The sequence below is a fragment of the Trichomycterus rosablanca genome, chromosome 26 (genome assembly GCF_030014385.1).
Source record: "Trichomycterus rosablanca isolate fTriRos1 chromosome 26, fTriRos1.hap1, whole genome shotgun sequence".
NCBI classification, from domain to species: domain Eukaryota; kingdom Metazoa; phylum Chordata; class Actinopteri; order Siluriformes; family Trichomycteridae; genus Trichomycterus; species Trichomycterus rosablanca.
The window spans coordinates 14354893-14596290 of NC_086013.1; the positions used below are offsets into that span (position 1 = coordinate 14354893).

The 241398-nt window shown below is 39.6% G+C and overlaps 14 protein-coding genes across 21 annotated transcripts; 6 read left to right on the top strand and 8 right to left on the bottom strand.

Moving 5' to 3' along the window:
- Positions 1 to 877: 877 nt before the first annotated feature.
- Positions 878 to 9321, top strand: arpc5lb (actin related protein 2/3 complex, subunit 5-like, b). Its single transcript, XM_062988548.1, has 4 exons — positions 878 to 1171; positions 8050 to 8122; positions 8257 to 8433; positions 8647 to 9321. The coding sequence occupies exons 1-4, from the start codon at positions 1029 to 1031 to the stop codon at positions 8707 to 8709; spliced, it is 456 nt and encodes a 151-aa protein (XP_062844618.1). The 5' UTR covers positions 878 to 1028; the 3' UTR covers positions 8710 to 9321.
- A 767-nt stretch (positions 9322 to 10088) lies between these two features.
- scai (suppressor of cancer cell invasion) lies at positions 10089 to 35470 on the bottom strand. Of its 3 annotated transcripts, none has more exons than XM_062988975.1 (19): positions 35307 to 35470; positions 33545 to 33614; positions 27237 to 27348; positions 22409 to 22504; positions 22158 to 22244; positions 21961 to 22059; positions 21456 to 21552; positions 20344 to 20442; positions 19994 to 20146; positions 19768 to 19869; positions 19532 to 19633; positions 18435 to 18513; positions 17800 to 17899; positions 17191 to 17272; positions 16207 to 16279; positions 15829 to 16002; positions 15589 to 15689; positions 14488 to 14707; positions 10089 to 11490 (listed from the first exon to the last, which is right to left on the bottom strand). In XM_062988975.1, the coding sequence occupies exons 3-18, from the start codon at positions 27341 to 27343 to the stop codon at positions 14561 to 14563; spliced, it is 1698 nt and encodes a 565-aa protein (XP_062845045.1). In that variant the 5' UTR covers positions 27344 to 27348; positions 33545 to 33614; positions 35307 to 35470; the 3' UTR covers positions 10089 to 11490; positions 14488 to 14560. The 3 variants fall into 3 exon arrangements, with proteins under 3 accessions (XP_062845045.1, XP_062845043.1, XP_062845044.1); XM_062988973.1 differs by having other exon boundaries at positions 19729 to 19869; XM_062988974.1 differs by having other exon boundaries at positions 19729 to 19869; positions 33534 to 33614.
- Positions 35471 to 37530: 2060 nt separating this feature from the next.
- ppp6c (protein phosphatase 6, catalytic subunit) lies at positions 37531 to 43133 on the bottom strand. The gene is made up of 7 exons (XM_062989128.1): positions 43040 to 43133; positions 40091 to 40186; positions 39931 to 39996; positions 39036 to 39177; positions 38873 to 38952; positions 38464 to 38673; positions 37531 to 38362 (listed from the first exon to the last, which is right to left on the bottom strand). Exons 1-7 carry the CDS (start codon positions 43112 to 43114, stop codon positions 38114 to 38116), a joined length of 918 nt encoding a protein of 305 aa, XP_062845198.1. The 5' UTR covers positions 43115 to 43133; the 3' UTR covers positions 37531 to 38113.
- Positions 43134 to 44869: 1736 nt separating this feature from the next.
- Positions 44870 to 56836, bottom strand: myo1hb (myosin IHb). Its single transcript, XM_062989042.1, has 32 exons — positions 56769 to 56836; positions 55640 to 55801; positions 55303 to 55418; positions 54637 to 54835; positions 54083 to 54163; positions 53793 to 53972; positions 53430 to 53528; positions 53220 to 53333; positions 52887 to 52958; positions 52517 to 52636; positions 52364 to 52431; positions 51876 to 51981; positions 51151 to 51231; positions 50964 to 51055; positions 50485 to 50579; positions 50321 to 50367; positions 50150 to 50230; positions 49896 to 50001; positions 49668 to 49785; positions 48953 to 49066; positions 48793 to 48869; positions 48579 to 48647; positions 48390 to 48474; positions 48102 to 48264; positions 47879 to 47962; positions 47340 to 47433; positions 47173 to 47228; positions 46856 to 46991; positions 46703 to 46773; positions 46503 to 46600; positions 46137 to 46236; positions 44870 to 45750 (listed from the first exon to the last, which is right to left on the bottom strand). The coding sequence occupies exons 2-32, from the start codon at positions 55763 to 55765 to the stop codon at positions 45724 to 45726; spliced, it is 3075 nt and encodes a 1024-aa protein (XP_062845112.1). The 5' UTR covers positions 55766 to 55801; positions 56769 to 56836; the 3' UTR covers positions 44870 to 45723.
- A 5646-nt stretch (positions 56837 to 62482) lies between these two features.
- On the bottom strand, positions 62483 to 64907 carry ungb (uracil DNA glycosylase b). The gene is made up of 7 exons (XM_062988937.1): positions 64894 to 64907; positions 64647 to 64816; positions 64454 to 64549; positions 64007 to 64104; positions 63700 to 63788; positions 63207 to 63385; positions 62483 to 62702 (listed from the first exon to the last, which is right to left on the bottom strand). Exons 1-7 carry the CDS (start codon positions 64901 to 64903, stop codon positions 62562 to 62564), a joined length of 783 nt encoding a protein of 260 aa, XP_062845007.1. The 5' UTR covers positions 64904 to 64907; the 3' UTR covers positions 62483 to 62561.
- Positions 64908 to 66705: 1798 nt separating this feature from the next.
- On the top strand, positions 66706 to 77743 carry ssh1b (slingshot protein phosphatase 1b). The gene is made up of 15 exons (XM_062988673.1): positions 66706 to 66970; positions 68769 to 68806; positions 68899 to 68993; positions 69182 to 69246; positions 70090 to 70211; positions 70497 to 70565; positions 70872 to 70937; positions 71090 to 71284; positions 71565 to 71658; positions 72258 to 72386; positions 72487 to 72533; positions 72612 to 72758; positions 73734 to 73934; positions 74151 to 74703; positions 76452 to 77743. The coding sequence occupies exons 1-15, from the start codon at positions 66893 to 66895 to the stop codon at positions 77307 to 77309; spliced, it is 2757 nt and encodes a 918-aa protein (XP_062844743.1). The 5' UTR covers positions 66706 to 66892; the 3' UTR covers positions 77310 to 77743.
- Positions 77744 to 87193: 9450 nt separating this feature from the next.
- Positions 87194 to 101413, top strand: coro1cb (coronin, actin binding protein, 1Cb). 3 transcript variants are annotated; one of them, XM_062988396.1, is made up of 12 exons: positions 87194 to 88097; positions 88223 to 89281; positions 94512 to 94711; positions 94795 to 94917; positions 95011 to 95140; positions 95703 to 95884; positions 96322 to 96441; positions 96739 to 96843; positions 96977 to 97122; positions 97283 to 97340; positions 97472 to 97714; positions 98642 to 101413. In XM_062988396.1, the coding sequence occupies exons 1-12, from the start codon at positions 87545 to 87547 to the stop codon at positions 98759 to 98761; spliced, it is 3039 nt and encodes a 1012-aa protein (XP_062844466.1). In that variant the 5' UTR covers positions 87194 to 87544; the 3' UTR covers positions 98762 to 101413. The 3 variants fall into 3 exon arrangements, with proteins under 3 accessions (XP_062844466.1, XP_062844467.1, XP_062844468.1); XM_062988397.1 differs by having other exon boundaries at positions 96742 to 96843; XM_062988398.1 differs by lacking the exons at positions 87194 to 88097; positions 88223 to 89281 and adding an exon at positions 90816 to 90887.
- A 3172-nt stretch (positions 101414 to 104585) lies between these two features.
- Positions 104586 to 105775, top strand: tmem119b (transmembrane protein 119b). Its single transcript, XM_062989047.1, has one exon. It carries the CDS (start codon positions 104599 to 104601, stop codon positions 105385 to 105387), a length of 789 nt encoding a protein of 262 aa, XP_062845117.1. The 5' UTR covers positions 104586 to 104598; the 3' UTR covers positions 105388 to 105775.
- A 13204-nt stretch (positions 105776 to 118979) lies between these two features.
- On the top strand, positions 118980 to 121350 carry myl2a (myosin, light chain 2a, regulatory, cardiac, slow). 2 transcript variants are annotated; one of them, XM_062989137.1, is made up of 6 exons: positions 118980 to 119063; positions 119780 to 119855; positions 120422 to 120526; positions 120618 to 120696; positions 121034 to 121082; positions 121180 to 121350. In XM_062989137.1, exons 1-6 carry the CDS (start codon positions 119028 to 119030, stop codon positions 121282 to 121284), a joined length of 450 nt encoding a protein of 149 aa, XP_062845207.1. In that variant the 5' UTR covers positions 118980 to 119027; the 3' UTR covers positions 121285 to 121350. The 2 variants fall into 2 exon arrangements, with proteins under 2 accessions (XP_062845207.1, XP_062845208.1); XM_062989138.1 differs by lacking the exon at positions 119780 to 119855 and having other exon boundaries at positions 119013 to 119078; positions 120403 to 120526.
- A 1190-nt stretch (positions 121351 to 122540) lies between these two features.
- Positions 122541 to 126592, bottom strand: LOC134303364 (coiled-coil domain-containing protein 63-like). The gene is made up of 9 exons (XM_062988748.1): positions 126341 to 126592; positions 126077 to 126199; positions 125512 to 125693; positions 125075 to 125253; positions 124598 to 124815; positions 123907 to 123981; positions 123554 to 123746; positions 122959 to 123126; positions 122541 to 122720 (listed from the first exon to the last, which is right to left on the bottom strand). Exons 1-9 carry the CDS (start codon positions 126485 to 126487, stop codon positions 122596 to 122598), a joined length of 1410 nt encoding a protein of 469 aa, XP_062844818.1. The 5' UTR covers positions 126488 to 126592; the 3' UTR covers positions 122541 to 122595.
- A 3740-nt stretch (positions 126593 to 130332) lies between these two features.
- Positions 130333 to 142220, top strand: ppp1cc (protein phosphatase 1, catalytic subunit, gamma isozyme). Its single transcript, XM_062989099.1, has 7 exons — positions 130333 to 130541; positions 134383 to 134514; positions 134631 to 134861; positions 137400 to 137504; positions 137596 to 137819; positions 139849 to 139983; positions 141024 to 142220. Exons 1-7 carry the CDS (start codon positions 130487 to 130489, stop codon positions 141111 to 141113), a joined length of 972 nt encoding a protein of 323 aa, XP_062845169.1. The 5' UTR covers positions 130333 to 130486; the 3' UTR covers positions 141114 to 142220.
- mcc (MCC regulator of WNT signaling pathway) lies at positions 140007 to 217750 on the bottom strand. Of its 3 annotated transcripts, none has more exons than XR_010007681.1 (18): positions 217491 to 217750; positions 195875 to 195988; positions 187010 to 187152; positions 184324 to 184472; positions 180467 to 180630; positions 179135 to 179341; positions 175176 to 175325; positions 173169 to 173258; positions 169581 to 169729; positions 166662 to 166802; positions 162775 to 162875; positions 160241 to 160424; positions 157787 to 158021; positions 152233 to 152442; positions 147703 to 147788; positions 147178 to 147300; positions 146549 to 146869; positions 140007 to 140058 (listed from the first exon to the last, which is right to left on the bottom strand). XR_010007681.1 is itself a non-coding variant. In XM_062989086.1 (17 exons), exons 1-17 carry the CDS (start codon positions 217554 to 217556, stop codon positions 146689 to 146691), a joined length of 2493 nt encoding a protein of 830 aa, XP_062845156.1. In that variant the 5' UTR covers positions 217557 to 217750; the 3' UTR covers positions 145191 to 146688. The 3 variants fall into 3 exon arrangements, 1 of the variants encoding a protein (XP_062845156.1); XR_010007680.1 differs by lacking the exon at positions 140007 to 140058 and adding an exon at positions 143179 to 144326; XM_062989086.1 differs by lacking the exon at positions 140007 to 140058 and having other exon boundaries at positions 145191 to 146869.
- An 8581-nt stretch (positions 217751 to 226331) lies between these two features.
- Positions 226332 to 234910, bottom strand: rcl1 (RNA terminal phosphate cyclase-like 1). The gene is made up of 9 exons (XM_062989098.1): positions 234768 to 234910; positions 233941 to 234012; positions 233034 to 233209; positions 232856 to 232930; positions 231570 to 231694; positions 231229 to 231354; positions 230588 to 230744; positions 228843 to 228946; positions 226332 to 227701 (listed from the first exon to the last, which is right to left on the bottom strand). Exons 1-9 carry the CDS (start codon positions 234889 to 234891, stop codon positions 227548 to 227550), a joined length of 1113 nt encoding a protein of 370 aa, XP_062845168.1. The 5' UTR covers positions 234892 to 234910; the 3' UTR covers positions 226332 to 227547.
- A 1621-nt stretch (positions 234911 to 236531) lies between these two features.
- gng10 (guanine nucleotide binding protein (G protein), gamma 10) lies at positions 236532 to 240707 on the bottom strand. Its single transcript, XM_062988321.1, has 3 exons — positions 240482 to 240707; positions 238981 to 239113; positions 236532 to 237642 (listed from the first exon to the last, which is right to left on the bottom strand). The coding sequence occupies exons 1-2, from the start codon at positions 240560 to 240562 to the stop codon at positions 238988 to 238990; spliced, it is 207 nt and encodes a 68-aa protein (XP_062844391.1). The 5' UTR covers positions 240563 to 240707; the 3' UTR covers positions 236532 to 237642; positions 238981 to 238987.
- Positions 240708 to 241398: the final 691 nt, after the last annotated feature.

Sequence of the window (241398 nt, forward strand, 5' to 3'; positions counted from 1 at the left end):
GCTGTATTTGTCTGTGCATTGCGCCCTCTGGTGGATTGAGTTTTAATTTATTTTAGTATTGTAGTCAAAACGTTAACAAAACGCTTAAAAGGAACATTTACACTATATTGCCAAAAGTATTATTCTATTGCTAACAAGTACATGTGTTATACGCTTTTAATGTTATACGAATTTATAATTTTACACAAACAAACATCTTAAAATCGTATGAAAAGACTTTCCAAAAGATTGGAAACGATTTGATTTTTGCAACTGTTCTTCAGGTGGTGACTTTTTCTGCCCATATAAACAGGGTGAGGGTGACTGTACTCTAAAAAACAATATAAGGAACAATAGTCTCTTGCCAAGGTTGAGAAGATAACCATAACTGATAGATAGATAGATAGATAGATAGATAGATAGATAGACAGACAGACAGACAGACAGACAGACAGACAGACAGACAGACAGACAGACAGACAGACAGACAGGCAAACAGACAACACCAAACAGGACCTGAGGATGCAGATGGAAATGTTATTTCGGTTAACACTACAAGGCTGATATATATTATAAGTTACAACAGCTGTAAAATATAAATTATAAAGTAAAGTAAATTATAAAATGAATTATAAAGTGAATAAAGTAAATTTACAGTGAATTGTCAAGTGGAATTTGGTCTAAATGTCCAGGCGTCGTTCAAGAACCACCAGACAGGCACAAGACACAGCCAAGCAAACTTTACATCAAGAAAGCGGCCCAGGTCTAAAAAATAAAACAGCCGAATCATTTGAAGGGAACCGATTCCTTTGTGAATCGCGGGCACTCGTGCACTCCGTCCAGTAGGGGGCAGCGCAGTCTGGTGTCGCGCCTCGATCCAAACCCGCCTGTTTGTTTTTTACGCACCAGTAGCGTGATGGACGCAGTTTGACTTCTCGATGCCTTTGAGTGGTTTCTCTCAGCACTGAGCCGCATCACACCGGAGCTCCGGAGTTCATGAGCGATTAGCGGTGTGGGTTTGAACCGGACCCGTGTGAGCAGCAGAGCTGATGGCGAGGAACACGCTGTCCTCCCGCTTCAGGAGGGTGGATGTGGACCAGTTCGATGAGAATCGCTTCGTGGAGGAGCAGCAGGACGAAGCGGCCGAGCAGCAAGGACCGGACACCACCGAGGTGGATAATCTCATCAGGCAATATCCTTTCTACATCAGTTATATTTAATATAGTCATGCTGCATTACACGAGCCTGGCCATGTGTGCATACACAATCTATACATTATATATATATATATATATAGTAGTGCACATGTAGTATACGTGTAGTGCATGTTCATGTGCTATTCAGATCTGTTTATTATTATCTGCTGTATACACAAGCATAGTATGTATGACTATTATATATCTATATCTATACATATATATATATACAGTGTATCACAAAAGTGAGTACACCCCTCACATTTCTGCAGATATTGAAGTATATCTTTTCATGGGACAACACTGACAAAATGACACTTTGACACAATGAAAAGTAGTCTGTGTGCAGCTTATATAACAGTGTAAATTTATTCTTCCCTCAAAATAACTCAATATACAGCCATTAATGTCTAAACCACCAGCAACAAAAGTGAGTACACCCCTTAGTGAAAGTTCCTGAAGTGTCAATATTTTGTGTGGCCACCATTATTTCCCAGAACTGCCTTAACTCTCCTGGGCATGGAGTTTACCAGAGCTTCACAGGTTGCCACTGGAATGCTTTTCCACTCCTCCATGACGACATCACGGAGCTGGCGGATATTCGAGACTTTGCGCTCCTCCACCTTCCGCTTGAGGATGCCCCAAAGATGTTCTATTGGGTTTAGGTCTGGAGACATGCTTGGCCAGTCCATCACCTTTACCCTCAGCCTCTTCAATAACGCAGTGGTCGTCTTAGAGGTGTGTTTGGGGTCATTATCATGCTGGAACACTGCCCTGCGACCCAGTTTCCGGAGGGAGGGGATCATGCTCTGCTTCAGTATTTCACAGTACATATTGGAGTTCATGTGTCCCTCAATGAAATGTAACTCCCCAACACCTGCTGCACTCATGCAGCCCCAGACCATGGCATTCCCACCACCATGCTTGACTGTAGGCATGACACACTTATCTTTGTACTCCTCACCTGATTGCCGCCACACATGCTTGAGACCATCTGAACCAAACAAATTAATCTTGGTCTCATCAGACCATAGGACATGGTTCCAGTAATCCATGTCCTTTGTTGACATGTCTTCAGCAAACTGTTTGCGGGCTTTCTTGTGTAGAGACTTCAGAAGAGGCTTCCTTCTGGGGTGACAGCCATGCAGACCAATTTGATGTAGTGTGCGGCGTATGGTCTGAGCACTGACAGGCTGACCCCCCACCTTTTCAATCTCTGCAGCAATGCTGACAGCACTCCTGCGCCTATCTTTCAAAGACAGCAGTTGGATGTGATGCTGAGCACGTGCACTCAGCTTCTTTGGACGACCAACGCGAGGTCTGTTCTGAGTGGACCATGCTCTTTTAAAACGCTGGATGATCTTGGCCACTGTGCTGCAGCTCAGTTTCAGGGTGTTGGCAATCTTCTTGTAGCCTTGGTTATCTTCATGTAGCGCAACAATTCGTCTTTTAAGATCCTCAGAGAGTTCTTTGCCATGAGGTGCCATGTTGGAACTTTCAGTGACCAGTATGAGAGAGTGTGAGAGCTGTACTACTAAATTGAACACACCTGCTCCCTATGCACACCTGAGACCTAGTAACACTAACAAATCACATGACATTTTGGAGGGAAAATGACAAGCAGTGCTCAATTTGGACATTTAGGGGTGTAGTCTCTTAGGGGTGTACTCACTTTTGTTGCCGGTGGTTTAGACATTAATGGCTGTATATTGAGTTATTTTGAGGGAAGAATAAATTTACACTGTTATATAAGCTGCACACAGACTACTTTTCATTGTGTCAAAGTGTCATTTTGTCAGTGTTGTCCCATGAAAAGATATACTTCAATATCTGCAGAAATGTGAGGGGTGTACTCACTTTTGTGATACACTGTATATATCTATATCTATATATATATATATATATATATATATATATATATATATATATATATGTGTGTGTGTGTGTGTGTGTGTGTGTGTGTGTGTGTGTGTGTGTGTGTGTGTATATATGTATATATATATGCGTGTATATGCATATGCATAAGCTACATCCACCATATAGACCAATTACATTTACATTTTCAGCATTTATCCAAAGCGACTTACAATTATGACTGAACTTGATTTTGAGCAATTGAGGGTTGAGGGCCTTGCTCAGGGACCCAACAGTGGCAAGGCTTGAACCGGCAGCCTTCTGTTTACTAGTCCAGTACCTTAACCACTGAGCTACCACTGCCCAATTACTGACTAAAGTTTGTCTGTTGCACTTTGTCTTCCCCAACTGACAGAATATTATGTGGATGTTGGTCTATCCCTAGGTCAGGGTTTCTCAAACCCTGGCTAAGGGTCGCAAGCCAAAAGAAATGGTCGCAGAGAAATAATAATAATTAAATAAACTTGTACGTGAATGCCCCCTCGTGGAGGTTTTATGTTACATTTTGTAAACCAAGTGGGGCCAGATTTTGCAGAGCAGAGAGAGTAAGATGCCTTGCTTGTGGTTTGTGTGGCCTGGGTCGCGTAAAAAATCATAAACAAAATGTGGGTCGCTTGAAACTAAGTTTAAAAAACCCTGAGCTAGGTGACCATAGTGCCTGTGCAATAGGATAATAGTATGAACAGAAATTGTCCACTGATAAAAGATCAAAGGACGTTGAACACCATGTGACTGTACGCCTGCAATGTGTTCCTAATAAACAGATTAGTAAGAGTATCTCAGATCTCCAGACCTGCTGTTGCGTCTGATTTAGCAATACCAGCAAAACGCACACTACCATGTCAATACCATGTTATTTATATAGACACAGAATTTCCTGACCTACCACCAGTCTGTTCAGGATGAAGTGGTTACTAAAGATATATGAATGAATAAATGCTGTCAAAGCAATGTTACGCTCACCTGACTGTTGGCTGGGGTCTTACAGACAGTAGTTACATTATTTGGACTTTAATGCAGGGTCAGAGATTAAACAGAGGGCACATGGGGTATAGACAGGAATTAAATGCACATTGTTGTAATGCTCTTTGCTTTGCATAGGGATCGCTTTCTTCCGCTCTCCTGTGCTGCTACATGTGCTGTTACTTCCCACTGCTTATCTGGACAGACCAGCTGCACCTGAGAAAAACTAGATGGAACTCCATAGCAATTATAAAATGTTTAGTTGGTAGTTTTTCTGGGTTCAGGCTTCTCCTCGGATCACAAAACAAACCCTAAAAAAAGACTAATTGTTGCCAATCCCCCAGCACTGGCCCAAAACTATAAAAACCCCATCCGCAAACATGCACGTAGATGTCGCCATGCGTAGCCTGCTTGATTACACAGCCTAGCATTCAAACTTGAGAGCTCGGGCTACTGTTTGGGTTTTCTTTTAGGTACTCTGATTTCCACTGACAATTCAAAACATGGAGTGTGTAGTGTCTGTGGGGTTCCAGAACATTTTAGTATGTGAATTTACTATGCTAATTCATGGGTGTCTTGTGTAATCTAATCAGAATGCTCTTGGTGGATATCTGTGGTTAGCCTGCTTTGCTCGTTCAAACGTTGAACTAAACACAGCAGATGGCATGTACATAATTTATTTACCTATAAATCTATTCAGTTCCCAGTTGTGCCTTGGGGAAGGGGGAACTTTCTAATGATTAGCTCAAACTCTTTCCTGTAAGGGGACACGTGGATTCAAACTGTAATGACCCTACCACTTCTGTTGCAAGACAAGCCAGTCGAACAGGCTTTGTGACTTAGGTTGTATAGACATACAATAACCACCATGTTTAACTGTATTAATGCTATACACATAGTCATGCTCCATAATCGTGTAGAAAGCCTTCCAAAAAGAGTGTGAGGCCTTTAATATAAACAAAAAGGGGTTGACTTTATAAAAACACCCATGGTTTTGGAACCAAATGGTTTAGATGTCCCTTTACTTTTGGCAATGTAGTGTATGTCTGCCTTGTTTCTATAGCAGTGTATTGGGAATTGTGTTGACTCAAAATCATTGATGCTGTTAATGTTTTGGTCTTCATCTAGAAATACACAAGGTCCCTCAGGGTTGTGTACTTGGTCTCAGTAGATTTTGTGTTTGCTTCTTCATGACAGAAGCATTTCTACAGCATGCCCTGCACTTCTGTTTAAACAGAACCAGCACTAATGTGCTAATTATTTTTCCGAAAGCAAAAATGTCACTCACCCAATGAACCAGTTCTATCTGTGACATACCTCAGTGCTTGTCTGACATTTGCCTAAAAGCAGCTGAATGATCTCCAAATCAAATAGTGGGATGGACAGATCAGTCAAATACAACTGAAAACTTTTAGGACACGAGGATTTTATTATGGCGGACAAAAAGCAAACCTTGCGTACCCCAGTAGAAACACTATGCCAGCACTCAGATATGACAGTGTGGGTGTGATGGTGTGGTGGTGCTTAGCAGCATCGAGTTTTACATGACATACAGTTATCAAGCAACAATGACAGTGGAAGCCTTGTGGTTCAGGTACTGGATTAGTAATCAGCAGTCATTGTTTGGCCCCTGAGCAAGGTCCTTAACTTTTAATAGCTCTGCTTGTATTGTAAGTCACTTTGGAGAAAAGCGTCTGCTAAATGGCGAAAATGTTAAATGTAAATGCAATTGATTTATGAGTTTATTGTAAGGTCATCTGTCTGTGAGCTTAAGCTGAGGGGTAAAAGTGACATTGAGCACAGCAGTGATCCAGAATACAAAAGTCAAAACACTAAGTCTATGTCTTAACAGGTAAACATCAAAGTCAAAGTCCTAACCTGGTCCAGACACCTAAAACAAGCTGTAAATGCCTGAAAACCAGCAGTGTGTCTGAGTCAAAGCAGGTCTGCAAAGCAAAGTGTGCTAAAATTCCTCCCCAGTGTTGTTAAAGACGGACACGACAAAAGAAAATGTGTTTATTTTCAGTAATAGGTGCTAAAGCCGTGCAAGCCGTTATTAAAATAAGGGGTAGTGACTTTTTCACAGCACTGTATAGCTTTATTTATAACTAGATTAAAAATACTGTACTCCCTCCCTTCAGGGGAACAAGCCTAGAACCCTGTTGGCAACACCTGCGTCTTTCTGATTGGTTATGCTATGTAAACTCTACATGGGTGCTGCACTCTTTCCTTTTTTGGTCCCGTGAGACTTTCTATTCTGAGAGTGTAACGCACTGACTGACAATGAGAGTTTGAGTGTGTTGAGTTTTAAATGTTGAGTTTATTCAAAACCTGAAACCCACAAGCCGTCAGCGCACACAAACTCTTCATCCTGCTGTAACAGAAACACTCCACCTTGTTCGGCTTCCTTCCTTTACTTTACCGCGGTAACCTTTCCTCTGAGAGAGGCATCCAGTCGTCCGTTTGTTAGGTGTTAATGTCTGTTTCTAGTGCAAAGCTTTTAAATTGTGCAATGACGTAGGTCCTGTAACCTCTAGTTTTCCTCTGTGGTGTGGCAGCCAATCTAGTGAGTTTCCAGATGGGCCAATAGAGGAAATAAATCCAGAGCTTTGAATTCTGAACTATTAGTACGGTTCATAAATGATTGTCACAGCCTGGAATTTGTACTATTCCAACTAGGATACTGGACTAGGACTAGGAGCAATGATGTTTTGTTTTGGGAGCATTTAAAATAGCTGAGTTATCTAGTTATGCTTCTGTGAGGAACAGAGGATTTAAGTGGAACAGCAGTTTGGATTGGATTTTTATTTTGGGACACGAGGGCATGTGTTGGAAAGGCGTCTGGAGACTTTCTAATTTCTGCTGTTATCTCTAGGTCCACTATTTTTGTATCTAGGTCAGTGAATATGGAACCTCAAAAGGTTTGGTTGTGTAGAGCTTCTGAGAGAAACTTCAGAAAGGCTGGACTGTTCATGGGTTATCACATCGTCCTGCAGAGTTAAAGCTAATCTCCAAAAAACAGTTTAAAACAGCTACAAAAACAACCAACCAATCAATAAGTAATTGTCTTAATTGATCTATTGGTGGTGGACATCTGCACAAATAAGTTCTGTAAACCAAACAGCTGGACGTTACTGGGAAGTAAAAGTTACCACCAGGCTTTTCCTCTGAACCCATTCAGTTCTGCTCTCATCTTCAGGTTGTTCCATGTTAAATCTTCTTAAAATTCACCTGCAGAAAACAATCGACTGCAGTTTCATTTTCACTTTGCAGGTTTGATTACAGGGTCATAATCAAAGGTTGTAGTTGCTCAGTGAGATGTACCATTTACTGCACTGCACCAACAGTTGTGTAAGCACGGCGCAAAATGTCTAAATAAATAGGTAAATAAATAAAATACATGGAAGTCGACTACTTACTATGTGTCTACAACTTTTACGAATGTCCATAACACACCCACGCCCTCAGAGAAACTAGTCTTGATACTCTGTGTGGTTAAGACGTCGATTTTGTAATATGAACTATGAAGTTATGTCTGTAGGCTGGATTAGTAAAATACCAAGCTGTACCAACTGTATCAACTGCACATCTGTTCTGCAGATGCAAATGAGCTCAGACAGGAGCGTTTTGAAGAGCTCAGGTAATTTGATATATTTATTTATTATTAGTTGCCTAACACATTGCAAACTGCCTCTTTAGGGGACAAGCCCAAACACGTCAGGTTGTTTTGGTTGTTTCTGATCAGATGTCTATGATTGTCACACGCAGTGGATATAAAAAGTCTGCACCCCTCTGTTAAAATGCCAGGTTTTTGTGATGTAAAAATAAGACCAAGATGAATCATTTCATCTGTGTAAACTGGTGTATACACAGATGACCTATAATATAAGTAGATTTTAATATGCTATAGTTGTTGTAGCTATCTAGTGGGATGTACAATCTATACAGTTCTTGAGGAGAACAGTGCTGGACGGTTCCTTAACCAGATGTAATGCACAGGAGACATGATGGCAGCTTTCCACATTGCACTACGAAACCCACCAATTAACAGTAAGAACCCAGCAATAAAGGTAAAGCTTTTCTGTACAATTATGCACCATGTTTACCGCTGTGTATCTTTAGTAGCTCTATGTGCTAACTCTGCACACGTCTAGACATGCATTAATGATTAGTCTCGAACATGCTCTGTAACCGTGTATCTCAGGAGAGAGCTCAGGCCGTCGTGTTGAAGGTGTTGACGTCGTTCAGGAGCAGCGACATCGAGTCTGCGGTCAAATCCCTGGACAAAAACGGCGTGGATCTGCTTATGAAGTACATCTACAGAGGCTTCGAGAAACCCTCCGACAACAGCAGTGCAATCCTGCTGCAGTGGCATGAAAAGGTGAGCGACTGTAAATCACAGTTAGGTTTCCTAAAAAAACATTTTCTTAATAGTTCATGGAATGGTAAAGCTAAATAAACGATTGGAACCTTGTGAATGGTGGGAAAAGGTCTTACTGGAGTGACCAAACGTAGCATGCAATAGTTTGAGGGTTCCACATGAAACAGTATAGTGGCATTGCTACTCACCTTACAGATCTCTTCTTCTCTCCAGGCCTTTGCTGTTGGTGGACTCGGCTCCATCGTTCGAGTTATGACCTCGAGAAAGACGGTATGACACATTAGCAAGAGCAAGCACATCGGCCCCAGAGAAGGGCAAAAGAGGAAAAGCTGGTTTTCCTCCTGAAGGGAAAAACATTGTCACTGATTCTTTTTTTGGCTGTGAACTTTTTGAGAGCTGGAGAGAGACGTGCTAAAACAAACGGAGCTATTCTTTACCTGTGTGGAAACAGTAATGTGAAAGTGCTATTACTGGGGCTGGGAGAGGTTATTTTCATACAAGCTACAATAAATTATTTGAAAACTATGGAGTATGTATATGGGTTTATATAAGTGCTGAGGAAACAGTGAGAGTGGTTGGGCACTTGGGGGGGGGGTTACTGCAGGGACACTAAGCTGGGTAAATACACAGGGTTCCATTAGTGCAAATGGAATAGTGAACTGTAGCTAATAGTTTGAGTGAGTGAGCTTAGGTGTGCTGCATGAACATAGTGTGAGATTCAGAATTCATTTATTCATTATGTCAGTTGCTTCTTGGTGCCCTTGTTCTTTTAGTACAGAGAGAGCTTGTAGTTACTTTAAGGTTTGGTTTGAAGGAGGGTTGCATCCCAAAGGAGGTCAAGGGGGATCACTATGAAGTGCCTGCTATAATAAAGCTGTTGGATCTTCAGTATGTTGTCAGAGCTTTATTGCTTTATTACTACACTCTTATATCTGTGCGTGTCAGTTAATGTCAGACGTTTACACACAAGTGTGTGATGGCAATCTGTGACTTATTTTTCTGTGACTATATAACTAAAACCACTTTCACTAAAGTAACATTCGATTATTCAGTGGTATAGATGAATCTACAGTGTCACCCTAATTCTTTATTAGTGATTACCTACAGCTGGGAACTTCCATTATGCCTGTATAAAACAGGCTATCTAGACAGCACCCAATAAAAAATTACAAGTCATGCTGCTAACTAGGGCAAGGTCGGAAACCATTGTTGAATGTGTGTGGCCTTTGAGCCTCTGGCAGCATTGCATGAAAACTATAATGCTACTGTGATAAATAAATCCACATGGGTTTAGGGCTACTTCGGAAAACCATCGTCACTTGATGCAATTTGCTCCTGCATCAAGAAATGGAACTTGATCGCTTGTAGGTACGTTTAGTGCATTGGGTTTTGACCAACATCAGTGCCCAGCCATAAAATTCCTCTGAATTGACACAAATTCCCACAGACATACTTTAAAGCCCTGTGAGAAGCCTTCTTAAAAGAAAGGCTGTTGTTATAGCTGAAAAGATCACATAGAGGTCACTATTTTAATACCATTTGTTTTTGCAATTGGATGTCCAACAAGCTCATGGTAATTTGTCTAAATACTTTTGGCCATATAGCGTAAGGCTGCTTTAAGCGTGTTACATACTGTGTCAAGAAAACAGCACAAATTAAACAAAACGATCATAAATCTTTATTATTCTTAAATAGCATTCTGAAAAACAAAAAACTTGCATGTTTTGGTATCACATTTTTTCCTTGTCTTTTTTTTAACAGAACATTAAGAATAATTGGCAAGTCATAAGGAAAAACATACGTGACTAAAGCACATCACATTCTGAGAGATTGATCAGACTGGCAGCTCTAATACCTCTTAACTTATAAAGAAAGAGTATTCTAAACATTGTTTTAAAATGGTCACTTCCACAACAGTAGAACTGCTCTGAAAGAAAATAAACACCCATTCTGATAAAGTAAACTTTCAAATCTGTTACATCAAATCAGTTTTTGTTCACAGAGAAGAAGAAATGCATCCTTTTTAACTCAACATCACAGAGTATTGGAGACAAATAATGGGGGTTGATAGGTAGTTAACACAGTTTCACAGTTTTGGCAGGAAATTGCTTCTTTCGAATATAATTAGCCCATTTGAATATTCGGATGTGGAGTTGCCGTTTATGGCATGTGCTTTAGTTCGTCCTCATTTCTGCATCCCTTCTCATCTTATTCACTAAGTGCTACAGAATCTCCGACTTACACGAGCGTCAGATAACGACCTGGACAGCCATCACAATTTACAAGAACGTTTTACATCCTCATGCTAAATGAACATCACTGACACATGCACACACATTAATACTCCAGCGTTTGTAATCTAAGCTGCGGTCCATTCTGGAGCGATCAGCACTATGCCCTAACCCCTCCAATGGGGTAGTGAAGGGGACTTTTCACCAGTCATTTGGAACAGACTTCCGATGTTTAATATTACATAACGCTGAGGTTGTTTCTGTACAATAAATGTGAAGATTGGCGTGCACATAAGTCTTTTTCTTTAAGAATGACTGTTCTGTAGGGCATTTCATAGTGAATATTATACTCACTTCTGTCTGGATTAACCCTACAAAACAGCTGCGATGGGCACTGCCAATTCAAAGTTACTATTCACCTCAGAACAAACACCAGCCATAATTCTTACTGCAGCTGTCGACTGTCTGGCCAGACAATAATAGCCTTTCACAGGGAGTAAGAAAAAATAAACAGGATGTCAGGGAAGATATGGGTAAGATCAAACATTTGTGTGTTTATGTTTCAGCAGAACAGTTTTGTCTCATTGTAAATAGATGCAACTGGACAAGTATAGCTTTGGTGAGACTTTTTAAATGTCTGCCTCATTTTAAGACAGGTGTTTGGTCAAATATTTCATAAATTTTATCATTACCAAAAAGGCAAAAACCAAAAGACCTCTGACCTTCTAGAGTTTATTTGGCAGCCCATTGCTAGCCTGCATGTTCTTTTATCAACATTGTAGCACCCAGAAATGGTCCATCTACTGCTCAGTTCAACTACATCCATCTGAAAACATAAAGCAAATCCATAAAAATGTTCCACAGTAATGTTCTGTTTTATTATCTAAAGCATTATTATTGGCCTTCATGATAAAATAAGATGATATGAATAGCTTCTGTTTTTACAAATGCGTGATAGCAGCACAGATCAATATCGAATTTAGATTTGTGGTTTGGGACCATCAGCCCACCCAACATTTTTAATAATTTAGCATAATTTATTAAAATTTAAAGCCCAGGCATGAATGACCATACCTTTAAAAATGATGACTTTTTGTATATTAAAAAAAAATTACCTTAATGAAGGATGGGGAGCAACAAACTGCTTTAAATTCTTTTGCTTTTTTTAAATCCTCATTTTTAAAAAATAACATTTTAGCTGGGAGACCTTGCTTTCATCTACACTACCTCTGTTTTGGCATAAGATGCCAATGCATTGTACAAAGCAGAATGCCATGTCACATTCAACAAAAATGTATTACCAACATGCCACTAAGTGTGACGTAGGAATTGTATAGTACTGGAATCACACAGCACAGCTGTCCTAGTGAGGTAGGTGTGTGTGTGTGTGTGTGTGTGTGTTTATTCAGTAAATATAATGAATTGATTGTCCATGGTATTTGCACCAGCCTCAGATAGGGTGAATATTGCTGAAGTATTTTTTCTCTTAAGCAGATATAAACATGTGGAAATAGAGATACCTTCCATCTGTTTCCCCACATCCTGCTATCTAACCTACATCCTTTTAGTGAAGTAAAAAAAGCATGGTAAAAGGGCCGGTTAGCACTTAAAATCTACTGGAGTTTAGACAATGTGGTCGGTTTATTAAACTGGGCAGTAGAAGGTTTGATTATTGGGGTCTATTTGGCAGTGACTGGTAAAACAGACTTAATTCTCTTATATAGATGTAAGCTAGCAAAAAATGGGGTCCCATGCAACTGGGCATAGTTTCACTAGAATGCCCTCTGACGGTCAGAATGATCAGCAGACATTTTATAATAATAATAAAGAAGGGGTCTGTAAACTTCATCAAACTGAGGTCACTTCATCCACTTCAGGTTGGACCAGCAGTAAAAAAAAATCATACGTCAAAGTTGTGCTAAACATGGTTAAGGCTGCCCAAGATCAAAGTAAACAGTTTGAGGACACGTTATAGTAAAAGTTGAAAGGAGTCCACCACGCAAAAAAGAACTGTAACGGACAGTGGAATGGACTGTTTCGGACATGCCTCTTACAACACGACACACAACACTAGTTCAAACTTCAATACAGTAAAGTGCAAGGCTATCATCATCATTATTATCATCATCAATATTGTTATTATTATTAACATTGTGATTTAAGTAAAGAAACAAAAATAATCATGTCACAAGACAAGGACTGTCCTTGTCAGTAAGACAGGCAGATTCTAAAAGAGCGAATTAAGGGCAGGTACTTGTGGATTCCTGGCCTGAATTCACTCTTGGAATGTATGCTGGCTACAGTTTTTTTTATGCATTTATTTATGCATCCTGCTTTGTTCATGATCCTTGCAGATGCAGTTTTTGCAACATGCAGTAGGTCAATTTTTCACAGCTAATCTATGACAAGCCACACCTTTCCGCATCACATTTCTTGTTATGGTATCTGTACAAATATTTACAAATAGATATAGCTATATCTAGCGGCTTATGTGTCTCAGTAATGTTACAAAAGTTAGTTATGTGTCCACCACAGATGGAATTAGAACTCAGTTATGACATCAGCCTGTAGGATTTAGGCTGAGCACAGTACTGAGACATGCTGAAAAATCTCTTGTGCCTAAAATCGAGATTTGCATCATTATTTTATAAGAACTAAATTGGTAACTGGTTAAAATGCTACTGGCCTTAAAAAAGGCGTACCGCTTCAAGCCTGCTTCAAAGGGCCAGACTTGTTCACAAAACACAGGACGCAAGTAATGCATGTACTGTAAAGAGTTAAAAAATACCAATGAAATAGGCAAGACGTGTAAAAGTCACCTGAACAAAAGCAAATTGCACATGCAGTTCACTCTACAGACACTGTGTGAAATTTACAGAGAATTAGAGAAAGCACAAGACAGCCCTTCTCTCAAAAAAGAATTTAGTAAGGCTGGGCGATATGGTAATGTGGTACTAATATACTGACTAATTACGCCTCAATATTCTGCTAGCATCACCTCTATCATTAGTATGCTACATGGCAAAAGTCAGCACACATTTCCTTTAAGTAGCGGATTTATTTTAACCAAACCCACTGCACACCGGTGTATCAAGCAAACAATGATGCAATCTCCACTGTTTTTAGCCTGTTGAAAGTGCCCCTGCCAACAGTACATATTTGTAATTGTAAAGTGGAAACGTCTAAGAGCAACAACAGCTCAGCAATAGACCACAAAGGCTCACATAACAAGACTGTTAAGTAACTGTGTCTACACAGACTTGATTGGCTACGTCTGGAGAGTGGCGCATGGCCGAAAACTTGGGATGGATTGGCACCCTGTCCAGAAGGTACATGCCTTGCACCCAGTGTTTCCTGCTAAAACTGGACCTGCTTGCTGTGTTAATAATATCATACTGCATATTGTAATCAGATAATATGTTGTCAGACATCATGTTTTAGTATCTTTATCATATCGCCCAACCTTACGTTTTTTTTCCCTCAGAAGAATCTGAGCAGCAAAAGAAAAGTCAGTATCGTGTAAAATGATTTAGTCGTTTCTGACTGTTCAGTTGCCCTATGATAAGTTTTTTTTTTTAAGTTAGCTGCCCTTATTGCAGTCTTTCTAGCTCAGCAACTGCATTGCACAGTAACACATGCAAGTATAAAACGGTCTCCTTAAACACAGGGTGTTATTAGTCATTTAACAAGTGAAAATGGCAGAAACATTAAATGCCCAACCACAAAGATGAGACATTTAAATTGTTAAAAACTATCTAGAGCTAAGTATACAGAGGTTCTGTCGAACAAACCACCAGCGAGTTTATCAGGGAGGACCTATTACCGGATTTGTGGTGTGTCTACACGTCAGCCCACATGCATGCATCTTGGCACAGTGCCTTAGTGCCATCACGTGGTCAATAGTTATCCAGGATGCCATCTGTGAAAAGGTTCTGCACATCCAGCATGACTGCCAGCTCCATTATGTGTTTCTGTAGAAGGCTGTTCTCCACCATCTCTTGTTTGGGCAGCTGGGGGTAAGATTCTGGAAAACTCTGTGCCTCCTGTATCACAGTACAAATATACAGATACAGTATTACAACAATCTGACAGATTTTGTCTAAACATAACACAATTTTCACATAAAAGATTTATTTCCTTATTTTCGCCTCATTATTTAGGTCTCCGCCATCATCCAACGACTACCTCACCTACACATACAACTTAAAATAGTGTAAAAGTAAGTATTTATGCAAATAAGCTATATGCTTCCAACTTTGTGGCAAGTATTTGGGGAAGGCCATTTTCTGTTCCAGCATGACTGTGCCCCTCTGCAAACCTGAGGTTCATAATCACATAGTTTGACAGGTTTGGTGTGGAAGGACTTCAGTGGCCTGTGCAGAGCCCAAAAACACCTTGGTTGAATTGGAATGCTGATTGCAAGTCTGGCCTTTTCGTCTAACATTAGTACCTGACTATAGGATAACAGTAAAAAAAAAAAACAGGATATCAGCAATATTACCTTTTCTTTCCCGTTTTACATTTCCATTGCCTACGGCCACACAACAGCCATATTGTTATTACCTATATTGTTCTATTGTTTTAAGACACCCTTTGAACTCCCCATGTAAGTATGTATATATTAATATACAACCATAAAGACAAAACACAAAAAGTCGATCAACAAATGCTGATTAGGCTATTTGCCTGTACTGTGGTATGAACCTGTAGAATGTACATTTGAAGAACTACTCAAACTTGAATTGTGTGATACATCCTGGTTTTGTGTTGTTTTTGTTATCTGCTGTTAGATGATTCATGCTATTAACAGGTGTCGTGATGCCATCAATGAGTGGTACGTTTTTGGCACTGGCTTTAGTGTGTGATGAATCATGCTGGAAATTTGATAGGTATTTTAAAAACAGTATGAAACTTTCTTTCTTACACGGAAGAGCTTGTGTAGTCGGAGAGTAGCACTACAGAACACAAACCGGATCATCAAGAGCCTTAGAAACTCATCACCATAGAACTGAAGGAAGGCCTGATCTGTGAAAAAACATCATATCAGATGGACTCAATCATGCACCATTTCCAGCCTGTACATTTTGACTTAATTTATTTAAAACAAATTTTTTAATGTATTTATTGATGAGACAGTAACAAAGCTTCAAGGACTCTGGGTTACCAATGGCTCGAGAACTGGTGAGCAGCTGGCCGATGTCATGGAAAATTTTCCATAAGAACTCCTGGGCCTTTTCCCATAAACCCTGGCGCATGCTGGTCAGGTCACAAACAGATAGGAAGCCCATGAGGGGGTTGTAGAGGAACAGGGAAAAAAGACTTCCACGCTGGGTTTGATCTGAAATGAAGAGACATCATTTATAATAGTATTTGTATTTAACTATGTATTCATTCAAGTCCCAAAATGATCATACAAACTTAAATAATTCACATTCTGCTTTCAATTATTAAAACTAGGCTCAATGAATCTGTACCTTTTTATTTTTTCAGCAAAAAAATTATTAACACAAGTCATTTATGAATGAACAGAGAAGAACAGAACCTTGCATGCTTTTTGGATAGACCATAGGGGAGAGCAGGCACACCAGAGGCTGGCCAAAAAGATTGGAGAAATTCTACGAGGAGAGAGAGAGAAATCTACTTAGTTAATACAGTACTTACTACATACTACAGTATAAAAGCGAGAAAACGTTTTTGAAATGGCCACAAGAGGGAGCTCAGTTACTGTCAGAACTCAATAAATGCTCAGTTTAAGAAAGATACTTCAGAAATCTTTGTTTGTTTGTTTGTTTATTAGGATTTTAACGTCATGTTTTACATTTTGGTTACATTCATGACACAAGATTCATCGGGTCACAAGGTTATATCGAACACAGTCTTGGAAAATTTTGTGTCTTCAATTAACTTGACTACATGTTTTTGGACTATGGGAGGAAACGGACACAGGGAGAACATGCAAACTCCACACAGAAAGGACTCGGACCGCCCCACCTGGGGATCGAACCCAGGACCTTCTTGCTGTGAGGCGACAGTGCTACACACTTAGCCAACGTGCCGCCCCAGAAATCTATTGTGTTTCTTTTTTTTAAATGTAAAATCTTTAATTCTCTTAAGTTCAATAATGATATTTATTTAGAAGCATAATTATGAATGTTTGTGAATAGACACATGATGTCAAAGCATTTTTGTTATATTCAGAAACTATGAAAAAATATAAGTCAATATTGCATCGCTAACAATAAATAACAAACTGTCATGGAGGACAGAGCCTTTTAGAAATGCTAAATCCAAAACTACATTGTTCCAAATCAAGCTTTTACTTAGAAAAGCCAACAGCTGGAACTGAAATGACTGACAGATTGACAATTCTGGAATCCATAATTTTACTACTGGCAGCCCTGGAACCTGTCAAGATTATAAATCAGGACTTTACCTGACTTTAAAGTACAGTAAAGCCAGATGTCACCTGTTTACACAAACTGTGTGTGTGAATGGGTGCAATTATGTGTGTGAATTATATTCTTACCTTGTAAGCTGTGCTGTTGGACGAGTCTACTATAATAAACAAGGGCTTCCTGGTAAACGGGTACAGGTCTCCAGGGTGAAGGCTAGTGAGAACACACACAGACAAACACACTTTTATTATTTTTGTTCTTTCCCCCTTCATATCTCAATCCAATCATTTTCAATTCATGATTGTGAATCCGCTGCTACTTGCACAACTTAAGATCTGATCGAGCAGAACCGGATCACCAAACACATCCTCTGACACGTGTCCAATCTGCAGCCACTTCTTATCACCAGTGGGGGTTCCCACGCAGAGCTGTATAATGTACACTAAGCTCCATGTGACATTCCAGATCCATGTGCAGGTGCCCAGATCAGTCCTGAAGATCTCATATCGCAGCAGCAGGAAGACCCGGCCCAACCTTCCCTCCCTCAAATACGACCAATTGTGTTTGTGTGATTAGAACTTGTAAGTGCAAACACTCCACAGTAGTGTGTTAGCACTGCTACACCACCCACACACACTCTTAAAATGACAAATAAACTAAATTTTTACAAATAAAATACTTTCATACAAACACAAGTTGACTATATTATGGATTCAGTAGTAGTGTGGAATTGAGTTTACCAGTGCATCTCTTTCTGAGCCTGGTTCCTCTTCTGAACTGTCTCACCGTTCACAATGTCACGATTCGTGTTGGTCAGAACTCCTCCAAAGTCATAAGGTCCTGTAGAAATCAAAGCATTAATGTAGCAATTGACTTCCTTTCCTGATTTGAAACTTTCAATTCAGAGCAGCATCATGGGAGACAGAGTGTTTTTGGGTCATTCCACAAAGGAGGATGTGTCTCTGAGGGGTTTACAGCTATGCCCTCATTATGTTTAAAGAGGCCATTGTGAGAGTTGTGATCATTCTGCTTTTTTACTTTTTTTCCTTGCTCAGGGGTTTAACAGTGGCAGCTTGGCTGTGGTGGGGTTTGAATCAACAGCCTTCTGCTTAATAGTCCAGTACCTTAAACACTGAGCTAGCTATCAGTGCCCACAACAAGCTTAAGGTAAAGAAAGATCTTAAATTAGAGGAACATTTCTGACCTGCAGTTGAACAAGAACAGGACTAGTCACTGGTTTTAATCAGCTAGGCTGCAACAGTGATCGAAATCAAGTCTTACAGGATATACGCTTACTGGTTTTTTTTGAAGAGCCATGGTCTGAAAAAAAATACAACGATCTTATATAAAACAACCTAGTAAAATAATACCATACCTTCATATTCTGCACGTCCAGGTGGAAAGACTCCAGTAGCTGACAGATACACTAGTAACACACTATTAGCTGGTAGTTCCTGTTAAATCAACAAACAGATGTAAAAATATTAAGTTAAAAGCTAAAAACTGCACCCGTTCCCATATGAACAGCCCAAACTACACCATGTAACATACACGGAATAGGGAAATGACTTAGAATGAGAATTTTTCAGTCCATTAGCTTTGTGTGCTTTGTGTTAACAGCACTTAATAGCACACTGATATAGTGATTCGCAAGTGATTCAAATAGCATTAAATTATTTCAAATTACCACCATATTACAGAGCCTCCAACATGGAGAGCAGCAGAAATAAGACCTCAATCTTGGTGCATTATATAAACATCTACAGACTTAAAGGCATATCAGATGTGTTATGCTAAAGACATGTTTTGCTTGTGGTACGCTTACGTGTCGAGTTTATTTCATTGTTCACACTGAAAGACAACCAGCCAAAATGTCTTCATACAAGTTAAATTAAAAAACGGACCATCCGACAGCTTAATCAGAGATCGCTAGTGCAAATAACTGGACTTTACGCCTATCCTCACACTGCATGATATCCAGTGCAGCTAAAATTTGGCCAATCAGTGGTTTAAATCGTACAACGTTCATCTTTACTAGACAGACGTTTGTGAATTACAGACAAATGTGTGGCAAAGGCTTCTCCGCTGCTCATTTGTAGAGAAGTGCTAGAATCATACAGAGGGAAGCTAGTAACACACTAGCACATGCTGTGGCAAATTAGCCAGACATCCTGAAATTAGCACATGCTGTCACACACTGCACAATTTAGCACATGCTGAAAGCTTTAGATCTGAAGGAAATCTAGTCAGAGTCCCAGCACCCTAATATACTAGCATGGCTTCTGTATTCGTGAGACCAGCTCGATATTCAAACCTGCTGTTACCAGCAGCATGGCTCTTTCCACCACACTGCTACAATTTAGCTCTGTAGGTCAATTGGAATTGGGTAATTTTCCTTCACATCTAAACATGAGAGTTCAGAGCCGTGGTTATATGAAGATAAAGATGATGCTTGAATATAACCTGGCCGACCTTGAAAGAGGCAGACAGGAAGGTGTAGAGCTGGCTGAATGTGGGTTTGTACAGTAGGTATTTGTGAGGGTTCTCGCGCTTGGCTGGCTTTTCACTGGGCTCCTGCAAACACAGAGGAATAGACAGAAGCCTAAGACAGCACAAACAAAGTGAAAGTGATAGAGAGAGCAAGAACGAGGTGAAAAGGAACACTCAACGGTGAAAGAGACGGGGAGAGTGCAAGAGTCTTCTCTTACAAGAGTCCCTGGTTTGGTGCTCTGGGTGGCGAGGTTCACAGGTTCCCTCTCGAGGGCTTGCAACATGCGGAACATGTCGATGGTCAACTCACTGAACTTCACCTGAAGAAAGAGACACAAAGGAGGGTTTACCAAACCAAGCAAATGTGTTCATGTGCACAGACAAGATGCCTTTATTATACCTGCAGTTAACACATTACATGGTCATTTAAACAGTGCAAAGTACCTGACTGTTACAATTTCCAACTATGAGAGCATCTGCCAGTGTGAGCTGGCCAACCACCATGCCTGGTTCAAGCTGAGGCACACCCCCCTCCTGTAGCCGATTGGACTTTACCACCTCAGCATTGTCATCGTTCAGGATCATCACTGGATCTGCCTAAAAAACAAGCAAAAACTTCTCAGCAGGGGCCAAAGACATTAAAGAGTATTTCAACATAGATCGATACACACTGAACAATAACATGCATATTCAATATAACAGGCACATACAAGCTATCAATCAAAAACCAAGTGTATTTAAATATTGATAAGACTCCATTAATAGTTCTATCCTTCAATATCTATAACCCTCACCTCTACAAAGGCAGCTACTTCCTGCAGCACCAGGTTCCACTCCAACTGATCTTCTGTATTAAAGCGCTGGGTGTAATCTTCAATCTCTTCTGAAAGCTCCTGCATAAAACAATAATCCCAAGTGCATTTTATAGGCACTGCCAGGCAGCAGTGGCAGATTTACACTGTTGCTTAGCCTCTCGTGAATAGACTGAGAAACTGGGCAGCTGTGGGATTTGTATTTTATATAATCACACCAAAAATCTATATTTAACCTTAACAAAGGTTTTGTGCACTTACAGTTTGTTTCCACAGTGTTACAAGATGACTTTATGATGGTCTAACAGTTTCTTTACAATGTATTTATTGCCCCTTTTTCTCCATATCTCTTCATTTCTCTATTGCAATGCCTTTGCCACATGCATCACCCCAGTACTGGCTGAAAAGATCCCCAAACCCTGGTCAACATGTGTGTAACCAGCAGCCATTTCCTTTCACCTGCCATTGTAGGCTCCTCACAGAGACTCACGCTGTGTCCTGTAGCAGCGACAACAAGGAGAAACCCCAGCAAGCCTCTATCCCTCAGACAACTGTGATTGTTAAAAGCCTAGCGAGGTCAACAGCACTACTGAGAATCAAACTTGAGTGCATGAGCTCTCTGTGGTGGCGGGCTAGTGTACAGGACCTGCTCACCACCTGAGCGTCCCTAGTCTGGCAGTTTTAGATGTTCGTTTTATGTTCATAGATGTTTATTTGGGGCTACTGAGGCACACTTACTATTGCTATAAAAGCAGCCCTTAAATACGGTCTAAAGCTTGCAAAGTGATAGGAAACAGGTCATGAATTTCTGACATACCTAGTGGCTCTCAGATGCCAGACTACCTCAATGTGTTGAAGCACAGCCAAATAAGGTAAAGTATCGGCTGGTGGTTCTAACTGTTGCCCAGTTCATCTTAATTTCCCCTAGACTTAAACTACATAGGTGTTTATTAATGATTTACTGTAGGCTGGGTTTCTGCTTCATACACCCACGATTTTAGAGCGCCTTTCAAAATACCCAAGTAACAAATGTTACAATATACCCAAGTAACAAGTGTACTAGATGATTTGGAAATGTATTGTCCGGTATTTACCTTGACCAAAACTTTGACCAGGTCCATTTTGTTGAGCAGCAAACACACTACAATAAAGCGGGCATAGTACCTCAGCTTTTTCACCACCAATTCGGGTCTGGAAAATAAATTAAGGGTGAGGGGTAAGAATATAAATAAAAAAGGAGAAAAAGTTTGAGGTGAACAGAATGATGAAGGTAGGCACAATAAGAGAAAAAGAATTGAAAAAACAATGAAAAAAGTGATGACAGGATTGTAGAATTACATAAGAAGCATGGTTGGCAATTACGGCAAAGTAAGATAAATCAATGAGGAAAAGCAATAAAAAATAGAAATAAATAAAAGGAATGGGGCCACTGGATACAATAAAACCTTTAGGGATGGAGGTAAGATTAGGCAAAAAGAAGGAAGAAAACTGGGTACAGGGATAAGAATGAGGATTGATGGTTAAATGATAGGGCTGAAAAAGGAGATGAGATAATTAGATAAGAAAAACATTTGATAATTGTATAGGAGAAACCCTCACCTGTCTTCCTTGTTGACCTGGTAGTAATACGAGCGCTGGCGGATGGCAGAGTAGAAGGAAAAAGCTTCATTTAAGTAGCTTGTTTCTGAAGTACGGAGGCTGAGAAATGAAAGCATGAGGTATGAACTCATCAGTGCATGCTCAAATTCAACAGTGAATTAGCTTAAACATTTTAGACATTAGGGATGCAAACTTACTAGTAGTGGTAGTAAAGCTGCCCAATCTTGGATGCCACCTCGCCAATCTGCCATCTTTTTAGTCCATACCGGTTATCCAGGACCTGTCTGTTCAACCAAACAGTACACACACACATATGTGAACAAAGTATTACTAACACAGATAATGTCAAGTGCAGTGATTGTTCAGGTTTGGAGGTTGCTGATCGATTCAATTTAGAAACTTCAAATCAATCAACCTCATTCAAATCAATGTGGACTGTACGGCTGACCTGTGCTGCTGCTGAAACTTCCACAGCTTGGTGTAGACATCAAACGTGCGACCAAAATAGGACTGCCACTGCTTGTGTCCATACTGAGGAAGATCTCTGTAGAGGAAACAAAGAGTCTGTCAATACATGTCATAACAAAAACAGTATACAACATGTTGCCAAAAGTATTTAGACGCCTGGTCTTGAGCTTGTCCCACTCTAAAACCAAGGACACTGATATGGAGTTGTACCTCCCTCTCATTTGAAGTTATAAGCCACTCTAATTTATGACATTCGCTATTTAAGGTGCTTTCTCATTAAAAGTGCTTTTATTTTCTGCATCACTATCTGCTTAATAAGGTAAAATAATAATTACAGAATGTAATCATTTACATTTATTTACAGATTCTCTATTAAATAAAGACCTACCAGTTTAAAAAGTAGGAAAAGAGAAACAAATTAGAGTTTTGAAGCGTAAATGTGCAACAATTACATAATGCAATCACATCAACATGGACCAAATGTTTACAGGAATGTTATTAAGACATTGTGAAATCAATGCCACAAAGAACTGAGGCTGAGTAATAAAGGGTCCTACCCAGTATTAGTAAGATATTCCTAATAAAGTGGCCAGTTAATATATATAAATTGCCTCCTCCTGATCACCTTGTTAAAAATATACAGCAGTATGGAGACAGGGCCATAGCTGATAACAGCGTGTGCATAAATAAAGCAGGTCACTTTTATCATTCCTATTATAGTGACAGTAAAACGAAGGTCAGATAAGGAAGTTTGTGTAGGAAGATGGATAGAGCAGAGAATGAGAGGGGAGGAAGAGGATGTGGGGGGTGATAAGGAGGCTCAGCCTGTGTGACTCATAGCTTTGATGATGTGATGGAATTTGATGAGTTAAACCCGTCAGCTAGAACTGCATATATATGAAGTGAATCACTGGTAGAATATATACATATTCTATATATACAGTATATATATATATATATATATCCAATTCTCTGGCGTGTCTAGTTAGCTCACTCACTGATTTATTTACCCACCAATTTCCTCAATCAGTGATTCACTTACACACAGATTAACTTACTTGTTTGCTCACTTAAAAAATTACTTACTGAGTAAACACATCAATCACTCACTGTTTCTCTTAGTCTGCTATCTTCACTAGATTCACAAACCCACAAATCCACACACTAATTTGCAACATTTGCTCACACAATCACTCATTAACTCACTAATGCTGTTTCACTCTTTCATTGATTCACTTTTACTCAGTTGCTCATTTACTGATTCATCAGCTCGCTCCCTTACTAGTTCTCGCATACCCACACATAATCACCCAGTCACACTGATCCTGAGTCCACACAATTACTTGATGACTTACTTAGTAACTAATACACATACTTCTTTGGTTAGTAATCTGCTTCTACACTGATTCTGTGCCTAGTTGTTTAACTGTAATTCACTAACTGATTCAAAAACCACAAGCCAACACACTAAGTCACTCTATGGCACTGATTGACAAATCTAATCACCTACTCACGTTCTAGTTCATTCACAGACTCGCCAACAATCACTCAGTCACTGGTTCATTTACTTACTGATACTCACTTATTTACAAAATTATTCACTCATCATGTCTCATTCAATGGTTGAGTACTTTACAGTAATAAACCATCATATTTTTTCTTATTTTTGATTAGCTTATTCACTTACAGATGCACTGTGACACATTCACTATTTTACTAATGTATTCACTCAATCCCTCATGTCATTACTTTATTACTGATTCCTTCATTCTCTTGCTCAGGAACTCACCTACTTCTCACTACTTATGTTCTACTCATCTCTTCCCTCTCCCTTTCATCTCTCAGCTTTTCCTCTTTATGCTCTCTCACTTCCCCAAGAGCTTCAGGCTGCACTGGCACCATCAGAGAGTTGCTATGACAGCACACATGAGTGGTAGATGTGGAGAGAGACCGGTCCACACACACACAAACACACACCTGCTGAGGTCACCTGAGAGTGGATGATACAAACACACTAGTCCCTCGGAAGCACTGTACACTCCGTCCATACACACCACACAGTTAATGTGCACCGACTGTAAATGTTAACTGTTGATTCCAGTTCTTTTTTTTTTTTTCTTTTTTTTATTATTACATGTTTCATATTTAGCATCACAGCACAAAAAAACTTCTCACATAAACACATAATAAAGTCTCAACACAGATCACCTGGTTAAGAAAAGAAAGCTCTGGGACCTCATGAAACCGGAACTGAAAGTGTTCTGGGTGACTCGGGTTTGTGTCTGCACCCCCAGAACTACATTATATGACCTACAGGCCACTGAAAGCACATTAATGACATTAATATTTACAGTGGCTCTGGAACAATATTCTTTGGACCAATGAGACCAAAATTGCACCAGATTTGGTGAAAACATGTTTATCTCTACAAACGCCCTATACCAGCTGTCAAGCATGGTGATGCTGGGGTGATGATTCATACTTGTTTTGCAGCCACAAGACCTGAAATACTTGCAGTCATTGAGACAACAATAAACTCCAAGTTACACCAGAATATTCTTGAGACAATTTTGAGTCACTTAGGCAATAGGACAATGATCCCAGGCACAAAAGCAAAATTACATCTTGATGGATTAAAAAGACAAAAATCAAGGTAAAAAATCTAAAGACCAAGAAAACTGGGTACAGGGATAAGAATGAGCCAACTCACTGCTTTACATGGGTGAATGGATGGATGAACAATCAGCCTAATTAAGATACAATTAGCATGACTAAAAAAGTACAAATTAATGTTTTTTTCCCACTGATTTAAAAATATTAAAATAATAAGAAAAGAAAATAATTGCTGAATTCATTTCTAAACCATTACTGTATGTGGAAGATAATCACTACACAAACAACACACAATGGATTACCACTTACAACAACATATAAACACACTCAGTGCAGGACTGTGGAAAGGTAGAATAAGATTTATGGTTTGCCCCAGTGCCCTTGTGAGCTGTATGAGATGGAGTGAGAAGAAAGATAGGTGCCATCATTAAGCAAGGCTTAATCACTCTATGTGTCATTTATTTCCCATCTCCGCTGCCAGAATTAATATCTACATGATTTATATCTTTGGCAGAGCCCAAGGGAACCAACAGAATCAAAGCAGTAAGGTAGTGCTTGTACAATTACTAATGAATTTGTACCTAAAACAGGGCTAATACACATCCGGATCCAGCAATGGCACCAGAGCATAATAGATAAGAGACATAAAAAATGACAATTTAAGCAACTTCAACCCCTCTTAGATTTTGACTTAATCTTGGCCATTGGAGTAAATAAACCTGAATGCACTGTTGCTGTGCCAAACAGCTGTAATACTGACTACATTCTGTTTTGACACTTTTCTAAACAATTGTGATTTTTTTAAATTTACACCTGTTGTACTAAAACTGTAATGTAAAAGAAAAAAATGACTTCATGCAACATACTAAGTAAGAAGCAAAAAAAGACGTTTCATTTAAAAATGTATATATTTTCATTAACTGTTGTATGCTGGTCAGGGTCGCAGGAATAACCTAAACACGGGCCAATACTTTACAAGGTTTCAGCCATTCCCCCCTTTCTCAGACATAGCCAATCATGTCTGTGTGGATAACACTGCCAAGATTCAAACCCCAATCTCAGGGGTGGTGGGCTAGCGTATTCAACCGCTGCACCACCCGAGCACAAAAGTTAGAAATTAAGTTATTGATTGCTTAGTTAATATGCTAAACTTACTCATTACCAATAGAGCATCACAGTCAGAAAATCTTTCATATCTACACTCATTTAACTTAATGGGGCAACAGCGCTTGCAGTTGTTATGGAAACAGTTATACTTAACAGCCATTTTACAGTTTAAGTACATGCTTAACATTGATTAGGATTACGTCAAACCAGCATGAAAATAGTGATTTCAGTCAAATTAGGAGCTTATTATGCATATAAAAAGTTCAATCGGAATCTGCAATCAGAATGGACTGAAAGAAAATCTCTGCATGTAAACACAGCAAGTAAATTCAGTAATACTGTTATCAGTGCTAAATATCACTCAGAAAATAATGAATGAGTCAGTAACTGAAGGTGGAAAACAGGTGACAAAAACAGCAAGAGAAAATTAAAAAAAAAAGACAGCGAGAGACTGCAATGATGATAAATTCGTCCTCTTCGTCCTTAAAGAGTTACAGTGACTAATCTATATAAGCTATTTGCCGAAGAAATCCAAGCATGGGCTGACATGATTCCTTTTTCTGTTTACCAGTAGGAGGACTACAGGTTATATACGAGGACGTTTCAGTCATGAAAAACTGTATCATATTTGCCTGAACTAATAAAAAAAGGATGACTCAAACATAAAGTCTGGGATCAGATGGAGATCCAGATAGCGCATAAACTGGGTCTTGTCTATTTGAATTTGTCTAGCTATTCTTGCCTAGCTTTTAAATGCTCAAAAATTTGACTTTCTTCCCTGTTGCAAGTTGCCGAAGAGGGCAGCAGGTTATTCATTTTATTTTTATCAACATTTTAAACACCCCAGACAGGACGCTAATTCATTGCCGGCCCATTGCATATCAAAGAACAAATAATGTATTTTATGTTGCAACTTATGAAGTGCTAGAAATGTGCTTGTGTGTTTGTATGTTTCTTTAGTATCCAGGGTGAAGAACTAAGTTTAACAATCTGATTTTAACAGAAATCAGAATCAGACCTAAATATGTAAGGTCAGTTTTAACCTCCAGTCACAACTCAAGTGCAGTTTTAAATACAAGGAGACTAACCTCAGGCCGTTGAAGAGTTGCTTGGACTTGTCGAGCAGATAGCAAAAGTCCGTCACAGTTTTCCTTTCACCAAGCGGGATGTCATCGTCGGCTCCCACCCCCGTCATGTCAGCTGCGACATCAGAGGAGAGAAACTGTGTCTCAGAGCAGATTGTCACCAAAGCAAAATTCCCAAATGTCAGAGCTCAGCCGCACTGCTCACAGCTAGTTTTGTGAGTCACCGCAGCCTACAGAACCGTTACACGTCAAAGTAGAGAAACAATTACGATGCCCCAGAATGCAAAAAATACAATCTGGAATGTAAAACTTTGCAGAAGGAGAATTAATCATGCAGGAGTCGACTGCGCTGTTATGATTTTCTCTCTCTTGAGAGGAGAAACGGCAGAAAGCCTGAACGCTGGTGCTTTGAAGATTATTTATTTGTTGAACATATGGAAACAATCACCTTGTGAGTTCCTTCAGCCTGACGCTGGAGATTGTTTTAAGTTTTCAGACTCTAAAAAACAGTGATTCTGTGTGAGCAGTTTTTTTAATTTCTTAGGACCACATGGTGCCATAAAACATCTTATAAGAACTGCTATGTGTGAGATTTTATTTTTAATTATGGTAATCATCGTGGTGATAACCAGTATACAAGCATGCAAAAACAAGGTGCATTATTCATTTTATTTTTTATTTTCATCAACCGCTATATCCTGGTCAGGGCCATAGAGGGTCCACTTCCACTGGGAAACACTGGCCTAAATGAAGGAATACCCTGGATTGGGCACCAATCCATGGAAGAGCTTCGGCCACCCCCCTCCTTACAGCCAATCATGTTTAAACAATCAACACAAAACCAAAGTAGAAAATATATACATTGCCATATTGAGGCTCCACAACAAGAAAAGACAAAAAGAGATGTGTAAAAAATAAAGTGAGAAGAGAAAAACATGAACAAGACAATGACACTACAGAGCAGATTAGACAAAGACGAGAAAAAAAAGACAAAATACAAATTAGATTTAAAAAAAAAAACAGAAACAGACAAAACAAACAGACAAAAAAGACAAGACAAAACACAAAACTATAATGATGATGCAGATCAAAAGAATTAAAACAATTTTTAAAGATAAAAATATACAAAAATGTAACGAGACAAAAAATGATTTGACAAAGACAAGATGAGAACAAGATACAGATGAAAAGACATGTGGCAAGAAGTGACACAACAAAGATGAGAAACATGAGAAAAGACAACGAGATGAGAGATGAGAATTGCATTGATGAGACGTGGGAACTGTGTGCAATCTCTTATGTAAAGCTGTTAATGCCTCAGGCTGGTTGGACAGTGTTCACTGCTCTGTTTAGCTATTAAATCAGAAGAGACAGACTGGGAGTTCAGGCCTGATCCCACCGCCCAAACACATACACACAAATCCTCGTGGTACAATTTATACACTCAAACAGGACAACCACTCTCCCACAGACAGAACACATACAGTTAACATGGGTGCCACGCCACACCAGGGCACTGAGAACCTGGGTTTAAACCTTGCCCATGCTTACGATGGTCTCACATAGATAACAGCTGGCGTGTAAAATCAGGTGATTTTAAGGTTCCACATCGCAGCTGTAAAATTCTGGATGTTAAAGCCCTAATGAGGTCTTTAAATGTTGTACAGAAAAAAACTGCCCTACTAAAGGTGATGCCTGATACATTTATATGGATATCAGAAGGAAATTTTTGTAACTAATAACTAAAGGCAAATGCAAACCAATGCTTTGTAGGACACACTAAGACACACGTCATGTAAGCTGTTTCAGGCTTTGCTTTACATTTACATTTTCAGCATTTAGCAGACGCTTTTATCCAAAGCGACTTACACAATGAGCAATTGAGGGTTAAGGGCCTTGCTCAGGGACCCAACAGTGGCAACTTGGTGGTGGCGAGGCTTGAACCGGCAACCTTCTGTTTACTAGTCCAGTACCTTAACCACTGAGCTACCACTGGCCACTTTGACACAGGCCAGACAAACGAAATGCTACCCTACACATTGCAATTAATTTGTCTTTATTCTATTTCTCTTGTAAATAAGTCAGACTAAAACTCTAAATTTAAATTTAAATTAAATTAGCTTTTGGATTAGTTTTACTTAAGTATCTGAAAGTGTCTTAATATTTAATAAGCCTAGACAGTGTGAGCACACCAGTAGCATCTGTGTGCATTTAAACCATATATAGTAAGTAATATTTACAAGTTTAAAATATATATAAAAAAATAATTTCAAAAGTCTAAGTTGCACTACAATTCTAATGTTTACAACGGCGTCTCTGATCTTGCCGTGCCCTATAATATAACTTGCTATCAGGAATGTTTGTGGCACTGTAGGGAGAAATAAATGTCAGGTTTTAAACTAAATCTATACTGATGTGTGCAATTACAGGACATAAACCATACCATTGTGATGAAACCATAAAATGATTCTGTATTGTGCAAACATGTTTTCTGTACTGGGACTGGCAAGATGAAGGACTCTGCCACCAGCAACTGAGCTGACAGGCACAGAAGAGGCACAGAGACCATGTCTCATTTACTTAAACTAATAAGCGCAGGGGTCGTGCCAAAGTTTCTTCATTGGTACTGACAGACACAGATGCCAAGCTTTACTCACTGGTACTGACGGGTACAATTGCCATCCGTCCTGTAGTACAGAATTTAATTGGGACTGACAGGCACTCAGGCCACAGCTCCTCATCTGAAACAGACTGGCAAATAGACCACAGACAGTGAAGGCAACAGATATAATGGCCATTTCTACCGCAGTACAACTGGTGCACATAGAGGCCAAGCCGCCTTTGCTAGGACAGACAGGCAAAGAAGCCATCTTTTAATTATTAGAACAGACCGGCAGAGAAGGCATAACTTCATCAATTGGACTGACAGGCACTGAGGGCATGCCACATTTAACAAAACAACCACAGGGGCCATTTCTCTAGAAACAGGGCTGTCAGGCTTACACGTCAAACTGTATTTTCAAAGACTGCCAGATGCATGAACCATGTTTTCTTTAATACGCCTGACATGCTTAGCTTTTCTCACTGGTACTAACCGGTACAAAGACTCTTTTGAAACAGAACTGAAAGGCATAGAGGCTACGCCTTAGCAGCCTACTGGGTCTGACAGGTACAGAATCAAAATCTTCTTTATTTGGACTCACAGTCACAGGGGCCATGCATCTTCATTGTAACTGACCGGCACAGAATTCAAGCCATGTATTATGTGCACTATAATGTCTTTTTAGTTTTTTAATGCTTTTAGTAAGACAAAATTCTAGTGTAGCCCTAATTTAAACTTATTGGTTTATTATAAATAGTCCACCCAAACATCCACTGTTATCAATTATAACTGCATAGGAGTGATAAGGCAAGACATCATTTAGGGAGTCATGCTACCTATCATCCTAAATGCAAGGAAAAATGAGAGAGACACGTACAGCCTGACTGGTGAGAATGCTTGTCTGTTTTTCCAAGAGTAAGACTGATCCACAAAGCCAGCAGTTATGAATGAGCACTGCACAACAAAGCATTTCTGACCCACATATCCTCCATGAAAATACATGCGCTCCGCAGCATGGGAACTGCAGCATTCAGATGTATAAAACTGTAGGATGGAGATAACATGTGTTTTGTGTGTGTGTGTGTGTGTGTGTGTGTGTGTGTGTGTGTGTGTGTGTGTGTGTGTGTGTGTGTGTGTGTGTGTGTGTAGAATAATAAAGTCAAACTAGGGATGTCAAACAGATAATGTAACATGTGAACGAAAAGGTTATTTTTAAGCCATTCACATTTTTGGGACCTGTCAGATTTGATCAAGTTCTCCAGTGATCCAATGCAGTGCTAATGCTCAGATATCTCACTTTGGGTGATTTAAAAGTAGTTCTCTTATATTCTATAAAATATACAGACTCGTAATCTTTGGAACACATAATAAATGATGATGGTAATGGAGAAGATGGTAGGAATAACAATGCAAATGCAAATTTATTCAAATCATAGGTCAAATTCATTTCAGGCTGTACTTCGTATGTATTTCTAGAGGCCTGGAGCTCCTGGTACATGACAGGAGAGGGTAATATTGTGGTTTATGTGGCTCATTGCTGCAGCACCTTTTGATGTCTGGCTTTTTTCTGAACTATGCTGATTTCACAGCTCATGCATTTGGTTTAAAATTCACATTTATCTGCCTAGTATAATTCTTTTGGCACAGCAATGGCTACCCACTAATTACCCAGGGTTTAACCTTTCACTACATTAGGCATAAGGCAGCTGGCTAAGACAGTGATTATTTTGTCATAGTTCAGACTGCTAATTTCTGTTCTCCATTTAGATAAAGGGGAAAATAAGGTCAAATCAATCTTTATGAGTGTACTACACACTAAAATTACATTTCAAATTAATAAATGAAAATAAAAGCTGAATGCAAAGCACTTACTAACAAGCTTTAAATAACAGAAACCTCTGAAAAAGGAATAAATAGTTTTGTGCTGTAGCAATTTAAGTTAACAAGACAATCTTTGGGTAACAGTAAAATGGTTCTAACAAATTGGCTATACTTAAACACCTTCCACCTGCTGAAAATATTAAAAGCCCAACTTATGTGTGCCACACATTTTAGTAATACCCCACGATTCTTGAAAACACAAGCGTATGTATGGGACATACCTACAGGGGTTGGACAAAATAACTGAAACACCTGTCATTTTAGTGTGGGAGGTTTCATGGCTAAATTGGACCAGTCTGGTGGCCAATCTTCATTAATTGCACATTGCACCAGTAAGAGCAGAGTGTGAAGGTTCAATTAGCAGGGTAAGAGCACAGTTTTGCTTAAAATATTGCAATGCACACAACATTATGGGTGACATACCAGAGTTCAAAAGAGGACAAATTGTTGGTGCACGTCTTGCTGGCGTATCTGTGACCAAGACAGCAAGTCTTTGTGATGTATCAAGAGCCACGGTATCCAGGGTAATGTCAGCATACCACCAAGAAGGACAAACCACATCCAACAGGATTAACTGTGGACGCAAGAGGAAGCTGTCTGAAAGGGATGTTCGGGTGCTAACCCGGATTGTATCCAAAAAACATAAAACCACGGCTGCCCAAATCAAGGCAGAATTAAATGTGCACCTCAACTCTCCTGTTTCCACCAGAACTGTCCGTCGGGAGCTCCACAGGGTCAATATACACAGCCGGGCTGCTATAGCCAAACCTTTGGTCACTCGTGCCGATGCCAAACGTCGGTTTCAATGGTGCAAGGAGCGCAAATCTTGGGCTGTGGACAATGTGAAACATGTATTGTTCTCTGATGAGTCCACCTTTACTGTTTTCCCCACATCCGGGAGAGTTACGGTGTGGAGAAGCCCCAAAGAAGCGTACCACCCAGACTGTTGCATGCCCAGAGTGAAGCATGGGGTGGATCAGTGATGGTTTGGGCTGCCATATCATGGCATTCCCTTGGCCCAATACTTGTGCTAGATGGGCGCGTCACTGCCAAGGACTACCGAACCATTCTGGAGGACCATGTGCATCCAATGGCGGTGCCGTGTATCAGGATGACAATGCACCAATACACACAGCAAGACTGGTGAAAGATTGGTTTGATGAACATGAAAGTGAAGTTGAACATCTCCCATGGCCTGCACAGTCACCAGATCTAAATATTATTGAGCCACTTTGGGGTGTTTTGGAGAAGCGAGTCAGGAAACGTTTTCCTCCACCAGCATCACGTAGTGACCTGGCCACTATCCTGCAAGAAGAATGGCTTAAAATCCCTCTGACCACTGTGCAGGACTTGTATATGTCCTTTCCAAGACGAATTCACGCTGTATTGGCCGCAAAAGGAGGCCCTACACCATACTAATAAATTATTGTGGTCTAAAACCAGGTGTTTCAGTTATTTTGTCCAACCCCTGTATATCCAAATATTTAGCCCAGGACCTATAATAAGTATGTCAGTATTTAGCTGACAATGAAATCTCACACATTTTTCATTTCATTTTTCAAGTTTGACCACTACTTTATCCTGGTCAGTGCCTCAGCAGGTACGGCTTCCCAAGAACCACAGGGCAAAATGCAGATTCAGTATGGAAGAAATGTGCAAGTGTGAAAACGCCCCTAGTAATGGTAAATTGCTTGCAACACAACCTAGTTCACACACAACACAAATGATCAGCACATTGCCATCTCTTCTGCTCAGGCCACTAATGCCAATATTGTTTAAAATAGAAAATGTGATTTGTGTGATTAAAGAATTATTACATTTTATTTACCTTGTCTTTTTCCAATCTGGCTGCAATGATAATAATCACACGGTGGTGATGACACTTTATTCAGCTGGGTCTGTAAAAAATACAAAAAAGAAATGAGGTGATGAGATAAAAAGGAAACATTTTGTAATGTATTGTAATAGTCACTACTTACAGGTAAAGATCTAAATTACAGTCAGATCAAATCACTTGTCACAGAGTCACTTTTAATTTAATGATTTCTCTTGAATGCTATACTACTGCACAACTCATTACTACATTATTACACCTATAGGTCTTTTTTGTTATGACAAGCTGTGTAAAGTATATTGATAATATGACGTTCAGGATGCAGTCCCAATGCCATTAAAGGGAGCTTTTATGGCGCAAGGTGGTGATTAATTAATTCGTTTTGACATATTTTATGGCAAATAAAAGCTCAAGAAGTAAAGGCAGTTATGGCATCTTGTTAGAAAATCAAGTTAAGTTAATTTAGTGTAATAAACTAGTTGAAAAAGACAGAAATGGATATAAGTCTAAGTGAGTAAATACCCTAAACTGTTACTGAAATTAACTCAAGATAAACTTTTACATACTTTTGTAAGGTACACGTTCACCTGATGACCAAACACATTTGAACACCCTTCAGAATTATTTATTATAAATTATAATAATATTATAAGTTTAGGTATTTTAGCCACAGCCTATGCTTACACAGGGTAAAAGAAATGTAATTATGCCCTTTTTGCTGAAATATATAAATGACTCTGGAGGGAAGCAGAGCACTTAAGAACTTAAGTTACAAAACCCTTTTTGCAGTAAAATCTAAAAATCCCAAAACCCCAAAAATACACATGCAGCTTTAACCTGACAATTTTATTCCCAGTTTCCTTAGGTTACTCGGGTTTTCTCCCAAATACATGCAAAAGGTTGATTGAACACATCAAAGTGATGTGTTCAATCCAAAGTGATGATGATGATGATGATGAGTGCCACTTAAGGGGCGGGTACAGTGGGTACAGCTGGTTGAGCTGTGGGTACCACACATCCACAGGCTCCAGTGGAGCACGCTGTAAAGCTCACCTCTGGTCATTGTGCAGAGATCCTTTCAAAAACGTGCAGATACGTTATGGAACGGCTCTAGATTATGACAATGAGTGAGGAAATGATGAAGTGTTTGATGATCTGTAGTGGACTGGCACCCTGGTCTAGGTCTATTCTCGCCTAGTGCCCAGCGTTTAGGGGGCGTCGGCCCCACCGTGAACCCGATCAGGCTGAAATAATTGCTATGTTAATCAGTGTCCGGCTGTGTACTAAATGGCATCACTCTTGATTACACAGTATGTGTAATGAGCACATTAGGACCCTAATTACACATTAGTGTTCTGACTTACTATTGTAGTATGATAGTATGCGGTTTGGGATACTGCCTCAGTGTCCCTAACAAAGCTTTTCTGTGAGATGTGTCATCACACTAAACGTATACTTGATTCATGTGGTTTATGAATCAGTTATAATGTAATAACTGTTCACATTTTGACATGTTTTGGAGAATTAAACCCTTATGAGCGTCATCAGTAGTGACAGCTCGTTAACAGCCAGGCTCATATAAATGTAACGTTAATGTAGGGTACTACCAGTACAGGTAGCTCAGCTAAACAATGGCACAAGTTTACAGCGGAAAGCACTCGAACTTGGAAAAAATAAGAATCATTTGTATTTTTCCAGAAGAAACTCGAGGTTTATTAACATTTAAATAGACTAACAGACAGAAATATTACATCACCTGTGTTCCTGTCAGGAGCCTTAGGAAAAACCGTTAGTGTAGGTTAACGCGCGTGCGCAAATCCTCACATTAAACGTCCATCACAGTTTAAATTCCTCGTTCAACTTTCACCTCATTCAGCTTTTTCCTCAAAAATAAAAATAATGCCCGATTATTGTTCCTAATCCGCCGGTGCATTCCTGACGATTCAGTCTCCTCCAGTATCATTCCCATTGAAAAACACCTCACTCACTCAAACATGCTACCCAGCCTGGCTCAATGACGCCAAATCCAGTGTGCAATTTGATTGGTTCACGGAGTTGTCAATCAACTCGACACAATGAGTGGGCGGGGAGATCAGCCTGTTTTATTTTGCATAAGCACATATTTAATGGTACAGCGCGCCACCGTGTGTAATAAAACCACTTAGCAAAAACCAATCGTTTATTAACCAGCTTATTCTTATCAGGGATGCGTCCTGAGCATGAGCACCTGGGTCCGATTTTCTGCTACAGTTACTGGCTGTGAAGTAGTGTGTATGTTCTCAGAGTAACCGAGTGGGTTTCCTCTGGTATTTCCGGTTTCCAGTTGCCACCTTCAAATATGCTGAAGCAGTGTTTCAGTGTTTCCACCACTACCCTTAACAGAATGGACATTGGAGGTTTAGTGGGTAGCACTGACACCTCACAGCAATAAGATCCTGGGTTTGATCCCCAGGTGGGGGGGTCCGGGTCCTTTCTGTGAGGAGTTTGCATGTTCTCCCCGTGTCTGTGTGGGTTTCCTCCGGGAGCTCAGGTTTCCTCCCACAGTCTAAAAACATGCAGTCAGGTTAATTGGAGACACTGAATTGCCCTATAAGTGAATGGGTGTGCGTATGTGTGCGTGTTGCCCTGCAGTGGACTGGCGTCCTGTCCAGGGTGTTACTGTGTGCCTTGCGCCCATTGAAAAGCTGGGATAGGCTCCAGCATCCCCCCCCCCCCCTCAGCCCCCCCCATCCCCTAATTGGATAAGCAGATAAGAAAATGAATGAATGAATGAATGTACTGGACTGTTGATTGGTTGAAGGTTTGGAGTTTGACTTGTTTTTTTTCCAAGTTTACTGGGTAGCCTCACAGCAAAAAGGTCCTGGGTTCGTTCCCCAGGTGGGGCAGTCCAAGTCCTTTCTGAGTGAAGTTTGCATGTTCTCCCCATGTCTGCGTGGATTTCCTCCAAAAACATGCAAGTGAGTTGACTTGGAGATACAAAATTGTCCATGACTGTGTTTGACATTAACCTTGTGAACTGATAAATCTTGTGTAATGAGTAACTACCGTTCCTGTCATGAATGTAACCAAGGTGTAAAACATGATGTTAAAATCCTAATAAATAAATGTATTTAATTAATATATGTAATTAATTAATTAAAGTTTACTTTCGTTTGCTCCCAACTTACAGTTTACTGCTGGCCTATAACTTGAGATTTTTATATTTTTTGTGACTGATGCTCCTGCAGTGTAGGCACCAAATATTTGGCCTTTTGGAACTGTTAGTCACCACATGTTGGCTTTGAAATTACACAAATAGAAATGCTAATTACCAGCGCTTTATTAGTAATCAACCTAACTCACTTGTCCAGCTGTGTTTGTAATTATAACTGCCACTTTAAAGTCAAGCCCCTTTTATCTGCCTTTTTTTTTTTTATTAAGATCTTGAGGCTTTATTGCAAACGCTGGTGACGAAAAGCGATTTAACACAAATTGTAAGCATTGGTGCGCTCTCTTGGTACGGAATGTACAATATTTGTATATTTGTACAATATTTGTATTGGGTATGTAATAAGAAGAATTAGAGGGAACATTATTTGCGAGCTAATCATAAACTGTTCCACTCATAAAATATTGGAAGTGTTTAGCTGCAAATCACCAGTTGTTAATTTATATTACAAACAAGACTGTAAAAAAGATCATCACAGAATGGCACTCACAATATTTAATCTTAACTTCTGTAGTTTAGCACTGACACTTTCAAATAAAGGAAATTAAATAAGGACAGCTCACACTACTATTAATTAGGGTTTATGCATTATAAAGGTTGTTGTAATGATACAATATTAATATCTAGTATGTATTTCGCCAACATGTATAGTACTTTGCCTTACATAAAGCAAAAAACATATTTTTATTTAGCCTTCTCATTAAGCAAATATTAGATAATTCAAGCTAAAACACTTCAAACAGTACTAAATAATCAAACAATCAGCACATAATTAAGTTAATAATAAAGCAGTTTATTTTCAATATTTAATTGGTATGTGTATCGCCATTTCTACAATAATAAAATACAACAAATCTGAGAAAAAAAGAGAAATAAATCAATACAATTATTTAAATGTACAAAATAATCACAGCCTCCACTGTCTCGTCGGCTGGTCCACCCTCACTCCAGTCTCGCTTCAGTATTCATTACACCACATCACTTCTGTGTCTGTGGATAACCAGGCCAGATTAAACCACAGTTTAATTAAACACTCTCGGCCTAACTTGTGTGCGTGGGATTTTTTTCTGGAATTCTAGTACCACATATGATTACATCCCATGTATAATGGATTAATATAAAGCACCAAAGGAGCTTTACTTACTCTTCACATGACAATCATGAAATATTCAGCTCTGATGTAACAGTCCATCATAATCTAATTTTGGGGAACATGGTGAGTGTAGATGCACTTAAAAAAAACAAAAAAAAAACATCTGGTTTAAAAAAAACAACAACAACAAAAACCAAAACAAAGGTTGGGCAAAATGAGAAACAGAGGAGGGTGGACTCGTTGGGCATCACAGACCTCGCCCTCAGAGGAAGTAGGGTGTTGTGGTTCTGGGTGGTATGACCCGCTCAGAGTCGGGCACGGCACGGAACAGCTTGGGCTCACGTGTGTTTACATCCTTAAACACCATGATGGAGGCGATGTTGCCGCAGCGGTAGCAGTAGTTTGGTGCTGACCAGACGGTCACTAGCTTCTCATCAAACATAAACTTGTAGCCCTCATGAACAAGCTGATGAGCACGGCAGATTAGCTTCAGGTTGTTGATATGGACAAACTTAAGAAAGAGGAAAGCAAATACACAAAATTACAACGTAAAAACAGCTAGTGCCTTACAGTAAATACAAATCTGACTATTAATAAACTGAATGTAGTTACCTCATTGGTGACCTTGGCACCAAACAGCCAGCCAGCACCCCGTGGGCTGATGGCCCAAGTATCAACGTCTTCTGGATCAGACCAGACAAGGTCGCAGAACGCCCCCTTATGCGGGATTTCCTGGTTCCGCTCAATGGTGCGAATCTGGTCTAGGGTCTTGATGTCAGGTGAAAGGCCACCATGCACACACAGGATTTGCTCGTCTATCAACTGTGGATGAAATGAAGCACATTTGGCTATCAATTCAAAAGAAAAAACATCTTCAGCATCTTCCTCTTTCCGTTCTGAAGTCAAACAGTAGAGGGCTCTCTAAACTAAAACTGCACAAATCTCATGTTTCCCTTATGACAGTGCCTAGAAAATATTGTTATTGGTATTACTTAAAAAATAGGCTAAAAAATGGACTTACGGCAGCAACAGTAAGCATGTCAAACACTTTAGTGCAATATCGCCAGGCATTGGCATTTCCATACTTTGTTTGGCACTCATCTGCAGGATGAAAGAAAACAATAAGCCTGCAGTTTTAAGTTTTTTAATTAACAATGTGTAATTATATACATAAATAAACTCACCATAAAAACCATATACTTGTGTGATCTGTCTGCTCTCGTGATTCCCACGCAGCAGTGTGATGCGGTCTGGCCATTTGGCTTTAAGTGCTAGCAGGTATGTGAATGTCTCTAAGCTGTAATACCCTCTGTCCACAAAGTCACCCTGGGGAAAGCAAGAGATCAATAGCAATTAATTAAACAGTCTAGATGTGCACCACGCAGTGGTCATGACTGAAATGACACGAGTAACTAGTAGAAAATTTCATATAACATTAAGACAATAACATTACAATATTGCTGGAATATTCAATCTTATCAGCAAATAATCAGTATGACTGCAAGTCTTTAATAAATAAAATACAAACACACTCAACAAACAAGTCAACGTGTTCAATCAGTTGGACTTGGTCTTCAAGAGTTGGATCATGAAAAGTCCATTTCAATGCTCATGTGATTATGAAAGTAACTGTCAATCTTCGGACTGAGAAATGCGTTCACAACAAACGCAAAGGCAACTGTAAATTAAATTCTAACGCTGACTGCCATTCTGCCCCTGGTGGCACAGCGGTCTTTTATGCTAGCCCACCACCGCTGGGATACGGGTTCAAATCTCAGCGGTGCTATCAGCCAGGCGAGCATCTACACACGCACACAATTGGCTATGTCTGAGAGATGGAGATGACCAAACCCCTGCAGTGGATTGGCGCCCTGTACAGGGTATTTCTGCCTTGTGCCCAGTGTTTCCCGATGGCACAGGACCTGCCATGACCCTGATTAAGATAAAGCAGTTAATGAAAATGAAGTGAGATGGGTAAGGGGTATGCATATGCTGACATATACATTGCATGTATACATCCCACCTGCAACTGATTAAAGAGAGTAAATATTAATGGTCCTGAAAATATAATGATCATACCATAAAAATGTAATTTGTGTCTGGTACTTGTCCTCCAGTTCTGAAGAGTTCACATAAGTCATAAAACTAGGATGCAAAAAATAAATAAATGTTATTATTAGGGTCATAACATTTTAATTACTAATTATAAAAATGTGTTAGTGTGATGGATTGTTTGTACCTGTCCATGAATGTCCCCACAAACGGTGACTGGAGTGGATACTGGCTGTACATTTGATTCCTCTAGTAGCAGGTCACATACATAATCACACAATCTCTGTCATGACAAAAAACCGTTCATTTTGATTACACAAAATGCTTTCTGATACCAAAGAGTGCCAGGTTAACACCCTGTGGTTTTAGTGCACTTTCATGATCATTACCCATAAAACATAACATACATAACATATACTATATAACATATTTTAGATAACAGTGTGTGGTATCATGTATTCAGTGTCAGATTATACAATAAGATTCTTTACTAGCATATCAGCAAATACACCAAGTCATGACATAATTGTGGCAAAATAATGCATTTACATTTTGGGCATTCAGCAGATACTTTTATCCAAAGCAACTTACAAATGTAAATGAATACAATACAAGCAGCTGAGGGTTAAAGGCTGGTGGTTGAACTAGTGACCCTCCAATCACTAGTCCAAAACCCTAACCACTTAGCCAACGCGGCCCTAATACTTATGCTCCAATAAAACACCATTTAAATTAGGAAGACAGCAAGTTTGGATTGGCACAATAGTACATGAAATGCCCATTCTTCATGTGTATATTGGTATGAATATGTAGGTAAATAGCAACGTTCAAACATCACTCAATGAATCTCTTGTTTAAACAATATAGTGTCATGAAGTTTTACATCACCCCCTTCAATCCATCTATTTTATATAAACCTTACAGTTTGTTTATTAGGATTTTAACGTCATGTTTTTACACTTTTGGTTACATTCATGACAGGAACGGTAGTTATTCATTACACAAGGTTTATCAGTTCACAAGGTTATATCAAGCACAGTCTTGGACAATTTAGTATCTTCAATTCACCTCACTTGCATGTCTTTGGACTGTGGGAGGAAACCGGAGCACCCGGAGTAAACCCACGCAGACACGGGGAGAACATGCAAACTCCACACAGAAAGGACCTGGACCGCCCCACCTGGGGTTCGAACCCAGGACCTTCTTGCTGTGAGGCGACAGTGCTACCCACTAAGCCACCGTGCCGCCTAAACCTTACAGTCCTGACCTTCTCATCAAATTTATTTGGCCACAACAGCAATGAATTGTATCCTGGTGAGTATGGCACGTGTTCCAAGAACACCAATTTTAAATCACAACCCAAGAAAAGCTTTTCCGTAACAACAAATCAGACTAACCATGTTAATGTTGCGTTATTAGATTATTTAGTATGTGTAGATGCACTGAATGCATAAAACGTTACTCCAAACAGTGGCACAACAGTGCAGTGGCTTAAACGAGTGTCCCAAAGTGTAGTCTGAGCCTTGCCTCAAGTCACACACTTTGAAGAGTTTGGCATGCTCTCCATGTACATGTGTTTTCCTTTGGGTACTCCTACTCTAATTTGGCACTATGGGTGGGTAAGTTTGTGAGTGATTAAGTTAATGAAGTGATTTGGCACCTTATCAGGGTTTTTTGTGCTGTATTGTGGAGTGGTGCCAGACCCACCAAGACCAGGGTAAATTTATTTATTTATTAGGATTTTAGCGTCACGTTTTACACTCTTTGGTTACATTCATGACAGGACAGATAAATACTCATTACACAAGATTCATCAGTTCACAAAGTTAATGTCAAACACAGTCATGGACAATTTAGTGTCTCCAATTCACCTCACTTGCATATCTTTCGACTGTGTGATGAAACCGGAGCTCTCGGAGGAAACCCACACAGACACTGGGAGAACGTGCAAACTCCACACAGAAAGGACCCGGACCGCCCCACCTGGGGATCGAACCCAGGACCTTCTTGCTGTGAGGTGACAGTGCTACCCACCGAGCCGCCCTGAGGGTAAATTTAGTGAATGAATAAATAATGAAAAATGAATAAATAAATGCAGCAATGGTGTCACTGCACACTGCTGACACACATGACACAAATACTATAAACGTTTAGTTGCCTCTCAGGTTGATGGAAAGTAAAATATTGCAGTGCAGTTAAAGACATGAAATGCATTAAGTGTCTGAGACAGACTGTACCAGCACTGATACAAAACCAGATGTGCACACCAGATAAATACTATCCAAATAATCAGGACGGCTAAGACTAAAAGACTAGCTGCATTTTACATTTTAAAGTGTGCTGTTTTGGAAGATAATGTTCATCATTAAACATCTGTAGTGTGTTTGTGCAGATGTTTATGTTTTTTCAGAATTCTGGAAGGTGAAAGAAGGTGTGTCAGTTGTGCATTGCACAGCTAATTATAGCAAATTTACCCGCCGAAGTCACATTATTATATAGCTAATTTACCACTTAACAAAATACACCATGCTAACATTAATGTGTAATATGTTAAAAAATACTGCTCCAATTACTTCATATATAACTGAATATACACTTCCATGCTAGATGTTAGCTCGTGTGCTAGCGACGCAGATAACGTTTAAAAATAACGTGTTTTGTTGTAACTGTTTATTGTTATTAGGGCTTATTACAAATAGTATTTTGTTAAATGTATATTTTCGAAAAAGCTGAAGGTATTTAAATCAATACAAGTGAATTAAAAACGCAGTGTAGTTGCAGAGCAGGTTGTTTTCCCACCCATATAGCGACAATTCCCGCCTCCTGCGCTATAATTGGTTAGAAATATTCCGCCTTCTGCTATGATTGGTTATTGTTCTTGAATGTAAACCATCAGCCAATCAGAAGCATCACAGAGTACTCGCCGATCCTTCCGTAACAGGCGGGATTTAACCGAACTCGAGTGTAGCCAAAAATGCTACACTATAACGCTAGTACAGGGTTACCAGAGCTAAATTGCTAACACTAGCGTTAGCAGTTCGGCCTGCTTTAGTGAGACCGACTGAAAATGTAATTTCGAAATGAAACAGTCGAGCGGAATTTTTAGATGTAAATCGTGCACTCATATAAGTCTCACCTTTAAATCGTTTTCTGGAAGATATTTGCACTGCCGGGCAATGTCCACATACTTGTCCAGATCCAACGGCGCCATTTTAAGAACAACAACTCATTCTCCAGTGCAGAGGAAGTGCATTTACGTCACAACATGCAGCCTGAGCTGAGCTCACACCAGAGCCGCTACAGTGTGTTAGCAACACAGAACTCAACATGGGACAGAGATTCCCTCATCAAAATCCAACCAAATGTGTAAAATACTTCTGTATTAAAAAGAAAAACCAGCCTGGACCTCCTCATGCGACTGATAACGTGTATAAGGACCTAGTGTAACCAAATGAACAGGTGGAAACAGGTGTGCCTGAGCTTGGTTGATGTAAAAAGGCTCAGACACCCAGGTCTTAACTATTTACTCCAAAACACACTACCCTGACACTTTTCTGTACAATTTCCTCATATGAAAAAAGCAGTAGCTAACTATGACACACCCTCCACCATATTTCACAGCTGTTTGCGTCTTGGTTCCCAGTAGGGTTGCCAGCCGTCCCGTAAAATACGGAATCGTTCCTCATCTGGAAACTAAACGTAGTGTTCCGTATCGAACTGATACGGGATGCACTTTGTTCCGTATTTTTATCAATGGGAGAGAAATGCTGCAGACTAGACTGAGGCAGGCCGATATGTATGAAACAGAAGGAAACTGCTGCTACCGCGTGAATTAGAAAGCACAGCCTAAATAAAACATTTTGATAATGTTCCTATGACGGTGTAAGACCCGTTATATTTTTTATAGGTGCAACCCTAACTGCCCCCCACTCCAGCTCAGGTAAACACCCGCCATCCCACCCCCCACCCTATGCCTTCCGCCAACCCGCCAGCCCAGGGTGTTCCTTATTTCCAGTTCTGAAAGTTGGCAACCCTAGTTCCCAGTGCTGTCAGAATCCCAGTTTCTTGTGACAGTGGGGTGGCACAGTGGCTCAGTGGGTAGCACGGTCGCCTCACAGCAAGATTCTGGGTTTGATCCCCGAGTGGATCCTTTCTGTGTAGAGTTTGAATGTTCTACCCGTGTCTGCGTGGGTTTCCTCCGGGAGCTCCGGTTTCCTCCCACAGTCCAAAGACATGCGAGTGAGGTAAATTGGAGATACAAAATTGTCCATGACTGTGTTTGACAGTAAACTTGTGAAGTCATGAAATCTTGTGTAATGAGTAACTACCGTTTCTGTCATAAATGTAACCAAAGTGTAAAACATGATCCTAATAAATAAATACATTTACTCTAAATCACTGACATTCTCCTGTACAATTTCCTCATATGAAAAAAAAACAACTATGATACACCCTCCACCATACTTCACAGCTGTTTTCTTTTTGGTGCCCAGTAGTGTCAGAATCCTAGTACCTTTTGACAGTTCAGCTGTATGTTCATAAGAGGATAGAATTAAAATACTATTGACATCTTGAGTGTACATACACTTGAAAGAGACATGTTTGCCATCCACTTAATTTATACCACAGTAACTATTAAAACCTTTTTCAACCACACCACTGTTCAAATCTGTTTCTGTCCAAAATAATACAGACAGGCACATCATATTACTTACTTGGAAGAGAAAGTAAACACCTGTTTATTTTTTTCTTCAGTATCTACAAGTCTTTCTCTCAGTTGTGTCTTTCTCGCTAGGATCATGGGAGTGAGGCACTGGTACATGTATTTTTAGTGCAGACAGTAATTAAAAATTTAAAATACAGTGAGCATATGCAAGAAAACAACAATGTGAACCAAATTCATGAAATAAAGCACAAAAATCATGTTTTTTTGCAAATAAGTTTAACAAATTTGGAAATCATTACATTTCATTTTTTAAGCAACTTACATTTTGTCCCAACTTTTTGGGTTTGACGGTTTATAATATACAAGTATCAAAATTGTTTACTATTTAATTAGTAAGGACAAAAGAATCACACCTGCACCTACATGTCAGTTATTACACTTTCTATATTAAAACGTGAGCATCTTAAAACATTATATCTGCCACAGTTCATTAGTTCTGGGGTTAAATGAATGTAGTTTACAGAAGTGAAAACAATTAATGCAGACATAAGATGCTACAGTTCAATTCAGTACATTTCATATTGAATTCACAGTTGTATTGTGCAGTAATGTCTGTACACAAAGTCAAATAACATGCTACAGTTATACACTGATATACAAAAAGCATAAAACGAAAACTTATTTGCTACATCCAAGGTATAATAGATATAATATATATTATATATAAATAAAACCATTATTTATGCTTATTATTATTTATATAAGTATATCATGGTTACATTGCAGCAGATGCACTTATTAAACAGTGATCAAGCTTTTGATTTCCTTTAATTGTCTCCTAATATAAGATATTAATATTAATACAGAGTATTTATGTCTGTATGGTATGGTCACAGATAATTATTAAGAAAAAAAAAGAATAATTTTATGTCATCAAGTTCATACAGAAAATATGCAACTAACAGGACATTATATATAGTTCTGATTTACATATTCAGTGTGGTCTCTGGTAAAAAGAAAACTTACACAGAAGACAATAAATGTAGTAGAAAACAACTGTGTGTACTGTTGTACTCTAGACGTCAAATGATTTCACTTTTGCAGATACAACTTCATGTCAGTTCATGGCAGGGTCAGTGTCCTGTGGATAGAAGTCATCGAGATTTTGTCTTGGCAGACTCCTGCAAAAAGAAAACAAAGTAAATTTATAAATTAGTAAGGTGAACATACACATGTTCTGTATTTTTGCCTAGAAGTAAGTGGACATCCTAATTATTGAGTTTAGATGTTTTAGCTATGTAATCATTTATATGAAATAATTTATATGCTTCAACTTTGTGGCAGCATTTTGACAAAAGGGGGAGGGGAGCAAATTGCCTCCATATTAATGACCATGATTTTGGAATGGGATGTCCAAAAATTATGGTCTGGTCTACAAACGTTCGGCCATCTAGACAAGGTCTTTGTAAAATCCTTAAATAATGACCCAAATACATTATATGTCACTTAGAATCAAGAAATTAACTTAAAAGGTCAATGCATAGCACTTAAAAAACTGACAGCTCACCACCATTAGGTGTCCGTTCTTAGCTCTGTACACCATGGATTCACTGCTGCTCTTGAAGTCCACAACGCCCTCTCGACCAGGCTGGATATCAAACCTCACACTGCAAAAAGGTACAAGTTCAGATAAATCCACCTGGGCAGTTATTTTGAGGATATCACTATAACTCACTATCACTATTTTAGGCGCATTAACTCAATGGAGGGGCGTAATTGCCCTAATGGTGCACATGAGCTTGCAAGCACTTAAACTGGCCTGACATAAAGTGTCGTTTAGATTAACAGGGAAGACAATGCATGCCATCTCTACTACACTAACACTAGCAAGGTTCACTTAGGGTCAAGACTAAATCAGTATTAGATTTCTCACCTTTCTTGAACCACTTTGACAAGGTTGTGTTTTTTTGACACCACGCACAGTTTGGTCAAAGCCTCATACAGGTAATCACACTGAAGCACCAGGTCTCCCTAAAAAATAAAAGTACCAAATATATTCTTCCAAAATCAACACATATCAACACTCTGCAAACTTTTTAAAACCATGACCAGAAACATATCGAGTTTTCTTACTTTTTGTTTGATATCTTCACATGTAACATGAAGAATCAGAAAGTTGTCACTCAGGTTACTGACAGAAACACCTGAAAATGTTAAATAGTCTTTATGCAGTGTAGCAGTAAAAGCACTCAATTGCACAAACACACAACTTTGGCATTCACTTACCTTTCAATGCACTGTAATCCACTCTCTGCTTGATCTTACCCTCTTCCACTAGGTACGCAGCCTTCTGGGAGAAAACCAGCTGCCGGAAGCGAGGACGAAACCCATTCCTGTCGTACTTTATCACAGGGACACTGTACTGCACACAGAAAAAAGCAACACAGATTACCATCCAAGATAATCTCAGTGTGTGTCTAACACATTTTACTTTTTTTGTACTACTGCATATTATTTTAAAGAGCAATTCTTATTTAATCTTATTTATGTATTTTTTAAAATCCGGGTAAGAGGTTTTGGGTTGAGGACTAGTAGACTAGTACCTTGATGCCCTCAGGGCAAATCGCTTGCAGAGCACGTATGTTCATATCCTGTTCATCTGAAAAGAGTGTCAATATTAAATATGAGTATTTTACCTTTAAAACACATAATGTAGAGTTATCTGTGTTTAAAACAATGTTTATCCAGTAATGTATGGTTATGTTCATACTTATCCTGGTCTTGAGGAACGGATGGCACACACTCTGTGGATAGCTCTCCTTTTTGCCCTTGAAGATGTCACTGGCCAGCACTTTGATTTGCAGCTGCATTACAACATATAACATGGAGATTTTAAACTTAATTCTACTCATATATATATATACTTTAAATTAAAGCACATACATTTATATTTCAACAAACACTTGTTTGGGGAATACAATTAAATACTTTAAAGGCTTGCTTTAAATAATCTTAATTTTATTGTATGTTATTTCCTTAAATAAGATAATAAGATAAACATAATGAACACATTTAAATGAGGACAATTTAAATAAAAATTAAAGCACATACATTTATATTTTAACAAACACTTGTTTGGGGAATACAATTAAATACTTTAAAGGCTTGCTTTAAATAATCTTAATTTTATTGTATGTTATTTCCTTAAATAAGATAATAAGATAAACATAATGAACACATTTAAATTAGGACAATTTAAATAACAAACACACATACAGACCCATAACAAATTAAAATGTTATTTATTACCTGTGCTTTCCTCTGTGCAGTGATTCCTTGCACATACCTCCGCACCAGGAGTCGTGTGTATAACTTTCTCAGCAGTGCAGAAGTCTATAACACACACATCATCATCTATACAGCTGAATTCTGGACATTCATTCTTTACAGTTCTGACATGCACAGACCTTTCTACTAATACAAACAAATGAACATGACTAATCTTAGTTACTACAAAATGTAAAAGCTGTACCTCCTGCATGATGGGAGGGGGCGTTAGCCATGTGCTTTTATCCAGCACTGATACGGGCAGATTATCTTTGAGTCGGGTGAGGTAACTCTGTCGAACAAAAGCCAGAAACTCTGAGTTGTCCACATTGGTTGGCTGATTTCTGCTCATAAAGCCTTTGATGAATCTAAAAGAACAGAATGTTTACTAGAACATTAACACTTCAGCACATCACAGATTATGTACCAGCAAATCAGGTAAGGGCTTCATAAAATGAGTAACTAAACTATTTGTATGATTTTAATGTCTCACTTCTTTATGACTTTGACAGCCCAGGCTCTTTTCTCTCGCTCTTTTCTGGCTTGTAAACCTCGCCAACAAGCTTCAATCTTGGTAGCTAAAGAAAAACAGTTTGGAATTATATTCCTGCCACATTTAAGCCTTTCCTGTATCTTTATGATATTTAACAGATAAGATGCATTACAGGTTTGGCATTGATACCTGCTTCTCTTTGCCTCAGGAAATCCTCTTTCACCCTATAGCCTTTGTATTTGGCTTGAATTCTTGTAGCTTTAAAAAAAAGTTTAAAAAAAAACATTATTACAAACATACAGCTGAAGTCAAAATGTCATTTCAGTAAGTGTTTCGGTGAAAAACTAATCAGAACACTCAAACACACAACAAAATGCAATTTTGTTGAATATTGAGGTCTTACCCAGTTCATGTCTACAGATATCAAAGGCATCTTCAGTGGCAAACAGGGTTTGGGGGTGACGAATGAAGATTTTGGTCCTGTATAAGTCCAAAATGTATCAATCTGAGGTGAGCACATAGTAAGTAAGTCTAGACTTTGAAGTAGATGGGTAATGCATTACCTGCCCATCCTGTATTCATTTGGTTTGTAGCCCAGATGTTTCACAAGACACTTCACTCCTTCCGCTGGGGTCCCTTTCCAGTTGGGCCATGTGTCTGGACACAAAGCTTTGTACCTGTACACACCAACATAATACATGGCATTCATGTGGCCATTTTTGTTACATTTACCCTGTTTACATTGCTAACAAACACACCTGGTAAATATATCAGTCCATTTTAGCACTAACTGCTTTGTAAGAGTTATGGTTGCAATTGGTCTAGAGACTTTGGGAAAAGTGGGATCAAGACTGCTGTACAACCACTGGCTGATAAGCCAACAGTTTATTGCAGAGTATATTACTCATTGCAGCTGTTACTCATTTACTCTCTCACACCTTGTGGCAAGTGGTTTAGCCCACCTACCTACATAGTTTTGGTAGGAAATCCACATAAACACCTATGTGTACATGGGAAGAACATGCAGATTTTGAACACCAGAACCAGAATTCAGAAGATGGGCCAACACTTGTGCAATCAGGTCAAGCATTGATGAGAAGCTCAAGCCTTGCTCACAAACAGTAGGATTGAGGTCAGAAGAGTTCCTCCACACCAAATTCATCAGAACATGTTTTGTAAATGAGTAAATAAGTAAATAAGTCGAAGGGGTGTCCACATACATTTGTCCATTTGTTTATTAATGTACTACCACAGTATACATTGCCGCATCGTTCTCACCTTTTAAGGAAGACCTCGTATCTTCGGCGGTAAGCGAAACCAGCACGTCTTACTCTCAAGTGCTCCATCAGACCCAGATACTTGACCTGGTGCCTCACCATGACATCATCGAAACGATCTACAGGTTAAGAAGATGAGAGACTTGAGACAGGGGGGTCGGTACTACCGTGATGTAAAACATTCAGCATGACTAAATGGTCCCTTAGAGGTGTGAAGTGAAAGGCTCACCTGGCTGCTTGCCGTTATTGGGTTTCAGACAGCGTACGTACCATGGCTCCTTAGACATGAGGATTTCAGTCAGGCTTGCCAGGCTGCATTTAAACTGGGTGGCAACCTGGTACATAAGAGAAACACAAGCTACCAAAATTTCTATTGGCATTTAAAGAAAAATGCTTTTACTGCCACACAGATAAAAATGAACCTTCTAATTTCTAAATCTTCTGAATTAAATCATTTTAAGCAGTATGTTCAACCTTATTTACCGTTTCAGGTCTTTTCTTGCTGTCTGGCTCGGTGGCAGGAAAACACTGCAGTATAATGGGATTTTTTGATAACCTCATAACCTATTTAGGAACAGTATTTACATTATAATTAGACTTCAGATATTAACCCAAAATCTGATCAACAAATCACGTTGCAGTGCTTGGACTTACATCTTTAATGTTCCTGTAGAGGAGATCATTATTCTTGTCAAGGAATCCTGATGAAAAAAAGTGTCTAGTTAAATAGGATAAAAGAAATCTATTTTTAAAGCAAGGTTTGTCCATATTATTACAACTAGACTTAGAAAGAATGGAAAAACCATTAGTTGTTTTACCGGTGACATTGTAGGTGACCTCTCCAGCATAGTGAAGGAGGCGAAAGTCCCCTCGTCCCAGGGTCTTGCGTGTCTTTTGGTCAGCCAGTTTGTGCCTGCAAATCGCAAATGTTTTGCATGTTCTTTAGAATAAAACCCCATTTTAACAAAGTGCATGAAAGTAGAAACCCATTGTATTTGTATAGCACTTTTATTACTAGCCATTGCCCTACATGATGTTTTTACAACTACATCGGGTTCATAAAGCTGTTATGCACTTGATGAACGGCTTAAGATTGGGATCGAAAAGAAATTTCAGTGGCAGAGCTTGCAATAAAATCCTGAAATAAGACGTCCAGATTTAATAAAGAAAAGGAGATCAGAAGGAGATCAGAAGTGTTTTACATCACTTTATTTATGTTTAGGTTAAAGACTTTATTTAGGTTTATATAAGCATAATAGAGTATTGAGTATTTATTCAATACTCAGGGCACACTTACGTTACAAAATGTGGATGTCCAGCCATCTTTTCCTCAAGTTTCTCGAGGAATGTTAGATCTGTGGCCTCCCCTGGGCGCATGCACTCTTCATCCTGCGAATAAAAGTCAGACATTACAGAATAAAGGTGAGAAAAAAATAAACAAATCTAAGACGTGTGGCTTTTTATAGGTGACCTGTATTTCTCACCAGCACTGAAATGATGCCTCTGTGTTTTTCCTCCACAAGGTCACAAATGATCTTGTTGTTGAAGTATGGCACTGGCTCCCACTGTTCAAATATATAACAGCATGAGATTTTAACACAAAAATGTTTTATTTCTTAAAAACTTCACAGGTTTTTAGCTTGTCCAAAATAAAACATGTTATTATCTAGAGAATTGTAGGCCACATATTGAGCAATATACAGTATCATCCTTTTTTATCAGCAAATTATAGTATAAAAATTAAATAATAATATAATTTTGAATAATGTGGATGTATCATACACATGTGAACTATTTGCAGCCTTGCATTTGATTAAAATATCAACCCCTTTTCTGCAATCAAAACACAAAAAAGCCAGACTGTACTTTTCCAAAATGCACATTGACAAACCACAGTCCTACTGGGAGAATCTGCTTTGGAAAGAGGAAAAAAGCTGGAATGTGATTAAAAAACACCAAGTGATTATAGGAGAAAAATACAAAGCTTTCAAAGAAAAGAAAAGAACACTGTTCATGAGTGATGTTTTGGGGCAAAATGAAGTCAGAAGGCTCTCAGGAAGAAGATCTTTTTGGCTACATCTGTATATAAAATATATCAGTATATACAGGACACATGGCAGGAATACACCTGAAAGCATTAGGTTTGATCTAGAAGAAAGATGAGAAATCTACAACGTCATGCACAGAAAACAGTATGGTGCTTAATCACCTCAATTCCCTCCATCTCGTATTCTTCCTGCTCTGATTTGATGGTGAGCTGGATGAAGAGCTGCTGAAGTTTTTCATTGCAGTAGTTTATGCAGAACTGTTCAAAACTAATCAGACACAAAACCCAGTAATTATTAAAATTCATTATAACCACAACAGCCTTAAAATATTCTGTAAACTTCTGCAGATAGTCACTATATATAATATATAGATTTATTTTTTATTAGTTTTAACATTTGAATTGTTTTAAAAATCACATCAAATTTCAATCTTTAAGCCACAAATCAAATTGAATCAACCAAACAAAAAGTAAAACATCTCCATGTGATTTAATGAGCCTTTGTATAAGATTTGAATACTAAAATTCATCCTGTGTTTTTTTCTTGGATGTGTTCACAGAGCCTGCTCGTACTATATAATGTAGACACGTTTATATTATTATTATTTCTAACATCTGTTAACAATGTGATATTTCTTGTGAGAATTTACCTGTTCACATCAAACACTTCAAATCCGTAAATATCCAGAAGGCCAATCACAGTTTTTCTACTTGAGTCCTGTAATGTCAAACACCTTTAGTTTATCAATAAACTAGTAATGTTCAGATCTCAACTCTTCTGACAGTAAATTAGAGGAACTTGCCTTGTTTGCCAGTGACTCGTTGATTTTATAAACCAGCCATGTGAATGTACGATCGTAGATTGCTTTGGCAAGGGCATCCCTGGCATATTTAGCATGATCCACTGTGAATGGGCTTAAAACCTGTTTTTTATTTAGGGATATAAAAAGACTAGATTAGCAGTTACTGAAAATCTAAATCAGTTATTCACTGAGTTTAATCAAAAGGTGTACAGAACACAAAGGGTTTGGTGGAAACTAGTAATTAAAACATTAAGCTTTTTTAGATAACTATTAGTATAGCCTCTTGTTTTCATTTCTCAGCATTTTTGATCAAATAATGAATTGACATTAAAGTGAAAAAAGTAAAAGAAAGGGACTAAATGTTAAATACCTCCTCTGATTTGGCTTCAATCTTTCTGTGAATTAAACCTTCCTCTAACACATCAGCAGGAATCCCCAACAACTGTAAAGGACAACGAAAAGAAAGAAAAAAGAATGAAAAGAAAGACAAGAAAGAATGGAGGAAGAAATTAAAAAAGTACAAAGAGAAGGCAGTAAAATATAAGGAAACCAGGTGGGGTGGAAGTAAGTATGATGTAGGTATGAAAAAAGAAAAACAGAGAAAGGAAAGAAATGAAAGAAAAAGTGAGAAGGAGGTCTGTAGTTATAGACTTGAGTATTTGTAACTGTGTTATTTGTAAACATAACTGTAAGTTGGTCTAACCTTAGAAAGCCAGTATATCTCCTCAGTGCCGTGTATTGTGGCGTAACCTCGAGAACTGGCCTCAAACCTCACATTACCAAGATGCAGAACGCTGCCAATGACTGCAAACAAATGCTGTACAAATATCCATAAGAGAAAAAGTCATTTTTGTCAGTTTAAAGTAATTTAGTGCTAATAATAGTGAAACACTGATTGAGCTCGATGACCCACCTCTATATCCTTCTGACTGAAGTCAATAACAGACAAGGCTTTCTGCACCGTTTTCCACTCACTCTTGTCATTGATGGAGCTCACTTTGGCACACGCTCCCTTAAACACAGAAACAAGTGATTAGTAGTGTTCACCAAGTGAGCGTCAGGGTTTACAGTGTTTACTGTACCTAGTAACACAAAGCCTTTATCAACACCTTCACTGTTCAAGGGCTTTATTTTATAATCAAAAAACACATACTGCAGAAAATTCACACTGAAAAAAATAAATCTGGGTAAGGCTAAATGCACTAACAGGTCTTAGCTAAGTCAGATTTAACTATAAAACATGACAAAGATTTCAAATTATGCAGTCACCACATACCTGAACTAGGTACCTATAATGTTGTGCATTTCTTTTCAGACCAAGCCAGCGCAGAAATTCATCTTCTCCACATTCAACTAACTGGTAAAATATATGGAAGTTCCTCTCGCCGTGGTTCTGATGGACCACTCTGGACTTTTCCAGTAGATAGACAAGGATGTGACCACCAACAGCTGCACCCTGCAAGGATGACTATTTAATTATCTGCATTTTGGTCTGACCACAAGACCAAAAAAAAAACTAGAACACAGAATCACTGGACAGAAGAGGAAATATGTGAGAGAATTTACCCGGTGATCAAACTGTATGTCCATGTACTTTCCAAAGCGACTGGAGTTGTCATTTCTCAATGTTTTGGCATTCCCAAAAGCCTGTAATGATGAAGATATTGTAACATGTAGTTGTAATGAACATATAACCTGTAATGATTCAGCTCTACTAGTGATAGCTTAGTGATAGCTTAGTGGTTAAGGTACTGGACTAGTAAACAGAAGGTTGCCGGTTCAAGCCCTGCCACCACCAAGTTGCCACTGTTGGGTCCCTGAGCAAGGCCCTTAACCCTCAATTGCTCATTGTGTTCCGCTCACTGTGTAAGTCGCTTTGGATAAAAGCGTCTGCTAAATGCTGAAAATGTAAATGTAATGTAAATGTACTAATGCTAATGCTTTTCATTTATGGAACCCGTTAAAATTGACATGTGCTTTGTAACAGTACTGGACCAAACAATAAATATATTAAATACAGCCATTGGTAGAAGAGTCAGGCTGGACTTTTCACTATTTTTATCTGTATTTGTATTGCATGCCTATTGAAGATCCATTCAACATCCTGAAGGGATACTGACCTCCAGCACAGGGTTGGACAGAAGGAGTCGATCTCTCACGCTGTCCAGCAGTTTGGTACTAGGACAGCTGACTGCATAGAACTGAAGAATCTTTTTTGAGGCCTCAGTTTTTCCTGCACCGCTCTCTCCCGAGATCAGGATGAAGTGGTTGTTGGTCTCACTGAGCATAGTGCGGTAGACGTTGTCGCCTAGTGCAAAGCTGAAAGGTGGGAAAGAGAAGAACTATATGGCTAATAATAGTTGGACACCTGACTATGAGCTTTTTGGACATCTCATTCCAAAACAATAATATGTGGACCACAGCCATGAATTGAACTTTGGGGGGACATTTACATTAGTGCTTAGTCCCTTAGTATATTGAGGGACATTAGGATATTAGGGGGAGCTTAACTGAATATCGAGGGGGTTTGTCCCACCTCACTGTATACTGTGAAAATGGGCTTGAGTGGACACAAAATTGAGAACTTTTTTAAAAGCCCAACTGACCAACTGTGGAGTTCTAGCAGCAATAAGGAGAAACCTTATCTGATCTTTCCCTCCCTCAGAGAACGTGTCCGCTGAGATTCAAACTAGGGAATATTAGTGCTGCACCACTAAAATACTCAAGTGTTACTTAAGTGCAAATAATTACACTCTCTAACTTCTGCTTCATCTGAAAAAACTCACATATGAGGTGGTAGTTCAAAAAAGTTGACTCCCATGTAAATGTCCATTTGCTTCTTGGTATAGATTCCTAATTCCTTATAGGGGTTTACTGACACCAGCAGGGTCCCAATATAAGTCTGGCAAAAGAAGAGCACACATCATACATGGTTAAAAGTATGTGGACAACACTGCTTATTACTGAGTTCAGATGTTTTAGTCACACCCATTGCTAACAATTTCTGAAATCAATGATATAAAATAAATCCTATGCTTTTAATCATGTGGAAACAACACTAGCTGCTGAGTTACAGTGCTACCCTACGTGTAGTTTTATAAAATAACTGGAGTTAGGACTTACATATATAAGATTTTCATTGAAGCGCTTTCTTAGGTTGTCCAGAAAAGCTGTCTCACTGGTGTAAGCATCCAGCAGGACAAAGTCCTGAATGCCCACTCGATCCCGAGCGGTTAGAGAGCTCTCCATCTTCCTTAAGATCCGATTACACCTTTCCTCCAAACTCTGTAGAAGAACAATTTATTTCTCAGTATTTTATCAGTGTTGATATGTACAGAACTAACATGTTACATCATGAAATACTACTGTTGGATTATACTCACATTACAAATGCACTGAGCAGATGTGATGACACAGTTATTGTACTGTATTACTAATGTGTGAAACCACAATATGTACATGTATATTTTTAACCCAGCAGATTTCCTGATTCAGCAGATTTAACCAGGATCAGCAGTGATAATCATACTGATACTGCATTATAACGGCATATTTGTACGAGTATGAATAAAGCATTATTATACTAAAGCATTGAGTTTTAGAAAATTAGAAAATTTAGAAAAGTATTTCCCCTCACTTTCATTCACTAGCTCTGTGAGGCAGTAAATGACTGAAGCTGCATCCTTATCTAATCTGCTTCCATGTTTTTGAAATGTTGTCAGAATATAGAATAGCATGTTCATCAAAATGAATACAAAATAACCCACCCTACTTTTTTTTAGGAACCTGGAAGGATGTCTGTAGGGAACATTGATTACATTGTACTCTTTTAGAAAAACCACTTTAACCACATTAAACCACTATTAAAAATAATAAATATTTTAAATAGAAAAAGTTTATTTGATGCAATGCCATAGAAGAACCAAATTTATTTCCTACAGAACATTTTGATACTTTAATAGTTCACAGCATCTTTAAAAACTTTACTTTTAAAGGTTCTTTAAAAAATCTGTTACTGATCTCTGATTTAAATAATGATTTAAGTTAGGATGTAAGTTATTATTATTTATTTATTGTTATTTTTATTTATTATTATTATTATTACTATTATTACTATTATTGAACACTTTTTTTAGGTTGTCCAGTAAAGCAGGGCAATGTCCACTCAATTCCTTCATGGTTTTTAATAGTTCACTCACATACTCCTCATTATAAAAATGGCTACAGGTATATATCAAATATAAAGTCTTACCTCTAAAAGCTCTTCTTGCTCCTCTGTATGTGTGTTACAGTTTGTATGTTAAACCTGAGCCAGGTTTAATGTCAAGTGCAAAAGGAAACATGGTCCCAGTGTGTCCACCCCTAGGAAGCTCATCAATAAAGACTTGTAGAGGAAACAGTGATGATAGCTGTGTGTGTGTGTGTGTGTGTGTGTGTGTGTGTGTGTAAGTGTGAGTGTATATGAGGTCTACATTTGCGTGACAAAGAGTTCATTTAAAAATGTAAAACTGTGATTGATGTGAAGCATTTTCCCTGAATTAAATGAAACTCAGTTCAGATGAGCAATGGTGCTAAGGTAAATGTATTCATGTTTTTCTTTCATGGACCAAAATTTCTACAAAACTATTAGTGTAGGCGAAGATGAAAATAGCATTTGCTATCTTTTTATTCTTCCCTGTTTTTATCTTGCTTTCCTGATGTTGTTTCCTTCAGGAACAGATGAAGGACGCAAACACAAACATGCATCAATCAGAACCTATCTGTTTAAAGTCATTTTGTATATTAGGTTGGACAAACAAAAGCAACAGCACATAAAAATGAACTTGACTAATTCACAAATACAAATGTAGCTGGACAGGGAAGTACTAATAAAGAAATATTCTGTATTCTGCCACTGCCATTGTGAACAGCTGTATAAAATATTAAAAATCAAATATACTATGTTGCAACAGTTTGAGGAAAAAACACACCTAACAACTACAACTCTTACTGTTACAACACCATGGATTTTTTCTGAGGTCTGCATTGAATAAATCAATAGCAATGGATCACTTGGGTTTAGTGATTGAGCTGTATAGTCTAATTGGCTAAGTGACTACCATTGGAGAGGCTGGGTATTGTCTCTGTTTGTTTAGAAGTAATGCTAGTTTTTGACTACTGACCCACATTTGGACCTGCGGATCCGGATTGCATTTCCCTTACTGCTGATTTTAAACACATGAATTATGTATCGTACTACATGATCAAGCAGAAGCATGTTTATCATATTTATCTTGACCTTCATAATGTTTCTCAGCTTTGATCCTATCGTACACATTACCGAAGGCCCACTTTTTTAATTCATTCATACAAATCAGGACAAGAAGTCAAATAAAATGAAAAAGATGAATTTAGACAAATTAAAACACATGAAAACCAATGTACACTGGTCAAACAAAACTAAATAAAATTCTCTGGCAATTATTTAGCTTGAGTAAAGAAAGGCAGTGTGTATGATCCCAAGACAAACAAACCCACAACAGTTATGGGTGCATCATATAAGGCTGCTTTTTTGCCAATGGCAATATGGTATTACTTGTCAATAAAGCATATATAGTAGGACCTGCTAAAGAAGAAACTTCATTATTCTAAAAAACTAAATGTTATTTAGCCTCTACCAGTTGAGTTATAAGTGATGCCATCTTATGTTGTGTTCAAAAAGTGTAACATCACTCACTCACTCATTCACAAACATCAATAAAGTTGCAACAGTTACCTGCATTGCTTGATTCAAGAGTGCTGAATACCAAGACTAAAGAATCAACCTGCCAGACGTCTGACTAGATATTACTGCCTGATCCCAGCAGTCATGGTGTCACACTTTCTTCATATTTGCTTAATTCATTGTTTCTTTCCTTATTTCCTTCTCAAAACCCCTTATTCACCTACTTCTCCTATTTCTCTCCTTCATCTGTCTTCGGATGTTATGTAGATCCAGGGTGCTCAGGCAAACTCTTGTTAAACACTTAAAGTTCAAGATAAGATGAACACTGCTGATGGGTAGAGCTTCAGGATGCTGAATCATTCATGGTCGAGCTGCAGGTACACTGGCACTCAGCGCCTCACCTGAGCAGACACTGCCCCACCATGTGTAACACAAGGCTCCGGAAACCCGAAACTGATTCAACTCCCCCACCATCTCCATCCCACCATATCTCCTTCTAGCTATACACAGAACTACAGTGCCAGGGTCTGGTTACTGATCTTTGATTAGGTGGATCCTTTTTCAGATAATTACAAACCACTAGACGGGGCAGGCACATGGACTTGGTGCCAAACATAGTCAATTTTGTAAAGTACTCAATCACTTTAAAGTTTTAGATGGGTGAAAGTGGTTAAGAAATGATTAATTACATTTCTTTACAAGTCAGGTGATTCAGCTGTACAGGTGTTTTAGTTGAATAGTTGTGGGTCGTAAAGGTGTCCTGTACTATAAAAAGCATAGTAATTTCATGATTTTTTTCATACAATTTCAGCCAAGACAGAGCTCAATCCAAGCAATTGTGTTAAGGGTTATACAAGGCAACTCAACAACAGTGGCCTGCTACCCTGGTGTCTGTGCTGGTACTTAAACATAGCTTTACATGTAGCTTAACCACTAACCCACAACTGGCCAAAAACAGCATTACAGTCAAGCAGGGCAAATCTAAAAAGTCTAAAATTCAATTAACTGACTTGTTAAAATGGTGCCATTACATTGTAAAAGTCACTAAGGTTTTTAGTGTTCTACTTCCAGTGTTTGTCTATGGCAGGAGTCCTTAACCTTTTCTCATGTGCAATACTATATTGAGACAGTAATATGAAAGACGAAATAAGATTGGCAGCTAGTCAAATAGAGCATGGTTGGGTCAGCATTGGTTGGGTCAGCATTGAAGCACTCCAGAGGCATTCCTGATGCAGCTTTGTATGACTAAGGGAAAAATGTCTTTAATGATGAGAAATGCTGTTTGTGTAATTCCATGTTAGGTATTAAATTCTTAACCAGCCATTTAAAAAACTAGCAATCAATCTGTTTAAATTCATAACCTGGGGGCATAATCATCAAATTATTTTCTGTTTACAGGAAAAAGACTAGATTATTACACTCCATCAGATGTAGCCCTATAACAAAAATAAATTACATATTTACCTTTGTGGTTGGCAGCAGAACGACTGTGACTTACCAAGATGAAGCAGTTATTGAAAACATTAAAACTCTATTACTATGTATTTTTAAGTCCTAAATAATCCGCTGGATGTTTGCTGCATGGAATTAATCAACCTTCCACCACGAGTCACTCCTTATCTTGGAAAGCAGGAACTGGTAAATGTGGTGAAATCGGACCTTTCTAAGTTGTGTGTGGACAACCTAAGGAAAGTAGTGAGGTCAGGGTAGCACAAGATAGCCATATAAATATTCAGAGCCCTAATTAGGCATGCTCAAGGCCCCGTTTCAGGTAATCCGTAATTTATTAGTGCAAATGGACACTGTGGGTAAATACACATGGAAACGACAAAACTAAAGAAAAACTGGACTTTTAGAGAAAATGCACTGATGTTAAAGCTGTAGTGTGAGTAGTTAGTTTGCATTGTTTTAATCAATACAGAGAAAGAAATATAAAAAAGATGGTCTATTTGGCTTGTGATGGAGACTGGACTGGATATCACATTATTCAGTGGAGGATATGCCTAAATTCTACCCTTTCTTTCCTCTAAGGAATCCATTATTTGTAAAAGTGTCTATAAAACTGACATGTAACATATGAAAGTAACAAATCCCACATAAAGCTGGTGACAGGTTCAGAATTCAAAAATTATAATTTACCTTTTTATGGGTGTAATATTTATTTAACTATGCAGCTAGCTGCTAAAATATATCCAGTCCACTCAGTCTTGTGGATTTAATACATAACATGAACTAATTCTAAATGTATTTTAGCATTACCTAATTTTGAAACGATATGAGTATTTTGTTTTAATAATATGGGTATTATAAGACTTGGAGGAAGACATTCGCATTAGCCACTAATCATTCAACGCGATTTGCTCCCTGGGACATTGTGTACCATGAAACATGGGTTACAGATGCTGCCATCTTCTGGTCATGAGAGGGTTACAGCATAATATTAGTCCCTGATAAAGGAAAAAATGCTGATAAAAGGTTTTCATCGCCTATACAATTAAATAAAATCAAATGGACAGAATACTTTCAAATGCAAAGACCTGGTCACTAATAATTGCAATAAAACTATTTTTATGTAGAATACATAAAAACTGCATTGAAATTGTCCTGTCAACCCATGCTGCTAAAAACCCCACTACACAATACATTTTATATACTTAGCCACTAGGGTTAGTCGGGCACACCCAGCCAACCCTATTACCCTAGTGTCATCTGGAAATTGAACACTGGCTGCTGGGTTATTGTCAGTGTTTGTATGTCTGAATGTCAGCTATCTAGCCACTATTCTTGTATTCTTTTCTGCTGCTTTCTTTTGTCTTTTGTGCAATTTGCTATTCACATTGTCTTTCCATAGCTAACAGGTTAGCTGTTGGATTAACACTTTTCAAAGCTAGCATTGGACTTATATGTAAACATAGTATTTGCTAGGCAAGTGTAGGTACCATCATCATGATGCACCATAACCTTTATTATTAATTGAACTCATAAGACAGTGCATGCAGTTCAGACTTCCATCTCACCAGTGTTTTATTTTTCTAAGTAGTGCTATTGATGTATTGTCTTTTCTCCTCTTAAATGGTCTCTTTAAAACACGCATTTGCATTAAAGTCTAAAAATCCTCCATTACTCCCACAACTATTATGATTATTCACATTTACAAAATGGTTATAGAAACACATTCAGGATTTATAATATCCCCCCTCCCCAAGTTTTACAGATTGCTGCTTTAAGATCAACCCCAAAAACTGCACTGACAAATTAAAAAAAAAATTCTCAGTGGAAAAAAGAAACATTTTCCTCGATTTACTATTTACTCCAGATGTGTTTAAGTGTTGATTTATGTTAAAAAATATTTTATAGATTTTAACATGAAGTCTACTGCAATCCTTAGAATTATACTGCACTGTCTGCCAAGCTCATGAAACATGAAAATATATTCCAGTACTGAATGTTTCCTGGACTTTATCAGCAACTGAGTGATCACAGTGCAGCAACCGTATTTCTACAACATAACAACACTTAGAGGTTACTATGTAATACTTCACCATAAAATATTTTGCATTTCTGTTTGGTTGTTAGGTTTGAGGCTAAGTGTAAGCCCAGAGAAACAGGTTAAGGTCAAAACTCGGACATGCAGAAAGAGGTCAGACTCTTAGCAATAGGTATTTTTGATCACAAACAGCTTTTCCTTACCTTTGAGATCATCCTTTGATAAGAAGTGGGCATGGTTTTTTAGTCCAGTGCAGGTTAGGCTGTTGCTTACATGTAGATCAGACTCACATAAAAATATGGATGTCTGTGTCCAGCATTAAAGGAAGAAGGGCTCTGAAATGCTGAACTGGGATACTCCTATGCAGTTAGCACCTCGATATATGAACATCCCACAATGCAACAGCTTCTGCAAAAGGGGTGTAAGTGTCCTCATTTTTGAAGACTGGCCTCATTCCTAAATGCTCTAGGTGGAATACACTTGGTTGTGGTCTAAATTCACAATGCACATAATGCAACTGTTTTCTGAGGCAGCAGAGCTAATGATGTCTGTGATACGCACCATATTTAGCTTGTTAATGGGTGTAAGAAATAGTTTAGAGACCTATTTAGATAGAAAAATGTTTAAAGAACTGAAAGCCACGGTAAGTCACAGTAAAACATGTTGCAATTATATAATTACCCAGCCAGAATGATTTAATAAATGATTTGCTTGACAATACTATAGCACTGCTATTGTGCTGTACAAAAAATCAGATACATCTGCAGGTATTAAAACTAATGATGATCAGAATTAAGAGTTATGTCAAAATTTTATATAAAATGTAATCAAATCTTATAAAATATCTACTGTGGTCAAAATGTGTTCCAGTTAATCGGAGTCTTCCCTGATGCGCTGAGTAACATGTTGGTTTTCGAAAAGTGTCTGCATCCAAAAAAGCCCATGTGAGCCGAGAAGGGAGATGGGTGACTAGTCTCAAGAACATGATGCTGGGCCTGTATATGACAAAACAATTAATTATTATTAATACACCATTCAGTCCATTCAAGGTCAAGAACTCATTGCTGAATCACATCAATTAGACTTTAGTAACAAGGTTGTCCAACACAACCAATTGTTTCTGTACAGTGCCGGACCAGACTGATGGCACAGCTAAGATTTAAACTCACCAGTTTAATTTTTTTTTACCTAGAATAGACTTTATCTGCGCTTGGATGGTGTAGCAGTAACGTCGCTAGCTCACTACTGCAGAGAATTGGTGATACAGGAATCGAATTTTAGCTGTGACACCAAGGTGGGTCATGAGTGGCCGAAACAGCCTAGCCATTGCAAAGTGCACGTGTCAATGTGCTCTCAGGACCATTCCCAAACCCAAACAGAAAGAGGAGGGTGGGTGTCGGCTGCGCTGACCCTTATATACAGGTGCAGCATTATATACATGTTAGCTGGACTGTACATTGTGAAAGTTAACCAAAGCCTGACACTTTTAGTGAACTTACTCTATCAATGATTTTGCCTTTCCTATGAGCGTACAATCCCCACAGCAGGAACACCAGACCTTTCAGGTTCCTGCTTAGACTCCGAACCACAGCATCAGTGAATTCCTCCCATCCGAAACCCTGGTGAGAGGTTGGCTCTCTGTGTCTCACTGTCAGCACTGAGTTCAGAAGCAGAACACCTAAGAGAACACATTAAAAGAAACCCGTCACAGAGTTCTATTAAATTTAACATGAATGCTATAGAATGTCTCCAAAGTCTCTGGATAGTCTCAGGTTCAGATACTAAAAAAGCACAGTCCTATGCTCTTTTAATACAAAACTAGAAAGTGAAGTTTGTCATATAATTGACATTGGTGTCATCATGGTCCTGGCTCAGCCGAGCACCCCTACACCATGGTGTTTACTGATCTGAAATAATTTAGTGTGATGGGTATGCAATAGCAGACGCAAGTGAAAAGAGTGGTAATTGATTTTTTACTTCAAAGGTACTAACCTTGTTTAGCCCATCCTGTTAGGTCTCCATGTCCAGGGTGTTGGAAGTCCTCAATATCTATTGCAAGCTCAGTAAATATATTTTCCAAGCTGAAAAATGTATAGTAACCAGTAAACATAAATTTAATTTAATGTTATTAATAGCCCAAATTACCTATTAGGGTGATTAGATAATTTATTAGATTACAAACATCAATGATGTGATTCGTATTTATATTTTTGAATTATTAATTTATCAATTATAGAGGTAATTAGTCAATTTATGATTAATAAAGTGGTCTATACATTGATCTCTTAGGTGCAAATACCTTGGAGGGGTTGGTGAAGACTTTGGTACACTGAAAGCTAGTCCATGAGCCTGGCCCCGTCTAAGATAGGGATCCTGACCCAAAATAACCACTTTCACCTGACAAATTGAACACAACAGATTATAATGTAGCTTCTTACATACCCAGGTGTTAAGGCAATTACACTGCACAGTTTTGCAAACAGGGAGCATTTTCAGTTTCATTGTAAATGCTTAAACCTTAAACACTGACATGGTGTATAGCACTTTTTTGTACTGTATATTTTTGTAATATTAAGTAATTTTTATATTTGATTGAGTAGGCTTGTGATTGTGGCTATGCACCCTTGGAATGACTACCTTAAGTTATTATGTTTAAGTAGAAGTTTTCAATAGTACCATTTTTGGCTAATCTTTCAACTTTCTAATAACCTAACATTACTTTTTTAAAACTGTATTTATAACTTACATCTTCAAATGCACACATATTTGTCCACATGAAGACTTGCTCCGGACTTGGATGGACAGTATAACGTTTTCTCTCCTCAGCAACAAAAGACATCAGCTAAATATGAAAGACACATTACATTGTGACTCATCTCCGGTTTTAATACAGTAACTGATGAGCTAAAGTAACAGTGTGAAAAAGCACATTGCTATACCTTGGTGAAATAAGCTTTAGTGAATTCAGTCCCGATTTGGTTACGCCAACTCTCTCCGATGGGTACAGGAACATTGTGGGCCGCTAGTCTCTGCAGAGCTTCAATCCTTTTCTGCTCTATTAGCTTCAGCTGCTCAGCAGTAAGTTGGAGGCTTCTGCCACCAACTTTCTCTAAAGAAAAATTAATGACCACTATATAACATGTAAAACGATCACCATGAGTTTATCCTACATGTTCATTTTCCTACCTTGTGACATCAGATTTTCAGGAGTGTTGCTTATGAAGAATGCATATGTTGCTTGAAGCTTTTAAACTCAGCAGCTGCAAAAACTCCTGAGTCATGCAACAAAATCTACCATGCACATCAAACAACTGAAACTAAAATTGCAAGCCCAACCTAAAATAGTAGTGAGGTTAAACCACAGTTTTAACTGTCACCCTCTTACTGCCTGTTATGACTGAGGTTAAAATCAGAAGAGCATAAGTTTGCAAGCATGCACCCCTGTGAAAGTAGAAAGTGGAGAAATCTTAACAAACAATACATTTTTGTAGAGCATCAAGTAAAAAAAAAAAATAGTGAAAGTGCAGTGAAAAAATAGCAAAGTTAACAGAAAGCAAAAGTAGTACTGTTACTAATGTGTGAATCAAAATAAAAGTTAAAGTCATTTGTGATTCATCTTTTTGTAATAACTGAGCTGTGTGTCACAAAGAAAGCATTACGGTTGTTTAGATAACCTGTCCCTGACCTCACAGTCATTGGTCTGACAAATATAACAGACATCCAGTCTTTTTCATTTCATTTACATAATCCTCATTCTTACTAATTGTGTGGGTGCTGTAAGGTTTGGCTGATTAATACGACATTGCATAGCAATGAAAACGGATGCCTTGTTTACAAACTTGTTTTTAACAACTGTTTATGTAGCATGGAAATTGCACTGTATATAATAAAGGTTCCAACAATGACCCCTGTGGAACACCATACTTTACATGTGTAGGTTTGGAGAGTGCCATCTTGTAACACCTACAGTCAGTGGCGGTTCTGGGGGGGGGTGCCCCTGTGACAACCAGCTTGCCCCCCCCCTACGGCCCCCCTAGGAATACAGTATATGTAACTCAAATTGAATATGAACAAGACAAGGACTGAATAAATGACATTTAGGCAGAGCAAATGCCTCAAATGGTGATTCTTTGTTGATCTGTTTACATCAAACTTAAGAAAATGTAGACTGAAATATCGACTATGAATATCGACTGTTTCCTCTTAATGCCCACAATGCACATCTGGGCAGAAAGTAATTGGCCCCTCTAACATAGCCTCTGGCCCCTGCCTGGCCCCCCCCACCTCACATGGTCTAGAACAGCCACTGCCTACACTGCCTACAGCAGCTGTAGCCTAGTGGTTAAGGTACTGAACTAGTAATTGAGCAAGGCCCTTAACCGTCAATTGCTTAGACCGTTTGGATAAAAGCGTCTGCTAAATGCTGAAAATTTAAATTTAAATGTGTTGTCTGTCAAAGCCAGTATAATATCTTGCTCTATGGAATCAAATGTTTCTCTAGGATCCTATAAAGCAGCATTTTGGATTTCATCTGACCATCTAGATAAGGATCAGTCACAGACTAAAAACATGTTAAAGTCATTGAAATCCTCATTGAACTCAGTGAAAGATTTTGCTACAAGTGTATGTCTATCTTTGACTTCAACTGCATGTGCTGAACCAGGTCTGGGTTCCTGATGATCAGAACTATAATTATCAAATAATTAAATGATTTAAGTCTCTATAGCGCATCTGTAATTATTATAGAAAATTCCAAGTTATCCAGATCACATGTAGGAGTTGGTACGTGGGCGTGGCCTCTGATCCACATTCCCGACATGACCTGAGCTCAGACGGAAACCAGGCTTGTGATTGGCTTGAGCGGCTGGAGCGGGGCGCTGTTGTCAGGGAGAAGCTGGAGTCGGGTGTGATGCGGTTGGTGCAGCTTGAGATGCGCGGAGTACCATCAGCTCCATGTACCAACCACTGAGCCCTGCCAGCTCTGCCCGATAATCAGATACACACTGGCGGAAATCCTCGCTGCATCTGCAGGCCAACACCACACCCGAACTGGAGCCGGCACTGGAACGAGCACTAAAAGGAAAGGATGGATTTACCGGTGCGGTGGGTGATCTGGATCTGATGTGTATCCGATGCGCTCCTGAGAAGGCTGGGTTATCTCCAGTTCAGCGGTTCAGCTCCGGTCATGGCGCTGGTGACCCTGCAGCGCTCACCGACACCCAGCGCCGCATCATCGTCCGCCAGCGCGCCCAGCACCGGGGAGGTAACGGAGCACCGCCTGGTCTGGATGTGGATGCATGTGTATTTGCATTTAATTAGAAGGGATGGGTCCAAGTAGCGCATACTAAATTGTGTGTCACAATTTGATGTTCGAAAATTGATGCTTAAAAATAATAGGCCTGCGAATAGCTGCATCTGACCACCAGCTGACATTTTAATTCAAATTCACACCTATGTTTAAGATGGCATTAATGAAATACATTAACGTTTTATAACCTTCTGTATAGCCACAGAATCTGTAGTATAAAGGATTACCACAGACAGCAATTTCCATAGGCCTGCATGAACTGTAATGAGAAAAGACTCACTTTTAATGGAAGTAGACACACCAATTTTGTCAAATTAATTTGAAAAGCAAGCAATCATTACTATAGCAACCCTTCAAATATCAGTAATGCATTAAACAACCTTTTTTCCAACAGCAAATGTTCATCCAGTAACATCTGTTGAATATTTGATGGTTTTAAATGTATTTTTATTACAACATTACATGGCTTTTACAATTTCTTGCTTTCTTGGCTTTGATCATCACCTCTGGTCATCGTTTCTGAAAAAATGAATGCCAAGATGGTTTCCATTCATCTAGTTGGGTTTCTTCCATCTCCTCTCATTTCCTTCGATCTCACAAAACATGCAGGAGATGCAGGACTGGCTGTCGTAAAATGCTCTTACATGTGGATAAGTAACTGAATGTCATGCAAATCCATGAGTGTTTGCTGCAATGGATTTGCACCCTGTTCCTGTTTTCCTGTCTTGGGCTCAGTGATGCTGGACCCACCAGAACTAGAAGGGAACAGTTGCTTATTATGCATCTTTGGAGCTAAGTATGTAAGGTAGTGATGATCCATTATGACTCATTTTGCTGATTCAATTCTCTCTAGCTCTGTAGGAACTGATGGGGGGGGGGGGGGGGGGGTTGATATTGTCTCAGCGTTCAAAAGATGATTCCACTAGGTGTGCAATTTTTGAAGTCTGCACCATAGTCAGCTAAATTTTATATGTGCTCAGCTTAGTTAGAGGTGCCAGCAGAACTGGTCAATGACCGAAGTTCACATAGACCCAGAAGCAGTGGTGTACAAACTGTGGGGCACTGTTGGGTGGAAAGTTACTTGTCTGTGGGGAGAAGGACAAAGAGTAAAAGTACAGAAAATCTGTATGCTTAATGTTAGGCTGCTATCTGGAAATTATGAAATGTATCACAAATGATACACAAGAAGCATCAAATCTGGAACCATGGGTAATGGAAATGCAATTCAATTAGTGAACATTAACTGTATTTCCTTTATTTGTATTGATTAATGTTTGAAGAAAGCCAAACCCACAAAACATAATGTCCTTTACTCAAAAATATGATGGGGGATGGGTCCATAATGATATGGACAGCCAGATAATGGAATCCAGTAGGTTTAATTACTGCTTTCCATGGTTGTATGACAACCAAACTTTCCTACATTTGCTCCCTATTTTCCAGATTTAAACCTTTAAATGAAGACTGTCAAAAATACTTTAGCCTTCCTAATTTCTCAAAGACGTAGAAGACTCAGGGCTTATATAAGATCAGACAATTATTCTGTAAGATCAATGATTGTATCTTATTCTAAAAAAGATTGAATAAGATCTACCACCTTGCTGTCAAGTTGTTTGTTATACTGTCCACCTTCTTTGATATGAATGATAAAATTGCTAATTATTCTTTTGCTTATTAAAATTGCTTATTATGTCTTTTTAAGTACTTTTTGATAAAAGAAACATATAAATCAAAACAATGCTTTATTTTTCAGGATTTGACAAGCGATGAAGATCGGAGCGCGACTCCCAGGTGAATTTTGAGACCCGATTTCTTTTTGTTTCATGGTTCTGTGCAATTTAATAAAAAACTTTATCTAAAATTGTGTCTGGTTTTCCCATTAGTGAAAGTTTCATGCTGGTAAAAGGAACGGCCCTGTTTCTACGGCAGACTGGCACAACAGAGGAGCCGAAAACACCCACGCTGGATAAAAATGCAGGTAAGCACAATATTCATAGTTTGTCTCTGCTGCTAAAGATAAAGGCTGGCATCCAGAATCAATATACTGTAGAGTATTCCAGGAAAAATATCAGTCAGTGATACAGAATTGATGTTATAATGCTGCAATGAACATCCCATGATGCCAGTTGCTACATACACACTATTTTTATGTGCTTTTTGTTGTAGGTGATCTACCACAACACTTGCAGGTGATGCTCAACACCCTTCGCAATGAAGATAGAATAAAACTGGTGAGAAGTCTTTTTTATTTTTATATCTGATACATGCATGAATTTTAGTTAAAAAAAAAAACTATATTAGTATAAAATACCTTCTTAAAGATTGATTTAGCAATTTTAGCCACACCCATTGCTAACACATAGCACATAAAAATAACTGCCTTTATAAGCAATGTCAACACAATTATTGGAAGATTCTTGATTTGGATTTTCCAGGCTGAACAGCTACAAGCAAACATAAAAGAACATGTGAAAGTAAATCGTAAGGCTGCAACATGCAGTGATGTTCTGGAGAGCTGTGAACATTAAACGTTTTGCAGCCATTTTGGGATTACCTCTGCTGCACAAAGAAAGGCTTATAGACAAATGTTTGGTCAGTTTGGAGTAAAAGAACTTGACTGGCCTGCACAGAGCCAATAACCTCATCCGATACCCTTGGAAAGGCTGAGTGTGAGCTGTGAGATTTATTGAGCTACTTTTTAGCCTGACCTCACTATTGCTTTTTTTGGCTGATTGGAACCAAATTCTTGCAATTTTATCCTGAAATCTAGTGGTAAGCTTTTCCACATGAGTTAAAAGGCATTAGGCGTAAATTTTAGGTGGATATAAAGACCAACAGGTTATTAAACAACTAAAACCTGCCCAAAACATGCAGAAATTGGATTGGCTGTTCAAGTTTGGCTCTATGAGTGAGTGAGTAAACGTGTGAGCATTTAATGCACTGCAGGCTGTTTTTGTATCAACCAATGAGACCCTCAGCAAATTAATAAGAATTGGCTTTAGAATTGAGAATTACATATACACATAGTATTTTGTTTTATTTGTGTTAAAATGAGACCCTGTGTGTCTCACCAGGCTGTAAGATTGGAGAGCAGCTGGTCGGACCATGTGCACTACCTGGTGGTTGTTGACACAAATGGTCATCAGGAAAATGACGAGAACATACTGCTTGGTATGGACATCACAACTGAAGACAGGTAATCTACTGCTTTTCATGGATTGAGCAAAAAACATATTTATTCATGGAAGTTTTGTCAGCGAGCCAGTTATTTCTGCACTACAAATACTATTGTTAATTATATAAGTCAGATCTGATAATATACTGTATTTTAATAAAAAGATCACTTTGTTGAAAGGCATATACTGCCTTTTAAATAGAGTGCAATGAGTTGATTTGAGTCGCCTATGGGTACAATATACCAGGGATATATCTGTCACACCAACAGCAGGACTGTTCTTAATGCACCACTCCTATTCCCTAGTGTAAGCTGCTCCATTGCGATGGTCCTGCCCTTGTGGAGTGATACCAAAATCCAGCTCAACGGGGACGGGTGAGTGTGATCATTTCTATTGGTTATAAACTAAAGTCTTAAGTGCATTAAAAATAAAATCCTTAGTATTGTGCAGAAGTTCAACCCCCTCTGGTAACTTTATGAAACACAGTGATTATGTTGGCACATGTGATAGATGGGTCCGGTGCCAGTGTTCCATGTCACACTGTGCTGCTGCTATGCTCTGTTGGCTCGTACTTGTTCCACGGCTGAGTCCAGGAAGCCGGCATGGCCGTCTGTGACTAATCTCTGATAAGACTGCAGTCTGTGATGTGTAATTATCAGCTGTTCTTTCTCCATCCGCAGAGGTTTCAGTATCAGCACTAATGGAAGGTCGCACGTCTTCAAACCTGTATCCGTGCAGTCCATGTGGTACGTGTGAGCTCTTTTAGCTCAGGGTATTTGTTTCTACTTTTTTGTCTGGACTTATATGCTCAAAGATCTGGGCTGGGCAGTTAATCCTATTTTGTTCCTAAATAATCCTTTTTTTTTTGGTTTAATAGTATTTTTATAAATGCCAACAGGTCAGCTTTGCAGGTGTTGCACAGAGCTTGTGAAATGTCCCGTCAGGGTAACTACTCTCCAGGGGGCACGGCTTTCACCTGGGTAAACTTCTATGAAAGCTGTATCTTCTCTGAGCTGAGCTGCATCAGTGAGTGGAATGCTGTCAGTGATTCAGAGACACCCAAACCTGAATCCCCCGCCATGTTTTCAGATCAGTAAGCTATCATTTAAATTACTTGTGCCATTAAAATAGGGACAACATGGACACTTTTGAACAGAATCAACTATTTATTCATATTATTTCTCATCTGACATTTGCAAAAAAGCTCTTGAATTGTCAAATCAGAATTTAACATTTTACAATTTAACATGGTTAGGACAGCATTATGCAGTCTTTACTGTCCAATAAATAAAATAAAAATAATACTTCTAATATGTATGAACAGTTGTTAGTGGTGAGTATTAATAAAATTTTATTTTTAATGCCATTAATAGGCCAACAGACAGAGACAGAACAGAGTGCTTGATCAGAACCAAACTGCAAAGCATAGTGATGGTAGAGGATCTGGACAACGTCACGTGCAAAAAGGTGAGATGGTGATGTGGTGCTTTGACTTTATGCGATGGCAAGTTTAAAATGTTATTTTTAGCCTCAGTTTTACATTCTTGGCTGAAAGGAACCCAATGTGATGTTCTGATGATTCGGTTCAGTGTGGTATGTGTTCTCGAATGCTGTTCTGCTGTAGGTGTTTTCTGTCAGCAGAACTGCCAGTCACTGGATGTTTTTAGTTTTTAGATAATTCTACGTGAACTCTAGAGAGTGCATAAACATATCAATCTGGTACCAAGAACCCTACCTCAGCCAAAATCACTTAAATTACATATTCTCCCAATTTACCTAATTGAATATCCAAATTTTCTCCCAATTTAACATGACCTAATGCTGTTGTCTATTTTTATTAAGGACATTATTAAATTTAAATAAATATGCATCCATTATATTTATACACCAAGCAGCAATTTTGTCAATATGTTCTTATAAATTAAATGTATACTTTTGCACCTGCATACCGTTTATTAACAGACAGCATTGAAAAATTCACCACAAAAGTTTAATGTAAACATAAAATGTATTAAATGGGAATTGGAGGTTTAAGCCTGGAGTGATTGTAGCCTGTGACCCCTCAGATCCGAAATGAGCTGGAGCAGCAACTTAGCTGGAACCTGCAAGACTACAAGGAGTTTATTGACAATGAGATCCTGCTCATCCTCAATGAGATGGAGAGCGCTACACCAATCTTCAGCTACCTTTACCTGGTTTGAGACTGTTTTTGGTTTCTTACTCTGGTCAATACTCTTACTGGCATGGCAGATACTGATTTCTTGAAAGATAACATATAAATTAATTTCATTTTAGGGTTCACAGTGGAATGCCTCGAACCTTGAGGAGCTCAGAGAATGCAGGTCAGTTATTTTACTAAAAAGTTTTTAACATTTTCTTCTGTTACATGTAAAATAACTGTGGTGTGAAATTTCATCCAGGATTTCCTATATCCTTAACATTGCCCGGGAAATTGACAACTTTTTCCCGGAAACATTTTGCTATCACAATGTCAGCGTGAATGACAACGAGGCGACGGATCTCCTGGCTTACTGGAATGAAACGTACGACTTCATACTAAAAGCAAAGTAAGTGAGAATGTGGCAGAAATTTATTGCTACATAATACAGAGGATAGACAACATAGAGAAAGAATAATGTACAAAATGTGGTAGGTTCAGCCTTGACCTTCACACCTGTGAAGCCATACAAGCCATACTGTCATACAAGTCAATAATGATTTGTAGGGTATTCTGAATTCCAAATTCTACTTCACAGTCTGCACCCTAGAATTTCCTATGAAGATTCATTAATGGTGACTGGGAAGGCCATGGACAGTTTTTAGGAACAGTGTTTTAGCCTGTATTAGTCATGATACTTTCTCTAGGTGCTGCACAAACCATTATAGATCCTTTACTATAAAACAGCAGACATTGATGATAAAAAACTTGAATTTGTTCAAACATTAATCTGTCCAGATGGGGAAAATATAGTGAAAGCATCATCAGACCTTATTTTTCCATTTCTTGGTGTTTCAAGTTGTGTGCTTTCTACACCAAGTTATGTTTTTTAACACTGAATGGAAGCCTTGCCAATGATGTATAATGTTTTTACAGTTTTTGTTTTACAGCATTTGGTTACTATCTTGTTGCTTCAGAGTGTGACTACTGTTCCTCATCTGTTGATTTTTTTCATAAACTGCCAGGACTTTAAGAACTATTTTTTTTTTTACATTATTATTAACTATTTTTAATTGTTTGTGACTGATGCGCGTGAGATTTAGACACCCACTGCTGACACTGACTGGAACTCTCTTGGTTGCTTCATGCTGCTGATACATGCTCTTAACTGCCAACTAAACTGAACTCAGCTGTATTTGTAACTGGGTTTTACACATTTTAAATCAAGCTTTGTTTCAAGCGCTGTTTCTGTTGTTCTGTCCATCACCTGGATAATTCACTCAGATTTAGTTGCATGGTGTAAATGCAGTTGTACATGCCAACATTATTAGCAAAGAGTAACACACGACTGATTCTTATGCATTTCGCTTTTTTTCTGGAACAGAAAGAACAATTCTAAATGTCTGGTGCACTGTAAGATGGGAGCGAGTTGTTCAGCGTCTACTGTTATTGCCTACGCCATGAAGGAGTACGGCTGGTCTCTAGGGAAAGCTTGTCACTATGTCAGACAGAAGAATAGCATAGCACAACCTGACGCAACATTAATGAAGCAGCTGGCCGAATACGAGGCCATTTTAGACACAAGGTGAGAAAAGCTAAACGATCGTGTTGATCTTCTAATCTACCAATATTCATGCAGCTTGCAGCTAATTCAGAGCAAAATAATTCTAATATCTGTTTTTTGTATTTACCAGCATTAATGTATTATAAATAATCAAGTCAAGAAATGTTATATCATATCATATTAATATTGTTAATCATTACTAGCCTCTTCACTTTATTCACACGTTTCTTGTCGCAGCACTGAGCAGCGACACAACAGACTCTGGCCGTCATGTAGTGAAAGTGAGGGTCTTCAAGCAGCAGGTGCCTGTGGTGCCAGGACTCCCGATACCTTGCATGAACCAGAGCTGTGCCCATGGGCACGGGATGCCAGTGCATCACCTTGCTGCTGGGAAGAATCCTCACATCACCTCAACTACAACTACTACTTCCGGCGTCTTTCGGATGCTGCACTGGACAGTGAACCATCCACGCCGGTCCGCTGTCCACCGCTCCTGCCCACAGAACGTGTCTTTATCGAGATTGAAGATGTTGAACGTGACGCCCTGCTGGACGACAACAGCCTTCCTACTGCCCAGCTGGTACCGCCCATGGAGGGTACAGCAGCACAGACACTGGAGGACATGCGACTGAGGCTAGAGTTTAGCACCGTAGAGGAGGAGGACGAAGAAGAGGCGCAGAAGGAGGAGGCTGAGATGGCTGCACTTGCCAACACAAACCGATTTGGCAACGAGAATGCTAACAACAGCAATCGGCTTGGCGCCAAACGCAGCTGCCCGTCCGGCTTTGACGTGAGTGTGAAGTCTTGTGAAAGTGCAGGTAGTGCTTTTGATCCTGTATGAATTCTCTAACAAAATACTTTGGATCAGTACCTAATTTTCAGCTAACAGGGTACAAATTTAAAAGTATTTTGGGATTGGTGACAGTAAAAACAGTAAAAGTAAAAGTTTTAATCCAAAAAATTCAGCCAGTTCTGGTTTGGAGTTAATTTGAGCAAAATTGGCCCTTCTTTGTGTTTGTGATTGAGGACCAATGTTACCTACTGTATCTTAAAGCACATGTATATCAAATTTGGGTGGTGCAGCAGTAAATTAACCCAGCCCACTACTGTTAGAATACAGGGTTCAAATTGGCCAAATTGCCAACACCCCACTCCCCCCGAATCACCGACCCTGACCAGGGTTAAGTGGTGGTAAGACATAAAAATGAAATTAATGGGTTTTATTAAAAAAAAAAAAAAAAAACATGCAAACACAAAGGGCATTTTTAATAAAATGCACTTTTATTTCATACCGAGGCCAGTTGCACAAAGTATGTAGTTCTGTAGCAGGGCTTCTGAGGGAATTGGACAGTGCCAAGCGTCGTTCTATAGTTCAAAATAACTACATTATACAGGCAACACCTGCACTCAGTACTATAATAGCATGAGTTCACCATAAGGAGTCTCCTTGACTGAGTTATTGTTCTATCGCGTTTTCCCGATGGAATTGTTTAAAAAACCTTTTAGAAAATGTATGTACGAACAGAAAAAGATTAGACATTAATTCCGAACGTGAACAGTGTTGCAGAGAGGATTCGGGGGCTGCTACGTTCACTTCGATTTAACGAAAATCTAATCAGATTAGCGCATTAAGCAGATTTCCGTTTTTTCCAAAGCCTGATCGTTCATTCAGTATCAGAAGAACTCAAACTTTCTAGCAAATCTCAGTTGTCCTTACTGTCTAGAGCTAGTGTGTGTACAGGGTCTTATAAGCTGTTTTTCTCATACCACAGAGAGCATGGCGCCATCATTCCGAATTCGGAGTAGGACGATTCATATTAATATGTAAAGTAGCACTGTTGCCTCACAGCAAGAAGGTCCTGGGTTCGATCCCCAGGTGGATCGGTCCTTGTCCTTTCTGTGTGGAGTTTGCATGTTCTCCCCGTGTCTGCTTGGGTTTACTCAGGGTGCTCCAAAGACATGCAAGTGTGGTGAATTGGAGACACTATTGTCCATGACTGTGTTCGATATAACCTTGTGAACTGATGAATCTTGTGTAATGAGTAATTTCCGTTCCTGTCATGAATGCAACCAAAGTGTAAAACATGACGTTAAAATCCTAATAAACAAACTAATATGTAAATTAACATAAGCACTCACTTACTAGATTACGTTTAGTTTTGTCTGCATTCTGGATCCCAAACTCTGTTTTGTTGAGTAATAGAAGGTTATAATTCTATCATCACTCCCTCCCTCCTTACATAGTTAAATCAGTAACATTCTAATCAACTCTTGGTTGCTTCAGATTAAATTGCATGTAACTTTGGTGATGGCTAAGAAAACAATGCTCATGTCTAAAAAAGCATGCACTGGTTTTCATGCTTTTAGTTTGGTATCCAGTTCCTAGTTCCCACTTCTGCAATATGTGTAAAGATTGGACCAAAGTTTATTAGGTGTTTTTTGATAGTAGCTATAAAACACTGAAACATTTCCTGTAGGTTGGAGGTTCAAATCCCTAATCCATCCATTCTTCTTCCCTGTGTGTGTTCATCTGTTCAGGACAGTGCTAGCAGCGGAAAGCCTCACAAACTGAAGCCCTCTTATCAGTCTGGCATGCGCCTGTCCGGTGGGCGCCGCACTCACCGCCTTAACCTGCCACGCCATGCTGGCGTCTCCATCCACAACCATCACCATCCTGCCTCTCAGCGCCAGCCGAGTGGCTCACGCTGCCGGTGCCCTCGCTGCTTCTGCCGTGTTCATACGATGCCTGCTTTGCCCACTGTGAGCCTGGGCTCCTATCGCCAACGCCTCACTTCACCTATGAGCTGTGAAGAGCTTCCTCAAAATATTTTGGGGCCTAAGGATAAGGACGGGCTCCAGGAGATGGACGAGGAGGAGGAACAGGAGGAAGCACCAAAGACATCACAATCCACTGGTCCTACTACAGAGCTTAGTCTTTTAAATCTGAGCCTGCAGGGTGAGAGGTCCACAGCAGAACTCACCCAGGAAGTTCCCCTGAGCAAGAAGCCAGATCAGATAGATACGGTTATAGGTGAGGCTGGCACAGAGGACATGGAGGTTGACTCTGGTTCCATCAAAAACGTAACCTTTTTCTCTTCCATTCCAAATTGGTCTGCTCCTAGCTTTGTTTCTTCATCTTTCCCTCAGCTTTGGGGTATGACCCGTAGCTCCAGCAGTGAGAGTGTTGGTGGACAGCAGGAGACTGAGACGCGAGCACGACTAGCTGGACTCACGACCGCGTCTGGGCTCAAACGTTCCAACTCATTGGCTAAACTTGGAGGCTTGGCCACAGCCAAACAGGAATCTTCGGTTTACACCTCCCACTCTGATGGGAAGAATTCTTCCACTTCCTCTGCACATGCTGTGACTGCGCCATTGCACACTTTCCCAGGCTAAGGTTTGTCCAGAATCATTAGGTTGGTTTTACAATGTACGGTGCATTTAGCACTCTAAAGGAGGCCACGACTTTCTTGCAAGTCGCCTCGTGGATGCAATCAGGCCGCAGTTGGATCTCAAGCCTATAGATTGCTGTTTCCTTTTGAAGGCATTTTCTATAGTCAGAGATTGTGTGGCTCATCCCATCCATTTCTCACCAAATGTAGAAATTCCTTGCTACTGCACTGCTTCTGTGGTCTTCTAATCAGTGGCCATAATAACTAGTACGTGTTTGTAGACCAGCCACGGTTGTGTCTTGGGTCTGCAGTGGGGTCCCAGACATGAAACATTTATTATTATTATTATTATTTATTTATTTTATCTATTTGCCATTTCAACTACATGTGAAGAATATAATTTGTTAATAAAATATTCTGTGACCATTTATGAATCAATATCAAGCTAATGTCTGATTCGTTAATATCTTATATTAGGTCTTTGCACTGCTGTTACACATTATAAAGGTGGTGGATCAGATTTACTTAAATGTTTCATTTCTTGACATTTTAAAGTGTATTTTGTATTTATCCTAATTGAATTTGCACACCAGAACATTCCATGTATTTAAATACATAATCTACATAAATCCACTTATTTCCCCAAAGTCATACCAACACAGCAAATGTTCCAACCCCAAATCTGTTTCATTTTTATTAGTCTGTTCATATTTGTATTTCAGTTGTAAATCCGTTCTGCACTAATCTGTTTCACTCTGCAAATGTGTTTCGCTTCACAAATCTGTTACGCTGCGTAAATCTGCTCCACTACGAAACGGATATGTTACAGTTTGCACATATGCTCAACTCTGAAAATACATTTTGCTTTGCAGATCTATTTCACTTTACAAATATGTTACCCAACACAAATCAGTTTTACTCTGTAAATCAGTTTCACTCTGTAAATAGGTTAAAATTCACAAATATTACATGTTGCCGATGTTACAATCCACAAATATGCTCCAAGCTGCAAATCTGTTACACTTTTCAAATATCCATACATATCAGTTGCATTGTGTGTGTGTTTGTGTGTATGAAAAGGGGTCTGGGTTTAGAGGAATGCACTACTTTTGCTGCCTGTCTGTCATTTGGGTTTTAAAGAAGCATGCTGTAGCTCAGTAGTTCATATTCAGTCAGTGTAATAAGTGACTGTTCTGTTTGCTTTATTGTTTTTTGGTACACGCCTGAGTATTTATTGCTGCGGTATGTAACTGTTTGGTCGAAAAATGTTCATTCTAGAAGCTCAGAACAACTTGCAATGTTGCTTAGGCTATGGCACCCTTTATTTGGGTTAATCAAATGGCTGCTGTAAGTCTGCTGTAAAAATCTGCTGCAGAACTGACTTTTCTCTACTGGCTTTTACTCTATATACATATTCACTATTTCCAGCAAGACTCACATCAGCAACTTGCAACAATATTTTACTCAACAAAGTCAGTGATTCTGTTCATGACTTTTACAAATAGTTACACACCGCTGCTTTAATGTAGTCATGGTGCAACTACGGACAGTTAAAATCAGAGCATAGACTGGCTAGTTAAGTACATTTTAAAATACACTATAAATAATGTATTTGCACTTAAACAGCAAAAGCTATTTACCCCTTTTTTCTGGAAGCATTGTAACCCTGACCAGGATAAATGTGCAGTTTTCGAAGCTTCGTTAAAGACAATTTCTGACTTGATTTGATCCACAACAGAAACGTTTTTAGTTTAAGCTTTGTATTGTACTCAGAAATCAGGGTCAGGGTCACAAGGGGTCCAGAGAATATCCTGGAAACACTGGGCACAAAGCAGGAACACAGTGGGCAGATAGATACTTTTCTTTCATATTCATTCAGGACTAATAGTGTCACACTTATACCAAGTCTGGTTTTACCCTGAGTTTTGTATTTTTGGCTGAGCCTGTGAACCTTGTATTAGATCAGCTCCTGAGGGTATTAAATTATGAGACTCATACATTTTTTTTATTGTTCTAAAACATACAGCATATTTTACATAATGTGCAAATCATCATGTGGCTTTAAAAACCAAAGGTGGCAGATTTGCACACTGTATATTGTATAAAACAAAATGACGTATTGTCCTGTTTGCTCATATTTAATTCCAGGTATAACTGCTTGATCAGTATTATGTTTAAAGTGAATAATGTTGAAAACATTAAGTTCAGAGATAGAAGTACTACTGAAATAAAAGCTGTACTGGTTTAGATGATTGACCAGCTTCAGAGTTTAATGATTTTAAATGTTCTACCAAGCTGGTAAACCATTATGACTTAGCATATCGGAAACCTGCACTAGTTTCTAACCACCTGACCAATGTACACCAGCAAGAATTTGTCCTAAAACAGCCACCAGCTAAAGCCAGCCATGATTTCAATGCTTCTTAGATCTGGATAATTTAAAGAATTGTATAATACCAGACCTTCTAAGACATGGCATCAATATGTCTGTACTAAGCAGGGGGACAGCTCAGCTCTAAAAATCAATCCAACAACCTAAAAGGCTCTTGTTGAACGTTATGACAATATTAATAATAAAACTACAGAACCTACAACAGAATTCAACAATATCACGTTCAGTTTGGATTCGGTTTAATTGTATATGAGTATACAGAAACCATGATCGCAATTCATTAACGTCATTCTAAATTAAACAGTGGTACCAAATATATTGTTTAACAGTTGTTCTTTTTCAATCTATTGGGTAGTAAAACAGTGCAATGACTTTTGTAAAGAACTCTAAGGAATCTGAGTGATTAGTAAGATTTTATGTTCTGTCATGGGAATATTATAGACAGAGTAAAGTTTGTGCTTATTGAGGTACAGGTTTACATTTTAATATATTTCTTCTGTTATTTTTCAAAGTCTCATGTAATCTAATGTAAAAAGCGTCAGAAAAGCCATGCAATTACTGTTATAGTTTTTACTTATTATTATTGCGAGAACAATGCAGCCTATGATGCAAATCTAAATGTAATTTGGCTTCAGCTGGTTATTGTACAACTTGTTTGTGATGTGCAGTGAACTGTTAGCTCCAACAAGTTTTTGGATTAGATCTGCCAACACAAGCACAAACAATTTTGTTAAAATAAATATACACTGAGCAGCTATTTTATTAGTCCATTGTATGTACATTTATCTGTTGCTCTGTGTATGTTTTCAGTCGATTAAAAGGGACACTTTTAGAACACCCCCTCTTTCCACATTGACCTGATATTATGTGGGTGGTGGACCATTCTTAGCACTGCAGTGACACTAACATGGTAACAAAGTGGTATTGTACTGGGATGAGTGTGCAACAATCAGGTGCAACAATGTTGTTAGGAATTTCAGCAGCTTCTAATTCACCTGTTTTTGGTCTGTGTGTGTGTGTGCGTGTACATGTGTGTGTGGTGTGTGTGTGTGTGTGTGTGTGTGTAACAAACTTATGTTTAAATCATTCAGTCATAAATCACAGTTAAAAAATTATTAAAATTCCAAGACAGAGCCACAGAGCAGTAAATGTCAAGTAAAAACATGAAACTATTGCTTACAGATGCCTTTTTAATTGTTTCATATTTTTCTTTTTAATGTTTATTGAAAAACTGTTTGCTTTTTATTTAAACTATTGTTCCATACACTTTGTTCGTAATGTATTTATATATTATTCCATTTATGCAAAGAGGCCTGTGCAATATGTTTAATCTAGAATCTCAACTAGGTTATTCTCATTATTGTTTTATGTGTAATTGTGTTGTAAGTTCTAGCTATTCAGGTCTTTTGATAACAGTGAAAGAAGAAGAGCCATTTTAGTGGAATGGAGCAGCTGAATTACAGGACAGTAGACTCAGTATAGTTGGAATCAGTCATTATATCCAACTGTTAGTGTTGTTCTCATATTTACCTGAAAACTGTGATTAATTTTGGTCCTTTTAACCTTTGATTTTTCAGCACTGTGCCTCAGTGAACATTCATCCCTTTGATCTGAATTCGATTAGAATCGATGAATACAGGGTTCCTGTGACTTGTCATTAACCCTGTGGGCTTTGTTAATGTGCAGGCACAAATGTGATTAGTGTGGCAGATGTGGCACCAGCTTATACCAAGTTTGATTGGGTGTCAGCTTGTTTTTTGTTTTTACTTTTTGTTTAAAAGGAAATTGTACCTACCATGTTATATTTGAAGTGACACAACAGAGGGGTGCAGAGAGTATTTAAACCACAGTAGTCTAAAATTGTTCCTCCTTTAGCATACTCAGTATTAGCATAAATACCAAAATGATATTTTATTGACTTTATGTTAAACCTAAAGTTTCATAACATTTATTAAAAAGGTTTTATAGCTGTTTACAATTTGTTACTTTAATAAGAAAATCCAACTAAATACAAACATCTAAATCAGTATAACGTATAAGAAAACTACATACAAAAAAGCATACAGGCAATTATTTCTACCCATATATTATAAAGAAACTCTTGATAATGTATGCGTTCAAACCAAGCCCGACAATTGCGTGATTACAAAAGTCCAAGAATATATAACACTGGAGTATTAAACTTTATCTTTCGAGTAATGGGGGAAACATTTTCCCTTACTCAGAATAAAGTGGGTAATAAAGATACATTATTTAATTAAAATATAAATAACATTTAATAACTCCTGCCAAGGATAAACATTCTAAAATCGTTTAAAAAAATTTTGTTATACAGAGGTGCTCGACTAAATTGAAAGTGTTTAAAAAAATTTTCACCCCTAGTCATGAGTATTATTTTCATACTTAGTTCTGTGTAACTACTGATTATTACCTGCTGCTACACTGTCACAGTATTCCATGTTAAATAGATTGAAAGTATTAATAGTTAATTATTAACATTCATAGTATTAACACTACAAACCTAAATAAATTGAACAATAATCGGACCCATAATTATTTTTAGCTGTGCAAGAACAAATTAAAATTTGGTACATTTGCTGTTTGTTGTTATACAATGACAACTGACTTTATTTTCAGTATTACAAACTATATAGCAGACCTTATTTTGTATCACTATGTTCTTACAGTAATTTAAATGCATGTGCTATGACCTAGAATTGTATTCTTTACTTAGTGTGGTACTTTGTAAAATTGCTAAATTGCAACAGAAATCCTGTGACCACACACATTCTGAATAAGAATTTAGCTTACTAAACTAAACTAAACTGTAAGGAGCCCCGGGCCCACATTCCACCAACATGCTTTACTTGAAGGACTTAGCGTGTTATTTGCCCGGCAGAAATTTTTCCACAAGGGGGAGCTATGAACACTGTTGTAGTTTTTGTTTTTTATGGGTACTCATCACATTCTTTACATCAGAGAAACTGTGTCTGTCCTTGCTTATTCTGTCTGATCGGTTATTGCATTTGACACTATAGTTTTATTAATAAATTTAATTACAGATTGTTTATGCATTGAAGTGCCTTACCTGTTCCGATTAATTTCTCCTAGCAGTCGTGCAGAATATATTTTGTTTCTGTATATATTGACAGACTAGAGGCCAAAGTCTTAGAGTGTGTGTTTTGAAACATTAGCACTTCATGACGATGTAAAGGGAAAAAAACTAAAATAAAAAAGCCCTTCTAGCCCCAGTCTCTGTGAAAAGATGCTAAAGAATAGCTCTTAATGACATTTTCTTTATCTATATTTTGTGGTATGTACTGTGTTATATTAAATTATTTTTTTGCACTGCACATTTGCGTTCTGCACTTTTTGTATAAATGTAAGTTATTGTAAATGAAAAATAAATTGTTTCATGTCTAAGAGAAATTGTGTTGTACTGATGATTTTTAATGTAATAACTGTAGAAGTGGAAGGTTTACTGCTTTTGAAAAATGAAAGCCAGTGTGATGTTGCTTTATGGTATGATGTCTGAAAATGGCTACCAAAATGATAAATATGAAAATTTAAAAGCTGAACGCAGCAGTATATAACATTTATAGAATTTAAGATTATATATAATCTACAAGCTATTTTTAGATGCAAAATAACCAACATTTCATAATAGACAGTACAACACAGTGGAACACAGGGTCCAGAATTCAGTCTGTGAAAAGTTTACTATGTTAACATTTGTTTTATTGAAAAGTTTTAAAAAAATGTGTACTGTTACGTTTATCAGTGTAGACGAGTTATTTTTGTTCTTCCTGTGTTTTGAGGGAAGTCTTATTAAATTAAGAAAATGGTCATTCTGTCATCACGAGACACGCAGTAAGGTTGAGATACAGAACGTTGATGTACAAACCTGAGGACAGTTGAACAAAAGCTGTTTTGGATGTTGGACCATCATTTAAAGCTCTAAATCCATAGTTAGTATCTTGTGTATATTTTGTTATGAATACAGCTGAAGTCAAAGGACTTTTAAGGAACATCTATGTCATGTTAGTTTTTTAATGATTTGCACAACTGTTCTTACTGTGGTTTTCCTGAACTCATCTACTTCATCAAAACAATACATACAGCAAATTAGATTACAAATTTAGTGGTGTACAGTTGTATAATGTCATATAACACCGTGACATGGCCTCTATTTATTACATTACTATTACCATATATACATTAAATTATATTAAAATTTTTGACAATTAAGTTTAGTTTAAATGGCAATTTTATTCTGGCTGAGATTTATACTGTATATTACATGACTGGCTGAAATAAGTGCTGTTGGTTTCTGTAGCTACCAAACCAGACTGACATTTGACTAAGATGCTAGTTATTCAGTCGAGCTGATAGCTGTGCTGAAACGGTATGCATGGTGTCATAGCCTGTTAAAGCCAAACAGAAAATGACAGACAACCAGAAAGGCTACAGCTTATCACATCTGTTCATTTGAGAGGCTATTTAAATCTATACCGAGCCTATTTTCATGACTTTCTTTTTAAGGCTTTTTTATGAGTCACAGTTTGGATGCCAATCATTCTCTTCTTTTAGCCTTCACTCATAGTGCAAATATAACCGATCAAATCATGACGCAAATATAACCAGTGTTTAGGTACTCTGTCAGATAAGTGGTATTGATCCTTTATAAAGCTAGATACATGAGAAATAAAAGGTTTTTAAAAAGAAAGACTAAGGAACAGTGCATAGCATTCTGCATGTAGCCCTCAGCTGCTTGGACTGCTGGCAGCTAAGTGCAGCCGTCTGAAAATAGCACATTAGCTTTACTGTGTAGTGGCTCTGCAATGACATAACCACACGAAGCTAACACAGAGAGCATGCTAGCACAGAGTGCTTAATGAACTTACATGAACTTTACAAGAGGCTTTTTCCCAGTTCCTTCCTTTTACAATTCCAGTTTTTGACAATTTCTGATTCTAATAGGCTATTAGCTTTATGTGCTAATTAGTGTTAATATTAGTGTCACTATGTTAAATCAGTTTCTAGGTTAGAATGATAAGATTTTTGGTAGATTGTTTAACATGGTAACTCATAATATTAACCAAATATAAAAAAGAAGATGATTTATTATATTTGTATATTTATTACACTAAATGTTTTAATTCTGACTCCTGGCAACCATATGGATAATGTTTCAACAGAACATCTTCTGTTTGGACTTCAGGCTTCTTTAACGCTTTGTTCAGTGTTTCTCTAACTGTATCCATCCTATCCACCCTACCTTTAACTCCTCCAAGCCTGTCTTTTCCAATGAATGCATTCCCATGAATGTATTTTGAGGTTACTTAGATTGTTATTATGTTCTATAAAATGTAGTTTTGTTGTGTTACTGTTTGTCTAGTTACTGTAGATGTTTTTGAAAGTTAATACTTCCTGCATTTAAAGATGAAGTGGAATGGCTGTTACCAATAGTTTCCAAACCCTGTACACACTCCAATAATAGTTTCACTGGCAAGCTATTTTAGACATTCACTTACGTGAAGGCCGCCTGGAGATAACAACCAGCAGGGCATCACGAGTTGCTCCACGTACTCTGCACCACTGAGGTCCAGTTATAAAAGTTGCAACAGGTCACTGATAAAACACTAATCAATCTGCTGCTCTGTTCACTACAGCAATAATAATAAAACATTTTAAATTTGTTAAGAATAAAAATATTAATATATACTTCATTCTTAACATATTCTATACAGCTTCAGCATTATAAAACTAGTCTTGGACAAACTCAATTCCAAAAACTCTGGGACAGTGGGTAAAATGCATATACAAACGAGTGATGCTTTTAAGAAAATGCATAGTCATTTAAAATCAAGAATGTGGCACTTGCAAAAACTGTACTGTACTGACTAGTCTATCAGTTTAAGAACAAAGTTTCGCCATGCACAACTGCAAGGAATTTAGAGATCTCAACATTTCTAGTCCAATCAAGATGTAGATTAAGTAGCTCTATGCCAACAATAATTTTAAACATATGCTAAACCGTTGCTTTGCTTATATACAATAGTGGGAAAGACGTGCCATAAAGAATCCAATAGTAGTTTAGATTGTGATATACGATACAATTCACATTAATGTAATATTTACTGTAGTTCAGTCATGTGCTGGGATATGAACTGACCCTCTGCCCCATGCTGCTCTTTGCCTTACAATTCATCATGTCACCACAAGAGTCAAGAGAAGTCAACAGGTCAAGGGTTGTCTATGACTTTGATTAGGTATTTTTGCTTCCTCGTTAACATAGTTAACAATTCATGTCATTGGAGTCAGACTGAAAGGGTAAGAATATAAATTAGTCTAGTGAACACAGGAATCTCTTATCAGCTCACTTAACTATTTAAATGTCAATGACATGATGTCTAATAGCTTGGGCTGTCAGTGACCTAATGCAGTGACCAGTACACATTGCAATAAAACTCCACATGTGTTATAATTAAAGTCTCAATGACAAACAATGCAATAAATCCGGCAGTTTTACACCCAGTTAATTTTTCTTCCACTTAAAATAATAGTTGTTAGGTAGAAATTTAACTTTTTAACTTTTAAGCAGATACTGTTAATAAGCAGATAAGGTTCCATTATTTTTTTAGTCCCCAATCTTCAGTGACAGCTTTACCTGATACTGCCCCAGTTTGCAAACGTTTAAACATCCCTCTACAAATTCCTTTTTTTTGTTAAATTCCTGAGAGAAAACAAGTTTACACATCATCAGGAAACAAATTCAGCCTTATTTAATGCACTGTCATTGCCAATTTGCTGAATTTACCGTGTTATGGCTCATTTACTTTTTTTTATATTGTAAATTAAGCCAATGACAGTAGAAAGCATAGTTAGAAATTACAAATTATTTTAGTTATCCAGATAAATTTTATTAACACAGATAGCTAGCTTATAGGACATTCTATGATTTTTGGCTAGTTAATTCTGGCAAACATCATCTAAGATTTTCTTCCAATATTAGTTCAATGAACTTCAATCAAAGCCAGAGTGTACTGGTGCACTAGCCAAATAGTTTATTATACAACTGGGCTTTATTATAGCTAATGTTTTTGCAAACCAGGACATGGGATTGGGCAAGAATGATTTGTTGACCAGGGTTTTGAAACCTTTTTGATGAGAATCATGGGATATGTTTATTAACGGTGGGTTTTTCCCTTTAACGTCTAATGTGACCTTGGCACCTGAGACTGATCTGAGCCAGTTGTCCAGTTCCCATTTTGGCGCTGTGACTCACTGGCTGCACCAAGAGCCATTTAATTATAGGCATCACAACATGCCTAAAGAAGAGTGATGAGAGTGGAACAAGGGGGAGAATGAAATAGGAGGGGCTGGGCTTATACTAGTCTGTCCCGTCAGGCACATGCAAGCACTAACATGGAGTGATTTTTTTCTGCACAGAGGGAATGGGACAGCAACAAGACAAAGTCCTAGAACAAGAAGAAGTTACTACCAGTGCTGAGAATAACCATGAGCTCTTAGTTGCTCAAAGCTCCTTGTTGGACAACTCTTCCAATCAAGAACAAGTGAAATCTTTTCCTGATGACAACTTTAAGCACTGTCCTGACCAGAATGGGAATGTAACCATAGCTGAAGAGGGCTGGAAGGACTATGAGAATGCGTGGAAAGCAGATCCTCAGCTAACCTTAACGCAAGGTCTGCCCAGCTTGAGGTTGAAACCCTTCTTAAAGGCAACATATGAGCCGAAAAGCCTGGCTATATTAAGCACAACTGAAAAGCAACAGGCAAACAAAACAGAGGAATTGACACTGTCTGATACCAAAGATCCTCCTAGTATGTCTGAAAGTTCTTGTCAAGGCAGTTCAACAGAAGACAACTTTGTGCTCCAGAAAACTAACGATATATCATCTGCATATCCAAGACAGGAAGTGAGGTTGAAAAACAAGCAAGATTTACTTGTTACAAGAGACGGGAATGAGTCAAAGAACCATGACTGCCTTTTTGGCAATAGTGACGACAAAACATCTCCAGGTTCACAAAATACATCTCTATTATCTGATTTATCTGATGCTGACCCTGAGGCTACCACAGAGCTTACCAGTTCAGACAAAGTTCTGGTTAAGTTGAAGATCGAAGAGGACCTTGAGCCGAAAGGACTGAGAACATTCCAATCAGATTTGAATCTAAATGACTCTAACAAGGCATCTACCAATCAGAACACATTCATGACGAAAAATGAAAATGAAGAGTCAGTCCTAATGGTAAAGCACACCACAGCTGAGATTTTACAGGAGATTTTGTGTACCGGTGGTGTGGAGCCACATGTTGGGACAAAAGAATCTTCCAAGAGAAGAAAACTTGAGTCAAATGAACTAGCAGAAGATGCAGGTAAGACTTAACGATATGGGACAACTAGGTGTCAAATATATTATACAAAAATAAATATTTCTTTATTTAAAAAGGTACCAAGTCAAGACCATTTGTAACTCACTCCTGCTTTCCTTCTTTCTTAGACAATGTTGATGAAGCTGAGATAATGACAGCCTTACTGCTCAGAGAAAAAGAGCCTCCGTGTTTTACAGCTGTCATCACACCACCAGTCCAGATTCACATGTTACCTGAGAAAGAAGCAGCTAACTCATTGGATGTGTCCCATTTGTTTGTCTCAGAATCCGAGATTCAGAGCATGATTTCAGATATCTTGGATGCAGATATTCCCACACCAAAAACAAATAAACGTACAGGACCACCACCACCTGTTCCGAAGAAACCTAAAAACCCTTTTAGTAAAGTAGTTGCTTCTAAGGATTCAAATGAAGTAAATGAGCCTAGGCAATATTCTGACCTTCTACTACAGAACATCAGACTGGGAAGGCAAGAAGCTGCAATGGAGTCGGTCAATGAGGACTATGAAAGGTTCCATCCAAACCTTGACATGTTGTCATACTATCCAGAGACATCTTGCTCACCATCCTACATATGCATGACAGAAGGTTTTGATCCTGGGTTTGACCCTGAAGACGATGTTTCAGAAATGTATCCAGATTTTCATAGTAAAGAAACAGACTTATGGAAGGAAATAGTTGATATTCCTCCTGAGAAAGAACGGAGAAAAAAAGACATATCTCAGGTTAGACACATGTTAGAACAAAAGGCAAAAATGAAAGGCCCTCCACCACCAGTACCAAAGAAACCTATAAGCCCATTTGTTGCCCCAGAAAAAGAGAAGATTTCACCAATAATAGACTCTGAGGAGTGTGATTATGAACCCTATATTTACATGGATGATGAGCAACCAGAGCCAACCTGCATCACAAAAAGGTGCAGCATTCCAGACGCTTATAGTGAATCTGATGAAAATGGTTTTGCCAGATACAGACCTGTTTCTGAACTCATTAGAGAAACCAACAAGGTACATGAGAGAAGGATATACCAAGGCAGCCAGGCAAGTGTAACCGAACAGAGGGCTGATGTTGGATACCAGAGTAATAAAATACTGGAAATGAGCAAAAACTTTGATGTTAAAAAATCTCCACCATCTCATATGGAAAGAAAACTGTCACCAAAGAAAGGTAAGTCCAGCATCAAGTTTGTGTTTTATGCTAAAAAAAATAAATAAACATGACAATACAAACCGTATATTCTATTTAATTCTAATACCAGAGTTTGGAGGATTTGCAAGATGTAAATGGCATAACAGTAATGTACTTTTGACTGGGGCAGATTTAAAGTAAAAAAAAATAGCCTTGTGGCTCTCCAGACCTGTAAATGAAAAAGAAAACTAAATAAGGAGGCAGGGAAAATGAATAAAGCATCTCACAATTAAGATCTATTTGCCTTTTCATCATTTTTGCATCAACATTCAGGAGTTCTACGCAGCTCACTTGTGTGGGTGGTGTGTGAAGGACAGGGCTGATTTTGTATAGATGTTGATTTTCAAAATGTAGCTTTAGCTAAAATATATTTTGGATATTATTGCCAAAACAATCTGTTTTATTTAATTTCACATTTGTGTGCAGATTAGTCTAAAAACTTGGGATGTAAGAACTTAGATTATTGCAGAGTGCACATTTGTTGGGATATCTTTTTTAGTTTTTATGCATTTTAGTTTTGGGGTACACTGAGACCCTGATTAGTTTAAGACTGTAATAAAGATTACATTTAGTGATTTATAAGAGACTAAAATAAAAGTATATTTTCCATAAAAATAAGTGGGGTAGGGTATTCCTGCATAGCGTCCGGTGTTTCTTGGTGGAAACTGACCCGCTATGAGCCTGGCGTTGATAAAGAGGTTGATGAAAATAAAATGAAATTAAATAAGTTGTATGAACAGTAAAAGAGCAGGATTTCCAGAAGCCAAACTTTATTAGTTACCTTTACCATGCAATTTGGGCGGCACGGTGGCTAAGTGTGTAGCACTGTCGCCTCACAGCAAGAAGGTCCTGGGTTCGATCCCCAGGTGGGGCGGTCCGGGTCTCTTCTGTGTGGAGTTTGCATGTTCTCCCCGTGTCTGCGTGGGTTTACTCAGGGTGCTCCGGGTGTTTCCTCCCACAGTCCAAAGACATGCAAGTGAGGTAAATTGGAGATACTAAATTGTCCATGACTGTGTTTGATATAACCTTGTGAACTGATGAACCTTGTGTAATGAGTAACTACCGTTCCTGTCATGAATGTAACCAAAGTGTAAAACATGACGTTAAAATCCTAATAAAACAAACAAAACAAACCATGCAATTTAACTACTAAAACAATGCATTTTAGGTTGCACACTTAAATTAGAAAAAAAAAGTTGATTAAATAACAGTAACTTCACATTTTTGGGGGCAGGATGCTATATGGCATACTGTGCACAATGTGAACACAGAAATTATTCTAACTCAAATAAAAGCAAATATTATTTTGGTGACCTAACATTTGTTATCCTGTAATATCTGGTACTGAATGATGGGGTTCAGTGTAATGATTGTGCATGATGGGGTTGGAGGATTGGAGTGAGTGATGATGCTGGAGGAGGAGGAGGGGAGGAACAGCAGAAAGGGCGTTGCTCTCCTTCATTCAGATAAAGAAAAAGGGGGGAAGCTTTTGTGCCCAACAGCAATCCATTAAGGAATTTGGCGCCTGGGAAAACATTAATGTTTTGAAATTAACGGTGCGGAACAAGTCAAAGTGCTTAAAAAGGTAAGATATGATTATTGTGGTATTTATGTAGCAGTGCAGGCTCGATTTAGCGGCATCATTGATTTACAATGCATGCACACAGACATGATCAGATTCTGATACGACTTACCGGCCTTTGCCATTTAAAGCATCAGAATAATGCATTTGCACTTTCTGTAGCTCGTACAGTGATTGCAGATATTGCGGGATGTGTTTATGCTGAGATTTATAACCAGACCTTTCTGTATTAAATAATAGTTGTCATCCTCCATCTCTTTTAGCAGCATTAGCTCAGTTAGCAATGCAAAATTGAATCATAAAAGGACATTTCTGCTGTCTCAGCTTACAACTGCATTGAAACAGACGCAAAGTTAAGATGATCAGATGCGCGTTTATGGTTTGTTGTACTGTAATCTTATGCATGCATATTAATTCATCCAGCATGCACAAGCACATCAGCTGCTTATTGCAGTGCATGTATTGCATTTGTGACTCAGATGTCAATTTGCATGCAAGAACCTGCACCCATTGCACGTATACAAATACTGTATGTACCGATGCTTATTTCTAATATCGTTCAATAGTACGATGGACATTGGGCGTGAACGCGTTTTTGCCATTTTTACTAGGATGCGCACCATTATGCTGCTCGATTTTGAGTCGATTCCGATACGAGAGTCGGTTCCTCGAACATTTTTAACCTGCATGTCTATTAGGATGAACTCGGTGAACTTTTGGTCCACGTACCGGCCACAAAGACACAGCTATCAGGAGACAACGTCAAAAAAAAAGTTGAATTTTACTTACTGGAGGCGACTTAGACTTTAGAGTCGACTCTTTAATACAGCCCGAAATCTATACATCTAGGAATCGACTCCGATTCTAATTTAAAGTGTATGATTGATTAGTCTGCTCGTCTGGGATGAATTAGATAAAATTTTGGTCAATAAATCCGACCAAAAACAAAAGCTTTACTGCAGTTTCCAGTCAGCGACAGAAATAATGTAATATCACAATTTTACTGTGTGGATTCGACACCAAAGCTGTAGAGTTGATTCTTGATTCCAAATGCAGAATTTAAGGACAAACTGTTTTAAACTCTCCCTGCCTTATTTGCAACCAAATTTTGGGCGATGCGTGTGAAACATAACGATAAAAGAACAGCGGTTTAATAAAATGATTTGTTAAACATAACCTTTTGTGATCAGTCAATTTGCCAAGATTCGATTACAGAAATGTTAAGAGTCGACTCCGTCTGTGATTCCTAGAATTGGGAATATGCATTTGAATCACATGCCGTTCTTGTTCGTGCTGAACAACTTTAAGAACGAACTCGGTGAACTCTCCCAAACTGGAGTTCCATTGACAAACTGGAACGTCACACCCATTGCCAGATAGCGAAGAAAGATAAATAGATAGAAAAATAGATCATCTAGTCTGTGTGTGTGTGTGTGAGTGCATCATTTATTCCAAACTGGAGTCGACTCTTATTTCCAATACCACAAATTTGAGAATTCATTCATTTATTTATGTTTGCAATAGATTTTGATAGTTTACACACCTTTTGGTTGTTTGACTGGTTAAAGATAGGAGGCAGAAGTGACAAGTTTTTAGAATTGCACAACATTGCAGGTTGCTTGATTTCATGTATTCTGGAGTCGATTCTGATTCAGTAGTGGGAGTCGAACGCACAAAAGATTCGTGCTGCATGGCTTCGAATTCGATAAACCTAACACTTTTTGGGAGAAGAGTGTCGACTCTCCTCCCATTGCTAGGAAACTGAGAATCAACTGGACTCGACACCCACCCCTAATGACAAGCAGATCTTTTGTTGGGTGGGTGGGTGGGTGGTCTGCTTGCATAAGTAGCAAACTCAGCCATTGAAATGACAAGGCTTTAATTAAGATGGCTCTGTAAACTAAAATGCATCCAGAGAACAAAACAAGCTGGACAGATTAGTTGCGAGAATGTTCTTCACCATACAGGCTTCTTAAAATCAGAACTGTTGGACATTCTGGGTCGTTTCAGGTTGCATGACTTTAAGCATAAATCAATAAACCCACTGTTCATGAATTGGCAGGAGCATTTAGAAATTATTTTACTGATTCTGATTTGAATTCTTGTAAATCTCTGCAATTGCTTTCAATTTAGATTAAAAAGCTCATGACGTACATTGGACATAGCATTAATAACTTTTTGATACAAGTCAGACTGACATTTCCTACTCTCTCTGTTTACATCACGAGTGTTCTAACTTCAATCATATGAGTTTCACTGTGTAATGTGGACTCTCAGTTTCCAAATATGAGATATGAGAAGTGACTCGTCTGGGATTTACTCCAGGCTCAATTGGCAAAGAGATATTTTGGTCATGTGTGTAAAACACTGCCAAAGATATAATGAGGCTTGAAAAAGAACATAAAAAATAACACACATCCGTTACCAGGATGCACATCACTCTACAGGCTTCTAGTTTTCAGACGTTTTGGATTGGCGTCTTATTCTTTTCAAAAGTCGAATACACAGTGAATTTTCGGAATGCATTAAATGATAAACAGTGGTGTCATATTCAAACTTTCACTGTGTAGAGTCAACTCTTCATACCTCACGTGTCAGTGGAGCTCAGTGGTAAACATACTGTCCTAGTGATCAGAATGTCCCCAAATTAAGCCACTGACAAGTTACAATAGTTAGGCCCCTGAGCAAGGCCGTCACTTTGGATAAATGTGTCTGCTGTTATGTAATGCAGTAAATGTAATTTAATGCCTGCAATTGGAGAATTGATTTCATTAAATATTTACAAGATCAAATTGACACCGTGATAAAAAATAATGAGGCTTTAATAATGATGATTTAAAATTGTTCTGCGGCCTGTGAGGATAACATGACCTTACCTTCTGATTATTGAGCTTATGGTGCTTACACAATGTGAGTGATTTTATATACTGCGTCTCTTGGGCAAGAGAGATGGACCTTATATATCTATACAGCTACAAAGGTGGAAGTGTATCATTTTGGCATACAATTATATTTAGATGTGGTATGGTACCTAAATGAAACACCAGTTGGGTTTATTTTACTAAGAGAACATAATGAACAAGTATTTCACTAACCAGAAATGTGTCTGGCTATATGGCTAACAAAAATGGAAGTCTATAATACCCCAAATCTTTTAATACACATGATCAGGTTTTTCCATATGCTTCACTGACATTACTAAATTATGCTTGTTTTTTATTTTGTCCAAAATGGCAAGAATCAGCTTTTAAACTTGGGGAGACTATGGTCGACTCCCAGACAGTAAAGCTGCAAGAAAGGGTTACTGTTGCTCTGTATTCCAATAGTGGTGTACTTTACTCTGCTCCAGCTGCTGTTTGATATTTGCGCATGGTGACCTTGGGCTTGAACGGAGAATTTGTTTATATTTCACCTTTTTGGGAACAAAAGAAGACGATCTTTGTCTCCTGTAAAAAGTTTGCCTGCGATTTCATTCAATGCTCCTATTTTCAACATGCCCCCAGATACATGCAGAAGGTGGATTAGCTACTTTAAACCAATCACCACTTTTAAGAAATAGAATTTTGCTTGATTAAGTAAACATTTACCATAAACAACTTTAAAAGACTTCCTTTTTTCTTCTTTCAGAGATGATCAGACGAGTGGTTCGACAGAGCAAGTTCCGCCATGTGTTTGGCCAGGCGGTGAAGAACGATCAGTGCTATGATGACATCAGGGTATCACGTGTTACATGGGACAGCGCCTTTTGTGCCGTCAACCCCAAATTCGTCGCCATCATCGTTGAGGCCAGTGGTGGAGGAGCTTTCATTGTCCTCCCTCTTCAAAAGGTAATCGACATATCTGAAAGCACAGTTTCTCTTGAGGCTAAGCTTTGCTTGTTTGCATTCTCAATGTTATGTATCTTTTGTAGACTGGCCGTATCGATAAGGCCTACCCTACCGTCTGTGGGCACACAGGCCCTGTGCTGGACATCGACTGGTGTCCTCACAATGATCACGTCATTGCCAGTGGCTCTGAAGACTGCACCGTAATGGTATGAACATCCACATGTGAAGTAATATTGACACATACAGTTGGGTGTCTAAACAAGAGTTTCAATGCTGCTGTGTTTTCTCTGTGCTCTCAGGTGTGGCAGATTCCTGAGAATGGACTCACTGCTCCTCTTTCGGAGCCCGTTGTGGTGTTGGAGGGGCATTCTAAGCGGGTTGGCATTGTGACGTGGCACCCCACAGCCCGTAACATCCTCCTCAGTGCTGGTAGGCAAGATTCTGTTTGGCTTTTAATAATATTTTTTGTTCATTGTTTTTATTCAGCTGCTTTATGCTGTTGAAGGTTGTGGTGGGTCAGACGCCACCCAGAAACAATAGAAAGGACATCAGTTTATTACAGGGCAACACACAGTCATACATTTACTCAGATGCAGGAAGAAAACATCTTATAGTCAGTAATGGGAGGCTAGAATTGAACCCAGGTACCCAGGATAGTTCCCTCATTCCAAAGATGGGAAGGTCAGACAGGGTCTCTTTCCGCTGCGATACGCGATCTCCGGGACTGGTCCATTGTGCCTGTGCAGGGAAGAGAATCTTGTGTCGACTAGGTAAATTTAGTCAACTACATAAGTACAGTTCATATTAATACTACATACTCCCTGTAGATTGTGTTCAGCAAGGTATGATGAACCTAGTTGTTCATCCCCTGTAAAAAAGGGTATTAAATTCAAAATTAAGTTTACATAGGATAGAGTAGGGTTTATGCTATTGGTAGAAGCTTAGCCTTTACTGAAGAGCCAGGCCACATGTACTTTTTCTCTTTGTTCAGGATGTGATAATGTGATCATGATTTGGAACGTGGGCACCGGTGAGGCTCTCATCACACTAGATGACATGCATCCAGACGTCATATTCAGTGTGTGCTGGAACCGTAATGGCAGTCTCATCTGCACCGCCTGCAAGGACAAAAAAGTCCGTGTCATCGACCCACGCAAGGTCAAGATTACTGCGGTGAGTAAAACAGTCGTGGTTAAAACTGGTAGAGAAACACTGAGATGGACGTGTTGCTGTGAGCTTCACACATTCTGCAGAGTGGTTGTGCAGTCCTTTTCAGCAAACTAAAACGCAGTGTCTCCTACTGAACTGCATGTAATCATATGCTATGTCTAAAAGTGTGTCGACACCTGATCATGAAATTTGTTGGACATCCTATTTTAAAACCATGGGAATTTGTACATGATGAAATAGGAACAGCTCTTTCTCAAATCATTGCCACAAAGTTGGAAGCATACAATAACTGACTTTAAATGCCTGTTAAGGCTGTGATGAACATTTGTACTTAATAAATATGATAGATGTCCAGATAATTTTGACCTTATAGAGACTAGCAGTGAAAAGGAAATGTTCACATTTCTTTATATGTTATGTGCTGTTTTCTTAATCTACAGGAGAAGGATAAAGCCCATGAAGGAGCACGACCCATGAGGGCCATCTTTCTTGCAGATGGCAACATCTTCACCACCGGCTTTAGCCGCATGAGTGAAAGGCAGCTGGCGTTGTGGAATCCGGTAAGGAACATGTTTTAACCCTGAGGATTACCATTCGGAAAATGTTAAAGGTCCCTCAGGACTATAGCAAAATCACCCGCTGTAAATAACAAGGAACCCACAACAATCTTGAAAGTTGTTTTTAGACCAAGAAGTACGTGTTTTAAATCATACTGGCACAGAACAAAAGAACAGTTGCATAAACAGTTGCATTTATATCCCTAGACTGTCACAAAATGTGTGACTCAACTTCAACAGTTCACACAATAAGTGTTATACAGAATAAAAATGACATTTAAAACGGCCTCTTATTTCCAGAAGACCATGGACGAGCCGATCTCCGTGCATGAGATGGACACCAGTAATGGAGTTCTGCTCCCTTTTTATGACCCAGATACTAACGTTGTATACCTGTGTGGAAAGGTAAGCAAATTGTTTCACATCTGCTGGTGTCCTTTTTGCAGCTCTCTGGGCACAAAACACACAAAATGTTAAAGATTTTAATGTTATATTCACTCAATAAAATAATATTCTGCTGCTGTTTTTCTTCACACAGGGTGACAGCAGCATCAGGTACTTCGAGATCACAGACGAAGCCCCGTATGTTCATTACCTGAACACCTTCTCCAGCAAAGAGCCACAAAGGGGTATGGGCTACATGCCCAAACGGGGTCTTGACGTCAATAAGTGTGAGATTGCAAGGTACGATTTGGTTTTGATTTTACTGTTGTGAGATTACTTTTTCACCACTTTTTTTAAATACTTCGTTCTTACTGCAGTGCTAAGAGATTCCGCTAGAGGGAGACACTAGTACACTTCTGAAATAAGTCTATTAAATCACCATTGAACTGTGTATTTATAGGTTCTATAAACTTCATGAGAGGAAGTGTGAGCCGATTATCATGACCGTCCCAAGAAAGGTATTACTGACTTTATATTATATAATTGTAAATTTAAAAACATTTGCCTCTCGTGTTGATACACACACATCATGCACTCAATATCTGTATGTAGGTTTATTTACATCTTCTTTTTCACTCCCCTTCGACAGTCAGACCTGTTTCAGGATGACCTGTATCCGGACACAGCCGGACCCGATTGCGCTTTGGAAGCTGAACAGTGGTTTGAGGGCAAGAACGGTGATCCCATCCTGATCTCACTTAAACACGGCTATGTCCCTGGCAAGAACCGGGACCTTAAAGTAATAAAGAAGAATGTTCTGGATAACAAGTCACCCAAGAAAGTGGAGGAGACTTCAGCTCCTCAGAAACCTGCCTCTCCTCAGCTCACCAGAGTAAGAACACCATGTCCTGTATTCTTTAACATTTCTACATTTAATCGACCAGTAATTTAACCTGTTTTAGTTTATTTCTTAAGGCAACAATAGACCACGGACTTTACTGACTCTATGTCTAAGTTTTTGGTCCGGGTGGCAGTAATACTGGGCACAGGGCAGGAATACAACCAGGGCAGGGCACCAGTCCATTAAAAGACAACATACAGCCGCTCAGGTGGCGCAGCAGTAAAAAGAAACGCGCTGCAACCAGGGCTGGATTCTGAGAAGCGCCGTATCGAATCCAGCCTTGCTTTACCGGTTCGAAGCTGAGTGGCTATATGAGCAACGATTGGCCGGTTGCTCATGTGGGGGGTGGGACAAAGAACCGGATGTGGGTCTCTCTCTGTCAGAATGCGATTGCGTTCTCTGCCGGCTGATTGGAGGCGCTTACACAGAGATGGGAGGGGGTGCCCTTAGGGTGTGTCTCTCCGCATGCAACGCTAGGTGGCGCCAAACTCGTCAATGTGTGGGTGGCAAAGATGCATCTGGCTGCTGCTCGTGTTTCGGAGGGGATACGGGTTAGCTTCAATCACCCCCGTCAGGGCAGGGTTCGGCATAGACAGAGAGGAAGCACGATGCTAATTGAACAATTGGATGCGCTAAAAGGGGAGTAAAAGGGGTAAAAAAAATTTTTTTTTTTTAAAAGACAACATACAATCGCTCATGCACACCTAAGGGCAATACAGAGTAATTTACCTTGAGCATGCTATCGAGAGGCAGAACGAATGCCACACAGAAACTTAGAGAACATGCTAAATATTTTCCAGACAGTGAAAAAGCTAAAGCGAAAATCAAATCTAGGACCTAATGTTGGTGTATTATTTTATTTTAGTTATTTTTTCATAGTTTAACTTTTAATAACCTGAATTTGTACTGTTGTTGCAGAAGAATGAAGTTAAGTTGGAAGAACTGCTGCGGGAAGTGAAATCGCTCAGAGACCTGGTGACCCTTCAGGACCGAAGAATTGCCAAACTGGAAGATCAGGTGGCCAAAGTAACGATTTGAATCACCGTGTCAGTGTAAATATAGAAAGAGAAATCACAGCCGGGCAGGGGGCCAGTCACTGCCGAGAATTTAGCAATTCGACTTGACCATTCCGCTTGGTGTTTTCTCTCACGATGACGACTTGAAGCAACATTCCGAGATGGACCTTTTCATCTTGTGCTTTGTGTCCTGTTTTTGTTTGTTTTAAGCTGATGGACATTGATTTTACCTGATAAATATTTTAGACTTCATGATTTTCTTACTTTATTTTTGTAAGTTGTGATTGTTAGAATTTTTGCACCAAGTCCCTAGTGTGTTTCTATGGGCACATCAGTATTGCTTTTCTTTTCTTATTTCTTTGTGCTGCCAAATGTGAGGTGCACTTGACTTGTATATTGTTTTCATTTTTTAGCTGTTGATAGAATATGTAATGACAACATGGACTTTTAAACTGTTTGACTGGAAGGTTTGCTGTACAGAGGTTTTGGGTTTGTGTGACTGTGAAGCTCAATGATGTGAAAACTGAGGAGGTAAAAAGACGTTAACCGGCACGAGAAGGAAATCCTACAGCCAGAGCAGTATTAAACAGCATGGTGGCTGATTTACCATAATTTACTGTACACAAAGTCCTCTGTTTATTCTCTGCTGCCAAGTATAGTGGATTTCAATCCTCGCTTTTACATACAGGGTTTACTAGCCATAAAAAGCAGTAGTTAACTGACTAATATATTTAACAAGTTCTCCAACAGCAATAAATCAACAGGGTTTGTGCAGTATAACTGCTACTGCTACTCTTGACTTAATCTGTTAATCGCTTATGATTATAAAATGCTAGGAGTGGTGAGTAGCTTTATACTGGAAATACACCAGAACCCGCAGTATTTGTCCTTTCTTTGTCCTGGTTTCCATTACAACTCTTTAAGAATGGATTACATTATATAGCAAGGTTTGGGTGTATTTACATGTATAATATAAAATTTGGACTTGAATTGTTCTCTGCTTGAAACGTTTGGGTCAGATTGTGCTATCTGGTTAATCCATTTGCCCCTTTACTTGTTCCTATCATTTAGTGAAAGAGGTCATCAAATGTCACCAACAGTTAGCCTAATTAATTTAAATTAAATTTAGAGATTTTTTACAAATCACATCATATTTTGTGCAGCTGTAAAATCAGGTTTAATTTAACCAGACATAATTTACATCAGTAAAACATAAGGACCCAGTCCTGAGTCTGTAGGCTGGAAGGATAGTATTCCCGTATTCCCATTACAAAACAACACTTAGCTCATTTGTATGAAAGGAGTGGTTGGAGCCCTTCTAGTACATTGACCTGGCCAAAGTGGTCAGTGAGACCCTGAAGTTCCTTATGAAGCCAGCGTTTGCCCTCACCCTCCTTCAGATAGGTAGCTGTTGTGTGATTGGGTAGCCTCACCTATTGGATGGGGCTTGAAAATGACTAAATAGAAAAAAAGGGTTCAAAATAGTACACCACCAATGGCCTCATTACTATTTTATATCTAATATATGATACATCATCAACATGGTCGAGGAAAAGCTGCCAAATACGAAAGGTTTGAAGTGTTATCTGTGTCACCAGTGCTGAAAATGCAAATCAATGCAAAAACCAGTTAATTCTGTGCATCAAAATGTCTAGGAGTTAATTTAGTCTAGTAGTAGAACTATTTCTAACATTCATATCTAGGACTTGGCTTGACTGACAGTTTTGAAAGCCTGCATGTAATATGTATTATAAGATCTCCTCACTAGATCACATAGTGCTCTACAAGACTCTGATTTAGAAAATTCCAGGTAAATCATTTTACATTTGCTTTTCGTTTTAGCTCGAGCTCTTTAGGGAGCTACTTGGCTGTGTTCTATCTCAGATGAACAGCATTCCTGTCTCCCATATCAATCATGCTGCAACATTTTGGACGTTTGTGTGATCAGAATGTGACCTGCCCAATGGAACTGCATGAGCTGTAGATCATAAAGATGCAGTTGGCTGGCTGCACATATCTCAGAGGAAGCACATGCCAGCCTCAGTCTCCTAAATTGGTGGTTGTAGTGTGATGGAAACTCAAAATGCAAGTGGGAGTTTTTAATGCCTGATTTAGGGTAATAACAAAAATAAAACATTAGGTTGTAACTGTGTGCTAATGTAGTGTGAAGATCAATTCATATCTTTTGCATATGCCATGTAAGTTGTAAATTGTAATTACAATGTAAGTTTGGATCGTAGTACTTGCAGAATCTGACAGCAGAGTTGCATTTCTGTTTGACTACTGTTAATAAAAACAACTCCATTCATTTAGCTGTTTTGTTGATTTAAAATGTAAGTACATCTTCAGGAAGCCTGTGGTACCTTCACATGTTCCACCTTGTTTTCTAGTTACACTGTAGCTCAATCAGCCTTTTTTATTTAAACACACCCTCCTCTGAGCCGATATTCAGTACAGGTTTCCTTAGAGCAGTGGTTACCAGCTGGCCCTCGCCTGTGTAAACGATCTGTAAACGTAGTGGTGCCTCTTTGTGTATTACTGATTTGAGCCCGGCCCCTTCAGCACAATCCGGCTGGAGCTTGGTCGACGTGAACCTGAACCGTCTTGTGCATGCATTCCGGGTTTCACCTAAACAGAAAAAGTCTGCCCTACAATAAATCCTGTTCATATTTGGTTTTGGAGTCAGCGTGGTGTGTTCATGTTTCACGAGTGTGTATCTGACTTGTTAACTTTGGAAATCTTCAATTTACTCTATTTCTTTTTACTCTTTTTATTCCAGATGTAGTTATTTAGCCAACATGTGTCTGAAGTTTGTTTCTTTAGGCTTTACTAGAGATAAAAGTCTAAATAGAGCTGTATTTAACTGCTGATTTCACCTTTTAAACATTTTTAATCATTTATTCATTCATCAGTGTATTTTTACATTTGGAATTGCTTAATTCTGGTTAAGATCATGATGGATTTGCCATCATTGGTACAGATTTAGCACAATGCCACTCAGAGACAGTGACCAGAGGAAAGTATTGAACCCAGGCCGCTAAAACTCATGTCCCTATGTGCTACCCACTAAACCAGATGCACCACAGTTCTGCAGTTTTTAATAATGAAAAGCCACATTTAAATATCTCCTGGATTTTACCTCATATCTTTTAAATTCTGGGTGGAGCCAGAATGCATAGGTGTCATCTGGGTACTCTGGTTTACACCCACCTCCTTAAAACATTTACATTATCAGCATTTAGCGAATGTTTTTAACAAAAGCGAGTTACAGTACTGTGACAGTATATTGTCTAAGCAATTGACGGTTAAGGGCTTTGCTTAAGGGCCCAGCAGTGGCAACTTGGCAGTGGTGGGGCTTAAACCAGTGACCTTTCGATTACTAGTCCAGTACTTTAACCACAAGGATACAACTGCCCTAAAACATGTGATTGAGTGGATTAGTGTGTCCTATCCTGCAATGTATTGCTGGCCATGTTTTATTTCTGCATGTGCCCCTTACCGAAATGCAACAGTGACTACTGATAGGTGTTTGTAGCCTGTTCATCACCTCTGGATACCTCAGTGTGTTACACTTCCAGATGACCCGTCTTGAGTTTCCTTTAAACCGGCAGCGTTTGCTTACATAGCCTTTTTTAGAAAAGCTTGCACAAAGACTTACTGTAGTCTCAGGTCTCTTTTTTTTCTCAGTGAGATTCCACAGCTGCTTTTATCATCCACTACACCTTGTTAAGGCATTATGAAAGTTCAAAGATATACATGACTGTCATATTGAAAAACCAATGCCAATTCTTCGCCTTTGAGCCATCGTTCCAACATGAGGTGCGTGTTTAAGTCATCATGCAAATCGTCATTCCTGATCTTAAATATAAACATACAAGGATGTACATTTTTTTTTTAGATTCTGTTCTTACTGCTAACAGGTTTTGTACAAGAGCCAATACAGCGTACATATTTTTGGACATACTTCAGCTTTAAACACTTAAACTGACATACTCATTCTAATCACATCTAGAAGTGCAGTGACAGGCAGTCTTACTAATTAAACAAGTGTTCATCATACGGTGTTCATCATTACCTTTGCCTCATGCAGCACTTCTGTCTCCCTGAGGTCTGATAAAGCTACTTAAAATTCACAGCCACCTTAACTGGTATCAGATACAAACTGCAGTAGAATCTAAACAAGCATTTCTTCATAAATGTATGGTTAAAGATTAAAGCTATTAGCATCAAATAACCATGAAATGAAATGTCAGAGGGCTGAGTTTAGAATCTGTCATGTTTTTACACAGGACATGAACCTTTAAGCTAGCTTTAGACCCTTTTACAGAGCTTTCATGGTGGCTCTGAGTCTGTAAGTCTAGAGAAAAGAGCGAAAATCTACCCCCCTTTTTTCCCCCAACATCCTTCGGTAGTTTCTAATGAGAACAATCTGTCTGGAACCAGGCCTGGTCTAGAGAGAGAGAGAGAGAGAGAGAGAGAGAGAGATGGAAAGATGAGAAGTAGGAGGAGGAGAAGGAGATGTAGGGGATGGGGGTCTGAAAGTTTTTTTGTTTCTTCAGTCATTCTTCATCCTGCAGAAAAACCAGAACTTGAAGTGGGAGGTCGGCTCCAGTCGCCGTAAGTTAAGACTGAGTTCAGTCTCCTGTTTAAAACATTTGGCTCCAAGTCGAGGTCAACACATGAGTGCAGGGTAAGTTCAGAATTTATGGATCTTTTTTTCTTTCTGCCTAAAATATGCTAGAGGAATGTCTGGGGGGATTTTTCTTTACTCTTCTGTACTCATTCGGTGCAGAGTTGGTATAAAAACAAAAGCTATAGCATGCTAAGATGATGCATTACTCGCTCTATTGTACTTTGCTTTTTGGTGAGTTGATCCTGTTCTGCTTTTAAACTGATTTTACATGAAAGGAAGCTTTCACGCTGGGAAGGCTTTTGCCTAAATTTGGAAATGCTTTTATGCAGAGAGAAAAGATGGGTTGGTGATCTCTTATGTGTTTCTTTTCCTCAGTCTTTATTCTTTTTCTCCACCTATCCTTCTCTCCTTCTGCTTAAGTACATGCTGTAAGGTAACAGTTAAAACCTGGATTCTACATGTACATGAACCTCTTTGTTCAGTGATGATTGTACCAGCAGTTTTGAGCTCAGATGGCACCAAAACAGTAAGGCTTTAGTTCAGGAGGATAAAATGTTTCCCATTTTTGACCATGCAGTTTGTGTTTTGTCACAACATAGAAAGAGAACAAATATAAAAATAGTGTAGGTTTACTCATAAAAAATATACATACAGTGCAACTGATATTTGATGATTTGTTTGCTCACTCATTCGTCTCACTTAAATCAGTAAGGATGCTTGTGTGGTGCAGTGCTTAATCACTGTAGCCCCCTACTATCAGCCCACTTTAGCCCACTGTAGCCCACTACAATCATGACAGATATGTCTGATGGAAGGGGATGGGGGGTTTGAAACAGCCTAGTTATTGAGAGATGCAGTTGTCAGTGCGCTCTCAGTGCCAGTCCCAAGCCCAGATAAAAATAAGTAGGGTTCCACAGGAAGGACAACCAGCAAAAAAACTGTGCCAAATCTGGAATTAGGAGCAAAATTATTTGCTGTGAATGAAAAGAAAAAAATTTGCACTATGGACTATGTCTCATGCCTATGGTAAAAACTATAAGATCAAGTGTGTTGCCTCATATTTATGGAACTTCCCCAGTTTATTTGACCTAATGTAATCCTTTGTATTGCAGGTTTCTGGTAAGAAGATGGATAATTTAACATTGTGTTGCTTCATCATCTGCTCAGTTCTTTCATATTCTTGGATTGGAGTCATTCATGCCTTTCCACACACCCTCAACTTATCCATGATGGAAGAGGCTAGTGGTGTCAAAGAATTCGACAAACATGAGCTTACTTACAGCACAAGTGTCAGTTTATACAGTCAAGATCCTCTGGGACCCACATCTGTCTATACTGAAGGAGAGGAAACTACAACTGAGCACAACCTCTTGAAGGAAGTATTGGGCTTCCTGCAAGAGAACCTCTTTCTCATTTTGGTTATCACTGGACTGATCATCATCATATTCCTCCTCATCTGCTCAGCGGTGGTGCTGAGCCGCAGACGGAAGGTGAGTGCCTACTACCCGTGTGCTTTTCCTGCCAAGATGTACGTGAATGAATCGGATAAGACTGGAGGAGCCCGGATCTTTTGCGAGGTTCCTGAGAAACCACCAAGCAGTTCAATGGAGGAGCCAACCAACAGAGCCAAGCGGCTCCAAGAGGACATCCTACTGGCAACCAAAAACCTTCGAACCCCAACAAAATGTCCATGGAAGGAGGACAAGACAAAGCTGTCGAAACCTAAATCTGCTGAGCAGGCTGAGCAGGAGAAAGAAAATTCTAGGATGGCAGAGGAAAAGAATCCAGAGCAGTGTGTCACCGAGGAGGCTGAAGAGGAGATCAGCTCCGGAACGTCCCAAGATACGGCGCCTGTTGGCCACATGGAAAAGTCCGACCCTTCTAAATCTGAGACGGCTTTAGAAAATGAACATCCATCTGGCTCAAATAACTTAGAGACTCATGAGGAAAAAGACAAACAAGAAGTTGTTGCTCCAGGCTTGTCGTTTATCAGTGAAGAGAAAACGGCATTTTAGTACAACCAGCCAAGTAATTTTTTGGAAAGACAATGTAATACTTAAATGATGTGCTTATAAAAATGTCAAATTATGGACAATGTATGGACAATTTTTGTTATTTTGCTGCAGTTGTACTTTCCACCCATTTTGGTGGATTACTTTAAACACTACACCAAACTAGCCAATAGAATTCATGCATCTTATATTATGAAATTATGTTCTGTTTCTTTGAATTAAAAGCATGTGGTACAGTGGTGCAGCTGGTAGAGTGAATGACACACAGCAACATGGGTCTTGGGGACCTGTGTTTGACCCTTGCCTCTGGTCAATGTCTGTAAGGAGTTCTCCCTGTGTCCATGTGGGTTTCCTCCAGGTACTCCGGTTTTCTCATGCAGAAAGTGAACTGGCTGCTCAAAATTCTATAAATATATCAGGGGCACCAGACCAGGATAAAACACCTAGTGAAAATTTATACTAATAAATAAACAAATGTAATGTAAATATCAAGGATTTGGAATCATGGGGGCATAAGTGATTTTCTAAGTGAGAAATAGCTACTGTATATGTACGCTTATACAGTGTAGGTACAACTATCTAGGTAGGTACACATTCACTGACACACTCATAGATTCATTGATTATTTTTTAAGCTACGTCTTCCACACAGATAAGCTTTGTGGGTATACAATTACTGACTGTAGCCCAACTGTTGCTCTTTGTCATCCCCTGTACTCCATTTCTGATCAGATGATGTTTTGGTGCTGCACTGTTTTGTTACGTACATGTTATTACCATGTTAATGTCATTGCAGTGCTAACAATGGTCCATCACCCAATTAACATCTGGTTAGTCACAGGTCTTGTTTGGGTCCCTTTTGATTGATAAATGGGGTACAGGGGATGACAAAGTGTACAGAACAACATCACAAAGCCTGAGAAAGAACAGAAAACACATTCTCACTCATTATCCTATTAAGGAAATGTATCTCTGTTGGGCTGAGTCTGGTGCTGAGTCAGATTGTTGTTTATATATCCTGGCTCCAAATATTTCATCCACTGCAGACCAAGAGATGTGAGAAACTTAATTGTTGTTTAATTCATCTGGACCGTGCACAGCAGGTTCTTTTTTATTGCATTTTAATTTAGATAAAATGCATCCTGTTAAATTACAGTGTGTGTTTGTGGACACTAAACAGCACAGTTGCAAACCGTAATCTTACAAAAATAACTTTCAGAGGAAATCCATTTATAATAGTAGTGCATATCTCTTAATAGTAGTGATTTTATACTTACCTAGGTGCAGATCATACAATACATTAAAAAAAGCACATCCATTCATTATCAAAACAATGCTGACATGATACGGTTCAGATCAGCTCTGATATATTTCATATAAACTTTCCAGGTTTTTACTTTGTAAACATGAACAATATAAATATTTATTAAACACAAGTCACCAAGTCGATTGTGTTACAGAAGTACAAATAATTTATTACACTACATTTACACATTAATTACTTTTTACAGATTCTAAGTGCACTATTGCTCTGAGCTCTCAGAGCTGAGCAGTATCACACTGTAGTATACACAGTACATACAGTTCTGTAAATGTAATTGCCCTCTTTATATATCTCTATACAATTGCTTATTTGTCACAGTTAAAGAATTACAGGGTCATAGCAGGTCCAGTTTTACAGGAAAACACTGGGCACAGGGCAGGAATACCTTAGACAGCGCATCAATCCATTGCAGGGCTTTACCCGCCCCCCAAGACACAACCAATCATGTCTGTTTAAACACTTGGCTGGCTCAAAGCGCTGCTGAGATTTGAACCTGGATCTTTTCCTCTTTCATTAAAATCCACCTCAACCACATTAACCAAGAAGTGTCATCTTCTGATTAAATAGATAAAGGTTTCATGTCTTTCTCATATTCTATCTTTATAATTTTTAATTTTTCACCAGACTGTGTTCCAGTGGAAATAAATCCGGGTGTTTCATTTACTTCTCTCTCCTCCATTTTTATGTCTGATGCTTGTATCTCATCAGGTTCATGTTTAACGGTCAGTAGATGCGTGTCCATGTCCATGCTATGAGAATCCTGTACAGGTTCTGGATCAGTAAAATGATCCTGATTGGCCAGTTCAGGTTCATATTGAGGTGAGTTGTTGAACTGTGTTGTAGCTGATCTTCTATCTTGGACTGTTTGTCTTAATCTGGATCTGGATCTAAGAAAAATAACAGTATAAAGCAGGATTACACAAATGAAAACACTGTATATATTTTTGTAAACTGAAATTAAATCAAAACACATTTTTGAAACATATTAAAATGTAAATATAAGTTTTGTTGATGTAAATGTGCTTGTTGGTCCAGTTCATAATCATACTATTGAGCTCTGTCTTGGTTTGACCCTTTTGGCACTCCGCTTTCCTTATATAGTCAATGTTTTACTTAGAAACTCCTCCCAGTTTCCCCATAGTAATTAATTAGTCACAGCTGGTGCTTGTTACCTGTCTAATATATTTAAATCTTCTGTGGTTTTAATGTGTGTGAATGTTCACATTAATTATGTAGAGAAAACAAACACAAACTTTTCCAATTGTTTATTGTTCTATAGAGAAAAATAGTTGCATTGCCAGTTTATCCATTTAAAATCAGAAAAAGTGTTGTATTTGCCAAAAAAAAAAGTGATACTTTCTACTGACCTATGGTTGTAAAACCAGTTGGTGACAGTGCTGGTTTCGAGGCCCAGTTGTAACGCCAGTCTCTGGGTGGTGAGGTGAGAGGGATAGGGCTCTAACTGGTAAGCCCTGTTTAAGACTTCCTTCTCTCGTAAGGTGAGCACTACTCGAGGTCTTTTAGCCAATTTAAACGCTCCTGGGTGGTCCAGAAGGAGCGAAGCTGTTGCGTTCGTGTCCAAGAGAGTCCCTTGGGAAGTTCCATCTGAGCCAGAGCTTAGGAGAGTCAGAGGCCATTTCGAATGTGCTGTATGTGATGAATTTAAAAGCATATTCGGTTGGGATTAGTGATACATGGAATAAACATCACAGAGCTTGCACTCAACTTTTTAAACAATTTAATTCTTAACAAGTATATAAAGCTGAATTTTCAAAGAAAGAGTCAAACAAAGTGTCACTTTGTAGAATATTGAAATGTTGTGTTTGTATATACCATCAATATTGTCTTACCTATATGACCTGCACTCTTCATTGCTTTTAGTTGTTGTACATTTTGAGGGTCTTCAAGCCAAACATGCATGCGGATGAAGGGTTCTTTCCCATTTAAGCTCAGTTCGCTCCAGGGTTTGGGCCGAGCCAGGAGATCCGATACAGAACCCTGCGTCATACCCAGCACCATCTCTCCGAACAGACGCTGTCCTGAAAACAAAAAACAATACAAATTTACATTTCCTTTATTGTACATCTATATCCTACGTCTCATAACAAGCCTTGCCATTCCTACTAACTTATTTTCCAACACATTTGTAGATACTGTATGTTTACATCTGCATTTTTATAACTATCAGTGCTCCTTAAGCTTATATCTACAGCCCATGTAGATATAAAGCTTGTTTGACTGTGGATGTTGATGTTTTTATTCCATCAGGACTGTGTTTTTTGCTCGTCCCAGGATTATATCTGATCACTAGGACATTTTTTAAGTTAACAGTTTGCATTTTCTTTCTTTCTTTTTTTGGGTGCAGCCAAACTAGCCCTATTTGTATAGACCCAACTGTAGTCAAACGTAATTACTAACAAGGAATTATGAGACCATGTGACAAAGTTGAATGAGAGTTGAAATTGTTCGAATACACTTACCTAGGTTGTTTTCTAAGAGGACTTTTTTGACCTTTCTGGCAATAGTTAATGTGTCCAGGTAGGAAAACTGGTCATTCTGCTGCTGTTTTCTCCCATTGTATTGCTCATGAAGAGAATGGGTGAGGGATTCGTCACAGGTTGGTCCATCACAGGCTTGAGGAGGTTGCCAGTTCTCCTTATAACTTTGCCGTGTTCTAAGTAAGAACCCATTATCCTGTTTTCTGCATATGGAGTGGTTTTGATTGGTCTCCGAGAAGGTATCATGGTAAGAGCCTTGAGGTAAAGAGATGGGCTTTATGGTCGACCAAGCGTTTAACAAGGATGGGGTCTCAGTGTTGGCAAAATTGGTGTCTTCAGAACTGATCTCGCTCACAACCTTTTTTATAATGCTTTGGACAAAGTCTGTGTTAGAAACAGTATTGAGAAGCTCGTGGTCTTGTGTTAGTTGATCTACATTTCTACTTTCTTGCATTTTTAGTTTCACTTGAATTTCAGAGGTTTGTCTATTCTGCACATCTGGATCCTGTTTGACCTGCATCTCACGTTTCGCCTGCTCCAGGATGCCATTGATGATGTCCTTGGATCGTTTCCCTTCTTCATCATCACAGAGGGTTTTATTATATCTCCTTTGATTCTGCTGGATCTTTGAATTATTGTTATCTGTTAGAGAAAATCTCAGGTCAGACTTAAAATCACAGGTCAAAATCTTATTGCTTTTAAAGTGCATACTAGCATTAACTATAGTATGTTTAATATGTTGGTTTTTTTTGTTTTTTGTTTTTAATTATTTTTGGTTTCCTGTCTAGGCCAAAAAAAACAGCAATGAAAACCTTTCAGGATGTTGAAGACCATATAAAAATACTCATACTTCACTACAAGATACCAACCACTAGTAGAGCTAAATAACATTAAGGTCAGAGTACTTACACTTAATTAGAGCCTTGTAAACCTTGTATGCAGCTTAATTATCTGTATCAGTTTACTAACCTTCATTTTGTGACTGCTTCTCTTTTTTAGCCTGTTCCAGAATGTTCTTTATAGCATTATCAGAGCTCATTTCTGGATGAAAAGTATCTGGAGAAACATCTCCTGCACAGCGAGCAAAACCCTAGGTCATTAAGGGTTATTTCAGCACATCTCACATCATGAAACGAAGACCAATACACTTTTCTCACCTCGCAGTCTGTCCTGAATCATACGTAACACTAGCGCATTCTGTTCGTCCGACAGAAACTGAATCATCCTTACAAACGGCTCTTTTCCTCTGGCGGTAAGTCTGCTCCAGGGTTTAGGATGAGCCAGAAGTTCACTAATGGTTCCTTGCAAACGGCCCAGAATATACTTGCCGAACACACGCTGACCGATGTTGTGTTTCTTGAGCAGTTCCTTCACCTGCCGAGTGATTTCAGCAGTGTCCATCTGGTTCTCGATGCCCTCCAGGAGTCTACCATTCCCAGCCCTGATACTACTGACATTCTCAAAGTCATTCTCATTTGCTATGGAGGCATCGAGCTCAACGGAGGCAGGGTCATCAGTAATGTCATTCTCAGATTTTATAGACAAAGTATCATAGGGCGAGAAACAAGAAGGAGACTGTGGGTGAGGAGATGGTGTGGTTCTGCTGGTCCCAGGAAGTTCACTGATGGTGTTAGCTACTGACGTAAATGTTGAAAGGAGGTCTGCAGGTGTCTCTGTCTCTCTCTTAATTTCCACATCTAATGAAAATAGACAAACATCTCAGCTGTGGGGGATTCACTTTTGACTTCTGCATTTACATACAGAACAGGGATAGTGCATTTTTGTATTTGTTACTTATATAAAATACATTTAAATGCATTGTGTATTATTTATACATACACAATATGGCCAAAAGTTACTTGGCCAGTATCATTCAAACACCTGTACTGGAATTGCCAGTAAAATATATGTGTTTAACTCAGATTCTTAAAAGTAAATTTATCTCTTCTGTTCTGATGATGCACTTAAAACTTAATATTATATTTACAAATTCAAACTTCAAACTTCAAACATCAGCTGGTTTCTCAGGCGCTGCTCTTCCTAGCTGTGTGGCTCTTACAATGACAATACACAAGCTCATGTCATGCTCACACTGGCATATCAGCTCTGGTACAATATTCAACAGTTGACCTGTGGATTTTTTTTTGCTAAATGTTTCTAACTAAATGAATTTAAATAAGTAAAATGTGCGATATAAATTAACAACATGTTACTATACTCCTTTACCTCTTAAAACAACACTATGTTCAGCTGGATGGCTCTGAGAGAGAATATCGTCCTGTTTATCCACATCTCTCTCTGAGGAAGAACAGGATAACTGAGAACACACACACAAAAAAACAGATAATACATTCAATATGTTTAAATGCACTTTTTATTATGGTTTATGTGATCAGTAATTAAGAATTCAGTCTAAATAAATGACAGATGCATCAGTTGTCTTATATTAGACCCATAAAAAAGATAGAAGAGATGATTACTAAGAGGGATCGAGAGATTGTGTGCCTGATAGAATGTTTATGGTTCTAATAATTAAAGCATTATTATAAAACCAGAAATGTATTTTTATGACCACTCATGGCAGCATATAACATGTAGTCTGACAGGTTTGAGACATACTTAAATATCACAATCCCATAATCTGGGATTGTGGTATTTAACTGGTTGTACATCACTGTCCTTTTTATTTATTTCACATAGTATTAAGTGTTAAATGTTTAATGTTGAACACATTAATCCTGTATCATTCCCCAAAAATCTAAAGCTACATTTGTGCACTTACAGATAGATGGTGGGGATGTGATGAAGCCAGCTTCCTCTCTCTGAGAATCCTGTTAATAATAAAAATGTGAGTGAGTAAAACTACATACAGTTTCAATAGTAATCAGATCTGAGATAATACAGACTAGGTAAGACCTGAGTTCAGCCTTGATCCTCTCGTAGTCCTGCTGAGAGTGCAACTTGTCCTCTAGTGTCTAATAAACACACAGCTACAAAGTCAGCATCAACATAGCAGCATATAAACAAGTCGTAGTGGAAATATTAGAGTTCTGTACCTCAATATCCTTTATTTTATTGTTTAGTTGTTGTTGGAGGTATGAGATGTGATTGGCTGTGCTCTCCTGGACCTTCTGTAGTGTGAGTTGGAGTCTCTGGACTTCCTCTCTCAGGCACACAATCTCACGATCCCTCTTAGCAATCATTTCTTCCAGCAAAACACCGGAACAGGTCTGCATTACACATTTATCAGATTTTTGATACAGAATGTAATTTAAATGGCCAGCTAAATTGACAAAAGTATGTGGACACTTGAATATGTGCTTGTTAGACATACATGGGCAATAATATGGAGTCTCATCTCTCCCCCACACCCTCTTTGTGTTCGGCTAAAACATTTACATTTAGAGCATTTAGCAGATGCTTTATCCAAGACGACTTACAGCTGTAACCGTATACAACGCAAGCAAATGAGGTTAAGGGCCTTGTTCAAGGGCTCAACAGTGGAAGCCTTTCAGTGATGGGCCTTCCTGGTTCACTACTTTAATCACTGAGCTATCACTGCTGCATTTTACTGGCAAGATTTTGGAGTTTCTGCCCAGTTTTTGCTTACTATCATTGTTAAAAGTCATCAGAACTTTGCTCAATAAAGGCTGAGGTCAGGGCTTCGTGCAGGCCACTGAAGTTCTTGCACACAAAACCATGTTTTTATGGACTTTGCTATGTGCACAGGGCCACAGTCACAGCCTTTCCCAAACTGTTTCTATAAAGTTAGAAGCATATAACAGATTTATTAACAGATTAATAATTGATTTTTACACATACAGTGTATCACAAAAGTGAGTACACCCCTCACATTTCTGCAGATATTTAAGTATATCTTTTCATGGGACAACACTGACAAAATGACACTTTGACACAATGAAAAGTAGTCTGTGTGCAGCTTATATAACAGTGTAAATTTATTCTTCCCTCAAAATAACTCAATATACAGCCATTAATGTCTAAACCACCGGCAACAAAAGTGAGTACACCCCTTAGTGAAAGTTCCTGAAGTGTCAATATTTTGTGTGGCCACCATTATTTCCCAGAACTGCCTTAACTCTCCTGGGCATGGAGTTTACCAGAGCTTCACAGGTTGCCACTGGAATGCTTTTCCACTCCTCCATGACGACATCACGGAGCTGGCGGATATTCGAGACTTTGCGCTCCTCCACCTTCCGCTTGAGGATGCCCCAAAGATGTTCTATTGGGTTTAGGTCTGGAGACATGCTTGGCCAGTCTATCACCTTTACCCTCAGCCTCTTCAATAAAGCAGTGGTCGTCTTAGAGGTGTGTTTGGGGTCATTATCATGCTGGAACACTGCCCTGCGACCCAGTTTCCGGAGGGAGGGGATCATGCTCTGCTTCAGTATTTCACAGTACATATTGGAGTTCATGTGTCCCTCAATGAAATGTAACTCCCCAACACCTGCTGCACTCATGCAGCCCCAGACCATGGCATTCCCACCACCATGCTTGACTGTAGGCATGACACACTTATCTTTGTACTCCTCACCTGATTGCCGCCACACATGCTTGAGACCATCTGAACCAAACAAATTAATCTTGGTCTCATCAGACCATAGGACATGGTTCCAGTAATCCATGTCCTTTGTTGACATGTCTTCAGCAAACTGTTTGCGGGCTTTCTTTTGTAGAGACTTCAGAAGAGGCTTCCTTCTGGGGTGACAGCCATGCAGACCAATTTGATGTAGTGTGCGGCGTATGGTCTGAGCACTGACAGGCTGACCCCCCACCTTTTCAATCTCTGCAGCAATGCTGACAGCACTCCTGCGCCTATCTTTCAAAGACAGCAGTTGGATGTGACGCTGAGCACGTGCGCTCAGCTTCTTTGGACGACCGACGCGAGGTCTTTTCTGAGTGGACCCTGCTCTTTTAAAACGCTGGATGATCTTGGCCACTGTGCTGCAGCTCAGTTTCAGGGTGTTGGCAATCTTCTTGTAGCCTTGGCCATCTTCATGTAGCGCAACAATTCGTCTTTTAAGATCCTCAGAGAGTTCTTTGCCATGAGGTGCCATGTTGGAACTTTCAGTGACCAGTATGAGAGAGTGTGAGAGCTGTACTACTAAATTGAACACACCTGCTCCCTATGCACACCTGAGACCTAGTAACACTAACAAATCACATGACATTTTGGAGGGAAAATGACAAGCAGTGCTCAATTTGGACATTTAGGGGTGTAGTCTCTTAGGGGTGTACTCACTTTTGTTGTCGGTGGTTTAGACATTAATGGCTGTATATTGAGTTATTTTGAGGGAAGAATAAATTTACACTGTTATATAAGCTGCACACAGACTACTTTTCATTGTGTCAAAGTGTCATTTTGTCAGTGTTGTCCCATGAAAAGATATACTTAAATATCTGCAGAAATGTGAGGGGTGTACTCACTTTTGTGATACACTGTATGCTGTTTGCAAATGTGGTCAGAAACTTACTAATTAAGAGTGGTGTCTACAAACTTGTGGCATTATAGTGTATAATGTTCATAATTACTACATCTTAACCCATCTTCATTAATATGCTTATATTTGGATTGTTCATCCTCCATTCCCACTAAATTAGCACTTCAGTCACCAAAATGTTACAAATGTGTTGCATTACCATATTTTAAAGAATTATGTTTGATCTAGTTGTCCTTCCAGCCTTCAGTCACTAATCTTCTGAGCTGCAGTCTAGAGAAAAATAATACGATAACCAAAAATGCTGTAGAAGCTCTGCACTGTTACCCAGACCATGAAACCCAGGTTCAATAGAAACACCCCCACCCCTAGATGTCCCCACCCACTTCTGTTGGCAGTCTAATTGTTGTAAGGTCATTGTTTGCATATTTTAAAATGGTTCACTTCTGAAAAAACAAAACAGTTTTCTAAGGCTAAATATGTCATTGAATGGATCTTTCCAGACATAAACAACTACAACCACTCCCACTCAGGTTCTCTTTTTGGATCAAAGGTCATTTACAGACACAGGGCCAATATTTACCATCCTCTCTGTGCTCTTTTTACATACAGCTATCAGTGTACAGATTTAGATTAATCCATATAAAAAACAATGACATTATTATTTTTATATATGAATTGTTCATTTTCCCTTCACCCTACACACACAAACAGAGCATGTTGTCCACTAACAGGACACACCTAGACACTAAAATACATCCAAGATGCAGTAGAACCTCCCAAGCCAATCCCAGTCAATATGACTCAGCACTAAATTCAATATTAATATCATTACACGTTTATATAATCCAGCGCTCAAAATGAAGCATAAGAACCTTACCGTATTTCAGAATCTCAGCGGTGCACAATTGAAAATGGACTGTCCTTTACAGTGGGCAGTTAAATCCCCAAATGAAGAGTGAGCACACCATGTGAGCCTGCTTTTAACAGCCCTGGCTCATCACAGAACTGGAGATGGGAAATGGTTGAAACAGAGGGGACACTGAGAATGGTACAGCCCCAATCAATACAAACAATCAATACCTCCATCTATCAAACAAATCAATACCCTGCAGAGAAAAAAAGAGCGAGACTGCAATCAATCGGTCAATAGATCAATCAGAAGCTGAATGGTGCAGCCATCTGCTGAACAATAAATCAAAAAATGCAAGCTCCATTCAGCTATTTAATTGCACAGCATTAGAGAGATCAGTCTGAAAGTGTAAAAACTTGAAAAACATGAAGAATTAAAACAAAATGATATTCAAGGGATTTTAACCTACTACTGCATCTCTAATGTCTGTTAGAAGACCAAGAATTTGGACATAAACACTTACAACATTTATTATAATTATTATCTGTGGTTATGTGTGTCAGTAAAAGCATAAGGAACCAAAATAATTGTCAGTAAAATTGTCCTTGTAAATGAACAGTCATTTTATTTTAATCCATTTAATGGTTTCACCTCAATGACTTTCAATACAAATAAACTTTGGTAGCTATACTACTAAAATTTACATTTAAATTGATGGCAATTAGCTTTCATTTAAAGCAGCTTACAATTGTGACTGAATACTTTTCAAGCAATTGAGGGTTAAGTACCTTGCTTAGAAGCCCAACATTGGCAACTTGGTGGTGGTGGGGCTTACACTGCCAACCTTCTGATTACTAGTCCAGTACCTTAACTTGTCTAAATAACTGTCTATGTTGAGCCCAGTGTTTCTGTGTGGAAGCACCACAACCCTGACCAGAACAAAGCTGCGCTAGAAAAAAAAGTATGTATTTTATGTATTAAAATGTATTATTATTATTATGTTTTATGTTTAGTTTTATTGTGTTTTAGCCTCCTGCAACAGATCTATTTATTCCCGGGCAACACTGAATAGATTTTATTGATTGAATTGAGCTGAGGTAAAAAGATTAATTGTAGTGTGTTTATGCAAATATTGATTTCTCCATAGTAACCAAAAATAAAGGAAGCAAGTCAGACAATTAAAAAAAATTAAATTACAAAATTAAATGCAAAAACAAGTTGTTTTGTGGTAAATTGTTCCAAGACCAAAAAATGAAGTAATGTCTGATTAATGACAATATTATCTTATTATCTTTTCTTATTTTATTTTTTAGTGCAGGACGTAGTGCTACACAGCTACAGCATTTTCTCTGACCACTCTGGTTTCCTTACACGCCCACTGTTGGATGAGCAACACTAATGTCCCTGGGTGTAAATGAGTAAATAAGTGACTTGTGTTTAATTGGCACCTGGTCCATGGTGTATTTTTTTCACTGTGCTCAGTTTTTTTATTGAATAATACATGGTTTTGCTGAAGAATAATTGATTTTATTTAAGATTATTATTTTATTATATTGTTGGTTTCTTTGTTTTACTCTTCATGAAGTACAGTAACCCTGTGTTCTTTTAATGTTCTTTTTAATGTAACTGTTTTAAACTCATTTTTTGCATGTCTCATACATTTTTGACTATTACATTTGACTACACATTGACAGCCTATAGGATTCTATAATATGGCTATATGTTAGAATTATTGGTGAGGTTTAAACTTTTACTATGAATAGAGTAGACACAGCATCTCAACAATTCAGAAATTGACATTGTTGTGGCTTACACACTGTCTCCTCAGTTTAATAATAGTAGCATTAATACTGGAACACTTTGTCATGTGGTTTAAGACACAGACATGATAACCTTCAGCAGCTAAAACTGGGAATAACTCTACTGGAAAGATGGTTACAATACGGTTTACTATGTCCACTGTCAATCAGATTTTTAAGAAATGACCCTGTGTACTTAACTGTAAACAGTGTCAGCCATTATCCAGCAACTTCTAGCAATCAGACGATTGCTGGTTCAAGCCCCACCACTGTCTAGTTGCCACTGTTATTGTCTACAATTGTAAGTCACTTTGGATAAAAGCATTTGCTAAATGCCATGAATGTGAATCTGAAGTCAAGCCAATTTTAGAACTCATTGTATTCCCAAGACTGGACTGAAACACACATGTCCTAAAAGTGTATATAAAGACTTCAACTGTGGGTCTACAAATAAAAATGCTGTTATGTGTTTTACTCTCTCTAAGAGTTGGCATGTAGCAAAGATGACACCAAACAACTTGCAATTATACAGGAAGTGAAATAAGAATTGTGGCAGCAGAATAACTGCAGAAATCTCAAGAATCAAGCATGTTAATGGTCTTTTATGTGGATTGATGAAAACCCAAGTGTTTATAAATGCTTTTGTTTCTTTTTCAGCTCCTCTGTTATGGTCCTCTAAAGTTTGATTTAATTGGCCATGGTTTCCATGACTGGAATTTTCTTTAAAGAAAAAAGCAGACTCAGTGCTTTCACTGAATTTGCAAAATCAACAATAACTGTGTTTCTTTACCCACAGTAATTTTGAAAAGAGAAGTTGGCATGACATCAAAGCATCCACCCCGAATGTCCCTCGTGGCCATCCTGGCTTCTCATTAGTCCCTAAAGCCTGGCTCCAGTTACTCTAAACCACTGTTGTTTCGACCACATGAGCCTGAGCTTTTACAAACAGAGGGTTGCGAAGGTCATTGTTTACCTGTCACTTCCTAAAGAGGGCATGGGTTATTTATATCGACCAGTAGTAGGAACATGGTGGGGATACATAAGACCATCAGCTTGTGCCCCATTGTCTGCATCCTTTACTGTTCTCTAATTCTGTGCCTGGCTTCAATCATGGTGAGTGATATGAACTATGTGATTCTTGGAGTCGATTCATGATGTTTTGTGGGGTTTTGTGGATGTAATAATGCCAGGAAGACTGTAAGATCATGGGTAGTGATGGTTAATGAGCATCTGTAGAATAAATATGAGGCAGACTTATACAATGTCATTAGCAACTAATGTGTATGAGATGCAATAACATGAGGCAAGGATCATGGGTAACTGTATAGTTTAACACAGTTTAATAGACAATGCATGGAACTAAACTGTAGGGGACAAATGCTTTTCATCGGGTTGGTACCCACACTGTGCCCAGGATTTTCAGGAGGTGTTCTAGAGAGAGGGAATATTGTAGAAGGTGGATTGGCTACTTAATTGCTCTTAGATGTAATTGAGTAAATATGGATGTGTGTGATGCCCTGCATTTGATTGATGCTTTTTCCAGGGTGAATTCCTTCCTTGCGCCTAGTATAACAAGAGACACTGTTTTATTTTACCTTAATCAGGATGAATGATAAAGAAATAGTAAATAAATAAAATAAGAACTGATTTGCAGGCACCTAAAAAGGCAAAGAAGCGAGCAGCAGAGGGAGCCAATTCCAACGTCTTCTCCATGTTTGAACAGACTCAAATCCAGGAATTCAAGGAGGTAAAAATCACTGAGCTCACCCTGCTCTTCTCCTTCTCACCCTCTCAGACTCAAACCATCCATTCATTCATTGCTTTCTCTCTTTTACACTGTGACTAACCACAAATCCTTCTGTTAAATCTCTCTTCCATGGTCTGTCAGTCAGCTAGGCGGTATGCGTAGCATGAACATTTGGCAGCATGCTTGAGGGGTGAATGTAGAGACCCTCATAAAATATGCACCAGCTGTCAGCACTGATTAGACGGAGATGAATGATACTTCCAGATCGTTTATGACGTGGATTCTCAAGCCTTCGCATTTCAAGCATAGGGAAAAAATATTTTTCTAAGTTTTATAATCAGTGTTCAAATCCCCAGAGGTGCTATCGGTCGGTCAGGAGTCTATATACTGACATGATTGGGGATGTCTGATGGCAGGAGGTGGCCGAGGCCCCATAATGGATTGGCATACTGTCTTGGGTGTGTTACTGCATTGTGGCCAGTGATTCCGGGTATGTAGACCCACTGTGACCATGAGTTTACTTTGTGCATAGGGGCACAGTTAAACTGGAACAGCAAAGGGTCTTCCCTCAATTGTTACCACAAAGTTGAAATATATTTTCTATTTATAACTGTTTTTAAACAATTTACATTTAAGGAGTTTTCAAACATTTAATAACCACTGAATTCTCTCCTTGTTTTACTTAATAATGTTGTTTCTGTTTCTGTTTATGCCAGGCTTTCACCATCATGGACCAGAACAGAGACGGCTTCATAGACAAAAATGACCTGAGGGACACCTTCGCAGCTCTGGGTTAGTTTAGACCAGTTTCATTTATAACTCTAAACTGAAATCTAAACAAGTAAACAAAAAATATTTACTTGTTTATTTCCAGTAATCATTTTATCCTGGTCAGGGTTGGGGTGGTTTTTGTGCATTGCAGGATTACACCCAGAACAGAGTCGTAATATGTGCGGGGCAACACACTTTTACACATTCGCCCAGGGGCAGTTAGGGGCACCTAGGGGCAGTTTAGGTCAGCCATTATACCTTCTGTATGGTTTAAGGGGACCAGGAGTACCTGAAATATACCCACATGGACACAAGTGGAACTTGTAAAATACCTCATAGACAGAGACCAGGATCATTTATTTATTTAGTTTAATGCTGATCAGGGTTCCATTGCTCAAGAGACTATCAAGAACCACTTGCCACACAATGACAATGTCACAGTGATAAAAACACCTAACGGCATGTTTTTGTAAAGTGTAAGGAAACCAGAATACAGAATTCAGTGTCAAAATCAATCTGATTTCATTTGTTTACCCTGATGACGACATTTAGCTGAATGTATCTTCTCTGCCTCTGTGAAACAACAGGTCGTCTGAACGTGAAGCAGGAGGAGCTTGATGACATGCTAAAAGAGGCTCCTGGACCCATCAACTTTACTGTGTTTCTTACCATGTTCGGAGAAAAGCTAAAGGGTAAGATCAGCAGCTAGGAACAATTTAGTCATCTTCTTAGTACGAGACATCAGAATATTACGTTAAAGGTGGACTTCCTGTCACACTGTAGGAGCTGATCCAGAGGAGACCATCCTTAATGCCTTCAAAGTGTTTGATCCAGAGGGAAAAGGCGTCCTGAGGAAGGAATAGTGAGTTCTTTTTACTGTGTTTTGTGAATGCTCAGATATAAAATAAAGTTTGTGTTTGTGAAGGAAGTTCTGTAAGTTTATTTGGATACAAAATGTGTTTCATTAATTTAGTCACAGCTACAAAAAACAAGAGATTTCGGACAGCATAAGTACTGGACTGTATTTTGGACTGTATTGATTTTAGCTCGTTTTTTGTCCATAACGTCTTCTTGTCACATAAAAATGCAAATAAGTATAACATAAGTGGATTCAGTGGCTACATAACAACTTGATTAATTAGTTAATTGTGCAAGATTGTGTAAATGACTAATAATTCAATCAAATCTCTTTATTGTAGTGTTACTGAGATGCTGACCACACAAGCCGACAGGTTCACACAAGAAGAGGTAACAGAGATACAAAAATATCACAGCAAACATTTCATTTATTGTATTAAATTTAGCTACTTTACAATTCATGCTATAAATCTTCTTTTGTCACTAGATGGATCAGATGTTTACTGCCTTCCCACCGGATGTATCAGGGAACCTCGACTACAAAAACTTGGTTCACATCATCACCCATGGTGAAGAAAAGGACCAGGAGTAAAACTTTAGCTTCTACACCTCTTCTCATAATCACAATCACCATGATTATGGGTTCTTATTAGCCTGGTTAGCAACAATTGTCAGTTGTTTTACCACAAAATAATACAGTTTTTTTATGTATTATAGTGAATATTTGCTTGTTAAATAAATTTTATTTTTCACTGTCTTTGTGTTTCTAATTTAATGATCCTTAAAAAGCAGTAAATCTTTTGGAGCTTAAACAGTTACTGTATATAATGTACAAACCTTAATTCTAGAAAAACTAAGGCAGTATTATTAATATAAGTTTACACTGGTTTCAGTCTGGGGTATATACATATATTTGGAAGTTGGAGGGGGGGGGGGATTGAAATACCTAATCAAGGGTCAATCATGCCAGACCCCATACAGACAGGACCTGATAGTGGGAGTTGAACCTTGATTAATAGAAAAAATACCCGCAATTCTCCACATTTTAGGTCAATGGTATATGTGTGTGTTTTTTTTCATTAAAAAATTATCTACATATTTCATGTGGTACTGTGACTATGTTAACATGTGGTTATACATTTTTGTGGGAGGTTTTGCTGGGATGAGAACAAAGCTCTGCCGTGTTATTTTGGTTCCATCCATTTGTTGTAATGTTATACTTGCTAATACTTCAGAGAATGTCATGGTGAGGAGCTTCGGTTGATCCTATGGTCAGAAATACCCTAGAGTGGACACTCCATCAAGCAGAAAGACCTTGATGTTAAGCCCTATTGTAAAAGACACTGAGAAGTGACCTTCTGATGTGAGACATCAGCAGATACAGATCTATTTTAGTAGGGTAAAGTGACGGGTTCCTTGAACTTGTTCAGTCATTTATTTATGCAATTACATGCACAGAATAATACAAATTAAAATATAAAATTAAACTGATATATTTTGTAAATATTATTATTATAATTATTAATTTTATTTGGATTTGGTGGGGGTCATGGTGGGTCTGGTTTCCACAAAATCACTGAGTGCAGTGCAGTAACACATCCCAGGCAGGACACCAATCCATCGCAGGGCCTCAGAGGGCTTAGCGTGTCTCTCCAAACTTCCAAAGGGGGGAATTGGAGAGGATTAGATTGGGAGCAAACAGGGGGAAAACTGTGATGTTGGTTTTTGCCAAAGAAAATATAAGAGGAATAAAGCACTGCAACTAGTTTTACACCAACATTTCATAACTGACTTACTATTAAGTTAATAAGAATATTGATCTACATAAACTCTGCACACATAAGACACTTTATGCTGCTGATAAACTTTAATAAAAGTGAAGACATTTTAGTATGATGGTCCTTTAGGTAGACTTGAAATGGTACCCTGGCTTCTTCTTGGGCTTGGGAATCTTGCCATTTTTTGCCAACCCCACATGGGGCAGAACAAGATCGAACAGAGCCCCGTAATCCAAAGGTTTCAGATTACCTACAGATTACACACATTATTTTATGAGAATAATACACATACTTCAAACATTTTATTTACCGGAGCCACTAATTCATCTCCAGTAACTGCTTTATCCTGATCAGGGTTCCTGGTTCAGACCAGGCCCTTAAGCAGGATAAAGTGGTTAACTAAGATAGATAAAAGTATTCTTCTTATTCTTCATGTTACTATTATTAAACAAACTATGATGCCTGTGTATCAGTCAATCCAGCCTCACCTGTACCCAGCACAGCACTGGTGGCTGCGTCCTGGAAGCTGGCAGCTTCAGGTGGCTCTGTGACTGCAGGAACCATGGTGGACAGCAGCTTGTGGCTGACTGGCAAAGGATCGTCCTCACCCTGCACCATCTGCATCAGCAACTTCTGTACTTGCTTCTCCAGAACAGCTAAAACCAATAATTATGTTATATTTAATGTAACAACCAGCATGTTATATCTGTTGGTTCACACTGCCTCCTACATACACTGATCCCTGCCAAAATCCAATCACGTGTAAATAGCAGCACTGGAAAGCTCATCATGAGCTCCTGTGTTGCCAGTATAGGATATTAATCAGCTAATGTCTAAAAGAGAACCGCTACCTGTATAAAATTATTGTTTCTTTTTGAATAATTACTCAACTAAACAACTTACATCTATGACAGCAGACACTTTTAACTAAAGTGACTCCAAACTGTAACCAAATGCAATGCAAGCAGTTGAGAGTTAATGGTCTTGTTTGGAGGCCCAGTGGTGGGACTTAAACTAGCAACCTTGCAATCAATAACTCTCCCATGTTATAGATATACAATAAGTGCTTTCCAAAGTGCTTACCCATAAAGTGAAAGACGTTATCATCAGTGACCTCAGCAGTCCCACTCAGCTTTTTAGTGATGGACGTGGAGTCACAGGTTATTTGGGTAAAGAGGGAAGTGATCGTGTTTTTCCTTTGATTCAAAGTCTCACACACCTGAGTGTACTGAGACTCCAGCATATCCACCCTACTAGACTTTCTCTCCAGCTCATCCTGAGATACACCATGGAAAAGAAAAAACAACCTTACACACATGCACTTGTACCTGAATATGTACTAGTAGTTTACTGGGCATGGGGTTACAAGTAAACACAGTAAACAATGAGTAAACAATCAACACATAAAGTTAATTAAAGACCCTCATTTGTCATACCTGAAGTTCTTTCAGCTCGATCTTACTTTTCTCATCACGGTGAAAGTTTTGCAGCTCAAACTGCTCAATATCTTTCTAATGAGAGACAAAGAAAAGGGAGCTATTTGAACATATAACCATATCTTTCTCATTTTAAAAGTGTCCATTGCATGTCTAGCTTAAAAACATAAAAGAGCAGATATTAATTACTGAATAATGATCACAATTTTCACTAAGACAATGGCAAAAAGTACATTATTTCTTTGTCACCATTTACATTCACATTATTTTATTTATTGGGGTACATAAGACTATTAAGACAAAATAAGTGAACTGAAGAGAAGTGTTGTTAGACTTGCCAAAACCTATGAGGCTGTAATTGTTTAGACAGTTGACATTGTTTTGGGGGGAAAACTTGGATTTGTTAAAAAAAAATTGCAGTATTTTTATAATATAGACAAAACCAAAATGTGCAGGCATTTTTGTTTGCAGCATTTTCCTTTGATTTTCCAAACACAGAATCAAGAAAAAATATTTTCCAAATTGGTTCTGCTGAATCATGTCTTTGATTTCATAAAATCACAATTTATCAATTTGTGAACCATTTAATGTTGATAGAAAATAAACACATTTCTAGTTTATACAGAAAAATGCCTCAAAATAAAAGTTGTGACCAATTTCGACAGTGCTACCGCGATCTGATACTGCTGACCTTCAGTTTAACCATTTGCTCCTGCAGCATGGCGCTCTTGTTGTTCAGCTCGGTAATGTAGTTGAAGATGCCAAAATTCTTTTCCTCGTTTTCTACAAACTTTCTGGAAATCTTTGAGGAGTCACTTTCTCCTGTTAGCTCTACGATGTGGTCATGCACAGACTGGTACATCTCTATACTTCCACCTTGAGTTTGTACTATTCTGGCATCCTCAATCTCTGAAGCAATGACAAGGAACATGTTGAGTAGTCAAGTTTGTAAATAGTAATTGGCATAACCTAATTTTCTGTCTTTCTTTAATGCCTAAATGGCATAGGTCAAAACTGTTAAACATTCCCAAAGCCTGGGCTGCGTATATAGCATTAGTGAGCAGCCTCCCTTATTCAGCAAATGTTAAAATCAGTCACGAATTATAGCACAGCATTCCTAAAGTATCCTATACTATTTCAAATAAATACTTTGTATAATAAATCATACTTTTCTTTTTGTCTTCTTTCTTTACAGGCACCCTTGCTCTGGACTTTTGCTTCATAAAAGTGCGTAGTTTGGTTTCATGGTGGATGATGCGCTTAAGCTCACTTATCTTTGCATGAAAGTGCACAGAATCCACCCTATTGCTCTCTTGAACTTCCAGCATCCGCCTTAAGATATCTGACCTTTATAAAACACAAACAGAAAGATTATTCACTTTCGAAAAAATTTGCTTTAAAGTGATTGCCACTGATGAGTTAGAACTGCAGATATGCAGACTTATTGTTTGTTCCCACTACCCACAATCCTGGTCAGGGTTATTGTGAGTCTGGAACTGCTTGGTGCAAGGCAACCACCTCTTTTCAAAACCCATCACATGCAAAATCATTGGTCAGATTAACACAGATGGATGAGTGGCACATTTTCTAACCACATTTCCTGACCTTTGGTCATAGGCCTGAACTGAGGTCTCCACCAGATCGTCCATGATGCTGTTCTGCTTCTTCAATTCTTTATTAATGCGCTGGTACTCGCTCATCAGTTTTACCCTCTCCTGGCACAGGTGATTGATTTCAGAGCGAATCTCCTGGTTCTGAGACAGCAGCTTGTCGTACCTCATGGTGGCCTACAGGAGGCAAAGGGTTAAAACAGGAGAGGAATACAGATTCATTCACTGATTATTCAGTCGTCTTTAATAAGGCTTTAAAAGGGGTGCAGGACATGTTGCTGGTTTATTACAAGGCAATACACAGGCTTTTATTCTCTTATTCATTTATTTACTTACACCCAAAGGCAAATCATTTAAGCCAGTTTAAATACAGCTGTGTTTAAGGATGGTAGCACAAACCAGAGTATTTTGAGGAAGAACAAACCAAACTTCACACAGAAACCAGATGCAGTCAATTAAATATCTCCATATGTTCTTCCTCTCACTCTTCAGCTCTCTGAGTTTGCATTTCTTTTTCATTCTACTAAAATAAAGTTACCAAAATGTGTCATTTTTATGACCTGACTGACACGATCCTCCAAGATTTGAATCTGTTTGTTTTGTTGTTGAGCTCTTTTCAGCATGTAAACATCGCAACCCATCTGCTTTTTCTTCTCCACAATCATGTCTTGCATTTTCTTGATCTGTAAAACAACACACCACATTATAAGCAGCAGGGATGCGATAGTTTAGTGGGTAGAGCTTTGGAGTTTCGTATAGAAGGTTGTGCAAACAACTGAAAAAAATGACCAAACATATAATAATCATATAATAAACATGTGCACCTTTTCCTCCAGGCTGATGAGATGTTTCTTGTGTTTGGTAATCAGGCAGGCGTAGTGGTCTTGCTCCCTCTGTAATAGTTTGTGCTGGTCAGCAAGGACTTCGTTCTTCTGGAGGGTGGACAGACTCATCTCGTGTTCTCTGGACATGTTAAAATCGTGAGATGTAGTTTGGTTTTTTTTACCAGGATTATTTCCAGTTATATATTTAACATGCAATATGAAAACAATTTTGATGTCTATTAAATCTTCAATTGGTGTGTTAACTTGTCAAACAAGTCATTTGAAAACCATTTCAAATAATAACCACAATGCTGTTTTTATTCAAACGGAAATAAAGAATGTTCCGACCTTACAATCTGATTGGTTGAGAAGCGTTCTAACTGTGCTGATATTCGGCCCTTTCACACCACAACTGTATTACTCCGCTGACGCGTTGCCAGTAATGACAAGCTTCATGCACACAAACGTGCACGCAGCGACACAGACTTTTTCCCGATCTCGTTTTAAATTCGTTATCTGATATACAATCTAGTGCACTGTGTAGGGAACATAAATCCTCTATCTGATACACAAACTAGTGCACTATGTAGGGAACATAAATCCGCGATCTGATACACAAACTAGTGCACTATGTAGGGAACATAAATCCGCGATCTGATACACAATCTAGCGCACTATGTAGGGAACATTAATGTGTTTGTGACGCGAACAGTTAGCTTAATAGCCCAGTTAGCAGCTCCTAAGAGTTCTGTTATCATCCGTAATCCTTTGGTGTGTGAGAGGTTTTTTATTTCCTTTTTTCCCTTCGGAGGTTCTTGCCTTTTTCTTCTTGTTGTTCTTACCTCCCTAAAATGAGTTTTTGCAACTTGTCTGCTTTGTAGTGTTAAACTTTATATTCGTTGTGGAACTACTTTTTGGCGGAAGGTATTGTCAATATTAAAGCATATTTAATATGAAATTCAGGGCTTCTTTGATTTATTTTCTTTCTTTGTTTTGTAAAAACTGTTGTATAAAAGCAATAGAACACTTGAGGTCGTGTGTTATCGCGAATAACATCACGGCTGTGATGATCTGTGGCCGAATCACAGCCGTGATGTTATTCGCGATAACACACTCCCTCTCGTGTTCTATTGCTTAAGTATAGTACATTTCTCTGGACTGTGGTGATTTTAGGTAAATATGACTTTACATTGGTATGAATAATTGCTACAAAAATTTTATATTGTAATCATATTAGCTGTTGACATGTCACAATGTTTCTCATGGATATGAAATATGCCTGCAGGGAAGACCTTGGTGATGGTGGAGTTAAGATTTTGGGTAATGGAGGCATGAGATCTGATATGTTTTACAAAGAATTGTATATATTTTATATGATTGGCATGATCCTATTGTACATTAAGTACATTAATATATAAATTTATGATAAAATATTAATGGGATAAAATATTTTGGACAGGCCTTGCAAGTGAAACCTTTCAGTGCAATTAATGAATCGATTTGTCTGATGTGACATTGCTTTAATTGTAGACTGTCAAGACATGATTATTGTTTGTACATTACAGATAAAATATGCACTTTCACTTTTCTAAGAAGGACATATTTCATGACCAATTTAAAGATCTAGTCTAACAACAGTGTCAACGAATCTTCCTTGTAGAGAAACTTCCATCTGCTAACCAAGAGTCATATAAATAGAAGCCATATAAATAGAAACTATTTTTAATAATCAGTGTTGATTTATGGCCGATCACATTTTTAAGATGCATACATTTAAAGAATAACTTCATGCCACACCTCTCATTTTCCACACACAGGACAAAAGACAAGTCATGCATTTGAAAAAAAAAAACCATTTAAAATGAAAGTTACTTAAGATTACATTTTGATTCTATTTAAATTGTTGTGAATATCTTAAATAAAAATAACATAAAAATTATTAGTATGACCCACAATTTTACTGAATTCCTTAGAGGTACTGAATATGAATAAGGAGTAAAAGTAACAGAATCAGTAACTAAAAGCACACCTTACTTTTATAATTATACTCTCTTTTTTAAATGGTAAAAGCACAGTATGTCAGTTACAGTGTGAAGTTCCACACGTTACAGCAATTCAAACAACAAATCTGTTTTCTGTTTTTTTTTCCAACTTGGAATGGTCTATGGACTTGGAGGGACAGTGATAGCTCAGTGGTTAAGGTACTGGACTAGTAAACAGAAGGTTGCCGGTTCAAGCCCCGCCACCACCAAGTTGCCACTGTTGGGTCCCTGAGCAAGGCCCTTAACCCTCAATTGCTCATTGTGTTCCACTCATTGTGTAAGTCGCTTTGGATAAAAGCGTCTGCTAAATGCTGAAAATGTAAATGTCTAAATCAAAGTAGTGCATTCTGAGGTAGATTCACCATCTTGTGGTTTGTATTGTGTTTGTATTGTTACACTCTATTGGAAACAGAACTAATCTGTATTTTTGATGATTTAAAGTGATTTTAGATAACAGTTTGTAGATGATGTAAATGTTTTACACTTTACTATAGATCTGTATACTGTGTTGCAGATTTCTATCCTGGACAGTCAGTAAAAAGTAAATTAAACACTTCAACACTTTATTAAACACTTCAACACAGTGTCTGTAGGACTGGTAAACAGGCCTCTACTGCAGTTTCCTTCCTGTTTCCCTCGGTACAGTAACTTACAGCCTTTTACACCGCCCTAGATACAACTCATTTACTGAATCGAATCACTTTTCTGATTCGATTCTTTGGAACAGACTGTAAACAATAACAAACGAATTCTGATTCATTTAATTCACTACTTCAATTAAACTTAGTTTCAGTTCTCTGTACATGCAGGTTCATTTAGTTTTTTGTCTGTCATATTAAAAGTTTATGAGTTTACTTATAAGGTGCCTGTTAGAGATTTGGCTCAGTGTGCAATTGTACCTTGATGTAAGTCATTCAGCAAGAATCTGCCATGTTTTCATTCATGAGCAGTAAAACCAGTGGTGGTGTAAAGGCCTCTTGGGTGAATGTATATAATGTCTAACTATCAGGTGAAATATAAACAATGCAGCTTTCTCTTTTTCTGTTGCTGTTTAATTGGTCTTATGATGAACTTGCTTTTTCAACTATTTTGTTTCAGTCTGTATATGAAATATCTATTACACAAAATAAAATCTTATTTTAATATTGACTGATGCTTTTTTAGATTCCTGCACTATTAAGGAGAAGAACCCTGAAATGCTGCAGCACAGACCACCTGAAAAGCTTTTTTCTCTCACAGCAACAATCCATTTTAAACAGCACTTCTCATACATCCATCAGATATACAGCAGGTAGCACATGTGCACTTCACTGTACTTTATTATCATGTAATAAGTAACACACGTTTGCTAAACATGCAAACATGACTAAATTAACCTGCATAGTGTTTTTCTTTTTTTATCTGATGTATCTGTATGCATAAGTACAAATACATATTCTATATAGGCTAGACCACTCACATATAAGATTATTTATTTTAATTATTTATTTTAATTTTTTTTGTTTTTACCACCACTTTATTTTGGTTTCATTTGCTGTTTTCTGGGTCCTTTGAAAACACTGGACGCAGGGCAGGAATACACCCATGAGAGAGCACCAGTTCATCCCTGATTATTTATATTATTTAGAATATTATGTATATCATATCTTTATTTTAATCTGCTTTTAATGGCTACTCATTCCTCTGTTCTTAGCGCTATAATAAATGTTTCACATACAGTATATTGTTTAAATTTTGCAAGGTTTAATATTTGTATTTTTTGCTTTTATATTGTAATTCTTGTAGTGTTATTGTAAGGTCATTATACTGTCCTGTATTGTAAGTAACACCACACCAAAAACTTGTAGCTCCTGTACTGGCCGAATCAAAAGCATTCTGATTCTGATTCATTTTAAAGAGAGTCGATTCACTTGTGAATCTTTCGTCACTGCTCCTTCTGGGTGTTCATAAGCAGCGCGGGTCGTAATAGCTGCTCTAAGATAAATATTACAACAAATAAACTAAATACACATGCTGTTTTGGCTTTAATTAAATGTAATTTATCCGGTTTTAGTACATTAGATACAGTATTTTTATATATATACATTTTGCTAGATAGTTAGGAATGGCCGACATCGACAAGCTGAACATAGACAGCATAATTCAGCGCCTTCTCGAAGGTAAGATAAAAAAAAAGTATATTTCAGAAATGACAACTGATTAAAGTGTTTGTTTTTTAAGTTGTTGTTTTAAAGGTTCATTTGCGCCTCTTTTAATGCTACTTGCTTCAGCTAACTAGCTCTGACTAGCTGTGTTTTGCTTTATTAGCTAACCTAGCGTTAGCCTAGCCCGCTTTAGCTGACTAGTTTAAGATGTTTTGTCTGTTTAAAATGTCTTCACTGGTAACAGTATTTAAAGTAGTTAATTCTAAGCTTTCAGTGTGACCTAACTTTCCTGATAAATTACTTTACAGTGGGTTTATTCACTTCGGTTAGCGGTATTGTTTAGCACCAGAAACAGATCTGACGCTCACACACATCTCACTGATAAAGCTTAATAGTTATAAACTGTCTGTTTGTTTTGGAAATATATTTTAATTACAGTTTCACTAACGTAAACAGCAGTTTTGATTTCAGTTCTCATATGAGTGTAAGAGTAAAGTCTGAGATTACAGGCATTTCTGGCTGGTTACCAAACTGCACAATATTAAATCTGTGACTCGCAGTTCTTGCCATTTTAATGACAATAAGCAACCCATCATCTATCAAAAATATCCCACCAGTATGAATGATTTTCTTAATGGTTTCATGTTGGAAGCAGGGTTGATGAGGTCTTTATGGTCTGGTTTGTGATGAAAAGTGACTAAAGCATCTGACAGTCTCCCAGCAGGGCCTGTGAATAGAGCAAAACAAAATACAGTGTTTGGAGTGGCTAATATCATTAAATCTAGTGTTTGTATACACTTGTGTGAGAGTTTCATTTTATTAAGGAACTTAAATAACAAAATAAGGTTTAGTTAATAAACATCTGCCTTGTGTGCGCTTGCTGTAAAATACAGGCCGTTTAGATAGGTAGGGTGATACTCCACCCAGGACATGTTTTCACTTTCTTTTGGTCCATTTGAGATGACTCAGGCTCTGAGAACTCGGCAGTGATTATCCATAGATTTGATTTTCTGGCATTCTCTTTGTGTAATAGAGTTTCAGGTTGCATTTCTTGATGCAGCTGCGTACTGTATTAAGTGACGATGGTTTTCTGAAGTACTCCTGAGCCCATGATGCTTTGTTTATCACAGTAGCTTTGGTTTCTGACGCAGTGCTGTCTAATGGCTCGAAGGTCATGTACGTTATTCAGATTCCTTTAGATACCCTAAATCTCTTCACTGTATTCATTACAGTAGGTCAATCTTGCATTGAGAGGGTTTCGTTTTAAACCAATTAAAAATTTGCTCATGAGGTTTGGCACAAAGTGGTGAGCCACAACCCATCTTTGAGCCAGAATACAATTTAGTTTATCGTCAAAATATTAAAATCTATTTATTTTGGAGGTATGATTAGAAAATAGGATTTGGCGTACTAGTCTGCATTTTTCATTGCTCTGGTGTCCCGGTCTGGTGCCTGTTGTAGGTGCTTTTGATGGTTGACAGGAGTTAGCATGGGCACTTTAGATATGTAGATAGATAGATACTTTATTAAGCCCTAAGGAAATTAAGGCAACTCATACATGAAAGGATTTGCTGCACTGTGTTTTGTTGGCCTTTGCACATTTAAGTAAAGTGTTAACTTTTAATTTATTGTTACTAAAGTTTTATTATTATATTTACAGTTACACATCGCTTTGTTTATGTGATCTGCCGTGTCAGTTACCACAGTCACAGTATCACACGGTGCAATATTGGCACCAACACTGTGAATGTTATTGCTAGAGATCCTTTATTTAATATAAACATTAGTCAATGTAGTTATTAGCGTGATAAAAAAAAATCATGTGAGATTAGAACAGACTATAAAACCACAGCGCTTGACAATCTGAGGGAAAAAACAGGGAAAAAGTGCTTTGTGGTTTGTGCACGTGTTGTAATATTCCATCTTGTGTGATTGGTGAAACCATACATGACTAATCTGAAGTGCTGAGTCAGTCTTTATTTTACAGCACGTCCATAAATAGTAGCTTTTCTCAGAAGTCTCTTCTAGTTGCGGTATCTGATAACACACATTTCTGTCTGCATCATGGCAAATATTAGGCTTTATGCTGGTGTCTGTACAGGCTGTCAATATAATTTGGGGAATATTATATAACTGCTTGGTTGGTTTTTATGGATTTGGTTTTGGCAATGTTTTGGGCATTTAGCACAGAATGTATTAGAACCTGAAACTGGCTGACTTGGCCACACGATGTGTGTGTGTGATTATTTGTATCAAGACCTTGTATTATCTTGTGCCAAAGTCAGCTACGAATTTATATTCATCAGCATTGTGTGAGGTAACAATGCAGGTAAAACTTTGCAAAATAAAGCGGAGTGTGATGTTCTTTTATCCAACATTTATGAAGGCCTGGTTTCATCTGTTTTCTGAATGAGAAAATCGTTGAAATATCAAAATTTTGTTTAAAAAATTTGCAAATGCTGACTTCACTGTAAATAAATGATACCAAAAAGAAATCAAGCAAAATTCTGCTAAGTTCTAATTTTACTGCTGATTTAGGTCTGTGATATGAGTTCTCTGTCATTTAAAGGGGGAGTGCTTCACATTGATACACAACTGATCCAAAATGCTAAAAGTGCTTCCTATTGCGGTGTACCATCTGATATTTTATATTATATTAACCATTAATTGAACATGTAACAACATGCATTTCAGTCAGCAGTTTAATTAGGTTGAACTATAACTACAAGATGGTTTAGAAGCTCTGACACAACTACATTCCTAAAACCACAATGGTGGATCATTTTCAGCTAGGCTAATATCTGACCATCTCCAGTATGCAAAATTCTGAATTTTACAATACAAACTGTCATTTTGTTCCAAAAAAGACAATTTAACTGTAATTAGGATCAGGTTTTTAGGGATTTGCCTGCTATGCATTCTTCATTTACCATTTTAATGTGCTCTAAAATTTTTGGCACCAACAGACCCGTAGTTAGATACTGGAAACTGGTATCATGATGTAATTTCTGGTGCGCACACTTCCGTTACTGTTTTTTTACATTTACATTTTCAGCATTTAGCAGACGCTCTTATCCAGAGCGACTTACAAAAGTGCTTCCATAGTGAACATTATCTTACTCCAGTTTAAGTAGTTTAAGTTTGAAAAGTGATCACAGTACTGCAGAAAGGCTCTGGTGCAGTGGCTCTCTACATTGAAAGGTTAAAAATAGAAAGTGCTAGGCCGCAGCAACGCATACGGCCTGAATGCTTCCCTGCGACCGAACAAAACGAAATGACGATCAATCTAAACACTCCGGGTGAGGGTGCAAGAACTGCGGTGTAATGCAGTAATTTAGGGAGAGAGCCTGTTTCACTTTAATCAAGTGCACGCTGCAGGTCACAGTAATGCCTTACAAGTAGGTCACATCTGCAGATTGGTCATGCTCACAGTGCGGTGGGGGACAAAAACTGTGGAGGCAGAGAAGCAGAAAAAGAGAGATTTAAGAGAAATTTCTTTTTAGAGAACCTACCCTACTTCTGTTTAGTTACAAGCAAAAAACATGAACTACAGTGTGTTTGAGTGTGGACTATGGTGATGTGCAGTCTTAGCTGTAGAAAGCACACTCCGGTGCTATAGTACACATTCCAAACTGCCTGTAATGGTACACAGATAATCCACTGCCTATTAACAGTAAGCAGCTAACGGTTTACTAATGGAAATAGTGGCTGTGTATTACCTCAGGTGACCTCAATTTTGGGAAAATGTACTGCTGCAGTACTTAATGTGGTTTAATTGTATGATATAAGATGGTGATTTTCTAATGGACATGTTTGATACAGTTATTTACAGTTGAATGAATTGTGTTATCCACAGTGAGAGGCTCAAAACCCGGTAAAAATGTTCAGCTGCAGGAAAACGAGATCCGAGGTCTGTGTCTGAAATCTCGCGAGATCTTCCTAAGCCAGCCCATCCTGCTGGAACTGGAGGCTCCGCTTAAGATCTGCGGTAAGATTCGATTATCGTTCTTCAGTTACCTGATCAGTGTGGTTAGAACTGGTTAAAACAGGAAATTCTGGTCTCATCTGACAGCTCACCAAACAGGCGTGTCTTCATCTGTGCAGGTGACATCCATGGACAGTACTATGATCTTCTGAGACTCTTTGAGTATGGTGGCTATCCACCCGAGAGTAACTACCTGTTCCTGGGGGACTATGTGGACCGGGGCAAGCAGTCCCTGGAGACTATCTGTCTTCTGCTGGCCTACAAAATTAAATATCCAGAGAACTTCTTCCTGCTCAGGGGTAACCACGAGTGTGCCTCCATTAACCGCATCTATGGATTTTACGATGAGTGTGAGTATGTAGTATTGTTTATTTTAATATGCCGATGGTCTTAGAAGCTATTCTGTGTTGTAGTGTTTGCAATGTGAAGATGTGTAAGTGTGCATGCAGCCGCGACACTCTGGAAAAAATCCCAGTACTATAGTAGTAGTAGCATACTACTATACTAAACATGACCGGTACATGGATACACCGCTAATGCTCAACACTTATATCCATTTTAGGTTTGCTACCAGTTTTGGTGACTGACCCCATTTAATTGCTTTCAAAATTATAACCAAACCTTATAGACACACCCAGAGAAAAGAGGAGCTCTGAATTGAAAACATTATTGGTTTTGGTAAAACCTTCTGCAACCCCATCTGTGACACCAAGGTTGAGAAGAGCTGTAAGTAGTTATTAAAAGGCTTGCACTTATTAGCACTTATTTTGTCAGGGCTTATATCTGGGTAGTTACATGGAAAATCAGATACAAACAGTTCCTATTGTGTTACCTTAAAACTAGAGATGGGACGATCGATCGGCTATGAATCGGTATCGGCCGATTTTTAATCAAAATATGCTATCGGCGATATTTCCTAAAAGTAGCCGATCCGATCGTGTGATATATAAAGATCACGTTAAGTTAACAGCTCAGTGGATTGATCCAGACTTTGAGCTACGAAGCACCAACCATCACATCACCATTCATCAACAATCGTACAGAAACCATCGTGAAAGCTCTTACGATGTAATTTTGCTGATTGTAATATTTACTTTAAAAAGATAATTCAACCCGGTCACATCTGAGTCGATTCTATCAGCACGTTATATAAACTCCTGGTTCACTTTGGTAAATCGTGAGCGGTTCTTGCTTGTGATGTAGATGAGAACAGAAGACGTTACAGAGCCAATCCGAGGCAAAAGTTTATTCATTACCAAATTCGTTAGTTCAGGATCATCTGCTGAACTTTTAGAAAACTTTTAGCTCCTTAGACGGAACGAGTCTGACTCGGTTACAGATCTGTGGTAATAGCAGTTTAATGAAGCTTTTTAATGTAAGAGAGTCACACAGAATGTTCTGTAGTAGTTGGTGTTTATTTAAAACCACGACATTTAATTAATAACAGTAAACACGGAGAGATAACCGAGAAGAGAAACTTACGCTTCACATAAAAACGAATCAACTCATGAATCAATGAATCACTTATAACGATACTGTGAACAAAGCGTATCTTCTAAAGGCACAAACACACACACGCGCGCGCGCTGCTCCGGTTTATCTTCACTGTGAGGCTCTTTTTAAGTTTATTTACCCCCCGATCGGAATCGGCTATCGGCCGATGTCCCTGAAAGGAGATCGGAGCCAAAAACCCCGATCGGTCCATCTCTACTTAAAACCTTTTTGGCATGTTTTTAACTGTGTTGCCTTTTACTTTAAAGTATTTACCCAGAACATATCTAGAAGATTCAGAAGATCGACAGGCTACGAGGCTTTATCTGTTTGGTAGGGAAATTGCGTTTGTATGATTTGAGTTGCATCCTCGTTTTAGGCTGTTGCTGACATTCGCATTGTTTCTTCACACTGTGTATACTTCATCTGCTGGTAAAATGTTTACTTTAGTAAGCATAACATTTATGTTTAATGTTGCACACAATGTATCTTACTGAAGTTCAAGCTGGAACAATTCTCAAACTCTTTACCAACATAAAAATCACACATATGAAGAGAGACAAAACAAAAACTGAACAATAAAGACTATATGATCCTATTTGACATGTCATGAATGTAACCAGTGTGTTGACATGACGTTAAACCTATAAACAATGAAGCTAGCTTGCATAAGTGTCTGTTTAGCAAACTGTTATATTATTTTTCCTGCCTTAACGCTGTGAATAAGAGAAGCCTTGTTTGTTGCGTTTTCTGAACAGTTCTTGCTCTGTCCTTTGGTAAACTGATGTTTAAATAAAGCACAACTCATTTGGGATAGAAATGTAATTAAATTCTGCACTGAATAAGTATGCAGTGTCAAACCACAGAGACACGGATAAGGTTTGGTAATGAGAAACCCGATGAGCTGCACAATTCACCCTGAGCTGCAGGGAGATGCTGAGCTGGTCAGACAGGAGTGCTTGTGGCCAACCATTGCAATTTGCTACACTGCCTCTTTGGTTATATCAGCTATTTCTGTCTGAGTAGTTTAATATACATAAATTACAAGTGTATATTCCTAATCAGACAACCAGACTTTCTTTATACCCTCACAACAAATCCTTATGACCTCTTTATGACCTACTTGTATGTTGTAATTTGAGTCAGATATTCATAATAATTCAAAAAGATGATGCACTGTGTGGGATGACTTGAGCTTTTTTACAGTTGGTTGTGTGGGGGTGAGAAAAGAGAAGCATCACTGTGGTGACGTGGGAGTAAAGCCTGTTTTTAGAGCTGTGTTGTTGTCTCTGTAGAGAAGAGATTTCTTAGCATCCCTTGAGAATAATGAGATATAACGGGATCTCAAATGTCTGTCCTGTTACAAAGCTAATGCCATTTCTAATGTGTGCTTCCAGGTCGACGGCGCTACAACATTAAGCTGTGGAAAACCTTTACTGACTGTTTTAACTGCTTGCCCATTGCTGCTATTGTGGATGAGAAGATATTCTGTTGCCATGGAGGTGGGTGTGGTTGCTTGCCAATGATACAAGGGAACGACCATAGGAGTCTGGTTTGGAACCCACCAGTGACCTTCCTCTTGTTGTCCTACAGGTTTGTCTCCAGACCTGCAGTCGATGGAGCAGATCCGGCGGATCATGAGGCCCACAGACGTCCCGGATCAGGGTCTGCTGTGTGACCTGCTCTGGTCAGACCCAGATAAGGACGTGTTAGGCTGGGGCGAAAATGACCGCGGTGTCTCTTTTACCTTCGGCGCTGAGGTGGTGGCCAAATTTCTCCACAAACACGACCTGGACCTTATCTGCAGGGCCCACCAGGTCAGCCTATTTTTTAATTAACCGCAGCAGTGTTCCTGCTCACTACACAAAATTTATTATTGAAATGTTCCCCAGAGAACCTCCAGCACAACATTACACAGAGTAATTGCCTCATTAATAATGGAGACTCTTAAATCACTGTAAATACATTACAGTATATTTAAAGTAGTCATTTAGGAAAAGAAAGGTTGGGTTAGTGGGGAGTGAGTGAGAACGAGGGAGAAGACATTATGCCCTGAAACCTAAGAGTAATATGTAATTATGTAATGCAAATTGAATGACTCGTTTTACGACATGAATTTTAACAGAGGTGAGTTACAATGCTTATTTATTAGGGCTGTCAAACGATTAAATTTTTTAATCGCGATTAATCTCAGAATTTCATGTAGTTAATCGCGATTAATCGCATTAAAAAAAATCTGTGTAAATGTTATAGAAAAGAAGGATTTTTAAGTGAAATGTTACAATTAAAATGGTGAACACATTTTATGCTAAATGTACTGATGTTAAAAACTGCTGAGACAAGAGAAAACTGTAAGGGAGTTTTTGTAACAGACTTTTCTGTGGTTGTATCGTGACAATGGTTTGATAGATCGATAGATAGATAGACAGACAGACAGACAGACAGACAGACAGACAGACAGACAGACAGAACCGAGTCTTTCTTGTTATTTACATAAAATGAATAACTGTAATGATGCATAAAGTATATTGCTAGTGTAAAAATTGAATAGTAATTAAACTATCAGATTATTAAATAGTAAAGTGACATGTGACAATATTGCACAATTAGGCCAATATAGCCACATATATACAGTACATGCACATATATACCCATATTCATACATATTCACACATGTAAATACCCATATACATATTCACATATGCAAATACATACACACATACTCAAGTACACATATGCAAATACATAAATACTGTATATATACTGTAGTATTGACGTTTCTACACGAAGTGAGTGTGTTTTGACCCTTTGGGGCTTCCATAGTTCATGGACTAGCGTGCTTGACTCAGCTGTCCGGTATTCGGTACTCGGTACAATACCACGCTGGGTTATATTATTTTAACAAACCGCAAATAAACAACGGTGGCAAGTCCGACATTAAATCGTTTGTTCTACCAGTCAAGTCTCAACATGAAATACAATTTGCGTTAACGGCACTATTTTTTTTAATCGCGTTAAATTGAGATCACGTTAATGCGTTATTATCGCGTTAACTTCGACAGCCCTATTATTTATATAATCCCACAGTCCAAAGATGTGCATGAGAGGTGAATTGTAGGTACAATACATGACTGTGTTTGACATTGAAGACTTGAACTGATGTTAATCTTGTGTAACCAGTAACTAACCTGACCGGTCATGAATGTAACCAAAGTGTGTAAAACATGTAATAAATATTATTGAAGGTTCTTGCATGCTAGACATTAGTTAATGGAGAAATTTACTTGCTTTTGTGTTTTATTACTACTATAGTATTATGTGGTTTGTAATTTATGGTAATGACATGGTACTCATGAGCCATCAGTGCCCTATTATGAAGAACTGACCATTGATTACCATCCCTAATGTGAAACATGCTGTTGGCAGCATCCTGCTTTGGGGTTGCTTCTCGGCTGCAGTATATGCAAGCCAATACTGGGGCAAGAGTTCCTTTTCAACATAATTACAAAATTGACATGGTTTAAGTCTCTAAGTGTCCTTAAGCGCCTCAACAAAATCCTAGATCTGAACCCCATCGAACATTAAAATTCTGACCTTTTTAGACAGACTTGATATAAAACAAATGATCTGAACAAATAATGATGTACAGTTTTAATATCTGTCTATGCCATAAATATAGCCAGTATGTTGCTGATATGGCAATAAACCCAAACAAACAAAAACCCCATTAAACATCCGAGTAGAGATCTAAATATGGTATTTCTGACACTCGGCAGCCAATTTAATGGAGCATGAGAGAATCCTTCTCTGAACTCGCTGTCTGTTGCTTGTTTATTACCTGTGTAGGTGGTGGAGGATGGATATGAATTCTTTGCCAAAAGGCAGCTGGTAACACTTTTTTCTGCACCAAACTACTGTGGCGAGTTTGACAACGCTGGAGCCATGATGAGTGTGGATGAGACCCTCATGTGTTCCTTTCAGGTATTTTTGGAATTTCTTTCTGTCTTGTATCACTGAGATCTCGAGCTCTTGGGGGACGTACAAGCAGAAAGAGAACTGCAGTAGGGAAATTGGCAATCATTGTAAAAATATTTTTTGGGCATTTTAATGTTTCAGATATAAAACCTTGGACCTATTTTCCTAACACTTTATACATAATAAATAATAATACATTTTATTTATATAGCGCTTTTCAAGATACTCAAAGACGCTTTACATAAGACAAATAATCAAAACAAATACATACACCATACAAATCATAGTACAAAATCAAAATAGTACATCAACATCAAGAATAATTAAGATAAAAACAAAGAGAGCAGCATAAGACAGTTCATTAAAAATTAGCTAAATTATGAGAGAGAACAACAAATATAGAACAATTTCTTAAAATTAGACAGAAACAGGACAGATTCACATGCAATCAGGAAACTTTTAGGATCTAAGACTTCACATTTCTGTCGTGATCTAAGTATAAAAACTATTAAAAAGAATAGCAAAAATAAAAGCATTTATTTCGTGTTGTTACAAGTTAAATGCCACTCTGAATAGATGAGTTTTTATACATAAACACAATCTTAATGAAATATTAATTATAGCTCCACTTTTTATTATTAAAGCTGAATAATAAACTAAACAGTTAAGAATTTGCTGATTGGGGTTGTTTTATTAGTGTTTGTTTTTAGAATTACAAAGGCTTGACGATTAAAACTGTATCTTTGTGAGCACCACTATAACTGAGTGCTGGATAGAAGCATTCTTCTGTTTTAAAGAGCTTGTCTTTTAGCTAGCCTACTGATGGTCCAGTGGTTTTGGAATAGGATGCCCAGCCAGTGTAGAGTCAGGTGTCCACATACTGATCACATGGTGAAGTTGCTACTCGTAGGCAGTGGCTCAGAGGAATAAAATGTAGATAATTTGGTTGGCCAGTGACCAGTACTTACAGCTCTTTCTGGTTTAGATTTGTCTACAGCAACCTATTTTAGCAGGTTTTAATATTCTCCTGATTTTCTCTCTCACAGATTTTGAAACCAGCAGAGAAGAAGAAGGCCAACACGAGCCGTCCAGTAACTCCGCCACGGAACATGGTCACCAAGCAGGCGAAGAAATGAAGCATATTTACGGACTTGATCATGTTTCCATCAGTCGCAGCAGTCGTTTCTCTCTGGTGTAGTGGTTATGTGGACTCCCGTCCAACTCTCAGCAGTCTCAGTTGTTTTTGTCTCTATTATCATCCATTTTTTAAAAACTTTATCTACTTTCCCTATACTGAGGAAGATCAAATCAGGCTGGCCTTGAAAACTTCAGGATTCACATTTTAGTTTCCCATGTTCATAGTTATGATGCCTTCACTCTTTTTTGCACCAGTTAATAATACAGGGATCTTTAATCTATGGAAGCACTCCGCCACAATTCAGTTGGTGCAAACTTTGTTGTTTTTGGCTCCCCAGGTACTCATTCAGACCACTGTGAACATATCACATGTAAAATGTATTCACTTTATAGGAAATGGCATTTTTAAATACGTTTTCAGGCTAGCTTCACACTCCTTTTGTGAATGTGCCATGAAATTTGCTACTCCATCAGCAGCTCTGGTTATATTTTAAGAAATGTTTTAAGATTGTCTTAAGCCTTTTTCAAATTCCTACAGAAAACCCCATTGATGCAACTAACATAAATCTATTCATCTGTAGCACCGTTCGAGTGTGTGTGTGTGTGTGTGTGTGTGTGTGTTTGAGAGAGAGAGATAATGCGTGGATGTATGAATTTGATTAGATGAAGGAACAGCAGACTTCAGTGCTATATCTTTAAATTTTGACCTGTTTTGGACATGATGTCTTGTTTTCTTTTCCTTATGAGCTGACTTGTTTGGGCTCCAGCAGCTGTCGCATTTAATATAAGCATGTGGCCGTATCAGTTTCTCATAAAAATTTCCGTTGCATGCATTTAAGTGTAGACTTGTAGGACACACAGGGCCGTCACTTTCTCAGGGCATGCAGGTTCTCGGCATGTCTTCAGCTCATGTAGCTTGACGTTATATATGTTTAAACGTTCAACTTCTGCTTCTTTGCTTTGTTTCTGATGTCTTTCATATTTCGCGTCTCCCAAAGCAACTGTGTATATACAGGAAGATTTCTTCAGTCTTGGCAATAAACTCAATTTTCCACATTATATGAATTGTAATACTTGCTAAATAAATTTAAGGGGAACTAAGAACACTTTTCTGTTTCTTGTTTTCATTTTTCATAAATGTTTGTGGGCAAAATGTTACATTCCGCATTAACTTAATCACAAAGCCATTTCTCTAATGGTGTTTATTAGGAGTGTTAGGAGAGGGAGCTGCAGGTGATGCTGTGATTCTCACTGGAAGTGATGAAGATGGTAAAGATTAGGAATGAGTTTATTAGAGGGACAGCTCAGATAGGATGTCTGGGCATGAGCAGAGGAGGGATAAGAGCTATATTGGGATAAGGGTGCTGAGGATGGAGCGAACAGGCAGGCTAAAGAGAAAGTTTATGGATGCAGTGAAGAGGATGTTCAGGACATGATGGAGATAAATTGATCCACTGTGGCCACCCCTAACTGAAGCAGCCAGAAGAAGACGACGACCCTGGTTTCTTCCACATCCCGATCAGTGCTGATCCCAGGCACAGATTAAACTAAGGAGGGTTCGTCAGGAAGGGCATCCGGTGTCAAAACTGTGCTAACCAATGACGTGTTCAGGATTGTGGTGGGCCCTGTTACACCAGAAAACACTGGATGCAAGGCATACCCTGGAGAGGGTGCCAATCCATCGCAAGGATTCAGTCATCCCCTTTCAGACACAGCCAGTCATGTCTGTGTGGATGCTGGCTGTCCGATAGCACTGCTAAGATTCTAACCTGGATCCTATTGGTACTGGACTTGTGTAATAGACCACTCTGCTACTTGTATTTATATTTAAACAAATTGTACCCTTTGTTAAAGGTTTTGTTTTTGTTTAGGTACAGTCACATTTGGTAAGGGCAGGTACCTGTAGGTAATCGTACCTGCCTTCATAATTATAAAGTATATAATATATATAAATATATATTTTTCAATAAAGCTTTTCAGTTAAGGGGCTGATGCATGTCGACCTGAAACGTACCTGTTGTGTAAAAGTAATAAACTTAAAGATAAGATGTAATGTCAGACCAGTCAGGTTTATTTACATTGATTTATTTATTTATTATATAAACAAATACATTCTGTATTAAAATAAAAAAGATTGCAAAGATTTGATTCAAAAACAGATCTGTGCAAATTACATACAGCTCCTGAACCCACCCCACGTCCCTCCAGCACATTGTTTAAACGGGTTTGCATGTAGTCTGAGCCTCAGAACTGAAGCAGTGAGCATTGCTTGAGTTTTAATGTGTTTAGAAAAACAACATTCTGATCCTGAACTCGTGTTACACAGACAGTGATGCAGACTGAGTCAACTCTCAGTCACATCGCTGTTCTACTGCTGTGTGTGTACTGGAACCACCTGCTGTAGCACATTTCCTCTATTAGTCACAAGCACATTCCAGCAGAATGGAACACTTCCCGGAGGTTCGTATCAGTGGCCCAGATCAAATCTCCAGACTCTTGTTTATTCGGCCCTTCATCTTCTCTATATTAGTAGGTTTATCAACTTTTCAGGAAGTCTACTTAAGATACAGATTTTGCAAGAGGAATTGCTTTAAAATAATGAACTGGATGTTCCATGAGTGAAACAAGCAGAGAACAAAAAAACCATAAGATCTTTAGGATTTAAAGACAAAAGTTTGGGTTTGATTGTTCTAACTATTATATTTGAAATTTGATGTCTGCTGTGCAAATTCAGTCTAGACTGGGCTCGTTTCTTTAGCTTTTGGATGTAACTGGTGATTGTTCAATGTTTAATAACTAAACAGATTAAAGCAAAATTGTCTCATTAGCAGCCTTGCATCTGTCGAAGGCTCCACAGGTCTGAAGTCTGGAGATTTGGATTGGAACAGTGACTCTTCTCATGTAACAGTAATACAACATGAATGGGTTCACCGTCACACATCTTATTAGACTTTTCAGCTGCTTATACAATATAGAAATATTTTAAATACTGTTCTGACCAAGAATCTGATCTTATTCAGTCTTTTCCTCATAATATTTTCAGACAAACACTTAAAAACAACTCTGTGTAAACAGTAACAGTTCTGAAGTGCAGCATCTTGGTTTCTGAGGGCGAGTCCACCAGGTTGTGGAAGCACAGCAGCCGTTGGGTATTTATAATCTTGCTGAAAATAAAAGTCTGTTGAAAGGCAAAGTGGTGATCCAGTCCAGCACTGTGGGAGGAAAGCAGTCCAGCAGTGTTCAGAGATATGTTTACATAAGAGAATTAGGACACCAGGATGTTCAGGTCAACATCTGTTTGAATCTAATGAGCTGATCTGTTATATCAGGCCTCATTTAAGCTGATATCTGTACTTTAATGACTGGATTATAGGTGATAATATAAAACAATTTCATCTCTGTCTTTATTTATTTATATAAGCGCTCTAATCATCTGCGTTCTGGAACTGGTGGTGTGATGATTAGCAGATTTGATCACTGGAAACTGAACAGCTTTCAAACTTGTGACTGCACTGAAGTGAACCAAATAAATGCTGTGTTTTCACTTAATAATAAAAATAACACTTACTGTGGCTGTGTGGATTTCACTATAAATGCTACATTTAAATCTTACGAATATTGTCCCGTCTCTATATCGCTTATTTTAATGTTAGCAGTTTTTCTATTATGCATGCATACAAAAATATAAGTAATTTTCCTATGAAATTTAAATGCCGGGATCATTCTAGCTGCATGACTGTGTGTAAGTGTGCACGTAAGTGCTTTCAATGAAGCAGCAGTTGCATGTGTTCCTTGTTTGGACCTGGAGGACTATAAGATGAGTCCACTAAGAGCGAGAACAGTAACTTAAAAGGCTGTGAATAATTATGCTTCTTAAAGTAAACACGTTGAGTAAATTTTCTGTGTTTGGAGATGCAACACAGAGTCTTTTTATCAGCGCTGCTTAGCAAGCAACACAAAATCTTCAAAGTGTTTTAAAAAATCTCTCTGACAACTGCATAACAATAAAGAGATTAAAATGTTAATAATGTGTATGTGATGGTACATTTCGTGTGGATGTAAAGCCAAAACACAGATAAAAACAAACCTTGTTTTAATATTCATCTCTGAGTGGGCGGTGCCATCATACATTAACGTTTAGAACAGAATCCATCAGATCTTTAGTAAATCAATCATTGTGAGTGTTCCTATGAGCTTAAATATCCCAAAATATCAAATTCTGGGATTTCAGTCAGTTTTGGTTAGTTGGTGTTAGTTTTAGTCTGTAATCCTGCCACATCCTGGTATGGTCCTGGTATCACCACTGTACTGCATGTCTTATCTTATCTGCACTGTCCCGATGCCTTGCAGCACACTGCATACCCGAATTAAGAAAGGAAACGCAGGGCAGCCGTCTTGCACACACGTTCACTTAGTTAACAGCAGGTTTGATCCTGGCCTTTCGGAGCTTTTTTTCTCATTAAAAATTCAAACCTGCATAAACAATTTAAATTATGAGACTATTCGAGTTCTCACTAACAGCATCCGATCTAGAATATCACATGGATTTGAGCCACATTATAGAGTGCATGTATATGTTAACTGGATTGCTTTGCATGTAAGGAAACGTAACTAGTTTAAGGAAAGCTTGGACTCCCAAACTACTTTACTAAACAGTATGTAAACTAATTAAACACACAATTGCTGCGGTATCTGTTTGACCTAGTGTTTAGGAATGTGTACGGCTGTTTGAGAAACTTCTCTTTAACTCTTGACAATGCACTACGGCTTACTACAGAAACTTAAATAAGGATTCACCAGTACAGAGCTGCAGTCAATAAATTACAGCGTTTATAAAATATAGAACTGTAGATGTTTGTGATATTCTGTTTACTGTTTTGCGATGATGCTCTGCTACTCGTTTTGGGTAATAAAATATTCATAAGATACTTGATTTAAAACGTAATAACATGGCCACCTCACTCTACGAGATGCTTTTACTTCTCTCAATAATCGAAATTCTCTCAGCAGCAGACTGACATGACTACAAGTGCTTGTTAACCTGATGATCAGATCATTGTAAAAAATCTGATAACAATACTGCTCAACAATGGAAAACTTCTTACAGGTGAAACTGAGAAACTGGCTTTAAATTGTACGTCTCCAGCCTAGTGTAGACGTTTATTCGGTGGTGTCCAAATCCCAGCATGTTTAAACATGGACATGGTTAATATGGCTGCTGCTGTTGCCCTCAGCGTGTACATTTATAATATTTGCGTAAAAAATCTCCTGAAAGTTTTTGGCATTTCACAGAACTGAAAATCTGCAGTTAAATACTGTAGAACACTGAACAAATTGGAAGTTTTATGATTAATAACACTAATACGACTCTGTAACGTCTCTATGCATTTAAATCAGCATTTCTGCTGCAGTGTATGTGCCCTGATGGACTCACAGCTCTTGCTGAACGTGTGATGGGTGACACTCCAGCGTTCTAGATCTCCGTACTGTCGGAGTATCAGAAAGATCCAGCTTGTGGTGAGTGAGCATCTCGGCCCTCCACGGACAGACGAGCGCGTCTGTGTGTTGTGTGTATCAGAGAGACGTCTCGTTGGTATGTGGTTGTGACGTCTCCTCTTCCAGCAGGGAGATTCGCTGTTTGAGCATGCGCACCTGGGTCTCGTGTCTCTCCACCATGGCCATCATCTGAGACTCCAGCTTCTTTAGTTTGTTCTGATGCTTCTTCTTAGCCTTCTCGTACGCTGCCACCAGGTTACTGCCAACACAGGGGATTGTTAGGGCTCTACTGAACTCACAGGAAAATGTGCTTAATTTCACGAACCTTGTTTTTCAAAAATCACAGATTTCACAGATTTTTAAAGAAAAGTGTCACATTTCATGCCAGTCATTAAATTACACACATAAACTGAAAGATAGAATAAACAGAAGCTACGATACACAGCGTAGTTTATCTTAATGGTTGAATATAAACTTAAACATCCGTCTCAAAGACAAATATCTCGTCCGTGTTTTGACAACCCGGACGATGAAGAAGCAGGACCTGGGTGTATGTACTGCTGTTACCTGTTGGCTCGTTTAAGGTCGTTGACAAACTCCGCTGACTGTTGATGACGAACCTCACTGCTCTTGGTGAGTCTTTCCAGTGCAGCCACCAGATCCTGCACTCGCCCCTTCAGCTTCTTCTCCCTGTCATCATACACACAGCCACATTATTTAGCATCACACTGCTAACCACAAGCACTGGTGTTTTCATCTAAAAGGTTCTTAATGAATGTACTGCTGTGGTATAGGTGGTTAAGGTACTGGACAGGTAATCAAAAGGTTGCTTGTTTAAGCCTTACCCTTACCTAGTTTTCACTTTTGGGCTTTTAAGCAATTGCTTGCACCATGAAATTTTTGCTTGAATATTAATTACACTTCAGTCAAGTGTCCAAATGTATCTGGTGTTAACAGTTTTGTGGGAATTGTTATTAAAAGTTATAATGAAGTTGGTCAACAACTGAAGATCAATAATTAGATTTAACATCACGTAGAATCTTGAGTAAAATGCAATATGGTGTGTGTGTGTGTGTGTGTGTGTGTGTGTACCTGCGGAGGGCGCTGGTGAGCTCTGCTGCCAGGTCACTGTCACTGAGACTCCTCAGTTCTGACGCATTAATGCCAGAATCAGAGTCCTACAGACAACAAATACAAACATCAGGGTGGTTAGTACTGGATTATGTTTACAGATGCAATTGGAAATATCACCCCCCCCCCCCCCCCCTACATTAAAAGGTTTTAATGATGATGTGTAAGAACTGAATGAAACTATACATGAAGTCTCAGTAAACAGAGAAATATTTTTATTGAAGCAATGTCATGATTATAAGTTACCATTAGTTTGAGTTTAAGTAAAAACCATCTAGTTCTCTAGACTAATGTCCATGTTTACCATTATTTAACCCCCAGTCTTAGTACTTCTAAGGTGGAACATCCTTTTGCCCTGATATCTTCTAATATGTGATTTCTTCACCCATTCTCCTCATGCAAAGGCTCACTGAGGTTTGATGCTTTTAGGCTGATTGTAAACCAGGACTGACTTTGAACCAAGCTTTAGGTCAGTGATGATGTGGAAACTGGAAATCTTGACTGTGTGACTGGCATCATGAATACACAAAAATATCAGGGCATTCTGAGGAGGAATATTATGCACTTTGTGGTTCAATTGAACCTTGGTAATAACTGGACCCTCCAGCAATACAATGATCACAGTGATCCATGCCATCAGTGCTTTGCTACAGAAATCTTAACTATGTGACAGCTCCAACCTTGTGGTTCCACTCGGACATTAACTGCCTCGCAGAACTCTGAAGGAAAATCCGAATTCCTTCTGCCGTGTTCCAGACGACCCTTCCTGTGCATCCTGGAGCCGTCTACGCAGTCCTTGGCTGTTAAGTCATCTTCATATGGGTGCCACCGACACGTTTGTCCCAGCCTTCGTCATTTCATCCTGTCAGTCCTTCTCGGTAACATGTTTTCTCTTTGTTACCCTGATGATGTTGCTGGACTTTCTGTAACACTTTCTGAAGGTTTTTGGCATTTCACAGAACTGAAAATCTGCAAATCTGCAGTTAAATACTGTAGAACACTGAATAAATTGGAAGTTTTATTATTAATAACAATAATAAGACTCTTTAACGTCTCTAACGTCTCTGAAGGCCAATCCAAATCCCTTCTGGCGTGTTCCAGACGACCCTTCCTGTGCATCCTGGAGCTGTCTACGCAGTCCTTGGTTGTTAAGTCATCTTCATATGGGTGCCACTGATATGGGTTTGTCCCAGCCTTTGTCATTTCAACCTGTCAGTCCTTTGCAGTAAAATTTTTTCTCTTTGTTATCCTGATGATGTTGATGTTGCTGGACTTTCTGTAACAGTCAGGCAGGTTTGCTGCTGCGCCACAATTTAGTTACAGATTAAAGCCACTAGGTGGCAGCTGTCACATAGTTACGATTTCTGCAGCAAACACTGATGGGTGGATGTAGTGGCTGACTGGTCAGTTTTTCCAGCAGAGAGGACACACAATCTTACACACACCCACACAGAGTTCATTATCAGGTTTAATCTATAGTGCACCCCCCTCTCTCTGTAGGATAAATGGGTTTAGTTAGAGAAGGTGACAGGGATAAATGATGTGATGCACTTAAGAAAAGAGCAGACAGGTGAGTAGAACAGAAAGCACTAACTCACTACAATATAAACGTTATACACTAACCACTTACAACATGCACATTTTACCGAAGCAAAAGCTGATTCTCACATTCTGCATGAGTGTTTTTGGCTGTGAATGTTTGGCTTGCCAGGTCACTTCCTGTGTGGTCAGCAAGCCTGTGGTGTGTGTAACAAGATACAAAGGCAGGAGATAACCCAGATGTACGTGTGTTTGTAGTGTATGAGTGCAAACTGAAATCGTTTAGGTCAGTGTAACCATGATAAAGTTTTAGTGAAATTTTGAATGGCATGCTATGTTACGTGTATATAAAGCTGTACACATTACATTCATTTCCTCCTAAAGTTTGTAGTTTGTTAACTACATATTTATTATTCTAAAAGCTAAAAGCATGGAGCCACTCAGGGTTTGAATCCTACTGTTTTACAGTATGGGCACAGTTCCTATTGTGCAATACCTACAATCAGGGACTATCCAGTTCTTGCTCAGGACACTAGGGAAGTTATGCAACATCAATGACAATATGACCATAGACTAGAGACAACCAGATGATGATGATAGAAATAATGAGAAAAAGATGGTTAATAAGCTGTATCATGTCTGTGTCTGTTGGGAAGAACAGACGATGAAAAAAAGAAGAGACGAGAGGTCATGAAGCATTTCACTGCAGGTCAAAGCTTTATCTTCTACAGCCTGATAACATCAGAGTGCCAGCTCTTGCAAAATCAATTACTTCGTGTCACCCACCACACACACACACACACACACACACACACACACACACACACACAACAGATTCTCTTTTAAAGATTTATCATGCAGACACCTTCAGAAATGTGAAAATTATAAAACAGCAGGGTTTCCAGCACCAGCAGCGTAAAGAAGCCGGAGCCGCCTGCACTCAGCAGGACGCTGCAATAGTAAAAATCAGGTGGAAATGATACTGGTACAAAATGTCTGTGGTTAAAAGACTTACATTTAATATTGTAAGTTTTTTTGGTTGTAAAATGTATTTATATATGGCTGTGAAGAAAGGCTGTTCCAGCTGCTTTATGAGCCATCATGAAATACAGTACAGCTCAGCCCAGGTAAATGTGCTTTCTTATATATAGTATATACTGTATATATATATATGTGGAACCCAGATCACAGCTATCTGTGTAAAAACATGCTCATTTTATTTTTGTCTAATTTGTTTTAAAAAGCTGTTTTTTTATTAATCCGTGCCCACATTTGCTATAAAGATGCTCAAATCTCAGTGGTGCCATCAGCTGGCCGGGCATCACTGCAGACATAATTGGCTATGTCTGAGAAAGGGAGGGGTGGTGGGGGACAGCCTAGCTGTTAAGAGGTACATTTGTCAGTGCATTTTCAAAACAAGGAGGGTTGCGTCAGGAAGGGGATCCAGTAAAAACTGTGCCAAATCAGGTATGTATGAATGACCAGAATGATCTGCTGTGCGACCCATGAATACTGTCAAAGAAAGTGGGCCAACCACAGACCTTCTCTATCACAAAAATATATCTATAAAAACCTGTTCCGCAATTAGAAGATCAAATTACAGGACAATTACAAAATTAACAAAGGTAACTAGATAGCGCATTTGTGTGTTTCAGTGCTATTTAAAACTCGAACTTTATTTAACATATTTTACTGGTAGGTTCCAGTAAAGAAGTGCTGTCCGTGTCCTCCAAATCTATCAGTATCATTAAATGCAGTGTGGCAAAAATGTACATCTGTCCGAGTGGTGGTGACGTGGCCTCAGTACCCTCTCAGTCTCACTGATGAAGGTCTGGTCTTTTTATATTTTGTAATACAGAATCACACTGCACTGCACCACAACGCCTTTCAATTTTTTGTAATGGATCACTGATCCACTGTTTCAAATCTAACTCTCAGACTTTTAGATCACATATAAAGAATTACACCCCTAAATCATTTTAAATCCATCACAGCTTAAACAGAGAAGCTGATAAAAAACGGGACGATACCGAGAGAAGAAAACTGACCTGCGGCTGACAGAAGCAGATGCTGTCATGCAGGAGCTGAACCAGCTACCACTTCAATAATTCACTACACTGGGTCACACATGGTCAGCTGTGTGTGTGTGTGTGTGTGTGTGTGTGTTGCAGTAAATGAGAGGACAGATCCAGTCAGACAGGATGAAAGCAGTGCATTTTTGAAGTGCATTCTGATGCGTAACTGTATAATGCTGCTGATATGATAGAACAGTAAACCCAGAAGCAAACGATAAGAGAGTGGAAAACACAGCACAGCCAAAGACAAGGACGCCATGCTAATTAAAAATGTAACACCATATTTACCAAGAGACGTGCTCATTACGGATATTTCAGTAATCATTTCCGCTGATGGGCACAGCGAGTTCAGCAGGTGATCTACTACTGAACAATGTGCAAATACAACAGCCCACATCCGCATCGACTGATCGGTGTGCATTAAAACTGAAGGTACTTGTAATTTTGGCTTTCTGGTCACTACTGATCTCTTTAAAAAATCATAAAAATGAACAGGATTTGCTAGGTCGATGCTGACTGCGACCCTGACCAGGATAAAGAAGTGGTAAAACATACAAATGAAACAAAATGATTTAATAAGCAAAATTTTTACAAAATAATTTGATCTGGGATGAAAATTCTTTGGTTACTGTAGTCAAAAATACACTTATGGCCAGAAGTATTTAGACACCTGACCATAAGCATATGGAACTAGGCATTTCAAAAACAAATGCTATTAAAATAGTGACCACTATGTGACCTCTTCAGCTATAACAACAGACAATCTTCTGAAAAGACTTCTTACAAGTATGTCTGTGGGAATTTGTATAGCTTTGTATTACTTGAACCTTATATATATATGTGTGTGTGTGTGTGTGTGTGTGTGTGTGTGTGTGACCTTGCTGCTCTTGTCTTTGGCACCGCTGCTCCCTGTGGAGCTAAATGACCTCCTGCGCTGCTCCTGCTGCTCCTCCACCTCACACTTCAGGTGCTCGATGTGTACCAGGTACGCCTGCTCCTGCGCCTCACGAGTGCTCAGCTTTAACTCCACCGCTTTCTTCTCCTTCTCTAACAGGTACAGCTGAGCCTTTAGCTCCGCCATTTCCTCCTGTTCACACACACAAATGTTGGACAGTCAATATTGATTATGCTTGTTACTGCTGGATGGGCTGGATTGAGTATGTCAGAAAATCTTGATCTTCTTGGATTTCCACAGACAAAAGTGTCTGAAGTTCAAACTGAAAGAATGTGGTAAAAAAAAAAAGAAAAGAAAAAAACATCCGGTGAGCAGCAGTTCTACAGCTAGAATTACCTTGGTAATGAGCTAAAAAAAAAAGGCTACAGAAACCCAAATACCCACCCTCACAACTACGATGAGCAAAAAATATTTTAGAACACATGACTTTAAATCCTAAGGCCATCGGGTTCCACTCCTGTCAGCTCAAAACAGGAATCTGAGGCTACCATGGACTACAAGTTATACTCTACTCATTTAACAGAATTTGGCAACAGGTGCAAAAATCTTCGCTGAACATTTAAATCAGACCAAAAACAGAGCTGTGCCCCACAGTCATTTATAATCCTCAGGGACATTCCAATCCATGTCTGGGTCAATATCACCCAAGACGCTTGTATGGGTGGGGCGAGAAATAGTGCAGACCATCGATTGGTCATATGCAAGAATCTCGCCTGGAGTGAGACAAGCTCCAGATTTCAAACCCAGCTACAATCGATTTTATTTACTTGACTAGTGCAACAGAGCTTTTAGAAAGTTTAGTGTTAGATAGATAGATAGATAGATAGATAGATAGATAGATAGATAGATAGATAGATAGATAGATAGATAGATAGATAGATAGATAGATACATAGATAGATAGATAGATAGATAGATAGATAGATAGATAGACAGATATATAGGTAGATAGATAGATAGATAGATAGATAGATAGATAGATAGATAGATAGATAGATAGATAGATAGATAGATAGACAGATCCATAGATAGATAGATAGATAGATAGATAGATAGATAGATAGATAGATAGATAGATAGATAGATAGATAGATAGATAGACAGATATATAGGTAGATAGATAGATAGATAGATAGATAGATAGATAGATAGATAGATAGACAGATCCATAGATAGATAGATAGATAGATAGATAGATAGATAGATAGACAGATCCATAGATAGATAGATAGATAGATACATAGATAGACAGATACATAGATAGATAGATAGATAGATAGATAGATAGATAGATAGACAGATACATAGATAGATAGATAGATAGATAGATAGATAGATAGACAGATACATAGATAGATAGATAGATAGATAGATAGATAGATAGATAGATAGATAGATAGACAGATACATAGATAGATAGATAGACAGATACATAGATAGATAGATAGATAGATAGATAGATAGACAGATACATAGATAGATAGATAGATAGATAGATAGATAGATAGATAGATAGACAGACAGACAGACAGACAGATAGATACAGTGCCTTGCAAAAGTATTCAGCCCCCTTGAACTTTTCAACCTTTTGCCACATTTCAGGCTTCAAACATAACGATATGAAATTGTAATTTTTTGTGAAGAATCAACAACAAGTGGGACACAATCGTGAAGTAGAACGAAATTTATTGGATATTTTAAACTTTTTTTAGAAATAAAAAACTAAAAAGTGGGGCGTGCAATATTATTCAGCCCCTTTACTTTCAGTGCAGCAAACTCACTCCAGAAGTTCAGTGAGGATCTCTGAATGATCCAATGTTACCTAAATGACTGATGGTGATAAATAGAATCCACCTGTGTGTAATCAAGTCTCCGTATAAATGCACCTGCTCTGTGACAGTCTCAGAGTTCTGTTTAAAGCGCAGAGAGCATCATGAAGACCAAGGAACACACCAGGCAGGTCCGAGATACTGTTGTGGAGAAGTTTAAAGCCGGATTTGGATACAAAAAGATTTCCCAAGCTTTAAACATCTCAAGGAGCACTGTGCAAGCGATCATATTGAAATGGAAGGAGTATCAGACCACTGCAAATCTACCAAGACCCGGCCGTCCCTCTAAACTTTCAGCTCAAACAAGGAGAAGACTGATCAGAGATGCAGCCAAGAGGCCCATGATCACTCTGAATGAACTGCAGAGATCTACAGCTGAGGTGGGAGACTCTGTCCATAGGACACAATCAGTCGTACACTGCACAAATCTGGCCTTTATGGAAGAGTGGCAAGAAGAAAGCCATTTCTCAAAGATATCTATAAAAAGTCACCTGGGAGACACACCAAACATGTGGAAGAAGGTGCTCTGGTCAGATGAAACCAAAATCGAACTTTTTGGCCACAATGCAAAACGTTATGTTTGGCGTAAAAGCAACACAGCTCATCACCCTGAACACACCATCCCCACTGTCAAACATGGTGGTGGCAGCATCATGGTTTGGGCCTGCTTTTCTTCAGCAGGGACAGGGAAGATGGTTAAAATTGATGGGAAGATGGATGGAGCCAAATACAGGACCATTCTGGAAGAAAACCTGTTGCAGTCTGCAAAAGACCTGAGACTGGGACGGAGATTTATCTTCCAACAAGACAATGATCCAAAACATAAAGCAAAATCTACAATGGAATGGTTCACAAATAAACGTATCCAGGTGTTAGAATGGCCAAGTCAAAGTCCAGACCTGAATCCCATCGAGAATCTGTGGAAAGAGCTGAAAACTGCTGTTCACAAACGCTCTCCATCCAACCTCACTGAGCTCGAGCTGTTTTGCAAGGAAGAATGGGCAAAAATTTCTGTCTCTCGATGTGCAAAACTGATAGAGACATACCCCAAGCGACTTGCAGCTGTAATCGCAGCAAAAGGTGGCGCTACAAAGTATTAACGCAAGGGGGCTGAATAATATTGCACGCCCCACTTTTCAGTTTTTTATTTCTAAAAAAAGTTTAAAATATCCAATAAATTTCGTTCTACTTCACGATTGTGTCCCACTTGTTGTTGATTCTTCACAAAAAATTACAATTTCATATCGTTATGTTTGAAGCCTGAAATGTGGCAAAAGGTTGAAAAGTTCAAGGGGGCTGAATACTTTTGCAAAGCACTGTAGATAGATAGATAGATAGATAGATAGATAGATAGATAGATAGATAGATACATAGATAGATAGATAGATAGATAGATAGATACATAGATAGATACATAGATAGATAGATAGATAGATAGATAGATAGATACATAGATAGATACATAGATAGATAGATAGATAGATAGATAGATACATAGATAGATACATAGATAGATAGATAGATAGATAGATAGATAGATAGATACATAGATAGATAGATAGATAGATAGATAGATAGATAGATAGATAGATAGATAGATAGATAGATAGATAGATAGATAGACAGATAGATAGACTGCTATTTACAGGATTTGCTCCCAGTGTCTCATATATAGTCCTACTATGGGTACCCCTATGCTATCAGAAACAGACAATAACATGTTAGGTTTAGACCAGATCGTTCTGGATTCGGATGCGGATGGTTTTGTACTATACACTACAAAAAAGTGGAAGAGGCATAGCTTGTATAGCTCTGACATCATCATTCCAAAGATCATGGTAAAACCTCTGCTTCTTTTCAACCCATAAGCTGCCATAGAAACCCAAAAACATGACATCTAAACAGGAAATTAGCTTTTTTTTCTAAATCCAAGAGGTTTCTGAGCTTTTATTTTAGCCAGATTTCCTTTCGGGAGTCTTTTATGTATTAAGCACAGTTCGAATTGAGAGCATTTTTACAGCTTTACCATGCTGTGCGTACACACACACACATGCACCATGCTCACGTGCAGGTGACCATTACTGTAAAAGCATCATAAGAAATTTGTAGCTCTAATACACTTGAGCCTTTCTATTAAGCACCCCCCACACACACACACACACAGGTCTCCTGCCAGAAGACTTTACTGACTCAAGATTACACTTTCAGCACGACCCACTCATGTGTAGCTGTATTACTAATAAAAACTGATATATGATCAGGGATGCAGTGTAGCATGTGCTCATGGTAAACTGGAAATGTGATCTAAATCTGCTCTAGAGAGAGATTTCCACTGCTGAATTGCTTTACTGAACCCTCCTTTTAACATCTATTGTAACTAGAAACAAGACAACCTAAGGACCCTACCCTATTTTTAACTGGGCTTGGGACCAGCACTGAGAGCGCACTGATAACTGCACCTCCCAATGGCTAGGCTGTCCTAATCGCATTCCTAGCACCACTGGGATTCGAACCCTGGATCCCAGCAGTAGTGGGCATTTTTTTTTTAAGAATAGAATGCCTTTATTTGTCGTATATACATATACAGGTGTGCAGTACAACGAAATTCTTTCTTCGCATAGCCCAGCTTGTTTGGAAGCTGGGGTCAGAGTGCTGGGTAAGCTATTGTATGGTGCCCCTGGAGCAGAGAGGGTTAAGGGCCTTGATCAAGAGCCCAACAGTGGCCACATGGCAATGCTGGGATTCAAACTCTTAACCTTTTAGTTGATAGCCCAAAGCCCTACCCACTAGTCTACCACTGTCCCTGAAACTATTCTGTGCATAAACATACCCAGTCTGTCACTCATTAAGGTTGTGTGCTGCACCAGTTGAACCAGTTAAAGTTGGCACATCAGTTTGTGGTGTTGTGAAGTTTGTCTGGTCCTCTGTGTGATATTTACATTAAAGGACACAAGCAAGCAAGAAATTCTAAATAACTGAGGGCGGCCGACTTCAAAGGCGGCCAGAGGCGTCTGCCAAGGATGAAACCACAAGCCAAACTCATCAACAGGCAAATGAAAAACAGCTTCCTCAGGGCTCAGATTATACAACTTCTAACCAAGTTCAAAAACCCAAATATTCAGCCTCTTCTCCTTTCAAAAACTGCAAGAGTCAACACATTTCAGTAAACATGCTCAAACTCAAACTAAAGAGAGGATGAAGGACACAAATCTAGCCTGGGAAAACTGATGCTGAACCTCTCAGACGTCTGAAAGAGATTTCAAATCGCTCTTAACACTATTTTGTAGTTTCTCCAGTGGTATTACATGGCTGCTGGACCACTCAGTATTTAATGATGGTAGAGAAAATACATATTAAAATAATTAAAAGTAATCTAACACTTGAATAATCTCAGCTGGCAGCCATATTTCATCAAATTACTTTGCAAGTTCTTACATGCTACAGAGTCAGACAGCTAAATGCAGAACCAAGCCTCCAGCTAAAGAAGACATTCTAATTATGGCTGAAGCTTTCAAGATGATGCTTTTGCAGATAGGCACCCGAAGATTTGAGGAAATGCCAGGCTGAACTGATAAACTGTAGCGGGCGAGATTGAGCACGCTTCTGTACCAGCCTGTAGAGACTCAGCTGTCAGCGACCTGATTTTACCTTCATGGCCATGAGCTCCTGCATGAGGACGGCGTTCTCCAGGTCGAGTCTGTGCGAGTCCACGCGGGGTTTAACGTCGTAGCTCAGCGGGTCGACGTGCACGCTCTCCAGCTCCAGCATGGTCAGTTTGACGGCCGCCCGGTCGTTCTTCAGCTGCTGGATGTAGTCCTTCAGACGCTGCTCGTCTTCTTTAGAGAAGTCGGTGTCACAGCTGCTGGCTGTCGAGCTGGTCGTACTGCGCGAGCCACACAGACCAACAACTGCTATCAAAACTCTGAGTGTTGTTCAATAAAACTCTAAATGACTATAAATACAATCCATATTTACCATTAATAATAATATAATAATAATAACGGGTAACACAGCAATACATTACTGCTGGGGTCTAGGGTTTGAATCCCCAGCGGTGCTATCGTCTACATACGGACATGATTAACTATGTTTGTTGGGGGTGCTGAGGCCACGTGATGGATTGGCATCTTCTCCGGGTGTGTTTCCGTGGGAAACTAGACTCACCGCAACCCTGGCCAGGATAAAGCAGTGGTAAAACATGAAAATGAAATGAAAACAATAACCTCAGGTTGACTAGATTTTGGATTAGGAGCAATCTGACCAAACATACACAACACACTGTCAGATCCAGTGATGATCCATTGATGATTCATGAAAGGACCACTTTTGTTACTTAGCAACCATGGATAAGAGGAGTAATACAGGCATGGTGAAAAATGTTTTCAGGAAAAAGAAGTACCTGTCATCTATAAGTTATCACGGCTGTGAAAATTGCATCATGGATCGCAAAATGCGTCTTTTCCCATGTAACATTCTCAATCAGTATCCAATCATGGAAATTTGCTGTGAAATTCAAACATTAAGGATTGTGTTTAGCAATTTAACCTTTTTCTTTTGTGTAGCGTCAAGTGCCTCATGTTTACTGGCGTCCTAGCAATCCTACGACAATTTAGTTAGTAATCGGTTAGTCAAAATGTTCATATGTTCAAATGTTTGTAACTGAGGTCAGGTAACTGAGTTTGGAAAACTAACAACCAATTCTGTGGAAGCCTGGCATCGTCGCTGGATGTGCTGTATTGAGTATTGTAGCTTCCATTTATCCTATCATTCAATTTATGAATGTTATTTAATGACTGCCATGAAATGTGGCTCTTTTCTTTAAAAATCCATGAAATCTGTGATTTTTAAAAACATTTAAGAAATTTCCCCATGAATGTAGTAGGGTCCTAGTTAACGGTATACACACCCACCTCTAAACTCTGTACTTAGTCTCAGTATGAATACAGATGTGCCACACTGAGATTATTTACACTCACACACAGCACCATGTGGAGGGCTGAGGCAGAACAAATTACCCAAAATGAGTCTCCTAACGATCGCAGTAATTACACTGACAATTCTCATTATCTCTCCCCTGATATAAACCAGTCCTGTCACATGTCTGAGCTTTCTTCAGGTCAGTATCTAGAGAGCTGAAAATTCATCAGCCACTCGATGGGTCAGTTTAGCACCATGCAAACTACATGCATAATTTAAATCAGCACACATTTCCTCAAGTCCTGTCTTGAAATAGATTGTACAGATTTGCTTTTAGTGATTTTGAAGTTTATTTTACCCCCACAGTTGGATGGTTAAAGTGAGAAAAGAACATTTCCAAGGACTACTGTTTTTAATAAGCAAATAGTAGCATTTTAGCATCTCAGAATCTACATGCCAACAAATTATTTTGAGTTTCCAGAACCCTTCAAGAAAAAAACTAGAACTTTTTGGCACTACATTTGGCATAAAAAGAAACCGCCAAGAACCCATGTTAGATGATCTATCACGCTTTCAAGGATCGAATGGAATTTTCCTCGTGTTATTATATTTTCTTCTTTGTGGTCAAATAAATGTAACTGTACATGACTATAAAGAATCTGGATAGAAATTGTTGGCGTAGAATAATGTCTCTATTGCCTCCTCAGATACTGTAATAGAATCTATTGCCAAAATACTAAGCCTCCTGTGTGTGTGTGTGTGTGTGTGTGGGTTGCACTCCAGTGGAGCAGCAGTAATAAGAGCATCCTCTTCATCTCTCAGGTTATTGCAATGCATTTTCATTGTGCAGAATTCATTAGCATTTCATGAGCATCGCTGAATCATGTTAGCGGTTTGATTTAGCATGCCCAGGTCTACTGTTCACACATGCACACACACACACACACACAAAAACCTATTAGCTTTCATCCTGCTAATAACGCTACTGGCAAAACTATTGCTTTAGGAAGAGAGATGCAACTCAGAAGTGATGCTGAAGTCTGACAGGTATAGGACATCGTTTATCCGTTTAGAGATACCGACTACCAGAGTACCCAGAGGAAACCCAACTAGCTTCATGAAGAACATGCAAAATTCCTGTGACAATGACTAAAGGAAAAGATCCAAACACACACACAGCTGTACCTAGTGTGGCTGTTGGAGGACAGGCTCTCCCAGGGCTGTACGCTGCATCCACCGACGGAGAACGCTGCTCCACAGCTGCCGTCCAGTCGAGCCAGTAGATCTTTGGCTGCGTTCTCTGCCGTCTTCCTGCAGTCATGAGCTCTCTTCAGAACCTGGGTAATGCTCTCCTCACCACCCTGCTCTCCTACCAGACACACAAACATGCCAATGTTAAAATACAGTGAAACAGAACAGTGCAGCTCAAAGCATTTCATTTATTTTAAGACCTCCAGACACAAAGCAGATGCAATTAAAAAGTAACATATTTACAATGTGGATATTGTCCAGAGCTTCACTGCAGGAGAATAGTATTTATTTTATTATTATATTTTATTTATTTAGTAGAATTACCTACTATTACCAAGCAACAAGTATAAAGAATTACATTTGGTTACATTCCTTCACATTTCATTATACTACACCTAATACTATTAAATTAATGTTTGTTTTTATTATTAATCTATAATGCATTCATAAAGGACACTTTCACTAGGACTGACAGGTATAAAGGACACGCCTCTTTCACTGGGACTGACAGGTATAAAGGACACGCCTCTTTCATTAGGACTGACAGGTATAAAGGACACGCCTCTTTCACTGGGACTGACAGGTATAAAGGACACGCCTCTTTCATTAGGACTGACAGGTATAAAGGACACGCCTCTATCATTAGGACTGAGAGGTATAAAGGACACGCCTCTTTCATTAGGACTGACAGGTATAAAGGACACGCCTCTTTCACTGGGACTGACAGGTTTTACTGAGACTGACAGGTATAAAGGACACGCCTCTTTCATTAGGACTGACAGATATAAAGGACACGCCTCTATCATTAGGACTGACAGGTATAAAGGACACGCCTCTTTCACTGGGACTGACAGGTTTTACTGAGACTGACAGGTATAAAGGACACGCCTCTATCATTAGGACTGACAGGTATAAAGGACACGCCTCTTTCATTAGGACTGACAGGTATAAAGGACACGCCTCTATCATTAGGACTGACAGGTATAAAGGACACGCCTCTTTCATTAGGACTGACAGGTATAAAGGACACGCCTCTTTCACTGGGACTGACAGGTTTTACTGAGACTGACAGGTATAAAGGACACGCCTCTTTCATTAGGACTGACAGGTATAAAGGACACGCCTCTTTCATTAGGACTGACAGGTATAAAGGACACGCCTCTATCATTAGGACTGACAGGTATAAAGGACACGCCTCTTTCACTGGGACTGACAGGTTTTACTGAGACTGACAGGTATAAAGGACACGCCTCTTTCATTAGGACTGACAGGTATAAAGGACACGCCTCTTTCATTAGGACTGACAGGTATAAAGGACACGCCCTTTTCACTGGGACTGACAGGTATAAAGGACACGCCTCTTTCACTGGTGCTGACAGGTTTCACTGGTACTTACAGGTTTCACTGGGACTGACAGGTATAAAGGACACGCCTCTTTCACTGGGACTGACAGGTATAAAGGACACGCCTCTTTCATTAGGACTGACAGGTATAAAGGACACGCCTCTTTCACTGGGACTGACAGGTATAAAGGACACGCCTCTTTCATTAGGACTGACAGGTATAAAGGACACGCCTCTATCATTAGGACTGAGAGGTATAAAGGACACGCCTCTTTCATTAGGACTGACAGGTATAAAGGACACGCCTCTTTCACTGGGACTGACAGGTTTTACTGAGACTGACAGGTATAAAGGACACGCCTCTTTCATTAGGACTGACAGATATAAAGGACACGCCTCTATCATTAGGACTGACAGGTATAAAGGACACGCCTCTTTCACTGGGACTGACAGGTTTTACTGAGACTGACAGGTATAAAGGACACGCCTCTATCATTAGGACTGACAGGTATAAAGGACACGCCTCTTTCATTAGGACTGACAGGTATAAAGGACACGCCTCTATCATTAGGACTGACAGGTATAAAGGACACGCCTCTTTCATTAGGACTGACAGGTATAAAGGACACGCCTCTTTCACTGGGACTGACAGGTTTTACTGAGACTGACAGGTATAAAGGACACGCCTCTTTCATTAGGACTGACAGGTATAAAGGACACGCCTCTTTCATTAGGACTGACAGGTATAAAGGACACGCCTCTTTCATTAGGACTGACAGGTATAAAGGACACGCCTCTATCATTAGGACTGACAGGTATAAAGGACACGCCTCTTTCACTGGGACTGACAGGTTTTACTGAGACTGACAGGTATAAAGGACACGCCTCTTTCATTAGGACTGACAGGTATAAAGGACACGCCTCTTTCATTAGGACTGACAGGTATAAAGGACACGCCCTTTTCACTGGGACTGACAGGTATAAAGGACACGCCTCTTTCACTGGTGCTGACAGGTTTCACTGGTACTTACAGGTTTCACTGGGACTGACAGGTATAAAGGACATGTGTCCTTCCTAATGTTTGAATGTACTGTAAAGTGTGTGTGTTGATGTTCATGTACTCACCCACAGCACCAACTCCAGCCGCTCTGAACTGACCCAGCACCAGGCTCTGCTCGGTCTCCGCCAGAGCCAGCAGCAGCTCGTAGGCCTCTATACACTGCTCACTGCAACACACACACACAGCAGCACAGGTATTAAAGAGCACAACATATTTACAATGATTCAGTCACAGAGGTCAAGCTGATGGTGTGTATGCAGCAGCACGACTAAATTGCTGCCCTCAAAAGTATTTGTAAACTTTCAAATGAATATCTGACCACTGAAACTCCAGAATATTACTGTGTGTTTTAGCCAGACGTTATACAAGAAGTAACCATATCAACTTTCACATACAACAACCGAAAGTCCCAAATTTATACATGGATACAACCACACTACAGTAACTACATTCCAGATGAAGCCAAAACCTAAGCAGTTTCCTTCCCAGGCCTGTATTTTCAGACCACAGTAAAAACTAACCTGGCCAAGTTTCAAACACGATTATGTTTCCTGTTCTAACATGCACACTGTGAAAATCATCTCGTTCCATCTCCTGCCGCGTGGTTTTATGTTCTTTCTTGTTCACTTCTCGTGTGTGAGAGAGAACACTGCTGAAATCTACAGCACATTAATGAACTAAAATGTGCTGTTTACCAGAGCGGAGTGTTTGTTTGTGTGGTTCGTATTCAGGACCTGTGATTAATCACTGGACTTGATTAGCTTGGCGCCACATCTCCGTTTTTATGCGAGTTTGACTGGCTTGTTCTCCCTCGTGGCCACGACGGAGCGGTGTAATGAAACCGGGACTCTCTGTCCCATTTCTCCAGCTTACTGACGTCTCAGCCACAGGGAGGACAATTCAATCAACCCTGTGCCTTACTGCCAATCAAAAAGCAAACATAAATGTTTAGCCAGGATCCGTCGTATTCTAAATGCCTAGTCAAGAAAGGTAGGAGGTGAATGAATTACTGAATTACCAAGGGTCTGTTTTTGCTATCGTTTTTGTGGCCGTCAGTGCAGGCAGTAGCCTGGTTCATAGTGACATCAGTATTAATGTGTTCATTGTGACCCCGCCTTCTTTTTGCTGGGTGGTTAAGCATGTTATTGCAATCTATACGTGTAATAATGTGCCAGGTGATTACCGTTATGACGGCTTTCTAAGGACGTCTGATTATATTTAACATTTATAGATCATACTTTATACTTTAACTATATGAATAACAGGCTGGCTGGTGCACCGTACAACAAATATATTTTCTTCTTGTATAATTTTGTAGGAGTTGCAGTGTTTATTTCAGTTATTTCCATTTTATTTTAATGATTATGATGAATTAATTTAAAGAATCTGGTATATACTTAGCTTTTTGTCGCATGCTTTATTTACTGCATTATTTTGTGTTTGTGCCGAGACAATCAGTGTCAGATGTACTAAATGACAATTTATTAAACAAAAACAACACCAGTATGGCCAGTTATCATATCATTTCATTTTCAACAACCATTTTACACTGGTCAGGGTCGTGGCGGGTGTGGTTCCCCCGAAAAACACTGGGCGCAATGCAGAAATACCCTGTACAGTGAGCCAATCCACATACAGGCACTTACACAAATGCTCAAGCACACACATACATGCTCAAGTACACACACATGCATATAAAAACACACAGATGTGATGATGAACTCCAATGCAGCCACAAAGCACCAACCACTTCACTTTGAAGCCGTGTTTACTTCAGCTACATCATCCACCACGTTTACTTCATCATTAATCATTCTGTACTCTGTTAATAAAAATAAGCACTCCAGAACTAACACGAGAAACTGTGCACGATTCATTACAGCTGACTTCTAAAGCCTGTGTAAGTAGTTTTAGCTCCATGAGAGATGATGGAAAGCCGAGATCAGAGGCAGCGCTCTCAGACAGAACAATGATAAAAGATGAAAGGACTTTGAGTTGTCCTTTAAAAGATCTGCTCATCTTTCCCTCCTCTGAGTTAATCCTCTCTATCAGACATTCAAACAAGTCTCTCTCTCTCACACACACCACAAAGTACACACAAAAATGCAACCACATGATGTCAAATTATCATGCTTGAAATGTTTCAGCCTTGTGAACAAACACACACAGCCACAAACACTGAGTTGATCTGCATGCATGTGTTGTTCTTGTGCTAAAAATCTAACATAAATAAAGCTCAGACAATGTAGCAACACTTAAAAAAGAAGCATCTTAACCCTTTAATGGTCTGCTCAACCATTTGGTTAAGCTTACTTTGAGTCTAAATACTTGGGTAAAAATAAGCTGTATTTAAATAATCTTGGCCGCTCAGGTGGTGCAGCGGTAAAACACACTAGCACACCAGAGCTAACACTTCGAACTCATCGGTTTGAAACTCGGCTCTGCCGTCCGGCTGGGCTGGGCGGCTACATGAACAACGATTGGCTTGTTGGTCATACAGGGAGGGAGCCGGAGAAGGGACCTCATAACTGATACAATTACGACCTCTGCTGGCTGATTGATGCCGTTGATCAGGGTGTGGCTCTCCGTGCACAAAGCTGATCCGCATATGAACTCGCCTCGTGCAGGTGAAAGGATGCAGTCGGCTACTGCACATGTTTCGGAGGGGGCGTGTGTCAGTTCGCTCTCCTCAATCAATCTTGTTTGGGCCGTATCTACTCTATGTTGACGTGTGTTGAACTCAAAAATGTTGGTAGATGACTCTGTGGTTTTAAGAAAACAGCCTTTCTAACTTCCATGTCAACTTGAAGACTGAAAATCATTTATGAAAAGTTGCATCATTTTTGTGATCATCTCAACTGTTTTGTGGAGGCTCATTAAAAATACTGTGTGCACTATAGTAAAGTACTATTAATTGTTTGTTGTTGGTATAGTCCCAAGAAACTGAGAAATGCAAAGAAATAACTTTAAACATTATTTAATTGGTGAGACCATTAAAGGATTACGAGTATAAATGCCATCTATCAATCTTAAAAAAAGAAACTACCCTCTTCTGATTCCCTGTGATCCTGTTTGCTGTAGTATATATAGTAATATAGTGGCCAACTACTTCTTTTCACCTGCCAGAGACGGGTTCACACAGGGATCAGTATGGCTTACGGAGAGTCACACACTGCTCTCCATTATTTACCATTTCTGTACAGGCGCCATCAACCAGCCAGCAGCAATAAGAAATCCCTTCAGTCTGCCCACCCTCAGACATAGCCAATCACGTCTGTGTAGGTGCTCACTGGTTTGTAGCAGGGCTGAGATATAAACTTTATGAAGTTTAAGATCCAAGCACTGGACCACTACTCCAACCAAGCGCTCTAAATAAATGCGTCATGCTGGAGAATCTTTAGCTGTTTAATTCGGTTCTAGACTAGTTCTTAATTCAAGACTTAATTCAAGTCTGAGGAATCAGTCCTACAAGTTCAAAACTCACTAGACTCACCAATTTGGTTGATGATGGTGCTAAAGTCTATTAAAAGCAAGGTTTACAAGAAAGGATCCTGTTCGCTGGTCATGTTAAATGATTTAATGTCATTAAACATTAAGAATTACACAAAAGGCACTTTTTATAAATGCTGCCTAGTATCTGGCAGAGTCAATTATGCTAGACACTCACGGCAAATATAGAAGTAAATGTGGAAGATGTCAGAATGACTAGGTTAAAAAAGTAAAAAAACAGCAGGTAAGCACCAGTTGTGTGCCAGCTATCAGCTCGAATGTAAATTTATTTTCGTGCTGCTGAAATTAACAGCGGAATGAAAGTGGGACCCAGCTGTTTCCATGCCAACCACCCGCCATCAGCATGCTGAGATTATCCTGTCAATCTGGAGGCGACTGCTCGAGTGTGTTTGGCAGGAGACACACGACAGAGGGCGGGTGTGGGTGGGTTGGGTGTGGGTACCTGTACTGCAGTGCCAGGCGCAGGGCTGTAGCGTTGGACTCGTATTTGCCCACCAGCATGCTCATTCTCTCTGCATTGCTCTTACACTCCTCCAGTGTGATGGTCAGCAGGTCGTTCTGGGACTTCAGGTGCTCGATTCGACTGCAGATACACAGACACACGATTCTTAACAGAGGATATTTACAGACGGCAGGGTCAGATGCCCTTATTTGAAGTCCTCAGAAACCCGCACCTTTAAAAAGTGCATTCATGTTAATAATCTTTTTAATTAAAAAATGAGAGCCATTGCTAGATATATATGTTTTTTATTCTTTTCTGAGTTAAATAAATTTAAGTGTATGCCACTAACTTTTTGACCAGTTAGACTACAAGTTTATGTGAATGTTTATCCTAATTATTACATTTAGGTGTTTAGGTATCACCTCTTGCTAACAATAAAAATAAAAGCTTTCTGCTTCCATCATTGTGGCCACAGTTCCAGCATGACTGTACCCCTGTGAGATCGATAAGACACGGTTTGATGAGTTTGGTGTGGAGGAACTCCAGTGACCTGCATGGAGCCTTGATCTCAACCCTATGGAACACGATTGGACTGAACTGAAACATCCATTATGAGACGGTCTTCTTGTGCCTGACCTCACAAATGCTTCTTCATTCTCCTGGGCACATAAGGACTTTACTAGTGTGTTGACCAGTCCAGTCACGTTTATCTACCGTTCAAAATAACAGACTGACTAGACTAGAATAAATTATTGGTTTTTTAAATTCTATTTATGAATTTTCGGATCCAAACATCCAGTAGTATCTCCTCTTCTGCTGCAGACCTCTACCCTGACCGAGGAGGGCTGTACCTAACACAAGCACCCTCTGACACATATATAGTAGCCAACCGCTTCTTTTCACCTGCCAGAGACGGGTTCACATAGGGATCAGTATGGCGTACAGAGAGTCACACACTGCTCTCCATTATTCACCATTTCTGTACAGGCACCATCGATGAGCCAGCAGCAATAAGAAATCCCTTCAGTCTGCCCACCCTCAGACATAACCAATCACATCTGTGTATGCTCCTGCTGACTTGTAGCAGGGCTGAGATTCGAACTCAAGAGTCTGAGATCTAAACAGTGGTGGGCTGGCGCATTAGACCATTGCTCCAACCAAGCGCTCTAAATAAATGCTTCATGCTGGAGAATCTTTAGCTGTTTAGTTCAGTTCGACACAATTCAAGTATAAGAAATCAGTCCTACAAGTTCAAAACTCACTATACCTCACCAATTTGGCACAAGAAAGGAATTAAAAAGTGAAAGGATGGAAGTGGAAACATCAGACACACAGACAGCATACGACTGGTAAAATGTATTTACTGGAACCAAATCATGTTAACTCTAATCAAATCTGCATAAAATTGTGAAAACCTTATGTCTATTTGCTGTTGTTCTATGAGACTAAACTAGTCACTAGTTACTTTATTAGCTTGTTCATAGCTGCATCTGCAGGGAACATGAGGGAGGCATCAGTGTGTTAAGTAAAAGTAAACAAGGGCTTAAATGGCTGACTGAGAATAAATCTGGAGAAAACCAACATGGCTTGTCTGTAATTAATACTGACAGAAGATCTGAGGGATGTGGCCAGAAAAAAACTAAACATAAAATGTTGTTAAATCTGCACCTGGAGCGGGGGGAGGACAACCAGGTCTAATAACTGAGCTCTTACAGTATGAAAGTGGGCGTCTGATCCAGCGATTTAAAGCCTGCTTTCATAAAAACAGCTGAGTGGAAAAAGTAAGTCTGTGTGTTAAAGCGAGCGAGGAAGCAGGGTGGTAACGCCTGAACTCTTACTGATGAAGCATGAGCAGGGCTGGGTACTAACAGAATTATTTCTAAAGTCTACATTTATCATACATGTACAGAATACAAGAATAAAGGATTCCTTTGTAGTGACAGATACACTGTATGGTTACAAAAATATGTAAACACCCCTTCTAATGACTGATTTGTTTCTGCCACATCCATTGCTAAGGTACATGATATGCGTTTAACAATGTGGCAACAGATTGGGGAATTCCCTTTTCTCTATCAGCATGACTATGTCCCTGTGAACAAATCGAGCTCTATGAAGCCACGGTCTGACTACACAGAGCCCTCAATACTTTAGAAATGAACTAAACTTGGATTGCAAAGCAAGGCCTTCTATTTCAACATCAGCGCCTGACCTCACTGACACTATTGACAAAATGGGCACAAATTCACACAGACACACTCCACAGTCTTGTAGAAGGACTTCCCAGAAGAGTGGATGATATTAAAGCTACATAGAAAAAAAAGAGCAATTCAATATACAATGTACATGGTTTTGGAATGGGATGCCCAACAAGCTCATGATCAGGTGTCCCAATACTTTTGTCCACATAGTTACTTTATATGTTTTTGGCCACACACTTATAACACACAAATTAAATAAAATATTTGTAGCTGCTGTTGCACTCAGTTTCAGTTTGTCAGACTTTTAAAATGATTTTTTTGTTGCTCGCATGTTGGATCTCATGTGGCTGACCATCAAAATAAAATATTAGCTGATGGCAGATTGGTGGGGTGAATCGTAAAAATTATGAGCAGTGGCGAGCAAAAGAAAACCACACAAGAGCTCATTTTCATACAGCACTTAAGGAAAGGGTTGCCAGACGTAGCCAATTGGTTCTGTATCGCCAGCTAGCTGATAGCTGGACCCCTAGATCTCAGCGTTTGGGTGTTAGCCTGATAGACCTTTGCGCCACCTGAGTGTGTGTGTATTTAAAACTGAAATTTCTGTATATGAAATATGAAATATGACTGAATACATTTAAAACCCTAAGCATAAACATTTTAGTAATATGTCATATTACTGCCCTAACTCAACAGTGTGTGTGTGTGTGTGTGGTACCTGTTGAGTCGCTCTGTTTCCACCTCAAACTCGCGTATCTTATTTTCAGAGATTGCAGAGCCGTGAGAGTAAAGTGTCTGGAAAATCTCCTGAATGTTCGAGCAATCCTGCAAAGAATGTGCCAGATGCTCCGCTACGTTACCAGAAACCTACACACACACACAAAGAATTCACATTTTACAGTCAAGTCACAGACTGAGGAAGGTTTTGACACAACAGAAGGGAGACTGCTGACAGGATCAAGCACACTCAACATTGTGCTGGCAAAACAAAACTAGGTGGCTGTTTAAACTAAGGTTAAAAACACAAAAATGTATTTAATTCCTGACTCTCATGTTATAGTGCAACATTGGTTAGTGCAGCTGTTGTTTTTGAACCAAATAAAAAATCTGGCATTACCAGTTAGCCCAAGGTAATGATTTTAATAATAATTTCACTCAAACAGATTAGTCTTAAGCTGAGATAATCCATCACTTGTGAGCTACAATAGCCCTGAAACCTCTGTGGTGAATGTTAAAGCAGGTTTCTGAAACAAAATGTTCCTGTGGTTAAATGTTGAATTGTGGCCAAATCCATAAACTTTATGGCTCCTCAAGACAAAAGTTGTAGGAAGTCTCTCTGGGGCTGATCAGTCTCTCTCCTCCTGTGTTTTCCCACAGCGACATTCCCTGCGGTAAACTGCTGCAAAGCAGGATTCGTTTATTATTCTTTTATTCTCGTCTTTTGTCTAGCAAACTACAATCTAAAAGAGATAAAATATCTAACACAAAAGAGTATATACAGTGTATCACAAAAGTGAGTACACCCCTCACATTTCTGCAGATATTTAAGTATATCTTTTCATGGGACAACACTGACAAAATGACACTTTGACACAATGAAAAGTAGTCTGTGTGCAGCTTATATAACAGTGTAAATGTATTCTTCCCTCAAAATATCTCAATATACAGCCATTAATGTCTAAACCACCGGCAACAAAAGTGAGTACACCCCTAAGAGACTACACCCCTAAATGTCCAAATTGAGCACTGCTTGTCATTTTCCCTCCAAAATGTCATGTGACTTGTTAGGGTTACTAGGTCTCAGGTGTGCATAGGGAGCAGGTGTGTTCAATTTAGTAGTACAGCTCTCACACTCTCTCATACTGGTCACTGAAAGTTCCAACATGGCACCTCATGGCAAAGAACTCTCTGAGGATCTTAAAAGATGAATTGTTGCGCTACATGAAGATGGCCAAGGCTACAAGAAGATTGCCAACACCCTGAAACTGAGCTGCAGCACAGTGACCAAGATCATCCAGCGTTTTAAAAGAGCAGGGTCCACTCAGAACAGACCTCGCGTTGGTCGTCCAAAGAAGCTGAGTGCACGTGCTCAGCGTCACATCCAACTGCTGTCTTTGAAAGATAGGCGCAGAAGTGCTGTCAGCATTGCTGCAGAGATTGAAAAGGTGGGGGGTCAGCCTGTCAGTGCTCAGACCATACGCCGCACACTACATCAAATTGGTCTGCATGGCTGTCACCCCAGAAGGAAGCCTCTTCTGAAGTCTCTACACAAGAAAGCCCGCAAACAGTTTGCTGAAGACATGTCAACAAAGGACATGGATTACTGGAACTATGTCCTATGGTCTGATGAGACCAAGATTAATTTGTTTGGTTCAGATGGTCTCAAGCATGTGTGGCGGCAATCAGGTGAGGAGTACAAAGATAAGTGTGTCATGCCTACAGTCAAGCATGGTGGTGGGAATGCCATGGTCTGGGGCTGCATGAGTGCAGCAGGTGTTGGGGAGTTACATTTCATTGAGGGACACATGAACTCCAATATGTACTGTGAAATACTGAAGCAGAGCATGATCCCCTCCCTCCGGAAACTGGGTCGCAGGGCAGTGTTCCAGCATGATAATGACCCCAAACACACCTCTAAGATGACCACTGCTTTATTGAAGAGGCTGAGGGTAAAAGTGATGGACTGGCCAAGCATGTCTCCAGACCTAAACCCAATAGAACATCTTTGGGGCATCCTCAAGCGGAAGGTGGAGGAGCGCAAAGTCTCGAATATCCGCCAGCTCCGTGATGTCGTCATGGAGGAGTGGAAAAGCATTCCAGTGGCAACCTGTGAAGCTCTGGTAAACTCCATGCCCAGGAGAGTTAAGGCAGTTCTGGGAAATAATGGTGGCCACACAAAATATTGACACTTCAGGAACTTTCACTAAGGGGTGTACTCACTTTTGTTGCCGGTGGTTTAGACATTAATGGCTGTATATTGAGTTATTTTGAGGGAAGAATAAATTTACACTGTTATATAAGCTGCACACAGACTACTTTTCATTGTGTCAAAGTGTCATTTTGTCAGTGTTGTCCCATGAAAAGATATACTTAAATATCTGCAGAAATGTGAGGGGTGTACTCACTTTTGTGATACACTGTATGTGTGTGTGTAATTTTAGGTGTGTATTTGTGAGTGGTTGTATGTATTTGAATGTTCGTGCGTACGTATTTGTTTATATCTGTGTATATGTGTGTTTACATGTCTATATGTGTGTGTGCTTATGTGTATTTGTATGTGTGAATAGGTGTGTTTGTGTACCTATGTGTATAAATATGTGCACGTGAGTGTATTTCTATGTGTGTATTTGTATGTGTGTGTATTTGTACTTGTGTGTGTATTTGTGTGTGTGTAGGTCACCTTGCGTGTTGCAGAAGGACAGTGCTGGTGGTTTGGCGAAAAGCCAATAACTGATGAGAGAGACGCAGCCCTAAATCCCTCGTATCCCCTGATAACTCTCTCTCTGTTAGCCCTCTCTCTCTATTCTGTCAGTTATTCTCTCTCGTCCAGGTAAAAGCTGAACTCATATCAGGTTTAAGCTCACAGGGACGTTTGGTCATCCTTAAGCAAAGACCTGAGCCGCATTGCTGGTGTGTTGCAGGCGTGTTTCGGGGCGAAGTTTATTTGGTCACATCACTGCAAAACTCACAGCTAAAATCTTTTACTTCACAATTAATAATGTTCTTATTAGAAACCACACAAACACTGATGGATTTATTTAGCATGTATTAAGTACAGTGTGATGTGGACTGGGACAATGCCTGAGATCTGGTGGAAAGATCCATCAGCGCTGCCAGTAAAACGTCTAAACCTGTTTGTTTGTTTATTCATTTTTTAATGCCTTGTTTACTCTAATGACTTACTTTCAAGGCAAGAAAGGTACAGGTTTGGAATCTTTGAATTAGTTAAATGATTTTCTAGTTTCACTCACATACGTCTCCTGAGTTTTATACTTGCAGGACAGTTGAGTATCGTCTCCGCTCTATTCTGTGTAAGGATATTTATTATTGAGTTGTTCGTAGTTAGTGTCTTTCTCTTTTGTATTTAGGGCATTCTGTCAGAATATGTCTAAACTTATTAGACTTGTTAAATGACTTAAAACACTGATACAGTCCTCTGAAGCTACAAGGAAGGAAATAATCAATCACGTTTTAAATTTACACTGAACATCTTTTGCCTCTAAAGATTCCTTTGACTGTAAATGATGCATTCCTATTCATACGCTTGAATGTAAAATCTTCTACATATTTTCGCTTCCAGTCTTACCCCGATACTGCTGATCTCCGAGCCCAGCACAGCTCTCTCGGTTGATGACGACTCGGAGCGGGTTTTGTACAGCTTCACACGCTCTGCTACCTGCAACGATCGATCACACACACGCCTCATTATCAAAGCTCTTATACCACTGTCAGGAGAAAATCCTGGTTTCTGATCGACTCAGTTTTGTGAAAACATGATGCATGCGTTGTTGGTTTTCAACCTTTATGGCACAAGGTTATGAGATATATAGAAAAAAACTCCTCAGCTCAAGGATTCATTCAGGCATCTGGGATAAATCAGCTATAGAAGACGCACAACTAACGGCTACAGAAAGAATCGTTGCCTTCCTACAATAAATTCAAGAGGTGAGAATTTCAGAAATAAGAAGCATTTTGCACCTATTACATTTTCACTATCATTAATTAATCATGGTCATTATATAGTCCGAAGCTAGATGCATAATTTAATGTACAGTTGCTTAAAAATACCCAGAAGCCAAAACCAACATGTTTAATCTACAAGATATAAAACGAAATATTAGCACATGCCTTATATTTTTTATTAAATCAGTCATATAAAGGAAATATGTTTCAAACTTTGCAGCAACAGTTTAGGGAGGACCCTTTCCTGTTGCAACATGACTGCCCCTGTACACAAAGCAAGCTATATACAGACATGAAGAACAGCTTTGGAATGAACTGGAACATCAATTGACCAAAACTTGACCACCAACATTAATGCCCAGCCATACAACATACAAATGCTCTTTTGACTAATTGGGCACAAATTTCCACAGGCACACTTCAAAGTCTTGAGATAAGCCGTCTCAGAAGACTGGCTGTTGTTCTAGCTGTTTATTTTAATAGAATTATGGTCAGGTGTCCAAATACTTTAGGACTTAGAGTGTACATTATATATGTTACTGCCTTACAAACTGTATATATACAATAAGTTCTGATTATAAAACTGCTCGATGTAGCTGCAGCCACTCAGCCGTTACGAAACTGCAGATCGATAGCTAGACGGTTCAAGTCCCGCCACCGTTTGATTCCTAATCAAGGCCATTAATCTTCAAATCACTTTGGATAAAAGCATCCGCTAAATACCATGAGTGTCAATTTACGCAGGTGAGCGAGTGAGAAATAGAGAGGTGGGAGTGTGAGCTGATTCAAGGACACGCCGTTTACAACCCACACCACGGTAAACCGAAGCCATCTGTGATCACGGCTCTACCTCACCACCGCCGCCGCTCTCTCAAGGCTAGCAGCGTCACCACGTGTGTACGGTTCCTCTCTAATGCATCCTGAGTGTTTCTCAGGCAATAAGCGTAATGTGTAATAAAATACGGCTGAACGGCAGCCCTGCACACACTGCTGCACCCCCAGGGATTCTTCAGCTCCGCGTGTCATGAAATCAATTGCACGGCTCTACAGAATGACCTCACGCCGTACACTTCATATAACGTACGCTCCTATAGAGAAGATCTATCGCCTCATATCCTGCCAGCACGCGGCTCAGTGGAGATTAGTGGTGCCCATTTCAAGTCATTCTGTAGTCAAGAACACAAGCACAAAGTAATTGATTGGTCAGTGTCTAAAATAAACAATCTGACCTCTGCAGGAATTTAATTTGGCATCAGCTCCCTGATTTAATAACGCAACATAGCGTTTTGCTTTTTGGCTAATAATCAAGCAGCTGTAATACATGAGTACACGTGTGTAGTGTACACAAGTGTAGCTTATTTGGAGTATATAAATTAAAAAGCACTGTGTTCCGGTCCAAAAAGAGCAGTCACACTGGTTACTTGTTATTTGGTTGTGCTTTTATTTTATTTGTATTTCATTTTAGTTCCTCCTTAGGTGGGGCTTTGCAATAACACTAGAAATGTGTGATGGTGCCTCACAATGGCAGAAAAGCCGTTTGTGCACTAAATATCCAGTAGGCAAGAAGTAGGCATTCATGTCTACTTATTTTACATTTGAAAATACTAAAGGTGTGTGTGTGTGTGTTTACCTTGGCTACGGGAATGTCATTGCTGCTGCTGCTAGTGCTAAGCTCCCCTGTGCTGGGGTTGATGGATCGCCCAGCGGGGGTCACACGACCCGGACTGGACTGACCACCACCTGGCTGCACGCTCTGCAGACGAGTCTGTAACTCTCGCACCTACAGACAGAAAGAGAGGAAGAGACACGAGGAGGAAAGAGAAGCAGATTCAGTACCAAACCAAATTCAGTCAAACTTTTTCCTCATATGAGATGCAAATGTGTCATTCTGGAACAGTGTGAAGAGCATGAATGACACACAATCTGACTTTTTTATTTATATCTGAGCCACTTTCATACGTGATACAGATCAAATTTTGAGCAACTTTATGTCCATTAGACCTGTCCTCTGACAAAAAAGTGATCAAATTACAATAAATACATAAAAAAATTAGTATTTGAATGCATGTCATGTCACTACGCCATCATTGCTTTGTGATGATTGGCTGCATAGACGCTTTCTCCAGTTCTCTCTGTCATGTAGCATGTATCAGATTAGCCCCTGATAATGCAATTCAGATTGTGAAGCTGTCAATCCAGCAATCCTCGTCCTTCCACAAGTCCTGTCTTTATTAGATTGCATTATGATGTTAAATGAGCTGGAGCTACATCGTGTGCTTGTGAACCACTGATCGTCAAGATCACGAGAAGATTTAATGTTTAATATTTATTATTATACATACTGCAACAAACATGCATCTCAAATCCTCCCCTAGCACCACACGTACAGCACTAACTACAGATTCAGCTTTATCACAGGGTGCCTAACGTGGGACGTACCCAGGCCACCAAATCGTCCGTTCTCTAATGACATCCAATTAACAGTGTCATAAAATGAGCACCAAAAATTACACATTTCTAATTGTGATGAGGTAATTAGGTATGATAATTAGGCGTCGACTAAAATGTCATGATTGTGACCCAGCTAAATCAAAAGAGGCCGAGGGTTCAGCGCGTGTCTGCGATGAATCAGGCCATAAAACCCAGCTGAACCCCCACTGAGATTTTCACACAATCTGCTAGTGAAGTGGAATGGCTTTCCTATCTCTACTCACAGAGCCCATAACAGGGAGGCTTCAATCCTAAAAGCTTCAGGAATGAAAACAAACGCAGAGAAAAAATGAGTCAATAAGAAATAGAAATAGAGCTGAGCTCAAAAACGAGACTCTGGTTTGCAAGAGCTGAACCTCTTTACTTTTATGCTAGAACAAACGACCATGAGAATAAGGGATGAACATTTTAACCGTACTGTTAATCGGTAAATGGTTTGATGAATTTTAAATACTAAAGAGTTGCTAGTTTTCAAACTGCCAGTCAAGTAAAAGCAGTATTAAAAAAAACAAAAGAATTAAAAGATAAATACATAACAGTAAAAGTAAATCTACATAAAAGCAGGTTAGTTATGGATGGAATTTATTTGTGAAAAAGCAAACAAATCGAACCAACCCGTTCCTTTATTGTCTGTTTTACCACCGCTTTATCCTATTCAGGGTCTTGGCGGGTCCAGTTTTCTGGGTGAAAGGTAGGAAACACCCTAAACAGGTCGCCAGTCCATCATACGGCATCAACCCAGTCCAGATAACATTTGACTTTCTTTGAATATTTCTGTGCATATATATTTAGTGAATCTAGCTACCTGAATGTTTTAGCGCCAGTATAAATCAGTGAATGTTACATGTAAATAAATTGAATATGAGAAGGATGATATATAATATAATATCAGGTGAGTTATGTGCATATACGAGATTAGTAGCTGAATTTCTACACTGCTAAAGTGATTTATTACCTGCACTGAGATCATTTCTCATTTCAGTGTCTCGCAACAGTTTCATGAATCAGACGTGGATCAGTGCATGTCATTCCCAGCCTTTCAATGCAGCCTCATTTCTGTGAAAGTCTGATGAATGACGTACAGACAGTGCTATAGGGGAAAGTCTCTGTGTCTGGTCTTTGCCCCATGAGTCTCTTATACCATTTTGGGGGCCAACAAGCATGAATTATTTGAAAGAGTAGACAATAAGGTTCTCCAAAAAGTGTGATTTGGAGCTAGTCCTGACACATTTTAATGAACACGCTGGTGTTTGTGTGTTAGCAGAAGTAGAGAAAAACAACGTCCACTCTACCTGCCTCACTGTCTATTTCCCCTCTCTAATGGGCTCACTGGCCACCCGCAAGCACCAATAGAGCCGCCATAAAGACTATATATACACACACAGGCTTAGTGTGTGTGTGGGTGTGTGTGAAAACATGCAGGTGGGTTGAGATCATGTCAGCTGAGATTCCCAGAGAGAGAACAGATTTCACACCTTCATCTCCCAGTGGACACCTAGCCAAAGAACAATGTGTACCTTGTGTGTGTGTGTGTGTGTGTGTCTTTATATCTGAGGTAAATCACCCACTCTTGCAGGAACATCAGACGTTAAACAACAAAGAATGAGATCCGTGTAACAAACTTCTGATTTAAATGATATTGTCGGTCTACTTCAGTAGAAAAGGGACATAAATTCCTGACTGAGGCTCTAAAACAGAAAAGCCAGCTCCAGTTCCAGCTTCTATTATCGATCTCAGCGACACTGATGTCAGGCACAAGCTCTATTAGCAAATAGAGAGCAATGCATCTGTCCAATTAGAGCACAGCCAGACAGATTTCATTACACTGTCGGTCGCAGTTTCTGCTACCGCTAGCGCAGACCGTTCCGCGACTGGGGTCCAGCAGGGGAGGCATGAGAACGGAAAGCCTTAAGTCATTTCTGCTCAATGCATCTTGCTGCTAATCTCATTAGCATCCTAGACAGCTCCAGCCAGTCGGAGGAAGGCAGACGAATTCAATTACATACAAATCTGATTGATCCGAGAGCTCAGGATTTTTCTGGATGCTGCAGAAATGAGCGTTTCAGCAGTGAGGTCGAGAGGCAAGTTCCATTTTTCCGTCGCAGACAAGTGCGTGTTTGTATTTAGCTCACCGAAGTGATCGGCCACAAGCCCAAATCATACAGAGCGCGCTCAGTGTTACTCTGCAGAGCTGCAGAAGAGCTAAATTTAAACCTGCAGGCCGCAGGATTTGAGTCGATACATGTTGGAGGAACCGTAATTACAGACTGGGCCCGGTGGCAGAGGTTTGTTTGATTGGGGCTTAGAGACCACAGATGTGTGTGTGTGTGTGTGTGTGTGTGTATGTGTGTGTGTACCAAGGCCTAACCCTGAGGCCTGTGGTCAGTTCCTGCTACTGTGTGCTACTTTTCTTTGCCTGCTGTCTATTATAGACCACAAACTCAAACTAAAGAGCAGCCAATTCTTCCTCCTCAGTGCAACGAGTCCAGCCATGAGGTCAAACAGGCCAAGTTAAGGTGAAAACGAAAATAAATGATGCTCAAATGTTGGTTTAAAGTTTATACAGAAACAATAAATTCAAGGCTGGAACGCTGTCTGAACTGGGCAATAATCCAGTGCAGGGTCCTGCACATACACCCATTCACTCATTCACACCAAGGAGCAATTTAGAACAGCCAGTCCAACACGAGTATAATAAAGAACTGGAATGCTATGCTACTAGTATACTACAACACCAGCACTTTTCTCTCTCTGGCTGCTCCTGTATATACGGGTCGCACACAGCAGATCAATCTGGTCCACATACCTGATTTGGCACAGTTTTTTTACACTGGATGCCCTGCCTCCTTGAAACCTTCCCTAATTTATCCTGGCTTGAGACCTGCACTGACAAGGGCACCTCACAGTGGCTAGGCAATTCGGCCACCCCCACTATGACATAGCCAATCATGTTTGTATAGCACTGCTGGGATTTGACCCTCGGATCTCAGCAGTAGCAGGCTAGCATATTTTACTTTTTATTAGGAGTCAGAGACGTAATATTTCGTCTGTGACATTTAGTGAGACTACTGAATTTGGCAAGGCTGTATTTGTACCTACCCGGCGACGGAGGCGGTCTCTCTCCTCACGGATGGCACTCATGGTGGCTTTGGTGCGGTTGAGCTCTTCTTCTTTGCTGCACAGCATGGCTGTCAGACTCTCGTTTTCCTCCCGCAGACCTGCCAGCTCCTTCTCCCATCTTACACGTTCCTCACATATGCTGGGGTAAAAATCGCGGCCCAGCGCCCCCTCAATCTCCTCTACGGTCTGTCACACACACACACACACACACACACACACACACACACACACACACACACACACACTGTTAAAGCTCCCCAACTTTTCAGTCAAACACATTAATCTTGTTTTCCCCCCAATTTATGTATGTCCAATTCCTCGTAGTCACACCCACTACCGAATGCATGACTGGCCAGGGAGGGTCGCAGGTTAACACACACCTCCCAGTCCATCATTTCCTCGGCCAGTGGTGTCTACAGAGGGAATGAACTGACCAGGCTGGTGGCCTCGCTGAGACTCTATCTCTGTCTCTCTGGTGGTGGGTTAGTGTATTATATTGTTGTGCCACCTGAGTGCCCCGAACAGAAGTAATTCTTGACCTTCGTTTTCTTTGTAATGTGTTTTTGCTGCATGATTCGTCTCTGTAAGCCCCTTTCGACCAACGTGGAATAGGTTCCATTCCAGTTGTGAACCTAATTTTGAACCGGTCGGCACAGTTTTACCCAAAATAAATAAGATCCGAGCAGGAAATGTACATTCCCAGCTGGAACCAAAGAGTAGTAGACCATTCATGGGCGTGTCAAGTTGTAGAGGAAAGAGAACGTCTTCTTATCACCAGTGGTTGATCCATGCTTGCTTTTTGCATAAAAATAAACATCTACATTTACATTACATTTACATTTTCTGCATTTAGCAGACGCTTTTATCCAAAGCGAATTACAGTTGTGTCAGTACACAATCTAAGCAATTGAGGGTTTAGGGCCTTGCTCAAAGGCCCAACAGTGGCAACCTGGCAGTGGTGGGGCCTGAACCGGCAACCTTCTGATCACTATTTCAGTACCTTAACCACTAGACTACAGCTTCCCTATAGCAACAGTACTTGCATTGTGCAATGCCCTTCATTAATGACGCATCCTTTGTTCCAGTAACAACTGGTGGGCTGGTTCTCTGAATAGCACAGAAGTCTAATAAGCCTGAATGGAACCACAGTTATTTTGTTCGAAAAGGGCTAAGTGTGATTCACCCTGCTGTTAGTTCCTATCTTTCTTTGGTATCAATAGTAACTGCTGTAACCTGACTGTTACTGAATATAAATTCAGTTGAATAGATCCAGCATGATAACAGAAGACGTTTGGATAAATTCAGCAGTACCTTGATGGCAAGGTCACAGTGCTGGCTAGCTGTGGTGAGCTGCTCGATGTGTCTGTCCACTTCAGCCACGGACAGGCTGCAGGCGCTCTTCTTACGGCCACACACCACGCTCTCGAGTCCCATCAGCACCCGCTGCAGCTCCGAGTTTAAATCACTGCAGTTATCTAACGACAGAAAGAAACCAAAGCAAATAAACATCTACAACATTTTTACTGTGATAGAATGAAAAAACAGTGACATCAAGTGTAATAGCGTTTTTAAAAATAGCCAAACTTTATTAACATACACAATATGGACAAAAGTATTGGGACACCACTTCTAATTACTGAATTCATGTGTTTCAGCCAAAATAATTGCTAACAGGTATAAAAAATCAATTATACAAAAGGTATTAGATGCTTCTAACTGCAGCAATAGTTTAGGGAACGCACTGTGCACAAAGCAAGCTCTAGAAAAACAAGAAGAAAAGCTCAGCTTAAAGAAACTCCAGTGTCCTGCACAGAGCCCTGACATCAGCCCAACCGAACAGCTCTGAAATAACCAAAAACATCAATTGATACTGTCTTGACTGATGTCAATCCCCAGTCATACAAATGCACTTTTGATGGAACAGGCACAAATTCCCACAGACATGCGTCAAAGTCTTGTGAGAAGCCTTCTCAGAAGAGCGGCTGTTGTTAGAGCTAACGAGATCACACATAGAGGTCGTAACAAGTCCAACAAGCCTTTGGCCACGTGTCCAAATACTTTTGGCCATATTGTGCATCATATTCATAATTCATATTCGCTGCGCATTCATATTCTTTTTTCCCATACGGTCACAATTTTCTTGAGCAGCAGCTAAATGTCCAGGCTAACAGCATGTCTTAATCCAGGCTGAAAACATCAGGCTGCATCAGAGGTTTGTTTTGATTAACGCACTCAGCCAGTCATTTAAATTAGTCATAACTCATTTGCATAAGGTTGAATACATTTCAGTTCAAGTCGTTGCTTGTCGCTGTCACCAGAAACGTAGCCGTGAAAAGCACCGCTGTGAGGAACGAACGTACCAACATATGGCGAGACAGTCAAGCTTATCTGTATCAAACCAAACATCTGTTTATCCTTCAACCCCATCAAAAAATCATGTCTCGCTGATCCTTCACACGAGTAAAACACGACTGAAAGTGGCTGTCCCAGGCTTTCAAGCATCTAGATCTCGTTTAAAAAAACAAGACAAGAGAAAACATGATGCGGGTGAAGAAGAATAAGACAGTGATGAAGTGGAAGGAAAAAGAGGAATGACAGAAATGAAAAAGACAATGAAGATAAAGATCATAAAAGCAACATAAAAAAACAAAGATGATGGTGATAAAAAAAGGGAAAAAAGTAATGATAAGCACAAATAAGATAATAAAGTAAAAAGATGACACAAAGCAGATTATATTTAAAGTGTTTAAAGATTTACAGATTACATTTACATTAGCAGATGACATAGATGACAGAGAACAAATGAGTGAAAACAACAACGATGAAAAAAGACAGTTAACAAATAAGACAAAAAAACATCAAAGAAAACAAAAATGAAGCAGTCGAACAAGGTGACAAAGAATATTATATAAAATGACAAAGAAGTCAAGGCTGGTGAAGAAAAACACAAAAAGAAAACAATAATTATGCAAAGAGGATAAAGATGATGACAGAGTAGAAGCAAAAAAAAAAAAACAGAACAAGAGGATGAGATGAAACACAATGAATTAAAAGCTGGGGTGACAAAAAAAATAATTATAATGATAAAATACAACATCAGGTGCATTTCATCAGGATTAGTGAGTTTAAGTGGGATTATAATGGAGTTCAGTTCTGTCTGTTAGCACTATTAAACTTGCTGAAATCTACCATCAAAGTAAAAGTAACCCGAGAACGTCCAGAATTGCTGCAAAATCTGTCAGAAAATGATTAAAGCTCATTGATTTTACATAGCTAATGTTAGGTTGGTTATTCCACCTGGGAATTGAACCCAGGACCTTCTGGCTTTAAGCCAACAACCAAACACACTGCTAAGGGATTCTCTAAATCCATAATCAAACGGTTTAAGTTTAAAATATTCTGTCTGTGACCTCTAAATTAAAAGCAAGGTCATCACTACAAAGGATTCATGTAAAGTAAAGCTGTGGTGGATGTAGCCTGCTGAGAGTGAGTTCCTATGATCATGTTTATCACTTCTATTTAGTGTAAAAGGATCCGCATTTGGATACTGAGGACATATTCCTGTGGTCCCCCTGTACAGATGATTGAGAATTCAAAGCTAGCAGGCTGGGAAACAGGGCGCCTGGACAGCACAATAGTCTATCATATCACACTAGATCACCACTGCTGAGATCCGAGTTTGAAACTCAGCAGTGCTGTCAGCCAGCCAGGCATCTACACAGACGTGTGACTGGCTATGGGTTGGACTGGTGCTCTGTCCAGGGTATTCCTGCCTTGTGTCCAGTGTTTGCGTAAAGCCTGGACGTCAACGCTACTGAACACCCTAGGAGAGAATCTTTTGTCCAATGCCTGACCTCACAGATGATCCTATCCTCATTGGAAACGAATTCCTACAGACACAGTTCAAAATGTCCTATAGCTGCTTGTAGGTTGTTTTGTCTTTATTAGTCATTTTGTGATTTGCGTTTACATGCTATCGAAGCACAGGGCAATTTAAGCGCAAAAGAATGTCAGGATTAAAGAAACAAAAGTGTCATTTTCGGAGCACAATGGCTGCATCCTGTCTGCTGACAGATGTGCATTTGGGTGTGCACACTTTAGCAGCTCAGGCAAACTGACAAACAAAAAGCCTGGCGTGCTGAAATAGATTTTCATCAGGGCTGAAAAGTCGATACGTCCTTTCTTAATCTCCCAATAGGAAAGACGGCGAAGAAAAGGCTGACAAAAAAAACAAGAAATTGGATAAAAATCAATTTTCCATTGAATGGATGAAAAACACAAGCACACACTACAGATGAGGTAGAGATCTACATCCGTCTAATACAGTGGTATAGGAACCTTTTTGTTTTTGATAGAGCCTTTAATAAATCAATTCTAATCCCTTAAACAAAGACCAGCTCCCAATACCAAGGCAACATATAGAAATATAGAGAGAATTTGGTAATAGAGCATTTGTATGGCTGGACACTGATGTTGATTAAGAAGGTCTCAGTTCATTTCAAAGCTGTTTAGTGGGGATGAGGTCAGAGGTTCGCACCCTGTCCAGGGTTTTCTTATTTATCTATTTATTATTTATTATACCAACACATGGACAATATATTGTCTCCAATTCACCTCACTTGTACGTCTTTGGACTGTGGGAGAAAACTTATGCAGACACAAGGAGAACATGCAAACTCCACACAAAAAGGACCTGGACCGCCCCACCTGGGGATCGAACCCAGGACCTTGCTGTAAGGCGACAGTGCTACAGTGCTACAGTGCTACCCACCGAGCCCTCATGCCGCCCCAGGGTTTTCCTGAATATATATTTTTATCCAAAGCGAGTTACAACTGTGACCAAATGCAATCCAAGCAATTGAGGGATAAGGGGCTTGAATCGGCAACCCTCTGATTACTAGTCCAGTATCCTAACCACTGAGCTATATATACCGCTTATATACTTATTTATTGGCTGTTATTTGACCATGCAAAGTAAAGATCGGACCTAATGATGTACACCTGATTACCTGCTGACAATACCAACATAAATCCCCCCATCTGTAACCATCCCATTACAGTTTTCATACACAACACCCCGCACACACTAAACTTTCTGACTCCACCCTCCCCAAAATCTGAAGAAAGAGCACGGACTAGCAAAAATCAAGCACACGTCAGCTCCTCACCCATATCTGCAGTGACTAGCGTTGACTGGTTTTCAGGCAGCGAGATGGACACTTGGTCGGGGTCCTGATCAACGCTTTGATCGTCATCGTTGACTTCCTGTTGGCTGTGGCTGAGCTCTGATCGCAACTCTGACAACTCATCCTCCTCCCTAAAGAGAGGGAGAAAGAGGGAGAGAGATAAAAAGAGAACAGTTAATGAAAATAATAATAATAATAATAATTTAAAGAATTAGCAGACCCCGTCTCCAGAGATCAGTAGTAAGGTCAGTGTGAGGTGTAGAGGCCAGAAAACCAAAACAAATAGTCATTAATGCTTCAAAAGTTGGTTAACAATTTGAGACAAGGCACAACCTAAGGAACTGATTTTTAGGAATCAGCCAACCATGGAACTGGTCATGCTTTATCACTGGGATTGACAGGTACAGTGCCACATCTCCTTGACTTGGACTGATGGGCACAGAGCCCACATCTCATTTACTGTGACTGTTGGGCACAGAGCCCATACCTCCTTCACTGGGACTGATGGGCACAGAGCATGTACGTAACTCCTTTACTGGGATTCGGACTCATGGTTGTCCGTACCTCCTTGACCAGGACTAATGGGCACAGAGCCCACATCTCACTGACTGTAACCAACATACACAGGGCCCATATTTTCCTCACTGGGACTGATGGGCACAGAGCATGTAACTCCTTTACTGGAAATGATAAGGACAGACTTTACTGGGACTGACAGACACAGCCCCATATTTCCTGAGATTGACAGGTGTCTATACCTCCTTGACTTGGACTGATGGGCACAGAGCCCACATTTTATTTACTGTGACTGATAGGCACATCTTCTTCACTGGGACTGACGAGGGGCATAGAGCATGTAACTCCTCTATTGGAAATGATAAGGACAGACTTTTACTGGGAATGGAAAAAGCACCCTTGCATCCTTTTCAAATTATTCGCTTAATTCTTTAGTCCTCTAATTCAAAATTTCTAATTAAGTCTGCCAACTTTTCCTAATTTATGCAGCCGTGTCATAAATACTGACCCAGATGGCCAGATTTAAATTGTTTTTTATGTATTTACACATATTTGACAGTGTATTAAAATCCTCACAACATGATTTCTGTCAGGACCTTAAAATCTCCCAGAGACAATTCTTCTAGATTACCAAGTGATGCCTCATTGATGAACATGCACTTCCGTGCAACATGCTCATCACACTCGCCCGTTATGAAAGAGTGCATTCGCCTAATGAATGTGTCCACCTTGACCCCCGCCTGGTACATGCTGCACACACACCGAGCTGCTCGGCAATTAAAGGGCGGAAACATTTCTTGCAGATTTTGCTTCATTTGCATGCTAATATATGCACATGCGTCTAATGGATAATGAAAGCCTGAGATGCTGTCAAAATGAGAATGTCACAGCACTCGACAAATCTGTAAACCAATTCACAGCTGCAGGAAATGTGCCCAAAATTCAATCTACTGCTGATCCCCCCCCCCCAATTCTCCATCCAACCTAAATCTGAAGAGAGATGAAGAATTAAAAATGGCTTTATTTGTCATTTAAACATACAAACGAGGATATATACACAGTCAGTGAAATGCTTATTCCGCATATTCCAGCTTGTTTGGAAACCAGGGTCAGAGAGCAGTCAGTGTATGCTGCTCCTGGAGACGAGAGGGTTAAGGGCCTTGCTCAAGGGTCCAGAAAACTGTATCAAGGGTGAATTGTAGGAAAGCTGGGATCTTTCCTTTTTACTTTTAATTCAAGAGATTATATTCTTAACCAAGTCGAATACAATAATACAACTTATCAATACTTTGAGCCATTTTTGACTGGTCTGTTCCACTCCAGTTTGCAAACCTAATTTCGAGCAGTTTGGCGCATTTTTACCAAAAATAAACATGTTCCAAACTGAGAACAATTGAACAGTAGGTTTTTCAGAATAAACCATGACGAAATCTGTGCCTGTGTCTTCTTATAACCAATAATTGATCCATACTTGCTTTTTAAATACAAACAAACATCTACAACAACAGCAGAAATGCTTGCGGGTAATCTATGCGCTCCGCCAGCTTGTTATATCTCTTGTATATTTATCATTTCCAATAAAAGCTGGTGCAGACGTGGGCTGATTCTCTGATCAGCACCAAGGATTTAAAAAGCAGGAACAGAATCAATTTAGGATCTGGAGTTATTTTTGGTTAAAAGGGCAGCATGTAAGTCCAGGGCCTATTTCAATCATCCAAATCAACATGTGACACAAACACCACCATCATGCCTTTGATGTTTTGTCAGCTGGATGTACTGTATAGATTTTGTTCATCAGTTCAGTCTCTGTATCCACCCACGATTAGAGCTTTAATATCAGTATCACACCAGAAAAAGTAAAAGAACACAATCTGGACATTTCTATGTAAATAAATCTTGTTTTTACCAGACAGTTGAGCAGTCTTGGCGTTTTAGCTGCAGGCTGGAGAAGCAGACTGAGCTCTCACTGTTCTCTCCCGTGTGTGTGAGTGTGTGTTCGTAGCCTGCAGGCTGGAGGGAATGATGCGTCTCTACGGCTCTACAGGAGCAGTTCAGTGGCTAAAACAATACCTGACTCCACATAAATGGCCCAAGTGTGTGTGTGTGTGTGTGTGTGTGTGTGTGTGTGTATGTGTGTGTGAAGGAAGCAGACCTGATGGTGGTACCCTGCAGCAGGTCTATCTTCTTGTTGAGCTCGGCGATGATGCTGTGCAGCTCGGTGATTCTTTCCTCATAGCACAGCGTGGTTCTCTCCTGCACCTCCTCGTGCTCCCGCAGCAGGTGGGACTGCTCGCACTACACACACAGTACAGAGTTATTATGAGTATCGTTCACAGTAACGATACATGCTGGGTGGAAAGCCTCAAAACTAAAACATAATGACCCACAAAGTCAGCCCCCTTTATCCTATCCATCCGTGGAAAGAGAACACTGCATAAAGCTCAGCCGACCAGATATTTTTAGGATGATGGATTATTCAGAACTCTACAATGTCACATGGTAGTGTGTGTGATGATGGTACATATACAGTGTATCACAAAAGTGAGTACACCCCTCACATTTCTGCAGATATTTAAGTATATCTTTTCATGGGACAACACTCACAAAATGACACTTTGACACAATGAAAAGTAGTCTGTGCGCAGCTTATATAACAGTGTAAATTTATTCTTTCCTCAAAATAACTCAATATACAGCCATTAATGTCTAAACCACCGGCAACAAAAGTGAGTACACCCCTAAGAGACTACACCCCTAAATGTCCAAATTGAGCACTGCTTGTCATTTTCCCTCCAAAATGTCATGTGACTCGTTAGTGTTACTAGGTCTCAGGTGTGCATAGGGAGCAGGTGTGTTCAATTTAGTAGTACAGCTCTCACACTCTCTCATACTGGTCACTGAAAGTTCCAACATGGCACCTCGTGGCAAAGAACTCTCTGAGGATCTTAAAAGACGAATTGTTGCGCTACATGAAGATGGCCAAGGCTACAAGAAGATTGCCAACACCCTGAAACTGAGCTGCAGCACAGTGGCCAAGATCATCCAGCGTTTTAAAAGAGCAGGGTCCACTCAGAACAGACCTCGCGTTGGTCGTCCAAAGAAGCTGAGTGCACGTGCTCAGCGTCACATCCAACTGCTGTCTTTGAAAGATAGGCGCAGGAGTGCTGTCAGCATTGCTGCAGAGATTGAAAAGGTGGGGGGTCAGCCTGTCAGTGCTCAGACCATACGCCGCACACTACATCAAATTGGTCTGCATGGCTGTCACCCCAGAAGGAAGCCTCTTCTGAAGTCTCTACACAAGAAAGCCCGCAAACAGTTTGCTGAAGACATGTCAACAAAGGACATGGATTACTGGAACCATGTCCTATGGTCTGATGAGACCAAGATTAATTTGTTTGGTTCAGATGGTCTCAAGCATGTGTGGCGGCAATCAGGTGAGGAGTACAAAGATAAGTGTGTCATGCCTACAGTCAAGCATGGTGGTGGGAATGCCATGGTCTGGGGCTGCATGAGTGCAGCAGGTGTTGGGGAGTTACATTTCATTGAGGGACACATGAACTCCAATATGTACTGTGAAATACTGAAGCAGAGCATGATCCCCTCCCTCCGGAAACTGGGTCGCAGGGCAGTGTTCCAGCATGATAATGACCCCAAACACACCTCTAAGATGACCACTGCTTTATTGAAGAGGCTGAGGGTAAAAGTGATGGACTGGCCAAGCATGTCTCCAGACCTAAACCCAATAGAACATCTTTGGGGCATCCTCAAGCGGAAGGTGGAGGAGCGCAAAGTCTCGAATATCCGCCAGCTCCGTGATGTCGTCATGGAGGAGTGGAAAAGCATTCCAGTGGCAACCTGTGAAGCTCTGGTAAACTCCATGCCCAGGAGAGTTAAGGCAGTTCTGGGAAATAATGGTGGCCACACAAAATATTGACACTTCAGGAACTTTTACTAAGGGGTGTACTCACTTTTGTTGCCGGTGGTTTAGACATTAATGGCTGTATATTGAGTTATTTTGAGGGAAGAATAAATTTACACTGTTATATAAGCTGCACACAGACTACTTTTCATTGTGTCAAAGTGTCATTTTGTCAGTGTTGTCCCATGAAAAGATATACTTAAATATCTGCAGAAATGTGAGGGGTGTACTCACTTTTGTGATACACTGTATATGTGGTGCAGCCGCATACTGAGGGTTCAAACCACTGCATACACGATGAGTTACACTCTTCAGTTCACCTTTTCCACTAGTTAGACACCTCTGCTGCAACAAACCAACACTGCAAAACCGACTTCCTGTAGCTGCGTGCATTCAGTTTAAAATACTGATGCTCGCCCACCATGCCAAAAATGGACCAGCCTTAAACTACCTTAGAGAACTCATCACACCCCGTTCTGTACCACGCAACCTCAGAGCCACTAGTCTCGCTCGCCATGATCCCAACCCAGAACTCGAGGAAGACGGGCATCAAGGTTTTTTTCAGTACAAGCACTCGAGTGGTGGAACGAACTTCCCTTGTCTGTCTGAACATCCGAGTCTGTCACTGTCATCAAAAGATGATCAAAAACCTTCATCACCTCTTTCCTAAACACTTAAGCTGACATGTACTTACTAACGCTTTTATTTATTTTTTATTCCTAAAAAAAATGTTCTAACAGGGTTTCAGCAGATTTGTATTTTTGGAAATGTTTACTGTGGAAGCACTTCTGTAAGTCGCTCTGGATAAGAGCGTCTACTGAATTCCGAAAATGTGGCCAAATTTGGTTTAACCATGCCTTGGTACAGAAGACACAAACCAGGGATACAATTTGGCATTAAAACTGATCAAAGCACAATTCTCTGGTAAAACATTGGCACATAACAAACACCGTACTAAAAAGTAGTCAAGTCAAGTCAAATTTATTAGTATAGCACTTTTTGCAATAGATATTGTCTCAAAGCAACTTTACAGAATCTAGGACCGACAGACTAAAAAACCCTATTGGGCAAGCCGAGGGCGACAGTGGCAGGGCAAAACTCCCTTAAAATTACAGAAAGAAACCTTGAGAGGAACCAGACTCAGCAGGGACCTCCATCCTCCTTGGGTGTAGTATGCCATGACACAGTAGTACCTTACTATGTATCACTAAGGGAAGCTGAGTAACATTCACTGCATGTAGGCTGGTGCAGTGGTCTAAAGTGTAAGCCCACCACTGCTATAGCTCAAGTTTAAATCCCAGGCTGTGCTATCAACCTGGCCAAGCACCCAAAGAGGCACAGCTGGCCATGCTAATTTATGGGCCAATTCAGTGCCCATTTAATCTCTGCTGTCTGGTTGAAGCACCTGCACTAGCGGTGGGGTATTATTCACATTCATAACGTGTGTCTCAGTATGTGAAGAGCTTCTCTGGGAGACCGCTGACTGGTGTTACTTTTATGCTGAAAATTATCCACTACCCAAATAAGATTTCGAGGAGCTGACAAATGTTGCAGCACATCAGATGGACTACAGTCAGTACTTGTAGTCGTACAACGCACCAGTGTTGTGTACAGCCTAATAAAACAAGCAACAAGTGTAGGCCCCGGCGTACACTTCAAATAAACACAGCGACACACGTGCACAAATCTAATTTTAAAGACTGCGCAGTGCGGGACATTAGTCTAATTCTGAATTATTGATCACGCCCGTCCTAATTAAACTTTAACACTCAGTAATGGAACGTTTGAATACACCACAATGCAACATTATCAAAAAAAAAAAAAAAGGTTCATCCACCGACAAAACTACACTCTGCACAAACTGGCTTGTACAGCAGCCGGTCCCTCTCTACATTGATTGATGGGCGCATTAACAATGGTGGAATTATCTATTGAGTGCCTCTGGGATTGGAATTCATCTCATGTCGACTCAATCAGTGAAATTGCTGAAGATAAATCGTAGAGGACGGACGGCTGTGCGCTCACAAAACAGAGCCACACCAGTCGCACTCAGCGAATGACACGTTCTGAGCGGTGGGGCTATTTACCGGTTACTGGGGCCAATAATCAGATAATATAGGTCCTGGGAGGGAGTCAGTTTCAATTAGGCTCATTCAGATTAATTGGCGTTATGAGGGTAATTTCGTTAATGTGCTGAAGGATTCGATTAGACACGTATTACGCTTGTGTTTGAGTGGCTAAGATTTCTCTCCTTTCAATCAACTGATCTGAAATGCTGCAACGACAGACACAGAAATCAGGACCGGAGTGTTGCCAGACCCGGCACAATCCTAACCAGAAGAAAGCACTTAGCGTGAAAAGCATTGAACTGATTTTGTAAGATGAATAGAAATTACACTATGGGTCTGTCCAAAAACCTTGTGATCTCTCTACAAGTCATCCTACACTCCCGAGAAGAAGGATGTTCAAATTCTAGATGCCTTATTATGCTGCCTACTGAGCTGCCTTATTTCTGAGCGATAATCTGGCTGAATAACGAGGGAGCGTCTGATGATTCCTCAGTGCTGAAGGCAATCCCAGCATTCAGTGTGGCACAACTTTTCTCACAAAAAATGACAGATATGGAAAACGAATGCAGAGCAACTAACAGAGTTCTTTTCAAATGTAATAAATTGTCATTGATTTTTAATTTGTGTAAAGGTGTACAAGCGTGATTTATTTGTAAATTCAGGCTCGCCGGGGAGACGTTAGCTGGTTGCTAGCGGGTTGTGGCGCCTCAGCCCGCTGGTTTGAATAGCCTGAGGCTAACTGTGTTAGCTTAGTAAGCTAAAACTCCAGTGACATAATCACTGTAATCTCTGTCTAAGTAAAACGTCTATATAATCTGCCTTATGAGCTCAACGTCTTATTAGAATCCTCTCTACTGAGGCAGCTGATCAGGTAGGCAGTAGGCAGCAAGGCAGCTCACTAGGTTTTCAAACAGACCCTATAGGGCTAAAAATAAGTGAGCATCTGACCATGAGCTTGTTGGACATCCCATTTCAAACCCATGTACATGACTGTAGTCTGTATATCATTTATTTTATTGATTCATTGATTCATATAATTGATTTTTATGTAGATTTTGTACTCATAATAATCAACCCAATCTGGCAACACTAAATCCCACCACAGCGCTCTCATATACAATCTGATAACAACATACACTCTATATGGACAAAAGTATTGGGACGCCCCTTCAAATTTTTTAATTCACGTGTTTTAGCCATAACAGTTACTAACAGGTGTAATAAATCAATTGAAAAGGAAAATATTTGCTTCGAACTTTGCAGCAACAATTTACCGAAGGCCGTAACACCAAGCAAGCTCTATAAAGACATAAAGAGAGCATGCAGAGAGCCCCGACCTCAGCACAACTAAACAGCTTTGGAATGAACTGGAACATCAACTAATGCTTTCTCGACCAACATCAGTACACATACAAACGCTTTTTTAACTGAATGGGCACAGAGTTCTGAGATATACTCTAAAGTCTTGTTAGATTTCAACACCATTTGTTGAAATGGGATGTCCAACAAGCTCATGGTTGGGTGTCCAAATACTTTTGACCATTTAGTTCCACAGCACTCAGTCATAACCCCAATCTCTCGAACACGAGCTCGATGGCGTTAGTGCTTGTCTTCACGTTTTAATCAGCAGCTCTGTGGAGTTGGAGTGAGTAATCAGAACAGCGCTGACCGGCCCGCGCGGGTTTAAGTCCACACGACTGACCTGCATCAGCCCGACAACAATAAAAGCTTTGTTCCACAAATGACTGGGGGAGATTCAGGAGCTTGTGAGCCCATATGGTGACTGAGTGCTTCAGTGTAGCCGAAATTAGCCTGAAGCAACACACACACACACCTCTATATTCCTTATAAACGCTGGAGGAGGGCCAGGCTTTGGCTGACTCTTTTGAGACCAATGCAGTGAGGTCAGAACGTACCTCGGAGCTCTGAGAAACGGGTGTGAGTGGGAGGAGAGAGGTGAAGGGTGAGATATGCATCATGGTGTCGGAGGAACACTTGAATCTTTTTCCTCCAAGTATTTGGCTTTAGATGTCAGGCAGATTAAACAGCTGGCTGTACTGTTATTCATTTGGCAAATATGGTCAACATACTTGATGAACGACAGGGATTAGAACAGAAGAACTCAATCATTTGATGCAAACCGAGCCATTTTTGGAACTTGTAAAGCTAACAGCGGTTTCTATTCCAGCTGGCTGTTTAAGCAGCCCATCTACTACTGAAGTCAAAAGTTTACATACACCCATAAAGGACGTGTTTTTTATAACCGTCTTGGGATTTGAACAGTTTCAGTAAATCACAGCTGCTGAACAGAAAGCTTGGACTGAAACATAAAATGTAAGCACAGTGACCCAAATCACAGCGCCAAAACAACACTGGAGTGGATAGAAAAGAAGAAAAATGCTCTTCAAGGCTGATCAAGCTGTGGTGAGACCTCAGCATTGCTGTACACACTGACCACCAGACTTTCCTTCCTAAAATCCAACTCAGATAGGATTATAGCTTGAGGGTTAAGGGCCTTGCTCAGGGGTCCAACAGTGGCAATTTGGTAGTGGTCGGGCTTAAACCAGCAGTCTATTACTAGTCTGATATCTGCACCAGAGCTGCCCAGCATGTAGATACAGTTCCCTTTTATATCCTCACTTGTGTCTGGTTCAAAAATGTCAAAAAATGTAGGTATTAAACAGGTTCGGGGGCTGAACTGCACTCTAAATGATTCATACAGATCTTTTATACACGCCGAGCAGTCTGAACGAGAGGGATGACCAGGTTGGCATGGTAACTGAGATTTTTCTGGCTTGTTTAACATACAGAGTGGCGGCTCTGTCCTCGGCACCGCCGCTGGAGAGATCTGTCAGCGTTTCAGACACGAGACTCACCGCACCCCTATCCTCTCTGTCTTACCTCATCTCAAGGTCAAACAATGAGGCCAAGTTCGCCTGGATGACTACAAGTCCCATGGTGCAACAGACTCAGCTGTTATGATCTGCAGCACACACACACACACACATCTGTCCAGCTCTCGGGCGGTTTGGAACGCGTGTTTCTGATGATAAAGCCAATTATAGCTCTGCAGGTAGATTTGGGAGAGCTGGGGAACACGCTGGTGGCTGCATGTCATGCCGAGCACAGCAGCCACCATGATGACAGCGCGGACATATGCAGGCTGTCACTGAGGGTGGGATGGTTGGCTGCGTGCCATTAAATGCACAAATGCAGGTACACACACACACAGATGGTACGCACAGTGAATGCCAACGCCGTTTGCCAGTAATTGTAAATGACATGGTTTGATTGTTCAAGGTGGTCTTGGGATTTGGGACGTTCTAGAACTGTGGGTGCCCACTATCCTTAAGATCTGGGTTCGAACCTCAGCGGTACTATCGGCTGGCTGGTATATACACAAACATAATTCGGCATGTCTGAGGGGGGTGGTCGAAGCCCTTCAGTGGACTGGAGCCCTGTCCAGGATATTTTTGACCTGAGCCCAGTGTTTCCTGGTGCAACCCCAACCAGGATAAATTGATTAATAAAACTGAATTAACAATAAAAAAAACAATGGAACACAAACTTAATTGACTTTTATTGTCATGTTTTAACACTGCTTTAACACCAGGAGGTCAGGGTTGCGGTAGGTCCAGTTTCCTTAGAATCACTGGGTGTAATGCAGTAACACAACCCAGGGCAGGACGCCAATCTTTACATTTACGCCTTTTATCCAAAGTGACTTACAGTACAGTGACAGTATACACTCTGAGCAATTGAGGCTTAAAGGCCTTGCTCGAGGGCCCAACAGCAGCAACCTGGCAGTGGTGGAGCTCGAACCAGCGACCTTCTGATTACTAGTCCAGTATCTTAACCACTAGGCTATGACTCGCCTGTATATAAATGTGTCTGAGAGCTTCGCAGGCTCTTAAAGACCACTCTCAGACATAGCCAATCATGTGTGTATGTAGAGGCCCCAATGACCGATAGCACCACTGGGATTCCAGTGGTAGTAGGTACCACTGCGCCATTTTGTTAAATAAGGGAATTGTGAGTTTCCTGGAATGTAGGTGGCACCTTAAGAGCTTAACTGAAGTTTGTTGCTGATTAGAGTTTTTGGATGACAGTTTTGTGGTCACATAAAATAAAGATTAGTAATAAAGTTACATGGCCAGAATGACCAGTAGTAAGTCTGGAGGAAAAAAAAGTGAGGCATTTAAAGCCAACAACAATGTGCACACTGTGAAGCGTGATGGTGCTGGTAGTTTAGCCTGGGGCTGATTTGCTGCCAGTGGACAGAAAGCGGACAGAGTAATAAAGAAGCTTAAAGAAAGCTTAAAGTTCTTGTATTTTGGATACAAACGTGTGTTCCAGCAGAACCCAAAACAAACCTCAACACTAGTTTTGGAATGGATGGTTTCTCATCCTACTCATGTAAATTACATAAAGTAGTTCTGGACATTTCTATTATAAATGGTAGCACCAAATTTACACCGTCAGACACATTTTAACCCTGTAATGCCAAGCGTATCATATTTGATACATGAGTTTTAGAGACCTCTACATAATCAGTATGTATATTGTTTTCCTAAAAAACTTGATGAGTACAATTTGATACTTGTCTTCTTCCCCTGGTGGACTGTTCATGTACTGCATGCACCAGAGGAGATCAAATATGATACAAAACAAAACTTAGATATGCAAACTCTTATTTAATTTCTTGTATCAGAAGGTCAAATAAACACTCCAGTTTATTATTTAAAAAATAGAATTATTGGGCAATGTTTTGTGGTTCAGGCTTTAAAGGGTTAATAACTAGATAAAATTTTAACCAGATTTACTGAAGCGCTTTTCTGTGCATATATTTACATTCATTAATCATGTATTAACATTTATTAATATATTTGCCTAAAGCTTTTACACAGTGAGGTAAAGTACAAACATTCCAGAGCAAATCCCATCAGCACTTTGCAAACACTGGCCTAAAACTAGCCGTGCTAGAATATTGATATCATGCCTGTATGTGTGAGTGTGTATTTAATCGAACCTGTGCTTTGGTCAGTCTCTTCTCCAGTGCGTCGCGTTCCTTCTCACTCTGCTGTAAGCGTTTGTTGAGCTCCACCACGTCACCCTTCAGAGACGCCAGAGCAGCCGAGTGCAGCTGCAGAGAGAAAGAGAAGGAGAAAGATAAGACAGAGTAAAGGTTATTTCTTTTTCACACCTGTTTTTCGCACTGCCACTTTACTCCGTTTCTTTTTCTATTTCTACTCTTAAAATATGTTATTCATATAAATATAAAACTGTCCATTCAGGGCTTTTGGCAATACTGTTACTAAAATAATGGTCATGCTAATAAAGCTCTTTGAACAGAATTGGATTGAACTGAGAGAGAGAGAGAAACAGAGAGCTGCAAAAAGAGACAGAAAGAGTGAGAGACAGAAAGACAGAGTGAGAGAGACAGAAAGAGTGAGAGACAGAAAGAGTGAGAGAGAAAGATAGACAGAGAGGAAAAGACCTACAAAGTGTGAGAGACACGGACAAACACAGTAAGAGACCAAGTAAGAAACAGAGAGAAAGACAAAGTAAGACAGATGAGAGACATTAAATAAGAGACCAAGACAGAGAGACAGAAAGAAACACAGCGCCTCAATGAAAGACAGAGAGACAGAATAAGAGACAGAGAGACAGAATAAAAAGACAGATAGACAGAATAAGAGACAGAGACAGAATGAGAGACAGAGAGACAGAATGAGAGACAGAATAAGAGACAGAGAGACAGAATGAGAGACAGAATAAGAGACAGAATGAGAGACAGAATAAGAGACAGAATAAGAGACAGAATGAGAGACAGAGAGACAGAATGAGAGACAGAATAAGAGACAGAATGAGAGACAGAGAGACAGAATAAGAGACAGAATGAGAGACAGAATAAGAGACAGAATGAGACAGAATAAGAGACAGAATAAGAGACAGAATAAGACAGAATGAGAGACAGAGAGACAGAATGAGAGACAGAATAAGAGACAGAATGAGAGACAGAATAAGAGACAGAATAAGACACAGAATAAGACACAGAGAGACAGAGAGACAGAATGAGAGACAGAATAAGAGACAGAATGAGAGACAGAATAAGAGACAGAATAAGAGACAGAATGAGAGACAGAGAGACAGAATGAGAGACAGAATAAGAGACAGAATGAGAGACAGAGAGACAGAATAAGAGACAGAATGAGAGACAGAATAAGAGACAGAATGAGACAGAATAAGAGACAGAATAAGAGACAGAATAAGACAGAATGAGAGACAGAGAGACAGAATGAGAGACAGAATAAGAGACAGAATGAGAGACAGAATAAGAGACAGAATAAGACACAGAATAAGACACAGAGAGACAGAGAGACAGAATGAGAGACAGAATAAGAGACAGAATGAGAGACAGAATAAGAGACAGAATAAGAGACAGAATGAGAGACAGAATAAGACACAGAATAAGACACAGAGAGACAGAGAGAAAGAATGAGAGACAGAATAAGAGACAGAATGAGAGACAGAATAAGAGACAGAATAAGAGACAGAATGAGAGACAGAATAAGAGACAGAATGAGAGACAGAGAGACAGAATGAGAGACAGAATAAGAGACAGAATGAGAGACAGAATAAGAGACAGAATAAGAGACAGAATAAGAGACAGAATAAGACACAGAATAAGACACAGAATGAGAGACAGAGAGACAGAGAGAGAGACAGAATAAGAGACAGAATGAGAGACAGAATAAGAGACAGAATGAGAGACAGAATGAGAGACAGAAAAAGACACAGAGAGACAGAATAAGAGACAGAATGAGAGACAGAATGAGAGACAGAATAAGAGACAGAATAAGACACAGAGACAGAATAAGAGACAAAATAAGAGACAGAATGAGAGACAGAATGAGAGACAGAATAAGAGACAGAATGAGAGACAGAATGAGAGACAGAATAAGAGACAGAATGAGAGACAGAATAAGAGACAGAATAAGAGACAGAATGAGAGACAGAATAAGAGACAGAATAAGAGACAGAATGAGAGACAGAATGAGAGACAGAATAAGACACAGAGAGACAGAATAAGAGACAGAATAAGAGACAGAATGAGAGACAGAATAAGAGACAGAATAAGAGACAGAATGAGAGACAGAATGAGAGACAGAATAAGACACAGAGAGACAGAATAAGAGACAGAATAAGAGACAGAATGAGAGACAGAATAAGAGACAGAATAAGAGACAGAATGAGAGACAGAATAAGAGACAGAATAAGAGACAGAATAAGACACAGAGAGACAGAATAAGAGACAGAATGAGAGACAGAATGAGACAGAATAAGAGACAGAATAAGAGACAGAATAAGAGACAGAATAAGACACAGAATGAGAGACAGAATAAGAGACAATGAGAGACAGAATGAGAGACAGAATAAGACACAGAGAGACAGAATAAGAGACAGAATAAGAGACAGAATGAGAGACAGAATGAGAGACAGAATAAGAGACAGAATAAGAGACAGAATGAGAGACAGAATAAGAGACAGAATGAGAGACAGAATAAGAGACAGAATGAGAGACAGAATAAGAGACAGAGAGACAGAATAAGAGACAGAATAAGAGACAGAATAAGAGACAGAATGAGAGACAGAATAAGAGACAGAATAAGAGACAGAATAAGACACAGAATGAGAGACAGAATAAGAGACAATGAGAGACAGAATGAGAGACAGAATAAGACACAGAGAGACAGAATAAGAGACAGAATAAGAGACAGAATGAGAGACAGAATGAGAGACAGAATAAGAGACAGAATAAGAGACAGAATGAGAGACAGAATAAGAGACAGAATAAGAGACAGAATGAGAGACAGAATGAGAGACAGAATAAGAGACAGAATAAGAGACAGAATGAGAGACAGAGAGACAGAATAAGAGACAGAATGAGAGACAGAATGAGAGACAGAATAAGAGACAGAATAAGAGGCAGAATAAGACACAGAATAAGACACAGAATGAGAGACAGAATAAGAGACAGAATGAGAGACAGAATGAGAGACAGAATGAGAGACAGAATAAGAGACAGAATAAGACAGAGACAGAATAAGAGACAGAATAAGAGACAGAATGAGAGACAGAATGAGAGACAGAATAAGAGACAGAATGAGAGACAGAATGAGAGACAGAATGAGAGACAGAATAAGAGACAGAATAAGACAGAGAGACAGAATAAGAGACAGAATAAGAGACAGAATGAGAGACAGAATAAGAGACAGAATAAGAGACAGAATAAGACAGAGACAGAATAAGAGACAGAATAAGAGACAGAATGAGAGACAGAATGAGAGACAGAATAAGAGACAGAATGAGAGACAGAATGAGAGACAGAATAAGAGACAGAATAAAACACAGAGAGACAGAATAAGAGACAGAATAAGAGACAGAATGAGAGACAGAATGAGAGACAGAATGAGAGACAGAATAAGAGACAGAATAAAACACAGAGAGACAGAATAAGAGACAGAATAAGAGACAGAATGAGAGACAGAATGAGAGACAGAATAAGAGACAGAATAAAACACAGAGAGACAGAATGAGACAGAATGAGAGACAGAATAAGAGACAGAATAAAACACAGAGAGACAGAATGAGAGACAGAATAAGAGACAGAATAAGAGACAGAATGAGAGACAGAATGAGAGACAGAATAAGACACAGAATAAGACACAGAGAGACAGAGCTGTGTTAGCTTAGTAAACTAAAACTGTGTTGACGCAATTGCCACAATCTCTGTCTAAGTAGTGCGTCTAAATAATCTCTCATAAGTTCGATATCATATTAGAATCCTCTCCACTTAGGCAGCTGCCCAGGTAGGCAGTAGGCAGCAAGGCAGCTCACTAGGTTTTTAGACAGACCCCTTGTGTTTGTAGAATGTACAGATCAACACTACCTAACATGCTATTGTCAAGTTTCCAGCTGCATAAGGGTAGCCATGTAGAAGAAGTTCGCTAAAGACGAGGCTGTGACACACACACACACACTCACCCACCGAACTCAGAGCTCGTCCTACACTGGAACAATCAGCACTGGTGTAATCCAGTACACCTACCGACTGCAACATTCCCTCCTACAGACGACGTCTGGCAGGCTTCAGCTCTGTTTATAGGTATGTGTGAAATATACTGATCCGGAGTCTGGGCGCATGACGAGACTGAGCTATGACGCTCCTTCCCCTGAACTAAGAGCTCGTCTAAATGCATTTTTATTTCCCAGAAGAAAAGCTGCACCGCATTCACTCACCACAAAGCCTGCTGTGCAGTTTCGGTTCCTCTATCGATGACGAGAGCAATGTTAGACTTTCTGATGAATCTTTAACCCCCTAAATTTTCTCACACTTAAGGCTTGACATTCGCACAGACGTGTGTATTCTCATCAGACTAAAATACGTGTGCCAGTCAGAAGACTCTGAATCACCATCACCAATGTTTGCAAACTGCACCTCTGATGCAGTAAAAAAATACACAAGTAAATAAATAAACTCAACTATGTACTGTACTATGAAATCATAACTCTCTTACCAGAGGTGATAGAGAATAAAAATGGACTGACTTTTAAGGTTTAATCATATCTGGTCTCATATCTGGGAAGTCATGGTGGTAACCTGCCTTCATTCTAGTGTTCATTTAAGCTTTATTTAGAGCTCTATTATTATCGGCCAGTGTAGAATCCTCCTCAGATAGGTGTGTGCACCACAGGGCACTTACAGGACCATTCAAACAATTTCACCATTGATGATTTCTATGCTGGTACCAACTGTTATGGGTTGAATGCAGACAGATAAGAGAGATGCAGTCTAAGTTGACTCATCAGAACATATCATTGTATTCCTCTGCTAAGGGATCCAGATGTTGTGCTCCATACACCAAGTTATGAATCTTCAGGTTCAGGGTTTTGATGAACAAGATTCCTGTCATAAATTCCAACTTTGTGAAGCTCATAATTTGGATACAGTGAGATAATGTTAACAGGAATATCTTTAAACAACAACCATAAGTAACTGAAAGTGCAGAAAGTGACTCTGCGGGTATGTGAGTGACTAACGTACGCTGTGGCGTTTATTTCTGTCAGTAAGCTTCAGCTTCAACCAAACTGTCCTTCCTGTATATACATTTTTCTCCTTTGGCTGCTCCAGTACTTTTTAAGGGTCCAGTTCTGATCCAGTTTTACACTGGATGCCCTTCCTCCTTATTTTATTTGGGTTTGGGATCGGCACAAAGAGCACACAGTTCGGCCACCCCCTAGACAGGGCTAATCATGTCTGTGTAGATGCCCGACCAGCCAATAGCAATAGTAATGTAGTTAGTGTATGTTACTGCTGTGCGACACAAGCACCCTGCAATTTGGGCAACCACTATTTGGGGGTCTGGTACTGTAACTGTATGTTTCTTTCAAATCTTATATTAAGGATTCAATTTAAGTTTTATTAGTAAACATAATTCGCCTGTACAGCGGTGTTTGTGATTGTGATTTGGCGAGTTGCTCTTTTCTCATCCGCTGGTATTGATCGACTTTCAAAACACAGAAATGATCAGAAACAAATCAGAATGCTGAGCTAAAATGAAGGATTTTTGCTTTAGAATTTATAATGTTAAAAAACATTGATACCAAACACTCACATACTTACTTTGTTGTTTATTATTCAAGCTGTTACACGACACAAATGAAAAATCCCTAATTTAGACTCATTGATGTGTCAGATTCCCAGTTGCTGCCTAAAGACTTTTCTTCATTAAATGTATGAGACGGTAACATAACAAACTGCACTAGAAGTAAATCACTTAATTCATCTGTGGCTTAACCAACCAATCAATAGAACCATTAACCGCCAGAAAGACTGAAATTTATTCCACTTTCTTTTCTTACTGAAAGCTGAAGTGAAACTAATGCCGCACGATGTTGCTAAACACGAGTGTTTCTGAGATTTCCCAGAATCCGCCTCTCTTCAGTGTGAGCAGGTGGGACTGAGCTATTTCTACGCTGTGATGGAGACCTAAATCACCAGCAGGCAGGCAATTAGCGCTCGTTTAAACCAGTGCGACCTCTGACTCCCATTAAAACGTCTGCGTATCGTTTAAAATGAGATGTGATGGAGACAGGAGACGTTCATTTTCCCTAACCGTATAGGAAAGTCAATGGATTTGCTTAACCTCGTCTAGAGTGAGGCGGAAAAATGGAGTGGAAGGCGAGTTTGCGATGAATGAATACCAAAGTCACTTTAAATGTCATGATGGATAATGGAAAACTGGTGGAGAAAGATACCATGTTAGCATATGCAGACAGGCAATACAATACCCCAGGTATCGGTACCAGGGTACCAAGTCACAGTTGGCTTTTTCTAAAGTGTTAATAGTACCAAGTTAAACTGATACCACTTATCTTGTAGGAATAATTACATTAGTGCACCAGGTACTTCCATTATCTCTTCAGAGTCAAATTATTTACAATTATTTTGGTGTAAGGTGGAGGGGATTAGAAGGCCCCTGTGTGTGTGTCTGTGTACCTCACATTTCTCTAAGGATTTTGTTATATTGTTCTTAGACATTTTACAATCATCCCGTCTGAACCGTCTCTCACATGCAGGCACTGCGCCGCTCTCACTCAATCTGCGCCATGTCAAGAGCCATACATCAAAAATACTGTGAGTCACACAAGCAGTCAAAGCAAAGCCTACTCATCCACTACAGCTATAAAGAAAGCACTTAAACCGCCTGCCCGGCACACACTCCAGCATGGCACGCACGGGCGGAATCGCTCAGCAAGCTGGAAAAAAGCATTCGCTTTTAAGGTTTAAAAAAAAGCTGCTTTGTCCTGCACGTCTTCATTTTTAATAAACAAAGGTAAAATTCTGTACTGAGGATGATGGGAACGACAGCAGTGATAAGCTGAGCTACTACAACTAACATCTCGCCATTTTGCAGCCAATCAGATTAGTGCCTTTTTGCAAAGGACCGTCATTACAAGCAAGAGCTGAAGTGCATCCTGAAATCAGCGCAGTACAGCTGAAAGATATCTGTCTATAACTCTATAACTCAATCAAAGAGAGGGCCAACATTAAAAACCGGGACTATGTCAAGGGCCAAACAGGGTCAATATTTATTAAACAGAATAAACAGGATATTGGATAAAGTGCAAAAGGGAAACATATGTAGGTATGCTACATGAATGTAATTGACTTCTGTCCTCGGATAAATGTGCAATAGAGTGGAAGCATCTTGGCATGCTCGCTGTTGCAATGCATTCTGGGACTTGTAGTATCAACACTGTGCATCCTGTATACCGGCAGGCGGAATATAATTGTACCTCAGGCTGGATGTGGCCCGTGGGCCTTGAGTTTGACATGTCTGCATTATATATAAGTGGTACCTTGAAACTCAACGTCAGTTGGTTCTGGGAGTGTCGTCGAGTTTAAAAGACGTTGAGTTTTAAGGTATTTTTCCCATAAGGATGTATGGGAAACCTGTTAATGCGTTCCATGGTCCCGTGGAACTGCATATATTTTAGACTTTTAAAATAATGGGATTGTTTTTGACACTTATACTCTGAAAATAACACAAATATAATACAAAAAAAACCACTGAAATACAATAAAAAACAGTTAAAAATACTTATAAGAGGGTGTGCACATCTACGCGACCACATTATACACAGAGAGAGAGAGAGAGAGAGAGAGAGAGATTCATTCCAGTAAAACGATTTATTCAAACCACTCACAGACAAGAAGAATCCAGATCTGTAAACAAACCTTGATGAAAATAAAAGAAGCATCAGGTCCTGTTCTTGCCAAAACTCCAAACTCCTTCACTTCCCATCCTTTTCTTTTCAAAAGCAAGCTGCTAGGAGGTAAGTGTGGTTCAAGTGTTGGTCTGTGATAACACATTCTCTGTGAAAGACTTGACCAGTAAAGGTAGCCCAGTAATCAACCCTTTAAAAAGAGTCAACGTCTAGTAACCAACAGTGCTTCATTTATCCAATCAGGTTAAAGCCTGCAGAGGCAGCGGGATCACAAGGGGAGCCTTTAATAGCACATCTAATTAGATCCATTTAGCTAAAGCGTGTGTGAAACATTCCAGAGCTGAAACTCTTCATCCTGCAGCCAGTCTGGTAACCTGATATATAACCACACTATAACTGACCACTCTGCAGGTATTCTGGGTATCTGTGGTAATAAAGGTCTAGTCTATGTAAACAACTTGTGACATATTTTCAAACATCACTGCTCCTAAAGGAAAAGCCAACTTAAATCTGCACAACTAAACTCTGCTGGACCCTCCTTACACTGATACCCAATCAGCCGCCTCGGATTAAATCTGTCCATGCAGTCTGTGAGTGAAGCTCTGTAACTGCAGCCAGCTCATTAAAGCTCTTTCAGAAACACAATTTAGCTAAAAGCAGCAGGAAGCCAGAGTCAGGCGGACGGTGGTCACCTCCCCCGCGCATGTATGGCGCCTGACCTCCACGTCCCCTCACCGCCCTCCGTTTCAGTAATAAATGAAATGGAAAGGTGAGCAAAAGTGCCGGAACATTCTGTTTATTAGTGGCTGGGCAGTGAACGATACGTGCCTAAGGCTTTGTGGAGTAGGATGATGAGAAATGAAGATTCAAAACAACATCAGCTTTTTGTACACGAGGGCTCAGCTCATGGGGACCGTTTTCAATCAAAATATAAAAGTGAGGAAACTTTTTGAAGATCCCTCGTAGTTTGTGTTTGCTGCCTCCCACTGAGACTCTAAAGACAACGAGGGTTGCACTTAGCTACAAGTGTGATGAAACCTCGTCAGCTTGATTAGGCACAAATCTTCTCGTCGTAATTGAATTATGCTAATGTTAGCACAGCTACGTCTTGCGTACAGCGTATCACATCGCTACGAATAGGTTTTAAATTGTCAATTTATTAGCGCTGGTTACAGCTGCTGGAGACGAGTGTGTAATTTGTGAAGACAGTTGAGGACTCCTCTGAGGCAGATCCTGCTGAAAATAAACCTGCATGCTGATTAAACACCGCAGGCACGGTGAGACCGGAACTCGTCAGAGCGGAGGAAGAAATGAGACGGGACGTGCAGTGAAAAGGCCAGCGATGGTATTTGTTACAGATCTAAAGAACAAGCCATTACGGTCCAAACATGACAGGGGTGAAAAGAAAAAATAGATGCTGATACCCTCAGGATGCCCTCAGCTCTGACATTCCTTCTCAATTTGCACGTCAGAGGCGTGAATTTATCCTTCCTATTTATCACCAAGCCCCCCCCCACACACACTCACACACTCTAATAAAGACCAGCATGTACGAGACAGGGCAGTAGCACGGTTGAGGTCTGAACCCAGATCTGAACAGTGCTGAGCTAGTGTAACAGACTGCTGAGCCACCTAATAGTAATAATATTATTAATAATGTTATTTGTACATTTAATATTACAATTTCTGCACTCCACTGAACCAACACTTCAGTTTAAAGCACGTAGCAAACCCGCTTCATAAAAAGAAACTCTATTTTACTCTTTCCCTCGGAACTGCTCACATTCATCTGGTGGCCGATGGTTGATTCTGTGTGATTTTTAAATGCATTTTCCAAATTTTTGTTCCAAATCTAGTTGTATCCAATTACCCCATCTCATTTTCACTATCTTCACTGCTGCTGACCTCCACTCCTGTTGCGCAACAGTGGCAACTTGGCAGTGATGGGGCTTGAACCAGCAACCTTTTGATTACTAGTCAGGTTTCCTTAACTGCTGAGCTACCAAAGCCCGCTAATTCAGTTACATGAAGAAAACTCAAAAGTCAAAAACCAATCCAAGACTAAATCCAAGACTAAATCCAAGACTAAATCCAAGACCAAATCCAAGACTAAATCCAAGACCAAATCCAAAACCAAATCCAAGACTAAATCCAAAACCAAATCCAAAACCAAATCCAAGACCAAATCCAAAACCAAATCCAAATCCAAAACCAAATCCAAGACTAAATCCAAGACCAAATCCAAAACCAAATCCAAGACTAAATCCAAGACCAAATCCAAAACCAAATCCAAATCCAAAACCAAATCCAAGACTAAATCCAAGACCAAATCCAAGACTAAATCCAAAACCAAATCCAAGACCAAATCCAAAACCAAATCCAAGACCAAATCCAAGACTAAATCCAAAACCAAATCCAAGACTAAATCCAAGACCAAATCCAAGACTAAATCCAAAACCAAATCCAAGACTAAATCCAAAACCAAATCCAAGACTAAATCCAAAACCAAATCCAAGACCAAATCCAAGACTAAATCCAAAACCAAATCCAAGACTAAATCCAAGACCAAATCCAAGACTAAATCCAAAACCAAATCCAAGACCAAATCCAAGACTAAATCCAAGACCAAATCCAAGACTAAATCCAAAACCAAATCCAAGACTAAATCCAAAACCAAATCCAAGACTAAATCCAAAACCAAATCCAAGACTAAATCCAAGACTAAATCCAAAACCAAATCCAAAACCAAATCCAAGACTAAATCCAAAACCAAATCCAAGACCAAATCCAAAACCAAATCCAAGACTAAATGCAAGACTAAATCCAAGACCAAATCCAAAACCAAATCCAAGACCAAATCCAAGACTAAATCCAAAACCAAATCCAAGTCAACAGAATCCACACTTAAGTCCTCAAGTCTAAACTTACTCACCTTTCATCAAAGTGATGTGACTGAATTCAGATCTGCTGAGGATCCGTCGTGTGAATTCTGACCTCGTGGGTAAGTGCAGAGTGCAGATTCTCAGTTGGGGTATTAGTGCTTGTTTGAGGCAGCTAAACTGGAATGTGTCTCTGTTCCTTCTGTTCAGTTGTTTGCGGCAGCCTTTCCTTCCTGACAGGATGGGCTGGGATAGCGTGTGTACGCATGTGTGTCTTTAAGTCCAGTACTTGACGTGTTTATTTTTCTGCTGTCTGCCTAGCGTGGCACCATCCTGACTGCTCTCTCAAGATCTTCCTTCAAACATACAAACAAAAAAACGCAACGTTCTTTCAGAGTTTTCCGCTTTCCAGCTAGTACACAACATTTTCATTTGAAGGGAAGGACACACTGAGCACAGTGTGCGATTTCAGTCACCAGCACGAAGAACCAAAGAAATAATTGTATGCTTGATGCAACAAGGGTGAGAGTAAACAAATAATCAAATTTAAGAATGACACATATGATGCATGAGCTTGCAGTGCCAGTCCCAAGCCTGAATTAAAATGAATAAATAAATACATAAAAAAGAAGAGTTGCATGAGTTCCAATCTGAGCTCTGCTACCGGCAGGCTGGACACCTACTCAGACAGTGATTGGCTTGTTCGTTGGGTTGGATGTCGGAGGGGATTCCTAATAACTGATGCGATTATGACCTCTTCTGGCTGATCGAAGGCAACTGCACAGAGACTGAGGCACAAGACTGAGCCCCATATGAACTCGTCTCATGCAGGTTCTCGTGTTGGAGAGGGCATGTGTTACTTATGGCTCTTCTCTGTACTATATTTAGAACTTTATAATATGTATAATACAGCTTCAAAACGATAGTCCTTTCCTTTCTTTAGTCCAGGATTTAAATGCTATTTTTAAAGCAACATGTGGTTTTATAATCATGTAAGAACAATACAATACCATGACCACCTGAAGATACACATGAGGAAGTAAATCCCCACCTAGCAACATGCAGCCCACCTCAAGGTCAAGGGCCAGACACAGAGACTTCCAGAGAGAATGCTCAATGACAACAATAGAGCGCTCCTTCCAAGAGAGGCTGGATAAGAATCAGCAGCCATGCAGATAATTATCTGAACTATTCATAGCCCGAGACACGCCGACTTCAAGATACCAGATCAGAACATTAAGCAGATAGAAAGAGAAACACAGACACAAAAACTGGGTTGTTTTAACCAATTAAACATGGCGGCACTTTAGCTTTTGATTATTTCTGAGAGATCTACATGCAAGTAGTTTATTGTGGCTGTTTGGGTACGTCTATTGAAAACAAAGTTATGCATACGTGTTCACACGACCATTGACCATGTGGGTGATGTTTCTAACATGTCTATGAGGTCTAAGGTTCAGCTGTATAGAAGACTTCATCTTCAGTAAAAAGAACAGAACCAACATAGAGGGGACAGTGGTAGCTCAGGGTTTAAAGTACTGGACTAATAATCAGAAGGTTGCAGGTTCAAGCCTCACCACCACCAATTTGCCACTATTGGACTCCTGAGCAAGGCCCTTAACTCTCAATTGCTTAAACTGTATTCAGTCATAATTGTAAGTTGCTTTCTGAGAAAAGCATCTGCTAAACGCTACAGATGTGCTCACCAAGCTCTGATCAACACATTCATTCATTGTCTGTTTCGCTACTTCTTTATCCTGGTCAAGGCCGCAGTGGGTCTAAGTCATTGGCAAAAGGTAGGAAACACCCCGGACTGCATGTCTTTGGACTCTGAGAGGTAACTGGAGCACTCGGTGGAAACACAAGCTGATACAGGGAGAACATGCAAACTCCACATAGAAAAAGACCCTGGGCGCACTGGGGAATCAAACCCAGGCCCTCTTTGCTGTGGGGCAAGAGCGCTACAGCAAAGACGCTGTGGTGGCTCAGTGGTGGTACTGGACTAGTAATCAGAAGGTTCCTGGTTCAAGCCCCACTGCTGCCAAGTTGCCACTGTTGGGCCCTTGAGCAAGGCCCTTAACCCTCAATTGCTCAACTATATTCAGTCATAAATGTAAGTCGCTTTGGATTAAATTGCTGCTAAATGCCACAAATAGAAATTAAATCAAACGAAACTGGAATGCTTGGCTGGAAACATCCTTTTAATAATAAAGACCAGTGACTCTGTTGTGACTTCCAAAGGTCAGAACTTATTTAATTCTAAAACCTAAACAAAATACGAGTTAATAGTATTAGCTTTTAATTGCCATTATAAAACATTAGCATAAAAACCAGACAGGTAAAATACCTGGAACATCACAGCCTCCAGCACCATCTCATCATCGGCTGATTAAAACTCACCGCCTGTAGGCAAGCAGGGTGTTTCCTAAACCCCCAGATCAGCGTAATAAGCATCACTGAAGTTAATTAAGCTACATAAAAGGCCGGGCTGATTTAGATAGTGATATTAGTGTGGTTTTATTGCTTTGCCCTTAAAAGGAAACGTGAACAGGAAGAGAATCTCACGCTCGCTTAACTATTAACTTCACACACCGCTGATGTTCCGCTTCTCGTTTCCCTCCGACACAGTTAATGCAGAACAATTAATGGTAAATTCACTGAAGCACATTTCATTGTTATGTTTTACCGCTGATTTATACTGGTCAGGGTCACGGTGAGTCAGGTTTCCCTGGAATCACTTGTGGCGCACAGGGCACCAATGGCCATGATAGACATAGCCAGTGATGTATTTTTTTTACAAGCGCTCCCATACTGTTTATTTTTGTTTAAACCAGATCACAATTGCCACTTTCTTAACCAGTATTGAAGGTATGATGGTGGCCAGCTTTAGAACATTCTGGGTCCTGTGTGTTCATGATCTGTACTGATCATTTAGTAACACGCAGGTTTATAATACAGTAAAATACAGCAGAAATCATCATGTAAAATTCGATCTGGTACCAATCCAGAACTAAGTGTCAACGTTAGCCCTGATACACACATCCAATTAAAGGATCAGCGCGCCCCTACTTTTACTTTTCTAATCCAACAGCTGCGTCGCGGCTCAGCTTAACTCCCACCGAAAGAGAAAACGAAACCCGTTTTTATGCCCTCAGTTAATGTGTGTTAGTATTTTACGGCCTGAGCGATCGAGGGCTGAAGAGTGTTTGCTTTGACTGGAGGGGAGAGGGAGCCGAGCGAGGCTGTTTAGTGGGCTGTGAAAGGTGAATTATCTCTCTGCTCACTCAGCTCCATGCACTTAGCTGCCAGGCACACACCCCTGCTGAACGAACACACACACACACACACACAGCTCGGATGCAATTACAGTGAGAGAAAGTGTCAGATAGAGAGTAAGCTGCTTTTCTGGACTAATCAAAAATCTAGGAAATTCAGACCCAGCTGTAGGATTAGCAATGCTAACTCAACAGTCAGAATGTTTCTGGTTATGCCACACCCTGATTCCAGAGATCAAGTATCACCATGTCCACTCTGTTATTTAATCCTGTTAGTACTGAAATATGACCAGAAGTGAACTATTAGGGCTCAGACTCTGACACTAATGGCTATATTTAGAAACCTGACGGTGAGCGTGTAAGATCTTATTTGAAAATAAAAAAAATGCACTGATGCAAAAAAGCTGATTTTAAAGATAAATCAAGAACATTTGGGTACAACAATTAATGCAATTAGAGAAAAGTAACTGGGTAAAGGGGAGTGTAATATTGTTATTTTCTGTACTTTTTTTTAATAATCCTTTATTTCTGCTTAGAAATATCAGCAATACGTTTAACATAGAACATAAAGTGAGCATTTGTATCATTAGTTGGCCTTTCTGAACAGCATTCAAAATAACTGTGGGGCTGTGGTAGCCTAGTGGCTAGAGCTTTTCTGTCTTTTAATCGGATGATTGATGATTCAAATCCAGACTCTGCTAGGCAGCCACTGTTGGACCCTTGAGCAAGGCCCTTAATCCTTAATCATGTCCGCTCTGTACAATGGCTGACCCAGCGCTCTGACCCCAGCTTCCAAACAAGCTGGGGCGGCACGGTGGCTCAGTGGGTAGCACTGTCGCCTCACAGCAAGAAGGTCCTGGGTTTGAGCCCCTGGTGGAGCGGGCCGGGCCCTTTCTGTGTGGAGTTTGCATGTTCTCCTCATGTCTGTATGTGTTTCCTCCCACAGTCTAAAGACGTGCAAGCGAGGTGAACTGGAGATTCATGTTGTCCAATTGTCCATGACTGTGTTTGACATTCAAGACCTAAACTGATAACTCTTGTTCCCTGTTCTGTCATAAATGTAACCAAAGTGTGTAAAACATGACATTAAAATCCTAATAAATAAACAAGCTGGGATATTCAGAAAAATAATTTCATTGTGCTGTACACGTGCATACGTATTTATGACAAATAAAGGCGTTCTTCTTCATTCTTTCACCAACAAATGCCAACAGAATGGCATGCTGGGCAGACAGAGGTGTCTGATCTAGCATCATGCAACCATCACAACTTTTTAGTAAACTGAAACTGAAGTACACTAAACCCCAAATAGCTTGTTTACATTACGAAGCCGGTATAAAGTCATCTGGGATCCATCACTGCAGATCTGGAATCAGAAACACCGGCACTAATGCTGCTTTTCCACCGCGCTGTACACTGTGGTGTGGTACTGTTTAAAATCTGTGATCCTTCAATTAGAAGTTGTTTCCATTTCCAAATACTTTCTAAATACTTCTTGACCAGACCAAGCATCCCACAGGCTGTATGGGTGGGGTGAGAAACAGTGCAGGCCACTGATTGGTGGAACAGAATCATCATCAGAATCATAGTTTCTTCCAGGCGACTGCATATTGCAGCCAACAATCTCGCTTAACCAATGAGCTTCGGCAAATCAGAAATGACCAGTACGTGACGGAATAAAGGAGCTAGGGTAGAATTACACACAGGCATTCTGGAGTTAACGGACCATCTCGTTCCCCCGTGCTCTTTACACGCCGGCTGCTCCCTCGAGTGCATCTATAGATTCAAACTGACCGTCTCAACCTGTACTCATCTTCTCATGATCTCAAAACCCTCCGGTCAGCTATACGCCTGAGTGTCCATCATTCACCTCATCATCACGAACCATTGATCCTCGAATCACCTCGCGTACCGTGTGCCTGGATCCGAGTCTGATGCGCCGAGGGATTGGATAGAAGCTGATGAATTTTTAGCACTACGAGAAGCTCTCATTCCAGTCACTTTGATGCTGTAAAGCTCAGAGGTGGCTTAGGGAATAATGGCATGAGATGAAGCGCATTAAACGTCCTAGGAGACTCGCTGTCCTCTCTGAAGGCTGACATTATACACTGTTCCATGACTTTGGATGACTTTGAGATCCCTGAAACAGAGTTAGGCATTTAAAATAGGATGGAAGATTAATATGAGGAAGTAAAAGCAGTCTGGAGATCCAGTTCTGAGTTCTGAGAACGCTCTGTGACTATGATGAAGAGGGGTGATTAAATCGTGCCTTTGTTTTGAATAATGAATCTGCAGACCGCCATCAGGCCAACATTTATTATAGTTCTGACCCTTACATGTACAACTGTTAGAAAATAGACATTTTATGCACATTTGTATTTGGCTGGGGATTGCGGGTTGTGTGGGTGAATGTTTTGGCTCATCAAGGGTGTAAGCATGTTAATGATTAATTAATAACCAACAAAGAAGTCATTGTTGGATTAATGCTGTCGGTTAAAACTGTCATTTCAATTTATTTCCAGAAGCAGAGCCTGACAACTCAGAGAGGATCCAGCAAGAATTGGGACTGCTGATCTGAGACTCGCCCTCACCCACCCTCAATGTGCATGAGCCAGCTAGGTGTACAAACTTGTTAGACAGAGCGCTGCCATTCTAATCCGAACAGAAAAAAACCTAATGAACCTAATGAAAGAATGGATGAAACTATTCTAGATTAAAAATCAGCGTCAGTATGGAGTCTGACAGCAGGTTAAACTCTGCACATGTGGATCTGTGTGAAATGATATGAATATTTTGCATCATGTCCCAGTATGAAGGTGGAGTAAAAGACAGTTTTAATGTTTATGTTGTAAGAAAGTGCGTTAATATACCGACTGCAACTTTCCTTTTTTGATTAGCGTGTTTAGTTTGCGATTCTGTTAGTGACCTGGTTTAAAATCTACATTCTGGATGCTGAACTGGTTCTGCTCACGGTGTTTTTACTGTTGTACATTAATGCTGCGTTCAGTGTTACACACAGTGTTGCAGTGTTATTTAGTAAAGCCTGTGTTGATTTGAAACTAGGAGACGTGTCTTATGATTTGATGGAGTGCTACATGCTAGTGGGTTAACCATCAGGTTATGACAGTCGTTAGGAAAAGAAGAAATTGGCAAAATTTGCATCCCCAGTATATATGTATAAATAATAATAATAATGTACACAGGTGTACGGTGCAACAAAATTATCTCGTTTAAAAGCGCAGGGTCAAAGCACAGGGTCAGTCATTGTACAGTACTAATAATCTAGAGGGTTAAGGGCCTTGCTCAAGGGTCCAAGACTGGCTCCATGGCAGAGCTGAGATTCGAACTGTAAAGCGTACTTTTTTGTTTGCATTATTTGCTATAACAGTACTATTATTACAGGCATGAAATTTGTAAATAATAATAATAATTAGTGTTGTTTACAAATCTCATGCCTGCATGCAGTGCTCAGACCCATTCATTTACGAGTCAATACGTAACTACTTTACTATTGGACAACAGTGCAACCATTATGAATTAACATCTACAAAAACTGAACTTTATATTTAGAAAGTATTTACACAAGTAGTTTACAAAGCTAAACTGCTGATCACCAAAAATACCACTCAAATTCTATTGACTGTAAAATTCTGCTAATAAAACGTGTGAGTGTGAATGTGATGATTGCCAGGACACTTAAACTAGCCTCACTGGAGTTGATCTGAAAAAAGACCAAGATTATTAGTTGATGAGGGGTTACAAATAAAAATCAGGCTCACTCCTGATCAAGTGGATACACCAGGACAAAAGCCTACACTCAGGAGAGGTGTTAGTACAGACCTTCACTTTAATAAAGCGTCTTGTAAAAATGGATCGAATAAAAGATCTTTTCATGGATCAACAGTGCGCTTTTGTTCTGGAACTCGTGGCGCAACCGAGCCTGTAAATTCTTGCCAGGACCTAGGCTCGGCTTCCAGCGAGTATATCTTCCCTACGGGAGGGGACGGTGTGGGTCATAAATCACTGTGTCGAACCACAGCGGTGGTCAAGCACGGCCTCCCCGCCTGCCCTCAATCTTGGATCAAAACAATCTGCTTTTATGAGCAAGCGTACGACATGACTGAGAAGAAGGTTTACGCCTGCTGACCGTTACTCAACGTGATGGACGAGAGCTGCTCCAGCTGGGCAGTAAATCTCAGAACACGGAGACCCTGAAGCCTCGAGGAGGAGGCCGAGCACTACGGAGAGAGAGATGGGGAGATGATTTTAGATGGAGACTGATTGAGACAGAGTTTGACAGCTGGACAAGGTCCAATCAGATGAGGGAGACAAAGTGAATCTTCCAGCTTCTCCTCGTCTCTCACAGTTTGGTAAGAGGAAGAGGTTATGTGAGCATTTCCCTCATGGGTGGACGAGACAAAGTGCTTCTTCGACTGGGGGTCTCGGTTCTGCTGTGAATTTCTCAGCCTGCTGGTAGACCAAAGCTGTTGGTTTAAAGATGGATGTCAGCACTTTCATAACCCCCGCCTCCATTCCTTCACAACTCCGGACTGCCATAAGACTCAATAAGACTTAAACATATGGCATCTCTGTACAAATGACATAAGTAAAATCACATTCTAAAACAATTTAAGCATTTAACTTGATTAAATGATATTTAAATGTGATCAACTTCTTTGTCTGAAGAGCATGTGAAGAGACGGCAGCACACCTGTAGCATGCATTGTTGAAAAAATGCAAGACTTTAAAGAGTGACAAAGTTGCTTTTAAAATTGGAACAGAAATCATCTAAAAATGTCCTAATTTCCAGATTGGTCACGACTTGCTTACCAGAACCAATAATCTGAGACGTCTACAGGGGGTGTCCACTACTGGCATGGTACCTGACCATAAGCGTATTGGATTCCATTCCAAACCATAGGTATTTCTATGGGAACAGGGTGGTGGCAGCTCAGGGGTTAATCTACTGGACGAAGGTTGATGCTTCAAGCCTAACCACCAACAAGTTGCCACTGTTGGGCCCCTGAGCCAGGCCCTTAACCCTCAATTGCTGGCAGTGTATTCTATTCCATTGTAAGTCACGTGTAACTTCTGATTTGACAGATATTTGAAATGTTTACTCGAGTCAAAGCAGTCTGAGGATTATGTATATAAATATATAATATATATTACATGAATATAATAATTAATACACAATGTGTATGGTTTTGTATAAATAATTTTTAAAAAGTTTTGTCATTCAGGGTGACACTATCAGCCAAGGTCCACGTATTTCAACAGATGCTTGAGTTAACTACCAGCCAAAAAATGAACAGGTGTGAATGGTAGAGCTTCTTTGCATAAATGACACTACATCCTGCTCAATAATTGTCAGCTAAAATGTGTTCACAAAATATTCAATTCCTTTCATGTTGACCTTATAAACAAAACAAAACTGATGGATGAAAATGCTTTTATCCACAAACAGTAGTCGGGGCACAGACACAAAAATCTATCAGTATAATTCCTCTTTAAGCTCCTACGATTATCATTTGAGACAGAATCTCTTTTTCCACCTTCAAGGAGGTTCCACTACTGGCCGGATGCCTGCAGGAAACGTCAAGGGAGATGTCAAAGGAAAAATATCAGACGGAAAGAGAGTGTGTTTGGGGAATGGTGTGGATTTCCCATCATCCTTATCTGCACAGCAAAAGGAATAAAAAAGTCTCAAATGGAATAAACAGAGAGGACTCTAAAAACAGACCAACTGTAAATGCTTACTCATCCTCAACTCTTTCAATGCCATTTTTTGACAAGTACCAGCTGTGAACAGGAATAAGCAGGCAGGAGGTTTGAAGACTTGCATGAGCTGAGCCAATTAAAATGTTTTATCATAATGACTCCCAATAAAACTGCTTCTTTGTAGAAACTCATCACATGACTTTATGTGTCCAATGCACAATTCAAGCTTTGGTTCTGGATTGGTGATGAGTGCACACTGAACACAGATCCTCTGATTAATTGTCAGGTTGTCACAATTTTTCCCATCAATTCAATACAACAGCAAAAGCAAATGCAATTTGCAAAAATTTGGCCCTAGTGGTTAAAAAGAGAACTACACTAGCAGATCATGATCACAGCCACAGTAAAGTAAGATACCAGCAGTTAAATACAGAAGTCAGTCATGTTTTCATTTGTAAGAGTAAGAAGTAAAGGTTGCCCCCTTTGACATGTGTGACGTGTGCAGTTGCTACGTATATGAAGAGTCAGGCACTGCTCTCCATTATTCACCATCTCTATGCAGGCACCTTCGATCCACTAGTAAAGGGTTCATTTGGAGCAGTAATGAGAAATTCGATCGACCATCCCTCCCAACATACCCAGCCAATCGTGTCTGTGTAGGCGCCCAAGTGGCCGACAGCACAACTGAGGTTCAAACTCGGATCGCACCAGTGATAGGCTACCGCATTACAGCGCTGCACCATCCGGGCGCTGTCTGATGAACCATGTTTTTAACTTCCTGTACCTTTCTGTACTTAACAAAACCTCTTAGAATGCACGAAAGTTAAAGCCAACCACTCATTTTGAATACACTGCAAATACAAACTGAAATCAGTGCCTAATAGGCCTGACATGACAATTTGGCACCTATTTACTCACAACTCAGAGGCAAAACTGGAATTTTCAAAGAAAACCCAGACAGACACTGGAGTAAGATGCAAAACTCAAAGACCAGAGTGAAGATCAAACCCAGGTCCCCGGGACTTTGTTTCCATGTGTCACGCCTAAATATTCAAAGAAAACCCAGACAGACACCCAGACAGACACTCAGACAGACGCTGGAGTAAGATGCAAAACTCAAAGACCAAAGTGAGCACAAATGAAGATCAAACCCAGGTCCCCAGGACTTGCCATGTTGCCATGTGTCACCCCCTACCAGCCACACCACTGTGCTGCCCAAAAGGAAAAAGAATTATCTAGAGCCCTAGGATTCGATCATTATTTAATAATATAATAATAATTATGTGTAGTATATAAACGTGAAACAGCTCGCTGTGCTGTGATCTGCTATTCATCAAAAGGAAACCTATTAAAACAGACGCTGGATTCATTTCTCTGGTGACACTGTGGAGTGGATGTAATAAAATATCGACATAGTATTAGCAGTAAGTTAGGAAGTATTTAAATGGCCTGAACCTCAGTACTAAAATCATTGCATTGACAAAATACTTAAATCAAGCTCTTCAGTGTGGCTCATGAGTTCCTGGGTCTTTCTACCAGATGGCTTCTGGGAAGAGAACTTAACTATTTTCACGTGTAGAATGCCTGGAGCTAGTGGGGGGGGGCCGCAATGAGAGAGCGCTCACGCTTGGAGTTTGTGCTGCTCCAGGAGCTGCTCGGCGTTTCAGCCCAGCTGTCGCAAAGTTTAACGGAGGGAAAAGCGAGTGGGGGAAGAGAAAAAGGACGAGGAGGAAGAAAATAAACGAGCAGAACAGAAAGAGCTTTTAAAAGAAACCCAGGAGTCGTGGAGAGTACGGGAGTGTTCGGAGGTGCTCAGGCTTGCCTGACCAACCTTCAGCTCACGTCCAGATGACTAAGGTATTCAGAGCATTCGCATTTTACAGCAAAGAAATCTGCTCTCAGGAGGGAAAAAGAAAAAAAAGAAAAGAAAACGACAGCACTCATCCATGCACCGGTACAAATCCCCTTGACTTACCTCGCTGTCCGGCTGCAATTCTGGTGCTGCTCCTGACGCTGCTCCGACCGTTACTCCTGAGTTCATGGTGTCCCAATTCTCGCCCTTAGCTCAAATTCCTGGGCTTGTAATCCACAAAAAAACACTAGCAGTTCTCCCTCTCAACTCCCTCCACTTTCAGATATCCATGTGCGCTTGATTCTCCGAGTCATTTTGGGCTCCATTGAGAGTCCTGAGTTATTCCAGAGCGTTAATGGAGGAGGAAAGACCAGACGTGTGTTTCCGAGAGCCTGCCGGAGACTCCCGGCTACAGCTCTGTACTGCACATATCCACACACAGTGAGAGAGAGAGAGAGAGGGAGAGAGAGAGGGAGAGAGAGAGGGAGAGAGAAATGCGAGAGCAAGGGAGGGAAAAAAAGGACCTCCTTGGGACCTCACCACTGCTAGGGGGGTGGGGGGTGGTTTAAGAGGAGACAGTGTATATACAGTATATTTAAGTGTGTGTGTGTGTGTGTGTAAGGATTCACTTACTGCCTGTCTATCATAACATAGCCTGTCAGTCTCTCGTCTGCAGTATTACATACAGACATAAGTCATAAACTAAGGAGAATCCAACATGTGTCAGTAGGTGTGTTAGCCAGAACAGCTTAAATAAACCTTAGTATAGATTCCAGATTTCTCTGGGTAATAGAGAGTGCTGTCAGGTCAGAATTGAACATAGGTGTTTACATTCCTCTTGCTGATCATGTTCCAGACACGCCCTCAAGAGCTCTTCACCTCACCACAACTTTCACTGCTCACAAATGCACCACTGGCCGACAATCTTGCTAAATAACTAGTATTCTGTGACACTATTCTGTTGATGTACTTTCTAGACCCGCTAGGGTCAATTCCACCCTCTGCAGCTTCACCATTTTTCATCTGAAGTTCACTAAAGCACCACCAGCGAAAAGCAAATCCCGACCGGCCTCTGCTAATGGCATGTTCCAACAGACAGCTTCCTAGTCCTTACACTCCCCTTTCCTCAGTTCTGTCTCAAACAACCTGGAACCGGTCCAAACCAGCCCCTCTCCTGCTTTCGCTCTCCCTCGTTCAGGATTTTAAGCTGATTATACGACGCCGCTGGCGGTGCGGCTGTGGAACAGACTTAATTACTGGTGCACTTCATTCTGTTAGACTACTCTTCATTAAACACCACGTCAGGGTCCATTACGGAAGTGCTTACTTAACGTTTCTCAGTGCTCCTGCTCTCTGATAAGCCTAATGCATGGAGACCTCGGGATGTTTACAAAAGCCTCAGAGGCAGGAGACAGAAGGCTGTAAAGAACGTGAACACAATTGAGGTTCGAGTAAAAAAGTTCTCTGATTCTTGTGGATCAGCTCGACGGCTCCCTCTGGTGAAACGGTCCTTTTTTATTAGGGGTCACGGTGTTCGCTCTACAACACTGGTTCCCACAGCTTTCAAGGTCATAGCACCGTTTAACATGTTTACACTGTCTGCAGCCGCAGAAATGACAGCAGTTTTAATAAAATCCTCAGCGCTATTATGGATGTAAATTTTGCCAAACTAGACAACCTTATTACAGGCCATAAAAATTATAAACACATCAGTGATTTTAATGTCAACAACGCTTTAGGTTTTATTCAATGTAAAACTGCTTAATGTAGTGAATGTGGCAATGATGTAAAATCATTTATTATTATGATTATTAGGAACGGCACGGTGGCTCGGTGGGTAGCACTGTCGCCTTACAGCAAGAAGGTCCCCAGATTCCCAGGTGGAGCGGTCGGGTTCCTTTTTTGTGTGGTGTTTGCATGTTCTCCCCGTGTCTGTGTGGGTTTCGTCCGGGAGCTCCGGTTTCCTCCCACAGTCCAAATACACTGAAAATAACTTAAAAAATCTGCTATTCTGCACTGTGGCTCCCTATGAGTTGTCCTCAGGATCACTGTAGCTATGACCTCCACCACCACCCCATTTTCCCCATAATACCAAAGTTTAGCTCACTCAGCGAATTAAGCTCTACTAACTGCCCCATTTCACTTAATAGCCTCAGCCCTCTCCCTGCCTGTGTTTGTGTGTATGCTGACTGACCTACACACTGCCAAACCTCCTGGCCCTTGTAATTAGTCTGCGATTTCTTTTTCTGAGTCAGCACACACAGTTCACACACACCTTGCAGATTCACACACACACCTTGCACATTTGGACACAAACACAATCCTAGGGACTATTACTGCTGTGCTCAATCCTTTCACAATCCAGGTTTCTAGTTTCGTTCATGGTTTGGATAGAAAAAGGAACGGAGCTCAAGCTGGACTGATAAAATGATTTAAATAGCAGCGAATTAAATTGAACAAATTGAAAAAAAAAAAAAAGAGAAACGCCTGAAGGTGTAAAACGCCTAAAGCTACGATTTAATAATCATACACAGCATAAACGCTCAGCTCTGCAGAGGAGACTGCTGCTTACTTTACCAAAAAAAATACATCCTAGGACTCTGATTTACTAAAACTGACAGGCATGGAGATCTCTGCTCAAACAGAGACTGTCAGACACGGAGACAGAACATGTCACACCAGGGAAAGGCTCTATGAATATTAAACAAAGTGAAAAAGGCGTGGCCTCTGTATTAGTCCCATAGAGGTATGTGGAGTCTCTGTGCCCATCAGTCCCAGTGAAAGGGCATGGCTCTATGAATATTAAACAAAGTGAAGGAGGCGTGGCCTCTATACCTATTAGTCCCATAGAGATACGTAGAGTCTCTGTGCCCATCAGTCCCAGTGTAAGAGGCATGGATCAGTGCTGAATAGGTAGAGGTGGCACCCATCAGTTCCAGTTTAAAATGCAAAGTTTGTGAGTTTGTCACACTAAAAAAGGCGTGGCCTCGGTTCCTTTATGTCTTAGTGAATAAAGCTTAAGTCTTTTACAGCCTCAGTAAAACAGATGTTGAATTTTTGGCTGCTTTTACCATTTCATTTAAGCACAAAAAAAGGCTGCCAATCTGAAAATGAGTACTGACAGAAACACAGGCAGATGTGCGTGCACACACACACACACACACACACACACACACACACACAGCATGCTCTGTCAAGTCAGATTTAGAAAGTTTACAGGGTTCCCTGTCAGAGACAGAGGGAGAGAAAAGAGAGGCACAGGTCATTTAAAAAGGAATTCCTTTCAATTTTTTCACAAATGTAAAAAGTCTCGACTCGTCCAGTAAAACTCAGACCCTGTTTGAACGCGACGGCTTTTTAAATTTGCACAACAATATTTTACAGGTTTTTAAATATCACAGTAGTTTACAAAGCAGAACATGAAGACGATCTGAAATCAACGCTGACCTTTTCAGGATTCAATTTAAGCTCGCTTTACCATTACAAGCGTTTGCTTGGGTCCATGTCGAACCATCTATATTTTTCTGACTACGTCACCATAAAAGAACAGGCAGGAATAAATCGTATTAACCAATAATCTCATTTGAAACATGATATTACCTCCCCGCACCCTCAGCCATCGGTGTGCAAAACGCTGAGCTGTTTCACTATAACGTATATCAACGTTACGGGAAAAAAATGCCTTCTGGTTTTACATCGTAAGCAAAATTAATCTTGTAATATTAGTACTAACCACCTCCCCAACTCCCTTACACATTTCTGGCTGGATGAACTGCTTATTTTATAGAATAGTGACATTAATAATGAACAGAACGTTTGTCCAATTGTTTAAATAACACAGCAGTTCAATGTTCTTGGCATTGTTAGGGTGGTTGCATTGGTACTTATAATGTCTGAGGATAATCATAATTTTTAGGCTGAGATTGGGGTTGTAGATAAATTAAGCTTCTATAAAAGGCTTCTGCTAGGACAGGCTAAAAAAGGCTCATCCATATTTCTTTCCTATAAAAATATATCCGTGTTCTATGACCTACAGTGAGACCTACAGTGATATATAACATTTTCTTTACAGACTGCCTCATTTTTCCATACAGACTTACAGAGTACATGTATGCTAGTGTAAACACTCCTTAATCCTGGTGCCCTCGACTGCTAGAGAAGCTTGTTTCATTTCTCCCATTTACTTGTTATTTTTCCTACGGCTGACTGGTGTAGAGACTTGTTGGACATATTTAGACCCTGAAACCTCCACTTCTTTTAATGTAAAGAAACGTAACAGGGTTGGTCATGCAGCGCACCAGTGAGATATGAACCCAATTGCAGGATAACTAAAACAGCAAGCAGCCAAAATAATGGAAACTAGAAAGAGAACCAAAAATAACTCAGCAGCCCGAAGCAAACAGGCAGTAGCAGCCGGTCCTGTTTCCCTGGAATCACTAGGCACAATGCAGTGACACACTCTAAAGGGATGCCAATCCATCGTGGGGCCTCAGCTCTTCCCCCTTAGACATAGCCAATCACGTCAGTATGCAGACGCCCTACCGGCCGATAGCACCCCTGAGGATTCGATCCCTCTATTCCAGCGCTAGAAGGCCAGTAGTGTAATTTACCACTGCGCCACCCTAGCGCCCTGCTTTTATATACATGAAGCTTGTAAATATTGCTGCAGTCAGTCAGGCTGTACAGGCTTAATGAAAAACGCAATCTAACAAAGGGACATCTGTAATCACTGATGACTGCAGGGGGTCTGAAGACTGGAAAAAGACTGATTGGGTAATTACAAACAACAGTGTGTGTGTGCGCGAGCAACAGAAAAAGCAAGAGTTACTGAATGCAAATGCCAGTTCTGGATCATTTACCTGATGATTGTGTATTTCATCTTTTCTACACACACACACACACACACACACACACACGCAATAATCATAAACAGCACAATGTGTGAAATTGAAAATTGCTCGAGACAGCAAACCTGCATCAAAACGGCAGCTGATTGTGCAGCTAGTTACAACGTGAACAGGAAGCCACATGCCTTGCTGAAGGACACAAATTCTATAAATACGACAGCAGCAGGTCCCTTTTAAAAACCATCCAATCTTTCTCTGAATGTTGAGCCTGGTGTTACTCTCTGGTTTACCCACTTAACCCAGATGTTAATGCACTACATTTCATTCTCCACCACATCCTGCCTTCAGAAACCTTATGAGAGAAGCATGTAGATCAACCGAGCCTGGCCGCTTTCCCATGTGCGTGGTTTTCTGGCACCGTCAGCATCTTGTTAAGGACACAGCTCGCTGTGAGCGATCTGCGAGGTTGCAGCTCGGAGCTCTTAGCCTAATGAGGCTGATAAAGAGATTGCGGCTAACGGACTGTGACTGGAGCGAATCACCCCGCTGACGGACAGGACAGCGCTGATGGGATTGAATGATCCTGTTTCACTAAGCACATTGGACAAGGGTTCAAATGCCAGGCTCTGTGTCAGCACTCCCCTCCTAACATTAAGCCACTTAAAGCGCAATGCTGTTAAACGGGACTGGAATAGAAATGAGCTATTATTAGATTTAATTCTATGCACGAGTTAACCTTTAAATTGTTTAGGAAAAAGTGTTTTTTGACTATACAGTGGAACCTTGAAACTCGACGTCCCCTAAGCTCAGAATATTTGAAACTCGACGCCCTTCATCGAGACATTTGTACCCGTAAACTTGACGTTTACCTTAAACTGTTCAGCGCTCGGCTTGAGCGGTGCGGTAAAACGTCATCAAAGTGCACATATGAGACGAATCTGTATTTGTGTGGAATAACTGTCAAATCCACTCTTAAAGCATCCACATGCATCTATGTTTAGCTGGATTTTTCTCACTGTTTCAACTTCTGAGGGTTCTGAGAAATTGTGAGAATCAGCTTTTCCAAGAGAGTCTAAAACGATTAGCGTTAAAAAAAAGCTTAACGGGACTTAATGTATTAAAAGAACGACAAATAATAAATGCATAAAAACGTCAGATTAGAATCTTTGAATGCGACCTGGTGCATGCGTACTGTGGGTGGGTTAGGATTTTAGGATTCGTCAAAATTTGCTTTTCTAATACTAACATTTGATTTTGGCAGAAGCCGCCCAGCTTCACTGCAAATGCAAAATCGTATAAAACTGTAAAAAAATCTAAAGTACTTCCGACACCTGCAAAGCCAAAGCTTAAAAATCTCTTCAGAACTTCAACTTAAACTGAAACAGAGCGGTCACATGACTGCAGGCCCAGTCCTAATTTACGACAGACCTTGTAAAACCGCTGCACAACAAAACACACAAACTTTAACAGCTCCCATATGTCAGTGTAAACCCGCAAGATACCAATGAGTGCGTAAAGTATGCTAAACAGGAAAGCGTCTCTCCTTTACACACAGTATGCACACAATTCTTCACCAGCAGTGGTAGACTCTTAAACTCAGGAAAAGAATCGAGTACACAAGCATCTCAAGTTGTCTAATCAGAATTCAAACACAGCAGATGAATTTTAGACTGAGTAAATGTGTTCAACAGCAGTGATGTGACTGAATTACAGCCAGTAATGTACAGCAACAAGAGGTGGATTGACTGTTAGCACTGTGGAAAGAGTCTACTTCACTACTTTTAACATATAGATTATTTTTCTTTCGGATGAGCGACACGGTGGCTTAGTGGGTAGCACTGTCGCCTCACAGCAAGAAGGTCCTGGGTTCGATCCCCAGGTGGGGCAGTCAGGGGCTTTTCCGAGGGCATTCTGATGGAAACCTGTTTACCCGCCGAGGTTAAGGATTAAAGTCGAGACTGCCGGGACAACGATGCTGCTCCTGTCAGATGTGACGGGTCTGGAGTAATTGCAACGACAAGGAATCACTACAGACTTTATTGAAGACTAGAGCGGATAACAACTCTATTATTATTTAATTGTTTGTTTATCTATTTATTACCAGTTATGACTTTTAGATCATTTAATTCTGTGTTTGTATGATTTGTGTAAATCGTGTATTTATTTAAAGTATCCTCCAGGCCACCCAAGAAGGACGGGCCCTGCTGAGTCTGGTTCCTCTCAAGGTTCCTTCCTGTAATTTTCAGGGAGTTTTTCCTTGCCACAGTCGCCCTCGGCTTGCTCAACAGGGGTTTTTGTATCTGTTGGTCCTGGATTTTGTAAAGTTGCTTTGAGACAATGTATATTGTAAAAAGCGCTATATAAATAAAGTTGACTTGACTTGGAGATACTAAATTGTCCATGACTGTGTTTGACATTAAACTTGTGAACTGATGAATCTTGTGTACTGAGTAACAACCTGTCCTGTCATGAATGTAACCAAAATGTAAAACATGACATTAAAATTCTAATAAACAAACATCTTTTAGATAATCCTGTAATTGTAGGGTTCTAATTTCTAATCTGCACACCTAATCTGGCACAGTTGGTGTATAGGTGCAGCACTTTGAAATGACCAATTGAGGCTACATGAGAGCAGGATCAGGGTATTCCTGGTTTATTCCACATCAGTGATGGACTTAAGGGAGGTTTGTTCAAAAACACTTAGAGGACAGTGAAGAACAGAGATCAGAACTGTAAAAAATACAGTATAATCCACAGTAGGAGATTCTGTATAGCTATTCTGCCCCCTGTTGCCAAATCAGGTCCAAAGCACCTTCAAATCGAAATTATTCCATTCTTAATACAAGCACATCCATCAGTTGGAAACAAATACTTGGTCATTTTAGCTTATTAATTATATAAGCATATTAGAATCATTAGCATTTGAAGCAAACCATTAATTCATCTCTATATTTATTGATTTATTTGTTAGTATTTTAACGCCATGTTTTACACTTTGGTTACATTCATGACAGGACAGGTACACAAGATTCATCAGTTCACAAGTTTAATGTCAAACGCAGTCACGGACAACTGTGTATCTCCAATTCACCTCACTTGCATGTTTTTGGACTGCAAGAAAAAACCGGAGCTGCCGGAGGAAACCCACTCAGACACGGGGAGAACGTGCAAACTCAACACAGATTGAACCCAGGACCTTCTTGCTGTGCGCCCACCGTTCCACCCTCTTATTTTAAGAACTAAGAGACATTGTGCTGGCCTGTGAGTAAACAACATCAAATTGATCATCTTTGTGATGTAGGCAACAGTGGCCTGAACTAGCCTGTTGCCATTACTATAGCATTTTTTACTATAGCAATTTTTACTATAGCAATTTTTGCCACTCATGAAAAACGTTAACATAATATTGTAAAGAAACTTAACGTGAAACACATAATTTACCACATATTATTATTTACCACAAATAATATATGCAGTTTTAAGTGGAAAACTACTACAAACTTACACTCCTACGACCCTCAGCTCGCCGAGCCTCCTTCCTGCGGCCGTCCGACCGTTACTTTTATAGCTGACTGAGCTCGCGCCTTATACCTGCGCTGTTTTGATTGGTTGGTTTAAAGTTGACCGTTAAAAAAACTCAGTAACGGTCATTTCAGAGTCATATATATACCGGCTCCAAATTACAATGAGTCGACTCTTATTGGGTTCCAAACGATTCTTTATTCAGTAACAGCTATTTTTGACTGCAGAAAAGGTTAGCAGTATCAAACTAAGATAATTTTAAATGTCTTTACTCTACCATATAATTAACAAACCAACATATTACATGTCGTTTGATACTCAGGTCTGCCTAAGTGATGGTGATTCCGGATCTTTTCCGAGTCATATCTACCGTCTCAAAATTACTATAAGAGTCGATTCTTTTGTGTTCCAAACGACTCTTTATTCAGTAACCGATATTGTTACTTAAGGAAAGGTTAGCAAAATAAACCAATGTACCAATGTAACCAATGTAAGTCTTACTCTACCTCATAATTACCAAATCAACATATTATATGTCGTTTAATGTCCAACTATTTAAAGGTGCCTAAATGACCTGGCCAATTATGAAATATACCATATTAAATATTTGTTTATTTATAAAAACGTTCCACATTTTATGAATCTGTTCTCATGAACAGACTGCACATTTACATTTTTGGCATTTAGCAGACACTTTTTATCCAAAGCGACAAAGCGAGTACGGTGACCGTGTATTGTCTAAGCAATTGGGAATTAAGGGCCTTGCTTAAGGGCCCAACAGTAGCAACCTGGCAGTGGTGGGGCTTGAACCAGTGACCTTTTGATTACTAGTCCAGCACCTTAACCACTAGGCTACAACTGACTGCACCACTGGGCAAAAACATACATGCCACCCTATAATAGAGCTCAAAAACAAGCAAGATGCAACCACCTTACATACCATTTCATCACAATCACACACACAGTGCAGCTATGAACAGGGTAAATAATAATACATTTTAAAAAACTATCGCAGAAGTAAAATCATCACTTTTGCAAAATGTGATCTCAGTCAAGTCTATACAAAAGGTTCTGACATTACTGATCGCAAATATGACTTAGTAAGATTTAGCTGGGGAAAGACAACTACTTAAACTGTCTTCTTGTAGATGTGGTAGTCGTATCATTGTCCTCAGTAATGCAGAGGCCAAGTATGCCAGGATACAGACTACAGTGCTGAAATCAGAGCAAACAGTTATAAAACTGAAATACGATATTAAGACCAAAGCATGGACTGAACTGCATGCCAGACGGTGTCTTTTCTTAGCACCACTTAGTCTGGCAATTGTCTGTTCTGTTGCCTATAATCCCGTTGTTTGAGCATGTATAATCCAATAATGTTTAAGTATATGAAGACAAGTCTGAATAAAAGGAAAGAGAAAAAAGCACAAACATCTGCAGCAAACTATAGTTTTAAAATGATTTTTTTTTCTACAAAAGTCAACACAGTTACTTTGTATTTTAATACAGTTAACAACAAGAAATTTGGAACTGGTATATAAAAAATGTGGACATTAACTCTGAACTAGCTCTTTACTCGTATCTTTACTGAAGCGTTTACTCTTTGTGCATCATCTGTTTTGAAGATCAACTTTCGAAGACTTCGAACTTCTTAACTGAGTGCAGAATGTGTCCAAGGTTCTCAACTTCATTCCTGGTGGCTCTGATTAATCTTGTAGTAATGTCACACCACAGTGTGTTGAATTTCTCAGCGTATACACACAATCCTATGTAATCGATTTGACACACAGCTCTAGGGCGTCCAGTCTTTATTTTATTGTTTTGCTGATGTTCGTGTAACCAGCTCCTACACAGGTCATTAGCACCTTCTCACCCCCTTTCTGCTCATCTTCATCCAATTTCTGCTGCTCAATCTTGAACATGATCTGGAAGAAGTCACGTATGTGCCGAAGGAACTCGATCCTACAGGACACAAAATGCATTCAATTAAAATGTCTTGTTTACAGTACATAAACTGTTTAGTCAATTCTGACTAAACAGTATTATTTTCCTAGATGTTCTTTAGTTATCGATAAACAGCATGCTTTAACATTCTCAAGTTCACTGGCCTTTCACGCTCAAACATAAAACCAAACCCACCCACCCCTCTCTCTCATTCACACAATCATCCCTGGAAATCTGAAATGAGCACAGGGGTCACTTCAGTCAAACAAACTCTCTGCGTCAAGAGTGACCGTGACCTGGGACATTGTGTGCACAACACGGTGGGGTACAGGGGAGAAAAATACTGTGGCAAATCAAAACATTCAAGAAAAAGGGGGTGTAGTCAGAGCAGGTCATAGAAAACATAAAGAACAAAGTCTAACATCACAGTGCATACATACTAAAAGGCTACTCAAGTACATCAACATCAGAAAGAAATTCTAATCTTATTTTGATACATTTGCTTCCATATATGTGTTCATTCATTTAAATAAATGAAAATAACATGTATCAGAATGTAACTTAAATTCAGCCAAAGTATTGCGTTGGCACTGCCAATCTTCAGTTATCATAGTACTGTACTTGATTAGGACACAGCACCGGTACCATGATAACTGAAAATGGACAGTTCACAGTGGAAGGGCTTCAAGCTCCACTTTCCTCACAGCAGCTAGAAACTAAGGACCAGCATGAAAATTCTGCTAAACAACTCTGAATCTAACTTTCCATGTTCTAATTAAACACTTGAGTTGCATGGTGATGCTCCAAAGATATGCCTTCAAAGACCTGGTGAGAAACATAACAGTGACTGCATCTCTAACTTGGTTAATTATGAAAGAAGATGGCTTGGATTGGGTTGTTTTAGCTACTGGTGAGGTGATTCACAGTGAAAAATCAATTTAAAGAGAAAGGCTAAACTCATGGTACTTTATGTACTTGTTTGGGTCTTGCTACAGATTTGTTTACACCATTGAAAGCTCCTGCTATTTTGGGATTGGTCCAATTTTTGCACAGGAGTGCACACGCACACACAAAAACGTTATGAGGCGTTCACACTATTGCTTCCTGTGGTGACGGAGACTGTGAACTTTGTGACAAAGAACAGAGAGACAAGACTCACGTGTAGGGCGAGAGAGGACCCAGAAGAATTTTGGACACATCTTGCTGGCCTAGCGTCATGTACAGGAGAGCCAAACTCTGATTGGTTGAATCCACACAGCCACCCTGGAAATGAAAACAGATCTGGTTGATCAATAGCCGATAGACGATCCCCTGTTTTAGTTAGTGCGATTTAGAAACACATTTAGTATGAAAAATAAAAATGGACATTGTCAGAAATTTGTAAAATGTGTCGCATTTGCCCAGAATACCAGTGTAAAAAGTGCAAAAGAAGCTATATAGAGTTGCACTGTAAGAAACCAAATACCAGAGGATAAACAGAACAATGCAGCATGATTTCAAATAATTGATAAATAGACCTTACCTCCATCAATACACACTTCTCATTGCTGTAAACTGGTCTAAATCCTTATAAAATACACAGTACATAATGGACTGCAACTATTACTATCAGAATCAAAAACATAACTAGATATCCAATATCAAAAGATCCAATAACACCACAGCTTGATGGTGATATGCTACACCAGGACATAGCACACCTGAACAGTACGGTGGAAAAGTCCCAAAAATCCTGAACCAATTATCCAAACTAGAGTAACGGACTGTTCTACAGGGCTTCATCACACAGCTTGCTCAGCCAAGCTCGACTATGAACACACTCATCCATGTTCCACTGTCATTTAGGCCTGATGAAAAATGAAAGAATTGCCTACAATCTAAATACAATTCCAAACTTATGATCCTTTAGACCCAAGACAAGCAAAATATTTACCAAAACAAGTATTTAGGGTACAACCGTGAAAGCACACATTCTGTTTAAATAAAATAAATAAATAAAGAATGATCTTACATTTCTTCCATCAGTTTACCCCAACTGCTTCATTAAAAGCCAGACTTGTGTCCATGTCCAAAAGCTGTTTACTACAACGACTGACAGTAGGGCCACTGATTAACCACAAAACAAACACACATTCACTCACTCACAAGCTGAGCTGGTGGTCCTGAAGTGTGTCTGAGATCCCACACCTTTAAATATTAACTATACACTGCTCTGGTCTATTTGCCCCACAACTCCACGGCCTCCAAATTCAACCAATACAGAAGCTGGTTGTGCACAACAACACTCTGCATTCAAAACAAGAGGCATCACCAGATTCATTTCTCTAACCCGACTCACATGGCTCTGACAGAACGGCTGAGAGATGCTCATTAATGGCAGTTCCAGTCTGTCTGAAAAAAATTAGAAAACACATCTGCACACCACAGTCCACAGAATTTCTGTTTTAGTCTCCCAACATCTACAGACTAAATATCTAATCCTAATTACTACATAACTGCATATCTAATATCTCTTCACATCGTGCTATGTCTATTTCCACGTGGTTACAGAAAATATCATGGTATCAAATTTAAGCAATAGTTTTATCCATTGTAAAACAAATTAAGCACAAAACTGTGCACACTCCAGCAAGCATTTTATCATAATGAGTTTAGAGGCTGATGTGCAGAATGAAGCTCAACAAAAGTTTGTTGTTCATCACACGGACAATAAAAAAAAGCAACAGCAAGGTTTTTTTTTTGCACTTCTAGCCCCTGTTAATGTGACACTTGCTGACTGTGGACAATGTCTTGAATGTTTCAGCAGCTTCTTCTTTAGGACTGGTTTGTTTTGTTTTTTTGTTCCTGGCATGTAAGTGCCTCACAATCTAGATCTAGAACTACCAAGCCATGGTCAGCACTCACCCTGTAGATCTCCTCCAGAAGCAGCTTGGCACAATTCTTGCCGAGTTCTTCAGGAAGCACTGGGTCTCCTTGGCCCTGAGGGGTTGATGTCATCTCTGCACTCAGAAATGTCCCATTTACAGTCTCCGCCACCAGGGTCAGTCCGAATCCTGGAGACCTGAACATCAATTCAACAGTAAAGACCTGCTCAGACATTTCATCTGATCTGAATATACTCAATGCAAATTTTAATTGTATAAGCCTGTTTCAGGTTCATAATAGCTTACCAAAGCAAAGCACAAAGTATCAAACACTATGAACCATCTAAACCTATGGCCAAGGTATGTGGAAATCCCATTCCAAAACTAGACTTTAATATGCAGCTGTATGGGTTATCCATAACATCACCTGAAAGTCAGGCCTTCATGTCCAGCATTACTGCCTGACATCACAGACATTCTTTTAACTAAATAGGCACAAATTTCCACAGATGCATTCTAAATTGGCATGAAAAGCCTTCCCAAAAAAGTGAAGATTATTCTAATTGTGGACATGTCCACATTAATGCCCCTGATATACTGCTTAAAAACAAAACTGAATCTAATGTTCCTATCCATTCAGTGCCCATTTCATGAGAACAAAACCAATAGGCATGTGCTTACTTTCCTGAACTGGCTCCTTTCATGTGGTCTGTGTAGATGTAAATATCTGGAATGAATTTATTTAAGATGCTTCTGGCAGAGTCCACTATTCTGTTGGCCATCTGAGGAGACACTCGCACAGAGAATCTAACATCCGTTGGTGTCAAGGGTTCAAACTAAAACAAATTTCCAAACTACCACTACATGGAAATGCAAAAAATAATGCCATTCAAACAAAAAAGTAAGAGCTAGACTGAGCTGCCATTAACCTTTATATCTGTTGTATTCTAAAAAACTGCACTATGGTATTTATAGATTTGCAGACGTCATGAGATTATATAGCTGGTCCAGGTAAAGGATACGCTGTTCCTCTGATCCTTTTGATCTTGCCTGGGTCAATAAACTGAACAGGTTTAATGGTCCGTCTGACAGGACAGGAAAAATGGACTTCTCCTCCTCCACCAGGTGCCACGCCTCTCCTCACAACCTGACAGCCAGACAAAAACAAAACGGGAATGTTATGCAAAACAAAGCCCACATGAAAGTACTTCAGCTTTGAAATTCTGACTTGTGTTATCCAGCTTACAGTTATGTCAATTTATATTGGGTTGTTGGACCAAACATATTTGTGTGGATCTTACAAGAATTGTTTTCCAACCTACAAGCTAACAAAAGTAATCTACAAGCTGCTTATGCCTAGTTCACACTACACGATTTTTGCCCTGATTTTCGCTCGGCGACTGGTCGGCGATTGATTTTCCGGGTCGGGAGCAACTCAACGTTCACTCGGCGATCAAAACTCGGCTCTCAGTCGCCAAGTGTGAACTATCCAACAACTCGACCCGACCGGCTCGCCGACCGCTCGGCGACCGGATCGAGTTTTCTAGCACGTCAGATATCTGATCTCAGACGGGCAACTGGGAATGAGTGACATGTCGAACAGCCAATGAGAACGCAGGATACGGCGTGAAGGGAAATGCAGAAGAGGATATAGTTTATATCAGGATACACCGGCACACACACGTAGTATTTCTGATTTGATCGTCCTCTACAAAACATAACACCCACGCAGCATTACAAAATTATTAATTAACATCCACTTTACTACAGAACAAGCCATATACTGTTTGTGTTGCCAAATCCACTCAGATTCATTTATTTTTCCTCTTTGATTTTACGCTGCACATCAGACCACAAACACTTTGATCACTCGCTACTTGCTGACGTGCATTTTTGGACGTGGTGTCATTAAAACCCTCGTCACTTCTCACGTGTGTTTTTGTAAAGAAGAAGAAAAAGGAGACCAGAGAAGCTCGCCTGCGATTCCAGTTGGTGATGGATGGTGTAGTGTGAAACCCCCTATCGCCGATCAGTCGTGTAGTGTGAAATACACACCGACTGAAAGACTCCCGAGTGCAAGAGATTCAGTCGTGTAGTGTGAACTGTACAGCGACCTGACGACTTGGAAAGTCGTGTAGTGTGAACTTGGCATTAGAAGTAATTTATCAGTCATGACATGAATTCTTGAATTCTACTGTGGCGAGAGAAACTCTCAACCAAAACAACCAACAAACTCACATGGAGCATTAAAGACGTGTTCTGTGAAGTGACGATTAAAGCCATGCTATGAGGTGTCATAAAACCATACCTTGATTTCCAGACCCTCTCCATCAATCCCAAACTTCTTCATCAGAGGAACTGCAGTGGCTTTCAGTAAATCTACCTGCAGAACAAAGAACACAGTTCAGAAGAGGTCGAGCTCTTGCAATGTTCATGTAACTTACCTTATTAACTCAATAATATTTCTATACTGAGGAGTTACTCACTGAAGGGTCTGCTGGGTCATTGGTGACCCCTTTCAGGACAGCTTTGAGAGGTTTCTTCATAAATGGTGCCAGCATGATGAGCGCCTCCAGGTAATACCCAACAGAGCGCTGAGTGCTACACTCATGCTCCACATTTCCTCCATACAGCAGGCCAGGTTGATAAAACAGTTGAGTTCCTTAGAAAAACAACACAAAAAGAATTCACTTTAATTAAGCAAATAAAACTAAAACAGCATTGTGAATGCTGCAGCAAAAACTGAAATGTATCACACAGAGCAATTTTTCTCAGCTTAAACTATAAAGTCAGGTACACTCATGCCTAGTGTAGCCTTGTAGATTACAGAGGTCAGATGAACCTTTAAGTGGATGCCCTACAAACGCAGAAGCCCATATTGATTCAGCTTCCTAAATCTGAGGCTATAGTGGGCACAGGCTCAATGAAACTGATATGATAAATCAAAATTATGCTCTGTGTAATAACAGATGTTAGACTTTAACCTAAGCATCATGAATGCATGGGCCAACCTGCATTGCATCAACAGTTCAGGCTGGAGGTGTTGGTGTCCATTCTCAGCACACATTAGGACATTGAGATGATGCATACAATTGTAATTGTATTTATGAGACAGGTGAATTTTAATTCCTCCTGTTTCACACTCAGAAATAGCAGCACTCAAACAGTCTGCAGCTATGTAATGACTAGTATAGATCTCTGCAGATCATGCCATGGTGCCAAACATAGAAAGCAACGTTTTAAAAGTTCCATATGTTGTAAGCATGTGTTTAATGGGAGCTGGAGCAGGGGATTTCATGATCAGCCGTTGGCACTACTGAATGGAACATGTGCATGAACATGTGAGGGGCATGTCCAAGGTGTAGTGCAAAAGTTTAAGCTGTTTAAACTTACCTGTCTGATTAATTTCAACTTTGGTGCCGTTGGTCACCTTGTCCAGAAGCCTGATAAAACTCGCTTCAAAATCTGTTAGGAGGAAAAAACAAATTTTGAAGTTGAAAGAAACTGCATTCCAAACTTAGTGATAAAAAACAGTGGGGGAGTGAAAGATTTTAGAAGCATGTCTAGAATGTGTCCAGCATGAGGAATGTAAACAGCTCAGACATGCTATCCCAGCTTTAAAATGGGCGCAAGGCACACAGTAACACCCTGGACAGGGCGCCAGTCCATCTCACACACACACACACACACACACACACACACACACACACACACACACACACACACATTCACCTATAGGGCAAATCAGTGTCTCCAATTAACCTGACTGCATGTTTCTGGACGGTGAGAGGAAACCGGAGCTCCCACAGGAAAACTCACGCAGACACGGGGAGAACATGCAAACTCCACACAGAAAGGACCCGCCCTGGGATCGAAGTTCGAACCCAGGACCTTGTTGCTGTGAGGTGACAGTGCTACCAACCGTGCCGCCCTGAGGTGAATTGGAGATACAAAATTGTCCATGATGAATCTTGTGTATCGAGTAAATTACCTGTCCTGTCATGAATGTAACCAAAGTGTGTAAAACACGACGTTAAAATCCTAATAAATAAATACCTATTCTATTCTTTTATCTGTTCCACTTTTTTCTCAGTTGTTGTTGTTGTTTACCTCATCACTGAAAGCTAGGCTAGCTGAACAACTGCTCTTCTGAAACGACGTCACAACCATACTAGCACAACACACAACTCAACAGCATTTATTATTGGTAGAAAACTTACCTCGGAGTCCCGGATTATCATCACTGGATCTGATATTTTTGATCTTCAGTCTTTTTCCGCTCAGTGTGGATAAAATCAGTCTTTGTCTGAAGAAATTACAGCCGTCATAAGTTAAGCTGGCCATGTTTCTCTCCCTCAGGCAGCTCAACCCACGTGTCTGACCAGCTTTATTCTTCCCACCTGTTTTCATACAAAGCCCGCCTTCTGTGCTAGGATTGGCTGAAAAGCCACACCCACTCCCAGCTCGTTCGCTGATTGGTCAGCTGTAAAGTCGCTGCGAAAGATTTATAGTCTTATTCAGATTTTTCGGTTGTTTTAAATCACATTTACATTGTAAAACTTTTAATTTAATTTTAAACAAGCTAAAAATGTATATTCAGTAGTTACATTAAACAATAAACATCCTAAAAAGGCGGGTTCGTCGCAAAACGGGTGGGAAATCTAAGACCTCCGTCAAGCGGAGCCTGTGCCTGTGCAAAAAACAGTTTACGAAATGAATACACGTGTGTGTGTTATTTCACATGTACACTAGATGGCGCAATGATATACGTATCTTATCACTCATTTAATTTTCTAAAGGGTCGCGGTGGGTCCAGCGCCACTTGGAATTACTAAACGCAACCCTACACACACACACACACACACACACACACACACACACACACACACCCTGAACAGTGCACCAGTCCACCGTGGAGCATCAAGCACTCACGCATGCATTCAATAGGGGGCACTTTAGTTTAGCCTGCGTGTTTTGAAAGGTGTAAGGAAACTGCATAACTTGATAAAAACACAGATTAGGCTGGAATCGAATCCACGACCCGCAAGTCCATGTTTTTGTGTGGCACCCACTCCATCACCTGCACCACCAGATACAGTGCCACCTTGAACATATACAATTTCATAAACCTACACAGTGGTAGGCACTGTGCAGTAAATATAGTCTTATGCAAAAGTTTGGACACCCCTGGTCAAGTTCCATGATTTGTTAAGTTTTCATAGGCCTATATATCTACAGTAAACAAACATCTTTTGTGCTCTTGAATTTGATATATTTTGTTCCTTAAGTTCTCCAACCTTACTATTTTTCCACTGAACACTCCTTGGAGCCATCAGCTGATTGTGCCTGTTACCCCCTTTGCCATTTATTTGTAATGCCATAGTTTAGGTTTTTTCATTTGCCCTGGTTTTTAATTTATTCTATTAATAGTTTAAATGTACAGCCTGTGGAATAAAGAAGTTTGTGTTATCTTATGTCTTTTAAAAAACTCGTTCTATTGATAAATATGAGTATTCAAGATCTACCCAAATTTCTGTTTTAGGTGAGTTTTTTTTAGCAGTTACATGCAATAATCATTTTAATGAATAAGGATTCTGCATAGGCCTACAACTCTCATTCATATAACCAATGGATTTAATACTTGTTTCCATTTACTGTCTCTCAGGAGTTTAGGTTTTCTCCCCCACTTCCCAAAAACATGCGGATGGTGGATTGTCTCCTCAAATGCTCCCCGTGGTGAATGGCATTTCAGTGACACTCATTAGGTACTCCCCACACCATTACACCACCACAAGCAGCCTGAACAGTTGACACTGACTCCAGACAGGTTGGGTTCATGGATTCATGCAGTTTACACCACATTTTGTTCATCTAAATTAATTTCAAAATCACAAATTTAAGTCTATACTGGTGCTCTTAATTCTTAACAAACCATCCAACATTTTCATAGTAAAATGTTAAGACCCACACGAGAAAACAGTCTCTTATTGATTTTTCTATTTATTGAATTAAAAAGATTATGCTACATCTATACATGCCACATTAAACAGCAATTACTTCAACCGAACACTTCCAAAAGTGAGTGGGCTAGGCTACAGACCTACCATAAAAGATTTCATGTTTTGTTTGACTGTTGATGCTCTAAGACGGATTAAAAAGACTGGCATGGGTGGGCATGTGGTGTATTCTAACAAGCCTTTATGGACCTCATCTCCACACATGTCCATTAGCTTTCAGTTTGTAGATTAGCCAGTTCATGATTAGCATCAGGAAACCACTGACTTCCTTTCACTTAAAAGCTCCCATTAGCTAAAGTGTCTGAGGAAGGGTTTAAACGGTTTAATGAGAGCACTGTTAAAGCATCAAGTGTTTGGATTGTCAAATCTTGAGTGTATTTCCCTAGAATGTACTAGAACAACAGAAGTGGTGAATACATTAGAAGTCATCACATCTTTGTTTATTTACAAGTTCTTTTCCTTTCAAAACATTTAATGCCATTTGAACAATGAAATGTCTGACTTTTAGAGCCATTAATGAAAGTTCTAACACCAAAAAACACAATAATCAGGTACGTATCATGTTTCATAAAAGATAGAGCCTTACAACACTTTCAAAAAAGCTAAATTAAATGGTAAGCATATTTCTGGAGTACCTTTTTAATATTTAGGTTGTTAAATAAAGTTTAAGACATTTATCTGTGGATAACACCACTCTGGCACTAAAAAGCGGGAAGTTTAAGAAAATCTTAAGAGTAGTAGCTTAATCTCAGAATAATTTATATCCAACTTAGTGAGGGATTAAAACTGGTCTTGTGTGACATGTCTAGGAAAAAATCCAAGAATTAAAAAAATACATTTTTAATAAACTGAAAAAAAAAAAATGAAAAAAAAATTAGCTGTACGTGGCCTAATATTTTAACTCTTTTAACTTCTCAGATTTCAGAACATGTTCAGATCACACCATACAGCATGAACTATTTGTTGTAACATGTATTTTCCACATAAATTCATTAATAAATATACATTGTTTATTTAAAACACATCAGACTCTGTCCTTGCATAGTGACACATTTCCAGGAGTCCACCAACACGAGTCCTGTGGGGAAAAAAAGAAAACTGGACATTATTTTCCCATCTGTTTTAGTAATATTTTAAGCATTTTATTTTAGTTTGCCAGACCATAATGTAGGGAGAGGCAAAGGAACAAATTACCCAAGCTTTCCTACAAGACTAAATATAACCTAAAACCACATGCTGTTTGACACCACAAATTAAACACAACCTTGCAGTTCTTCTGGTCAAGAGCAGAAGTCAGACTTCCTGAGTCTAAACCCAGGCTTGGGTTGTGCAATCTGCCTTTAACTTCATCCATATCTACAATTTCTGACTTGCTTATACAGAATTGCATTACAATGAACAGAAATGTATGCTAACCTGACACAAATAAATCACATTTACTAAAAGCAGCATCATGTAGTTCAGTGCCAACAGTTTGAGCACCTGGATAAATGCAGCATATGTGAGGAACAGGAGAGGAGCAGTGTTCAGGGATTAGTGTGGAATGAGTTATAATAATATTACAGAGGGACAAATTGGTTTTATTGTAGAGGGAAACCTACTGAAGTGTTACATGTTCAGATGCCTTTACTCTAATGATGAAAGGACATTAAGCTTTCCACCCAGATTGTGTTAAAGGTCTTGAACTGAACAATAACCATGTGGGCTTATTTTTAGGTGAAATGTCAACAATTCTTCACAAACTCAAGTGTACACAGTTAGTAGTGGAATAAGGAAGTTAGTAGTTATGGTTTACAGAGGGAGAAATTACACAAATTAAATTTTTTTTCCTGTGGAGCTACGATTTACTAATTGTACTGTGTATTCCCTAGCTGACTCTTACATGCAGTACATGCCACTTCTGCACTTCATGTAAACCACTGAATCTTTCATATCTCATTCGCCCGGTCTCCAACTTCCTGTTGATTTAGTGAAGCAGCCTTGTTTAAAGCGGAGGGGACAGGATACATGTCCAAAACGCTGGGATAAAAATACCTCACAAGTGCATCAGTGTGTAGTTTCTGAGACAATGCATGCTTAATAAGCTAACAATATAGTGGTGACCAAAGTGGACACAACAAGTATCCTGAGATTGGTTAAAATAAAATATTTACAACATTTAAATATGCAAACTATATAACCCCTAAAACACAATGTAAGAAATGTTAACGCTGCACTACATAACTTTTGAGGATCTGGAGACCTTTTTGGCAGAAATATGATATTGCAAGAAACGTGCTATAGAATATTTTTGAACATTATTCACCATAACAAATTCATTTATGTCAAAATACATACAAATACAACGACAAAAAACATGTTCTAATATTACTGTTTTATAGTCAGAACAGTCAGTTTTAATTACTAGGGTTGGTACCTTGTGCCTAAAAAATGGAACATGAACGAGGTTCTCGGAAGGGGTTGCTGCCCGCTGGAACACCAACCAGGAGGGCGTCTTTAGTGGCATTTTGAAGGCAGTAATGCAGCAGCTCTTTTGCCGCTTCAGACACCTACACACACACACACACACACACACACACACACACACACACACACACTTTTAAACATATACACACCCTTCAGATCTGAAGTCCAACACAGAATGCCAACAAAAGATGCAATTAAGCACTTTGTGCATAATTTGTGTATTGTCGTCTACTAACGTTGTGTAAAGTGGTATTAACATGGTGTTTTTTAACTGAACACACTACTGCGTTTATATGTACAGTCAATGTCTTTTTAAGGAACCACTGGTGTGCTACATGCAAATGTTTACCATCCATCCTTCTTCCCACAATTATTACTGATCTGAAAAGTAACATTGTTCAAATGCAAATCAGTATACAAATCCTCATGCAGAATGGCCTCCTAAGACGTCATTGCTGTTTGTATGTTATTATTATTATTGTTATTATTATTATTATGGTGTATATGTAAGAGGACCTTGCAACATCCAGCTATTCCCATTGGGATTACAGTTAAAATGAACTAATCCAGATAGCATTTTGCATGCAAATGAGAAAACTGCATTGGGATCAATTAACACATAATATAAAGTCCCTGTACATAATTGTTGTGTATATTGTTTTTCTAATATTGTATCCTATAAACCAATTCAGAAGCTGGAATGTCGCTAGCTAGCTGATTTAAGCAAACTGCAGTGAGTCATAGTAGCTGTGTGAACATAGTAAAAGTATTAAAATTGGACAAACGGTCACACTTAGTAAAACTAAAATAATTTTATAATTCAATGTATGGTGCTGTCAAACACTTGAGTGGTGATAAATTATGAAGTTTGCATTTCATTAATGCAAAATAAATAAGAAACAGAGGGTCTTAACTATAGTGTTCTACGTCTAAGTCTTGTTTTTTCTCTAACTTTAAATAAAAATGTCCCTCTACCTGTTGTTACTTCAGACTGAGAAACATCAGAAAGTGTTTTTACATGCAGGGGGTAGAATGGGTGTTCTTAGGGCTGCATGATTAGCATTAAAACCAATTATTCTAAAGCAATAAATTATTGTATTTTTAATACTGTTTTGCATACAGTTCTGAAGATCATGCATTTATTGAATGAAGTGAAGTAATATACTTACAGTATACATTGTTAAAAATCAGACTAATCTTTGATCTTCAGTATTTCGTGAATTAAAAATATTTGCAATCACAACTTGATGCATCTGGACATCATCAGTCTTTCACATTGATGTTGGGTGACTTTATGCCTCTTTATACTGACATATTTTAAGCATAACTGTAAATAAACTTGAAGCAACAGATGCTATGTATACATTTTAATGTATTAAACGGTGCACGTTGCAATTCAGTTTATTTATAGTGACAAGTATAAAATATAAGTTTTTAAGCACTGAACTCACTTTAATGCGCTCCACACTCGCCTCGACCCTGAGCTGCTCCACAGTTCTCTTCATGCTCGGCAGGTTTGTATTAGAAGACATGTTAGTGTCCAAACGTCTCTGCCCGAGAATGAAGCTGTACACACGTCTCAACTTCTCAGAAACTTGTGAAAACTGGAGGCAGGACGCTGGAGTTCACTCAGTGCCACCAGTAGCAGGCGGTAAAATTCACTGGGAGATTTAAATGGGAGCTCCGGCACACAAACAGGCAACGCTGTGGATGACCAGCGGTATGTGACTGGGAGTCAATTTATATGAATCGGTTCTCCGGTTCAAAGCATACCAAAGCAGAGTCGACTCCTTCCCAACAAGGTTATCATAATGTCGACGTTTTAATACGGTTTTATTTATTTTTAATTAATTAGTTTCACTAATTCACCAATTGATTGTAGTTATATAAAATCAATTCTCAAAATATATATAATATGCTCTTAACTTTGTTGAAACAATTTGTGGAAGGCCCAAAGTAAGGTAAAGTAGAGGAGCAAACCTGATTGGAGGGCAGTTTTAGCCTAGTGGTTAAGATACTGGAATCAAACTAGTAATCAAAAGGTCACTGGTTCAAGCCACACCACTGACATGTTGCTACTGTTGGGCCCTTGAGCAAGGTCCTTAACCTACAATTGCTTAGACGATATGAAAGTACTGTAAGTCGCTTTGGATAAAAGCAGGGCCGGCGCTGGGGGGGGGGGGCTGAGGGGGGCATTGCCCCCCCAAATTGTGTCTTTGCCCCCCCAAGCAAAGCAGTCCAGAACCGGGGCTAGGGGGGGCTGAGGGGGGCATTGCCCCCCCAAATTGTGTCTTTGCCCCCCCAAGCAAAGCAGTCCAGAACCGGGGCTAGGGGGGGCTGAGGGGGGCATTGCCCCCCCAAATTGTGT

What these genes read in the sequence shown, in the direction of transcription:
- arpc5lb (XM_062988548.1), top strand. Translation starts at nt 1,029, where the DNA reads ATGGCGAGGAACACGCTGTCCTCCCGCTTCAGGAGGGTGGATGTGGAC. An exon ending in GTGGATAATCTCATCAGGCA is followed by an intron (nt 1,172 to 8,049) that starts ATATCCTTTCTA and finishes GATGTAATGCAC; the next exon opens with AGGAGACATGATGGCAGCTT. An exon ending in GTAAGAACCCAGCAATAAAG is followed by an intron (nt 8,123 to 8,256) that starts GTAAAGCTTTTC and finishes CGTGTATCTCAG; the next exon opens with GAGAGAGCTCAGGCCGTCGT.
- scai (XM_062988973.1), bottom strand. Translation starts at nt 27,343, where the DNA reads ATGACGGGGGTGGGAGCCGACGATGACATCCCGCTTGGTGAAAGGAAA. An exon ending in CTCTCCCCGTCTCTTTCACC is followed by an intron (nt 19,634 to 19,728) that starts GTTGAGTGTTCC and finishes CTGTGTTTGCAG; the next exon opens with GAGCCCAGTGAAAAGCCAGC. An exon ending in TGGACGTGCAGAATATGAAG is followed by an intron (nt 17,900 to 18,434) that starts GTATGGTATTAT and finishes TGATTTCTACAG; the next exon opens with GACCTTATGACTTTGGAGGA.
- ppp6c (XM_062989128.1), bottom strand. Translation starts at nt 43,114, where the DNA reads ATGGCGCCGTTGGATCTGGACAAGTATGTGGACATTGCCCGGCAGTGC. An exon ending in TTCCAGAAAACGATTTAAAG is followed by an intron (nt 40,187 to 43,039) that starts GTGAGACTTATA and finishes TTGTCATGACAG; the next exon opens with AGATTGTGTGATTATGTATG. An exon ending in ACACAAATTACATTTTTATG is followed by an intron (nt 39,178 to 39,930) that starts GTATGATCATTA and finishes TGCTTTCCCCAG; the next exon opens with GGTGACTTTGTGGACAGAGG.
- myo1hb (XM_062989042.1), bottom strand. Translation starts at nt 55,765, where the DNA reads ATGGAGAGCTCTCTAACCGCTCGGGATCGAGTGGGCATTCAGGACTTT. An exon ending in TGTCCAACCCTGTGCTGGAG is followed by an intron (nt 54,164 to 54,636) that starts GTCAGTATCCCT and finishes TCATCATTACAG; the next exon opens with GCTTTTGGGAATGCCAAAAC. An exon ending in CTGCACAGAGGAAAGCACAG is followed by an intron (nt 47,434 to 47,878) that starts GTAATAAATAAC and finishes GTTGTAATGCAG; the next exon opens with CTGCAAATCAAAGTGCTGGC.
- ungb (XM_062988937.1), bottom strand. An exon ending in AACAGGATGGGCTAAACAAG is followed by an intron (nt 63,386 to 63,699) that starts GTTAGTACCTTT and finishes GTGTTCTCTTAG; the next exon opens with GTGTTCTGCTTCTGAACTCA. An exon ending in AAGGCAAAATCATTGATAGA is followed by an intron (nt 62,703 to 63,206) that starts GTAAGTTCACTA and finishes TGTCATATACAG; the next exon opens with GCCCAGCATCATGTTCTTGA.
- ssh1b (XM_062988673.1), top strand. Translation starts at nt 66,893, where the DNA reads ATGGCGCTGGTGACCCTGCAGCGCTCACCGACACCCAGCGCCGCATCA. An exon ending in CCCGCCATGTTTTCAGATCA is followed by an intron (nt 71,285 to 71,564) that starts GTAAGCTATCAT and finishes TGCCATTAATAG; the next exon opens with GCCAACAGACAGAGACAGAA. An exon ending in ACAACGTCACGTGCAAAAAG is followed by an intron (nt 71,659 to 72,257) that starts GTGAGATGGTGA and finishes GTGACCCCTCAG; the next exon opens with ATCCGAAATGAGCTGGAGCA.
- coro1cb (XM_062988396.1), top strand. Translation starts at nt 87,545, where the DNA reads ATGTCTGAAAGTTCTTGTCAAGGCAGTTCAACAGAAGACAACTTTGTG. An exon ending in CTGAAGACTGCACCGTAATG is followed by an intron (nt 94,918 to 95,010) that starts GTATGAACATCC and finishes CTGTGCTCTCAG; the next exon opens with GTGTGGCAGATTCCTGAGAA. An exon ending in AGCTGGCGTTGTGGAATCCG is followed by an intron (nt 96,442 to 96,738) that starts GTAAGGAACATG and finishes TCTTATTTCCAG; the next exon opens with AAGACCATGGACGAGCCGAT.
- tmem119b (XM_062989047.1), top strand. Translation starts at nt 104,599, where the DNA reads ATGATGGAAGAGGCTAGTGGTGTCAAAGAATTCGACAAACATGAGCTT.
- myl2a (XM_062989137.1), top strand. Translation starts at nt 119,028, where the DNA reads ATGTTTGAACAGACTCAAATCCAGGAATTCAAGGAG. An exon ending in GGACACCTTCGCAGCTCTGG is followed by an intron (nt 119,856 to 120,421) that starts GTTAGTTTAGAC and finishes GTGAAACAACAG; the next exon opens with GTCGTCTGAACGTGAAGCAG. An exon ending in GTTCGGAGAAAAGCTAAAGG is followed by an intron (nt 120,527 to 120,617) that starts GTAAGATCAGCA and finishes GTCACACTGTAG; the next exon opens with GAGCTGATCCAGAGGAGACC.
- LOC134303364 (XM_062988748.1), bottom strand. Translation starts at nt 126,487, where the DNA reads ATGTCCAGAGAACACGAGATGAGTCTGTCCACCCTCCAGAAGAACGAA. An exon ending in TAACGTCTTTCACTTTATGG is followed by an intron (nt 123,127 to 123,553) that starts GTAAGCACTTTG and finishes TATTGGTTTTAG; the next exon opens with CTGTTCTGGAGAAGCAAGTA. An exon ending in CAGTGCTGTGCTGGGTACAG is followed by an intron (nt 122,721 to 122,958) that starts GTGAGGCTGGAT and finishes TGTAATCTGTAG; the next exon opens with GTAATCTGAAACCTTTGGAT.
- ppp1cc (XM_062989099.1), top strand. Translation starts at nt 130,487, where the DNA reads ATGGCCGACATCGACAAGCTGAACATAGACAGCATAATTCAGCGCCTT. An exon ending in GGCTCCGCTTAAGATCTGCG is followed by an intron (nt 134,515 to 134,630) that starts GTAAGATTCGAT and finishes TCATCTGTGCAG; the next exon opens with GTGACATCCATGGACAGTAC. An exon ending in CTATGGATTTTACGATGAGT is followed by an intron (nt 134,862 to 137,399) that starts GTGAGTATGTAG and finishes GTGTGCTTCCAG; the next exon opens with GTCGACGGCGCTACAACATT.
- mcc (XM_062989086.1), bottom strand. Translation starts at nt 217,556, where the DNA reads ATGAACTCAGGAGTAACGGTCGGAGCAGCGTCAGGAGCAGCACCAGAA. An exon ending in GAAACAGAGCGACTCAACAG is followed by an intron (nt 166,803 to 169,580) that starts GTACCACACACA and finishes GTGTATCTGCAG; the next exon opens with TCGAATCGAGCACCTGAAGT. An exon ending in GGCTGGAGTTGGTGCTGTGG is followed by an intron (nt 160,425 to 162,774) that starts GTGAGTACATGA and finishes TGTGTCTGGTAG; the next exon opens with GAGAGCAGGGTGGTGAGGAG.
- rcl1 (XM_062989098.1), bottom strand. Translation starts at nt 234,891, where the DNA reads ATGGCCAGCTTAACTTATGACGGCTGTAATTTCTTCAGACAAAGACTG. An exon ending in ATGACCCAGCAGACCCTTCA is followed by an intron (nt 232,931 to 233,033) that starts GTGAGTAACTCC and finishes TTTGTTCTGCAG; the next exon opens with GTAGATTTACTGAAAGCCAC. An exon ending in GGTCCTCTCTCGCCCTACAC is followed by an intron (nt 227,702 to 228,842) that starts GTGAGTCTTGTC and finishes TGTGTCCTGTAG; the next exon opens with GATCGAGTTCCTTCGGCACA.
- gng10 (XM_062988321.1), bottom strand. Translation starts at nt 240,562, where the DNA reads ATGTCTTCTAATACAAACCTGCCGAGCATGAAGAGAACTGTGGAGCAG. An exon ending in CGAGTGTGGAGCGCATTAAA is followed by an intron (nt 239,114 to 240,481) that starts GTGAGTTCAGTG and finishes GTGTGTGTGTAG; the next exon opens with GTGTCTGAAGCGGCAAAAGA.